Source organism: Neolamprologus multifasciatus, chromosome 23, assembly GCF_963576455.1.
Source record: "Neolamprologus multifasciatus chromosome 23, fNeoMul1.2, whole genome shotgun sequence".
NCBI lineage: Eukaryota > Metazoa > Chordata > Actinopteri > Cichliformes > Cichlidae > Neolamprologus > Neolamprologus multifasciatus.
In genome coordinates this window covers 21,349,251-21,637,608 of record NC_140460.1, presented here as the reverse complement: position 1 = coordinate 21,637,608, position 288,358 = coordinate 21,349,251, and the positions used below count along the sequence as shown (strand labels likewise).

At 40.4% G+C, this 288,358-nt stretch overlaps 6 protein-coding genes, 1 long non-coding RNA gene, 1 other non-coding gene and 3 pseudogenes across 19 annotated transcripts; 4 read left to right on the top strand and 7 right to left on the bottom strand.

Annotated features, from left to right (window-relative positions):
• Positions 1-34,551: 34,551 nt before the first annotated feature.
• On the bottom strand, positions 34,552-42,788 carry LOC146491521 (uncharacterized). Its single transcript, XM_085151641.1, has 3 exons — positions 42,435-42,788; positions 40,594-41,846; positions 34,552-40,235 (listed from the first exon to the last, which is right to left on the bottom strand). Exons 1-3 carry the CDS (start codon positions 42,786-42,788, stop codon positions 39,830-39,832), a joined length of 2,013 nt encoding a protein of 670 aa, XP_085007767.1. The 3' UTR covers positions 34,552-39,829.
• Positions 42,789-66,963: 24,175 nt separating this feature from the next.
• On the top strand, positions 66,964-67,036 carry trnar-ccu (transfer RNA arginine (anticodon CCU)). Its single transcript has one exon. It is a non-coding gene; the product is annotated as a tRNA-Arg (tRNA).
• Positions 67,037-70,207: 3,171 nt separating this feature from the next.
• On the top strand, positions 70,208-76,044 carry LOC146491519 (cyclic AMP-responsive element-binding protein 1-like). 3 transcript variants are annotated; one of them, XM_085152632.1, is made up of 8 exons: positions 70,208-70,366; positions 71,266-71,363; positions 72,338-72,484; positions 72,607-72,707; positions 72,920-73,059; positions 73,598-73,771; positions 73,882-74,035; positions 74,134-76,044. In XM_085152632.1, exons 2-8 carry the CDS (start codon positions 71,277-71,279, stop codon positions 74,276-74,278), a joined length of 948 nt encoding a protein of 315 aa, XP_085008758.1. In that variant the 5' UTR covers positions 70,208-70,366; positions 71,266-71,276; the 3' UTR covers positions 74,279-76,044. The 3 variants fall into 3 exon arrangements, with proteins under 3 accessions (XP_085008758.1, XP_085008761.1, XP_085008760.1); XM_085152635.1 differs by having other exon boundaries at positions 70,210-70,533; XM_085152634.1 differs by having other exon boundaries at positions 70,210-71,363.
• mettl21a (methyltransferase 21A, HSPA lysine) lies at positions 75,993-78,295 on the bottom strand. 2 transcript variants are annotated; one of them, XM_085152637.1, is made up of 4 exons: positions 77,879-78,295; positions 77,654-77,778; positions 77,447-77,558; positions 75,993-76,436 (listed from the first exon to the last, which is right to left on the bottom strand). In XM_085152637.1, exons 1-4 carry the CDS (start codon positions 77,889-77,891, stop codon positions 76,039-76,041), a joined length of 648 nt encoding a protein of 215 aa, XP_085008763.1. In that variant the 5' UTR covers positions 77,892-78,295; the 3' UTR covers positions 75,993-76,038. The 2 variants fall into 2 exon arrangements, with proteins under 2 accessions (XP_085008763.1, XP_085008762.1); XM_085152636.1 differs by having other exon boundaries at positions 77,654-78,293.
• Positions 78,296-78,909: 614 nt separating this feature from the next.
• LOC146491517 (cyclin-Y-like protein 1) lies at positions 78,910-85,777 on the top strand. The gene is made up of 10 exons (XM_085152631.1): positions 78,910-79,863; positions 80,070-80,144; positions 80,234-80,268; positions 80,420-80,520; positions 81,730-81,765; positions 83,260-83,311; positions 83,393-83,512; positions 83,622-83,788; positions 84,703-84,865; positions 85,058-85,777. Exons 1-10 carry the CDS (start codon positions 79,704-79,706, stop codon positions 85,172-85,174), a joined length of 1,026 nt encoding a protein of 341 aa, XP_085008757.1. The 5' UTR covers positions 78,910-79,703; the 3' UTR covers positions 85,175-85,777.
• A 30,455-nt stretch (positions 85,778-116,232) lies between these two features.
• Positions 116,233-237,014, top strand: LOC146491515 (tensin-1-like). Of its 9 annotated transcripts, none has more exons than XM_085152724.1 (35): positions 116,234-124,395; positions 147,371-147,485; positions 150,622-150,659; positions 178,332-178,370; positions 184,710-184,751; positions 191,468-191,517; positions 192,919-193,090; positions 193,268-193,318; positions 193,417-193,539; positions 194,669-194,733; positions 195,268-195,351; positions 199,697-199,809; positions 199,907-199,967; positions 200,087-200,162; positions 200,297-200,426; positions 201,064-201,129; positions 202,245-202,370; positions 218,912-220,552; positions 221,595-221,675; positions 222,024-222,187; positions 223,525-223,609; positions 226,750-226,824; positions 227,245-227,271; positions 227,525-227,606; positions 229,288-229,844; positions 229,933-230,019; positions 230,106-230,234; positions 230,327-230,422; positions 230,539-230,616; positions 230,845-230,916; positions 231,963-231,989; positions 232,369-232,537; positions 232,875-232,943; positions 233,172-233,201; positions 233,894-237,014. In XM_085152724.1, exons 1-35 carry the CDS (start codon positions 124,219-124,221, stop codon positions 234,021-234,023), a joined length of 5,127 nt encoding a protein of 1,708 aa, XP_085008850.1. In that variant the 5' UTR covers positions 116,234-124,218; the 3' UTR covers positions 234,024-237,014. The 9 variants fall into 9 exon arrangements, with proteins under 9 accessions (XP_085008854.1, XP_085008850.1, XP_085008853.1 ...); XM_085152733.1 differs by having other exon boundaries at positions 116,236-117,590; XM_085152728.1 differs by lacking the exon at positions 184,710-184,751 and having other exon boundaries at positions 116,233-124,395.
• Positions 222,360-225,927, bottom strand: LOC146491516 (macrophage mannose receptor 1-like; annotated as a pseudogene).
• A 1,510-nt stretch (positions 237,015-238,524) lies between the features above and the next one.
• LOC146491514 (macrophage mannose receptor 1-like) lies at positions 238,525-239,424 on the bottom strand (annotated as a pseudogene).
• A 3,781-nt stretch (positions 239,425-243,205) lies between these two features.
• Positions 243,206-253,966, bottom strand: LOC146491513 (uncharacterized). Its single transcript, XR_014872483.1, has 5 exons — positions 252,466-253,966; positions 251,937-252,015; positions 251,617-251,653; positions 246,313-246,403; positions 243,206-244,414 (listed from the first exon to the last, which is right to left on the bottom strand). It is a non-coding gene; the product is annotated as an uncharacterized LOC146491513 (long non-coding RNA).
• A 5,812-nt stretch (positions 253,967-259,778) lies between these two features.
• LOC146491512 (L-selectin-like) lies at positions 259,779-261,024 on the bottom strand (annotated as a pseudogene).
• Positions 261,025-268,257: 7,233 nt separating this feature from the next.
• Positions 268,258-278,397, bottom strand: LOC146491511 (uncharacterized). Its single transcript, XM_085152269.1, has 14 exons — positions 277,380-278,397; positions 277,170-277,274; positions 275,912-277,089; positions 275,478-275,700; positions 275,136-275,301; positions 274,973-275,055; positions 274,718-274,894; positions 274,186-274,278; positions 273,444-273,509; positions 271,461-271,553; positions 270,533-270,667; positions 269,457-269,510; positions 269,229-269,297; positions 268,258-268,696 (listed from the first exon to the last, which is right to left on the bottom strand). The coding sequence occupies exons 1-14, from the start codon at positions 277,428-277,430 to the stop codon at positions 268,598-268,600; spliced, it is 2,592 nt and encodes an 863-aa protein (XP_085008395.1). The 5' UTR covers positions 277,431-278,397; the 3' UTR covers positions 268,258-268,597.
• Between the last annotated feature and the right edge of the window lie 9,961 nt (positions 278,398-288,358).

Here is a 288,358-nt window from a genome sequence, read left to right as displayed (position 1 = left end):
CAAATAGAAGCTTTGTTTTCACATTACTGCCCATCAAAAGGGTTGCAACCACTGTCAAGCATTTGCACCAAACAATGCAAGAACAACTGCACAGGCATGATAACCATTTCCACTGCTTTGTTCTTTTTCAGCTGCCAATCTCTCTCTGTTGATCTATAGGAGACACATGAAGCATATAAAACATAAGCACACACATTCGTGGGGGCTCTTTGCTCCCTAGTCCAGCAGTGTTTTCTCAGTCGAGGGCTGAGGAAACAGCATGATCTAAATAGCTCATTAACTTTTGATGACTGGGTCCTTTGGCTGTAGATCTTGAAAGCAAACGGGAGCTAGACTCCTTATGGCTATTGATTTAGCAACACCCCCCTCTGCACATCCCAAGGAGGGCTACTAAGGACACCAAATAATTCATGCCAAGATCTGTGCATTTGTTAATGACAGATGGGGACAATGTGCTATTTAAAAGCGCAAACCACATTTGTTACAGCATCACTAACAGCTTTAACACATTATTGATACACTCATGCTGAGACTAAAATAACCCAACAGAGTGTTCTTAGCGATAATGTAAACAGTGGTATTTGGTTTTCAGCTAGGCCAGTGTGCCAAGCACTTTGAATCATAGATCCTCGAAATAGAAAAGTTTCCTCTTGTTGCAAGAGCAGTGAGCATTTTCATCAACTCCATGTTGATGAAACCCTGGATTGCTTTTGAATAGAGTGTCATTAGGGAAAATGCCTATTAGTCTTCCACTGATGCAACATACCTGGGGTTGTTGGGAAGACATTAGAGTTGGAGTTGTGTTATCCAGCGACGAAACCAAATGGATGCAATGTTTGACATGTAATAATAAAATAAAAACTCGCACATGTTTGGGACTGGAGCCTATCATGTGCCATAGTCAAGATGATTCCAAAACGACAGACTTATGTGGCTTAGTAAGAGCGATAAAGTTAGGTTGAAATTCCAAACAGAATAAAACATCCACAATCCTAAGCCTGTAAGGTCTTTGATCTTATCCAGGTGACTTCCAGGTTAACTCTTCGTTTTCTATACAATGAAGGCAGTTCACCTCTTATTGGGGTACATTGCTATGGTAACATATGCTGTTGACCTAACCTGCTTTGGAACAGGTTAGCTCTGCAGGTATGAAATCAACAATCAATTTTCCAAGAAGAAAAGAAAATAGTGCGACCATTCCTGGAACATCCCTAGGACCCTTCTACATGAATAGTGGGAGGGTCTAATGTTTTTCAGTAGTGTCTAATGTATTGACTTTCCCTGATTGATTTCATCGATGCAACTTTATACTGTAATTTTTATCCCTGTTCAGGCAAACAATTTTATAATGTTTTTGTGCTATAAGCTTTAATACATTATCCTTAAAAATAACTAACCCTACATGTGAATTTTGTTTTCATATTTAGTTTACTTGCTCTCCAACTCTTAATCACCAACGGGGTTGTAGATGACAGAAAATAACCACAAAACTCGATTATAATCCGCTGAATTCTCCTGAGTCTTAATGATAGTGCTGTACTCCTGAAAAGTATTGCAACTTACATTGTCGAAATTTTGCGAGAGAAAATGCCTCCCCTTTCATGCGAATGCACTCGTAGCACGATTGATAACGCATGGGTTGCCTGAGTGAGTCGATAACCAGCTTAACCTGATTTTAAGATAAATGTATTCAGATGACTGCATAGGCTGAACTTGCTTCACCAGACGGAGCCCAGAGGAAGCAAACCAGGGAGCACATGAGGGCAGATACACAGACAAAGAACTAAATGGAGACCGCATACACACACAAACGGCTAATCAGAGGAAGTGGACGCAGGACAGAAATGAGTGTGTGCTGACAATCAAGATAGCTGTAGGCAGAAGTAAAACACAAAGCAAGACACGCAATAAATAAAGCAGGAAGTAAACCTGATGCTGCTACAGAGGTAAGGCTCGAATGGAGGGATAGACGTTATTAAACACTAAAAATAGCTGGAAGTGAAATACAATACGGACCACAGACTAAACATCCTGGAGTGTAAATGAAAATTAAAACCTCAAACAGGGAACAGACGTAAGAACATGGAATCTCAATTAAATGAATCAGAAAATACCAAATAATAAACCAGGATATTAAACTTAGAGGAACTCAAAACCCTGGGAAATAACCAACACAACCCACAACTGGTGGTTTAAAGACAGCCTGGGACCAAATTCTAACAATATCAAAAATGTACAGTGATCATCTCACAGTGTGACTGCTACCTTATCCCGCATCTACTAACCGACTACTAGGAATGCAGAGTGAGATGTACTCCAGCCGTTGCCTTGACCCCACTGAAAGGGGTCATCCAACTGAAAGAAATAACAGAGGAAGTGCACCTGCATGTAGCCTACAAATCAGTATTAGCAGTACTTTTGCACAGTCCACATGTATGAGATCTGATGTTACACTCAGGTTTATTCAGGCTGTGTTGCACAGTGTGGTCTGCAAAAAAACCCTTCTTGAATCTCAATCGGAGGTTCCCCGTACTTAGCATTTTTTCCCGTTTTGCCACAAAGAGGATATATGAGATGCAGACAATGTGTACAATTGAGGTTATCATCTATTCTGACATTCAGGGAACTGGGCAGAAATCACATTGCGTCAAAACCCGCCGTGGGCCTTCACAATGCTTTGTTTTAATTAAACAGTGGGACTCCCCTGGACCAAACCAGTTCATGAGATGGGTACCACAGCTGAGGTGATCTGTGAACAGGGCCCAGAGCCGCCGCTGGTGGTGGACACTGCCTAATGAAAACCCAGGTCATGTGACTTGCTGAGCACCACAGACATGGTCTCTACAAGGAAGGCCATGCACCAGTGGCAGACAGAGAGGAAGGCAACAAGATGACTGCTCCCCCAGCCCCATTCCTTACCCCAACCCAACCAGCCCAGCCCTTAGCAACAATCTTTATCCCGCAGTGATGGATTTGGCCTGCTGACTTCCTTTAGCTTCCCTGAGGTAACATGCCAGAAGCTTTTCACCTTGGAGACAAACACCTTCACCCCTAAAATTTCCAAGGGCCAGCGAGAGCTCACCGGATACCGCTGGAACCACGACGCAGGGCAGATTGTTGACGTGTGACAGCCTCGCAACCTGATAAATGCCAGAAAGCCAAAGGATGGATGGATACAACCCTTATGTTGTTTCATTGTGTCAATGAATGGTGGCATATTTTAATATATAAAATAGGCTTACACAGCATTTCCTTTTTTTAAATAGCAAAACTAAATATTTAATGCTCTAATAACAGGTATAAAATTCAGTATGTGGGTTTTCTTATACTGAAAAAAAGTTAATATCAAGAAATACACATGAAAGTAAAAGATGAAAGGTCAGTCAAGCAAAACTCAACACAAAAAAATTGCTTAGTGAAACAAGATTTGAACAAGACCTACTCCAATAAGAGACAGCTGGACCCAGGATAAACTAGCTGAATAAACCATTTTGAGGGCAAAGATGGAAAATAACCATATGGTTGGCCTCGTAAATTGAGTTAAGCCCATTTAGTTGGCCTCTGTATTTAAACCACCTCCACCCCTCAGCCTCCTCTTTTGTTTAAACCAGGAAGGACTGGAACAGCAGACAGGTAACTCCTGAAAACAGAGAAAAATTAATGTAACCTAAAAATCGGTGACAAAAGTGTAGTGTGATCACTTATATGAAAGCAAAATATCCACATGAATTAAAGCAACTGTTTGCTATGTAACTTTGTAAAACATACACATGAAAATGAGGAGGGAGGGTAAAACCTTAAATCTGTGTCTGATTTATATGAATGTGAGATGTGAATGAATATCAATGAATTTCAGGTGTGTGGTTGTGGACACCACCATCACAAACACACAACTACAAATTTAGCTAAACTCAAAGATACAGCTATAAAGATACGCACCAAAAAGGTTTTTTTGTTTGTTTGTTTTTCCTAAACCCACAACCCTGCTCATTTTTGCTAATCCTGTTGTTGAGATCTACTGAAAAATGTAATTTTTTTCTTTCCTGTTTTTGCATTTTTATTTAGTTTTGGCAGTTTTGGATCTCGGGTCAAAACCATGTTTGTATCAGTCCAACACAAAGCCCAGTGTAGGTTTTTTTTGCATGGGGGAAGGTGGAGGTTCAGTGCTTTTGATGGAATACCAAACGGAAGTGGTGTATGTAAATTTGGATTAAGCGGATAAGGCCCCTGTCACCTTCAATATCCACTGTTGCCATTATGTGTGAGTGTGTGCGTTTCTGTTTGTGTGCAGGTGTTACAGCCAGTTGCTTTTGGCTAAAGAAATGCATATAAATGCACTTTTTACCTGCAGCAGCACTTCAATTAAAGGCCGCACTTAGGCAAGCTCATAAATGAAGTGGGCATGTGTTTTCTTCAGGGATACTGAAGTGTGTGTGTGGGCTTTATGAACATATGTCTCTCTATACACGCCTGAGGGAAAGAACAGTCTGCGGTTTTAAATCACACCTTGAACTGCTTGATGACTGCAGGCTAACAGGGTCCGCGTCCGAAGCTGATAGTGCCGCTCTATGACTCAACCTATATCTGGCGTTTGCGTTTTTCCTGCATCACGTTCCCGCACGCGCCAGGGCAGAAAGACCAAGGGACCGAGGAAAGCGCTGATAAGACGTGGAGCTTGTCGTGTAGAGGGTCAGTGCGGCAGGGAGATAGGGCAGCTACATGGCAAAAGTAAGCCGAGCGTGACCACTTTCTTACTCTTTCACTCATCCTTTCCTGTCTCCCCACCCCTCCGGTCATCCTCAGTATGGTCTTGTTATCTTGCACAGCACTGATGGCTGCTGTGAGTGTGTGTGTCTATGAATGAATGTGTGTGTATCTTTGCTTGCGTTTGTGTTCCTATTTGTGTATGAATACATGCACACCGCCCTGTCATTTTTTTGTCGCCCTTTTTGTCGCCTCTGTATTCAGTCCCCCTAAACATCATTTCAGCCTCTGCTGGGGACCGCAACGGCGAGCACAGAAGCATCTTTTCAGCCTGAACAAAAAAGTGAGGATGAGACGAGGTAAAGCCCCCGCGTCGATTTTTCACCCACTCTTAGGCTGCAGCTGTCCTTGAATATAAATGATGGTGTTTTAACCCACTCCTCTCTGCCAGGGTCCCAGAATTCTGTATGCCTATCCTAGCAAGGATCTTCCTTATTTTTCCAAGCTTACTCAAAAAAAAACAAAAACAACCCTGCTCTTCTCACATCCCCAACAGCAACTCCAGGATAGACCTTGACATCTTGTCTCATCACCGAAACTCATTTTTGACACCCAAGAAGGAGGCAAACGGAGAGAATTTGATCTCCGTGAGTCTCAGGGAGCGAGTCCTCTAATCTTTCTCCCGACCAATCCAGTGGGGCAGGGACACTTACTGTACAACTCACTCATCTCCAGCGGTTAGCTTTGATTCTCTCGCTCCTCTCTGCTGATTTCGCATAATCAAACGGTAATGAGGTTGGCTGCGGTGCGCTGGCACGGCCCCGGTGCACGGCTAGCTTGCGCTCGCATGTTAAGCGGGTTTTAGTTAAGAGGAAGGAGGAGGAGGAGGAGGAGATGGAAGTAGAAAAAGGTCTGAAGCCCCCTACTTTCCAAGCACATTTGTTAGAAATACAATTACACAGGCGCACAGGAGCATACCGGACTGTGCAATGATTTCTTCATTCTCTAGCCGATGGAGCGGCTAATTTCCTTAGCAGCTAAGTACTTATAGATTGCTCTGTAACAGAAGCTTGCGACAGTGGACAGGGGTAATGTAACGCATGACTGTTTCCGCCTCATATCTGCCATACAGTGAGGCTGGTTCTGAAGCGTGGGCCACATTACGGCGTTACACACTAAGTAGATAAACATTCAGGCTCAGGGTCTGATTTGCACTCCTGCTTCAGGGGAAACAGGTTAAAATGACAGGAACACCTTAGAAGGTAATGCCATCCAATAAAAGTGCAGGGCTATTATGCTTACTTAATTTCAAATAGCCAACACTGGACAATAACTAATTGGATATATATCACATAAGTAGAGTTTTATGGCACATGTGCTTTTCTACCTCGTCCAGCTGAACACTTAGAGCACTGAGCGACCGGAGCATGCTGACTGATGCAGCGTTAATAGTGCAAACAGACCATCATTCCAGCACCGCTTTGTCTTCATCAGAGTCAAAATCATTTGCAGTCAAATCAACCTCTGTGCTCCACTTCCATTTCCCCTTCCCCTTCGAAAGTTTGCTCTCCTTGAGAGGAGAAAAAGCACCTTCAGCTGCATATTGCTGCCAGATGCACAATGAACCTTTTCCGGTGCTTAAAACTTCTATTTGAATACAATGAATTACCAACCTTTCTCATGAGGAGTTTCCATCCAAACAAATTCTGAAACTTGTTCCACTAAACAATCCTTTTAGGAGGTTACTGCTGGAATCAGTGGAAAGATTCTCTGAAAAAAAAGAAAGAAAAAACAGTCCTTGGTCCACTAGACCTGGTAAAGAAAAACAGTATGCGACTTTTGTCTCTTTTTCCAGGTTAAAGGTCATGTTACCTAGAGAAACTATGCAGCGTACATCATTCTCTCAATACTTGGGTAACACAACAGGGTATAAAATCCACTGTTTTTTTGCAGTTGGTGTGTCTTGTTTGAGCTTAATGCAGCCCTATTCAAACGGTACATTTACAAAACATAATTAATTTATTTTAAATTAACATCCTAAAACAGTTGGGCACCGTAGCTATCAACAAGCCTTATTGTTTGAGCAGGAGTTTAAGCAGATGCAGATAAATACAAATTTAGTGACACCGGGGGACACCACAGTACCCACGTTCATGACTTACTAATGGTCCATTAAGTTCCAACAATATCATCTTTTGGATAAAAGTTTGTTTAATTCATGAATTTCTGTCCCATAGAGGAAGCACAAAAATAACAATAATTTATTCACCTCTAAATGTGCCTCGTCTTTTCAGCAGCATTTGTAATCAGTGTCCTATTTACCAGATGGGGCCACTCTTATTTTATCATTCCACTTAATATGCAGTCAGATCAGTGGGACAAGCCATACACAGGTCTGTGCAGGCTTGTGGGTTTTGTGTGAATATCTCATAACATCACAAGTGTGAGGCGTCCCACTGAGAGTGGACATGAGGTGACGGACCGCTGCGAGCTCCTGTCAGACTCTGCGGGGGGTGTCGTTTACCCATCATGCAGTGTTGTGGAAAGTGAGGCATCGCCGACCGTGTCGTTAACCCTTTACATTTGGCTGCATCTCAACAAGCAGACATCAAATTGCATTTCATTTTGACCAGCGATACAGTGGTACCAATTTATTGGCATGTTGTAATGCAATTCAGTGTGTCAGACCTTATATGTGGCCACAAGGATGAAACTGGAGACTACTTGATTGACTGTGCTTAACCTTTTTGGTGATTTTAGCTCAGAACAAGATGTGTTTGTTATCAGCTATTTATTTAAAATTCGCCAACATCTCAAAAATATGTGTAAAATGTTCTAAGAAATCTAGAAAATTATAATATGATTCTAATGGGGTGTAGCATGTTAAACACCAAAATATAACTAACGAAAAAACAAAACCTGCTCTAAAGGGTCAATTCTACATTAATAATTTAATTTAAAGATGACAAGTATCTTTTTGAAGCTATTCAGAACATTTAAGATTAGTACATTTCATCATCTATTTCTTATTATCTCCTTTTCCACTTGAGCATCTGCCTCCTCCACCACCACCCTCTCTCCTCTCTTGTGTCTACTGCTCTTCCTGGTTACCTTGAGCCTCATTTTTTCAACTGAAGTCAAGACTCTAACTCGTGAAAATATGCAAAAACAAGCTTATTTATTCCAAATCTTGCCGCAATTACTCATTTTCACGAGATTAGACTCTGGGCAGCTGAGAACGAGCCGCCTAAACAACAACAGCTGGTTATAAGCTAACATGATGCTAGCTAATGTTCGATTTGAATGTCCTAAAAATCTCACCTTTCCCTTAATAAACAGTTTGATTACATTCTCACATCCTATGATAGGTTATTCACTAAGTGTCAGAGTCCAACAATGTTAGCTCCACTTCAGAGAAAGTTTCACTAACTAAATACACCAGTGCTTACTGTATAAGGGTTCAACAACTCATCTCTGTATTGCTGTCACTGGAGAGAAGTTAGCTCCACTGACTCACTGACTCGTATCCGACTTGTTTCACATCGTTTTACAGCCTTCACCGGAGTAAATAGACGTGGATGCTTCTCACTCGCTGTTAAGAGGTAAATGGTGATCTGACAGACTACACTCACTAGATGAATGCTAGCTAGCATATCTGTGGTGATTAGTGGATCAAAATGTAAAACATAGCAAAATATTTAATTGTCACACTTTTTAAATTCCAAATTTATTGCAAAGTGTTGATATTATTAAAATATATAAAAAATATCATGTGTAAAAATGTTTTTATGCACAAACAGACATTTTAGGGTACAGAGTGTGACTATCCCCATTGTACAGAATGATATGAGTATTCTTTGAATTTCTTGTAGGTTTGTTTTGTGTAGCCAGATTGTTCGGGTATCAAAACAAAGATAGTTTTATATCTTTGGTTTGTTTACTACAGTATCTAAAATCTGAATAAATATAATTTAAGTGTGGTATTTTTTTTGAGTGGTCATATAAAAGATGGATAACCAATAGCTTTTAAGCTTTGACTTTTTTCTTTGGTTTGTTTATTTTTATGTATTTATTTTTCATTCTTTTGAGGCCAGACTCAAAGTGCTAAGTTATGAGCTAATGCTACATAGCTTATTTATCAAGGTCCAATCAAAGACTTTATGGGTGCATCACATGGACACAGATACCTGCTAATTAGCAGTAACATGCAGACATAAAACTAGAGCTCTCCTCCATGAAAACCACCCCCAGCCTGGTCTAAGAATACAGTTCAGTGACTCCGATTAACTGAGGTGAAGCCCAGCAGACGGCTGTCAGCACCCACCTGCCAGTCAAAGTAGTCAAGATGTGAATAATGCATAATTTTAAGCCTTAATACAATCTAAATGGGTAGATTACATTAAATTATAACAAGGGGAAAGGGCAGCTATAGACACCAATGTATATATTTTATTTTATTGTTAAGTATGTTAAGCGTTTAGCTTGTTTGTTTGTTTGTTTTTAAATTATGTATTTCATGTGTTTTTTTTTAATTTGTGTTGTAAATTATTTATATATTTTTCTTTTTGTTTAGTTTCAAATTATTTATCAGTGTTTAAACTTCATCATAATGTCATAATTCTGTTTTATTGTGCATTGTATGCCATCTACAGTGTTATAGTCATCAATAGACGGACATAGGCCACTGTCTGCTTATTAGATTTTTCCTTTTCACCAGAAACTAGCAATGATAGGGATCGAAACACATTAGTTAAGAAAAAATCAATAAATAATTATCTAAGATGAATTCATTTTCGCCATGTTTTGTCCCGTCTTCATCATTGTCACAAGCAACCAAATGTTTCTGAGCCTAATGGCTTTGCCACGCATAAACTCTAAATGAACGCATTTAATTGAGAATGTTAAATATCCATCTGGTTTCTGTGTGTTTTGTTCAGCTTTTTGACTGCACTGAGAAATTCATTTTTATTATAAAACATGCTGTTTGCAATAAGAATTGTGTTTGACTGACTTGAATGCTCTAAGCTGATTAAAAGCCTCCTACCCAACTACACACACACACACACACACACACACACACACTCCAGCCTACCCCACTGACCTGCTTTCTAAACACAGCAGATACACATAATGTTCTCTCTGCCTTGTTCTTTCTCTTTTCCTTCTTCGTTTTGACTCAAACACACACACACACACACACACACACACACAGATGAGTGGGTGAAGTGTGGAGAGGTCTTGTGGGTGCTCATCACACACACTTGACAGAAGCAGTGCTCTTGGCAGGGAGGAGCTACATGATATATGAAGATGGCCACTTTGAGCCTGCCACACACACACACACACATGTGCTCCTCACAGGGGCCCCTGCCCTCCAACAAGCTCTTGAGACTCTGATGGTGACATATATGGAGCGCATGCAGACTGAAGCCTTTTAAATATTCATGTCTCGTCTGTGTGCCAGCAAATAGCCGTGTGCATCGCAGACAAAATGGGCATGCTTGTGCATGTGTGTGCATCCATACATTTGCACACATACGTCAGTCCTGGCTCATGGACGGGTACAGGTAGGCTGCATATTGATAGATGATTGAATATTTACTGTGCAGTGATGGATACGCTGCAAACGTTTTGAAATTGAATCGCCGTCAGCTGGCAATCCTTTCTTAACATCTAGTCTTGATTGAAAAATTGCTGTGCCAACATCAGAGACAATACCTCGCCATCTGCTAGAAGTCCTTCTTTGGAGAGTCTAACGAGTGAAAGTTTGTGTACAAGAATTGTTATTTATTGTTCAAAACAAAACATTTTACCTTGGGAGACGAGGACGAAACTCGTGAAAAGAAGCAGATTCAAACTGACTGGAGTCCATTTGTAATCCTATTAAGCTAATTGCTGCCATTCACCATGTGACAGATGTGAGGGTTTACATGAAGACACACAGCAATGAAAAAGTACACCTCTTCAGTTTGAAGGTTTTATATATCAGGGCATAATGTAAGATCACCTCGCACTTGCATACAACCTCAGATGAACAACACATGACATATTTAATGGTGTCATTATTTATCTAACACAACTTTAAAAAATGCAGAAGCAGTGTGTGAAAGAACTAAGTACACTCTTACTGATTACTTGAGGTGGCAGATGCTGCTAATCAAATGCAAATACATGACATAACTGATCATTAGTTGGTGTGAACACATTTGTAAAAGCAGAATTTTGTCAGTCTGCTAGTTTGGAGCGTTCAGACTTCCTATTTTTCTAAGTAGTGGACAGAAGTCAGGCAGAAGTCACCTCAAGGCGCCCAAGGACCCTGCATTAATACATAGACAACCCCAACAATAAGATGACCCCCTATGAGCAAGCACTTGGCAACAGTGGGAAGGAAAAACTCCCACTTAAAAGGAAGAAACCTCCAGCAGAACCAGGCTCAGGGAAGGGTAGCCATCTGCCACAACCAGTTGGGGGTGAGAGACATGCTGTGGAAGAGCCAGAGGTTAATAACAACTAATGATTAAATGCAAGGATGGTACACACATAAACACATAGTGGGTGGAAAAGAAACAATCAGTTCATCATGGGAACCCTGAGTAGCCTCGGTCCATTGCAATGCAATGAGGGGCAGGGATAGCTCAGTAGGTAGCGTGGTCACCCCGTGATCAGAAGGTCGGGGGTTTGAATCCACTGATTCACGGCTGCCCACTGCTTCACTGCATGAATGGGTTAAATGCAGAGAGAAGCATCACATACCAGTTGTCAGTGTGGTGGTAGAGGGTGATGATTTGAGTTTATTTTACAGCTACACAACCTGGGCACCTTGTAGTCACTGAGCTGCTCATGAAGTCCTCTGTGTACCGAAGAGTCTAATATGAGGCCATCTGTCTGACAGGTCTGATAATGGCCCCAAGCAAAGCCAAAAATCCACAACTGAATGGCTGAAAGAGTAAATAACCAAAGTCTTGCAATGTCCCAGTTAAAGTGTGGACCTCAACCTGATTAAAAAGCCTGTGGGACCTTTAGAGAGCTGTGCATAAATCAGTGCTGTCATACGTCAGTGAACTGATGTGCGCTGAAAAAATAAAAACAAAACAAGGACCCTTGCAATTGCAGGTATTGTTGCAAAAATTGTTGGAGTTTGTTGCCTCGTAGTATGACTGCTTTTTGAAGAATTAATATCACTGTCTTAGAAGTGTTGACAGACTGACAGACTTTATTTCTCTGAAATTAAAGCCATAAATGAAATCTATTGCATTATTTCGGTCCTAACAATGCCCCCGGTGTTAACATTTTATATCTACCTTTTTGGTTGCTTACTTGTTGCTGTGGGCCTCCAATGTGTTATTACCCCAGTGCATCAAGTCATGTCATTCTGCCAGATGCCACTAGCAAAGTTGTGTTTCGCGCTGGTACATTGATGGATGGCATGATAATTTTGGACACTGAGAAATATAATTTAAGGTTTAAGGAGTGAGAATCCTATAATGTTATACCAATATGCCATTTACAAGTATTCATACGTTTTGAGGAAACAGTTAAGTGTAAAGTTGTGGTCAGAAGTTTACTTGCACTAATTATGGGAATGAATGTCATCATAATTTTGGGCTTTTATTAAACTGTTCTTCTTCCAGTGTGGAGTGACTACACAACATATATCTTTAATGACTTTAAAATATAAGACTTTGGTGAGGTTTGAATTTAATTTGGATTTTCTCTAACCCACACAGGGTCAAAATTATACGTACAGGTTCAAATATATACATGACTGCACCTCGACCCAGTGCTTTTGGTAACCATCAACTTCTGGCATAATTTAGGATATTTGGATATTTGACCACTATTCTTGGTAGAATTTGTATAGTTCATTTAAACTGGTTGGTTTAAGCGTAGTCCACAAATTTTCATTAGACTTCAGGTTGGGGTTTGGGATCATTGTCCTATTCAAGCAACTTTTTCCAAGTTAGCTGTTGATCTGAGGTGAAGTTGAAGAATTTGGAGGTAGTTCTGCCTTATTATTCCATCCACTATATGCAATGTACCACATATGTACCACTGGAAACAAAACAGCCTTTTACTTAGGTACAGTTATTTGAACCAATGATCTTGGAATCTGCAGTTTCTCAGAAATGGTTCAAAGAGACCTTCCCAACTTGTGTAAATATACAATTATCCTTAGATCTTCACTGAGTTCCTTGGACTTTCCCATTGTTCTGAGAACTGTCCATATCCAGTCAGTGCTGTCAAACAAATCCTTTTTATGCTACTACAAAGAGAAACTACCAGCTGTAGTCATGCTCACGAACAAGGCGTTAAAAGCCCTTGTCAGGTTTAAAGACATTGTAGAACCTTCGGCATCACAAAAGATTTGAGAGACCCTTTGACCCTGTTAATCCAAAATAAACTCAAAATAAATTCAAACTTTTTGGTTTTTAAATGCATATGCTGTCATTCCAACCTGAAAAAATACATTTCGAAGAAAGCCCAGTTTTACCATGACATTCATGCACATGTGGAAGATATGTGCATTTCTAATCACAAATCTACGTCACTTTTACTTTAACCTGCTGTAGTGCATCACAGTGTTACAACAATGCACAACTTGAGCCTGTGAAATGCAACATCTTTGACAAAACAGCAGTAGACAACCTGGGAATGAGGACCTTGCATAGCAATGAGCCATCTCTGTTCTTCAAGCATTCTAACAATCTGCCGTGCTCTAACACATCGCTGAAATAAAACAGCTGCCCGCTTTGGATTTAAATGCCTGTACATGTACTGTTCTCCAAACCACCTTTAATCCATTCGGGTCTTTTGTAAGACACCGTTTTAATGAAAGCTTTTGCCCCAAGCTCTGTTCAATGCCGTAATGTATGTTCAAGTGTCTAGGCCTATTTGCCGTTATAACACTTAAATCTAATCAGGGGATAGGCCACTTTTAGAGTGTTTGGAGAAACCACTTGAGCCCACAGGCAATCAACACCTCATCAGAGGACCCCCTCTCATGTGGAGAGAAGGGGGCACAAAGCCCAGCAGTGAAGAGCACAATTTTACCTCCTTATCTTTCCTCCCCTTTCTTCTTTTTGGGTACTCTTTGTTGTTTTTCTCAGTTCTTGTCAAACCTATTTCGGAAAAATGCAAGCTGTATATTATAGTGATCAAATGCAAAACTGTCTTGTGGCTTAACTGAGAGTTGATTTGCAGATTTTAACCACCATCATTTCCTAATTTCATTTCTCATGAGGCCAATATTCAGCCAAGATGAGTTGTCTTCCAGAAGGAGTGCTCATCAGCAAATGAAACGCTTGTAATCATCTTCAGAAAAATCTCCTTTTTGATTTGCAGCATACGAAATTGTGTTTTCTGTTCGTTTCTGCAAGTAAATGCATCCAGAAGAGGTTTAGAGGTGTGTGACACGTGAGCTGAGGTGTGCACATCCAGTCAGGGCGCTCAAGCTGTCTACGTGATATAGCAGTGGATTCAGATCTTTTTTCTGATGTACCACCGCAGACTCAAATCTATCCTTTCAATGTTTAACGTATAAAACCGAACCTTTTAGCTTGCAGTGTTTTGTAACAATATAAGCTGTTTATCCATACTATTAGCCAGATCATTATTTTTTGTTTTACTTATCTCGCTTCTTTAATTTGTCTTTAAATCTATTTTCTTTGGCAATGATTACATTTGATTCATGATCTAACTAATAGTACTGCAGTTAGCAACGATCACAAATAGTAAGCTATTACGGGGAAACGTTTCTTTAATGCAAAATAATCTTTTTATAACAAAAGAAATGATTAAACTTTACTTTTTTCCAAAGCTGACAAAAGCAAAGTTTTCTGTTCTTTAAAGAGTAACAAATAATTCACTTGAATTGAGTTGTTGTACATCGATGTTCACCTGGCATATTTTAACTTACCAGACAAGGGCAGGTGTGACAGATTTACACAAAGGTACTAGACCACCAACCTCTGTAAGGTTTATGCCACAGCTGCTCTAAATTAACATTATTGGCAATTACAAAAAATAATTTTGATGTTTCAGTAATGGTTACCTAATCAGTATGCAAGCAAATTATTGTTGTTCTTATCCATGAATAATCAAATTTACTGTTTTGCAAAAAAGGGGAGAAATTTATTTATTTTTTTTAAAAAAGCACATTGTTATTTTTATATTAAGATGACAACTCCAGGCCTGTGTGCCATCTCAAATGTGGGTCTAAAAAATTTGGGGGGTTTTTATGTGCCTAAAAAATAAAAATATAACTTTGAGTTTTAATCAATTTGTTAACAGATTTATGTAAAATCTGGCATTATTATTTGCACATTTCCAATATTGTTATAACTTCACCAGATAACAGGACATCGACCAACTTTTCACTTTCACTCATTTCCATAATTTTCCTCCTAACTGCTTTGATCACTATGAAGCCGCTGCCTCATGACCAGCTCTGAGGTCTGGAAATTTTTAGCCACTTGACCTTTGTTAGCATTTTTTTTAAAGAGCCTCCACGCTAATGAGGCTATGAGAATGAGCACGAATATTTGTCTGTGTTGCACACTGAGAACATTCAATACTGGCCAGTTTCGGTCTCTAGCTGCTTCACCATTGCGTATCTACTTTTTTTTTTTGTCATAACTTATCATTTTGAATTATTGGTGCATTTATTTTAGCAGTCATTTTCAACTTAGTAGAAATGACTAAACTAAACTTTCAGGTATGCTTCAGGTATTGGAATAATTGAGCTAATCTCTGCATTGAGATGCCTCTGCATTTGCTAAGGAGTTAGCAAATGCAGAGGCATCCCCATCACCCATGACTGGGAATTAGTAATATGTTAAGTTGCAATAATGAGTCTAAATGAGAATAAATCACAGTTGCTTGACAAACACTGGGTGTGAGCTCCACTGGGAGAAACTGTACAACTTCGACCAAGAGTGAGATTCACTTCATTTCCACAGAGGCAATAATCTACACTTTCCCTATTGTCACCGAGTAGCTGTGCGTATCTCCGCACCCAGGCCCATTGATCTGCTTCTGAGACATAACAGAGGGAATGTACGATGTCTGTTCTCTCTGAATAGTTTTCCACCTGTTTCCCCACGATTCCCGTCGAGAGAGACAGACAGAAGTGGGGGAGAGGGTGAACGAGGTAAGAGAGAGACGAAAGGAGACGTAATACACACAGACAGAGACACACTAATGATGTTGTCAGACAGCCTTCGGGCCTTTGAACGCACTCTCGGTTGTGTTTGCGAGTGCGCTTCTGCTTGCACATGTGCGGACTAACACATCATTGTATTAGACAGGCACTCCATCACTGTCAAGTGGCAAATTTGGAGGGAGAGGCAGCTTCCTGCAGTTGCAACAAATCTCAAAAAGCCCTTTTGTGTCTGTCAGTCTAGAAGTCTTTCATTTTGACAGCACAGAGAACCAACAACATCAGACTTAAACAGCGCTCTTTTCATCTTGCCGCCTGTAAATGGAGGCAAACAAACTGGTTACGTTCTCTGTCTCTGCATCACATAGTCCGATATTTTATGGAAGCTGCAAATGTCGCACGGAGATTCCTGCTATTTGGATCTAGTGCGATTGTCTGACTGGTGTTAGCATCTCAAGTGCTGTTTAGTGGCTGGTATACAGGATAATCTCATATTATAGTATTGTTGTGTGTTTTACTCACAAACTCAACAATAATTATATAAAATTAGGGTTTTCAGTCACACTGTTTCAGCAACCACCACAGCTCATAGAGAACTTTATAGCGACCTGCTCTCGCTAATGTTATTCATGGCCTCCCTGACTGACACATTAATCAAAAGCACCATCTACTGTTATCAGACATGATCAAGTGTGAGGCTCTTTGTGTCAAATGCTGAGACCACTTAATGTAGATTTTGTAGTTTAATAGGTGCACTGAGTCGGGGACAAGTAAACACAATCAGTTACAGTGGTGGCACACGGCTAACAGATCAGTATCTGCTCAATGAGAGCAAGGAAAAAATAACTGCAGCTTCTACTGCAAATATTACGACAGTCTCGTGGCACTTTGTGAAATAAACACAAAATTTAATCTACTGCTTTGTGCACAGAAATGGAAACACATTTTCTATGAATATTAAATGTGCCACTAGTATTCTTGCTTTAGCATCTTTAAACCAACTCTTGGGAGACGGCATACCACTTTTAAGGACATTTACTGTGTCACTGCATCACCTTAACACTTTTTGAACCTTTTTTCCCCCAACTGTAAAAAGAAAATCATGTACACAGTCATGGTGAAAAGAGCACACTTAAATTCTAGAGTTTTCCATATAAAAAGTAAGTAGCAGCTTCTAATCAAATACTTGACTGATTGATCATCAGGAAGTGTGAGCACCTCTATAAAAGCTGAGGTTTTTTAAGTCTGCTGTTCTGTTCTGTTCTGAAGCATTCAGGTGTGTGTTAGCACAATACCGAGGAGGAAAGACATCAGCAATGATCTCAGAGAAGAAATTGTTGTTGTTCTTCAGTCTCAGAAGGGTTATAGGGCATTTCCAAACAATCTGAACTTCATCATTCTCCACTGAGAAAGGTTATTCACAAGTAGAAAACAGTTGCCAAGATAGCTGCCAATCTTCCCAGGAGTGGATGTCCCAGCATATTCACCCCGAGGTCAGACCGTGCAGTGCTCAGAGAAACTGTAAAAGACCCAAGAGCTACATCTCAGACTCTCTGGGCCTCAGTTAGCATGTTAGATGTTTAAGATCATGATAGTACAATTAAGACCGAACAAGTATGGCTTGTTTGGAAGGATAATCGGGAGAAAGTTCTTCTCTCTAAAAAGAACATGGCAGCACAGCTTAGGTTTGCAAAGTTGTAAAGACTTCTGCAACCTTTTGACAGACGAGACTAAATGGAGATGTTTGGACAATGCACAAAACCAAACACAGCCTATCAACACAAACACCTCATACCAACTGACAGAACGGTGGTAGAGGGGTCAGGATTTGGTCTTGTTTACAGCTACAGGATCTGGGCACCTCGCAATCAACCATGAACTCCTGTATACCAAAGTATTCTAGGGTCAAATGTGATGCCACAAACTTCAGTAAATCAAACAATAACTTGAGCTGTAAGGAAAACTAGGCCACCACCATACACGAGACTGATAAAATCATACAGAAAACGATTACTTCAGCTTATTACTTAAGGTGGTTCTACAAATTATTGAATCATGGGGTGTCTTTAGTTCCTCATAATAGTAAAATAATTACTCCCACAAAGTATATAAAGATAAATATGTCAGTGAAAAAACTTAGTTATGGCTATCATGTAGATTTTGCTTCTAATTTTGGTGCAATTTTAAAGAAAGGAGGAAAAAACAAAATCAGTGTTTAATAAAATTTTAAAGCGAGCAATAATATGTACTGCAGAGGAGGTTTAGCCAACCAAAAGTGTAACCAAGAAAATATAAAGTGGTGAAATAATGTAGACAGAAAATAAAGACATCAACAGTGCTGATAATCACAAGTTCAGGGAAAAAACAACAGAAGTGGCTACAACAGAGACACATGAGAAACAGAAGGAGACATCCTTCTTCTCATCTGTCAGCTTCTCTTTCCTTTATTCCTTTCCTCGTCTCTCAGACCCGCCCTTTGGAGATGTTTGCGGATGAAGATAGAAGAACTGAGGCAACATCGGTTTATCTTCAAAGTGACAACTTGTATATTTTGGCTCTACTTTTAATTAAATTCTCGCTGTAGTACAGTATGGCAGGATAGCACAGCTTTTTTTAATGGCATATACAAATGCGGACAAGTTGTTTGTACAGTCACTCCATAGTTTGTATATTCCAGTTGTGCAACTCTCTCCGCCAGATGCCTTTTTATTAGGAACTGAGACATCCTTCAACATGGCGTTCTGAGTTACTTCCACTGGCAGGAGGACAGAAGATGTTGCAAAAAGCAGAAAAAGGAAACACATGAGACTAAAAAGGTGGTGAAGAGGGAAGGAAATCAGCTAAATAAATTCAAATCTTAACAAAATGACATTTTACTACTTTTTAGAAGTTTTGCCATTGGTAATACTTCCTTCAAATGCCCAACTTTATGACTAAAGCACAGCAATTTGAGTGCCGCTGTCACGGCTGCTGCCTCAGCTCTGATAATGAGGAGCGTCTCAGACAGAGGCCTAGAACTTTATGTAAAAAGGAGACGATGACGCCACATTGTTTAATTAGTTTTCAATAATGCAGCAGAGCTGTTAGCAAACCAAATGCGCAACAGAAGAACGACAACAAAGCGTGATACAAATCTGCTATGTTGTGTCTTGTGTGGATGGATTGTTTGATACCCCCACCCTCCCCCGCCACCACACCTCCACACACACCCCCAGTTCATCAACATGCTCGCCACCACCACCCCTCCTCATCCTCCTCATCCAACTTGAGAGACAGTCCCTCTGGTCCTTAATGATGTCTGTGTGGGAGGGGCTTTTTTCTCTTCTTTTTGCAGCATCAAAGACAAGACACTCAAAGGCGAGTATAAGAAATGACTTAATCATTGCAACAGCACACAATCTCTCTGTCTCTCACCCCCCCCTCTCTCTCCGTTTTACTGACACTCGCATTCACACACTTCTCTCCTTCTGTGTAACTTTTGCTAGAGGCAGCGGCTTGGCACCTCTTTCTTTAGAACATTCTCGCACTAATCATTGGAGCCCTGTCCTCGCCCTGCACACAAGGGGCGCGTGCGGGGCATGAATAAGGCACCAGGGCTCAGAGCTAGAAAATCAGCCATGTTCCCTTTTTCTACCTCCTCCCCCCTCCCCCCCCCCATCCTGAAAAACATCCCAAACCCAACCCCTTCGCTCTGAGCCCTCGGTGAGACTTTTTGGAAACTGCACCCTTCTTTTTGATGTTTGACAACTGAGAGAGAGAGGAGAGAGTAGAAGGGTTAGGGGATGTTGGAGCGGGTGGAGGGTGGAGGGGTGTGGGGGCTGCACCTTTTATCCGCCGAGTGCTGTCCTAAAGGGAAAGAAACGATGTGAGTATGCGAGTATGTGACTGTGCAGGCCAAGGTCGTGTGAAATAAATTACACAAAATTACACTTGGAGACTGCAAAAGATTGAAATGTAAGCTTCTGAAGCAAATTACCAACAGGTATAATCAGCAAAACGTCCTCCCCGAGTAAATCACAAGAAGAATGGAGGTGAATAGATTTTGCTTTTGATGCTAAAAACTTTCATGAATGATGAAAATTGGGACCTTTTGAAAGCAATATGTGGTAAGGATTGAACAAACTGTCTTTCTGTAGTTTTAACTGCATTTCAAGGTTCTTGCCAGTCAAATGATTGATCAGGACTGTGTGCTGACCGTATCAGAAGGATAGACACTTGTTAATGGGCACTTCATCCTTTCAAGTGGTAACTCCCATGCCTGTAAATTTTCAAGCAATTTGGAAGCCCCCCAAATTAAAATACTTGAAGTACTTTAAGCTAGCTCCAAAAACGAGTCAACTCCTTGAGACTCCCATGCTAAAATAACCAACTTTAGAGCATAAAAAACATTTTTATGAACTGGTACAAAATTGTTTGGGTCTTTTTGGCTCATCTACAGCATCTGTATAAGGAATGAATTAAAAACAGGAGAGAAAAAAACTTGAATCATATTAAGATTTAAAGTTTGTAATACTGGCTCCATGTTCACGTTGATCATTTGATGTCAACAAAAGTTGTAGCAGCTAGCTGAGGGTCCTAAACTGGACCTTCTAGCCATGTTTATGTTTGTGTTTCATCTTAAAACAATTTTAAGGACAAATGAAATAGCCAACTAAAGATATTTGTTCTAGTTCTGAGCAGTGAAATTCTAGTATTTTGTCTCTTCCTTAACACGAATTACAAAAAAGGCTATCTCTGTGTGATGTCCCAAAAAGTCTACAGCTTCCAAGTTTTGGCTAATAACTTCCTCAAAGCCATAGTTCAGTTTTTACTTCTGTTTTTTTTTTTCTTATTATGGTTTTGGTTCATTAGCTTGGTTTTTGTTTAGATGAATTTCTTTTATCTGAATTACCTCTAAACATCATTACTGTCAACAGACTAGCATGCTGTTATTTACTTCAATCAAATTCAACTTTATAAAATAGAAAGAACTCACAATAACAGTCGACTCAAGGCACTTGATATTGTAAGGTAAAGACCCTACAATAACAGAGATAAAAACTCAACAAGCAGACAACTACCTATGAGCAAGCACTTGGTGACAGTGAGAGGGAAAAACTCCCTGTTAACAGGAAGAAAGCTCTAGCAGAACCAGACTCAGGGTGGGGCAGCCATCTGCCACGAACCATTAGGGGTGATGGAAACCAGACAGGGCAAAAGAGACACTGTGGAATTGAATTTATCTATAGCTATACAGAAAGAGATTATTGAGATACAGTAGGCTACTGCAGATGCTTTTAGTGTAGTTTCAGTCTTGGTTTCAAAATTGTTACACCCCTAACAAATATGTTCACCAAGACATTGAATTTCACATGAAACCATGAGAGTGCTGATTGTAGACAGGAATGAAGCAGTGTACCATATCAATCACTAGGCAACAGACACACAGCAGGAGTTATAAAATAGTCAAAAGTATCATTATAGCATGGTAATAAAGCATGGTCATAAAATGGATTCAATTTGAGAAGGTCAGAAGTCATTTACTGTGAAATCTGGGATATGCAGTGCATTATGGGATGAACAGCTCCTTCATCATTAAAAAGTAATTATGTAAACAAACCTTTTCCTTTTTAGTTTTTCTTATTTTTGTGAGCCAAATCAAATCTGTTTACGCTCATGAGTCACCTCGTAGCTGGTTTAAGGCTTTTGAAACACCAGTGGAGAGAATAAATGGGAAATTCACTTCTAGAACCGGAGCCCTTAAAACGGCAGGTGGTCCCTATTGAAATCTTTTGTCCAAAAGCCAGCTAGTGTTGTCACAGCGGGGCTGCATCCACCTTTTATATACAATATATATGCCTCTTTTCCACTGGTATCTACTTTGACTCACCTCACCTCGGCTCTACTTGCTTTCAGTTGTTTTACATTACATTGTGAACTCAATGTGCATGAGGCCTAAAACCCAGTGACATCATTTGTATGCAATCTGATGCATGCAATCAACACAACAACTTGGCGATGGTATACTCGCAGCTCAGTCTATGCATTTTGTGAGTCTCTGGAACCACAGTGCTGGTTTTGTGCACCCAGTTTCTTCATTCCCTCATTCAAAAATGGCAAGAGTCACCCTCATGATTTATTGAGAGGCATGCAACCCCTTGATGTCATGTTTTCTGGTTGACTCATATCAATTGGAGCCACGGCAGAGGACGTACTACAATAGAACCAGATACTAGGAACAACCACCTAATGGAAAACAATAAAAACTAAGTGGAGTTGAGCCAAGTATGTGAAACATTACGGAGAGCAATAAAAAATGTTCACTGTGATAGATTAACCCCTTTAGATATGATAAATAAGAAGCTTATATGCTGTAGAATCCCCAAAGAATCTCTCAAACTGGCATACAAACAAAAAAGAATAATCAAAAGTATGAAGTAGCACTGAGTATAGTTCATTTGAAATAAATGGCACAAAACTTCACAAAGTTCCTCAGTGCAGGAGAACATCATGCTCACAGCACATTTTATGAAACAAGACTGATGTGTCATGCACAGCTGTGTGATACCCCGAGATGAGGATGTTCAGTAATGAAGCTCAAAATCCACGTTCAACTGTGTTCTGTGCACAGCGGGGGTGACGACACGCTGGCGCCGTCCCTTCACTAAACAGAAAGCAGAAGAGAATTGAAGTCACATGTGTCCTTGTCCCCAGGTGGAGGCTCTTGTCGTTGTGCAGCAATAGGCCTATGATCTCCCTCCCTCTCTTGCTCGCTAACATAAAGCCCCCTCAGGCTTCTCTCTCGCCCACCTAAGGTTTCAAGGTTGCTGCTCTGCTGTCAAATTCTGACTGTTAGCTTCTGTCTTTTCCCTTTCTTTTTTTTTTACCTCCTTTCCTCTCCTGTGAAAACAGTACTCACCTCCCCCTCGCTGACTTCGCTGTAAGCTTATCATTTCACCAAGTTCAAGCTTCTGTAATGTCAGTTCATGTATACAGTTCCTTATTCTGCTATATATTTCTTGACAGAATGTTGCACTATCCCTACATTTGTTGCTATAAAAGCAACTCATCTTGTCATCGCACTCTTGACGTCTTTATAGATCAGCACAAACTGCATTCATGTTGCACAATGCTCAGCTGTCTCGCTCGGAAACATCAGAAACACAATGTATGAGTTATTGCAAGCCATCCTTTATCCACTCCATCCATTTTCTTAACTGTTAATCAAATTCATGGTTGGGGGTGGGGGGGTTGAACCCTTCTGAAGCTATCTATTATGTTGAACCTGATGTGACATAATATAAAAATGTCAAGATCTCTGTGAACTGCAAATGCCGCATTTGGAGAAGCTTTATGGTTTAGATATGGTTTTTATAACTTAAGCTACACCTTTATTGATCCTACACTGCTCAAAAAAAATAAAGGAACAATTTAAAAACACAACAAATCTCAGTGGGAAAAATGTCAATCTGGAGTGAGCGCAGGACACACTGGTGGATGTTGGGTCCTCATGAAGTCTGTTTCTAAATGTTGGGTCAGATACATTCACACCACTGGTCTGCTGGAGGTCATTTTGTAGCTTTGGCAGTGATCACCATGTTTCGACGTGCGCAAAAGATCAGATACCGGTCCTGCTGATGGGTTAAGGACCTTCTACAGCCTATCTCCTCCATGCTCTTAAGACTGTGCTGGGAGACACAGCAAACCTTCTGGCGATGTTATGTAATGATGTGCCATCCTGAAGGACTACCAGTGCAATTCCTGTGGGGTCCGGGCATTGCCTCATGCTACCAGCAGTGACTCTGACCGTAGCCAAATGCAAAACTAGTGAGAAAACTGTCAGAAAGGATGGAAAGGGAAAAAATATCTGTGACCTCCACATGTAAAACTATTTCTGTTTTGAGGGCTGTCTCATTGTTGCCCCTCTAATGCACCAATTGTTAACTTCACGAACACCAGAGCACCTGAAACTGATTAACAGTCCCTCTGCTACTGGCTTTTTTGAGCAGTGTATTCATGAATCACTCCCTCTTGCCCACTGGAATACAATGTGCCCATGCTCTGCTTGAAGGCTGCAAATCTGCAAGCATTCCAAGTCCTGTTTTGACCACCTGCATTTGCACGCTTGCGGAGTCAAATCCACCAGCAGATTTTGGGAAAGAGGAAGATGTCACGGGGAGCCAAATGTAGCAGAGTGGGGCAGGTGGTGAGCGACATCTGTGTTAATGTGGTCGAAAATATGTTGTTAGTGAGAGCATAATAGCACCAAACATTTGAACCAAATGTTCTCCTGCAAATGCCTCAGGATGTTTCCAACAGTTAGTAGAGTTCCTTATTTTGGTCAACGAATTTCTCCTTACAAATCTGTAGAATGTGCAGGGACTCGCATCCTTGTGAATGTGCACCATAAGAACCAAAATGGGAATCATAACTTTGGAAAACTACTTAAGAGAGGATGCATTAGTGCAGTAAGGCAACACATTCACACAATGTCAGCTTATTTTCAGACCAGGACAATGAAAGAGAATGAAAAGTAGTACCAATCAAAATCAGTGCAAATTTAGTTGCTTCAGGTATTAATATTGCATAACGTTGAATATGTAAAAAATTCATAAATAAAAAGAAACTGGCCTAAAACTATTCAATAATGGAAACCTACCTTGCATTCGCAGGTTAATTTAATCCTCGGTATTGTATTTTTCTTGCTCTGCTGAAAAAAAAACACAATGTTTTGATGTTGAAAACCCTTTAAAGTCTAAAATATAATTTGTCAAAAATGTCACGATTTTGTCATTGTCTGAATGTTCAGCACCCAGTAAGAAATTATTTGCTGGGGGAAAAAAAATTCGACACATCAAAGAATGAAGCTGCATGCCTTGAAGATCAGACAAAAGATTTATTGCTGTATGAGAGTATCTGAGGGCGGATCTGTCTTTTAAGTCCCTCTTAAAGTGTCTTTGTATTGCTCCTCACTTAATAAACCCACTGGAAGCGGACAGTGTCATTGCACTGAATGAATTCAAACAGTTTTTAGGAGTTTCACAAGGTCAGCAAGTTCGGACACTTAAGAGTTAGGACACAGACATGCTCACACGCCATAAATCCAAGCATGTCGGCCTTGGCGCAGTAAAACCAGCAGTCTCTCCTTCTGTCTCTTTATCATTCCTTACAGAGTCGTCACACACCTCAACACATTTGTCCCCTCTCCATCTCTCTTTTTGCCTACTCTTTACCTTCATTCACACTGCCCAGACCTTGGAAAAGTCATAACTGAATGCAGTCAGAATACCTTTCTCGCAAGATAACCTGTTGTAGTCAAACCTTTCAAATATTTCAAACCACATCTTGAGCGCTATAAAAACTTTTTTTTAGGATGTCTGCCATACATTTAATTATACAATGAGTTTGGAGAGGCTGGAGGTCATAGAAATTCTTCAACCCAAGGAGAACAGTCACTAAAAACTAGGGCTGTGTCCCAGTTTCATATGAATTCTAAGCAGGTTTTGCAGCCCACCACCTCCTAGAAATTGTGCCCATATTGGACAATTCTGCACCTCATTATTTATATTCAGTGTCGAAGTGCAGCACCAATGCACACAGTAGACTGCCCTTTATATAGCAAGTTTAAAAGTAAGACCTTGGAGGTTGGTGTGGTGAATTGGTCCATAGCTTGTCAGAAGTTCAGCAGACATCCCATCACAGAGATGAAGTTATAGTCTGTAATCTTTCCCTGTCGTGGTCATGGTTCTGGACGCAGGCTTTTGAGTTTTGGTCTCTGACTTCTTTTAGTTTTACATAATCGGTTCAGTGATCATCTTTTGACTTTAATGTACTTTGTACCTTTATAATAACAGTTTCTATTTGCAGTAATTTAATCGTTCCTCAGTGTTTGATTTCTTTTAGTTTTATCCTCACAGTTTTATCATATTTCTTAGTTTTCTGTGCCCTCCCCTTAAGTGTTTTAGTCTTAGCTATACTCTGTTTCTGTGAGTATTGTTCTTGCCTCCTGTGTCAAGTTCTCTGTTTTCAGTATGTCAGTTAGATATTTCCTGTTTTATTTTGTTAATCAGTTATGTGTTGTGTTATTCACCTGTGTTTTCTTCTCACTCTTCCTGTACCCGGCTCTTCCCACTTCCCTGATTACCCTTAGAGTATATACAGTCCTATGTCCCCTTTGTTGTGATTTCAGCTGTGTGTATTTAGATTTCCTGATTGCGTTTAAGATTGCGTTCTTCTTTATGGACATGGCCATTTGGCCCAACAAAGAGGTTTATTTTTAGTTATCTAGAATGTTTGTGACTACATTTAGCTATTGCATCCTGCTACAAACCCTGACATTTCCCTATACTTTAACTAAGTCTTTTTGTTTATCAGGCAGATCATATCACAGTCATATGAAAACAAGTTTGGATATGTCTCTAAATAGTCCAATAACTGCAAGCTGCCGAGATCCAGTGGCTGGAGAACAAGCCCAAATCATCACCCACCTCCCACTGTGCCACACAGCTGGAGTGACAGAGATGTTGGAAATGCAACACCTCCAAAAAAGCACCACTACTCAGTCAGTTTAAAATGTTTATTACTGTGAGTTCTCAATATAGTGTAGTGAAAGGCCCCTGGTTAGATCCCAGGAGGAGACACAAATTCCTTTGGGAGTGAGTCAGAAAGAGTATCCACCTGCAGTGGCAACCCCTGATCAATAAGAGAGCCTCCAAAAGTACCTTTTATTGCAATGAACTTTAACATTTAGCATGCTAACTGATTCCTGTAGAGTCTGAGATATAGCCCTTGGGTTTTGTTGTTTTTTTGTTTTTTTTTTGTCAATTCTTTTTTTTTTGTCAATTTTTGTCAATTCTCTGCAAGGTCACTGCTTGACCTTTGGGTGAATATGCTGGGATGCCCCCTCCTAGAAAGAAGTGCATTTAATTAGCACAGACAGGCTGCTACTTAGGGCCTGCCTCTTAATTCCTATGTAAGCAGCAAGGTTGTACTTAGTTTTCACATGACTGTATTTTTAAGCTGAAATATTCAAGAAAAAGCATTAAAACATATATAACAAGGGGCTTTGCTGAACCATCCAATCTTGTATAGCCGATGTGCCTCATAGTGAATGGGTCCATTCGTACTTATTAGTGCAGCTACATGTAGCATATTATAAGTACTTGATTGCCATACCAATAACGGTAAAAACACTGAGTGTGTGTTATATGCCCGGTGCTTGTTATTACCGCCACAAAGGCAAAGAGGAATGACTAACAACCAATTTTTAGATTTGTGATTAGAGGCTTAATGAAATATAAATGATTGCTAAATGCAGTAGCATGAAAACACAGTCAAATTTAGCAAGTATGCTAATAGGTACAGTGTATACAGAAGTGCTTTTCCTAAGAAAGACACGATGAAGACGGAGTTGCAGTGTGATGTGTACTCACTATACAAAGTGAAATGATCGTTTGATGTACTGATGATGATGATGATGATGATGATGATGAGTATCTGTGTATGTGGCATGCAGTCAAATAGTTCTCAGTCTTGGTCCATAGAAATAAAAAAAATATTCCACAAGAGGATGTCCTTGTTGGAAAAACAAATCAGATATTTCTTTATTGTTTATTCACTTTTTGCCTGATTTTTCTGTTACACACAGGTATGTAGGATAGGATAGGACACATTTATAAAAACTGGGAGCATAAAGCATTATGTTCTAATTCTGTTCACCTCTCTTTGCTGTCTATAAAGATGTAAACCTGCTGGGGTTAAATATATATGTTAGCTAACCATGACCCCTTAATCTCCTCATCAGCCTGGCTCTTTTGTCAGACTTGTGAAATTTAGCCTGTGATCTGGTCTGTTACTGTTATTTCTTATGTTAAATAAAGATTTATCATTCCTTACTCTGATATATTCAGTGAAAAAGACTGTTATTTACATGATTGAAAAACTCAGTTGGTTTTTTGAATAAGGTTTTTCTCTTAATGTCATTCATTAAATTACAAATTAAAGTTAGATTAGCTATAAATTTAGCTTTCCCGTCACACTCCCCCCGGGTCCTTTTTCTTTAATGTCTTCATTATATATCTCTTTATATATGTCTGTCCCTCTCCCTCTTGCCCACAGTTAAATGTGCACAGTTGTATTTTTACAAGGACATATACAGCCAGGATGAAATACTGCCAGCAATTTCCTGTTGCCTTGTATCACAGTATTCTTTCTCAAGTACTGGCTAAAGTGCTAATACTCAAGCACCTGTCACATATGGATTTAAAGTGTCATTTGATCATCAGGTATCGAACTTGCAGTCCTTCAGCAACAAAATACCTGTGGGTTCCTCAGTGCATGTGCTGTCAGTAAAAGTGAAAAAGATGTGGCGTAAAAGGAAAGAAAAACCGAGTGTAGAGGAGCTTGAAGGAGGAGTTTATCTATGTGTAGTACATGATATTTTCTTCACTTTAAGACTCTTGAGCTGTCAACATGATGGATAATGTTTTAGGGCCAGTTCTCCTGGGAGTGATCTGTTGTCTGTACCATCAACTGCGGAGAGAAGAGACTCAAAAAGAAAGAAAGAATGAGAGAAACTGACAGAGGGCAGCAGACGGAGAGAGCAGAACCAGTCCTCATTACAGCTAAATCCTGCTGGGGGTTGACCAAACTGGGCCGATTTGAAGTTTAAAGTTTAAAGAATTTCCCTGTCTCTTTCTAGTGCTGTCTCTCTGTACTTTAATAACAAAGAGAGAGACACACACACACACACACACACACACATACACGCACATGCACACAGCGCCCTATTGTTGGCCTATGGGAACTCATTATCTTCCCAGACGAGTGGTGCCACAAGTTGCTGAGTTGGTCTCTCGCCACAGTGTCACAAAATGACACTGGGTTCAAATATATGGGTTGTGGAGACACTTGGGTGGGACGAGGCAGAAAGACAAAGCAACGGTTGACACACAGGGCCCGGTTTTAGTCTTTGGGGGAATCACATGACGCCCATAGAGATTTTGATGATTCATTTGCTGGGCCACTTTCAAAATGCTAATATTGGAAAACAACATGTCCATTTAGATTATTTACAGTGAGGTGCAAAACTCTTGAGCTACCCTTCATTTTTTTTTATTTTTGATAGGAAACCAGGCATAAGGTGCAGAAATTTACTGACACATGTGCAAACATGCATAGAAATACTGTACATAGGGCAAAAAATGGCATGGTAAATGGCCTGGATTTGTATAGCGCTTTACACATCCAGTCATCCACCCATTCACACACACATTTACACACAACCCCCCCCCCCCCCCTAAATCTCTACAATTATAACAAGCTTGAAAGTCTGTTTTTCTATCCAGGTATGATTTTACTGCAGTGTGTTTGGGATCATTGTCATGCTAAAAAATGAAGCTGTCGTTAATCAGATGTTTTTCAGATGGTATTGCGTGGTGGATCAAAATTTAATGGAACTTTTCTGTGTTCATAATTTATCAATTTTGACAAGATCTCCAACACCACTGACTGAAATGCAGCTCCAGCCCTGGCAGAGCCTCCACCTGAAAAATGAAGCTGTTAAATGAATTTTGAAATTAAGCTGATGGTATATTTCTGAGTTAAAAATTCCATCAACTTTGACAAGAACTTCCAAGCCACTGGCTAAAATGTTACCCTTCCCTTCTTGACAGTCACCCTTCCACTGAGACCATTTTGATGAGGTTTCAGTGAACAATAGGTGGGTCAGCTGAAGGCCCAACTGCATTTCTCAGGTTTTGTTGGATTTTCTTTCCTCTTTCTTAAGGACATGACTTTCAGATACGCTTCATCTGCTGTAGAAAGTATATGTTTGATCTCCACTTCTCCAGTTTCCTTAGTTCTTTAAGGACACACTGGACAGTGTGTCACGGTGGGGTACGCTAGTGTGTTTTGTTGAACGGACCCAGAACCAGACACTGAAGAGACGAGTTGCAGGTGAACAAAAGGTGAGTCTTTATTTCTGTTGCAAGCAGCAAAAACCATGAAAACTAGACAAACTATGAAAACTGAGGCTATGACAGACTATGAAAAAACTGTGAACACAATGATAAACTATGACTGACTATGAAAACTGACACAGTGACACAGTGGTGTTGAGATCTTCTAAGTTTTTTTCTGAAAGCTCCTTTGGAATCGTGTTGTTGGTTAAAAAAATAATAATAATTATTATTATTATTATAATAGTATTTTATACTGCCTGTCAAAGTGTACTGTGGCTGCCATTTTTTCATAGGTTCAGCTAAGAAATAGGAATTATGTGTCTTTGTAACAGGGTGCGAGCTACAAAATGCCTAAAGGCACAAGGACTGGACTGAAAATGAGTGACAAAAAAAACAATGTCCAAAGAAAATCTGTGAAAGACCTTCAGAAAGCCTTCAAAACTATTGCTGAAGACAATGTTTTACATAAAATTACAAGAAAGCCTGGCTCCTTGGAAGAAAAATATAAAGAAATGGGGAGTATTATAAGGTTTTTGAATATGTAAAGGTAAAAGAATATGGGAATCCATCAGCTACTCTGCTTGCTAAGGCTTACAGGGTAGGGGGCAGTTTTCTTTTATGGGACTTCTGGTATAGTGAGCATCTATTTGGGCCAATGCGTCCTATTCCAGTTGCTGACCCTTGTTAATTAATGCATAAAGTTAATAAAAAGCTGAATACTTTTCAGGTAAAAGCTGACGGTTTCAATATTTCATTCCGGCAAATACTCTTAAGATTTTTATCCCAAATATTACTTCTACAGTACATACTATGGCTAAAGACCCTGACCCTTAGTATGCTGGATCAGAACCCAACTATTTTCCATTGTGATATTGTAGGTAGCCCTTTAGTGCGGGTCAGGGTCATTTTAGGCAAAAGTACTCTGCTAGTGTCAACAACAACCGTGGTAATCAAGGTCATGCAACTGCTGTAATCAAGGACATGCTGGAAAATGAAAACTAATTTGAAGAGGTAAGAAAAACAAAGTGTCTCCCAAACACAACTCAGATTCTCATCATGTTGGTTTTCTGGTTGGAGGTCAGTGTGATTATGCTTTCCACACTCCCACCTGCCTACAAATGTGGACTTGTCTTCCCACAGGAAAGTGATGCTAAAGGGAAACCCTTCATGTTTAAACATGATGAGTTGCATACTGACTAAGCATCAGCATGCAGTGATTTAGGTGCGAATGTGCTGGGACAGAAAGTAGCCTTGCCCAAAAGTGACAGGCTGACCAAATTCAGACTACAAACAGAAACCATAAAGCTTCAGGTACAACATAAATCATGTCCCCTGCTTACAGATATCTGCATATTCATAGGAGTCTAAAAGTCCTATCTGAAATCAAGTCTGTAAATGAGGGTGCATAATTTGTTTTTGATTTGTGTTTTAATAATTTCTGTTCCACAAAAGAATAATCCAGATTTGATCCAGCACATTCGGTTTTAACTATCGTGTCGAGATAGTTAAAATTGATTTATTGACGCTCATAATGCTTTAATATTGCCTACAGCAGAAACAAAAGCATCACTCATGAATTCTGCGAAGAGATTAGCTGGATGCTCTTTTTTGGTAATTATGTTTTTCTCTCATCTATGTATTTAAGGGACAGAACACAGACAATGAGGTTTTTTAAATTGTGTTTGCGCTCCAATTTATACAAAACAGTAAGCCACTAATACTGTGCAAATTGCTTTTACATTACCTATGAGCCCTCAAAAAAGCAAAAGTAACCGTAATTTCTTTTAATTTTCACGATATTATTATTTTCTGGCGTGCACATCATCCAAAATTCACCCTTTTATCTCCATAAGAGCCTCTTCAAACCATTGCCAGTTTTTTTTTTTTTGAAAATCTATAAATGACAAGTAAACTCACTATATCAGGAACAGCAGCGAGCATTAATGCAGTGACCCTGGATGCAGGTTACCAGGTCATCCATTCGCTGTAGCTCAGATGATCTACGTGCCACAGAAGTAGGTCGATAGCATAAACTAAATCCAATAGTAATATTGCCTTGCATTGATTTTTTTTTACCCACCTTGGGAGAATACAAACATTTCAGGTAATGGATGGGTCCTCATCCTTGTGCGTGTTTGTATATGTGCACATGCATAAACACATGATGGATAAAACCACCGATGATTGGTCGTTACAGTAGGTGTTGACGAATGCCCTCGTCACCACAGTGAATAGAAATGTAATTCTTCTTGGACATATAGGAGACATAACGCGATATAAGACTATAACTTAGAGTGAGAGTGTTATTATTAGTGTGGCTCACTCGCCCGGCCACTGCTGGGAGACACAGAGGAGAGATATTTGTTAAATGCCACTACTACTGTACCGGGGTCTTAATTGGATTTCCTCTAATGCTCAGAACTTCCTTCCATTTTTTTTATGAGAATGACCTCTGAGTATGTCACACTCAGCCACTCTCTCTCCAACAGTCACAGGCACAGTTAAATAGACGTATTCAGGTCTAGATACACATGCGGTCTTACTATGGGGAAAATATACAGGGAAGTACTAGGAAACAAGTTTTATTTTTTTAAATCTCTCAAAAGTTTATTTTTGATATAATGTCTATAGAATATTTGACATGCAAATCTGAGTGTATGATCAAAGACTTTATAGGATTTGGTCATCATTCTTTGCAGAAATAGCGATGAAGGGGGTTCAGCTGGTAAACATCACAATGAGTGAATGCTTAATTAATCTGGAGCTGAGGGGATTGCAATATTTGTGTGCTTTAGGATGGTGTAGTGTATAGAAATGCAGGATTCTGATGTTGTCTCTAGTAGGGGTGACCCTTTTGCTTTCTTTGTCTTAATGGGCTTTCACAAAAAAGAGGGCCAGTAGCAATGTGGCAGCCAGAGACCAAAATGGCAGGTACTAGCAAAGTGGCAAGCAAACATATATCAAATTTGAGCCAAGTGATCAAATTGTCTGCCTAATTTTGTTGACTGAGGTATGACATTGTAGGAAATATAAAACCTTCTAATATATACCCTACATTAACAATGGAAATGTACTACACGATAATGTGCACAACCATATATCCATTATTTTGTGATGGCAGGAGGCTAAGGATGGCTTTCCATAGGTCCTTCTCCCCAACAACACTTCCCAGTTCCTCCTGTGGGAACCCTGAAGCATTACCAGGCAATATGAGCAGGTTCTGATCTACCCTGGGGTCTCTTCCCATTTAGGGGTCCCTGGGAAATCTCTAAAGGGAAGCACCCAGGAGGCATCAAAATCAGATGTGTGAACCACCTCACTTGGTGCCTTTCAAAATGGAGGAGCCATTAGTCTACTCCGGCATCCGCTAGATGTATAATGTTCACACCATATCTCTAAAGCCAGGGTTATACTTCCCACGCTGATGAATTCGCTGATTTCTGAGTAACAAATCAATAGTGAGTATGGAGGTCCATTCAGATGTCTGTGTTTGTGTTTGTGACAGTGCAGACTTGTCTGCGGAGAATGCACCAACTATACATGTGCCCCAGGCAGTGGACTTAAAGCCAACTACAAAGAAGTATAAGAGGAATGACTATTCGGACATCAGGTTACCAGCTGTCCATGTCCACAGTGGAGTATAATCAAGGCTTAAGGCAGAGCCTATACACCCTGGAGGAACTTATACAAGCAGTATAAGCCACTGCTACTTGTATTTGCAATCTTACTCTTTTGGTCATTATCCAAATCCTATTAACATGCAAGTTACATGTGTTTCGTTTGCGGTTGTCTGTTTATGGGAAATTTCAGTAGACAGTTTTTTCAAAATGCCTGCTAGCATTGACTTTGCATCCTAGCTGTGCAGACTTTCGTTGTCTTTAACCTTTAGAAAATAAGAAAAGTAACTCTGACACAATTGATTCTGTGTCTGTAGGTTTAAATGTACATTTGACCTTAACGTGACCTTTTATCTAGTATCATATACCCAACAAGCTCTTCAACTAACAATGATGGTATTTTTTTTTTCTTGTCTGCAACTTTTGCTTTCACTCAGTATTTACTTCCACTTTCACTTATTTAAAGATTGGCAGAAAAACAAGCACCTTATCCAACTAAACAATGATATGAGTCTGAAACAACCTTTGCAAGTACCTTTGTAATAACCTATAACCTGGACAGGGCTGCGTATAGGGCGGCCAGGGCAGACCTGAGTAGAGGCATCAAGAAAGCCAAGGCTGCCTATAGGAGGAGGATTGAAGATCACTTTGCTGTCGACAACGACCCCAGAAAAATGTGGCAGGGGATCAATCACATTACCAACTACAGAAGAAACAACCAGGCGATATCTAGGACTGATGCCTCGCTGGCTGAGGATCTAAACTGTTTCTTCGCCCGCTTTGAGACGACCAGGCCCTCAGCTGTTACACTAGGGGTGGGTTTTTATAATCGATTTATCGATTAAAATCGATTCTGGCTTGGATTATGTAAAATCGATTTATTAAAATCCTGAATCGATTTTTTTAATATAAATTTATTTTGCCCGAAATGCCAGAATCTCTGGTGAAATCTCACAAAATTTCAACAACCACCAAACAGCTAAAACAGTAAATGAGAGCAGGAACACGGATTCTGCACAAAGACTTAAACACACAGTGCAGCCCGCGGATCAGAATCAGTTAGATGTCGAATTTCTCACAGTCGGGGCGGAAAGCCGACAGCCCGCTGATTCTGATCTGTCGGCGGGTCTGCGCTTTGTGTTCACCTCCTTTATGCGCTGATTCTAAAGCTGTTAGTTTGATGTCTCTCCAAACAATATTGACCGAACCAGCAGCAAAAGAGGATCCAAACTACGCTTCACAAAAACATCGTCATGTATTCACTCTTACTTTTACTGTTTTGCTTCGACCACGATGCACAGCTCTCTCTCTCTCTCTCTCTCTCTGTACGGTTTTCTGCATTATTCGCTTGCTTGTTACGCACAAGTCTACCGTTGTTTACAGCGCTATCGGCCGACTTTTTTCTTTTCTGTTTTATATACTTCCGAAAAGAAAACCTAATTTCTGCCGTTCAATGCTGAACAAATTTAAAATTTTTAAAATTATGCAAAATGCAAAATGCTTAGCCATGTCTCTAATAAAACCGCTGTAACTTCAGAGGTAATGTTCATATGTTGATTAATGGTTTTCTTTCGTTTTTGATGTACTGCAGAATATTTTTATAAAATCCCAGGCCAGGAAAAATCACCTTCATGTTTTTCTGTGTTTTATCTTCAGCTACTTTGACACAAAGGCATCTGCTGTGACGCTCACACCTTTGATAAAGTCTTGCGTGTGTCAGCTTCCTTTTTATAGATACAAAAATATGTAAATGTACTAATCTGAATTATAATATTTCTGACTGTCAAAATTTCCCATATTCAAATCGAAGTGAATCGAATCGAATCGAATTAAATCGAATCGAATTAAATCGAATCGTGGATCGAATCGATTCTGGACCTTGTGAATCGGAATTGAATCGATTCTAAAAATCAGTGACGATACCCAGCCCTATGTTACACCACTTCCACCCGCCTCTAGCACCGGCACACTAACATTTGGAGAGCATCAAGTGAGGCGTGTTCTAAGGTCAGTGAATCCCAGGAAGGCGGCAGGTCCTGATGGAATACATGGAAAGGTTCTCAGAGCATGTGCTGACGAACTGACCGGAGTCTTCACTAAAATCTTCAACCTTTCCTTGTCATTAAACACCGTCCCACCCTGCCTCAAAACCTCAATCATCATCCCCATCGTTAAGAAGACTGCTGTGGACAGCCCAAATGACTACAGGCCTGTTGCACTTACGCCTGTAGTGATGAAGTGCTTTGAGAGACTGGTCTGTCAGCACATCAGGGCCGGTCTGCCTTCCACTCTGGACCCCCACCAATTTGCCTATAGGACAAATCGATCCACCGAGGACGCCATCACCATAGCGCTCCACACTGCGCTGAGTCACCTGGAGCACCGAGGAAACTATGTGAGAATGCTCTTCCTGGACTTCAGCTCAGCATTCAATCACATCATCCCGGAGATCCTGGTCGAGAAACTGTCTCACCTGGGACTCTCCACCTCCATCTGTCTCTGGATCAAGGACTTCCTGACAAATAGACCACAGTCTGTCAGACTCGGCCCCCACCTGTCCAGCACCATCACACTCAGTACCGGGTCTCCACAAGGATGTGTTCTGAGTCCCCTCTTGTTTACGCTCTACACATCCGACTGCTCCCCTACCCATCTCTCAAACACCATCATAAAGTTCGCGGATGACACCACAGTGGTTGGACCCATCTCAAGGGGGGATGAGTCGGACTACAGAGATGAGGTTAACAGATTGACTGAGTGGTGTTCAGCTAACAACCTCCAACTGAACACCACGAAAACTAAAGAACTTATTTTGGACTTCAGGAAGGGCAGAGCAGACCCGGCCCCACTCTACATTCACGGGAACTGTGTGGAGAGGGTACACTCCATGAGGTTTCTGGGCGTGCAGATCTCTGTTGATCTCTCCTGGACTGCAAATACCACGGCGGTGGTAAAAAAGGCCCAGCAGCGTCTCCATTTTTTGAGAGTGCTCAGGAGGAACAACCTGGAGGAGAGGCTGCTGGTGACATTCTATAGAGCCACCATAGAGAGCATCCTAACGTACGGCATAACAACGTGGTATGCAGGGTGCTCAGTTGCAGACAGGAAAGGACTGCAGAGGGTCATCAACACAGCCCAGAAGATCACTGGCTGCTCTCTGCCCAGCCTGGAGGCCATTGCGAACTCCCGATACCTCAGCAGAGCTGGCAATATCATTAAGGACTACTCTCACCCCAGTAATCAACTGTTTGAACTATTACCGTCAGGCCGACGGTACAGGTCACATAAAACCAGGACAAACAGATTCAGGGATAGCTTCTTTCCCAGAGCTATCACCACAGTAAATAAGCACAAAACAATTAAACCTGCTTAACTATACTTGCCATTGTCACTATACTATGCTGCTATTCATACTATCATTATATTATGCTGCTATCCTGTATATATTGTACTTATTTATTGTCTGAGTACTACAGTTGTTTTATTGTACTTTTTATATTTTACATTTATATTTATTTTGCATTTTGCACCAAGGGAGTGGCACTCCAATTTCGTTGTACTTTGTACAATGACAATAAAGGCTATTCTATTCTATTCTATTTGATATTTTCATAAAAAAAGAATGTGAAAGTCGGTATTAAGAGGCAGATAGGGTTGTGGTGGTGGTAAAAATATAACTTTAAAACTTGATTTGGGGTATGATCCAGGGATATTTTTGTGTTTTACTTTTCCTTGTCATTCTGTTAGCTCTAGGGACCAAAATTACTGAATTGGAATTGGAAAAGATTGTGATCAGGGTTAAATGCATGCTTTCAAAATGTTAACAAGATGTCAGAGAAACCTCAATTTTCTAAGCTACCAGGGTGCCAAGCTCCACTCCAATTAAAGGTGATGAAACCAGAGCACATTTTACATGCACTTATTCCCACAGCTGCTAGAGGTCAGTTAAATTTAAAACCCAGGTTATAATAACAGCTTGCACAAAAGACCTATGGGGTCTGCAGAACTGGCTCAATATTGTTCATGACAGCAGGTTCTGCTGGATGTAATAGACAGTAATGAGTGCTCTCGGCAAGCACTTAAAGGTGTGCATGGTTAATAATGTTGCTTAGGCTTATAAATCGCCATGAACAATGAACATGTTTCCACTCAACTTGCATAACTGTGTCTCTAGTCTGATGTACTGAACTCTTAAAAATATCCCTTTTTAATTAAAATAACACTGTTTTCTTCTATTTGTGCAATATCTCTAAAATTAGAAACATCCTGTCTCAGAGTGATGCTATAAAACTAGTTCATGTATTTATTACTTCTAGGCTGGACTATTGTAATTCATTCTTATTAGCATGTCAGTTGATCCAAAAAGCTGCAGCGAGAGAACTAAAGACAGCCATACTGGCTTCTCTTCATTGGCTCCCTGTTAAATCCAGAACCAGATTTTATTTTGTTGTAATTTGGCACTATAATAAATAAAATAATAACATTGAATTGATTTGATGTCATTCTACATTCACTTCCCACTAAATTAACCTGCTTTTTAACAGGTTTAAGCGACTTTGTGTCATGATCTGGAGGTATGACTGGAAAATTCCATCAGACACCTGAGTTCCTTGGTCTCCACCCCTGGGCGGAGCCATAATCTCTCCTGCAGTCCTGCACACCTGAAGCTGATTCTGGGTAATCAGTTTGAGGATTAAATCTCCACTCAGACTCTCCTTCGCCGCCAGTTCGTCAATGGCTGTACGTTGGTTTCGGTTTTCATGCTCTTGCTACTTGTTTTGTCGCTTACCTTGTTTTCCTGTGCCACAGTTTCCCTGGACCTTCTTCGCCACTGCCTTCAACCTCAGCTCCTCTCAGATTAACTCTGCCTTCTGGAAAATACAGAGGACCTCACCTGTTTTCTTAATAAAATGCTCTGTTGTGGTTCTCTGTGTTTGAGTCCAATTTTAGCTATTGTCAGGGTTCCTGGGTCGGTGACCCAGTGTTTTCGGTTTTGCCACATCAATGTTTTCACTTCCTGTTTTTTCCCCATGTCAGCTTGTCTCTCGTGTCATTAGTCAGATTATGTTCAGCTCTGTACTCACCTGTTTCCAATCATTGTCGTCATTCAACCTGTGTATTTAAGTTCCTCGGTTTCACCAGTTCTTTGTCGTGTCATTGATGTTGATGTTCGTGTGATGTTGTCCTTCCCGTGTGTTCTCTTAGTTCAGTCAGCCATTCAGTGATCCAGCCAGTTAGTGTCCGTTCACCCTCTGTTCATCCACTCCTTATAATAAACCTTCACCAGTCTTCACCTACCTGTGAGTCCTGCGTTTGGGTTCCTTCTTCCTCGCCCCCACACAACGCCTGACAGAATGACACGACCCGTGCCACGAAGACACGATTGGAACCCAGCGGACTCGGACCTCTACGAGCGGCAGGAGGCAGCGCTTTCCCGTTGGGCAGAGGAGCTCAGGGGAAAACAGCGGCTCTTCGCGGAGAGAGAGCACGTCTTCGAGGGGACTCGCCTGGCTCTGGGCGGGCCTCGGAGACGCCGCGTTCCCCCACCTTCTGCCTCACCTGCCCCGGAGCATTTGCCGCGGAGAGTGGACGTTTCATGCCACGCTTCGGCCGCTCCGCTCCTCGCTCACACACCCGCCGCCTCATTCGCCGGACCTCCACCTTCGCCACGGCACAGCGGCTACGCCTCCCACCTCGGCTCAATGGAGGCTACCGCGCCAGAGGCTCAGCTGTTTACCCCGGCCGCTGCCTCTTCCCGGAGAAAGCGGGGCGCACGCCGCCATAATATGGACCATTTTCAGCAACTCCCGGTGGTGAGTTCCAGTGACTGTTTTCCACACCCTTCATCTGATTACTCTATTAAAACGCACAGTACACTCACTTCTAGGGTTGCCAACTCCCTGAAAAATAAATAAGGGACACCTCGTGGCTAGGGCCGGGCGACCCAATTGTCTTCACCCTTCCCTGTGTGGTGAATTTTTTTTAGCTCTTTTTTTGCGTGTGAAATTTTTTTTTTAACCATTTGACTTGAAGTTGTTTTAAGTAGATGCATATTCTTTGTGATATGAACACATGGGAAACAAATGACCATTTATCCATTTATTTTTAACGCAAAATGGCAACATTAACACAATAAAATAGGTCTCTTTCCTAAACGAAAGACTGGTACATTTCACTTTTTGTGCAAAATGACAAAATTAAAATTATATAAATTAATAGAAAACAATAGAAAGAAAAACATTCTTGTAACAGTGCACATTTAGTGCAATTAGAAAAGTGCAAAAAAGTCTGTGGAACACCTGTAAACACAACATTTGTGCCTCAAAGGCCTTGACTGTAGCTGAAAGTTGAAGTAAAAAAAACCCAACTCATGAACTCAAAAGCTCAATGCTACATTATGTGGAAACAGACTACTTTTTCCATTTGTATTTTTTTTTAGCTCTTGCTGCAGTTAGGAGTTGTTTGTCTTTCAGTACTGCAGAGTAAAACTCTGAGCAAGACATATCATAATTTAGACTGACAATGAGCTCACTTTTAATTAATTCAGTAGAACATTTGTTCCGCACATCAGTCCACTTATTCTTCATAAGAGAGAAAATCCTCTCCTCAAACCCAGTGGAAGATGGGATGCTGAGTACAAAGGATACAACAGCCTGCATATTGGGGAGGTCAGTTGCCTGAAGAATTTCCATCCACTTCTCTGCTGTTCCCTTGGACTGCCACTTTTCCTTCTCCTGATGTTCTTTGGTGAGGTGCTTCAGAAGGCTGGTTGCAGTGACACACTCTTCATAAAGCTCATCCATAGAGATGTTTAACCTGCCAATAGAGATGAGAAATTGACCTAAATCCTAAGTGGTATATAGAACATTTACAGTGGTAAATAAATGGAAAAAATGTATTGTATATGTTTATAACATTGTATAGCATTTAAACAATACAATAAGTATAGTTTATTTATTATGTATTTATCCATCCTTATATTAAGTATATGAAATCTTTGAATTTGTAAAATAGTGTATAAAAGATTGCATGTGTGTGTATATACACTCCAAACAAAGTTAATGATTATGGTTTTATTTATATATGTTATCTATCAATTGTATTTGTTTATTTTTAACCATCAATATTATTAAAACATGGTTTATCATTTCACTGGCAAATGTTTTCTTCTTACCTGCCAGCCAGGTGAAGCTGTTCAATGATCTTCTCCATGTCATCAAAGGAAATCTTCCCAGATGCTAGAGAGAGGGGCTGCAGGTGGAAAAGCCAGTTTTCTTCTGAAAAGTCAAACCACTTCCGGACATAACTGATGGCAGTGTCTAGGAAGGCTGTAAACTCCTGCCTGGCACCATCAGCATCAGATGGCGAGAGACGCTGGAGCTTTTGTCTTGTTAGGTACCCGTAGAACCCATCATCTCTTCTCTGAATAAGTCTTTTTAGGAAACACTCCATGATGGAATAGAGGTCAACAGACGTGGTTACATTCTTCTCCAGTTTTTTCACCACTTCTTCAAACAGACACATGACATTATTACAGAAGAGGAGGTAGACTTCCACAATGTCTGCCTCTCCCTCAACTCCAGCAGCATCTTCTGTCAACTTCAGCAATTCCTTCAGGCGCCTTGGACATTCCTCACCAATGCTGATGAGATATGACTTCAGCGGGTCCCAGTTCTGCAGCAGGCGGGTGATTGCAGGGTTGAGTGACAGCCATCTTGTCACAACATGGCGCAGGATATCATGGAATTCAACGTCACAAAATTCACAGAACTCCTTCAGGGACTCTCTCCTTTTGGCAGAGGTGGAAAAGAAGCTGTATATCTTCAGGACAATATTTTCCACATCAACTGAGAGCTTGTCCAGGGCTTTTTTCACAGTGTTATGAACAATATGTGCATGGCAGTTGCCACGAAGGATCTCACTGTTGGTCTCTTTCAATTTTGTGAAGACTGAGTTGTGGATGCCATAATTTACATTTGCATTGTCAGCACTGAATGCAGAAACCTGATCTAAGGATAACCCCACGTTTTCAAGAGAGCTTTGTATTATTTTTACTATTCCCTCTGCAGACTCATCTGGATTTTCAACAAAATCCAATATCTTGTTGACAACTCCAGCCTCTGGTGTAAAAAACTGCAAGGCCAAGGGAAACATCTTCCGATTTCCCTTATTTGAAGCATCGGTGTGAAGAGAGAATGGGAGTGGAGTTGCACCACTTTTCAATTTTTTGATCACCTCTTCTATTGCCTTTGGAGACAGGACATCTGTGACAACTGCTTCAGCTTTCGTCCTCCCACAGGACATCTTTTTGGCAATACTGGAGTCATTCAGTGTTCGTACAGTCAGTTTGAGTGCACAGTCAGCTGAGTTATAACTTAAACCGTGCTTTACAGTGTGGTAGACATGGGTCACCTCTGCAGCAGTCACCTATAAAATAGAAATATATATATATATTACAGTATATCTGTATAGTTTGTGTAGTTTATCAACTGACTTTAAAGTATAAATTACGCATGAAACTTGTAAGAAATGGGTATGGTCATACATATGTATGTTTTCAATATAATGTGTATTCTTTATATATATTCAATTCAGTAATACTTTATTAATCCCAGAGGGAAATTAGGTGTTGTTGCAGCTCAGACTAATCAAGTCTTCAAAGAGTTGTTGAAGACCACAATCACTGTGGGAAGGAAGGATCTCTGCCTTGCCTTGAAACTGAAGTCTCTTGTTGAGGTATTATTTCAGCTTTTCTAATGCTAATCACCTGCTCCCGTTTGTAAACCCGCTTGTTCCCATGATGACGCATCATAACTCATCATCATTATTCATCTATGTATTACTTTTATGTATTAGTCATCTATTCGTTGTAATCATCTATCCTTGCAGTTGTTTATTACACAAAACAAATTATATTATCACACTTCTGGCCACATAGCGCTGATATTCATTGCACATGCCCATATTAACCTTAACCAGAGGGTTTAAAAACAAACAACAACAATGTTTACATACCATATCTGCTTCTGCCGTGGCCTGGTGGACAACAAATTGGTCAAGGGTTCCTCTTTCTTTCTCGCCCCTCATATTCATCATGTGCCCACCAGTAGAAGCATGCTGCTTAACGTCAGTCAGTCCACCATGGCAAATAGAAAAAGTGCGCCGGCACACAGTGCAGTGCGCTTTATACGTGTTATCGCGCACTTTTCCCAGCCAGGTGTTTTCATTTTCCCATTCCTCCCTGTATTTTTGCAGCCTTTTTTTTTTCTTTCTAGGAGGGGAACAAGCACTGTTGGGCAAAAGTGTACTATCGTCCCAGACTTGCGCCGCAGTGTCGGTGTTTGTCTCCCTGTTGGCCATGCTGGTCATCTGTTGTCTTCCGGTATCTTCTCCGCACGCGACCTTTCCTCGACCAATGAGATAAGCGGTAATCTGAATTGTTATACTCGTGCTAAGTGTGCTGTCAGCTCATTGGTCACAGAGCAGGAGAGGGGCTGGGAATTATGTTTTCAAACAAAGCGTTAAATCCATTAACATTTATAGACTTTTTGTGATTCTCCCTGTATTACGGGACAAAGTGCGTCCCTTATGAGCTCAATACGGGACGTGTACTTTTGTTTCTAAATACGGGACGATTCCGTATTTTAAGGGACGGTTGGCAACCCTACTCACTTCTGATTCATGGGGAGTTTCCCTCCTAGAGGACGATGTGGACTGGGAAGACTTTTTCTGCTCTGCTCCCTCTGAGCCGGGATTCATTAAGGACAATCCCCGCACTTCAAAACCTCCGAAGACTGTTCAACTAAAGACTGTAAATGGTGATGGCAGAAAGGCCAGAGCAATCTCCGATAAATCTGTTACAGTCCGTGTGTATGCAAACCCTAGGCCTGCTCGCTCTAGGACTGTTTTGAGCCTGCTCCTTTGTCCACCTGTCAGCCTGTTCCGGTTTCATCAGCTCCAGCCACTGTTAATAATACTCATGCACCCGAACCTGTTGGTATCACTCACCCAGTCATTATCTCCACTCCCGTCAGTCAGCCTATACCCATACCAGTGCCAGCTCCCAGGAGGAGGGCAGCTGCGACCCAACCTACCTCCACACCCGTTCCTGTTTCTCGGGTGGGGGTGACTGGTGTCCAGCCACCTCCCGCGCCTGTCCCAGCGCCCAGGCTGAGGGCGGCCAGGATCCGACCTGATCCCCCTAGAGGCTCGGCTGAGGCTCTCCAGCCAGCGCCCTCACGCTCCGGAGGCATGGAAGAGCTAAGCTGTCCACCTGTTAATTCGCCAGCCCGTCCATCTCCTCACTCAACTTTCCATGCCCTCGCACTATCCCTAGTTAGATTAGCTGACCTGTCCCCTGCTCAGGCACCAGCCTTACTAGCCCAAGCTGCAGCTTTATCCCCCTCACTAGCTCAGTCTTTAGCTCAGCCATTAGCCGTACCAACCTCAGCTCAGCCATTAGCCTCACCGACCTCTGTTTATCCATTAACCTCCTCAGTCCAATCAGTTCACACTCCTGCTCCAGTCCAGCCTGCTCCAGTCCAGCCTGCTCCAGTCCAGCCTGCTCCAGTCCAGCCTGCTCCAGTCCAGCCTTCACTCCAGTCCCCTGTTGTTCAATCTCCTCCTGTCCAGTCAGTCCAGTCGCCCCCTGTCCAGTCAGTCCAGTCGCCCCCTGTCCAGTCAGTCCAGTCGCCTCCTGCCTCCCGGTCGCCCGTCCTCCAGTCTGTCCAGTCTGTTGTCCAGTCTTCTGTAGTCCAGTCAGTTCAGTCACTCATCCACCACCCTGTTCAGTTCCCGGACCTGCAGCCACAGCACCCAGAGCCAGCTGTGAGCCCTCCTGCTCTCCAGCCAGGGGCGTCCTCAGCTATCAGCCTGAGGATATTGTGACACTTTGAACACGGCATGGTTGTTGGACTGAGACAAGCTGGTCAGAGCACTTCAGAAACTGCTAATCTACTAGGATTTTTTCCACACAACCCTTGTTACAGCGAATGGTCTGAAAACATATCCATTCTCTGGGTGAAAATGCCTCATTGATGGCTGATGTCAGAGAAGAAATGCCAGATTGCTTTGAGTTGATTGGAAGGCAAGAGTAACTCCAAAACAAACAAATGTACTTGTTACAGCCAAGACATACAAAAGAGCATCTCAACAGACGCAGAAGAATACCACTGCTGTTAACCTGAGTGTTGTTGCTGACCATATCCATCACTTTATGACCATCATATAACTTTACAAAGTTCAAATTATCTCCAACTGGTTTCTTGAGCATGAGTTCAGCGCATTCAAAATGACCTCTGCAGTCATCAGATCTCAGTTGAAATACAATGTGGGATGACGAGAGATGGCTATGGATTATATGTTGGATACACATGTGCGTATATTAACTACCAATACACTGAAATGATGTTGCCTTCATGCTGGATTACACATGTCTTTACTGATGAGTTTGGAAAAACAAACAAAAAAACAGAGAGAAACCAAATTGCTCTTAAGGCTTTAGTAGCAGCAACCACACCACAATGTTAAAGACAGCAGTACTGCTGTTTAATAACCCTTCCACTGGGCTGGCCTACCAGCAGCTCAGTCATTACAGGCTCATGCTGTGAGGCCAAGCATTGTTCAGTCTGACAGCACGTTATGCTAATGTCTAATAAAGTTTCTAAAGATACCAAATACATTAGGTTTAATTTACTGGAAATGTGTTTAAAATGATGCACGAGACATTTGCATTCTGTCATTTGCTCAAATGGTGCAGCCATTAAAAAAAAAACTTGGTGTAAACATCACACAGCTTCAGTAGGGATGTACAATACGGCAATAAATATGCTTTACAAACTACAAAGTTGCATATTGTGGGGGTTTTTATGTGACAAGGGGTCTGTAATGGATCTGGGTCATGTCATAGAGGAGCATGAGCAAGTTTTCTTTGCATAGTGCAATTTCGTCCTGAACTGTGGTTGCATTGAATAAGATCACACGATTCCACATTCAGCGATGCCATTGTGGCAAAGGGGGTTTTATTCAGTTCTTACATGCAAAAGGTAAAAAGAACAGACAAAAAATCTCAACAGCAACAAAAGGAAAAAAATCCAGGAATACAGTCATTATCCTCATCTGAAGTCTGCCATCTGCTGACTTTATTTGTTTATGCTGTTTTTACTTGCTCTGTCTCATCATCCTGGAAACAAACCTGTCCGCCTGTTTACAGATGGCAGAACTCAGAATAATCCTCATCTGCACCCACACACACTCTGCCTTTGTACATTGTTTTTTTTTTTCCTCTTTCCCCTCTGATACATTTTCAGCTCCTACTTTAATAACTGCTCCAGTAATGCAGGCTTCAAAACTCCCACACATGGGATGCACACATACTCTTGCCATATGTCTGCACTTACAGAAGGTTGAGCTGGTTTTCTTTACAGATCCAATTATAGATGCTGGACGCAACGAATCCTGAAGACGTGTAGGCAAAACCACAGGTGCGAAAGATCGGTTTGTTTTCTTAATTAGACTTAATTAATGCTAACGAGGCTATCAACGAGGAATCGTGTGCGTCGGCAGCGTTTAATTACCGAGCGAATAAATAAAGTGAAACGTTAACATGAAGTCGGCATATTGTTGACTGTTTATATTTGGACGAAATTGATCCGGCACGTGTGTTCATTTACATACATGATAAGAAAATTGCACAGCTCAGCTATTAGCATGTAAATGGCCTCATTCTCCGTGTAGCCCATTGAGGCAACAATCAAACCTCTCAGAGGGTGTGAAAAATAAGCTCTCTGCATGCTGTGAATGCAGGTTTCAAGATGATTTAAATATAGTTTTGTGTGGTGAATTTCAACTACGATTCAAGGAGGAGTGATTAAACGTGGCAAAGAACGATATGATCTCGGCGGGAAATAAACGGTGGCCGTTTTTACCCCAAATTATTATTCCCTCTGTCTCTTTTCTTCTCTCTCTGTAAGCGAAAGACAGAATGTCACATTTAATATTCACAACAAGCTTCTTGCCAATTCCCCAGAGTTCCCCTGTGCCAGATGACGAGCAGGCTGTCAGGGGTCACCCGGCAAACCGGTCACTGTCTAAACACCCGTCGGTCCTCTGCGGAAGTGACCTAATAACCGTGCCAGGCCCCTGCCATCTCTGTCGCCGGCGCCCTCTCGGCGGCCACAGATCACCATCTCACCCCGCTGCCATCGAGGATTACAGCCCTACCCTCCCTCCTCTTCTTCGCCCACTTTTTCTCCTGCCTCGAGGAATCCTCACTTTCTCAGATCGGCTCAACAGTTTTACGAGTTGGGTGGTTTTTATGAGCTTCATCTTCTTATCCCCCCTCCTTCTTCCTCCTCTTCTTTTTTACTCTAACAGACGTTTCCACAGACAGCTTTCTCAGCTCATTTCCATCAGATGCCCTACAGGGATTCGCCGAGCGTAAAGTTGTGTCTATCCCTACACGCCGCTCAACTTCGGCGCCCATAAAGCAAAATAAAAATGCGCTTTAGTGATTTGTCAACTTGTGTCCTCTGGGAGATATAATGTGAAGAAGGGCTATCCTTGGAAACTATTGTTTGGAGATGCTGCTCGAGCCATCTTTCAAAAGTGTTGGTGTGCACGCGCTACACTTGTACGCTGTGTTTATCCCTTTTGATATGATCTATCAAGTTGCTACCATTTATGTGTGCACCACGGCCATCGCACATCCTTCTCCTTAACTCGCTCTCGACATGCGTCCAGATGAAAGACAGCTTCTGGTGACCTCCTCTTATCTCCTCCCCCATCCCTGCTCTCCCGTCCCTCCCTCACCGGCCTCTTACCGTCAGCCAGACCGCCACGTGCTGCCGCCCCCCCTCCCTTTTCCTCTCACCGCTCCGCCGGGTGGCAACAATAGAGACAGGGAGATCCAAAATGGCAGCCGCCCATTACTGTCTGGCCCGTCCCCCCCAGGGGGCCCCAATCGCATATCGGCCCAGCCAATCTTAATGCACGTCTTCCGCAACAAATTGGCCAGTTTACTTAAGAGTCTGCTGTGGCCCATGAATATTTGATGTGGTCAGGGCTGTGGAGTGAAGGGATACAATGACAGGGTCTTATCTTATTTAGCCAGACAGAGGAGGTCGGTTCCTGGCCCGACCCAGAACACTCCACTGCTCTCCTGAGATCTGGAAGAGCCCAATCCAGGAGAAGGAGACACCATGAAAACATTTTTTTCCTCCATTTGTCCACACCTTTGAAGTGTAAAAAGCCCAGCTCTTGAAATGGCACCAATCACTGCTGTTGGATGAAAACCAAATCGAGAGCAGAATGCTTTTTTTTCTTTTTACCCCCCACCCACCCCTGTCTTTGATTGACTTTTGGGGGAATCAGACAATGGGCTTTTAACACATTTAATGGACCCAAGAGTGATATAACACACCCTGGCATGTTCACTGGACTCACTAAATAAAAATGTAAATTTTAAACGAGTATAACAAATAAAAAAAGGAACCATGTCCATGACATGCAGGGACTGCTGGAGCAGTGCAGCACTCGTCTTACATCTTCTGTGTAACACGAGTGCTGCACTGTGGAGATTTGATTGTAAAAGCAGAAGAATAAAATGCAAGCAGAAGTGTGAAATATGTTATTTCTCCCCCGTGATAAAATCCACACAATGTAACAGGGGTGGCTGGGAGAGGAAACAAAGTAAAGGATAGTTTTCCCAATTATCCCCCAACTCCCCCCCTCTCCTCTCGCTGTACCTTCTTTCTGTCCCTCTGGGCTCGGGGTAGCTGTGTGATTTAAAAAAGGCCTCTCATATTGCCTTGGCTGTGATGGCTAGTAATACTGTAGCCTCCAAATCAATGGAGCCTGTCCTAGATTTCGCTGCGGTCTCAACTCTCTCTCTATAAAGGGATCTGGAGGGCACTCTATATTTTTATTACCTGCAGAGAAAGATGGAGAGGCCGGGACCTGGATCTCATTTCAAACACTTGCACGTTCGTGTACAGTATGGTGTGGTGTGCTCATTCATAGGCTTGCATGCATCCAGACATCATAATAATGATAATAATAATTTAAAAAATCACTCATGCATGACCACATGAGCAAAAGAACATGTGTTCAAGTGTGCAAAAAAAAACAAAAAACAAAAACCATACACCAACTGTCCACCTACTGTACCAGAGCAGTCTCATTGCTTGGAAAAAGAGACCCCAGCAGAGTCTGTCTCTCTTCATTAGGAGTTGAGTGCACACCCATACAGTACACACACACACACACACTCACGCACAGTCACTGAGGGGCATGATGCAAATGCCACAGTGGGTTACGCTGACTACTCTGCTGACTGTGCACATTGGGAGGCTGCAGCAGGAAAGGTTGCATCCAGTTTCTGGAGTTAAGGGAAGGAGGCAGAAATGAGACGTGCTGTATGTTGTGCTGCAGCACAGCATCCTAAAACTTTGAAAAAACAAAACAAAACAGTAAACTGCTTTACTTCTTCAGCAGCACATAATTGAGATATATCTTATGGTGTTTGCATGCCATGTGTTGTAAGGAAATTCCCTTCTGTAGCACACTTACCGTTTGACCTGGCAGCGTGAGAGCGTCTTTGAAGCCTAAACCTACTCATAGTGTGGCTTTCAAAAGATGTTTTGTCAAAGTATTATGAAGTATACAACATTAAAAGATACATTTGTGTCTTTTGTGTTTTTCTTCAAAAACTGACGGTAAACTTGAAAAATAAAATAAAATTTTCAACTTGAAAATAAAGTTGAAAATTTTGGTTCAAATGATCATCAGTATGTAGAGAGGAGATCAGGAGAGAGGTACAACGGTGAGTGTCTACAGCCATCTGTGATGGCACCACTGGCATTTCAGCCAATATTTTGAATGGCAGCAGCTTCATTTTTCAGCATGACAATGATCCCAAACACACTGCCAATGCAGTAAAATCATACCTGGATAGAAAAACACACAGTGGAGCACTATCAGTCATGGATCGACCTCCCCAGAGCCCGGACCTCAACATTATTGAAGCAGTGTGGGATCATGTTGACAGAGAACAGAACAAAAGGCAGAAACATACAAAGAAGAGCACTGGATTAATTAATTGGAGTCCTAATGCATTATAGTGTGAGATCCACGATTCAAGACCAACAGATGACACCACAAACCCACATAGCAAAATTGGTATGGCTCGGATCTGGCCCACACAATGTGCTTACACATGGCCCACGTACCGCAGAGAATGACGGCCCTTTGGTGGCCCACACATGAGCCAGCAAAAGGCCAGTTGTAGACACACTGGTGCTCCTGTGCTGGCCCATGTGTGGATTACCTCTGGCAAACCTGATCTGGGCTACCAAAGAGCCGTCATTCTTTGTGGTATGTGGGCCATGTGTAAGTTGTGTGCAGCCACAGGCCTGTTGTAGACACAATGCTGGCCCAGAACAGTTTCAGCTCTGGCCCCAGATGTCAGCCTAATGTGTACCTTAATCAAGCCATGTAATAACAACATGTGTCAGAACATAATGGTGCAAAAGTAACATGACAAAACTGTTCAGACAGTGAATGGAATGATTCTTATATAACGCTTTTCTACTCGCCCAGATTACTCAAAGTGCTCTATACAACATGCCACCTAATCACACACTTGCTCTAAACTGAGTGCGTCTTAACTACATTCAAACACGTTCACACTCTGGACATGCAGACTGGAGGAGCCAGGGATCAAACCACTAACCTTCCAATCAGTAGGTGACCTGCTCTACCTCCTGAGCTACAGCCACCCGCTGGCAAAGATGAGTAAACCGTCACTAGGTTTTGGATAAAGTGTACACTCACAAACCTGTCAAACCTGCATTTGAAATGTTGGCTACCATAGCTGTATAGTATTGCAACATGGCATTTGGCTCTTCTAACTAAAATAGGAAAATAGGAACATAAATAGTGCCATCATTGCCAAACCTGGCCCACATCTGGTTGACATACACTCTGCCATGACACCAGTGAGTCAGAAGTGCCAGCTTGATGCCGGATCCATGTCAGACCTGTTTTCTATGGGCCTGGGCCACATAAACCAAACCGCAATTGAGCTAGATATGGCATGCCACCGCATAGACAGTGGCATCATTGCCAGGCCTGGCCCATATCTGGATGGCATACGTCTTATCATGCCAGAAGTCAGCCAGCAGTGCCGGCTTGATACCAGATCTGGGCCAGACCTGCTTGCTACGTGGGAAGCTTCCTCCATCTTATTTACACTAATCACCCATAACATGATGACCAATGACAGGTGAAATGAATAAACGCTGATTATCTCTTTATATGGCACGTGTTAGTGGGTCTGATACATTAAGGAGCAGGTGAACATTTTGTCATCAAAGTTGATGTGTTCGAAGCGGGAAAAATGGAGAAAAAAAGTGTAAGTATTTGAGTGAGTTGCAGCCCTTGTGGTCAGTATCTATGAAAAATGGTTCAACAGTGTTGAACATTGGTGAGGAATGTGTGTGGAGATGGCTCACTCATGCACGTGAGGATCAAAGGCTGGCCCATGTGGTCAGATCCAAGAGATGAGCTACTGTAGCTCAAATTACCAAAAAACTCATCTGATAGAAAGGTGTCAGAATACACAGTGCATCACAGTTTGTTACCGTTTTGGCAGATAAAGGGGACAAACACAATACTTATACCTGACCAGTATAAACAGTCTGTCTTAAGATTATACTGACATGGCAGTCTGCACATTCAAAGAGTTAATCGGTTGTTCTAAGTACATTCCGGGTCCAAATTAGACAGTGCAGTGCTCAGTGCATCTTACAAAGTTCTGATCACATTAGTACAAATTCCCTCTTTGGATCACCAGATCTTCTGCAGCTTAGTAAAGAGAAAGAGAAATAATTACAGTGACTAATTCTACTCCTTTAGTATATCCAGCACACGAGATCAATCCTTCAACGTTTACAGGCTGAACGCATAAAATCAATTTCTCGCACAGTAGCAGTGCACGCAAACCTCTGCCAGCTTGTCAGCAAACGCTGCTCACGCTGTCAACATCGACAGGTTGAAGGCAAACAATGCTCGTCTCCCCCAATCAGCCTCTGCACCCAGTCTACCCACCTGACTGCCAGCCAGCCAGCCAGCGAGCAATCCGGCCAACCTTCGTCAGCAGCTAATTAAATCTACCGCTATTCATTTGGCCCTAATGTGCTTTTAATTGGATTACAGGCTCGGTCACGGGGAGGGTTCAGGAAGGGGTGAGGAGGACATCACAGAGCGAGGGGTAAGGTGAGGGGACGGGGGAAGGGAGGCTGTTTAACATTAGCGTGAGCCAGGTAACCTTATTATTTCATCTGAGGGAGGTAGTCGGAGCACGGGATACGAGGGAAAGGCTGGAGCATTCATAACGATGCCACGAGTGTTTATTTTTTTTTGAGTCAGCAGGATGCGGGCCTTACGAGAAACTTGGCACATCTGTAACAGGCTCAGGGGAAGTAAGGAGAGGGAGGAGGGTGAGAAGAAGGAAGGCTGGAGCGGAGAAGATACTAGGCTTTGATGTTGCAATACGAAAGTTACAGTATGTAGGTATGTTTTGGCATTTGTGATTAAAATAAGAGCTGGAAAGAAAAACTCAGTGATAGCCAGAGAGGGAAGAAAAGATCAGAAGAGTAGGTGGAGTGACAAGAATACAGATGGTGGAGAGAAGAACTAAGGGTTTGGTGCAGCGATGAGAAATGTATGAGTTGTTTATTGTCAGAAGTAAAACTCCTCGGGGTCTGGGAGATGCAGAAAAAGCCAGAGTTGCAGCTTTTAACAGTCTTTTTTTTTTAAACTCTAAAGCTGGAGGAAGAAAGGAGAAACCTGCATCTTCGCCATGACTTGTTTAACTTTTTCCACAATAAAAGACCCAAAATTTGACTCGTTGGTATTCAAGTCACTACGTCCAGCAAGATTAAAAGGAAGGATTTTCAAAGAACGAGGTCAATGTTTAATTTTTACTTGAATTGATAAATAAATTACAGTCGGATCGATGGAGTTTTAATCTGCGGCCGGTCTTGACAGGCAGCCAAATCTTGCTCCCCCCTCCCGCCCACCATTCACAGCCAGTGTTGGCTGCCTGATTATGAATGAAACTGGTGTCCGGCAGGCTGACCCTACACATCTTTAGTGCCTGGCTCGCTTTGAGCCAGGCACTAAACACAGAGGGAATTTTTTTTTCTGCTTTTCAAAATCTTCAAGGTTGGCGGATTACGTGAAATGCAAACAAGGTAGAGTGTAGTGACAACAGAGAGTCATAACCATCAAATGATCTGGATTGGTGTTCCAGATCATTCAGTAAATGATCAATGAAATCCCATTGGCAGATTAATGCATAATGCAGTCAAGTGATATCATTTTTTCCTATACTGCAGCCTGATGTTGCTTTCAGCTGACAGTATGTAGGTACTTGCTCAAAAAAATGACATCCCACAGTCCTCCTCAACACCTGCCCTTTTACTTCTTGTCCCTGTGATGGTGCAAACATCAAAGTTGTGTTTGAAGTGTGTACTTCAGTATTTAGCAGAATGACATTTGTTGCAGAATGTAATTTCAAATGGATCATTTAAAACAGCTCAACCAGGATCAGCAAACACAAACTAAGTGGACACAGTTCAACAGAAGATTAGTGTCACTGAAAACAAATGCATATCTTGGGGTAATTTTTCTTTCAGAATTCTGTTTTAAATTCTGAATTCTGAGTTCAAAATCCAAATTCTCAGATTTAAAATTGAAAAAAAAAAGAAGAAAAAAATCATGTCTGTTTTTTGTAGAATTTTTGTAAATAAATATTTTTACATAAAATATTTTGATTTATGTCTTTAAAAAAGAAAGCATTCTCAGTGGGGAAAAAAAAAAAATCAGAATTACGAGATCAAAATCAGGACTGAAGTCATTAAAGCCAGAATTCTAATATTATTGACTTTAACTCTGAGAAGATTCTGAGATTTGAGATTGAAGGTATTATTCTACAATGCTACCATTAGTTTAGGAATTCTGAAAAAAAAAGAAGGCTACCACCCAGCATAGTATTGCTTTCTATTTAAATTAGCGAAACTGCTAACATTCTGATGTAAAGCAATATTGTGCAGTCTGGCTTAGTGGCCCACAATAGAAATGCAATGCAGGGGTTGGTAATTGGTCTCATTTGTTTATTGTAATTTAGCAAATGACTGAATTAATCAATGCAGTAATGATGCATTGATATTTAATAGATAACACCAGAGTCATTTATTTCTGGCTTGCAGACACTAAACAAGGTCTGAGCTCACCAGTGGATTTTCTTTCTCTAGATCTATCGTACATTCACCCCTGCAGGTTTGTCTTACCTCCTAGAGCTCCCAGCCACCCATTGTTTTAAAAAAATCCATTAATGGGCATCTTTTTCATTTTTCCTATTACAGTGCTACATTACATACTTCTTTTGACTGTCATAACAAAAACTCAAGGCAGAGTGCCAAGCAAATGTAGGTGGAGACGTGCATTGATTTCTTCGTTTCCAGTTCCAGTAGAGTGGTGTTACTTTCAATACAAAACGAAATGTTTGTGACTTTATGGATCTGAAGCTAGGTTGGTGAAAATTAAAAGGGCCATCATCCATCAAGTGATGAATTGCATTTTCTTGTGTGGTAACTGCTTTAGTGCACTTTTGAAAACAATGGGAGACTTTGACCTCCGGGCTGGAAGGCTACCCTGCCGTGGGACACGTAGTCGAGTAGTCCTTCTCTTTTTCATAGGTTTTAAAAGGGAACAATAATAAGGGTTACATTATTCATCATTTTGAGTTGCATCAGCATTTAAATATTTTAGGGTTAGTGCAAAGTTTTCCTGTGTTATCTGTCATTCTTTTTACAAGTTTCTGTGATAGTGAATTCTTCACTTATGCCTATAAAATACTAGCTTAATAAAATACCAGTACTTTATCTACCTTTTAAATACTAGTGTAAAATAAATAATTTATAAATTATATTTTTAAGCTGCATGAAAGTACTTCAGCTAATGTGTACACCGTCCTAGACTTCTTAACCATGTTTCAGGCATTTTAATGCTAGCTAACCAACTGATGAATTAGCACTAATTTAAAATTAGTATAAAATGTGAACGGAGCTAGTGGAATGAAAAAAATCAGAAGTGCCTTAACCCTGCATTCCATTAGAAGGCCATTAGATGGTGATAGCTATGGTTAAAAAAAAGACTTCCTGCTTTGGGCCAGTAGAACCCCAAACCTCTGGGTGACCAGCAAGGTGCAATGTGTCATAGGCAACCTGTCTTTAAGCATCCAACCAGCACCATGAATATTCACTGTCAACCATCAGCTACAAAAACAAGAGCCATTAAGTGGGAATATATAATTTACCTCTAACCACGCCTGTTGCTTCGCTGTTCCAAAGATGGGATTACTTCTGTTTTAAAACACCCGCCTGTATTGCGACAATAAGCAGACAAGTTCTAAATTCAAGATTTCTTAAATCTAGAACTTAAGAACTCTAGAACTGAGTGGCCAACTGTTAAGGACTTTAGGTGTCTATCACTTTGCCTTTCCCCTTCCTCTTATGCATAATAAAGTTTCCACAGTTGATGCAGTTAGTCTGTTATCCAGGATTTCAGCTACCTGGGAAAATGTATCCACAGAAGAGCGATGGAGATTTAATACCAGGTGGCAGACAGAAATGCATCTTCCTTATAGGAAGCTGATCTAATTGCCAATAGTGTCATGATGCTACAGCAATTACATTGTGAAATCAACCTTTACCTTCATCAGCAAAAACAACTTGTCTGACTTCTCTGTTAAATACGACAGCTTGGCTGCACAGTTGGGACCTCGGTGACCCCATAAGCCTGCTGACACAAACAAGGTGACACTCCGGTCGCCTCGGTTTAAGACCCGGCCTCTAAAGCACATCCAAACCAGATGATGTCAAAATCAATACGCCAATGTCATCAGGCCTTCTTCTGGACGAATGATGGTCTAAACCTGCTCTAAAGACATGCACATGCACACGCTCAAACACCCCCTCGCCGCTCCCCCACTTCTTCATCATATCATCGAGCCCATCAGGAGGCTTAACGAGGAAGGGATCGATGCATCGCGGGGGTCAGGGCGAGCCAGGCAGGGCTCGTGACACCCATGCTAATGGTAACGCAAACTAACACCGCTTCACTCGTCACTGTCTCAACTCTGCCCTTACCATCCATCATCTCCACCCTCAGCTAAGCCACTCAATGTCCCTACAGGTGACCGACACATCAAATGATAACAGGCCAAAGGTCAATCCGTCTTGATACCGCTGTGTCTCTAGTTAAGTTTGAAGCAGTACACTCCCAATATCCACATCCAGCTCTTGGTAGATTCTGTTTCTTGGATCAAGTAAACGCACCGGAAGAAGCATGCCCGCTCGGCTTGTTGGCTAGAGTGCAGGTTTATGTTTAGTCTGTCCCCTCGCCCTAACCCCTCATTACAGCCAGTTTATCATGCCAGGAAGAGAGTGGCAAAAACAAATTAGTCCACAGGAGGGGAAAATAGCTGGGGATATCGATTTCCCCTTTTCATGCCAGAGTGGAGCACAGAAAATATTGGGCTATAAAAGGGAAACAAGGATATAAAGCCATTACTGCGCGCACTTAATTGATCCCACTTCCCATAACAAATTAATTGAGCGGAAAATGGCAGATGGCTTTGATGAATGTCATAAAAAAGGCTTGTCAGCAAGCCATGTGTACGCGACCCCCTCGCTTGCTCGCCGTGCCGCATGAAGGAGCCGCTCAGAAAGGAGTCTCGCAGGAGTGTACTATGCGTTTCTTCAAGTATTTACATCCCAGTGATCCGGATGTTAATCATGCTGACTTACTGACATCACTGCTAATTGTCTGCTGCTTTTTTCCATCCTTCTTCTCTGCTGTGTGGTTCTTTTCACCCTCTGCGTTCCCTACAGCAGTCGGTGTACAGGTGTGCGCTTGTTTCTTCCCCGCCTGGGTGCGTGTGTGTGTTTCGCTTCTATGTTTGTACTGACAGGCTGCTGCCCCAGTAGGAGAACAAATGCTAATTTAATCAATTGGCTATAAATCCTACTGGCCGCTGACTCATGCATCTCCGGCCCTGGGGACCCCAACAAAAATCCTGCCAGTGCAGTTTGTTCAGCATGCACACACATTTGCAGACACACACAGCATCCAGACAAGCATCCATCTTTTCCCTCTTGCATCACTGCCACATCGGAGTTATTTCAGAGGAACCGGCAAACACAAACGCACGCACGTGTTGACACGTCCAGATAATTGCTGTTTCTTTTTTATTTTTTTCTGTTGGCTGAAACCTGCAGGTAGAACGAGATCCACACTGGCACTCATAAACACACTCGCACATATTCACAGGGGCATTCATCTCCCAGCTAACTTCCCTGCCACCCATCTTAAACAGAGAATTATTTATTGTGAGCATATATCTCCTCACTCCTATACACACACACACAGCACTGACACACCTGCAGTTTCATGACATCCAAATCTGCTAAAGCTGCTGAGACAGCGTCTTGAGTTGGGTTGGTGAGTGGAAGGTGGAGGGCGGTTGTGAGACTGGTTGGGGAGTTGGGGGGAGGGGGGGGGGCAAAGAGTGACAGAAAAACAGGAATGCAGGAAGTGTCAGAATGACAGAAAGAAAGAGGGGGGGGAATGGCAGGAAGAGCAATAGAGCGATAAAGAAAAGTCAGGGGAAAGAAGATAGAAAAAGGGGTGACAAGAGAGAGGAGCTGGCGTCTGCTGGCAGCATAGCCGGCCGGTGTGCTCAGGCTCTGTTCAGAATTCTGCGGGGCCTCCGCGGCCCCCGTGTTCCCCATCAATCTCAGCCCACTCTGGCAGCCGCCAGCAGCTGCATCTTAATCTGCTGGGGCTGGACGTGAGGACGGACAGGTCGCCTGGGCCGCAGAGTAAATAACCCTGCTCCTGACTGTCCCCTGCTATTCCCCTATGCATACATGGAAACGCCAACACAAACACGCGCACACAAACACGCACACAAACACACAACCTGGCTGCTCTTTCTCCGCACACATATTTTATGATTCCTTTCTTCTGAAAGATGGCTGAGCTGAGCTAAGTGCTTGAGATGGGATTTCAGCAGAAATTCTTTGGACATAAACTGTAATTTTGTCTCAAATGTTTTAGTGTCGATTGTGTCAGAGGGGGCAAAATGGCCCCGTGTGCATCAGATAATGCAGATGTTTCAGGTTTGCTCATTTTGACACTCTGCATTTAACTGGTCCACGGATTTGTATATTTATATGTGTATGCGCTACTAATTTATGCTACTTACAGGATTATGGACTGGTTCTTATATAGAGCTTTTCTCCTCTACTGGAGCACTCAAAGTGCTTTTCAAACAACATTCATACAAGCACTTTTTCATTGCTAATAGCTTTCTATCTAACATTAACACACTTTCATACTTCTGAAGCATCAGAGAGAAACCTGAGGTTCACTATTTTGCCCAAGGACACTTTGGCATGCAAACTGGAGCAGCTGGGGATCGAACCGCTAACCTTCCAATTAGTAGATGACCTGTTTTACCTCCTAGAGCCACTCTTACTGCTGCCTTTGTTGGACACTAGTAAAAGAGATTTTTCATCTTTAGTCTAATTTTCAAATAAAATAAACAACTAAACACAATGAAAATAAAACTAAGTGAAATTTGAATGTGTATCTCTTTACATATTATAAAGAAATTTAACCAAGTATTCTCATCTCTGTCAAACATAAGGCATAAGACAACCCCTTGTCCTGAATACATTCTTTTAAATTTACATGATATTTGTGACACTTCCTGCCCCATGGGTACCTTGCTCTCTATTTTAGGGGGGCGCTTTGTAAAGGCACCTCTCACATCTATCAGTTTTCATGTGTATTTGTCACTCACACACACACACACATACAGACACACAAACACGCACAAAGCCAGCATCATCCTTGCAAGTAACAGTGGTGACAGCTGCAAAGATCTGACACAAAAGATCTGCTATCTTGGAAACACGGAGGAGGCGAGGTGAGAGAGACTGCGGATTAGAGAGCGGCTATCTCTCTCGCCCAGGGCCGTCTGAAATCCAGGAGGCAGTCAGCACGAGTCGCTGAGCTCTGAAGCTCTAAGGCCACTCCGCCCACAACCTCTATATGGCAGTCCTCAGCCAGTCAATTGAATCTACAAGCCAGTGCAGCCTCCCACCACCCCACCCCACCCCTCCTGTTCTTCACTGCTAAGACCTCACTGGGTCAAAGGTTAGAGTATCTTCCCCACCTGCCAAGCGCGCCTGCACCGATGGCTCGAGGGCAGAGCGCATTGTGTTCCCACTGGGGATATGGCAACCTTTGAACTCTGCAGCGAGAGAAGGTGAAGGGATGAGAGCGGGGTAGGTATGGTAACGGCATGAGTGACAGCTTCCCGTCGTCTCTCCACAGACACACAAAGACCGAGTCACATCCAAGCTGTAAAAACACAAAAACCACGTATACAGCCGGTCTAGATGGCGGAGATATACAAGGGCACTGACACACTGCACACTCGTCTCCTCTGCGTGACAGATGACCTCACGCCCCGTGTCGTGGGGCTCTGCTGGGAGTAATAGAGTCCTGAATGACACGTTATGACCGAGAGAGAGAGGGGAGCAGCGCATCAAGCGCACACACTCGAAGATCTAGCCCATCATATGTGTGTGGTTGCCTTTACCACTGTCTCGCCCTCCCGCCGGCTGGCTGAAAGAAAAAAGGCAACAGGAGGCGATTGAATGTCGATTTCCACTTAGGAGAGAAAACAAGCTGAAAAAAGTCAGAGATCAGAAGCTGAAAGTATGTAAAAGCACTTCTGTTCTTTCACCGCGAGGATGTTTTTTTTTATTCTTTCTCACATCTCATATCAGATGTTTTGACATTGAACCGATGTCGAACGAGACATAAAAGACAGCAGGCTGATATCACCTGTTCTAACATGATGTTTCTTCCTTCTTTCCTTTTTTACTTCACCAGATCATACAGTATTTTGAAAATGTTGTGTTCATTGGGGTAGAACTTCCTTTACATCCATAAGATTCTTGCAGGGCTTGGACTACGTGTTTTACCTCCAAGCACGCATACCTGTATGAGCAGTCATCTCTTCCCACAGAACCCTAATTAAAGAAAATATTCAGGTCTCATTGCGCACTTCTGGTTTCTTCACAGAGTGAAATTGCTTCAGCTGGAACTCTAAGTGAAACAGAAACAACAGAGACTGGCTTCAAACTCTCAGCAATCAAAAGCCAAAAACCGAAAATAGGGAAAAGAGAAAAAACGTGGTTCTTAAAATAAATGAGAATTGGCAACCTTCACTACATATCGTGCTGTTAGGCTCATGTTTTTTCAGGTGCCAGGTGTTTCAGGTGAGATGATGAATGACCGGTTTGACTGTACACATCTGTGACTCTGTGTCCCATAAGAAACTGCAAACCTATTTATAGCACAACAACTTTGGAAAGTTATCACAGTGGCAAATATTTTATCTTTTTTTTTCAGACGTGAGCTCCAGCAAGTGTCAGCAGAATGGGATTCGGATATTGTCCGCATCAGTCCTGTTGTACTAACAGGAGACACCCTGCTTTAAATGCATTCTTACTGCGAGGGGCAGAACACGTGATTACACGTGATGTCTGTACATTGTGAATTCATCAGCCTGCCACAGGTACAACCAGACTTGTCGAGCAAGTTTATTTATATATATATATTATATTTACAACATCCGATATGAAATCATCGAAAACTATCCAAATGATTTAACCATTTAAAGCATGAAATTGAGTCTTTATTGAACCTTCCGCAAACCTTTTGTCATGGTCCTGGGTCGGTGACCCAGCGCTTTTAGTTTATTATCATTTTCTAGTTTATTATGATGATGATTATTATTGTTTGAGTTCTATGTGTTATATTCGGTCTGCCTCTGAGTCTGTGTCTTTGTTACTCCGTGTCAGTCTGCGTTACTTTGTGTTCTTCGGTGTCCTGCTCTTCGTCTGCCTCTCTCTGCCTCTCATCCCTTTGTCGTATGCTCCCAGGTCTGTTATTTTAGTTCTCCCAGTTTAGGTGTCTTCAGTTATTTTGTCATGCCCCACTGCTCGTTTGCCACTACACCACCTTGTAAGTAAACTTCACTAGCATTTTCATCCACTGCTTGCATCTTGGGTCCTCCTTCCTCCACACCACACGGCTCGCCTCCTCAGCTGTGACACCTTTTTGTAAATCAAATAAATATTAATTTGCATTTATGAGTTTTAATTTGTATCACATTTGCTATATCTGGCTCTTTTGTTTTGTTTTTTTTTGCAATTTACTACCTCAAAATCTATTCTACCGTTTATTTTGGTTTTTCAGGAAAAAAAAAATCACTTTAATGGTGTAGAAGTCTCAAAAGCTTCTAAAAACATATTTGATATGTAAATCAAATACAATAGACTGGGCGTTGAAGAGTTCAAACAAAAAACTGATAGCAGTAAAAGAGATGTAAATTGAACTTCTGGTCGAGTGAACGCTGGCGCGCTTGGCTGCCGCTGCTCACCGGTCATTATTATTATTATTACTATTTTTACATTCTCCTACCCTTCCCTCCCCTCAGGTTAAGAGTTTGGGTGTCATACTTGATAATACTCTTTCATTCCAGTCTCACATTAATTACATAACCCGGTCTGCATAGTTTTACTTACGTAATATTAACCGACTCCGTCCCTTCCTTACTCCCCATGCTGCTGCCATCCTTGTCCGTAGTCGTATTACGTCCCGTATTGATTACTGCAATTCGCTCCTATTTGGTCTCCCTAAAAGGTCCCTTCATAAACTCCAACTTCTTCAAAATTCTGCAGCTCGGGTCATAACCCGTACTCCGTTAAGAGCTCATATTACCCCAGTTCTTCAGCAGCTTCACTGGTTGCCAGGATAAATTTTAAAATCTTACTTCTCACGTTCAAATGTATCCATAAATCTGCTTCTTCATATTTGTGTGACCTGCTCCATATCACCACTGTTTCCCACCCTCTCAGATCATCATCTGCTATTCATCTTACTCACACCTTATTACTATGGGGAACAGAGCTTTCAGTCGCTCTGCTCCTCGGCTCTGGAACTTCTCCAGCCATAAGAAATATTGACTCCCTTTCCGTATCTAAGACACAGCTCAAAACACATCTGTTTAAACTGGTTTATTTGCTTTAGTGCTGATTTTATCTGTTGTCAAGCTCTGTTTTGCAATTTTAACTTATTTTATGACTGTTGTTCCTTTTATTAATTTTGTTCTTTGTAAGGTGACCTTGGGTTTCTGAAAGGCGCCCTCAAATAAAATGCATTATTATTATTATTATTATTATTATTATTATTATTATTATTATTATTATTATTATTATTATTATTATTATTATTAAAATGAATCCGTAACTTAAAGCTAGTCTGAATAAAAACAAGTATGTAGTCAGTGTTTTAGTGAGGTAAATGGCCTAATCTGGCGAGGGAGATGATTCCAGAGTTTTGGGGTGTCACTGGAAGCCAATCGAAAACTCAGAATTTCTAGAAGGTGGTGATCAACAGATGTAAGTAAGCGTCATAAGACATAGGTTTGTAAAAGATTTGTTCAGTCATGTGGAGCGAGCCTAGGAAAGCGCTTATTAGTGAGCAATGATAATGTAGAATTGATCCTGTACTTCACAGGAAGGACAGTGCAGCAATTCAGGAATTAGAAAGCTAAATATGATCAAGCCTTCATGCACCTGTCAGGTGTGTAGCAGCATTTTAAACCAACTGCAGTCGTGCTGTTAGTGTTTTGTTTAGTCCAACACATAACGAGTTAAAGTAATCCAATATAATGTCCTATCTAAATGATTTAGACATCGGCGTTTTCACACAGGCCTTCATTAGGTAATGTCTAGAAAAGTTCAAGGCTGTGATACATGTATGGAAAACAACGTGTGATTGCGCTGCACTCTGGTTGAAGCTGTGCCGGGTTTAATAGTATATTTTTAACAAGGCTAAATCAGATTCGATTGCAACAATCCAACCTTATTTCTCTTTAAACTAGGATGTCTGCTGATGCCAAATACAGGTACCTGCTCTTTTCTCCAAACGTAAAATCGATGCACCTCATTGCATGAAACGGAAATTATTTTTTATCTTTAAACTAAAGCCACGTGTCGATGTAGAAATAAATTATACTTTCAGGCTTTAATAAATGTAACAGCTACTAGAAGGAGTGATGCTTTATAATGAAACTGGGAAGAAGTGTCATTTGTTGTGGATTGGTTTCATCCTGAGCTGCTTATTAAGCTTGGTCCTAATATCAATCCAAGGTACTTATTCTGTGCATTCAATTAGGCGTCCTTCCCCCTAGCAGCTGCATTTAGGTTTATTGGCAATGTTCTGACCCTACAACAAACCTCGATATATCCCTCCATTAGAGCTCAGCAAGAAAATTCTGTCCATACAGTAAGGGGAAATCCACAAAAAGGACCATCCATTTGAAGGATACCAGGATACCCATTTGATTTAGTAATCTCAGAAACCATTATCTAATCTCTTTGGCTGACTGGCATCTATGATGGAAGCGAATTGCAGGGATGTAGCGATCAGAAACCATGTAAAGTGAATAACATTTGGTGACTTCAAGCTACTATCAGTGAAATAAAACTGAAGAAGCTACCATTCTGAGTACAGAATACCACTGATTGACATATGACCTGGTAGTAAATACACTATTTCTAAAAATTTTACTGACATTCACACACACACACACACTGGATGCATCTAGTCAGCTCATGGTTCAGGATCTTGCCCAAGAATACTTCAACATGTGGACTGGAGGAGCCCCGGATTGATCACTGACCATTTGATTAGTAGATGACCCCCTCTAACTTCACAGGAAGCATAATGCTTTCAGTGTACACCTTGCTTTAGCCTTTCGGGACAAACTGGGAGTAACCTCCTGAGAGGAGTACTAGTGGCCATTTGATGGTGGCTTCAAAAGAGAGTCAATGCCCACAGACTCCCATGTGAATATATTTAACAGCATTAAAAACTCTCCCATTCTAATTCATTTGCTGGGTAACTGAGCTTGGTAGGTAGCTATAGATGATAGTCATACAAGGCCTCATTGAGTCATTAAACTGGACAGAGCCTTTTGTATCATTTTAATGGTTAATCTGACTAATATTGTGGTTTTGGGAAAATGAAGAAAAATGAAACCAACAATGAAGTGTCTTAAACCTGCATTCTGTCTGAGGACCAATAGCTGTGATGGCAATAGCTATGGTTTCAAAGAGACTTAGAGTCCTTTGGAGATTAGTCATGGTCCTAAGTGTATGGAGCTACTAGCTTGGTATTAGCTGATAAATTAGTGCTCCGCCTTTTCATCCAAATCAAAAAATAACACAGCGGTAGCCAAAATGCTAATGTTGAAGATTCAGAATGAAAAGTCCAAAACCAATATGCAACGTACCTTCGTCCAGTTTTTATACTGGCTAAAGTTATTAGCTTAGCATTAGCTCACGAATTAACAAACCACTTTCTCATCCTTCAACAAAACCAAAACAGTGGTAGCCAAAATGCTAACACCGAAGCTTAAAAATACAGTGTCCAAAACCAATCTGCAATGTCACAATAGCTTTATACTGTCTATGAAGTTGCTAGCTTGGTGTTAATGATAAATTGGTGCTACACTTTCTCTTCCAAACAAGGTAACTTCTGGTTTAGATAAAAACAAACAAGCAAAAAGATATAGTGCTACCCAGAATGCTAACATCGATAAACCAATGAGAATCATCATGATAGTTACTTGTATATTTTATACTGTTAGTGAGAATTGCAGCCAGTAGTTCCCGTTAATTCTGGAACTACTGCAGTCTGGGCTTCCTGTTCCTGAAGCATGTCGTGATTTTGATTTCTTTAAAGCTTATGTAAAACTAAACTGTATTCAGCTGATAGACAGCTGTTTTACGTGTGCATTATTTTGCTGTCCACATGGACCCTTCAACTGCATTCAAAGCCTGCATGATTGCACATTATTAAGCAGACTTCAAACAGAAAGGGATAATTAGAAGATACCTTCCCACCCTCCCACCACCCTCATTTAGATATGTGCTTAATTAAGAAGATGGATGGATGGATAAATGAAACATATGAGCAAACATTCAGTTGGTGATAACTTTATGAATCTATTTACGGCCATGGGATTAGAAATGAAAACATCTAACCTTTAAGAATAAAAAAGCATCAACGATTAGATGGTCAGATGAAAGAGGCGGGGGGAGGAGAGAGAATGAAAAAATTCCTTGCATGGGGGGAAAAGGTGGGGGCGGCTGACACTTTGACGGATCGATTGAGATTGCCCAATACACGGTGTTGCCTACAGCCTAGATTAGCGAGAGGTCCGGGTCAGCACAATCTCTCCGTGTTAGATAACTTTCTTGCCTGGCAGCTGCAGCTTGATACCGCACCTCAGCACCACAATATTTTACTTGATATCTCTGAAAGTCACATCTTCAGATTTGCAAACCGTCGCCTATGTGTGCATGATAGAGAGAGCAAGAAAGAGCGAGAGACAGACAGGCTGTGGGGGCCCAGTATCCATGGCAACCCCAGCCAGGTGCTCAGGTTCATATGCAATTCAGGTAATTCAACCTACAATGAAAAGCATGCATATAAGGTCACTGGTATTCAAATGCGCTGCATGTCTTCCTCCCCCCGTATTCATATTCAGCTCCTCCGTGGATGGCGGCCCTCTGCACGCCCCGTATGAGCTGACCTCTCCCACAATGCCCCAGTTGAGTGGCAGGTATGATATTTCCACACAGTTTGATTGAGTACTGCATTTAACAACAGTGTTGACAGACTGTATCAGGCACGGTATTAATTCAGTCAATATTATAGCACCACGCAGAGGAAACATGCCAGGGCTCAGAGGTGTGCTTGTTACACGCACCGCCTCAGGCCGTGGTTTGGTGGGAGTGAGGATGGAAGGGTCATGATTTTTCATACAACTGCATGATTTTAAAAAACTCGCACGCAGGTATATATGCAGTGAAACAGAGAAAGAGGTGAAAACAGGCAGGAAAGAACTGGGCAAAGAGGGAGCGACGTAAGGGCTCGCTGTCGATGGGGGTTTTGGAGACTTGTGTTAAGCCAGGGGCTTTGACAGCTCGGTTTAAGCAAGGAGAGGAAAGGGCTGCGGGTTGAAGTCAGATCTCTGCTTCATATTCTGAAGATTGATCTCCCATCCTCCTCCTCCTCCTCCTACACCAGTTTGGACGTCTGTGGCATCATTTTACTCTGTTGTTTGTGGGTGTTTCAGCAGTGATTTACAGTCAGGGTCGTTGCTGCGGTGAAGCTCTACTTTCGCAACCAAATATTCTGCATTTGAAGCTCACCAGCGTTAACAGCCAGATTCAGATTTTGGTACAATCACCAGGCATGCCGCAGATGAGAAAATGTGATGGCTACGTGACAAAGAAGTGAGCTGTGCAGTGAATGATTGTGCCTGTTTTCAAATTTGATATGAAAAAATTCATGTTTATTCATACAGAGATGAAAGCAGCCAAGGTTAATTGAGTCACAGAAATGTAATCAGTGAGATTAAGAAAGGATTGATTCAAATTGTGGATTTGTGGTATTTAAGGCAAAAATACCACACATTTTCTGGTTCTAGCTTCTCATATCTCATTATGTATCTTCTTTAGCTTCATCTTTCACAAAAAGAAAAATTTATCATCTTTCAGATTTGGATGTATGTGTCTTTAAAATGTAGTTTCATGTTCTGTCTGCATTTTTCAATAATAAATGGGACATTTTATGTTAATTTCACGTTTTGCATTTTTCTTGGATTCTTCTGCATCAATCATTCATTCATGGGTGGCTGTAGCTAAGGAGGTAGAACAGGTAGTCTACCAATCAGAAGGTTGTTAGATGGCCCGTGACCTTATATTGCATTATTTTCATTGTAGGTTGAATTACCTGAATTGCATGTGAACCTGAGCACGTGGCTGGGGTTGCCATGGATACTGGGCCCCCCACAGTTAACTCATTGTCATGTTCAAGAAACCACTTTGAGATGATTTGAGCTTTGTGACATGGTGTGTTATCCTACTTGAAAGAGCCATCAGAACATGGGTACACAGTAGTCATAAAGGGATGGACATGGTCAGCAACAATACTCGGGTAGGTTGTGGAGTTTAAACAATGCTCAGTTGGTATTAAGGGGCCCAAAGTGTGCAAGAAACCCCTTTCATTGTCTTAACTCCTTTAACTTAACTTTTGACATAAATGAAGCAAAATGCTTCAAAGATTCTTTAAGAGTTCAAGCTTAATGTAACTAGAGCCAGTGATCCAGATCTTAGTTACTCTCTGGTCCTCGTGTGGTTTTATGAATCTCCATAGACAACAGAAACACCACCAAACAAATAGCAGCTCCATTGTGCTGCTATTCACAATGGATCAGCTGTACACTGAACAATATGCAGCATGTTTGGATTCTCTGTGTGCAGCCCCAGTGGCCTAATGGATAAGGCACTGGCCTCCTAAGCCAGGGATTGTGGGTTCGAGTCCCATCTGGGGTGCCTTTCAGCAGAGTGGCGCAGCGGAAGCGTGCTGGGCCCATAACCCAGAGGTCGGTGGATCGAAACCATCCTCTGCTAAGATTTTTGACAGCCAAAGTTCCTACATACACTCACTAGCCATATCATATCTAGTACCTGGTTGGACTCTCCCTTAACTCTTCTTGCCATATATTGAACAAGATGCTGGAAAAATTCCTCAGAGATTTTTGTTCCACTACATCCCAAAGGTGCCCTATTGGATTGATATCCGGTGACTGTGGAGGCCATTTGAGTGCAGAGAACTCATTAACATGTTCAAGAAACTAGTTTAAGATGATCAGACCTTGGTGACATGTTGTGTTATCCTGCTGGAAGCAGCCATCAGAAGATGATCACTGTGGTGATACACTGTGTGATGGACATGGTCAACAACAATACTCAGGTGATGATGCTCAGCTGATGCTAAGGAGCCCAAAGTGTGCCAAGAAAATATCCCCCACACTATTAAATCGCCACCCGGCAAGATGGATTCGTGCTTTCATGTTCTTCCACCAAATTCTGACCGTACCATCTGAATGTTGAGTCTCTTCAAAGCAGGGGGTGTTTTTCCTCTCCAGTCTGATTCTGGTGAACCCATGTAAATTTTAGCCTCGGTTTATTGTTCTTAGTTTACAGGTGTGACACTCTAGTCTGTTTCTTTCAACATCTGACATGTTTTGTTGTGCTCTTCTGCATACCTTGGTTGTAACGAGTGGTCACTTGAGTCACTGTTGCCTTCCTATCAGCTCAAAGCACTCTGGTTATTCTCCTAGGACCATTGACATCAACAAGGCATTATCACCCAGAGAACTGCTGATCACTGGATATTTTCTCCTATTTGATCCATTCTCTATAAATCCTAGAGATGGTTGTGTGGAAAATTTCCAGTAAATCAGCAGTTTCTGAAATGCCCCAACAAAGTCCCTTAAATCTCCTTTCTTCTTTATCTGATGCTCAGTTTGAAACTTAGCAGGTTGAGTTGCTGAAGTGCAATTGGCTAATTAGATATTTGCAGGAGCAAGCAGTCCAATTTGTCCAGGCCTAATAGACATTTAATGGCATCCACCATTGTAACGACAAGGATACAGATATGAAGGGAAATAAAGTAAAGAGTAACAGATTCCCTGCTAAATAATTAGTCAAGCAACTAATCACCATCATTAAATAATTCAGTTTTTCTCCCTGTCTGTAGCAACATTCAGTAATGTGACTAATGCATGTGTCAGAAAGAATGATGCAAACAAGCAAAGTGCGATAAAAAAAAAATCTTGGAAATATTCAAACTGTCGTGCACATGCTTGATTTCATGTTCTCTAGGTGCGCTGTGTGTGTGTGTCATCTGTTTCTGCAAATGCAAAACAATCACAGGCATTTACAGAGACTCATTTTCTCAGAAACACTACACAAAATCCTAAAGATGCACAGCTTGCAAAGCCAAGTGCACATTCATTGATAACTAATGAAGCCTACCTGCTGATGCAGGCTAATTACGGTTTGCTAAGGCTATCCTATGGTGGTGGTCATTATCAAGGGAAATCAATGTCCAATCAAGTCCTTAACGGGGACTCTGGATCAGATAAAAAAGGCTGCTTTGTGACAAATATTTATTACATTTGCTATGAGAGGTTTTAATAATGAATAGGTGACTGCTGGTTCATTACTGGTGCTTGGAAGGTTTTTGCTGGCAGCTTCTATTCGGGCTGATTTTATGGCAAAGGACAGGAGATTGGTTTGGTCAGCAGTGCATATGTTTGCACCAGTGGCATAGTCAATCACTCAATAGGTGAAGATGTGTATGTTTGACATCTGTGTGTGTGTGTGTGCTTGTGCGTATTAAAAGGCCTCCGAAATGACCTCGCACATAGAGATTATAGCCATAAATTGGTCTGAAGTCTCATTTTCCCCACAGGATTTTGACCACCTGCCACAGCTTTGAACCCGTTTCACAACAGCTCCCGTCCCTGCACGCAAAGTGACAGAGTTAATGAGTACATTTTATGGCAGGAGTCAACGACCAAGGAGAAGCAAATGTGATGCGAATGAGGGCGGTTGTAAATAAGTATAATAAGTAAAGCGGGGACGACAAAGCAGAGTTTTCTCATTAAAATCACACTGCTGTTTGGTGGTACGAAGCTGAAACCACTGTTAGCGCTAATCAAATTCACAGATAACTAATCATATTGAGCTACAATAAAAGGAAACGTGGCCAAACATAACATTATGGGAGCCACATTGATGCTGAAGGTGGAGCTGGAAAAGAAATTAAGAAGGATTTTGCTGCCACCATGTGCACCGCAAGAGAAATGCAATCAGTAAACTGTAAATGTATCAATGTTTTATAAATTAAAACTAACATTGAATCAAATGAATAGAAAATAAAACAAATTTAAAAGTAAAGAGACATTTAATTTAATAAAAAGAAGAACTAAAAATAAAAAGAAATTGATTGGTTGGGTCCATCACCTTTTCAAACTTCCACTGAACACATGCGTCATTGTGCTGCTCCCTTTAGGGTGCATTGTAAAGTCCCTTTTTTGCTCTAACTGAGCATGTCTCACTACCCATTCACATCCAAGTGCTTTCTATCTAACACACATACTCAGATGAATGCATCTGGAGCATTCAACAGCATTCATGGATAGACAGAAGATTTGTCAAGAAATCCTACCAACGGGTGGACAAAGCTGGTTTGAAAGACAGCACAGAGGCACTGATCATGGCAGCACAGGAACAAGCTCTCAGCACAACATCCATAGAGGCTGGGGTCAACCACACCAGGCAAGACCCCAGGTTCATGCTGTGCAAAGATGCCCCTGAGACAATCCAGCACATAACAGCAGTGTTCAAGATGCTAGCAGGCAGCGCAAACCAAATGACTGTCCTTGTATACAAAATGGGATTAATAATATTCACATTGCTATATATGTTGTCCTACGTATTCTATTTTATGCATTTTAATCAATTTAATCATCTCTCCAACCTTTTCCTATCAAGCCAGTCGCAAATTCATGAACGGAAAACACTGCGCATGCTCGGACAAGTTCAGGCAGTCGTTTTCCTCGTCAATCTCCGTGGCTTCCTACCCCCTCCCGTGTCCTTCGGCAGTTTCCGTACACTTCCGCCCCTCGCCGTGTCCACTCGAGTCCTTCCGGAGAAGCTGATTTTTCGTTGTCGTCGTCTCCCTCGTCCTCCTCTCCGTGTTGTTGTTCTCGGTGACGCGACGGAGGTGTAGCCTGACGCGGTCTCTTACGTGTCGGTCTGAATAAAAGTGGAGCTCCGTAGACCCGGGAGTGACGAAGCGAGTCCGTGTTGGTAAGAGGATACGCATCCGATGTTTGCTAAACAGATAGATGGCTGCCCAGAGAGGTTATTTGCGCCAAAATATCCGCACAGAGCCAACAAAGAGATCATGGCGGCGGTGTTGCAGAGGCTCACAAAATGAGTCAGTCTCTGCAAGGCTCGCAACACAGCAGACATAGGTATTATTGTGGGAGTGGGCTTGGATCTTTTTTTTAATCAAACTTGTCTAGAAATAAGTCACAGAAGCAGCTAGCCGCTTAAAGTTACACCCACGTCACGTAAAACCACTGTTTAATATTAATAAAAAAAAACAATATCAGTGAATTAACTAGTTAGTGAAAGTGATGTCTCCTAGTTGCAAAGAAAAAGCATACAATGCAGACATTTCCCTCCATAAAAACCCACAGCTAGCGACCTAATGGAAATTGCTAGTGCAGACTTGTTTGGACTACAGGTTTCTTCTTTTAGCAAAGGCTTAAACAGCGACAGGATTTGAAATTAAAGAGCCGAAATTGAGACACGATAAATGTGAAGTTTGTGTTGCACTCCCGTTAGCATGTTAGCATGCTCATTCTGCCTGAGAGCTAGCACGCTAACTCTTAACTTGGTAACACTAGCCTTAGCTTTAGCCTCCGGCGTTAACTGCAAGCGTGAGCCTGGATAAACAAGTAGCGGCTCATTTCAGTTCGCGTTAATGTTGTTGAGCCATAAGTATAACGTTCACTCCTGGGTCATTCTTAAAATAATTTCGGCCAACAAGGAAACCGTTGAAAATGAGCTATATGCTAGCATGTTAAGCTAAGCCACACCCTCCTTTAAGACCGAGCAAGTTTTTGAATGAGTCTGGTGTTCCCAGCATGCTGTTGCATTCACAAATAAGCCGTTTCTCACTTTTGTTTTCCCTCCATCAGCCAGATTTTAAATGACCATGGAAGCGGCTGCAGACACACAGCAAAGTGGTGAAACGGCTGTTTCGGAGTCTGAGGCCCAGCAGATCACCTTGGCACAGGTAGTGCTTTTTATTCTCATGCAGAGAGTGCAGAACTAGTGCAAGGAGTATGAATTTAAGTTTTAATGCTCGACCATTTTCAGTTTGAAAATGCTACGTTTCAAAGTTTTGTGCTGTGAGATTTTGGTGTATATGGCTTATATATCAAATACTACAGGTGAGATTCAGCAAAGACCCCATTAATGATATTGTAGCAGTTTTTGCAGTTATGCTGAGCATTGCAATAACAAATACTGTGATTTATCCCTTTTTTTTCAACTGGAAATTATGCCCTCAAAGTTGAAACTTTGTAAATATCTGTATCTGTAAAATAAAATTATCAGTCTGTTATCGGTCTGTAAGTGAATGTGGTCAGTCTTTCTGATAATACAGCAGTTAACTGAGATAAATCGGCACATGTGTGTTGCTGTCTACAAAGTCAGAAATTCTGAATTGCTGATTAAATGTAAGTTTGCTCGGCTAGCTTTATCTCAGGATCATGCATGAGATGAGCCTACGGTAGCTCGTAGTGTTCTCCGACTATTTTAATTTAATAAGATATTGATATTTGGTGTTCCTGTATTGATGTATTGTCACCATGCAAACCGTCACAATACTAGGCTGTATCTGCTGTACCAAATTATGTATGCTTATTCATGATTCAAGAAAGTGAAAATTTAAAGCTTTTCTCTTTAGTGGTCCTTGAGATATTCATGTTCAAACATGACCTCAGATTTCAGAGTGTGAGAAAACATACCTGAAGTGGGTCAACGGACCATTTTTAAAATATGTATATATCTTGGAAAGTATTTGATATCTTACATATCCAAACTTAGCACCATGAATTGTTTATGTCGATCTAAGAAGGTCGAGCAGAAGGCCCATGTGGATTTGAGATGGGATTGAGGTTACCCAAGAGTAAAATAATACCAGTTGCTGTGGGCTGTTTGTAACTATGCACATGTGTGGTTTTACAATGTGTTTTATATTTTCAGGCATCCATAGCAGCAGCCCAGGTGTCCTCCAGTAGTCCCACAGTCACTCTTGTCCAGTTACCCAATGGTCAAACAGTCCAAGTGCACGGTGTGATCCAAGCCGCTCAGCCTTCGGTCATTCAGTCCCCACAGGTGCAGACGGTACAGGTAAGAGGAGAGGGGAAACTTCATCTTGCAAGTAATGACTGCAGTAGGGGATATGAGCTGAACATGATGGCTTTGAAGTTTGTAAATGAATTAAAATTGAATTTGAGATGATTTCCTTACAGATTTCGACTGTCGCTGAGAGCGAGGACTCTCAGGAATCTGTCGACAGCGTGACAGATTCTCAGAAGAGGAGAGAGATTCTGTCCAGGCGGCCTTCCTACAGGTCTGTGTGACACGCTGAGAAACTGCAGATGTAAACAGCATCTCATTAATCTGTACTGCTTCCATTTTGTGTCTGTATGACGTGTTCAAAGCTTAGAAGACAATGACTGACACTCTTTCATTTTTATCAGCTATAAATAGACTATTTGCAGATATGAAACGAGGAGAAAATAAAAGGTTGCTAAGATTTTTCTGCAAATGTTCCTCTTACAGAAAGATCTTAAATGACTTATCATCAGATGCTCCAGCAGTGCCTCGAATTGAGGAAGAGAAATCAGAAGATGACTCAGCCCCTGCTATCACCACGGTCACCATGCCCACTCCCATCTATCAGACCAGCAGTGGCCAGTACAGTAAGTACTTTGAGACACAGATAGCTGGTGTTTTTTGTTAAAAATAAGTAGGTGTTAACGTAATTCAAGCATTCTACTTCTGCTGTCGTGCAGTGAGACTATTTAAATTCACTAAATCAAATGACCAGATTAAGCAGACAGGGAACCTATTATGCTTTTTCTACATGCTGTTACAGTGGTGGATGCTCATGTTAAACAAGTAATCCCAAACCTGTTTTTCAGGGATGGCCAATCAGCAAAAAGGCCACATTTGATGCTTTGATTCAGACCCTGTTTAATGTTTCCAACATTAAAGACCAGTGTTAAGATTATCCTTAACCTGTACTGACTTAATGCAGTTTGGAAAACCTGTGGATATTGTGAATGAATGATGTTAAGTCCAGTATTTTCCTTCTTTTCCTCCTACAAAAACAGTATATGTGATATGACAGTTTGTGTGGAGCCCCATATCTAGTAATGTTTACAGTATTGGATGGAGGAGAACAACACAGAAAGCAATTGGTTAAAAGTCTTAATGCACAATTTTATCCTTCTGCAGTTGCCATTACCCAGGGTGGAGCCATTCAGTTGGCCAATAATGGCACGGATGGCCTGCAGACACTCACCATGGCCAACACTGCTGCAGCCCAGCCTGGCGCCACCATCCTGCAGTATGCTCAGACCAGTGACGGGCAGCAGATCCTCGTGCCCAGTAACCAGGTGGTCGTGCAAGGTGGGAAAATGGTTTCCACAGTGTTTAGAAGTGAAGTTCCACAAAAACTACACGATTTGTAAAGCTTTGCTGAATAAAGCACTGACTGTTTGTCTATCTTTGTTCACCAGCTGCTTCTGGTGATGTCCAGGCCTATCAAATCCGCACAGCCCCCACCAGCACCATCACTCCTGGGGTGGTCATGGCAACTCCACCCACAATCAGCGGATCAGGAGCCACTGAGGAAGTCACACGCAAACGGGAGGTCCGACTGATGAAAAACAGGTATGGCGAGGTTAATTAGTAACTCGTACTGAATTGCTTCTGTAGGTGTCAAGCTGATGTGCTGTACCTTCATGTACCCGCATCCTCCTGTCTCACAGGGAGGCAGCCCGCGAGTGCCGTCGGAAGAAGAAAGAGTACGTGAAGTGTCTGGAGAACCGCGTGGCCGTGCTGGAAAACCAGAACAAAACCCTCATTGAGGAACTGAAAGCCCTCAAAGACTTGTACTGCCACAAATCAGAGTAGAATACACCTGCCGGTGGCTTGACAGGTGATCCCCAGCACTTGTGTACAGAGACTCAGCACAGAGCCATGCATCTGGATGCGCCCTCCTCTTTTCTACTCTTCTGCTTTCTTTTTAAAAACTGCTGAAAAATGTGTGAACGTGACTCACCAGGTATAAAAAAATAACAAAACAAAAGCCCCATCCCACTTTGGTAAATTGAAACCTTGTCCCATTTGGGCAATTTAAAACCCCCATCCCATTTGAGCAATTTGAAATCAACCACCAGTTTTCCCCCATTAAAAGGATGAGGCGGTGCTCACAGTGAACGTGGAGGAGACTGCAACTTAAACAGGGTCTGTGTGGCAAGGTGACAGAGCAGGGAAACTAGCTGTTCTCGCCAAGGACACCACCGAAGGGAAGCATTCCAGTCACTGGTGCCCGGACTACCCGGGCAACATCACCAGCAATGGGGGGACCGACTGCAAGCACCACCGATAATGATGACGATGGAACTTTTTTCTTTTTTTCCATTCGGAGAGTATAACTTCACGTAAAACATTTCTATCTGTAACTCTCGAATTAACATCTGTTACTTATTAATGCTTATACTTATAGGTGGCCTGTGTCTTGGACGTTTTTATCTTTTAAGATGTGTGTTTTGGTTTGTTCTGAATTAGATTATGCTTCTACAATGCCATGTTTCTTTTTTCTTTGTTTTACCCAAGTATATTTTTGCTTTTATACAACGTGAACAAAAAGCTAACCATTTAGTTGTAAAATGGTTTTTTCATGTTAACTGCAGCACAGTGAGGAGATGGTAGAAGTTGGGCAGCAGTGAAGTTGGGGGGGGGGTGGGGGGGGGGGGGGGGTTGACTTTTTGTCTTCATTTTTTTTTTAAAGCTTCAGAGACATTAAGTGGAAAATTGCGTAATGGTGTCCTCGTAATTACCAGTTTGGTGGTAAAAACAAACAAAAACAAAATAGGCCTTCGACAGTACAAGAAGTGGGAATAACGGATAAATAAGCTGCTGCCCGTTTATCAGAGATTATATACTGTAAGCAAAACCTTTTTTTCTCTCTCTCTCCATAGACTCATGGATTGTTTTTGAACAATAACCAAAACCTTAATGAGCCTTACTTGTTATGCAATGAAAGAGTTTTTAAGCAGAGTTCAGAGACAAGTGGATAAAGCACTGGAATCATGGAATTACATCGGAGGGGGGAAATTTGCCATACCGGGCCCCTCTGTGTCGAGGCCTCGGTCGCCGTCTCTTAATTCTGTTTATAGTAATATGAGCTAGCATGTGCACTTTCTTTGCATTTACAATCCTTCAGCATTTCACCGCTTTCTGGGTAAATCTACCACTCATCTGCAGTTAATCAAGTGTTGTTGCATCAATGTGTTTGATCACTTTTCTTTTTTTTGTAAATGGAGCATCAAAGCTCACCAGATACAACTCAACTGCACCCACTTTGTGAAATGACTTTAAGATCAGGTGGTGTTGGTGCGTTCTAAAAGAAAATATTTTTGTGATAATGGGATGCCATATTGTATTCTTTAGGTATTATGTATAGTCATGATATAGTATGCTTTTTATGTTGCTTCTCATTTATTTTTTTTGTATTCACTATTTCTAAATGTCAGCAACAACTTGTATAATAATACAGTGCATTACGTTAGAGCTATTCAGATATGACACTTTTGGCAGCTGTTAATAAATGTGTTTCTGGTAATCTGATTTTAAAACATTTTATTTCATATATTAAAACAAACAAATGGTCACAAGTCTCTCCTCCGTGTCAGTTTGCAAGCTTTGTATAGGTGTATGTCTCTTTGTTTGTCGTAGTGGACTTCTTCGACAGTGAAGCACTGCTTAAGCATGCCTAGGAAGTTTGTGTCTCGCTCATAGCGGAGCTTGCAGGCCAGTAACACCACAGTGGCGTCTGAGCTCAGGTGCTCCAGCGTTTCCAGCAGAGGCAAAAACGTGTCCTCCAGGTAAATGATATCTGCACCCAGAACCACATCAAACCCTCCGGCTGGGTATCGCTCGAGGCCCTCGCCCCAGGTCAACTCGGAGACCACCACTGATTGTTGGGAATCTGGTGGCAGGTTTGCTTTCACGTTGGCGGAGAGGAAGTCCAGCGCAGGCTCTCTGTCAGTGATGGTCACTCTGGCACCTAGGGAAGGGTTAGAGTTGGACTATCACAGCTTTCCTTGTTCACCCGCCGCACTCTCAAGGCTTTTTGATAGTGCTATGAGATACTGCAAATTTTGGTATTGGTCTGATACACAGTAAATACAGGGCCAGTATTGCTGTTATCAATATGGATACTTTAAACCTATGAAGGGAGATTATGTAGCGGAGAGTAGTGTGTCATGATTTATGAGATGAATCCTGAACAAATTTTAATGACCACTAAATCAATTTGATTTTAATTTTCCACGATAATGAGTTAATACAACAAAAAACACCTTCCGTTTTTGGATAAAGGTGGGCAGATTAATCCAAATATCGATGGTATTAATATCCTTAGATACTAGCACAATAGGATCGATACATACTGTGACGTCTGTGATTTATAGCCTGTTGCAGCACATTTAAACAACTGAAGCTGACCTACTGTGTTTTAACACATGCATATTTAAATTCAAGGCCTCAAAAAAAAAAAAAAAACAGTTTCAAAATACACTGCTGAAAGGTGTGTTTTGTGTTAACTCATTATTGTGGAAAGTAAAAATTGCAGTGATTTAGCGATAATTAAAATGTGATCAGAATTTGATGACAATTTATCATAAATAATAACACTGCTCTGACCTTTATATGCTGCCTTCACAGGTTAAAAGTATCAGCATTGGTGTCTTCAGCATTGGCCCTGTATTTATTTGATATCACACACAACTAGTTTTGGAGACAAGGAATCCAAATGAGCCTGTCTCTAAAGCACCTTGGGTCAACTTCTGTTGTTTTAATGTGTTATATATGTGTGTATATTTTTCATTATTTTATATTAATTTATTTAACACAGTTCTTTTGTGTACATACTGAACTTAAAGGTTTGAAACAAAGTGCTGATCATTTTGGGCTAGTATCGATCTGATACCAATAGCAGCATTGGTACTGATACTACTGATGTTTGGAGTGATCCGACCACCTCCAGTTTTTGGTGGTTAGTAATTATGCACTCACCCAGCAGAGCTGCTACAATGCCCACTAGACCAGTGCCAGCTCCCAATTCAATTGCTTTCTTCCCCTTTAGCTCCACTCTTCCCAGCTCCAAGTACATACACATGACCACCGCCTGGGCAATAACACAAATGCAATAGTAATGAATAAATCTAATGAAACATGGAAGAATTATTGAAGCTAAGCACTGCTGCCACTGTTGTAACTTACCGCATCCCACACAACCGCCGCCACACCGAGCTTTTTCCAGTCCTGAGCGAGTCGGAGGTCGCGGTTGGCAAACCTAAACTGTGCTGATGAATTGTGGAGTTTGGAAAGCACGGGCAGTGGGTTTTCTACATAGGGAACGAGAGCCATGTTTGAAATAAATAAAACCACACTCGTTTACACATGCGCAGTGCGCTCCTCCTTCTTCTTCGACGCTTTCCCTCGTACCTGGCTGGCTCATTGATTCGTTTCCGCCATCTTCTGGAGTTATTATATAGCTACTATTTAATTCGTTTGTTAAAGAATGTTCTTATGGTATATTAACCAACTTTTAGCGTTGATAGTTGGCTTGTTTTCTTTAATAAATACTGAAGCGCGAGAGACCGATTCGCTTTCAGGCAACTGAAGACGGCAACCCGTGTTGACGTCAACGAACAAATCTAGCCAATCACGTAACAGCCCAGCTAAAAGTGACCAATGGGAAAAGAGTAAGTCTTTGTGATGGGCGTGTCTGCAAGATTTTCTTAACGGGGTTGTGTTTTAGCTAGAATCGAGGGGGGCGTGATCTGAAAAAAACCCGCAGGTCTGTAAAGGTAGAAACACATAGCAGCGATGTAGCTTCCGGTGTACTGCAAATAAAGGGTTTTTGAGCTGCGTGAAGAGACTCGCTCTGTGCTGACATAAGAAATAAAAAAGAAAAAAAAAAACATTTTTGGCATCTATTGCAGCTACGGGTCCATGGCAGCTATCTATTGATAATACTGAAAATAACTAATGCACAAAAAATACTAAAACATCCCTTGGCTGAGTAAATTAGACAAAAATGGAAACCTAGTTGTTGAAAAGGTTGTTGAATTATTACATGCATGGTGTTTTTGAGCAAAGATTTGGAAATAAATCGGAAATACAAATAAATAGATAAAACAAGAGAAACGTATGAAAACTGTATTGAAATGTTGCTTAAATTATTTTAAGACTTATTATCTTTTATAGGTGTCTGTTAAGAAAGAGTGTTCAGCATAAACGTTTTTATTTATATGAACAACAAGTCAGTTTTCTTTTCACTAAGTTTTTTTATTTTATTTTTAATTCAACAGCTTACACTTTTATTTTATTTTATGTTAAGAAGATAGCTTAAATAGTTTTAATAAATATTGTATTAGTTATTTTTTTAAATCTTTTTTTTCTTTTTTTTTTAGTTTCACACGGTCTTGGCGTTTCCACCAGCGGACTTTTACTTTGAAACCCTTAAGCAGGAAATTACCTCTGAACTTACCTGCTACAGTCGCTTTGACATCTAAAGCTTGTGTCCCGCTAGTGCGACGAGATGAACGCCACCTCCGGCCACCGCTTTGACACCCGCTGGCCGCTCACTTTCCCCGTTTCATCTAAAAACCCTTCCGGCTGGTGAATTCGCCCGGTGCTGTCGCTGAAAGGGCCGCAGCGGTTACACAGACTTGAGCCGCAGTGAAAATGGATTGAGTCACGCTGCTGGAGAAGCCAGCAGTGGATTGAGGTGCGGAAGCTAGCGTTAGCCGGCTAGCCATGGAGGGAGGCAGAGGAACGCCTGACTTCGTCTCATTAGACTGTTTTCCGTAAAATGACTTGGTAGCGGTTATTCTCAGCCCAAAACCATGCAGCCCACGCACGCAGTTCATATTAAAGTGCGCCATCCGTGGGTTGCGCACACACCCTGAATATGTCAGCCGTCCTGCACATACCGCAGATACTTACTTGGCTGTCCTTGCATAGATCCCGTTCTGCTCTGAAGCGAGATCGTTCACTTTGCAGCAGAAACACAAGGGCTGTGCTGGTCCACAACACGCACATTTTCAAACAACCCGAACACTTCCAGGTTGTGATTGAACCCGATCTCGCCAAGGCAGAGCAAAACTAGTGTTTTATGTATTTTTTCCTAACAACCCCTTGTAAGGTTTGGCTTAAAGATCTTGCAGACCTTCCTGCAGCTTCAGAATTGCCAGACTAGCAGGTGGTCCCTCCTCAATTGTATGGAAAGCGGTGCTGGCTGTTGCAGGACTTTTGCAGGTCAGCGATGGGAGGTTCGGTGTCCTGCTGCATCTCTCCTGGAGAGAGCCCCAAGATCCACAGGAGAGAGGTGGAGCTGGAGGAGTGTCCCATCACCACTACTGAAGATGTGAGCGAGGACACTGGGACATACCTGCAGCACATCAGCGACAGGGAGCTTCCAGATGGTGTGTGAAGATTAGTTTGCTATTTTTGGAGATGTGATTGCATGCAGTGATGTTGCCCTGTCATGGTGCCGGTTTACTGCAAGTGATTCAGTTTAAATGTTTTACATGCTTTAAGAGCTGTTTAGCATTAAATCAGCAGCAGCGTGGCAGCTCCTAGACAAACACTGTAGTCTTATATGAAGACTTTTAACATTTTCCCTCTACAGAGCTGGCCCAAGAGGCCAACCCATCCGACCACCCCAGAGCAAGCACTCTATTCCTCAACAAGTCTCAGACAGATGGTCAGTATTTCTCTGGTGCTTTAATATTTTACCCCATTCTCTTCTGAAACTCCTACATCTCGTTGATTGTGTTTTTTATCCAATTTCAGTCCGCGAGAAAAGGAAAAGCAACTACATGAATCACGTAAGTTACGGCTCTGCGTGTTCTTCGTGGGTCTGTTTGTTGCTGAAATGATTCACAGTCATACATCTCATTTCTCTGGGGTTGAATGTGTTTCTATAACCCGTTTTCCCCTCCATTCTGTCTCTAAACATTGTAACGCTTTCGATGCCAGATGTCCCCGGGACTCCTTTCTAAAAAGTACAGCTCGTGTTCAACCATATTCCTCGATGACAGCACAGTCAGCCAGCCCAATCTCAAGAGCACTATTAAATGGTAAGTGACCGCCCTCACCTCAGTACTGCTGCAAGCGCAAGTACAAAAAAAGTTGGGACGCTGTGTAAAATGTGAATTAAAAACAGTTCAATGGTTTGCAAATTCCACAAACACAGTTTTGACTCACTTTAAAACATTTTAAACTTATCAGATGTTTATTTTGAATGTGGTGGCAGCATCATGGCCACGTTTAACGCTGTGTAGCATCCCCTCTTCTTTTAATAAAAGTGTGGAAACTAAAAAGAGAGCTTTGCTGGACATTTGGGAGAGGAATGATGTCCTGATATAAGATTCTAGCTGCTGCTTTCAGCTGGTGAAAAGTTCAGCATCTGGACTTCTTTACCAGGAAGTCATGCTCTTGTAATACATGCAGTATGTGGTTTAGCACTGTTTTACTGAAATATGCAAAAACTTCCTTGAAGAAGCTCTCTGGACGGCAGCATATCTTGCTCTAAAGTCTTCATATGCGTTTCAGCATTGATGGTGCTTTTCCAGATGTCCAAGCTACCAATTCAATAGGCACTGATGTACCCCTCGTACCATCTAAGAGGCAAGCTGGATGGTTCTGCTCCTCTTTAGTGAGATTTGACCCCAGCAGTGTTTCTGGATCATGTTCACATATGGCTTCTTCTTTGGATGATAGAGCTTAACCCCCATTTGTGGATGGCATGGTAACCCTTTAACAGTGATTTGTGTTCCTGAGCTCATACAGTAATTTCCATGACAGAGATATTCCTGTTTTTAATGCAGTGCCACCTGAAGATCACGGGCACTGATTTTTAGCCTTGTCCTTTGTGCACAGATATTTCTTCCGGTTCTGTGAATTGTTTAATATCACTATGTACTGAATATTATTAGATATTCAAAGTCTCCTCATCTGTACATGAATTTGTTCCCCAATTTGTACATAGGTTTTTTTGGAGATTACTAAACCTTGGCCCATCTTTACGTCTGAGAAACTCCGCCCTCTTTAAGATCCTCTTCTTATACACAATTATGTTACTGACATGTTGTCAGTCTACTGTTTAATTATTTGAAAAATGTTTCTGTTTGTTTGTCCTGAACTGCAGGTAACATTTAAAGTCACCAAATAGCTGCAGTTGTAAAGATCTAAATATCTATTTGTAAAGTAGAAGTAAAAATAAAAAGCTGTAAAAGGGAAAATCCAGCTCTAGTGTTTTATTCTTTGTTGATTTCTGTCTCTTGCAGTGTTGCACTGGCCATATACTACCACATAAAAAACAGGTAGGAAACGTCAGACGTATTGTCTCTTGGTAGTGCAACGTTTTCTTCATTGTTGTGACCAGTACTTAGATATTTACAAACATTAGTCATCAAGTTTGTAAGACTGCTTTTAATACTTAGATGAAGTAATTAAAAAGGAGCCTAAGTCCTATAGGAAATGCTACTTGCCTTGTCTTACTGCTAAATACATCATGCATGAATGACAGACGTATGCAGAAGGTGGATATCAAATTAAGTGCCAGATGGGTACAGCTTTTAAAGATCATCACTGATAATGAGAGCCAGAGATTTAGCTCTGATTAACAAACAAACCAGAAGGTGGCTTGCGTCAGGTCAGAATTGCAAAGAAATATATAAAAAAAGAGGTTGTGATTGCTTTTTTAAAAATTAACAGGTTTTTTTTCATCTCATGTCTGCACATAATAGGTTGAAAATTGAGTTTTCTGTTTGCATCATCTCAGTTTGAAATGCAATTTATTTGCATTTCAAATGTAGTAACTGTCAAAACACGACTTTAAGGAAAGTAGGAGCTACTTTCCTTAAAGTCATGTTCTTGGAAGTGATCCAAGGATGCAGCTTTGCCTAATTTAGGTCAAGTATGGTTTTTGAGTTTTATGGCCAGAGTCATAGCACTTGGTGGTGGCAACTCAAAGAATAGATACAATGTGGTGAAGAAGTATTTGCCCTTTTCTGATTTCTTAGTTTTTTGCATATTTGTCCTGAAATATGGAGTTTCGGGTGAGCTCAAACTCTGGCTGATTGGGACCCACACCCAGTTTCACACCTTGGCTCAGGCGATTAGAGGATCATCAGGGGGTCCTTTTGTCCCTCTGTGGGGGGATACTCGCACTAGGTTTACAGTATATCTGGGACTCTCCACCATTTGACCTTAGAACTGAAGAAGCTTCTCGGATGAGAGGTCAAACGTCTTCAAGTAACTTAAAGAAGTCCAGACGCTTTTCTTTGCAAGCTCCTTTGACTACGATGACCTGGATGACTGAGAACCTTCACAGACAACCACTTACTAGGTTTAGGGGTCAATTCCTTTTTAACATAGGACCAGGTAGGTTTGTATTAACTTTTTCCATTTACCGTAAAAACTAGATGTTAAATGCACTTACTATCTTTAACATTAAAATTTGTTTGATTATCTGAAACATTTAAGTGTGACAAATACACAACATAAAAGCTAAGACATCAGGAAGGGGGCAAATACTTTTCCACAGCAGGTGGCCAGTGTTGATGGTCAGTGCGAAAATCAAATTAGTTTTTTGGACATCAGTGAGTCAGATACTTAATAATATAGGAAACAAAATGTTTGTTAATTTGCACATCAGTGGTTGTAATATACAAAGTATTTGTAGAACTCAACAAAAGATAAATAACTGTTGTGATATCTAACACCATGAAACCCCAGTGAATAAGCAATGGTAGTTTCAAACCATGAGAAGTTACATATCACGTATATTTAACAGTGGCTTGTTGCATCTACAGAGATTCAAACCGCTCGCTGGATATATTCGACGAGAAGAAGCACCCACTGTCGGTGAGTTGAGATGGTTGATTACACCAAGCAGTGATATTTGCTATATTAGTGGACCACTGATGATGACCTTCTGCCCAACAGCGAGAAAAGGTTCCAGATGACTACTCTGTGGTGGACCCAGAACACAAACTCATCTACCGCTTCATAAGAACGCTCTTCAGCTCTGCTCAGCTCACCGCCGAGTGCGCCATCGTCACTCTGGTAAGTTCAAACATCCACTACACTGCAGAAAGTGTTGAATGATGTAAAGAAGTATTGAGAACTATCACCCTTTCTGCTTGTGTGAATGGATGGGTTCCTTCTGCCTTAGGTGTATCTGGAAAGGCTGTTAACGTATGCTGAGATGGATATTTGTCCTTGTAACTGGAAGCGCATTGTTCTTGGTGCCATCTTACTGGCCTCCAAGGTCTGGGATGATCAGGCTGTGTGGAATGTCGATTACTGCCAGATCCTCAAAGATATCACCGTGGAGGACATGTAAGTATTACAGTAGTTTTTGTATAGCACTGCCAGATCTACAAAATGACCTTCAGCAGGCCACTCGTGTCAGTGTCTCTGACCAGACCATCATAAATAGACTTAATGAGGGTGGCCTGAGGGCCTGACATCCTCTAGAGGGCCCTGTGATCTCTGCCCGGCACTGTGAAGCCCGATTAGCATTTGCCATAGAGTACCAGAATTAGCAGGTCCTTTACTGGCGCCCTGTGCTTTTCACAGATGAGAGCAGGTTCCCCCTGAGCACACGTGACAGATGTGAAAGGGTCTGGAGAAGCTGTGGAGAAAATTCTGCTGCCTGTAACATTGTTCAGCATGACTGGTTTGGTAGTGGGTCAGTGATAGTCTGTGGAGGCATATCCATGGAGGAACGCACAGAGCTCTACAGGCTAGGCAACAACACCCTGACTACCATTAGGTATCCTTGGACCCATTGTCAGACCCTACGCTGTTGCAGTGAGTACTGGGTTCCTCCTGGTGCACAACAGTGCCTCATGTGGCAAGAGTATGCAAGTAGTTCCTGGAGGTTAAAGGAATTGATACCATTGCCTGGCCCGCACGTTCACTTGACTCACTGTTTCATTTTCACTTTGAATTTAGCCCTCTGTAGGTTGATTATTTTCATTTCCATCAAAGTGACATTGTGATTTTTTTTCTGAATACCAGTGCATAAGAGTATAGATACGTGCTTTTCCCCCCATTGAGATTGATGCATTTTCAAAGTGTTCCTTTAATTTTTTTAAGCAGTGTAGTTTCTAGTTCACACAGTGCAAACACACGGAAAGTGGGGACCACCTCTAAGAGTTATAGGAAAGCCCTCAAAAGGTTCCTGCAGCCTGGAAAGGACCTTTTGTTTTTTAATAAAAGATCGTGAACCTTTCCAAACTGTTTTGCAGGAATGAAATGGAGCGTCACTTTTTGGAGCTGCTCCAGTTCAACATTAATGTCCCAGCCAGCGTCTACGCCAAGTACTACTTTGACCTGCGCTCACTGGCTGATGACAACAACCTCAGTTTCCCTCTGGAGCCACTCAGTACCAAGCGGGCTCAAAAACTAGAGGTGAGTAATTTTCCAGGGCTGATTTTATTTTGCAGTTTGGAAATGTATATATTCCAACTGCTGAACTGATAAAGTAAATGTTGGTAGAACTTGTTATGCTGTGGCTGCTCTGCTTGTTCTGTCGTAACAGTTTGATGCTTCTTCTGATTATTATTGTTTTTTTTATTGTTATTATCTTTCTCTTTTTTGTAGGCTATCTCCAGGCTATGTGAGGACAAGTATAAGGACTTGAGTAAATCGGCCATGAGAAGGTCTGTCAGTGCAGACAACCTAGTTGGCATCAAGACTGCACAGGCCGTACTCTCTTAAGTCTGTGACAGCCATCCATCATTGGAGCAGACTGCAAGATCTACAGGATATGATGCCACACATGCTGAGAGACATTTCCAAAGTAGATTGCATTAATATCAGCAGCTGATAAGTTTCATTACAAAAGCTTATGTGCTCATTTTGGAGAGGAACAAATGATTTACCGTAAAGTATCACTACAATATAATGAAATCAGTCTTTATGTGTTCATTACAAGGAACTTTGGCTAACTGCCTTTAAAGCATGGTGATATGGTGAAAAATATGTTGTATTTTAAAGGTGGATGTCCACAGCTGGAAGGAATCAGCATGAAAGCACTACCAGAAGCCACACATAACCTTTTTTTTAATTTTTTTTATTTTTTATTTTTTTTACATCATCCAGTCTTTTGGGGAGTAGGAAATGGCTATGGCCGTCTTCTTCCACCAAGCAAACTCCCTCTCCTATATTCAAATGATGACAGACTGTTTTGGAGCTACCCTGTGGTGTAGTTCTGCACATGGACAAAGAGTAGACTTTATTTTGCTTACTATGTAGGCCCCTATAGCTGTGAAATGTACAAGATTTTATTTAATTTAAATAAATTTCACTTGCTGTTTCAAATTCATGCTGTTTAAGTGGGAAAGTGTATCATGGTGGTTTTTTGTTTGTGGAAGATGTGAGCTCTCTCAAGTTGATCATTTCAGTGCACCTCTAGCACAGAGGTGGTGACGGTGCAGAGCTTGCCCACAGCTTTGAGAACCAAACATCGCATATTAGGTATAAGTTAATAGCATAAGATATAAGGTCTTGTGTATAATATGTGGCAGCATGTAAGGAAAAAACAGAGTTTATACAGTAATAACCTGAAAGTCAATATTTGGTGTGACCACTTTTATTCTTCAGCACAGTCTGAACTCTCTTAGGCAGCTTTCTTGTCATTTCTTTAAGTCGTCTTCAGGAATAGTTCTCCAGGCTTCTTGAAGGACATTCAAAGCTCTTCTTTGGATGTTTCTGCCTTTTGTTCCGTTCTCTGTCAACATGATCCCACACTGCTTCAATAATGTTGAGGTCCGGGCTCTGGGGAGGCCAATCCATGACTGATAGTGCTCCACTGTGTGTTTTTCTATCCAGGTAGGATTTTAATGCATTGGCATTTTGGTTTGGGATCATTGTTGTGCTGGAAAATGAAGCTGTTGCTAATCATGTTTTCCAGATAATATTGCATGGTGGATCAATATCTGATGGTACTTTGATAAATTATTAATTCAGAAATTTTGACAAGATCTGCAACAGCACTGGCTGACATGCAGCCCTGACAGAACCTCCACCGTGTTTCACAGATGGCTGTAGACACTCAGACAGCTGAAAGTCCAGAGGCATCTCTCAGCTCCTGTGTCAGGTCTTTGGATTTCTTTCCTGTTTCTTAAGGACACAAATTTATGTTCAACTGCTGATAATGTTTAGTCCTGATACTTCAAATTTTCCTCAATTTTTTAAGAACACACTACACACCATGCTGGGATATAAAATACAATTTTATGTCAAACCTTGTTATCTTTGGCATTTTTCATAGCTTCAACTAAAGAAATGGAACAAATTATGTTTTCACAACACTTTTGAAGAAATGAGCATAGACTTGAGACTTTTGCTCGTGTTTGTACTGCTGTGCATCGTTCACCAAGAGAAGGTGATGCATTTCTCTTGCCATAAAAATTTGGTATGAAGGAATAAATATGATTCATATATAGCAATTCAGACACCCAAGACATCTGGCTAGCACGCGGGAATCAAAAGTAAGGAGTCCTTTTGAACAAAAGCAAGAAAGAGAATCCGATGTGGACAAAAGATTGGTACTGATTAGTATCTGGCTGCTGGTTTCATGCACATACTGGTATCGTCTTTCCAGAATGCATGCATGCCATCCGTAATTTCTCTACCTGAGTAAATTGTACAGGTAAGGTCTTTTACCCTGGCAGGTGCCACTTCCCCTTAAACTGCCCCTCATATCAGACAGGCCACTTTGCTGTTGCAGGGCCTGGGTAGAGCACTGTCAACTGCTACGGTGGAATCAAGAAGCTACTTGGTGACTGCTTTTTCACCATCTGGAAATTAAATCAACAGGTTTCTCAAGTGGTTTGGCCATGCTACAATGAAACCTTTTCAGAGTGACTGCGATTTAGAAACAGACCTTCAAACAGCTCAGTGATTCTGCTTTCCAAAGATTTTCTCACAGCTGTAAAGGAAAGGCTACACAGTGAGACTGAGATTCAAGTTACCAAAATAAAACGTGATTAATATAGCATGTGGGAATTATTTACTTTTTCATCTGCTGAAATTATAAGAAATAAGTGCACTCAGTCTTGACATTTAAACTTTATTTTTGAAATTAATTGCTTAATGACTGTGATATGTTAAATATCAAATTCTTTAATTTCCATTTGTGGTCATGGTGGAAATATCTTGGATTTGAACTGATGAGGGCAGAATCATTTAGGTCAGTCACATGACTTTGCCATCACCACTAAGCTCCTGTTTTGGACACCACAGAACCGAATGTCCCCACAAATTTCTGTTGTCTCGTTTATACACTTTCTCTGAATTCCCAAGTGGGATATTTAATTAAAATATTTTAAGTTTTAGAACAACAAAACTTGAACATGTCTAAAGCTTATGTTAATTGCAGACTGTATGTTAGGCATCTAATGAAAAATCCATAAAGTCCACTGACTTTGAGAGAACAGAACAGGAAATTCAAAAATAACTATGTTGGCACCCTATGGGGTTTTTATGGCTGCTTCTCTAAATACCAGCTGTCTTTGCTTCTGAAAGTGACACAAGGATAGCAGTGAGAGAGAAGGATCTCTTCTCCGATCTGTTCACAAACAAGCCTCATCTATAGTCTTCCCATCCCTGAAGTGCACCTGTTTCATAAGTTACAAAATTCAAGGAGAAAAATGATTGTTTTTTTATTATGTAACAATAGTAATAACTCATTCCTTTTGATGCAGTTGCCAGGTAACATCAGTGTCTATATGAATCGCATGTAGTATTTCTTTTGAATGGACGTTCAGTATACACAACACGGTATAAGAAACATCTAAGTTTGAAGGCATAAAAGTCAACAAGAGAATCATTGATACCGATAAACAATTAATATCAAGTGATTATAGATATTTGAACATAAAAAAGTAGTACTTCTATTGAAAAAAAATATATGAGTCAAACCTGATACTGTGTGTCTTTTGTAAGCTGAGTTTTATGCTAAGAAAATGAAGTGAATGGTTATTGTCTCCTAGTAACCTCTCTCAATTTTTCCTTTTCTTTGGTAGTTCAACATTAAATAGAATAGCCTTTTATTGTGAATGAACATGTACAACGAACATCCAGCTGTAAGTAAACTGCATTTTAGCTCTTCAAACAGCTCTGTCTTTAATCCATCCAATATACTACCCATGGCTGTGATCAGTATGGTGGTACGTGCAGCTATTCTTCCTGAAACTTTCCTTCTTCTAAAAAAAAAAACTTTTTTCTTGTCCTTTTTGTAAGTTTGCTCTTCTCAGTTGAAGTAAATTGATTCCTCTTGGTTCTGACATCTAGGTATAAACAGCTGCTGTGGCAATCACAGCATATATTCTACTACAAAACCTATCAGTTTGTGGTTTGAGAATCAGATGGCCACCCCTCCCCGAGCCTGGTTCTGCTGGAGATTTCTTCCTATTAAAACAGAGTTTCTCCTTCCCACTGTCACCAAGCGCTTGCTCAAAGGAGGTTGTTTGATTGTTGGGGTTTGTCTTGCCTTACAACATAAAGCACCTTGAGGTGACTGTTGTTGTGATTTGGTGCTATTTAAATAAAACTGAATTGAAGTTGAACTGCATAGTATAGTTTTGTATCTTGTGTTGTATTTTCCTTTCCCAGATGACCCTGGTGTTGATGGCTGTAGAACGCTACGTATTCATTTGCATTGGCATCCGGCCTCAGGATCATCACCGACTGCAGTGTTCACATTACCATAGGACTCATTTAGATGGTCAGTGTGGCAGTGAGCTTTCACTGAGTGTTGATGCCAAGCAATTTAAAGCATGACTTCCAGCAGAAAACCACTGGACTCCTGCGCAATGCTGTCACTATAAAGGAATAAATCGCATGCCGCTTTCTGGACCTCGTACTGTCTTAATTTTTTTTTTTTAATTTTGTGAGACTCTCTCTTTTTTAATTGTTTTTGCTGCAGTTGCCATCAAAGATATTTTTTGTCATTTTTACAATGATAGTGAAGAGAACAGCATCCTCCTGTAGGATGATCAGTCCCATAGTGGCACCAGTGCTTTAAAATAATAGGTTCTTGCATCAGTATAGCTTTTCTTTCCATCTGGAACCCACAGATTAGGCAGTTAGTCTTTCACCATGAATGTGCAGTGATGGCAGAGGTGGAATGACTGCAGCAGAGCAGGCATGCTGACCAGATTCGAAAGGAAACATGTCAAGTTGACCAGAAGAAAGAACTGGAGATGGATAACATGGTGACTACACCTACACAACTAAACTGCTGACAGTCATTAGATGTGTGAATGATTTATTTCGTTGATTAATGCTGTATAAATGTACCAGTACTACTGGCAGCAAAACAGACCAAAAGCACGATGCTACCAAAGCCTTGCCTTTACTCCTCCAAATACACCTCTTGTATTTGTTGCCAACTTGTCTTATCTGAGCATAAGACCTTTCTCCAGAAAAGTCCTATCCATGTGGGCAGCTGCAAATTTCAGCTGGGCTTGATGATGTCAGTTTTGGAGCAGAAGCTTCTTTCTTGGTCGGCACCCTCTCAGCCCATGATGATGGAGAACTGGCTTCATTGTGGACAATGACATTGATGTTCCAGCAGTTCTAAAATTAAGGCTTGAGCCTACGCAGTTTCTGAGTTGTTCCTGAACATCCTAACCAGTTTCCTCTAATCTTGTGTGTTGACACATCAGAATAACTTGTAATGAGGTACAGTTGTTTAGAAATGGCTCCAAGAGACCTTCCCAACTTGTGTAAATCTGCAGTCCTCCTTTTCAGATTTTCACAGAGTCCCTTGGACTTTCTCATTGTTCTGAGTATTGATCAGTCACTGTGAAACAAATCCTTTTTATGCTGCAATGAGAAACTACCAGTTGTAGTCCATCATGATCATTAACGAGAAGTTAATAGTCCTTTCAAGTGAAAATACAGTGTAGGACCTTCAGCAACACTTGTTAAAAGATTCAGGTTTCTATATGTATATATTTGAATCTATATGCACACATTTGTCCATGATGGGTGTATGTACATTTCTTATCATAGCTATACATACATAAATTAAATGTCTTAAATTACATACAAAATATGATTATATGGATGACAGTGCCAGCTGAATTTGATTAGTCCAGCCCTCTTGTCCAGACTGAAATGCCTGCATGGAATGAACAAGTAGTACCCATTTCTGACCTCTAAGGGGCAGTGCCGCAGTGTGTAAGACAGCTGAGCTGACTGCAGGTGTGAGAGTGGTCCATGTGTTAATGCGACATCCTCCTGACTCTGAGTTTTGGTGCAGCTTGCTTGTATCGTCGCCAGACCAGAGGATAGCGACTCAACCAGGCCTCTTTCGTCCAAGGAGCAAAAATTTGCTGATGCCTTTTTTTTTTAAGCGTTTCTAATGATGCATTTTTGAAGTAGCATTAGTGACCAATAGGCAGGATGCATGGTTAGATGTTTCCATTAGTATAAGACACATCTTACTTAAAGGTAAATCTTCTACCGGATTTTATTTAGGTGATTCTATTGAAGTCTATTGTTACATCTGCACATGCTGATGAGATTTTTCTTGTATTTTGTTGACTGAATAAGCGCAGGATTCTATATGACAACATTTAACCTTTTCACAACCTGAGTACCATCCTCAGTGCATCCTGTAAAGCTCATATCAGGGTGGGTACAAGAAAACTGTCATAATCTGAGATGAACAGTGTGTGTGCATGTACGCCGATGACTGTGTGTGTGCGTGTGTGTGTGTACGTCCTGTAGGGATCATAGTGCCAGGGCAGCTTCATTAATCTCCCAGCATCGTGGGACTTGTCTGAACTCTAAAAGAGGGCTAGAGAGAACACGTCGCAGCCCCAGGGAGTCACTCCGTTTACCCTCCACACACTCAGGTCACTCTTCATATCACACACTCTTCAGCTGTACAATGTCAAAGCAGTGCTGCTGCTGATCTGCACAGAATGTTTGCGACGAGGGTATTGCTGGTGCATTTCTGTGTTTTTCTGTGCGTGGTGTGATAGTGTTGCTGTGATAGTTTCTTCAAGCAGCAAAAGGCAAAACTGTGGCACGACTAGATCATAAATGTTTATTTCCCTTGAATAATGGATATGAAACTAGGTATAATGATTACATTATGAAATATACTCCTATAAATGTTGCTATGAATATCTCAAGATTTGCACATCAGTTAACATAGAGCAAATCGGAGTTAGACCAACATATTATCAGGATGTTTACCTATTGATGAAAATCTTATGTCTTTCAATGTATTCCTGCTCAAGTACGAATTCATATGCTTTCCTTCCTTTCTTAAAGCACTGCAGATTAATGCCAAGTGTATTGACCACAAATCCTTTTCCCAACAGCACAGTGGAAGCCTTTCCCATGTGGAAGATAGATGAGGAAATAGATGGCACTGTTAATTAAGCTGGCCTGGGAGGATGTAACTCACACGGCTTCCATGCTGCTCTGATCCACCTGCCAGTCCCTGAAAAGGTGCCTCTGCAATTTGCACATGGCATGTTGGTGTTTATGATAACAGCTTCTTCGTGAATGGTAATTAAGTACACCACAGTCGCATTTTAGATAGGACCTTTATACAGACAACATAGTTTATATGTGTCTGCATGGCTCTATTCTTTTCATTTGCATTGGTGGAAAGCAGACAGGACACTGAATTCAGGCAGAGCATGCAAAGGAGCTGGGTTGCAAAGCAGCTTGTAACTGTGGGCAGGCTAAAGCAGCTGAAATAGTGTGCTTTGTCTGAGATTTGCAGGAAGCTTTCTCTGGCCTTGAATTCATCTAACAGCACCAACATTGTCTTTGTCAGTTAAGTACATCGTGTGTAATCTGCTAATTATTGTTTCATCCCTTTATTTATATTTTTTGAATTATTCCATTTCAGCAATCTTAACTTTTGTTTTGGAGATTATGTATCGGAATTTCAGGAGCAGGACCACGCCTCCAAACACGCTCCTTCCGGTTGTCATCTATATAGGTTCCCCCAGTTCTGCAAGCTGTTCATTCTTGTTTACATTCCCCACCCTCCCTGCCTCCTTGTTCTCAACTCTTTAACTTCTTCACTTCTATTTAGTACATGGGGATCTGCCAGGCCTGGGAGCCGTTGCCAGTCCCCTTCGAGGACTTCCCCAAACCGCAGCTCAATTCATGTCCAAGCATTCACCTTTACCTACTAAAACGCTGTCAAACCTAAAATGAGGACGTGGCCCCACCTAGTGAATCTGTTTAACTGCCTGTGTTGGGTTTGAGGAGAGGGGCACAGTTGTAGGGGTAGCACATTTTTTGCCAACTGTCAGCTGGGATAACCAGTTACGATGTTGGGTTTAGGTAGGTTTAGGTAGCTGTTGTTTGCTTCTCTTAGTTTCTTGTGTTTGATTTTTTTCAACAAAGATTATCAGTTGTATGGAACCAAAAGTTACACAAAAGTATTGTGGATTATAGTTTAAATAACAATTTTTAAATTGAATTTCATGTGAATTTGTTTCATGTTTGGTTTTCTGCATTATTTTGCTTGAGTTTCTGATCCAAACCCATTACATGGCAAGTTCCTTCTCATGGCAACGCTTCCATTTCAACTTTGGCGCCCCACTGTTGGTGCTGCTGAGCTGGCACAGGAATGGTATTAGACTGCTGCTGGTTTGTCTCTCCTTTAATGAGCTTGGTGAATGATTCAAATCTTGTTTTGCACCCCTGGCCTCTGGCATCCAAAAAACAAATACCAGGAAAGCCTGTCTGACGCTGTTAAACCAGACATTAGACAGATGCCAAAAGACACCTGTATCCAAAGTAGAGTCAAAAGCTTTTTGATATTTAGGAGTGGAAGAATTATGGCTCATTTCATGTTAACCCACGAAACCATGCTGCAGGCTTTTACTATAAGAAAGATGGTAAAGACAACTAAAAAAAAAAACAACAAAAAAACTCTTCCTCTCTTTAAAAATACTAAAGTTTGTACAATTCTAACAAACTTGAAAGTCATTATTTGGTATGACCACCTTTATTCTTAAACACAGCGTGACCTCTTAGACAAGGTTTCTCATAATTTCTTGAAGTAGTCATTAGGAATAGTTCTCCAGGCTTCTTGATGGACATTTAGTGCTCTTCTTTGGATGTTGGCTACATTTGTAAACACAGCACAGGTATGTGTTGTTATGCTTAAATGACTCATAGGTCAATATTATGTGGTTTAATAATCACAGAAAATGAGTGAAAAAACAAAACAAAACAAAAAAACAGCCAAAGTCCAAAGAAGGACTGGAGAGCCAATGCTCAGATCACTTAAAAAAATACAAAACCATTTATACTTTAACAAATTCACTAACAAGCATTACTCTAACAACACATTTATTTACCTTCTTCACAGCTAAAGGTTACTATTTTCAGAGTACCCAAGTTCCCAACCCATCCATCCACCCATTCTCTTCCGCTTATCCTTATCAGGGTCGCAGGAGGGTCGGGGGCTATACCAACTTTAATAGGGCGAGTGGCAAGGTACAGCTTTTGGTATCATGTTTAAAAACTTTAACTTCATGTTTTTTTTAACAGTCATCATTCAATAAGTCAAATGACTATATTTAAATGTTTTGGTCTAATAGCAGAAGAGTGAAGCATGGATATATGAGAGACATTGTAAAAAAATTGCCAATTACCAACCATTTATTTCTCTTTTTTCTTCTGCAGTAAGCTGCCCATTGCCAAGGTCATGTTCATGTTTTAGTCCTTGATGTTTTGACATTGGCATCCCATAGGCAGCGCAAGGCAAAAATACAGACATGGTAGCTTAAAAATGTTTTACAACACATAGGGATTAAATACCAATTTTCTTACATAAAACCATTTCATTTGAAGATTAATTTCTGCTGACAGTTACAACGGTCCTGACATAATTATAATTAATGTTAAATCATAGAGCATGACCTAGCCTTTAGAAACATTTTGTTCCTTGATTATAAGGTCAAATATCGGTTGTGTTCGTCTATGATCTAAGGATGGATAACTGACATCCAAGCACCTTCTGGTCCTTCTTTCCTGTTCCAGTGTCAAGAGAGGTCCAACTGAACTAAAGGTGTGAAGAGAGACTTAGAAAGAGAGAAGTGCTGGTAGGTTTTGGATTCAGTGGTCCCCTGGGGATAAGCAGGGCTTGTGTTTTAATGTTCCTCTGCGCAGTGTTATCAGCAGACGCATCAGAGTGATGATAGCATGCTGAGTAGAACAAAACTGTTTAATGGGCTAGAGGCTGAGCTGCTGTGCTTTGCTGGATCAGAGCACAGGGAGGTGCAGGTGAAATGGGAGTGTTTGTTTAACAATGATGGCAAACTGTAAGAAATCCTTTATATATCTGCAATAATCTTCTTGTTGTGTTCTTAATAAATTTGAGTTTATCTACCATTCAAAGTACTATTGAGCATGTAAAGCAAAGCTACTTTTGGAATCTCTCTTATTCTTAAAGTGTTTGCCGCAGCAGGTAGCCCAAGTATTTTAAGTTAGCAGATTTGTATGCCAGACGACATGACATTCCTGACACAACCCCTTTTTCTTTCACTTCTTAGGCAAATGTGTAAACCACTACACTATGGAGTTACCTAGTATTGAGCATGTGAAAGTATCTGCCATGAAACATTGTGTGGCAAACATAGAGGAGACCCAGATGCAAGACTTGCTGCTAGCTAGTAACTATTAGCTATTAGCTAGTAACTACCAGTAACAAAAACAAGGCAGGGCAGGAGTTAAACAGCCTGAAATCTTAGACTCCAGAAAAACAGACAGCATAAGGAGTCAGGGAATGACAGAGGACACAACAAAGAAAAGAAGCAAACTGGGGGTTTAAATACACAGGGAGAGATAAGGGCTGAAAGGATACACCTGGGGAACACAGCTGAACAGTAGTGATGTGCGGATTGATCCTGAAATATCGATTCCTCCGATACCAGTCATTTATGTTCTAGAATCGATTCTCACATTAAAATATCGATATTTTAGTAATTTCGGGTAAATTTGTAGTTTATCATTAAAAGGAACACAGTGGAAAGAAACTATAACTTTCTTATTGTCTACATTCAAAGGAGCTACTTCCTCTTCCGCCTTTCATAGTCGTGTGCGAAATACGGCTGTATAAAAGTCTTGCAGCCCCTTGGCATGCGCACTAGTGATGGGATTTCCGGCTCTTTTTAGAGATCCGGCTCTTTCGGCTCGGCTCACTAAAAAGAGTCGGCTCCGAACCGGCTCTTCAGGTTGTTTTGTTTTTTAATTAATTTATCATTAACAATAATATAAAATTATGCAGAAAAGGAATTACTAATGTAAAAAATTATATATGGCCCCTAGAGACAAAGCACGTACAAACTCTAAAGCATATACAAACTCCAAAACACATTTCTAGCGTTAACTGAACTTCCAAAACAGAACTACCCAGATCACTTAAATTACACAATTGAAAGCATGTGTGTATTGTTTGTGTATTTATAGACAAGCACTCATATTTATTCAAATAATTTAAAAAAAAAGTTCATTTACCTGTTACTACCACACCTCAACACTGCGCCTAGCATTCTGGAACACTTCCGTTGTCTTTTGTACGTGATTCTGAGTTTGTACGTGCTTCTGAATTTTTACGTGTTTTGGAGTTTGTACGTGCTTCTGAGTTTTTACGTGTTTTGGAGTTTGTACATGCTTCGGGGTTTGTAAGTACGTCTGAGTTTTTACGCGTTTTGGAGTTTTTACGTGCTTTGTCTTTAAGGGCCACCATAAATATACTTTATTTATTCACTCCACATAAAATGTAATAAATAAATCATATAATACAAAAAACAACTATTTACATTTTAAACTTTTAACTATTTAAATTTTCAGCTTTTTCCTTTTAAACAAATTTAACGTGAAACAACACAAAACACTGCAAACCACAACACAATAAAATATAAATTAAAATATTAAAACCAAAAGAAGATGCACATTCTCCGTCATATGGGCCTGCATGATTTCTGAATCCTTTATCATCTGCAACTGAAAATAGTGGATGATTACTATACCTTTCTAATGTGACATTGTTGTCCCTAGCTCTCTTTCTCTCTGGCTCTGTAACTGTGCTACTGCGAGTGTAACTAACGCCCCTCCCCCCTCTTCCCAGCGCAAAGTACAGGCCGCGCGTGCTGAGTTTAGCGGAAAAAAGGGCGAGAGAGAGGGTGAGAGAAAGAAAAAAAAAAACCTCACGGCTCCCAATAAGGAGCCGGCTCGCGTCGCTCACTTCAAAGAGTCGGCTCTAAGAGCCGTTTCGTTCGCGAACGACACATGCGCATTCACAACAATGGCTGAGCGTAATTGGAGTCATGTGCGGACTTATTTTACCTCCACAAACAGCTGAGACGTGGTTTGTGTTCCATGTGGCAAAAAAGTGAGCTGTTGTGGACATACTTGCCAACCTTGAGACCTCAGAATTAGGGAGACATTCAAAATACATTTTACAGTGTTTATTTATTGGGTAAAATACGTTAAATGTCACCGTTATTATTGGCCGGCCCGGAAACAGCGGGGGTGTCCAAATTCAGAGGCTGCTTCCACCTGAGGACCCGGCGTTGTGCCAAAAAGTGATTGTCTGCCAAAAAGTAATTTCCGGTATTTGCCAAAAACTGATTGCTCGTATTTAAACTGCTATAAGTAACTTGTTGGGCTATAATATGTGAAACATATGTTAAATGCATCCCTCATGGATGACATAAAGTCATATTGAGCCACAAACAACATTCGTGTAACAAGGTAGAAGCCGCAATCAGTTTTTGGCAGTGACTTTTATATAACCTTTATTTATGCAGTTAAAAAAAAATCTCATTAACATTAAAAATGTATTTTGTCAGAGTAAGCTGGCCAAGAGGACAGCAGAAATGGCAGCAAATATGACAATAGTTCTGTAAAAATATTTTAAACAAGGATAAAGGACCGGATTGGTTATAATGTAAGTACAATAACACAGAGCTGTAAAGATACTTGAAAAAACAGATAATTTTTATTTCTATATATAACCCCTTTGTAAACGCTGTTAGTCTATTTACCAATATACATAAAGATATTACACATAAAAAATACATGGAAACATTGGAAATCAGTTTTTGGCAGGCAATCACTTTTTGGCACAACACCAGCCTTCGCGGTCTAAAGAAAGCCGGGTAGTACGTCACGAGCTCCCTCGGTGGAGTGAAACGCTGCCGTCATTGTTGGAAACTGGAATTGGCTGGGCCGCGCTATGAATTCTGCGATATGGTTTTTCAATTTTGTTGTCTGGGTGGAAAATCGGGAGAAATTCGGGAGAATTGTTGCTCCGGGAGACTTTTTGGGAGGGGCACTGAAATTCTGGATTCTCCCGGAAAAATCAGGAGGGTTGGCATGTATGGTTGTGGCAGCATCACTGACCTCGTCAAGCACCTCAGAGTAAATCATATCACAGAATATGACGAGCGTATGTTGAGGCAAACTGAAGAGGAAGAGATGGACAGGTGCTGCTAGGGCGAGACAGACGTCCCTCACGGAGTCCTTTAGTGCTGCAGGCAGGCAAGGTGTTCAAATAGCCACAACTTAATTTTTTTTATTTCTATATGATGAACTCTGCACCATTAAGTGATAAGAACAAGTAATCTGATGTCCTGTAATCATTACGATGCTATAATTTGAGATACAATAAATAAAATAAGCTTTTGTACAAAGTATCGTATCGGATCAGTATCGTCGATACCATCCTGAATATTACTTGGTATCGGATCGGAAAGGAAATCAGTGGTATGGCATATCACTACTGAACAGAGTCTAACCAAACATCAAACATGGTGAGGGACTATCACAATAAAACAGGAAACAAAGACTAAGACACACGAACTTGGGAACTAATAAAATTAAATTCATTTATAACTAGAGACATAATATAATACAATAGGGAACTAACACAGGGAAAATAAAATTACAAAAACTCAAAGCACTGGGTTAAAGACCCAGGACCATGACAGCAGCGATATGTGCATGGGGTCTATTTAAAATCTCAAAGAAACTTGTTGTGCACAGTTATTTTAATACCGGCTTGGAACTGAGACATTTATAATATAAAGTAAAGAGTTAAAAAGGGGTTTGTAGAACTGTAACATTTACAATTTGACCATTCAGTTTTAATCTTGTTTCCGTAATAAATACACATAACACTATCCTAAAAATAAAATGTTTTCTTTCTAAACATATATCATATCATGCAGATGTTTATCATATACCATTATTGTTACTACAACAATGGCTGCTATGTCCCTAGCGATTGACTTCTACTATCTATTGCTAGAGGCATAGCCTTAGCCACTGACGGTAGAGGTCTGTTAGTGGCTTGGGGAAACCCCTAGTGCTGTCCACCAAACATTATCAAAGCTCAAAGGGATCTTTTGTTGACCTTTGTGATCAAGTGACTGTAAATTAGCCTGATTCTTCAGCTAAGAGACGGTAATAAAGCTAATGGAGCAAAAAAGAGTAGTGAGAATAGGGGGAGGAGACCAGGGATGCATATTTTTCTAGTCCAGCCTGCTCTCTGTGACATAAAGGCTGCACGTATATGATATCTCGCCATCCATGTCAGCCTTTACCGGCGCTCTTCCATTTCTCTGTCATCCTCCTTCTCTTCAACTCTCTCTTCTTTCATGTCTGCATAATCCTCTTTTGTATGAATCGTTCATACACTCTGCTTTTTAATCAGGATAATTAGGCTTAGGCTTCTCCCTTGCCATTCCTTTCCTACAGAAGACAGTGGAATGTGTGTACTAAATTATTCTCTTATTACTGAAGGATAATCATCTAAAAATATTTAATAGCAGTGAAGGTTGAAGACGAGGCAGTAAGGAAGGGGTTTATGGTCCATGATGTCTTAGATTGTCCAGAACAAAATCCATTTTACTGACAACAGTGCACTCGACAGCAGGAAATGAGACGAGGTTACGAGGCTGCGTCACAGGGTTCTGCTCAGATTTGCATGAATTCTGCCTTTTCTCGTCCTATTTTCTCTCCTGCTCCTAACAAGATATTGATCAAGTGTAGCACAGGTCAGAATTTTCAGAAGCAAAAGCTTAAAAGAAAATATGTAAGGCAATGGAATAAAAAACTCTCTTTAAGAGCTTAATGGCATGTCTTTTTACTTTTAATAAGCTTAAAGAGCAAATAGATAGTTTTAAGTCTATTTTTTTCAAATTCAGCTTATTTTAGAGCAACATTTACTGGTTCATGGCTGTTGTAGTGAAAAAAATCATTCAATGAAATGTGTCCTCTTGCTTTTTTCCTTCTCTTGTCCTCAATCAAAGCCTAACATAATCCCGTTCCATTTTCTCGATTCACTTGTTTATTGAAAATAAAAATAAATCTAAACACTCCGTGAAAGGACTTTTTTTTTTTCAGTGCATTATTGCTGAACACTTATGCTGCTCAGCAGCCGCAGTAACAGTTAACAGGATTAGGCATGGCTTACATAAACATCTCCCATAGCAACAGTGCACCAGCGCCAGGCGAAGGCAGGGGGGAGAGCCGTCACCGGAAAATATCATCGCCATTCTGGTCAGCTGAGCATCAGCTGGCTTTTTAAGCCAGGCGTTTGCAGCAATGTGTTTCCTGTGTCTGCAAAATGTTTAAATAATCCTTTAAAATCATCAGATTCGGACACTAAAAGGTGACTGATTTATTATGGTTATACTTTAAAAAAAAAAATACATATACATCTTACATCTCTGATTTGCTAGAAAACTCAATGGCACTCAATGGATGCTCCTTCTATGTTCATGTAGCCCCTGTGTAGTCTCTGTGTGCTTGTGGCCTGCCAGTGTTGTGACAGTTGGCAGCGATGCCTGAAGTTGTGTCCCATTGAATATAGTGGGCCTTTGGAATGGTTCATTTCCCATAATTCCCTCGGGAGAGACACATTTCTCACTGTCTCTCATGGCTTTGACTCTGAAGGATAGTGGAGGTCTCGCTTTTGCTTGCTGTTGTCCATGAAAAGTCTGTAGTAATGCTATATTAATTCAGTCAATGAGAGAGGTCAGATGTGTTGGAGCTGTTAAGGGGCTCAAGTGGAATTTTGTATGGACTTTGCTATCCTGCCTGCATAATTTTGTACCAAAAGTATGCAATTTATACAGCAATTTGATTGACTGTTCAGATAGTGTGTAGTGGCTTGCAATAGACATATTTAGAGTTTCCAGTGCCTAAATATACAGGTGGATGTAACCACATTTGGCATTCACATGCCCACAGTTTTGGGGTTATAGGAAGTTTAATTAGCTGTCTGAAAAAAGGCCCAAAGCCCACTGAATAATAAACACTTTGTCACCCAAGAATGATGCAGTTCAGGTCACCTTGTTTTGTACTAAGATGTGACACCACATCAAATGTTTAAAATGGCAAAACATAGTGATAGAGAAACTATCTTTGAACAAAAACACAACAAAAATCCACACCACTGGTGGGTTAAACTCTCTCTTATATTCATGTCTCCTTCTTGTGGCTGTGTGATTAATGATGTGACAGTGTTCTAGCACCGCACAGTCTATCAGGGAGGAGCTCAGGTGTTGGGACCCAAGAGATTACCATTTTGTGTTTAAAGCAGAACCTATGTTTCATCAGGGGTAGCATATTCACCCGTCCACCTGCACAGACCTCGTTTGTAAAAGTATGTGGTAAAACCGATCTGTGGGCCACTCTCGATTGTGCCGTTGTTGTTTCGTCAACCAGCTGCGGATAATTACGAAGTTCTGACACACAAGGGCACTGTCTGTGCTGATTATTTTGTAGTTTTTGATCTGCAGTGTTTGTTTTGTGCTTGTCCTGCTCCCAGTGAACTCTGATGTCACGCCCTTTCCTATTCTGGCCCATTGTCAACCAATCGGCATTCAGCAGACTCCAGATTTTGGAGACAGACAGACACATTTGGATAATAATGAATGCAGTCTGAACCTCAACATTTTCCATTTTTTCTTCTGGTGTGTCAGTGATTCTGCTTCCCTGCTGTTTCAACCCCTCCACCACCCTTACATCCACGTGCAGGCTTTCATCACACTTTATTTGTGGCTAGCAATTAACCTGGAGCTTGATGCCAAACTCCAGCTGCTCCTGTAAAAAAGCCAGGCATTTCCAAGCGTAGATGGTGGAGACTAAAAGCAAAGGTAGAAGAGAGCAGGTTTTGGACTTAGGTAGACACAAACATGACTCCAAAAGAAAGGGTTATGCTGCTCTGTGAATGCCAGATATAGAAAAAAGTGTCCAAAAATAACACTAACTCATTACTTCATGACTTTGACATTTTCAGTGATTTTCCACCAGCATTTTGCCTAACTATCTCATAAAATGTATAATGGTTACCCAGAAAGAAAACAAGGTAACAACGTGGAAAAAGGTCTTTCTCATTTTTATGACACCTTTGGCATTTTTTCTCCTTCAGTTTGACTATTTCAGCAGCCTTTTTTCCTCATAACTCTTTCACTCACCTTCACTTTCTGCTTGTTAATATGACCTCTTCGCTCCTCTCTAAGCTTTTTTTCTCTCTGTTTCTGTCTGCTTTGTCCCGTCCTACCCTGTTTGTCCCTTTGCTTTCTTTCCTCTGACTCTCAGCTGAGATAAGGAGATTTAGAAAGGCTCCAGTGTCTGACGGGTGGGAAATGTTTTGCCTTTGCTTATTTTGTTTTTAATCCATTTGTACCTTTTTGATTAGGAAACAGTCTAATTTCAGTGCCACTGTATAAATTTAAGTCTTGGCCATGTTCAGTATGTCTTCTTTCCCTCATTTACTTTGAACTTTCTTTTTTATCCCTTCTCAAGGCCACAATGTACTTGCTGTTGAAAGAAATTCCAGTTCTGCATCTGTTGTAACAGGAAGGATAGCAAGAAGCAAGAGAGATTTGTTACTTGAAACTCTCTTTTGTGTTGTGGACAAGCTTGTTTTGTAATTAAAACCTGCAATAAACCCTCATCCTACTGCCTGGGGTAAACTTTAGAGGTATATTTTTTTGTCATATCTCATAGTCACTCACTTTTTTTGTAATGTAATGTGTTTTTTAATGTAACATCATTGTTTTCTATTTCTGCTTTCATTAGCACCCTGAACCCAGCCAGAAAGATCCAATTCTTCCTTTGAAGTTTTAAAAAATTGAACTATTTCTTCGGTTGATGTTTGCCATGCCATGGGTCATAAATTAGGGTATCACACAGTATCTGTCAGTATTTATAGAGAAGAAAAACTCTTGCTGTTGATTCATTCTTCGCCTGCACTGGGGACTTCCCAGACTGAAAGCTATCAGAATGGTGGAGACGGTGATAGATCTACCTGAGATGATGCCAGATCTACCTGAGACAGCTGGAGCACACATGAAAAGGAGAGCTGTTATTACCACATTGCAAGAAAGTTTCAAATTTCTTTGAATTTAAAAAGAAAAAAAAAAAAAGAAAGTTGTGGGAGTTAGATGTTTGCATTGCCAGCAATAAGCTAAACATGTTCTAATGGGTGTTGGTGTCTGCTGGGGCTACCCTTAGTCATCATTTATGGGCAGAAATTCTAGCAACAATTTTTAAGGGTAAAGGGTGGAGGGTGTTGGATTCAGTGGTTTTGGTCTGATGTCTGTTTTTTGCAGATAATGTGGTTTTGTTGGCTTCAGTAAGCCATGACCTTCAGGCTGCAGTGGGTCAGTTTATAGCTAAGTGTGAAACGGCTGGGATGAGAATGAGCACCTCCCAGTCTGAGGCTGCGGTTCTTAGCCAGAAAAGAGTGAAATGCCCACTTCAGGTTGGGAATGACTTATTTCCCCTCGTCTGGAAGTTTAAGCATCTTGGTGTTTGTTCACGAATGAGGAGAGAGTAGACTGGGACACTGACAGATGGATTGGTGCGGTACTGGCAATGATACAGATGCTAAACTGGTTTGGTGTGGTGAAGAGAGAGCTAAGTGTTTGAGTGAATCTGTCGATTTACTGGCTGACCTATAGTCTCCCCTATATCTGCAAGGTCTAGGCAGCAGCTGAAAGAATAAGACCACAGATACAAGGGGTAGAGATGAGCTTCCTCTGAAGGGCATTTGTGCTCTGCCTTGGTCACTTGGGAGGATCTCAGAATAGAGCCACTACTCCTCTTCATCAAAATGAGTCATTTGAGGTGGTTTGGACATCTAAGCAGGTGTTTCAGGCAGGAGGCCTGTGACAGATGGAAGACATACTGGAGAGATTACGTCTCTGGGCTTGCTGGTCGTGTGTTGATTTCAGTTATTTTGAATTGGGCCTAAAATGACCCCAATAGGTTCCATCCTTACATCCTTCCATACTCATGGACAAATGTATCATCCACTGAATGGTTTTTGAAATGGCTTAAAATTTAAAACAACAAATTACATTAGAGATTTAGGATATGAAGGAACTATTGGCATAAATATGATGGACCACAATGGCAAATGTGTGGTATTTTTAAGCATGAAAAACAACACACACAGAAACAGCTGGTAGTTTGGGATAAAGTTGCTATTGCGCCAATTTTGGTGAACCCATTTGAGTTGTAGCATCAGCCGCCTGTTCTTAGCTGGCATGAGTGGCAGCTGGTGTAGTCCTTCGGCTTCGAGGTTTAGCGTGCTGTATATTCAGAGATGCTCTTCTGGTTGCAACAAGTGGCTATGGGAGTTACTGTTGTCTTCCTATCAGCACAAAGACGTCTGTCCATTCTCTTTTGACCTCTGACATTTACTAGGCCTTTTTTTCCCAGAGTACTGTCGCTCATGGGATATTTTCTCTTTTTCAAACCCATCCACTATAAACTCTCGAGATGGTTGTGTGGGAAAATCCCAAAAGATCAGCGGTTTGTTAAATATTCAAATCAGCCCATTTGACACCAACAACCATGCCGTGTTCAAAGTGACTCCCTTTTGTTCCCCATCCTGTTGAGTAAACATAAATTTAGTGTAAGGAATATACATTTGCAAGAACCACTAATGAGAGCTGCCATTTAAGGCCTCATTATTAATTTTTTTCCAGTGTGTTCTGGCCTCATGTAATCTAAAATGCATGTCCTATGATTATCCAGAACACAGTGGTTCTCTACTCGGTGTTCTCTCACTCTGGTTTCATGGCTATTTTCTCTAATCTTTATCATCCGCACAGTAAATTGTCCCTATCCTGATGTCACATTGCTGAGTCTTTTTTTTTCATGGATGAACTGGATTGCGCTGAACTGTCACTTTGCCTTACAGTGTCTCTGCGGTCCCTTCAAATTCAAGGCTGTGATTGGTGATAAATGCTTATAATTAGACTGAGTAAAGGCCCATAGTCTTCCTATCGATTTCTTTCCTCATTTAGGGAATTAAGGGGTCTGCAAATTCCTAAGCACAGCAGACAGGACGAGGGGATTAAATGCAGATCCCATCTTTCAGGGAGAAAAACCAGCCTTCCTGCCTACAGTTATTTGCAGAAATTCTAATGTTGGATGTTAGATTTTACAATAAAGGAAAACCCAGACCCTTTTTTTCTTTTTTGTTCTGGTTCAGTGTGTTCTTTGTCCCGTCTGACTCTGAATAAATCAATCACAGCTGAGATGTGACTCTCTGACATTGTTGTTTCTGTCCTATTTATTATTACTGCCACATCTGAAGGGGGAGAATATCAGCTGAACACTGTGTTCACCTTGAGATGTCTCCCCTGGCACTGGCGTGTTTGTCGACCACGAGGGGGTCTTTAACCTACATTGGTAGCTACATTAGCGGGGCTAAAAGCACACCACAGACCCTACTGGAGGACAGCCAAGTCAGCAGCGGGATATGAGCTATGAGTTGGATGTTTGGACATAAGGGGGGTGGTGGTGGATAGCCTCCCTCAGGCTTGTTCCAAGATTGCTCCAAATGAAAATAGCCACAATACAGGTTCCTGCTGTTGTGTTCCAGGCACTCATAAGATGATGAGCTAAAGTAGGTCTTAGAGTAAGTTCGGTGTTCTAAAGGGGATATTGTTTTAGCCATATTGTCAGATTTTTACAGTTAAACAACCACAAGCAGTTTTGATTTTCCCCATTTTAATGTGGTAATTTCATTCTTAGAGGGCATGATTGGGGAGTGGAAGTGATGAGAAAATAATATGTAAACAGCTCTAGCTGTGATAAAACTCAAATCAAACGTCCTGTTAGTGTAATACTACATTGTAAGGTCCACTCTAAATATTCAAACCTAGGCCCTTTTTTCTTCCCTAGGATGGTAAGTGGAGATGTGAAGTAGGTAGTCTCTAGACTTTAAAGAGGTACAAACCACAAATACTCAAGAGTACCTCAACAGTATCTTACAGAGCACTGCTGCAAAGGTTCAAGAAGTGACTTTACTTTCCATGTTCCCCACTTCCTTTCTTTACTTTTTGACAGTTTCCAAAAAAGCCTAATAAGAATCAACCTGTTCTTCTGCCCTTAAGCCTCGTCAGGGTAAAAGCTGCACATTGCGGATGATTTAAAGGTATGGAGTGGGGAGCTGGGGTCGATTCTAATTTGGACTCGGACTGCAGCTGATTGCACGATAAAGGTGCTGTTGAGTTGCATTAAGCTACTGTCGTCTGGCTGATACCTGATTGCAGCTTATCAGGGACGTTTGCATCACTGATTACCTCTTGCCTTCAATGGCCAAACCCAAATCTGCTGTCCTTGTCCCGACTGTAAGACAGTAAAACTAAAATAAAGCCCAGTGATGGTAGAGCAGATGACTTGAGAATGTGACGCAGCAATGAAAATGAAAATACAATAGAAGAAAAACAGAACACAGCGTTAGCAGATAGGGAACGCCATATTTAGGGTAAAAGTTAGCAGAGCAGTTTTCCCATTTAACTTTCATCAAAAGTCAATGCTGCACATTTATCTATTATGTAATAGGGAACAAATGATATCGGTAATACTGAGCATGGTAAATGGCCTGTATTTGTATAGCGCTTTTACTAGTCCCTAAGAACCCCAAAGCGCGTTACACAATCAGTCATCCACCCATTCACGCACACATTCACACACTGGTGATGGCAAGCCACGTTGTAACCACAGCCACCCTGGGGCGCACTGACAGAGGCGAGGCTGCCGGACACTGGCGCCACCGGGCCCTCTGACCACCACCAGTAGGCAACAGGTGAAGTGTCTTGCCCAAGGACACAACGACCGAGACTGTCCAAGCTGGGGCTTGAACCGGCAACCTTCCGATTACAAGGCGACCACCCAACTCTTGAGCCACGATCGCCCCTATAAGCATACACTTATCCTTATATCTTCAGCATATTTGTCACACTTCCATGTTTCAGATCTTCAGTATTATATATGAGTATTATTATTAGACAAAGATAACTTGAGTAAATAAAAAATACCCAATACAAAAATTCATGGTAGGTTGGCCACTCTTGGGAAGTTTACCACTTTTTTCTCCATGTGTGGATAATGGCTCTCACTTTGGTTTACTGGAGTCCCAAAGACTCAGAAATGTCTTTGTAACCCTTTCCAGACTGATAAATGTCAATGACTTTGTTTCTCACCTGTTTCTTTACATTGTGATATGATTTTTGAGATAATTTAGCCTACTTCATTTAACATACAGGTAGGGATGGGTATTGATAAGATTTTCACGGTTCCGATTCCATTTTCGATTCTGTTTAATGATTCGATTCTTCATCAATTCTCTTATCAATTCTTTTTATGAAAGGAGAACACTAAGGTCGATTAGCTTAGAACTTTGTTTTATATCCTCTCTTTGAACAAGATAGAAAATTAGGAGTAACATGGCCTTACAAACCCAACAGTGAGATCTTAAGAGATCCAGCCTACGGCTCTTCAATGGGGTGTCAAATTGTAAGTGTAAAATAATAAAATAAATATTCTTCTGTAGCAATAATAAAGTATAACATAAATTATTATGTAGCAATTACACAAGAATATCCAGTAATGTCCCTGCCTACAATTAAACACATTCACTTACCGAAAATCAGGGCCATCTGCTGTGGCAAATGGGTGCAAGCCTTTGACCACAAACTTAGTCACTGCTCGGTGACATTCGTCTATCCTGGCCTGAAAGGAGACGCTACCGGTAGACTGCAGTGAAAACTGCCAGCATCTGAGCCAGACTCTGTCTGTCTCTCTCATCATGGTCACCTAAACGCACAGTAATGGCAGGTTTTGTAATAAGGCAGATCGCGCTAACATAATATGCACTGTTAGTTGATTATTTACCTGCCGCATTAACGGGAGAGGACGTGCAAACGTTACCGCTGCTGCTGGGTTGAGATTCATGAATCCGGAGCGGAATTAAAAACACGACATTCATTTAAGGTCATTGCGTGTTTTGTGAGCGAATGCTTTTGCATATTCGTAGTGTTTCCTCCCTTAAATGAAATATCTACTTTGCAAGTATTGCAAGTTGCCCTGTTGTCATCTGTTCTCATAAAGTATGACCAAACTTTAGCGTTTAAGCCGCCATGTTTCCTGCCAGGTAAATGACGCTCCGCAACGTGGTGACGTCATTCGGAGCAACTGGAATCGATAAAGGAATCATTTGCAAAAATGGCAAACAATTCCAAGGAATTGAAACAGTGGGAACCGGTTCTCAACAAGAACCGGTTTTCGATACCCATCCCTACATACAAGGCTCTACTTAAGTGATTTCTTGATTCAACAGGTCTGGCACTAATCAGGCCTGGGTGTGGCCAGCAAATGGAAATATCAATCATCTGTTGACCATAATGGCCCTGATCAATGGTTATCAAATGTACTGTTGATAAGGTTGGTAAAAAGCCTGCAGTTAGCTGAGATTGAAGAAGTCACTTGGATGTGTGATGAAACGTTTCTCCCACTGAAAACGCTACTTTCAGATGAACAGAATCAACTTTTTGGGATTTCCTTACCTGGATAATTGAGCATGCATCAAGATATATTGGTCCTGACTTAATTGAGTTCATTGAACCTGTCTGAACATTTGGGCTCCTTCTGTTATCCTGTCCCAGATATAACTTATTTCAAGAACTGCTAAAACTTCCTGGAGCTGCCTTTTAATGTTTGCACCACTAATCAGTTTTGTAAATAAAACTAAATGCAAGTAAAAATTTATTATCTTGTTGAAGATGTGCTTTGGGAGTGCAGATATACCTCTCTGTCAATAGTTTCATCATCACCTCTCCCATTGTTCCTCCTCCCTTTGGTCATAGGAAAGGTTGGAAGTGCATGTGTGCACCGGGAGAGGAGGGTAGACGCTTCTAGATAACTGAGTTTCCCTTGGCAGCAGGCCCCGGAAGTGTCACCGCTCATAGACCTCCACTCTAACCGAATCCAAGGGCTTCCCTGTCCCTGCACATAATTTGCTCCTGCTAAAGATGAACCTGTCACCTGGAGGTTTTTCCAAGCAGAGACTCCAAACCCTGAGAATGCAATACTACAGGATATTTATCCTCGCTTTCTCCTATCATTATGATAAGATGCAATTATTCCTCAGACAGCTGATTAGAGAACAAAAATGTCACAGATTTAGTATGATCCAGCGTGGCAGAGAATTACTGATCAAACCACCTTCATTTAATAGACTGAATCATTGATCACAGGCCATAAGGGTCACCCCTGCTTCCACAGGGCTTTCTCTTGGATTAGATGTGATGAAGAGGAACATTTCTGAAACAAGGAGGCGTCGCCATCATTATGTATTACTCTGCATGATGTATGGCACAGTGCACCCCAGGGTCGAGACTGGTATGCCTACAGTGGAAGGACATTAGAGACTGTTACTCCATATATTGAGATTTAATTACTTTTTTAACACCACAAATGTACCAAACCAGTAAGGAGAAAAGGGGAAATGGGAGAGAAATAAAACACATGAGAGAAACTGGAGTAGAGGCAAACGTGAAAAGAGGTAATTTAAGGACGAGTGGTAGAGAAAAGGAAGGCAGATGAGTCTACGTGTTAGTGAATGATGAGGTGTGTGATGGGAACTAATCTGCTGTCTGCTCAGTACAGTGCCCACTCTGTGCACTGAATGTGAATGGGATGCTGGTGCAGAAAACTAAACCCTGCACCTCCCACTCTCTCCTGTTCCTCTTGCAGCTCATATAGCAGGCTGTCCAGTCATTCTTCACAACTGTGCCCGATCTCCCTCCACTGTGGCCTTTATGACATCGAGCTAGCCAGCAAATTCTGTCCGCGAGCTGGTTTTGCTAATTATATTGATTGTGTACTTTCATTAGAAACAGACGTTTTTCACAAATGCTGAATCATGTTTTCAATCCTTGTAATGGGAAATTGTCTTTGATCAGTCCAAATGATTTCAAAATCATGTCAAATAATCAGGTACATGCATAAAGTAAATGAAAATATCTTCTAATCAGCTTCTCCATGATTCTCGTGTTTGACATTGTGAAAAAATATCCTCTTGCAGAGAAAGTTTATACAAGTCTCATGTATACTGAAGCTTGCTACCTTAGTTTTGCACTATATTTGGCTTGGCTTTGTCCACAGGTAGCCTAATACGCTGAGTAGAGTTAAACGGTCAACTAGCATCTAGGTCATGCACTTTTTCCACATAAGCCCTGTTATAAAGCCATTTATTTAACCCATTTTATTGGGTTAGGTGAGATACAATATGTCACCTTTGCAAGGGGCTTGAATTTTGTGACATTTGAATGGTAGCAGGCTAGCTGCCCCCATCTGCCCCTTCACAGCAGTTAGCACCAAGTGCTAACTGCTGCTGATGGTATGAATCCTGGGAAAGTACTTTCAAAAGATGCCGAAATAATCCTTTAAAAACTCTTGGGAGGGCATGAGTTAATTAACTTTCTAATCTTCAATTAGGCTTATAGCCAAACAAACGTTTGTGTTTTGTAAAATCATCAAAAACAGATTTAAACATGTCTAACTTTAGCAGAGAAGAGTGTCACATGAGTCAGACTAAGCAGAATTCTCTCAACATTTTTCAAACTGGGGTCAAATTTTTGAAGCCACTTTGAAATATCATGTGGTTTAATAACCAGTCTGTGTTACAGAAAGCTTTTCCTCATCCTCTTCTTTTGGCTTCTACCTTTAAGGGTTCAGCAGATTATCTACCTCTATCTACCTCCATCGCACCCATCTCTAGCATCCTCTTCTGTCACACCAACTCTCTGCATGTCCTCCTTCATTACATCCACGAATCTTCTCTGTGGTCTTTCTCTTTTCCACCTCCATGGAAGTCCCAACATCCTTTGAACCTTGTATCCACTATCCCTCCTCTGCACATGTCCAAACCATGTCAACCCAAGCTGTCCCTGGATGTACTCACACACTAATCCTGGTCATTCCCAATGAAAATCTGAGCATCCTCTGCTCTGCCACCTCCAGCTCTCAGCTTTTTGTCAGAAGTGTAACCTCTAATTATATTCACTCAGATTTTATTTGCATGTTGTAATGAAAATTTGACCCAACCTTGCTCCGAGCAAATACAAAAAGAAGCAGAAGATATGGGTTATCAGGCAAATCTTTAAAACCGAAGATAAATGTGTTATAACATCACATCTACAGTCATTAAAGGTTGTTGTCATTGTATAATGAACACACAGCAGTGTTTAAATGCCGATGTAGAAACGGTAAGAAAAAAATCTATTAAAAAAAAAACATCAATTTTCATACATACAATGCATCATTCAGGTACTTACATGATTTTATATACATTGCTACCAGAAGTTGTGTGAATGTCAAATAAAGTGGTGTTCTGGCTTTTTAAAAATTCTCCAGCAAGTCCAAATTATTGTCCACAGAATAAGCATGACAAAGCAGGCTAGATCCTGTTGTATTTACTGTTTACCCCTCACCTACTCAGCCCTTTAAAACACCAATGTGACGACAACCGAAATTCTCACTGGGACCCTAAACAATAGCTGATGTTACACCGGCTTGGCCCATGTTTCATACTGACATCTTAGTGCTGACAGACTCATGCCTTGCTGTCTGCCACACCACTTACCTCATGAAAGGCATCAAGTGATGCTAGGAACTGAGGACCTAATTCTTGCAGCAAGCTGAGAAAGCCCACCCTCTGTGGCAGTTTAGGACTGTCGCAGAGACTAAGACCTGCTGCTAAATGTCCACTAGACTCTAAATGGGTGGATCCAGTTCTTCTTATGTTTGACTTTGGACAGACTGGATGCTATAGTCTGTACAAGTATGGATGAGGATCCATATCTTGATAAAACCTTTCCATAAACTTTGCCTAGGACAGTGTGAATGCCAATATCTATATGGTGTACACAAGTATTTTATACAAATCCCACAGTCATATATATTTTTGTATTTGGTAGTTCAGTTGAGCACCAAAATGAGGCTCACCATGGGCACATTCATTGACCTTTAGTGTGCGCATGCTAGGTTTGTTTAGTTTGTGCATGTTCTCATTTGTTAAATCATGTATTTTAATGATCAGCACAATTTTTATTTATTCCCAGTGCAGCTGAGCAACCGCTGATTATCGATCATTGAAATAAGCGGCTAGAAAAATACTAAAAGTCTAGAAAAGTGGAGCAGACTAAGTGACAACAATGTGGGGATAAGAAGATGAAGTTTGTGTGAGCTTCAGCATGTCATGAGACACTTTATGAAGCAACATATTGGATATTAAATCTTCTAGATCTATAATTCATCATTAATGTTACGATGTATATTCATGTTATCTTAATATATTCTTCATTTTACATATTTATACTGTTTAATCAGTATTGTTCTGGTAAATCTTCCACTATATTAATCTTGACTTAAGTTTTTGCTAGGGTTTGCTAGTTTCATAAAAAGAAAGGATGTTAGTTTGATCCTCAGTCAAAGTATTCTTGGGACAAATACTGACCCTGAGTTTCCCTGTTACATTCATCTGAACATAAGCGTGTCTGAATAGTAGACCAGACACTTAAATATAGAAAACACTACTTGTGTGAATGTGTGTGTGATTGGGCAAATGAGTTTATGAGTGAAAAACACTTTGAGTGCTCAGTTATAGAAGAAAAGTAAGCAGCAGTCCATTAACGATATAAATCCTGTCCTATAGATGTGCATTAAGTGTTACTGTGAAAATTATAATTTGAAACAGTGCGTAGACTTATTTGGAGGGTAAAACTGCTCACATTTTTAAAAAGTAAGACTAAAGTATATTTTTAATAAAACTAAAAGAGAAGAATATATCTAATTGCCTGTAAGTTACATAACGCGTATAGTTAATGAAAAGTCTTAGTTACTGATCCTGCTCCACAATACAGCAGGAAGTCACAGGGAGAGATGTTTTTTGGCAGCTGGCACTTTTTCACAGGGTTTCCAGTCAAACGGATAGACATTGTGACAGGCCAGTCAATAGAAGTCAGCAGTGATTATGCAAGTTGCTTATGCCTAATGAGAAAGGTCAGCATTGCCAAGAGAGTGGGACACATGCCCAGTCCCACACTGAGATGTACGGCACACAGTGTTGTAGAATATCGCGATGCACAGATGCATAGTCCTCCTCCTCCTCCTCCATATTCCTCATGAATCTGTCCTGCAGGAAACTGAAATGTTCTGTTTTCAAAACACCCAAATAATTCCAGCCCATACATATTTAAAATTTTATTCCAAACCTGTACAAAACCCTAATATTTGGTTTCATAGCTAAGTGATTTCATATCTCTGTAAAAATCTTATAGATGTGTTGCTGCCCTTGCAAAATAAAACAGTTCAGCTTAGAAGTGGAAGGTCCACAGGACATCATCAATAATCTTGATGTAAAGGAGAACTACACTAGTTGCTTTGCAATTCTTGGTCCATTTGCTTTTGGCTGAAAGATTTTTCTTGTACCTGCAAACTGGTGGCCAGTCATATGTGCAATGTTACATCCATGCATCAGTCCATATCCATATATATGTCAGAGTGTGGAGTCAGACAGTCAGACATTCAGGGATTCTTCCTTTAGAGATGCCATTTCTACCAGTGTCATGCCTTTACAGCAAAAGAAAGTGCTAGTACCTTTTGGAGGATCCATCTATCCTTCTATTCATTTTCTCATGCTTATCCAAATCAGAGTAGGGTAATCAGGATAGGCTGGAGCCTATGCCAGTTCTCATAGCGTTATGGGTCACCAATCTGTTGGAGGGCTAACACATACAGACAGATAACCATTCACACTCATATTCACACCTACAGCAAATTTAGAATCACCAATTAACCTAAAATACATGTCTTTGGACTGTGGGAGGACGGTGGGGTAGTGGCAAAAAGCCTATGCATAAAGGGGGAGAAATCCATCCTGGATTCACCTGTTTGAACAATAGGTAACAGAATTTTCTGACAATTATTTTGTCTTGCTCTGAGGTGTCACTTTTAATACCAGGAAAATCAACATAAACCTTAAATGGGTGATTCAAAACATGGAAAACAGAAACCAGTAGGGGAAAGCATGGTTACGATGCCAATTTTTCTATATACAGTGGGCTGTAAGAATATTACATCCCCACAGGATTGCAATTTTTAATCCTATTTTTCCATCTTCAACAGTAGCCACTAACAGCTCACTCACACTATAGTAAGAGTAGGATGGCAACTTTCTTTGAATATTTGCTGCTGTAGACCGTTTGGAAGTAATTGTGTCCACCCAGCGTTTGAGGGTGCAGCAACCACAACCTGTCTCAAAACAATCAAAGTCAGACAGATTGGCATTTAATTGCCTTCTAATTTATAAACTCAGACATATTGCAAACACTCTGCAATCAGTTTGAGTCTAAGTCTGCACTGACATAGCTGCAGTGTTCTGGAAGGTTGCCTACTGGTTGAATTCTGGTTATATTCCTATATAAAAGGCAAGGTTGCTGAGCATCTATGTTGTTTTCCAATTAAATTACCATCCTGCATCAACTATGTCGGTGTTGGAGCACAAATCTGTGGGTTTCTGGCTGGAATCTGAATGTAAATAGTCAGTTGTGTTTCTGTTTATGTCGACATATGCAGTTTGCAGACCCAAATGCAAACGTCACTGGTAGAATTCTTAAACCAATAAATTTATTTTTATCGAGGTGAAGCAAATAATCCAAAATAAAGCAATTACTAAATATACTCCAAATCCACTGCACACACACACACACACACACACACACAGTGAATGGGTAACAGATAACACAGGATGACTCAACAAGGAACTAAGGCAAACTGAGGATTTAAATACACACATAAGGTCATCAGGGGAGAGGGGAAACACAGGGGTAACAAGACACAGCAGAAACTAATATGTCTAAAGGGAAGTGTGTAACAGAGACACAGACTTAACAAGGCGAAAGAACACTCAGGAGACCAGATGAAAGTAAAATACAAGGAATCAGATATATAGTATTCAAAAATCAGGTCACAAATGTAACAAGAACAAATTAACAACAGAGTCAGGCAGTTAAACAGAAACAAGAAGCCATAAGAAAGAGTTGTGAGTGGCCTAGGAGGTAGAGTGGTTCATCTACGAACTGGAAGGTTGGTAGGATGATTCCTTGGGTTTCTCTAGTTTCTGGTGGTAGTAGGAAGTCCTTTGGGTGCTTAGTGAGAGAAGAAAAGAATATACCCCTTACACCCACGACATGCTGACTAAATTACAGAATGAAAGAAAACCTCAACTGCAGACTAAGAAGTCTTAACAGAAAATTCAAAACAACCCAACCAGACCCACAGACCAGGACAGTTTAATATAAACTTCTTGAATTTGTGATTATACGAATCTGTGCTTTTTGCCACTTTATCGTGGTTGAATGCTACATTATAGCATGTATTAGCAGACTTGACTCCATTCAATTTTAAACTGATAGCAGACAGACATTGTCTTATTGCCATTTTATCGCCATCTTGATGCACCAAAGTTGCGTTGAAGACAGCAACTGACTGCTAGTGGGGGCAGACCTGGTCTGCATCTTCGAAGCATCCATTTCAAAGACAACGAGATAGTGAGTTCATTGCACGGGGTCACAGTGATTTTGGCCCTGCTGCAGTGTGCAAACACTGTTTTCCATGGTGTTACTGTAACATCTGGGAAATATTGCCTTGCTCAAAAGCATCACTTCTTTTGACAGGATATTAATACATTTTATTAACTGTCATGTAGCTTTCTTTATTCAGTAATGCTGAGCATAAAGGCTTACTCTTTTAGATGCACTTCATAGCAAGACCAGATTCAAGATCGATTTCAGTCAGTCAACTTTTATACTTATCTTTTATCGCCTGCACATTTGGATATCGCCAAGCAACTATTATTGTTATCCCCCCAAACATCTAAACATCTATACCCCACCCCACCACCCCTCAGTTTCAGCTAGCTGACAGAACAGCATCCTCTCTACACTTTATCTCCCTCGCTCATTGCTTTGATGTGTTGTGATTGCGTTGGTGTGGCAGTGGTGTGCTGGGTGGGAGGGGTCGGGGATTGGATGGGTTGTGGGGTTTGGGGGGGTGGCAGCATTCTGCAGTGAGAATGTGCTCCCACTGAAGCGTAGAGAGACTGCAGCAGAGTGAACGAGCCTGTGCACCACCTGCAGTCGTGTGTGTATGTGTGTGTGTACATATGAGAAAAGGGGGAGAGAAAAGGGAAATAATCACCCAAGACACAATGATTCAACACCCTTCTCCTCTCCTGTTCTCTCATCCTCCATCCTTTCTTCCTCCTCTCCTCCCTCCTTAGCTCCCTTCGACCCAGTTCTGCACACACACATGCATACACACACAAAACAATCATCACCCTGTGCCTGCTTTGTATCAGCCTAGCACCATGACGGCTGCCGCGTGTCCCTTCATGTGTGTGTGTTTGTATATGCTGCGCACTCTCTGCTTTCCCTTTTTTTATGTCATTCTCTTCCTTCCCCCGATGCCTCCCGTCCATCCATTTTGACTCCTGTGTTCACTCTCACGGTCCTTCCTGTCACTCCTCCACCTCTCGTAGCTATCACTAGTTGATGCGCACTTTCGTTCATACACGCGCACATTACCGCCTTCTCGGTCTCCTCGCTGACTCTGGCGTCACCCCTGGAATATAAACACTGAATGAACACACTCAACAGAAAGCCTCTGTCTTATCGTTTTTTTCCCTTTCTCTTCCCAGTCGTTTCTCCCTTTCTTCCTCCCCTCCTCACCTCCACCTCCTCCTCTTCCTCTTCACTCTTTTGCTCCCCTCCTCCCGCTCTGACTGAGTAAGTGCTGCAGCATCGATGTATGTGTGAGAGAGCAGCACAGACCGAGAGAGGTGGACAAGTGTGTGTAAGCGGAGTGTGAGTGCGAACCACCGGGGGATCCTGAGCCTGGAGGGGAGCCTTGTAATGAGAGAGGGGGACTCTTCTGCCCGTGGATGTATGCACCACCAGGACAGTGTTATTTGCAGGCGAGCGTATGTGTGCGCGTGTGAGAGACAAGTGAGTGTGGGCATGCCAGCAGCAGCGGCAGTGCGCGTGTATGTGTAACAGTGTCGTCGATCAGCGTCGGGCTCTTCGCGTTTTGCAGCCGGCGGTGCTCATCACACTTTGAGGACTGACTCATCTAGACCCGGCTTTGGAAAGCAGGAGAACGGAGGAGGAGTGAGAGTGGAGGTAGTCGTGGGAAAGACGGATGGATGGGAAGACAGGGACTCAGTTTTATGCTTTTGAATGCTGTGGATTCCTCTAGACCATCTGAGGGTCTAGTCATTTGTGGGACGCCAGTAGCCCCAGTTATCTACCCCGCCACCGCTGCCGCCACCACCACTTCCCTTTCAAATTGGAATTGCAGACACACAGCCAGACAGGTTTCCCGAAAACTGCCAAAGACCACCACAGAAGAAAAACTAAATCTCCCCCACCCCTAAACTACATCTGACTTGAAGGAACATTTTCACTTCGCACCTGCTCAACGGACTAGGACGAGAAGGTTTCGTGACTCTTTGTGATCTTTTTCCTCCTTGATATCATTGTTCTTTTTTTTTGTGGGAGGTGGGCATAGTTGGGGGTTACAAGATCCTATTCCAGACCTCTGAGGGGTGGGGGGTGGGGGGCTAGAGCGATAAGAGGCTGGCAGACAAGACGGGACAGACGCAGGCATGGCTCGCCTCAACTGGTGCCTGGCTGCCGTCATCAGCTGGGGCAAGTTCCTCTTCGCCTGCTTCTTTCCTCTGCGGGGGGCCAAACGAAACAAGGTAAGGCTTCACACAGTGAGCGAGAGAGAGAGAGCGAGAAGGATGCTGGGAATGGGAGACTGAGGAGGAATTCAGTGGACTTAGAGGACAAATTCTGCACATGTAGTCTTTTGTGGCTTGCTTCGACCTTTCTTCTGCAAAGATTGGCAACAAGAGTGTGTCTGAAATCCTCACGCTGCATGAAATATTCACAAGAACAGGCCTTCCTAAGAATCGCCGCGCTCAGCTGTAGCATGCACACAGCTGGCTTTGGTTAAACCATCAAATGACGTAGCTGTGAAAATGAGCTTTTGATGACCGATCGTGGACCGCGGGCCTTGGAAGACCGGTTGGTGTGCCTCTCTCTAAGTGCTGTTTCAAGGTCAGTGTTACATCTCCAAGAGATCTCCAGGCAGGTGCTCCAGATAATAATGGTGGCGACAGAGATGGAATCACGGGCATCAGGTTGTGAATTTGCCTCTAGAACCAAGCACTTGGACCTCAGGGTTGATACGGGTCACCTTGCTTTTACAGCAGCAGAATGGTAATGCACCATTATTCAGTGGGGGTGAAAAAGCTCCTGATACACCCCCACCCCCAATTCATCTAATGCTATTGCATGCCATCCTGGAAAGGAGGTTGTACGCTTTCATCCATACGACATATTCCGATGGTCATGTGGAAGTTGGTGAATGAGATTGACCAAATGCACACTCAATTTTATAAGCTGTAACTTCCTTTAGGACATAATCAATCATGTGTAACAACTCTCACATGTTTAAATAGCACTGTTTCCTCATGTCCACAGCCGCACACATGCGAAGACACCACACAAAATGCTTGGGGTGATCTTTTTATTTAAGGTCATTTTCTTTCCCTGATACTTTTTTAAACTGCATAGCAGTTGTCCTAAGGCTAGAAACAAATCAGCGTAACACACCGCATCCTCAGCAGTAAAATTATATGTCTCCTAGCCAGAATGCTCCCATAAGGAGAAGACACCTTTTGGAATTTTCACATGCCCTCGCATCCTTCGTTTCAGTCATCGTCTTTGGCCGAACGTGCACTGTGAAAGCGTTTGATCACAGACACACATCTCAGTCAGAGGGTTTTGCAGCTCGAGCGCTGCAGTGCTGCGCTCCTGTGAGAACATTTAGAGCAGCAGTGGCGTTCCACAGTCTGGTGACGGTGGGGTTTTTTGGTCCTGGTGACACCGTAGATTGCTGCAGCCTCCCATCTCTTCAAGCCCCAACACGTTCCCACCAGCGCCAATACCAGCAACAACCCCCCACCCCCACACCTCACTGCCGCAGCTCCTTATCTCTACACCCGCGCTTACTCCCCCCACCAACCCCACCACCACCACCGTCGCACTCTCTTGTATGTGTGTGTAAATGTGTGTGAAGCTTGCTAGCGCTTCTACAATGAATCCCCCAATTCATGAGGTTTATTCAGACGCAGCTCAGTCCTGGCAGCACCGGCTGTGTCTTCATTGTAGAGTAAAAAACTGAATGTCTCTCAATCTCAGATCCACTCCATAAATACAATCTATACATCGGTGAATGAAGATTTTTTTTTTTTTGAATGACCCTAGCTTTTATTGGATGCAGTTCTTGTATCCGTACTGCAACAGGGGATAAATGCTTGTCATCAGGGATATGACTATGCATGCACTTTACATAATTAAACTATGTCATTCAAATCGTTTCAAGTAATTGAGCAATTAAGCAGAACTGTCTTCTGGACTCTGTAGCAGCGTCCTCTGTATAGACTTATTTCTAGAAACTTCTATCATTAATTGAAAAAGATGGGGAAGGTAGTTTTCACTTATTTTAAGAAAGCAGGCTCCACAGCAACCAAATACAGAAACAATTTAAGATATTGGGCTTTTTTGCATCCCTCATTGGTGAGCAGGTGTGACACAAAGATGTAAGGAAGCTTTAAAGTCTCTGGGGTGGATTTGAATCATTCCTGCTGCAGCAGATATTTTGGGTACTACCTCTTCCTGCCCACCAACTAAGGACCATTATCTTAAAAAATATGATTACATAATCAATGCATAAAAAATTACATAAATATTGTAGAACAGATATGAATTTAAGTCAGATATGACATGAAAGAAGGAGTTGGGTTGCAGAGTGGCTGGCAGAATCACAGCAACTGTGAGCAGGTGAAGCAGTGTGCCCTATGCCCCACTGGCAATAAGACAGCCAGTTGGGCATGCAGGAGGCTATAACCTAGGCTCACCTTGACATCTTGACAGGGCGTAACTTTGTTCAACATGTTTTACCCGGGAACACCTCCACCTTATCTGAACCTGCAGGCCATCTTGGACTTTTCTGAGCTGTGTTTGCATGTTCTCCTTCTTCCAGCTTGTGTTTCACACAGGTAATTTAGTCCAAGTGTGCTAAATTGGCTGTAGATGTGGATTCGGATTAGTCTTTCTTTTTTTGGTGACCTGTTCATCCAGTGTGAACTGGGCTAGGATCCAACCCCCTGCATCCCTGGTTGGATAAGCGAGTGGAAATCATATCACCAGTCTCTTAGTTATGTGTCCATTAGAGCTACAGTTTAACACCTTTAGCAACTTTTTGCACATAGAGCTTCTGTGATAGAGGTTTGTATTATCCCAGTGTTGTCTCATCTTCTGCAGTCAGCATTCACATTCAGTGAGTTGTTACTTCTGCTGCTGCCGCTCTGCCACTCCAGCTGCAGCACTAGAGCTGGTCATGTGACTGACTGGGAGGTGAAAGTGGAGAGGTATGGCTATGTGCGCCTTCCCCCCGAGGGCTGATGTGAGGTTTTCAGTTTCCATGGTAACCCGGCTCACACGGTCGCCGTGGATTGGGGCTGGGTTACTACAGGAGATGCAGCTGGGGATACTGCGGGTTTGTGCGTTTGTGACTGTGAACGTACAATGGAAGAAAGAGTCGGGAGAGTGAGGGAAGCTGTGCTGGTCATATGTGTTACTATGTTTTATGTTACGCTTCCTCTCATTCACACATATTGCCCTTTCTTTCTTTTTTCATTTAAATTGACTAAACCATGTCTCACTTTCCCAATACCCCGTTCTCTTTTCCTCTCTTCCTCCTTTTATTTTCTTTCTTTATGTCCTTCTCCAGTCTCCCATCTCCTTCCTCCTATTTCATCTAGCTATCTTTCTTTTTGCTGCCTCTTCCTTTCCTTCTGTATTCTAAGATTCATCCTTGCGTTTCCCATCCTTGCGTTTCCTTCCTGTTGATTCTTCTGTCATCTCCTTTTGTCCTCGTCTTCTCCGTCTTTTATTCTGGCCCCTGTTTACGCCTGTGTCCATTTGTATTTATCTCCACCACCTTCTCCCCCTCCTGTCCTGTATATTTTGTTTACTTCCCTTCGAATATGTTTAACTCAAGTCAGCCTGAGCTGTAAATTCACATCAGTCAGTCAGCTCTCTGGGCTCTGCCTCAGTAGGATATGCACAAAAAACTAATTTATTGCTTGTTGCATTCATCACATGCTCCTAACTTCCACAGCAAACAAACAAAAAAAATGTTGGCCAGCCTTGGTGAACAGCACACAGGTACCGCACCCAGGGAATTGCAGGCTTTTGCCCTGAATGGCTCTCTGTATTCTGGGGCATTCAACGTGATGGATGCTTTGTTATTCTAGCATTAAAGCTTTAATGTGATGGATTCTCCAGCGACAGAAGAAGAGACTCCAGAGGAGTGTGGAATTCATATCTTTGACTTTTCTCTCTCTCTCTCTTCTCTCCTTTCCCTTTTGAATTTTTTTGTCATTTGTTTGTTCACATTAGTGGAGCTAGTGATCAACTGTCACCATCATCAGTGAAAATACACATAAATCGGAGTTCCTACAACCTTTAAAAAGGTACAGTGGTACACTAATGCCTTTAGTGTAGTTTTTTTAAGGGGAATTTTACTGTCCCATGGCCTAAATCTGCTTTTCCATGGGTGCAATTCAGTGGGAAACAATGTGTGTGTGTGCATGCTTGTGTGCTGCCTGCCCGTCTGCCTGTTTCAAAGAGCTCCAGCATGTTGCAGTGGGAATAAGGGAATAAGAACCTGACCTAACTGTGCAAAAATGTTGTACTGAGAAAATCCAGCGCTCCCAGCAGCGGAGCCAAAATCAATGTGCTTCGCAGGTAGTAAAGTATCACTTAAATGGCTACTCTGGCTCCATCAGAGGAGAAAGGAACAACATGAGATGCATGTGTGAGCCCCAAAATTTAAGAAATGCTTTCTGGTGCTCTTATGAGTGTGTCTCAAGGTTGGTTGAAGGCCACTAGAGGCTGCTAGCAACCCAGTTTAGACCAGTCAGCTGGAGGGAAGTGGAAGTTGTCTTGTATCAAACGCAGACACTGAAATCAATTTTCAAAAAAGGAGTTCAGGACAGCCATAGAACACCCTGCAGTATTTCCCCCATGTGTCCTGTTTGCTGACATTATGTTAATAAAATACTTGCAAAGGCAGACCCACACATAAACCCACACACACAAGGATTATGTGTCAGGTTAGCCTATGGATTGAGGTAACTGTTACAGTGTAAGTGATGGAGAGCAGCACGGATCAATAGAGGGTGTTTTCTCAAAATGAATTGGCTCTTAGCCCTTTATGGATCTGACTGTGGAGTGATGTAATGCACCTCCACTGCTGATTTAATGTGGATCCAGTGCTGCGGTTTGCATACACATACATGTAGTAACCCCCTTGTCATGTGCTGTGCAATGTTTACATACATGCAGATAGAAATGTGTGGCATAAGTGGGGGCGGTTGGAATGGGAAGATGGAAGGCCTGCACAATTTGTTAGATATGTAGTATTTAAACAACCAAAGTACTTCCACCAAAATTTACTATTCAAATTTTGTGTTTATGGGGGGCAGCCAATCCGAGTAAAGTTGTACTCAAAGGCAGGGTAAATGAAGCAACAAACATTAGTTTCAGATAGAAATTCATTGAGGGACCAGGGCCTAGCATGTTCGAAAAGTTTTCATAGGATGTACACTTCCACTGTAAGAAAATGGAGCTAATTCCCTATAACAAGCAAATTGTCAGAACAACAATGACGATATCCTGCAATGTGATTTTGTATGAGCAAGTATGTGCTCGAAACTCTGCATGGATACTTGGGGCTAAATGCCAAGGTCACAGTCATGTAAAGCACACCACCACTGGACCCTAGAGCAGTGGAGACTTGTTCTCTGGAGTGACGAATCACACTTCTCTATCTACAGGAGTCTGGGTTTGGCAGTTGCCAGGACAACGGTAGTTGTCAGACAAACTCTTAATGCTTTAGCATGCCGAGATATGTTGGACAATTTCATGCTTCTAACTTTGTGGAAACAGTCTGGGGATTGTCCCTTCCTTGACTGGCCTGAACAAAGTCCTGACCTCAACACGACAGAACACCTTTGGGATGAATTAGAGCGGAGACTGTGGGCCAAGCCTTCTTGTCCAACATCAGTGTTTGACCACCCAAAAGCACTTCTGGAAGAATTTGCCAGAAATTCCCATAAACACTCCTAAACCTGTGGAAAGCCTTCCCCAAAGAGTTGAACCTGTTATAGCTGCAAAGGGTGATCTGAGTTCATGGGATGTCACTCAAGTTTATATGTGTGTGAAGGCAAACTAGTGAATACTTTTGGTATGCTACACCAGGTCAACTAGACTGGCAATTTTAGGACCTTATTACAAGGATATATTAAATTATATATATTTAGGAAAAATCACTGCATTGAGAAGTCTCTTTTAAATATGGTACTATTAAACACTTTTATTGGAATACATGTTAAAAATAGACAAGAACAGACAAGACAAGAAGGGTCTTAAGGGGAAGCGAATTTCTGGTGTCATACTAGTTTGGGCATCGCTCCCTTAGCTGCATTAATTATGACCATTTGTGGGGGTTTTTTTTTTCAATGTTTCTTCCATAACTGAACCCAGCTTTGTGGGGAAAATTGCTAGCCTAGCACTTTCGGAACGAGGCTTAATACTAATTTTGCCACATGTTAACTATTGGGAGCATATGTGCACCTCGGCTCCTGAAGGACGTACGCATGAGGTTGCATGTGCAGCGACAGAAGCGGGTACCTGCTTCTTTTTTTTTTTTTCCCATGTAAGCTGTTTGCCTGGCCTCCCTCAGCTGTGTCATGACAGCCGGCGAGTCCTGCAGTTATTTTGGAGTAGAGAGCGAGAGGATCTGGAAACAGGAAAGGGGGTTGCCGATGAAAAATTGAAGTGACATTAGTGCAGACATGAGCGAGCATGCTTGCAGAAGAAGAGAGGTGGAGGGGGAAGAGAGGTGAGGAATGCCATGTAAGGAAGCTGAGGGAGGGTGGAGAGTGGTCAATGAATAGAGTGTATATGTGTGTGGAGAGGAGGGAAAGGAGGGGTTAACAAGGATCATTTGAGGAGAAGGGAGTTTTGGAAGGGAGAGGGAAAAAAAATGAAGACTCACCTCCCCCTTTGCTCCACGGAATAACGTTACCACACTTCAAGAAGGCAGGAGTGAGTGAGAAGGAGCAGGGATAGAAGCAAGAGAGGGAGGGAGCTCACATGAGAGAGACAGACTTAAGGCCATCAGAGTGAGAAAAACGAGAGCAGGGTTTGCTTCCCCGCCCTCGGTGCACCTCGCACTTCTGGCATGGATTTATGCGGCCTGTGTGGAACTGCGGGGAATTTCTGGGAATACTGTGGATTTCAGCTGTGAGGCTGGGGAGCCCCCTCGAGTGGCATCTTTTTTGCAGGATGCCCTCCGTGTCTCTGCCGATGCCCTCTGCTCTGGCAGGGAGGGCCAGGACCTGGGTTTGCCTCTCCTGCATGTTTTGGGTAAGAGATTGGAGAAGGGCATGCGTGCAGGTCTCAGGCGTCAATCTTTCTGTAAGCAACAAAAGAGATGTGATATTTGGCAGAGGTGTTTCCAAAAATTGAAGTTTTACTTATCTTTTTTTTTTTAAACACGCTCTGTGACCTTTCTAGACGTTGTCATGTGGGTGGTTGTGTTTACACGTGGTGGGTGAAGGTGTGGACAGTTCAGCTCAGCTGCTTCCTCTGTTTTACGTGTTTAACGTAGCTGGAAGTTGGAAGGTGACTGCTCCAAAATTTAAAGGTCTAATGGCCCTTTAATCCACCCTGAATGTTAGATCCCTCCTCTAGCGTCTTTTATATTTTTTGGTTACTAAAGGTCAAGCTCATTCCATCGGATAGCTGCACGGCAGTCAAACCCACAGCAGTCCGCTTTATGCTGTGATGCATTCAGGGATAATCTAGTTGACTGCTCAGTGGCGACTTACATCGCCATGTTCTTGTGCAGAGTCCACGCGGCCTCGGCATTAGAGCTATTTCTGGGTTCTCCTGTATAATTTAATCTGCTGCTGCTCACTTCTTCTCCTATCACGGACTGACTGAGTGTGTCAGGAACCAGGGGCAGAAACCAAAATACCAACAAAACAGAAAATAAATTAAGCAAAAGTTGGGCAGGCCAATCCCTGATGTGGGGAAACATTCGAAACAAGAATTTCTCTCTTGCATAGTTGCATAAAATCAGATTAGATTCAAACAGTTCTTCCTAAACATGTGAAATGTGGCGTTTTTGAAATGACAGCTTTTCCATGTTGATATATTGACACATCAGATGCTTTAGCTTTTTACAAACCTAGCTGCAGCACCACCTTTATTGGAGAAGGAGATGAATTTCTTGCTTTTTGGGGGGTGTTTGTGTAATGTATACACACTGCTCAATGATTGCACCCAAGTGTTAAATGAGGCATCTGCCCTACTTTTCTGTTGCTTGCAGCAGAGCAGAGAGCCATTTAGATGCAAGGGGAAAGAGGCAGAGCGGAGGAAAAGCTCCCACGCACTCAAAGTGAGGCATTGAGTTGTCCAGATGCAAAGCTTCCAATTCCAATATTATCACATCCACAAAAGGAAACGAGGGCTGAAAAGGGAAGGAGAAGGAAACGGAGATGAATGTCGTGAGGCGTGACGTTAGCAAAGGGAAGAAAGAGGAGTAACGAGCAGAGGCTGAGTGACGTGCAAGAAGCAGGTTCTAAGAAAGCTCCTCAAATACACGCTATTAATAATTTATCAGCCCCACGCACACAGGGAGAATATTAGATTTGACATCCTGACAGAAACAGCCACAAATGCGGGCTAGTTCCTATAGGACTGGCCAAACACTTCTGTGAGCTCATTACTGCTCTACAATATGCTAAGGAACCCTGCTAAGAATAACAACAACTGTTATTTGACACAGCAGCCGGCGGTATATTTTTCAACAAATTTGCAGAAGAATTTCCTGCCCGTGTTTATCGGAGTGCAACCAGGGTACCCCAAGGTTTATGGTCAAGCTTCTTTGCACTGTTGCACGTTGGACTGTAGACCGCCACTCTCTGCTTCATCCTTATTGGTTGTCTTTGCTAACACTTACAGTGTCTTTACTAAGCAACATCTTGGTATTGCTTTTTTATAGTGTAGTCACTTTGGAGCCAAAGACCAGTGGTTCCAAACCTTTTCATACAATACACCCAATCAGAAAGACTAAAAAACCCTTTCTTAATAACATCTTACTTACTTTTACCTGGAGCTGAACAACTTTCAACTGATTATGTATGAATTATACTCACTTATCAACTATAAGCTTACCTTTTCATCCACTCACCCACTACTTGTAACTACTGTAACATTTAACAGCTATTAATGTCATTACACCTAGTGGCCCTTTTGAGCCATTATGTTTGTTCTTGCTAAACTGGAAGTAGCTACGATGCTGTCATCCATTGCTTTGTGAAGTCCTGTTTTGAAGATGACCATTTTGACTGTAGTCATCTTGGTGTGTTGATGAAGGATGTAATGAGAGGGATGAAGCTGACAGTATAACTGCCTCCTTGGTGAAAGACAAAATTACCAAAAAATGACATGATGAATAATTCAGTAGCACTCTAAATTAGTGACTGAGCTCATAAATACATGTAAGGAAAGTAATTAGAGAGATCGAGTTTATTAAGGACTTCTTTGTCATAGACTTCCATAGAGCTTTTTCATGTGAAGTCAACTGCACATTGCTCAAGAGTTACCCTCCATACCCAATGTGATACAACCACCAGTTGTGAAGGAAAGACAACTATTCCCAGACTGGTTGGTGAGAGTTCCTGAAGGTTCCTACCTGTTGCCAAGTGAAATCAGGCTCAAATAGGGTGCTGCACCCAAAGCCTCCTCCTATGTCGCAAATAAGAATTAAACAATGTTCATCTTTGAAGTAAAATCTGTTCCTCACTGGTATAGCTGACATGTTTTGAAAGCCACAACTTTTACTTTGAAGACTAATGAGGGTCCCTGTTTCTGGTTTGTGTCACATTTTTCAAAGTTTCACTAATATTCGAAAAGTCTCTGTCAAGTATGTGCAGACAAGCCAGTATCTATAATGCAAACTATGGACAACCACAGCAATCTGCTAGCCAACAAAGAAATCACGTAGAGATATTTGCCAACCAGTCAGGGAATACACATTTTTCCAAAGCAATGAGTGGTTGTCAGGGAGTAACAAAGTGGTCTGTAGGCCTGTGGGCCTTATTCACTTTACCCTGCATCGTTGCCACCATGATTGTCACGCTAGTGGTGGACGGGTAGAAGGTGGCTAGCGGACGTGCAATTAGCTGTAACTATTAACTCCCCAAAGTTTTGGGGACTGATTGTGTCTCTGTTTGTACCTGATCATATTTTTTGCACAGTGATGCAAACGGTAGCCACCTCCACGTGTTTTTCCGCTGCACATTCAAAGTGTAAGTTTTGGGTGGGCCGTACAAAAATACTGAGGGTTGTAAAAAAAAAAAATGCTTTAAAATATTTACAATACAAGCACAGTATCAGAAAGAAGATATTATTTATATATTGTGTTTTTTCTTTTTCATATTTTCATTTCTTTCTTTCTTTTTTTTGTTGACTGCTACTAAAAATTGTGATTGCAAATTTTACAGAGTACATTGTAACACATCACATAGCAAACCTGCCATGATTTAAGCACTGCTCAATTTCATTCTGTGTTGTAGTCCAGTACATGGCAGCTGATACACTATAAGGAAAGATGTATGGTAGATCCATCATGCCTCCAGTTGTCTAACAGAGTCCTTTATTGACTGAACAGAATCCCCAGTGAGCTCTGAAAATCAATCCGGCTTTGATTGGACCGTTACTGCCTGCCACGCCTCTGTGTGTGTCACCTCTGTATTGTGTGTGTGTGTATGTGTGTGGCCTGGTTGTAATAACAGTGTGTCTACTATCCCTGCTTAGTAATTAACATGTGTTGAGTGAGGAGATTCTTGAGAGATTAATCTCTTTCAGCGTCTGTATGTGTGGTATCTAATTCCCCACAGCATAATGTTTAGCCCTTTTATATATAAAAGTCCAGAAAAAAGCAGGTCAAGCTTGAATAAGGTTTTTAGTCAGACAACAATCTAATAGTTTAAGATTTTTCAAAACGACCAACAATGCATTGTGTCTATTGTATAATAAAGACTGTTTCATTGATTATATGAGAATGAAAACTATTACCGTAAACATTAAATACTTTAATAAACCATCCAAAAACCATCCTTCTAACAATCCGCTTAATTAAGCATAGGTTTGTATGCAGCCATCTGGGCTGGGGCAGCATAAGCCAGAGTTCTCCAACTGTTGATACCAAACCTGGATGGGTGGGTTGCATCAAGAAAGGCATCCAGGGAAAAAAATCTTTCCCTAATGAAACATTCCGATCATCAAGAGAGTCCTGGATTAAGTAAAACCATCTGGCTAACAGGAAGCCAGTGAAAACTGTGCTACCTTGGCTGAAGACATTTGACCTTTGAAAGTGCTGAGGGAGAAATATGGGGAATGTCAACGGGAGCTTCAGTTTGTCTTTGTGGATCTAGAGAAAACATATTATAGGGTGGCAAAAGAGGAACTGTGGTACTGCATGAGGAAGTTGGGACTGTCAGAGAAGTATGTGAGGGTGGTGAAGGACATGTATGAGGACAGTGAGAAAGTGGTGAGCTCTGTGGTAGGAGTGACAGATAGATTAATGGGGTTACATCAGGGATCGGCTCTGAGCCCTTATTGTTTGCAGTGATGTTGGACGGGTTGACCGATGAGGTCAGGCAGGAGTCTCGTTGGACTATGATGTTTGCAGACAACATTGTGATCTGTAGTGAGAGTAGGAAACAGGTGGAAGAGAGCCTGGAAAGGTGGAGCTTTGCTCTGCAGAGAAGAAGAATGAAAGACAGTACAATGTGTGGAAATGAGAGGGAGACAGGTCTAACAAGGAGCAGAGGTAGTTAAGGTAGATGAGTTTAATATTGATGATCAACCATTCAATTAAACAGACAGAGAGTTGAAGAAGAGAGTGAAGCAGAGACAGGGTGGACTTGCCCTCCTTGAGGACATGCAGAGGGTTGGTGTGACAAAGGAAGCTCCAAGGGTTAGGATGAGATGGAAGCAGATAATCTACTCCATAAGAGAGCAGCTAAAAGATGAAGAATAAAGTCCTATTTAAACGGCTTTTCTGTGACTTCATCATCTGCTGTATTATTTGAAGTCACTTCCAAACTCCATTGCTTAAGATCAATGAAAACGTTCCACATGGTTGTGATATTTGCTGTTTTGATGTCGATACCCACCTCCAAATGACATGAAACTGCACTCAGACCTAGTTTTGGTTTAACAGTCTCCAAAGGGACCCCATGTCCTGTTCAGCTGCCACACGGACTGACTGTCCTCAGCCAGAAATCCCTCCAACCAACTCTCATCGGAGTTTTCTCCATGCTCTCGTTTTCGAACCAGTGCATTTGCACTTGTGTGCGTCTGTGTATGTATATATGCATCGAGGCGTGCGATACTGTATCTTCAAGACTCAGACTGTCCTCAGAGAGTGTAGCTGTCACTCTGGCTAAACAATTCTGTGTATCTGTGACCAGGTGATTTATATCCAATGTGACTGGTTGCTTTCCTCCAGGCCCTTGGGCTATCACCAGCTAGCCCTTGACCCAGCTTCAGCACACTTCCCCTGGGTACTGTGCACTACTGTGCCCCCGTTTCTCATCCCTGAGTCTGAATGTCTGCCTGTAAAGTTTAATGGATTCTGGCTGGGATGTTGCAGATCAGTATGTGGATCATTCAAACATCAAAAAGTGTTTAAGGTTATAGGTGGCCATTTGGGAATAAAGATGTAGAAATAGATGAATTAATAAAAATACCATATGACAAAAAAGACAGCAAATCAAGCGTGTCTTCCATTTAGCATTTTTATGATGAGTCAGTAGTGAAAACCAGCAAATCCAATGAATTTAATATTTCATAATTAAATAAAAAGAATATCCTAATTATATTTTTTAAAAATAATTGGTTAAAGTGGTCTATATAACATTAGCTAATCATTGCTGCATCGATTGTGAACATCTGGATGGATACCAGTGTTTTCCTACAAAACTATACTAAAACTTTCTTGCTTTGTGAGGGAAACAAAGAAATCTTTAATCTAAATCTGATCTAAAAAATAAGTGACCCACCTTAAACCAGAGTCATGATAAACAATATATATGCGTGTTTTTTCCTGAGTGGTTTCATCACGTTTACTGTCTAAGGAAAGCAAGCTGTGCAGAACTGATGTAACACAGCTACCATATCCACATGTATAAATGCTGTTTCACTCGCTGGGCCCACGTCCTCATTTGAGGTTTGACAGTGTTTTAGTAGATAAAGGTGAATGGCTTGGAGATGAATTGAGCTGCAGTTTGGGGAAGGCCTCGAAGGGGACTGGCGGCGGCTCCCAAGCCTAGCAGATCCCCATGTACTAAATAGAAGTGAAGAAGTTAAAAAATTGAAAAGGGGAGGGAGGGTGGGCCACATAAACGAGAACAAACAGATTGTAGAACTGGGGGATAATATATAGATGAGAACCGGAAGGAGTGTGTTTGGAAGCGTGGTCCTGCTTCTGAAATTCAGGTACTTTATCTCCAATTCACTTGCTAATATTCAACATCCAAAAGCAATATGTGATTAACATATATTGATTCTGTAGATGTTAAAAATAAATCAATAAAAAGTAATAATAAAGATGCAGATTCCCCATCACCCCACATTCCAACATTCAAGTGTATCAAGTAATATCCCCAACAACCATTACACCACCAACAACAATCTGAACTGCTGATCCAAGGAATTTATCCATGCTTTCATGCTGCTAACACCAAATTCTGACACTACCAGCTGATGGTTGCAGAAATAATTGAGATTAATTAGACCAGGTGATGATTTCTCAATGTTCTGTTGTCCAATTTGGTAAGCCAATAACTCAGATTCCTGTTCTTGGCTGACAGGAGTGGCACCCAGTGTGGTCTTCTGCTGCCTATCTGCTTCAAGGACTATTGTGTTGTGCATTCAGAGATGCTCTTCTGCATACCTATATGAGTGAATGTTTGGATAACTGTTACCTTCCTATCAGCTCGAAGCAGTCTGTGCATTCTCTGTTTTTTGTTGCAGTTGCTACTGTAGACATTGGTGTTTATGGGCAGTTGAACAGGTATACCTGATGAAGTTGCTGATGGGTATACACGACAAACAAAATCAGCAAACACTCACATTTGCTGAGATGAAAATAATATATGTATTTTTTTTATATAACTGCAACAGTCAATAGCTTAAACTGCTAAAGCTACTGCTAGTTGACTAATAAATTAATCAGACATTAGTAGCATCTATAAAACTTGAAGTACTAGAAGTAGCAGAAAGCTGCAAATTGAAGGTATATGAAAGAGAGCATCTTCAACAACATGCACAAAGTTGTAATGCGCATTTCCACATTTACATTTCAAAGCTGCATCCTTGTTGTGTTCTTGTCCTGTACTCGCTGTGATTACGTGTTTGTTTGCTTTTTAATCCCCAGAGATGGACTCAAAGAGAGGAGAGCTCATTAGCAAACATGGATTCTAAGTTCATTAGCAGCTGACTAATGATTATAAGCAGCTGAGACTTCATGATCACAGCCCAATGATCTTTGTGTCTCTCAGTCTGCACTTTGTATTGATTGTATCGCGAGCTCGTGGAAACAGTATGCGCCCACAGGTTCACGCACAGATATACATGTTTCTAGGCTGCACACACATAAGCAGTGACGAGAACTGAGACACATACCCACACACACACACACAAGTGTTCCTCAACTTGCTGATGCTTGATGTTGGGATCTACTACAATCTGGCAACTGGCCCACAGTGTCAGTGAGTCCGCTGGGGTTGTCGGCTTCAGCAGTATAAATAAAATATCTTGAACTCCTGTCTTTTGTGTGTTCTTTTACATTGATTCATATGCCCACAGTGTATAGAGGTAGACAGGAAAGGATATATTTGGTCTGGTTTTGTTCTTAAAGTGTTGTTTGAGTAAACTATGTTTGTAGATTGTAACAGTCTCTGATTATGGGCACTTCTGTCCTGGCAATCACTAATGTAGCCATAATCACAGTGAAGAAGGCCCCTTGGGGGTTGTAACCAGAATAATGACTATCCTGATAAGGCATTTCACGCTCCCTTCTGTTATTTACTATAAAAGAAAATGTCCATAAATGTTGGGGCACGGCACAACATCACATCAAACTGACAAGGATCATTTTAAGAAACCTTAGTTTTGTGCTGCCTAAAGCTGGTGAAAGAAGCAGAGCAAAGCTTCTTGAGGACTGATGATAGCCAAAGTGCTAATTTCAGCTGTTTGATATGCCATCTGTGTGTCTGAGATCGCAGTTTCAGAGAGAGTTCGAGAGTGGAGGCTGGCAGCAGGAGCAGAGTTTACAGTGAGGTGATGCAGAGTTTAAATGTGAACAAAGTCTGACGCTGACAGAAATATTCAAAAGGATTCAGTAGGTTGGACAATAGGAAATTGGAAAAATCTTGCCTGGTTTGAGGAGGTTCGATTTCTGATTGATATCAGACATCAGATAGCAGGGTCTGAATTCAGAACAAACAACATGAAATCATGTTTCCATCCTGGCTTGTGTCAGCGGCTCAGCCTGGTGGTGTAATGGTGTGAGAGATATTTCCTTGGCACATTTTGGGCTCCTTAGTTCCAACTGAGCATTGTTTATGACCTTTATGGCCAGGATAATACAGTGTACTATCTTCTGATGGGTGCTTCCAACAGAATAACACACCATGTCTCAAAACTCAAATCATCTCAAACTGGTTACTTGAACTTGAAGATGTGTTCACTGTTCTCAAATGCCCTCCGCAATCACCAGATCTCAGTCCAACAGAACACCTTTGGGACGTGGAGGAACAGGAGATTCACATCATGGATGTACAACTGCGAAATCTACAGCAACTGTATGATGCTGTCATGTGAATATGGAGCAAAATCTCTAAGGAGTGTTTCCATCCCCTTGTCAAATCTAAGCTATGAAGAATTACACTAATAATTACACAAAAGGTCCTGTTTAGCTGAGTCTTAGGAAATAGGAATTTGACTCATACTATGGCCTAAAACTCACAATATCTCAGCTGGTACTCTGATGATGGTGACGACTGTTTCTTCTATCTCTTAGGAGAGTGTCACTTTTATGGAACTGCTATGATAAATTGCTGCAGGGTTCTTTAAACAAAAAACAGTGAACAACTAGTCTTTGAGATAAAATGTAGAGTCAGCGGTTTGTTCACACAGTCTCAAAAACAGCAATGTAGAAAAATGTCTGAAATGAAGACCACAAAAGTGCAAGTGGTTTGCGTCTGTATGATTGGAAAAAACTGATTAGTTAACATTACATAAAGATCTTAGGTTGGGTTAAAATACACAGTTTTATGTTAGAAAGCCGCAAGTACTACCCATTCTACACACAACAACACCTGACTGTATTTTACATGCAAAAACTCAAGTAGTGCGTAGTGTACTTAAGTACTTAAGTCACATGTTACATGCAGCAGAGTACAAGTATATTTAAAGTATCAAAGCATCAGATAAACAAACGTAAGACTCTGAATTCTGTGAAAATGATCCCAAAGAGTGCATAGAAGTGTTTTGTGCTCTTCACACAGATTCTGGTAAAGACATCAGCTTCAGTAAAGAGTTATTGAACAATCCATTGCACCACCATAGCTTTCATGTGTTTAGAAAAACTTTTTTTCTACAATAAGTAATTGCTCAAAGCATGTAAATGCTGTCACAGACTCTTATATACAAAGATTACAAATGTCATCCTGGTTCTGTAGTTTCTTTTTATGTTTCTCCCTCTTGTTTGCTCCCGCTCTATGTCTCACAAAGGCGCCCATTGTTCCTGACCGAATTTCAATTTGGTTGAAATTGAAAGCAGGTGTGGCTCTGCTTTTTCATCTTGTGGGGGGTGCTGGGCTTTTCTATTTCTGTGGGCCTGTTCCTCATGCTCGTTTCATTGAATCATTGACTGGTTGGTAACCCCCCCCCACAGTTGTTTTTTTTTTTTTACATAATGACTCATTTGCTCCATCTGTCCGACTCATCTATCAGCCAGGTAGTCACTCATTCGGAAAATCATGTCTCATTTCTGTCTCACATGGCATTGCTGATAAGCATTCTGCACATTTTGTTAAATATGATGCAAAAAAACTCTAACCTTCGGGTAAAAATGTCTCCAGCTACTAACTTTAATTTCTAAATGATTGTATTTATTTCACTATTGTCTCTTGGAGATGTTTATTGCACATAGGGGGACACTCGCTGAAAAATTAATTAGCTCCAGGATTTGTGTCAAATTACATCATTATCCAGGATAATACTGCACATCTTTGTTCCTTCCTCCAACCATTCTTTCAATTCATGCAGAAAGACTTTCCTCTGACTGTGCTATAAGTGGAACCATATGTGGAGGTCTGCATGAATATGGGAATGAAGCTGGATGTGGGGACATTTATGTTCCTATATATGTGTGTGTAAGAGAGAAATTCCAGATTTGAACATCCGGGATTTATGGGAAAAGGGTGCCTTCTGAGCTGCCAGATGTAGCAGCTCAAAAGGCACCTTGCATAAACAGGATGTGTGGACTACAAACACGTACCCTTACACTGAGGCTTTCTTCTCTTGACAAATATTGGTATAAATATGTGTAGGCTCTCTGTAAAGGGCTTCTTGAGTTTGGTGCCATACTTTATTCAGACAGAACTGGTGACCATAGATGGGCTATAGATGGCTATATGTTTCATTTTCTTATATCATAATAAATAATAATAAAAAAAATAGCCAGAAAAACAGGTTCAATATATCTTGATGTAAGAAAGATATAGTAAGATTTAAGCTAAGTACCCTACAAAAATATTACCTTTGCCCCAGTTGTGTTTCAGCACACGTTAGTAATTTTTTAGTAAATGTAATATGAGAGCTTCCATTTTATTAGGTTTTAAAATGTAGCCTCTTGATAATGAAAATGCAGCATATTCACAGCATTGTTTTTCTTACACTTTTACATTAATATTATATAACGAAGGAAAATTATTTCTATGCTTCTTAACGGATTTTGTAGCTACAAGCTAGCTAAATGTATCAAGGCTAAAATATAGGGTTTTTTTTAAAGATAAACAGCCTTAACATTTTAACTTAATATAGTATTCAAATTAACTAACCTTTAATTACATTTTGGTTATTTAAAAAACTGTAGTGTCAGTATGGCCCATACAAAATATGGACAAAGCCACTGTGACATTACCAATTTGATGCATGGTCTACCTTTTTGAAGCTTTGAGTTTGGCATTTTGGCCAAACTTCATTTTTAGTAGCAAGAAGTGAGAAAAGGCTGGAATGTTAAGTCATGAGCTAATGCTAAAGTAGCCTGTTGATCCAGGGATCCAAACTGTTCAGAAGGCTCTAAATGGTGCCAACACGTCAAATTGCTAAGCAGCCACAGATTTATGTAGCTAATGGCTGTTAACTTGTTAGCAAAGGATTTATATTTTTTGCAAACGATACAAAGCAATATTAGCAGTCAGTTGGTTTGTCTTTCTGCCAATTACTTTCTTTTAGCTTTGTATTTGGCTTAGTTCATAGAAGTTTTTCTTTTTTTTCTGGGCAGATGCAGTCAAGCAAAAAAAAAAAAAAAGTTTTCACATAACTCAAAACAGTGCTGTAAAAAACTATGTACACCTATACTGCCTCCATAGGAATTAAGAGAATCAGAAGTAGTCATCTGCTGCTAATCAAATGTGCTTGTTTCCTGATCATCAGCAAGTGAGATAAATATCCTGATAAAATCAGAATTTCTTGCAGCTCGCAGGTCTGGAGCAATGACACAATGCAAAGGAAAGACATCAGCAATTATCTTATTATAGAGAGTCATACGGCTATTTTCAAATAATCTGCAGTCCACCATTCTGCAATGAGAAAGTGAAAAACATTCAGTAAATCTTCTAATCTGCACATCTTCCCAGAACACATTCAAGGTGCAATCAACATGTTATATCTCTAATTCTCAAAATTAGAAAAACAACAAAAATATGGCTTATTTGGAAGGATTTCCTCTATTTCTCTCTAAAAGGTATTTTTTAGAATGACTTAGGTTTGCAAAGCTGCATCTAAACAAACCACAAAACCTCTAGAACAATGTCCTTTGGACAGACAAGACCAAACAAAGCATATGAACACAAACACCGCATACCGACCATCAGCACGGTGGTGGAGGGGTGATGATTTGGTCTACAGTCACTGCGTCAACTATGACCTCCTTTATATACCAACTTAAGCCTGGGCACACTGGTTCATGCGACAAGATGATCACTTCAGCAAATCGGCCACAGAATGGCTGAAAATGAAAACAGTCAAGGTGCTGCAATGTTCTAGTCAAAGTCCAGAACTCAACCTGACTGAAATGCTGGACATTAAGTGAGCTCTGCATAAATGAATTCAAACCTCAATAAACTGAAGTAACGGTGCATAGAAGAGTGGGCTAAATTTCCTCCACAATGATCTGAGAGACTGATAATGTCATACAGAAAACAATAACTTCAGGTTATTGCTGCTAAAGGTGGTTCCTCACAATACTTTAATATACTCTTCAAGTCCTGCCACGTGTGGGTATCCATGTGAATCACTGCGAATATAAAAGCAAGATGATTTCTCGAAACACTCGAAGCAATCATCCAAGATACAAACGATACAAATGTGTCTATCACCAACAGTCCAGCATGTGCATATATATGGATTGATATAAATGACTTTTATGCGTATTTTCCAGGACTAGTTCGTGTTCATGTATAATTTCTGATCAGAAGGACAGAACGATGCCTTTGAGAAAGTCGTCCCCCCTCTCCTCCTCCCACATCTTTGCTCTAAGTGGGGTTGCGGTCGAGGTAGCGTAGTGATGCTTTTCATTAGCTAAGTGCAACTGGGGGAGAAGAGCACACAGCCTTGATTTACTGGGCCTCCTGTCTATATGCCAGGACACACATACTCAGAGAAACGCCTCCTCTCCTCTTTCAGCCTGTCCACTCTGTCCCATTATTCCCTCTATTTTTTCTCCAGATCCATCCATTTCCCTTACCTTGAGCCTCTCTTTTTCTGTCTCGGTTTCTCTGTCTCTCCACATAACATCCTTTTCCATTTTCTCTCTCAAGCCTGTCGTGGGAGTCTCCTTCTAGCACGACACAGAGGACAGCTTTCTTTCTCTTTTACATTGCTGTCCTCAGCTGTGTGTGCTAAAAATGTCAAAATGCATTTTTTTAGGGTCATCACAATACCACTGAAAGTAACATCAGCTTTCCATAATGCTGAAAAGAAGTCATTTTGCTTGGGTTCATGTTGTATTCATGAAAAAGCATGATTCAAGATTTTCAAATTGAATCAACTTGAGGTCGGATCACCTCGTGTTTTGTAAAAGGATGTAGACAATGTAAATGCTCTGGTAAACCTTAATATTTTTATATGCTGGTGCTTTCAGGTTTCAGCAGAGATTACCAACATCCTGAACGTTAATTTCTTGGCAAAACTTTAGCTTCACAGGAAGCAAGTTGTTTCATACCATATGATACAGTCTGTCATGGAAGATTAAGAAACTGATGGCATTCATTACTGAAGCAGCTTTTTGATTACATGCCTAAGTGTGAGCTTGAGATATATTTTTCATTCCTAGAAAAGAAAAAAGAAAAAAAAAGAAACTCAGAGAGTCGTTTCATTTGTAAACGCATGATCTCTTTGCTCATTACTAGCCATTTCAGCTGCTGAGGCCCTTCCCCTCTTTCTTCTTCGTTTTTTTTTAAAAGTTGAATCCCAGATGCTACATGGCAGAAATCCAAGTGCCATTTGCACTTTTGTTGTCTCGATATTCACAGTGGGCCCGTGCGCCAGGCTGTGCATTCATGTTTATACGTGTGTGTGTGTGTGTGTGTGTGTGTAAACTTGTGGTTGTATGCTTTTTCTCCCCCAGCCCATCTATCATTGTTTGACAGGACATGTTTACCCCAGTTGCTGTGGCAGCCAGGTAACCATGGCACCTGACTGTGACACAGCTGGTTGCGTCTGATTGGTTTAGCCACCGGCTTTCTGCCAGGTCATCTTTAACATCAAGACTGTGGAGCTTTAAAGGCTATTTATAAACTCAGCGAGGCCCACGCTGCAAAAAATGCCAGTCTTAAGCAGGTGTTTGCTCTCATGTTTAATCTGAATGTCTTTCAGATCCATCCATCCATCCATCCATTCGCTTCCTGGAGCCCAGCTGTCATAGGGCGAGAGGCGGGGTGCACCCTGGACAGGTCACCAGTCTGTCTCAGGGCTAACACATAGAGACAGACAACCATTCACACTCACATTCACACCATGGGCAATTTAGGCTACGTCCACACTAGCCCGGATAGATTTGAAAACGGCGTTTTTGTCTGAAAACGCTCCGCGTCCACACTAGCGTTTTCAGTCGTTTTCATAGAGTTGCGCGTCCACATTGAAACGGCCGAAAACGCTTACGTTCCAGTCCTGCGCATGTGCAAAAGCGAATGAGGATTAAATAATTTGAAGAAAAGCTATCTGGAGCATGTACAAACTGATATTAATCTTTTTTAGGGCTGTCAAAATTGAGAACAATCAAAACAACTGCTGTATAATGCACTCCGCTATCTTTGTTTAATTGGTCACATGACTGCATCACATGACTAAAATGCGTCATCGTTTTAGAAAGTCTTTTTTTTCGAGTGTCCACACTGCGACGGGGCAGCTCCATTTTGAAATGTATGCGTTTTCAAGAGTGTTTTTAAAACGCTGCGTTTTTTCCTTGAGGAAAACGCCGTCTCAGAGGCCAAAACTGAGAGAAAACGATTAGTGTGGACGTAGCCTTAGATTGACCAGTTAACCTATCCTCACTAACTGCATGTGTTTGGACTGCGGGAGGAAGCCGGAGTACGCAGGGAGAACCCCAACAAACACGGGGAGAACATGCAAACTCCACACAGCTAGCACTGTTAGCATCTGGCCCACTGTGATGTTTTTGTTTTGAACAAGGGTGTAGATTTGGTTGTGGGATTGGTGGGGACGGATGATTCAACCATTGACCCTGTCCCGTTTCTTATTTTTTCCTTTTTGTTTTTGCTTCTTGATAAAAAAAAAGGAGAAATATACTTGCCTACATATGCTATTCTACATGCTTTTAAACCGTTTAAAATTACAATTCATAGTTTTATATGTGAATTATATAATGTTAAATTACTATTAAACAAATGACTGACTAAGTATTTTAGGCTTTAGTTTACTTCAGCCATATTCCATATAAATCAGGTATCATACAAAAGTAAAAATAGCTTCAAATACATTCATGACAATAAAAGAATATGACTTTAAGGACTTAACAACATTACTTCAGTTATAGTACACCAACATCTCTGACACATTAGCACTAAGGGAACACTGAATGATCTGGTCGGTTTTGTCCATAAAACTACTCATCTAAGATTACCACAAAGTAAAAGATCTCTCAGCAACATTATGCAACATTTTAGGCACTACTGCCCTCTATCAGATCAGTGAGCTGGGATGTTTTATTCTAAACAAACTACTGTTACAGCAACAGACATGGACTACATGCCCACACAACAAACACATGCCTGCTCCTCTCGTTAGCTGAAATGAACTGCTGGTATATTTGTTTCACATCTATACTGTCCAGTCTCTCCTGGTGGACATGGAATCACATTATTCATGGTTACATACAATTTTAGACTGATGTGGACCAAGCCTAGCACCTACTTGTCAACCTTGAGACCTCAGAATTAGGCAGACATTCAAAGGGGCTGGGGGGGGGGGGGGGGGGGGGATACATGTACATATATATACAAAAAACTTGAATCTTACAGTGTTTATTTATCGGATAAAATACGTTAAATGTCACCGTTATTATTGTCCAGCCGGAAACAGGCCGGGGGTGTCCAAATTCAGGGGCTGCGTCCACCTGAGGACCCGGCCTTTGTGGTCTAAGTGGGCCGGGTCCTCCAAAAGCCGGGTAGACCGGAAATGAGCGACTGTGAAATTGGATGGTCTAGCCTTCAGAATTACGTCACCTGCCGTCTGCTCCTGGCTGTCTAAAACATAACCGGACGCTGGCGTAGATGGTCGAATAAACTGCTGTTTTCACACAGCAGTTTATTCAGCTGTGTGAGAACCCGGAGGAATCCTCCCGAGGGATTAATAAAGTTTTATTTAATCTAATTTAATCTAATAACTTTAATCTCAGCCAAACCGATTTACTCACCAACAAATAAAACACAACTAAAGCACTGAAAAAGGCCAAACAATAACATGTTTAAGTTATTTGACGTTTACACAGCTACATTCTCGCCTGGAAATGTGTTAAAAGTTTATTTTGCGACCCAGAAAGAGAAATAAGAGTAATATTAAAACTAAGTAGCTGCAGTAATAGTAGCCATTGTTGGAAACTGGAATTGGCTGGGCCAGTATGGGATATGGTTTTCAGTTTTGTTGTCCGGGTGGAAAATCGGGAGAAATTGGGGAGAATGGTCGCTCCGGGAGATTTTCGGGAGGGGCACTGAATTTCGGGATTCCCCGGAAAAATCGTGAGTGTTGGCATGTATGGCCTAGCATAACCTGTAACGTTATTGTGACGGACATATTATATGAGTGAACTTGACTTTAAGTGACTTACAGGTTTCTTTGAAAAACAACTTCTCATATCCAGGTTCTTCCTTTGCGCTGCCATCCTCCTCTCCTCCTCGCAGCGCAGGTTTGCCGCTGCTGAAACTAAACAGAGCTCCCTGAAAGGCTCAGCCAATCACATTGGCCATATTTGTCACATGACGTAGGACTCCAGTAGAAAACGTAATTTAACTCTTTCTGCTCCGCTCGCTGAATGAGACGCTGACAGATCGTTTTTTTCTTACTATCGGGTTTGTTTTTCTTTACTCGAAGAGATCAAATTATTGGTGGGGACAACTCAATAATCGCTGGATATTGGTGGGGACATGTCCCTTCCGTCCATGCCAAATCTACGCCCATGGTTTTGAAGATGATAAAATTAAGAATATATAGTAACCCTAGGGGTGAATTTCATACACACTGAAATCTGCTAAACCTGCTATAAACAGATTTTGTCATTTGAATTGGTATTTTCTATAGGTAGTGGATGTAATATTTGGTCCTAGAAACTTTCTGGTTTTCGTTTTCAGCATGCATAGCCCATAGTCGGACATACCATAGTCAATGGGTTGTTGCTAAGTAACATACAAAAAAAACCTATATACCTACTCATCTCTCAAAGCTTCACCCCTTATGTTATAAAGTGTAAGTTCAGTCTTAATAAAGTTAAAATGAGTAGGTTTTTATATTAAAAATTACATTACAGTTAATAAAATAGCCTTTAAGTTATAGAGACAGAAACTGGTTTTGTAGCATGCTGTAGCATAAACATATTTATTTCTGCTGTAGAGCTAGACATGTTAACACAGCAGTCTATGGCGAGTGACTTGCTTTTGAAGCCTTTTTGGTAGCAATTCAAGAAACTTTTTAGTGCTTCTGTAAATCAAGACAATTATTTACAGTGGCTAGCAATTGTAGTAACAGTAGCTAGTTAACAGTTTTACAGTAACATTTCATATTACACTTAAAGTCAGTGCAAAAAGTGTTGAGGAGATACTCGTTATACCACTACCAAGTAGAGATGGCACGATACCACTTTTTTATGTCCGATACCGATACCGATATCATAAATTTGGATATCTGCCGATACCGATATGAATCCGATATAGTGTGTTTTTTAATCAATAAAACGTTTTTTTAATATCTTGCTGCATTTTGTATAAGTTTATACTCAAGTTTAAATAAATAACAACACTAAAGCTATTCTGTTATACCTGTATGTAAAAAATACACTGCGCCCAAAATATTTCATAGTTCAGCAATACTGATCAATCTAATAAACGTAAACCTGCTCCATCCTCCCTATTCTGGTATTTTAAAGAGTACTTAGCAGAAATATCAAGCAACCTAACTAATAGGGTTGCAAACTCCCAGCAAAAAAAAAAAAAAAAAATAGGGAACCACCCCCCACCCTCCAGCTCATGATGCTTAATCGATGTAATCAAATTTAATTTGATGCAGGGGGGAAAATGCACAGAAAGAAATTATTTTTCAAGAATAATTAAATAGATTCAACATCTTTCTTCAACAGAATTGCAGACTGCACATATGGTATCTTCCCAAAGGAAAAAGTACTATAGCTTACTAGGGTATATTAGACTTAACAGTTACTATATACAGTAATGGACTTCTATATATTTTACATCAGATTAAAACTTTGGGTGTAAGAGTCAGATAATTATTTATTAAAAGCTAGATATTTTAAATGAGAACAAGAAAGAAAAGTATGTCTTTGTGCCCCCTTTTCCCTGTTCATGCCCTATCGGCCCCCCTGGCTAAACTTTGCTAGATCCGCCCCTGCACAGTTACCAGCCGTCAGCTACATAGAAAAAGATCCTGGTCTAGAAAGTAATATTAAATAAATTCTAACAACAGCTTATCACGCTTAATAGTGCTGCTGTTGTTCAGCCGCTGGTTTCCTCTTTCTGGTGAGAAGTGGGCCAAAAACTAAGAAGAGAGACGGACTCTCGACAGAAAAGCCGATCAGCTGATCATTAAGCAGTTTCACATTGAAGTAGCAGCAGGAGAGAGAGAGAGAGAGAGAGAGGCAGTCGCTCCATATATCTGTTGTTAAGCTTAGGTGGGAATGCTTTACAAACATTCAGAGATGAACTTACACACTTGCTTTACTTCTCTCTGGGAAAACTTCCTCGGAGATGAAATGCTGGTTTGCTAGCGGCTCTATCAAGTGAGCATACTGCTGCTACGAGCAACGGTTATGAGCCGAGTTACGCCTTGTAGCAAGCTTTGTGAGGTGCTTTTTTGATATTTAACGGATCGGATTACATTTTTTTTATTTCTCGCTGATATCCGATCCAGTAATTTGGGTCAGTATCGGACCGATACCAATACGTAATATCGGATCGGTCCATCTCTACTACCAAGCAATACTTTATTTTTTTTTTTCCTATATCATGTTTTCACCTGGCACAGTACTTTTGAATCTGTCCGTTCAACCAATTCTCCATTAATCATTATATATGGATAAAATGTTTAGTCTGCCTCTGTATCAATCTGAGCTGCTGCTGTTGAGCAGAACAAACAAATGGAAGAAACAAGGTTGTTCGAGAGATAGATCTTGCAGTGGTTCATAATTAATTTTTATACATGAAATAATCACCATCCATGTAGCATATTATTTGTTTGAAGTTACCTGTTGTAATATACTGTGTGTGCTGCTGGCCAGCCAAGGTCAGCCAGGATTCCTCTTTGGAACTTATAGCGAGAGTGTCACAGTGTGACAAAAGCCATTAAGATTTAGGGAGATATGGGAGCAAAAACGCTGAGAAACACACTTTTGAAAAAAGCTTTGAGCCAAATTGACTGCAGCACACGGAGGAGGGAAAAAAAGGCCAGGGAGCTTTGGAAAGCAACAGGAAAATGAGCTCAAAGATGATGAAGCAAAGGATTACATGACTTAGTGCAGCTTTCATCAGTGAGCCTCATCATACCTACAGTCCTTTGAAGATGTAGTAGGTCTAGTTGTAGTTGAAGTGATTAAAATTAGCAATGGGAAAAAGCAGTGAGCTATAATAATGTGCAAAAGTCTTGAGCCACTACTTGTTTTTATATTTTTCTGCCAAGAAGCCAAACTTTCTTTCTTTTCCATCAGTAGTTCCTCGGGCTTACTGAAGTTTGTTTAAAGTCTTTCTTTGAACACTGGCTTTTTTTCTTTTGCTGATTTTAAGTCCAGTCTTTGTACTACCAAACTGACCACCTTCAGATCCCCCCTGCCACCTGCTCCTGGATTAAAGATTTCTTCACTAACCAGCCTCAATCTGTCCGACTTGCTGATTGAGGTTGGTGCTTGGACAACAACATGAAGCTGAACTTCATTAAAACCAAAGAGCTCATAATGGCTCAGAAGGCACATACAGGTCACTCCCCTGCCATTGTAAAAGGATAACGGGTAGAATCTGCCTCCACCTTCAGGTTTCTGGGCACCCACGTCTCCGCTGATCACACCTGGACCAACAACACCAACGCCCTGGTAAAGAGGGCCCAGCAGTTACTGCACTTCCTCCATATCCCGAGGAAGAATAACCTGGAGAAGAAGCTGCTGCTGGCCTTCTCACACACCTCAGTGGAGAGTGTGCTCTCCTACTGCCTGAGTTTTTGGTACTCAGGGGCCACTACTAAGAACAGGAAGGCTAAGCAGAGGGTAATTAACACCACCCAAAAAGTCATTGGCTGTCCTCTGCCACCCCTGGAGGCCATCACCAGATCCCCCCGTCTCAGGACAACCAGGGCCATCATAGGTGACCCCTTGCACCCTGCCCACCACCCGTTTGACCTGCAACCCTCACGTCAATCAGGTCCGACACCTCTAGACTCACAAACAGGTTCCTACCCTGGGACATTCAGACTGTTAGCAAACAACATCCCCCCACACCCCCGAGTCATGGCGTGAGTAACCCTTCATCACTCAGGCCACTCAAAACGAACTCTGTACTCAGACTCAAGTCTTTTCTTTGCACTACTTCCAAGCACTTTGCAACTATTTTGTTCTCTAGGTTGTGGCTTTTTCTTATTTTTGTATATATATCTCTTGATTGTATACATTTCCTGTTTGCTATTTAATCCTGCTGTCTTACTATTTATTTGTCATTGTACATGTTCAATGACAATAAAGGGCTATTCTATTCTATTCTACTTCACTCTCTGGAGTGTGTCCTTAAAAATTTAAGGAAATGGAGGACAAAAAAGTGGCAGGTCTAAATCCAGCAAAGGCTTGACACAGAGTTTGAGATATTCATCTGGCTCTTCAGGTAATCCATCTACTGTTCACTGAAGCCTCATCAGAAATAGTCTCAGCTGATAGGTGGCCATCAAGAATTCTTCTTAAGGAAGGGGAAAAGAGAGATAATGTAAAATCATACCTGGATAGAAAAACACACAGTGGAGCACTATCAGTCATGGATCGGCCTCCCCAGATCCTGGACCTCAACATTATTGAAGCAGTGTGGGATCATGTTGACAGAGAACAGAACAAAAGGCAGAAACATCCAAAGAAGAGCTTTGAATGTCCTTCAAGAAACCTGGAGAACTATTCCTGAAGACGACTTAAATATTGACTTTTAAGCTCAGTCAAAGCTCATTAGACATTTTCTTGTATATTTGCACATTTTTCGTAAATTGATCCCCATTTTCCTTGCAAAATGTTACAAAATGAAGGTTTTCTCTAGTCTGTTCCACAGCACGGCATTTCAAACAGTACTTGTGGTAGAAGGTTATGTTGTAGGTAGCAGTAGGAGCTATTGTGGTATTGTATAGTGGTCCTAAGTAAGACTTCACTTGTTCTTTGGTTTAGAGATGGACCACAATCTGTGAGTGGTAATGAGTAAATTTCAGGAGCACTGTGGACCCGTGCACATGCATTTCCTGTGCATTTTAAATAAGCTGCCCTGAGCTACTCTTTCTACCAGAACCTCCCCTCCTCCAAACAGCTCCTCGTCATTGGTGCTCTGCAAACTAAATTAATTACTGTGTGCTACTACAGAATTACAGACTTACCTTTAGACATCAACACAAACTGGTGCAAGTAGAAACAATTAGCGCGTTTATCTACTTAAAGAAAGACACAGAAAGCAGAAAAACTTAAAACTGATCACTCCTCTGTAGGAGAAGTGATCAGTGATCTATTTACAGTGAGCAACTTGTACAACATGATGTGGCAGCAATGTTGCCTATGTTGAATAAGATAATCAGTTAACTGTTCAACTGTTAATCTGTTAAAAAAAAAAACTATGTTTGCAAGTATAAACCAGGTCACCTTAAGAAAGCTTGATCTCTCTTTTTGACAGAAATGAATATTCCAAAGCCCTCGCAATGATTTATATTCGTGGGAATGTTTGAGGAATGTCTTAATTCATTGACTCATTCATGCATCCTTTCAAGGTGATATCTGGAAGGAGGTGTATATAAAATACTGTTTTCAATAAAGTAAACTCAGATTTACAGCCCAGCCGAGCCCAACCCAAACCAGGCCAGCTGCACAAATACACAAAGGAAATGGCATCATTATTATGACTCACAGAGGAGGCTGTTAGGAAAAGTGGGCTCTGGACAACAGGGAAAGAGGGAGATCTAGCAGCGTGTTTGCTTTAAGTGCAATTCTGAGTGATGATGTCACATGATGAAATGACAAAAGAAGAGATCTGGGATTTGCCTGTTGTCTTTTTGGCCCTACAAACTGGGGTAACTGCATCAAAGCAACCCACAGACCTTTGTATGATAAAATAAAACCAGATCAAACCACATAAGCAAGTCAGAAAGAAAATAAAGGCCTAAAACATTCAGAAACCTAAACCAACTCGTCTATTCTGAGCACATTTTGAAGCGTTCATTGGCTGGTTTCCTTCAAAGGGAAAACTTGTGCATTGAGTGTATTTTCCAAGCTGCAGGACAGACTAATCAGATCAATTCTGAGTAATGTGCAGCTGTTTGGAGAGAAACCCACATTTTAACACAGCGTTCGAGATGTCATTGCATGTCAGGAATAAATTACACAAGTCATGGAATTAATTTTGCAAGGGTCTTTTGGGATCCTCCAAGTTGTTATCCTGGTCATGAGCAACATGCTCACAGCAGCTGCAACCCCATCTTCTTCTTCATCATCATCATCAGCATGCGTAAAACAATATTTTTGATTTTTCTTCTTCACTGCTTTGCACAGTTTCTCGAGCTGTTGTGTCCTCAGGCTGCTCTGAAATGAAGCCCCGGACACACACTTGCAAACAATATCGCACACACAAACACACGAACACACACAGGCAAGCATCATTCCTAGAGTTTTTTAGGTTGCTGGCTGCTGTAAGGCCTTTTTTCCACTCCATCGTTAATTAGTCATTTAATTAGAGAACTTCAAAGTGAAAACATCCTATGCTGTTGGGTGGGCTGTGTCTCTGTGTGTGCGCGTGTGTGTCAGTGTGAGTGCACTTATTTGCGCGCAACAGTCTTTTGGGCCTTATAAGGTAGAAAAATGACTTGTTTGAGTTGCATCACTGTTTCGGACATTAACCCTTCAGTATAACAAAGACACAAGGAAACAGCTCAGCTGAAACCAAAAATCATCAAAAGTTGAGGTCAAACTCTCACGTGCAGCCAGATGTATCGAATGTGTTTTGATTGGCTTTAGATCTGCTTCCATCGATTTGTAGCGATGCACTCCTGATCTCATTTCCTCTTCTTCCCACAGCCTGACGAGCTGGAGGGCGTCCACACGCACACCTTTAAGCTGAAGCCATTCAAGAAGGCCAAGAGTTGTGATATATGCAAGCAGGCCATCACCAAGGAGGGCCTCATCTGCAAAGGTGGGTGTCTAGCATGTTGGCTTTAAAGTTGACCTGAGCAGACGTAAGACAGTAGACTGAGTAAATTATGACCAGGCAGGGGTCGGGTTCCCAGAATGGCTGAAAGTGAGATTCATTTATAAATATAAAAATATAACAACTGCTGCTCCTGCAACCTGGAAGTGGCATAAAATAAATGTATATCAGAGTTTTGACCCAATTTTACTTTAAGAAACATTATTATAAACATTGTCAGTCTGTGAAAAAAAGTGTGGGCAAATAGTTTAACAAACCCCTAGACATCTTTATTACAGTAGTTAGCGCCATCGCCTGACTAAAAGAAGGTCCTGGGCATGGTCTTGTGCTGCTGAGTTCAATGTGTTGTGCATTCAGAGATACTCTCCTGCATACCTTGGTTGTAACAGTGTTATTTGAGTTACTGTTGCCTCCCTGTCACCTCGAAGCATTTTGTCCATTTTCCTCAGACCTCTAGCATCAAGAAAGCATTTTCTCTCTAAGAACTGCCGCACAGTTCAGTTCAGTGCAGTTCAGCTAAAGCTTGATTCTAGCATAATTTAAGCCATTTAGGTTTACATTAAAGAACGGTTTAAAACAAAGTTTTATTTGTATTTGAATGTGTTTTCTCCCCAAGTCTATTTTTAATATACACATCCTTTTTGTTTACACTGTACGCTCTATTTATGTATGCATTGGTCTACTGTTTTAGCTTTGCTTTCTCTCCCTCTTGCCTTTGAGCCCCTGCCTCCCCCTCTTCCTCAATGATCCAGTCACATGTTTTTGAGTCTAATTTTAGAAGTACTAAAGGTTTTATTGTCACTCCAAGAAAAGTCCAGGGGAAATTAACATTAGAAGACTCCCAAGCAGCCTCACATTTCCTCTGTTTCTTTTTCTCTGATCTCCCTCTATCTGTCTTTGCACTCTTTCCCTTGCTCTCCCCATTTTTGAACTACAGTACAAACAGAGTGTCTTTAGCAGAGGCCAGATGACAAACGGGGAGAAAAGCCCAGCAGTAGGGGAATGGGCTTGTATAGGGCTTTGGCTGAGGATTTGGTGTTAAAATTAGCATGGCTTCTGCTGCTGCTGCTGCTGCTGCTGCATTAGCCTAGATAAGAGGGGGAAAGGGATGAGTGGTAGGGGAGGGGGGCAGAGCTAGGATGAAGAGTGAGAAATTTGGGTAGCAACGACGCTGGGTGATAGATATGGGTACAGAAAAGAAAAGAAGGCATACACTTTTATTTATTGTACTTTCTGTCCTGTTAAACTAGAGCTATAGTGTACTATATGTTCACAAGCACCTGGACAAGATAATTATCTAAAAATCCTTGTTGTCCTTTACAGTTACCAGGAAGGGTTGCTATGCAGCACATTGACGGTTATTGTAGCCAAAGGATTAGATGTGACAATAAGACTATGTGCTGTGCAGTCGTCCAGATACAAAAGAAAAAAACTCTCAGGGTGGCCCTTTGAATGTCAAAGAATGAGACATTAGCAAACAAAAGACATACAAAAAGGTTAATCTTTGCTGAAGTGAAGCCATTTCTCTGTTTTAGAGACTTTGACAGAGCTGTTCATGCCTTCATTTCATCTCGCCTCGACTACTGTAATAATCTTTACTCTGGTGTTAGTCTGTCATCAGTTAGCCGTCTACAGCTGGTCCAAAATGCTGCAGCACGGTTACTAACTGGCACACGCAAGTGAGAACACATATCTCCCATACTGGCGTCATTGCACTGGCTGCCAGTTAGTTTTAGAATTAATTTTAAGATTTTTTTTAAGGCATTGAATGGTTTAGCACCCTCATACCTTTCTGATCTTTTAAATTGGTACACTCCTGCAAGATCACTGAGGTCTGCGGATCAATTGCTCCTGGCTGTCCTGAGGTCCAGATTAAAGCACAGAGGAGATCGGGGCTTTGCTGTAACTGCTCCTAAACTGTGGAACAAACTGCCCCTTCACATCAGGACCTGCCCAACATTGGACACTTTTGAAACCCGTCTGAAAACCCAGTTTTATTCCTTGGCTTTTAAATCAGAATGAGTTTGTATTACTTTTATCTATCTTATATTGTACTCAAATCTTCTAATTTTATGATTCTTTTTCTTTTCTTTTATCATGTCTCCCTATGTTTTTATGTCTTTTGGTTATCTTAATTGTACAGCACCTTGGTCAACATTTGTCGTTTTAAATGTGCTATATAAATAAATGTGACTTTGACTTTGACTAAAAATGGGGGAGAAAAGTCACATTAAGCAAAGTCATAAAGCAAGCCCAGCAATCCTGTGTATTTTACCCCACATAGGACTTTGTTTTGTAAAATAAGCATCGTGTTGTAATCAGTGACACTTCAAACTAATGACTGGAATCCTACGCGTATCTTCAAAGTGTTTAAATCCATAAAGAAGAAGGTTTATTTCCTCACATACCTATATACAACCTGTTTTAAAATAGAGAATTCGCCCCCTCCTGGTAGTTAAAAAGAATGCAGCTTCAAGGTTTCTGTGCAAAGGCTTAACCTTTCTGACCTGAAACTTCTGACCATCTTTCATAAAGAGTGTTTGCTTCAAACATGCAAAAAGACAAATTTGCATTAATAAATGAATAAAATTTGATTACAGACTGTTACTATTATGTGCTGAGGAGACTTGTACCACCTTGATTCAAGTGTGACCCAATAACAGTCTAGAACATACATTAAAAGTCCAATTTATCACTGTTTAATCAACATTCTGTGTTCATTTCAATCGCTTTGGCTTGCATTTGCTATTGATTTTTGCATCGATGTTTCACCTTTTGCCTGAAACATTAAGGTAGTGAAACGCAAACTGATGGATGGATGTTTGCTTTGTGTGACCACTTGAGGGCAGCACCACAGCATGTTGGCATCAGTGATGGTGCTGACCTTATTTCAGTTTCAGTGCATTCAGCAGTACAGTGCTGTAATTCTAAACTCTCCACACCATCTAAGCACTTTAATTGTTTTCCAATACTGAGCACACATCTACAGTTGCTGCTTTCAGCTTCATTTTGTGATCTATGTGAAAGGAAACATCCATTAATCTCTTTACGGTTGTTAATGGTTTTTGCTCCTGTGGGTGTAAATCAACAACTGCACTTAATGCTGCCTCTTTTATTTCAGCGTGTCGGTTGTCCTGCCACAAGAAATGTGAAGTGAAGGTAAGACACGATCTTCAACGTCTTCTTTTGTTACTGATGAGACTGATGTCTTCATTGTGCATTCTAGTCTTTGTCACACCATATTACTGTATAGAAGTACACATATTTTTACTTATTGTACAAGCACACACAATGCACCACACATACAGCAGATAAACTGTGACTGTGGTCATTGCATCGGGAATAGCAGGAATTTAAAAGTTGCTTTTCTACACAGTTTTTCCCCCCTCTTGAAGCACTATTGCAAATGTTAAGCAAAGCCCATTTATGGGTTTTTTTCAGGCTGTTTAAATCAATTTTTGCACTGCATGGAAAAATGCACCGTCTGGCAAAAAAGCTTTAACCTGCCTGCCTCAGACTGCAGTGTGACGTCATCCAGAGCAGCGCACTGGCTAATAAACTTCATGCAAGTGCACATCCCCACTTAGATTTCTTTGTAGTTCACACACACATTCACACACTGAATGTGTGTGTGAATGGGTGGATGACTGAATGTAGTGTAAAGCGCTATACAAATACAGGCCATTTACCATTTACCATTTGTAATGGTGTGGGTTATAGTGCTTATACGGTCGTCTACGGAGGACCAAAACTGCTGAAATCATCAGCACAGGTTGAAAATTAATAATTGAATCCATGAAATACAAAATTACGCAAAAGGCAAAAATAAATAAGGGAGTAGATAAATACAAAGACAAGAAGAAATATCAATTTTCCATATTTTGTAAATTAATACTAACATTTTTGTTTAGATTATTTTGGTGCATCTGATGGTTCAGTTATTTAAGTATTTCAGATTTTGGCTGTTTGATCCAACACAGAGAATAAAAAGACTCATGATTCTGATTACTTTTGAGTAGCATGTGACGTCCTTACACAAATATCTTTATCAGTTTAAATATAATTTAAAACAATTTTATATACTTAAAAAAATCTTTTGAAAACATCGTCGTTGTACTTGGCAGCCCTCTGTTTTTTTGTGTGGTTTCGTTTCGTTTTCCCACAATTATTTTTCACTGTAAATGATCGCCCACTCAGATCAACCCCTAATTTCACTTCAATTACACCTCATCATTCAGAAACTGCTGATACTTACCAGCTATGCATGAAGCATAATTATTAGTATAGTGGCTTTATCTTGTACCATAATCAGCCATAACTATGCATTGCTAACAAAATAACTTTGACCATTTGGGGCATGGAGATCGGACCTCTCGGGGTATCCTGCACGAGGACTTTGGCATCATGGTCTTCAGCTCCTTTGGATTAGAAGTGGGGCCCTACTGGGATTGGATTTTGATAGTGCTATTGAATTGGGATCATAATGTCGGTATATTTGTTGTGTTCCTCGAGCTATCACTGAGTATATTTTGAAGTGTCGTGAGGTGTATTGTCTTGCTTGGTGGTACATATCGTCGTGACATCCACATGAATGCCAAAACCCAAGGTTTCCCAGCAGAACATTGTCTTATAACAAGATGATCAATTTTATTCACTTCACTTGTCAGTGGTTTTTAATATTGTGGTGGATCAGTGACTTCAAATACATGTGCAAAAAAAAAAGAAAGAAAGAAGAACTACTTGGGGGAAAATACGCCATGTAAGGCTTCATTTCTGCCTCTTGACTGACTGTGGGATCACAGTTCCACTCACCACATTTGATCCCAATCAGCGGTAACAAAAAATAAAGAAAAAAGGGGAGAGCAAATGAAAAGGAAGGAGCGGAGGAATGAGTGAATGAGAAGCAAGGGAAAGGGTGGAGGGGAAGAGTGTAAAAAGGCTGTATACTTAGTGGTTTTAGTTGTGACTGGTGGGGAGAAATGTTGAAATGTCTCTCCTCTCCTTTATTTTCCTCTCCAGTTCATAACTCCTCTCCCCAAAAAACCTCCCCTCAAGCCATTCGTCTACCCAAATATTACTATAGGAACAAAAGTTATGTGTTCCCAAAACATCCACGGAGAAATCTGCCAAATACCTCTAAAACCGGGCAAAGTCATTTGTGGTGGCAATTTGGGGAATAATCAGGATAGCGTCATGAGTCATTCGTTCTGGTGGTGACAGACAGCGGACAGGAAATGTTTTGAGAAGAGAGTAGGTTTGCGTGTCAGAAGGGAAAGGACCGTAGATGGAGGGAAATTGTAAATCTGGATGAAAATTAGAGTTGCGTTAATGTGCAAATGCCAATATTGATTTACTTGGGAGCAAACAATTGTGTTGGCTTTATCCAGGGAAATGACCCTTGAACAAAAACAAACAGGACACAAATATGCCAGCTCATTTTTTCAGGTTGTAAAAGTGCGGTTACGATTTCTGCAAATACGAATGTGAATTTAGGCAACGCTTTGGGCCGCCTCTTCGCTGACCTTGAGCAGTAAATTTGTCATGAAGCACAATGAGGTTTGTTGCCAGCAGTTTGCAGTTCACCAGACATGAAGATAACTGCAGCGCTGCGCTCATTTCATTTTGTGTGTTTATTATTTTAATTCGCCACAGCTTCCCCTTTATATGCCAAACACTGCCCAGGGCATTGAATGACAATTGCTTGAATGTTTTAAGGTTTTTTTTATATGGGTTTATGAAGCATTTCTGTGTTTTTATAGTATTTTAATGGCACCTATACTGATTTTTATGAGGGCGTGATGATGGTAATTGTTTTAACATATGCTATGAGATAATATTTGGATAATCTATCTTGGTGCCTGCTACATAGGACAAGAAGGACAAAAGTGTGCTGATTATATAATGAATTACACGTTTACAGTCCTTGTAGCTGACCATTTATAGACAAATGTTTTTTGTTTGTTAAGGTGCTTAACACTGACCTGTGAGTCACTGAAGCATAAAAAGGCTCCTAACCTAAGATATGAACCAGTGGTATGTCAAAAACCTGATATATGGTATGCAAGATATCCTTAAAAATTTTTGAGGACAAGCAGAGGGCCAAAGAAGATGTGTCAGGTTTAAAAATACTATTTACAACAGATTAACAGTATTCAGAAAACCATGTGCTTAAGAAACAAGGAAAAATCCAGCAAAGACCTGATACAGGACCTGAGAGATTCATGTGGACCTTCAGCTGATCATCTACTGTTCAATAAAGCCTCACCAGAAATGGTCTCAGTGGAAGGGTGGCCATCAGGAAGCAATTCGTAGAGGAGGGAAACTGGGAGAAAAGACTGAGCTATGACAGCTACACAAGAACTGTATTGAAAATGAGGACAAAAGATCTGATGGAGTGATTAATCCAAGTTTTTTTTTTAAATCTGTTCAAATCATTGTGTGTTTGGAGGAGATCAAGAGAGAAATACAGTGAGTGTCTACAGCCATCTGTAAAACATGGTGGACTCTCTGATACGGTTTGGGCAGCATTTCAGTCAGTGGTGTTGGAGATCTTGTCAAAATTGATGAATTATGAACTCGGAAAAGTACCATTAGATTTTTGATCCACCACGCAATACCATCTGGAAAACATCAGATTAGAAACAGCTTTCTTTTTCAGCACGACAATGATCCCAAACACACTGCCAATGCAGTAAAATCATACCTGGATAGAAAAACACACAGTGGAAAACCATCAGTCATGGATCAGCCTCCCCAGAGCCCGGACCTCAACATTATTGAAGCAGTGTGGGATCATGTTGACAGAGAAGAGAACAAAAGGCAGAAACATCCAAAGAAGAGCTTTGAATGTCCTTCAAGAAGCCTGGAGAACTATTCCTGAAGACTACTTAAAGACATGATGAGAAAGCTGCCTAAGAGAGTTCAGACTGTGCTGAAGAATAAAGATGGTCACACCAAATATTGACTTTCAAGCTAATTAAAATTTTACAAACTCTGTTTTTGCCTTATATACTTTTTTATCACAAAATATAAGGAAATACATAGTACTGAAAATGTTTTGTCATTGGGCTCTTCCATAATGTCCATAAACCATTTTGCAAACACCGCTGTAATCTTGTTGTCAGTGAAACAATTAGCCTAATTCTGCGAAATGTTGAAAGTCAGTAACCACATGCAGTTCAGTCATTAACTTTTAAAGCTTATGAAAATGTCAGTATAAACATGCAAAAGACAGACATCCACTAACATGCCTTGATGAAGGCAGCTAATAGTTTCTGGCTCCTTTTCATGTTCTGTTTTTCTTTCCGTTCTTTCTGTTTGACCACAGTCATCTTGCTGCGGATGTCTGTTATTAGAGCTCTGAGGATGCTCCACAGCACACAGAAGACAAACTCCACAGGCTTCTATCTGCCAGTATTGCACCTATGTTGATGAGGAGACTTGTTTGCACAGTGGCTGGCGTTTTGCCTAAAGTCTGTCAGGAAACCTAGGCTGAGTGTTGGAAACAGAGGCTCTCTGTTAGACAGAAGACTCCTGTGTTGATTCCTCATACCTCTCTCTCTCTTTCAACCTGAGCTTCAGATAAACAATGTTTAACAATTTTAAATAGATATTAATTTGGAATAGTGTTTGTGACCACCTGATAAATGAGAGTATTAATAATAATAATAATAATAATAATAATAATAATAATAATAATAATATAGCACTTTGAAAAACAGTTACAAAGTTCTGCACTGTTTATCTTTATTGTCACTGAAAACAAATTAGTGCATCCAAACACTTGATACACTTGAAAACAACAAACTTACTTTCCATGGCTCTATCACTTGTTGTTTGTTTATTTATTTTTGGTTACCTGGCACTTTTTGCCGTTCTTGTGTGCTTTGCCACTTTCTATTCTTGGGACTGTACATATCCCAGTATTGTCACCACTTATTCAGAAGTTTTTTTTAAAAAGCCGTTGCGAGGTCATAATTTGTGAAGTTGGAAAAATGTGTTAAGCAAAATGTAAAAGAGTAATAATAAGAATAAATATAAACACAGTGGAACCCCGACCTACGAATACCCCATTTAACGAAAAATTCAAGATACAAAGGCACTTAACGGCAATATTTCTGCCCGTGTTACGGCAAAATGCCCGTGTAATGAAATCCGCTGGCTCTGATTGGCTGATCCCAGAATGCCTACAATGCCCACAATGCCTTCTGAATCATGTGACAACCCCCTTGGCTTTCGTACTTGCGCTTCGCTGTTCCACTTGAACGACGTATTGTTGTTGCAGTTAGCAATTAGCCTGTAGCCTATCGTTCACTCAAAAGGCGCGATGGGTGCTTAGACTTACGAAAATCTTCGACTTACGAAAGACCCTCGGCAACGAATTAATTTCGTAAGTCGGGGTTCCACTGTAAATACATCCCATTAGTTTTAGACAAATAGGTGGTTGACACTTGATTAGCCATTGCCTTTCTTTGGAGTGGGGCATAATATCAGTACAGCAATATATCCTATATCACTTCCTTACATTAGTGATAAAGTTGCACCAAATTTCATTTTTTAAGACATACATGCAATACTTTACTAGTAATGTAAATTATTTTGTATAGAAGTAACACCTGACGTGCTTAATCACTTTTAGGAGTATTTTTTTGTCATTAGCTGTACACATATAAGGTTATATCCCATGATCACGGGATCATAATACCACCATACTATCAATGTATTATGAAAATATCATACTTTAAGTAACTCTGTGATTCCTGCCCCTACTTGCCGAAATAGACACAAAATTTCCAACACCTTTATTTTTTTAAATCTTTATCAAACTAGAAGTCAAAGTATGTCATTAATGTTAAAATATTGTCTATCTCATGCTAATATCAGTATTTTAATCTATTTGTTTATTCTGGGTTTTAAGATTCACCGCGCAAAAGAAATTGAGATTCATCAGACCGGGCCAAACCTCTGTTGTGTGTCTTTGGTGAACTGTAGCCTCAGTTTCCTGTTCTTAGTTGGAAGGAGCAGCACATGATGTGATGTTCTGCTGCATATGCTTCTAGAGTCAATGTGTTGTGCATTCAGAGATGCTCTTCTGTATTCCTCAATTATGACGAGTGGCCATTTAAAAGTACTGTTGCCTCACTGTCAGTTCAAAGGAGTCTGGCTCTGATCTGTGGCATCAACAAGGCAATTTTGCACAGAGAACTCACCTGATATTTTCTCTTTTTCAGATTGTTCTCTGTAAAACGTAGAGATGGTTGTGTGGGAAAATCAGTAGATCGGGACAGTCCACAAATACTCAGTCCAGACCATCTGGCACTAACAACCATGTTACGTTCAAAGTCACCTTTCCTCCTTCTGATTCACAAGGTTCACCGGGTGGTCCTGACTGTGTCTACATGCCTACACATATGTTGCAGCCATGTGACGGGCTAATTAGATATTTGAATTACCAACCAGTTGAACAGGTGTACCTAATAAATTGTCTACTGTGTGGACTTAAACTATATTTATGGAAGTAGTATGTACCCATGTTTCAAGGACGTGCCAGCCTGCTACTACTGCATTTCCAATGTTTTTAGAGTACTTTTTCAGTTGGCTTAATTCTTTTAGGATGTAAATCACTGCCTCTCAGTTCAGTCTGGCATCACTGCAACAGAATTATGCAAACAGATCCACCCAGTAGCATATCATCTCTCCGCTTGAGTACATGCGTGTTTGTCTTGTTTTGATGACTGGACAGCACAGCATCTGTAAGCTCTCTGTTCTTGCTCACCCTCCATGGAAACAAGCCCTCATTATTCCTCATGATTTATCCCTGCCATGTCTTGGAGGAGCTTCCTGGAATGCTCTTGCAGTGGTTTGTGCTGTTTGATGGGCTGGCGGGTTGGAAGACACAGGGCGAGGTTTGGCAGGGAAAGGTAGTGGCAGAGAGGAATGATGGGAAGGGGTTGGACGAGGAAAGTACAAGAAGTTTGAATACAATGTTGGAGAATGCTTTATAAAATTTTGTTTACCCGTTTGTGTCTTTTTTCTGTACTAAATTCATGTGGTCCTGTCTGACATATTTACTGCTGCAATTCTACCTAAGCTGCAAGACAAATTTGGTTGAAAAACCTTGAAGTACTAGGAAATCTCTGGTTTGTCAAGCAATAAAACATTCAAAATATGCACAGAAAGATAATCTCTATAAACAGATATCTGCATGTGAACATGCACATTCTGTAGGCTAGGAACAAACTTTTTGGTATCGGAACCTTTATGGTCTGCTTATAATCTGAGTTGATTGGCCAATCTTTGACATCAGTCAGTGTGAAGTAAAAAGGAGTATTGTGTTTGCTGAAATGCCAAAAGGTAGCTGACTAGCTTTTGATTAGCATCGTCTATTAGCGTTATTTAATTTAGCTGCCTTTCTAAATAGTGACCAGAAAATGGGATTTGAATTCTTGGCCCAGATAGCTGCAAAGTCCACCAAAAACTGCTGAAAAATAATAGTCAGAGTCATTTGACTAGCTGATGGATTTCTAAATTGGCAGAAAGGGAATTCCATTGTGTTGGGGTTGCTAAGCATCAAACTGCATGCACAGTATAGCTATAGAGTCAACTCCAAACTGTGGCTGTCATGTTTCTGACTTCCCCAAATGTCATAAAAGTCTTGAAATAGTGCCATTAGTCCCTGTGGTTTTAAGGTAAACTCTATTTCAAAAAGACTTTTCAATTGGAGCTGCACAGTAGTGTGATGGCTAGCACCGTTCTGTTCCACCAGCCAACTGGGGCCGATCTGGTGTGGAGTAGGAAGACATGGTGATTCTAACTTGACTGTAGGTTTGAATGTAGACTGTGAACGGACAGTGTTTCTTTTTGACTCACCTTCTATCACTCACTATTTTGTATTAAGCAAACTATTGTATTTAATTGTTTGCAACTATCAAACTCCCTGAGCCTGGTTCTGCTGGAAGTTTCTTCTTGTTAAACGGGAGATTGTCCTTCCCACTGTTGCCAAGTGCCTGTTCATAGGGTTTTTTCTGACTTTATTATTATTGTTGGGTCTTTACCTTACAATATAAAGCACATTGAGGTGATTCTTGTGAATTGTTGCTATATGAATAAAACGGAATTGAAATGCCTTAAATTGACAGAATATGGGCAAGACTACAGATGTCATATATGTAAATGAGACAAAAAAAAAGAAGAAAAAAAAGCCCATCTAAAGTTAAGTTGTTTTGGGGGATATTCTTTGTTAGCAAACATTAACTCAAGAATATTATCTCAATATTATAGAGATACTATTCTGAGGACAGTTTTCTGCTGCTAATGCAGTTGCTCTACATGTATCTTGATACATGCTCAATCATCCAGGTAAAGATCCAAAAAGATGATTCTGTTTATCTGGATGTAGCGTTTTATCCCACTGAAAATGCTACGCTACTTTTTGGGATACTCTGCAGGTAGAGACAATCTCTAACCGCCACCATCCAGCCTGTCCATGCCAGGCAATACCAAGTTTTTGTTGTTCACTTATCGCTGCTATCAGCTGAAGCTGAACAATGTGCTCTAGCAATCAGGCTTTTCCACTTCCTGTAGTTGTAGATGTTCACAGATTCTGGAGCCGCAGCAAGGGTAAAACAGAATGTCGAGGAAGTGAGTCATGATTGCACTCAAAGAATAAAATAATGAGGCCATTTTAAAACCAAACAAGCATATTCTGGTTCATGTATTCATCTTTTGTCACTAGTTTCTCAGCCACATATGCCCTATTTATAACTTTTCATTTATTCTGTCTCAAATAAGGTGAGAAGAAGACACTTGGCTTTTGGTTAACGGGCCCAAGCTTTGAAAGTGCAGCGTTGTCTTAAAGCTGCTCAGGTTTGGCAGAAGATCTGGCAATCCAGTCGCTATTTTTAGGAACTCTAATCTCTCCTTTGTCATGTGAAAGAAAATCTTGGGGATATTACTGCTGTGAGGAGACTTTGACAGTCCCATTTCATCTCTTCTGGCAAGAAATCCATGTCAGTCAGCCTGAGCTTACATAACATAGGCAGCATTTCAGAGCAAAACTTTAAACTGATACCAGAAAGCTCTTGGGATCTTTATCCACAACAGAAAGATACTTTTACTTAGACAAAAAAACAATGTCCTTTAAGCACAGTTTGCAAGAGTCTATGGATGTGCATTCCTACCTCAGTTAAGCCTAACAAAATCTAAGCTGGGTCTCCTCCAGTGAAGAGTTTTGAGGTCAAGGGTTTTTGAGGTCTGAGCTTATAATCCTGGCATCCAAACATTTTAATCCACATCCTAACATGTGTGGATGTGTGAAAACTGGGAGAGTCCTGTAATTAGACCTCTGGCAAATGACATGGTCTATAAAATGCAACACAGAAGCTCTTTAATGTCATAAGATGTATGGTTAGAACCCCGTTTTATCACCTCCTGTAAAACTTGGCGCTATTTATGTAACTTAGAAAGTGTGTGTTTGTCTGCAGTTCAGAAATTCAGATCGACTCATGGAAACACTCTTGCTTCTCTGTAAACTTTGGCTGCATTTGCATAGAACCACTAAAACCATTTCAGTTTAACTACATTTGCATTAGCTAATACCTACCGTGTAACCTTTGTAGCTACACTGACTAACAGCTAGATAGTAGCCAGACATAAAAGAGCCACAGGGTTAGCATTCTTGCTAATTTAAATATTTATTTTATCCACAAACATGGAAACATTTCCTCCAAATTAAGCCGCATTATGCTTGCACATGCAACCTGTGACACAACACAGAACCATAAAATGTAATACTTGCTCTTGAAGGGTCAATAACTCGCTGTGGTCTTCTTCTAAATAAATGCTAAGAAATATGCACCAATGGAAAAACAGGAGAAGAGGTAGTGGGGGAATAGGAAACAAATACAAACAGGTTTTCTACAGGAAGTTTCACCTTTTCCTATTATTTCAGCTTACTTCCTTTGCTTCTGTATTAATTGTTTGCAAAAATAATTATAGAGAGGGAACTTCACATTCAATTTGTATATGGCCCAGCTGTGCTCCAGACACAAGACTACAATAACTGCGAAGCATACAACCAAACAAAATGACACCAAGTTTGTTTCATGTTTGTTAAAACTTTAAAATGCTTCGAAATTATGTCTCTGAAAGTCACAAATGATCAGCTACATGCTAAATGGTGTGGCCTTACTCCTGAGAAGTATTTCTGAAAGCCACTGCTTACAAACGCTAGTTTTCCTGGGCTTATAAGAAGCATGTTTTTGCAATTCTTCTTATTATGTGGAGAATTTTATGTCTTTGTTTCATAGAAATACATAACTAATGAAAGAACACCTTAAAAAGACCAAATCTGTTAGTTTACTAGCACTGCCGAACAGCAGCTAATAATGATAATGGATTGGATTTATATAGCACTTTTCAAGGCACCCAAAGCGCTTTACAATGCCACTATTCATTCACTCTCACATTCACACACGTTCTCACATTCACACACGGCTACAACCGAAGCAAGCTACGGTTGTAGCCACAGCTGCCCTGGGACAGACTGACAGAAGCGAGGCTGCCATATTGCGCCATCGGCCCCTCTGGCCAACACCAGTAGGCGGTAGGGTAAAGCGACCTTCCGGTTACAGATACGCTTCCCAACCCCCTGAGCCACGGTCGCCCCGTGCTAACAGCTAACAGAAGTTATCAGTAAGTAAAGCTTAGGCGAGGTAAGCATTGCTTAGCTGCCATGAATCAGAAGTGAGCTTCTCTGACTCACTGACCAGGGTCAGACTGCTTTCACAAAGTTTTACAGCCTCTTGCAGAGCAAATAAAAGGTGGACACTTCTCATCCAGCATTGACAGCTGAGGTAAACAGCAGACTGACAACTTTCCACAAAAAGGCGAATCCAAATCTGATTCAAGCAGTAGTAGAAACATGCTGGTCGGTGTTATGGGATATAGTCTAAATTTTATATTTTTGATCTCTCTTGGAGTAAAGCATGTTTGTCTTATAGCATCCACTGCATAGGATTAAGTGCCTGAACTGGGAGGGGTGAGGAGACAGAACTCAATTGTAATCTACTGAACTCAAACAGTGACCATGGATAAGCAGAAGAAAATGGATGGATAGATGGATGCTGAAAGCTATGAATTCTGTCTCTTTTAACAGACTCCAAACAAGCTTTATTTTGATCTTAACTACATAGCTATATGTAGACGTTCCATTATTTCATCTTGCAAAACTGCGATGCCACTGTGTAGACAAAAGCTTTCCAAAGAAAGACATTTCAAGAGTATTCAAAAGCAACTTTGTCGTTCTTCACACTAAAACAACCTGTCTCCAAGATCGCATGTTTCCTTGATGCAAACCCTCATGTACAAGGTGAAAAAGAATATATCAGCTATTGCACTAACGCTGGTAATAAGTGACCTCAAATTCACTTTTTCAAATTTAGCACAGAACAGCCTTTCATGGCTCCTTTTAGTGGTGTTGTTGTACAGGCTTTTTCCTTCTAAGGTTCTCCTCTTTTATCTGCTTTATCTCCCAAAAGGGAGAAAGTGGAGCAAGACCAAAAACACAGTAAGACGTGCACAGAAGCAGGGATGAGAAGCGTACAAGAATGTTGGTATGGAAAAGAGAGCATCAAGCCAAGCATGAAAGTGAGAGAGAGACAGAAAGGTAGCAGAGGTGAGGCAGAGAGAAAGTGATGAGACACACACATGCACAAAGTTGCCAGAGCCAAGCCTCCTCATTCCTCAGCAGCCCTCACAGAAGCTACTCTGTTTCCCTGGTGCAAACGCGTCACATCAAAGAGCCATCACAGCACGTCTCCATAGCAACACCCTTCAGCAGTATAGATGCAGCGCAGTAGTTGGGAGATAGCGTTGGCAGACAAATGGTACGGACGGTCTAATAACCGGGCGCTAGCAGATGACTGATGGCCCTATTTACCATTCCTTGTCTGGAGGTCAAGAGCTAAGTTCATCCCATGAGCTTGAAACCCCGAAGGAGTCAGCCAAATATTTTTCTACAAGTATTTTAGAACAGAAGGATCTTGAGATGGCCTGTTTGTTGACCTTATGTTTCTTTGCTCTGGAGTCAGTGTGCATGTCTGCGCATTTTTATAGGCAAAAGTACAACTGTAGCTTTTCTTCAAGTCAGAGTGAAAAATGTTCTGTTTGCATACTATTTGTGCATTTTAAGGCAGCATGATGGTGCAGTGGTTAGCACTGTTGCCTTTGAAACAACCGGCTGGCCAGGCGCCTTGCACTGGAGTTTGCATGTTCTCCTGGGGCTTCCGTGGGTTTCCTCAGGTACTCTCAGCTTCCACCCACAGTCCGTGCATGGGTTAGATTAATTTGCAATTCTAAAATGACTGTAGATGTGAAAGTGAGCGTGATCTGTCTTTCTGTGTTAGCACTGTCATGTACCCATAACCTGTCCAGGTTGTTTTCTGCCTTTTGCCCTACAACAAATTCTGAATTGGACAAGTCAAAGAACAGTATATATTCAAATTAAACATGTAAGCTCGGTCTGTTTTACAGAGCAAAGGGTTACTACTTCAGTACTGCACACATTGACCTAAAAATAGTCAGTTGTCATGTTTCTTAGAAAATCTGGACCCAAAATGCATGTCTTTCAGCCTGTCTTCCTTCTCTCACCCCAACCAGTCGCAGCAGATGGCCGCCCCTCCCTGAGCCTGGTTCTGCTGGGAAGGGGCGGCCATCTGCTGTTAAAAGGGAGTTTTTCTTCCTGTTAAAAGGAAGTTTTTCCTCCCCACTGTCGCCAAAGTGCTTACTTATAGAGGGTCAAATGATTGTTGGGTTTTCCTCTGTATCTATTATTGTACGATCTACTGTACAATATAAAGCGCCTTGAGGCGACTGCTGTTGTGATTTGGCACTATATAAATAAAATTGAATTGAATTGAATTGAAAATGTAGACTTGAAGGCAAACTTAATAAACAATTGACTAACTTTTATTTAGGCATGGGAAAAATCCCAAACAGCAGAAACAAAAACTCTAGTGATGAATAAAGCATTCAGGTAGACACACAGTGCAATCAGTGCAACAGAACAAGGTACTGCAAAAAACTGAGGGTTCAATGCACACAATGTAATTAGAGAGGACACAGCTCCTCCCTAATTACACAAGACACAGCTGGTGAAAACATGACACAGGTGAACAAAGTCAAGGTTCTCTTAGTGAGAGACTATCTCTCCACACTGTTACATATTCCATATGTACGGAGTACAACCCCCGTTGGTCATGGCGTGTGGATATTTCTTTTAAGACACTCCGGCACGCCCGGCTCGGCCCCACAGCTCACGTATAAAACAGCTGTGCAGACGTGACACCGGTGATAGTTTGATCGGGACACGTCTCCGAGCAGCCTGATGGTGGAGAGGTAGTCTCTCACTAAGAGAACCAAGGTTACACCGTAACCGTACGTTCTCTGGCATATCGAGACTATCTCTCCACACCGTTACATATTCCATATGTACGGGGTATCTCTGTAAGACACCCCGCGAGGAGACAGTGCAACCGAACCGCCGAGAGTGAAGGTGCCGGGAGTCAGTGATAACGCACCAATAGAGACACCACCCTGGTCAGGGCTTTGCAATGCGAAGGCCGAGCCAGGGGGTGGAGGCAGCAGTCTGCAGATGCCAGACTGGCTTGAGCCGGTCATGCAGGATGCAGGACCTCGGGAACCGCGAGGCAGACCGCCAGGGCACGCGGCACACCAAGCTGCCAAGTAGCATCCCGCTGGTCGCATAGGCCTACGACATGCGGGCAATACCAGACAGAGAGTCGGCACTACAGGCTGGAGAACTCTCACTCGCCACAGCGAGGTCCGACTGGACTGACCCATCCATCCTCAAAGCCGAAGCCGCCCCGAGCTGTAGACAGACAGGGGGGGGGGGCTGGCAGCCTAGCCTGTGTAAGTGGAGGGCTGAGCAAGGCGATGACCTGAAGGTCCGCAGACAGAGGAGCCTCAAGGGTGAACTCGCAACGAGACACTCGAGGTCAGACACAAAGTCCCAGCTACTGGGTGTCCCCGTGCTGGCTGTGTAAGTCCGTGGCACACAGGCAAGCACCAACAGGGAGCCAGCAGTGCAAGCTGGGGACCTCTCACTCAGACACAACAAGGTCCGACAAGCACAACCCATGGCACGCGATTGGAGCGACGGAATGCCAGAAGCATGGGCGGTCGGCTAGGACGAGCCTGTGAGTACGCTCCCCAAGGATCTCCAGCTGGAGCCTTCGGCTTCTGCCTAGGGCCCGAACCTGGAATCCCAGGAGCAGAGAGAGGAGAACACTGGTGTTTTGCCGCAAGCTGGCGAATGCGGCAAAACGCCAAGGGAGCACAGGATGCAGCCGCAGCAGCCTATATGCCAGACAGAGACTGGCTAAAGGAGGCTGGAGAACACACATTCGCTGGCTGACGTATCAGACACAGCAAGGCCCGACTGGCGTGTAAGCTGGCAAATGCGGGCAACACGCCAGGGGAACACACCCGCCAGCTGCAGTTCAGCTGCTGGAGAGGAGGCCCAAGCCAGGGCCGTGACCCGCAGGTGGCCATAGCGGCTGCTGAGCGCCGTCCATAGACAGGGGAGCCGCAAGAGTGAACTCGAGGACGAGACACTCGAGTACAGCCGGCGCCGCAGGCTGGACCACAACACACTTGCTGGCTGGCATAGACACAGCGAGGCCCAGCTATTGTGTAACTGGTGAACCGCCTGCGGGGAGCCTGGCGCTGCAGGCTGAAGAACACTCACTCACTGGCTGAGCATCAGACATAGCGAGGTCCGGCTGGCATGTAAACCAGCGAAGCGCAGGCAATACGCCAGGGGAACACAGCCTGCAGCTGGGCCCAAGTGAGGAGTAACCCAAGGTTCGTCACCAGGGCATAGCAGCCACTCTGTGCCATCCGTAGACAGGGGGCCAGCAAGAGTGGGCCTGATGAGACACTGGCGGACAGTCGGGGGGTGTCAGCTCACTTTGCGGGCACCTGCTGGCCATGTGACACAGCGGCAACGCACTAGACAGAGAGCCAGCGCTGCGTGCTGGAGAACACTCACTCGCTGGCTGATGTATCAGACACAGCGAGGTCTATGGTCTCAAATTGTGGTCATAAATATTTTGTACTTACCAATTCCCTACTGTTTATTACCCACAGTGTTAAACAGGCCAACAGCGAAAGCTTGGAACGCTGAAGCCGTATCCCCTCTGTGTTAACACATATAGCAGCCGAGCTGCACATTGCCCAGGCGACAGCGTATGCTTGAACGCTGAAGCCATGTCCCTGCCGTGTTTCCTCACTGTAGCCGAGCTACTCGCTAGCCGGCTAGCCTTTTTTTCGAGGCGATAAGCCGGGGAAGGGAGACCAACCAAGGGGATTCAAAGGGCCAGCTAGGGGGAACCAAGCTAAGGGATACCAGGGCATACCAGGGGAATACCGGGGAACACCAGGGCATACTGGGGGAATACCGGGGCTACCAGGGGAATACCGGGGAATACCAGGGGAGAGGCAGCGCCCACGGAAGATGCCGAAGCACGCTCCTGACGGACGCACATACATACAGCACTCTCAAGGCACTCACACACACACACAACACAAGTGGAGATCAAACAATCACGGGTGTCACGTCTGCACAGCTGTTTTATACGTGAGCTGTGGGGCGTAGCCGGGCGTGCCGGAGTGTCTTAAAGAAATATCCACACGCCACAACCAAGGGGGGTCGTACCCCGTACATATGGAATATGTAACGGTGTGGAGAGATAGTCTTGATATGCTAGAGAACTAACTAATGAGACAAGAGGAAGCAAAATCAAACAAGGCAAACAACACAGCAGACTAGCAAAAATAAAACAGGAAGTAACGAACACTGAGACAGTGACATTGACATACAAACTTGACACAGAAGGGAATGCTAAGAAATAACAAAACCCTATACAAACTAACGCCTAAGCAAATTACTAACTGAAACCGATTTACTGAAACCAAAACCCAGGATTAAGAAAAATTTATTTAATAATAAATAAACCCAATTTAAAAAAAAAAAAGGAACCCCAAACCCCAATTGCTGGTTAAAAAAGCCAGGATTATGACATCGGTGAGATACCAAACAATGATAAAGTAATAGTTCATATAAAGGTATGGCCATAACGAAAGCAACACAAGTAATGTTTTAATAGTATTGACATACTGGTTTTTATAGTAATATCAATTAATACTGATGAATGACTGATGAGAGTTTTCTGCAGTTCAAAAAACCCCAGGAAAGTTACTCTTTCTCTTCTTCCCACTCTGCCTCTCAGTTTCTGTCAAGCATGTGTCAGCAACTACAGAGAGTCTATGAGGAACAGGAGAGAGGAGGAAAAAGAGAGCGAGAGAGAGAGAGAGAGATAGGCTGTAGGAGTGGGTGAGCAGAGGGAGGGATACAGAGGGATTCAGTTACTGTCTGCCCCCAGACGTCTTTTGCTCTCTCGTTTTGGGTACCGGAATCATAAGGAGCCCCAAGCCACTCTCTTGGCCTTATATAGCGTGTTTCAACATTTCTTGGCAGTTGAAAAGAGGAATCAAAGCCAGCAGTATAAAGAGTGTATCCTGGTCCAGTCCAAGCTGCACAGACATCCACATGTGAGCACTCATATACACAGAATCGAGTTCAGTAGCAGTTCTGGCACGCGTCTGGAGGAGGAAAGTGTCTGTATTTGGTACTCCCTCTGTTGCCCTCTCTCTCTCTCCTAGAGAGGGAGGGGGGTCTGAGGGCAGGGAGAATGCAGAGGTAGAAACAAGGCAGAGGGGGAGAGAAGAGAGAGCGTGAGAAAAAGTGGCACCAGTGTGCAGGTAAGAGCAGACTTTAAGATGCACAGACTGATTCATTTGCAATGTACTTGGTCTGAAATTCGAATAAATGGTGTGTTTAGCAAGTTTGTTGGGCTATAAAATTATTTCTTTTGTGGCTTAAAAGGTCTTGAGATGAGAATTGTTTCTCTAAACTCGTAAAGAAGCTGCTGCAGTTGCCGGGTTATGTATCTACTAGCAAGAGGGATGTTTTTGGATGTCATTTCAGTTAAAGCTGATTTTCTCTGTATGTTTTGGATGTAGGCTACTCTCCCACATGCTCATGGGAAAGTTGGTCCCATGAGAAGTGGGAAAGGCAGAGTTCATGTAAGTTGCAATTTTCTTAGGGGAGGGGGCTCAGGAACCTTTTTATGACTGGACAAGCGGAGATTTGTAGCAGCAAAGTCAGGGAGCAACGCAGGAGGGCGAACACGTGTTTTCTCTCTCAGCATGACCTGCATCTGCTGTGGTAATGCAAGAACAAAACAGAGCAGTTCTTAGGTAGAACCTTTGCAGAAAAGTAACGACATCTTCCATTTTTTCCTTCAGTTTTCTTCTCTTTGTTTATCTTTCGTTGAGTGAGGATGCAGAGTGATGGTAGTCATTCAGCTCTGACCTTGAGCTAACACAAGAATGGCAGTTAAACACAGGTGGTCAGGATGTTGCCAAAGCTTAAAGAGACTAACAAAAGGGATAAATGGTTAAAGTTAAACACTTTTTAGACTATAAATCATTTTAATGAGAACTTATTGAAATCTATTTCAATACATTACATCACATTGCATGTATCATGTTCTTGCCCTGTGATTGCACCAATAAGTTGACCCTTCCATACCATATATCCACCTAAAATATTTTGGTAGATATTAACTGAAGAATTATCTGCCTTCTCTTGAAGATAGTAAAACTTTAAAGGCACTTGCTTTGTGGAGCTCAAAGCAACTAATTAAATACAAAATAAGCATGGATCTACTCATGACAGCTGCTAGCAAGCTACACTCTATCTATAAGAATTGTGACATAACTAGGTAATTATATTTGGAAAAGACGTTGCTTCTGAGTGTTTTTTTAAACACTTTCACCCTTCCGTTGGCTTTGGTTCAAAATGAGCCCTTTGGCCTGTTTGCCAAATGGGTCATACCAACCCCTAGGACATCAAAAGGCATGTACCATTTCTATAACTGATGTAACCAAAGCTGGGTCACCGGTACTAAAGCAGTGGAGTGAATAGATGGATATATAGCACTGCTGTCCAGAAGACAAATGTGTCAATTTGATCTAGAGTCAATTGCCCCTTTAAATTGATCGTAAGTCTCAAAGGAAAATGTTTTTCTGCTTTCGTTCTCTTGCCCTAATCCTCCTAACTTTTATTTAGCATACGGTATAAGTCTGTTTTCCCTTTAGGTTTATCATGTTTTGACTTATCAGAGAAGTGAAACTTTCATGGATATCACTGAACTTTATTTCCCAACTACAAATTCCTCTTAGATTTCTGTGCAGGTACAGCCTTTATTTTCCTATGTCATGCATCAGAGTTGTTTTCTAGATCGAAGATGTTATCCACTGGGCTTCTACACAGAAAGTAACTGTGCCTGGTAGAACCACTGTGATGCATCAGCTCTCAAGTATGTGCTGGGAAGTATTATAAAAGCAGTAGTGACCAGAGAGGATGGCATTTAACATGTAATCCCACAAGAGGACGTGGCTGAAATAGCAACGACTCGGCATGCTCGCTTACTTCTGTCAATAAGTGAGGGGCTAGAGAGGAAAACCCAAAAGCAAGTTTAGATTAAAAGGAAAGTTCACTACCAGAAAACACAAACAATCTACTTTGAGATTTACTCTGTAAGGAGTAAATCTGTGCAGACAGATGCATAAACTGAGGCCTAATTTATAGCAAAGGAGTGTTCACCAATTCTTCTAGTAAGCCTATATTTCATTGCATTTTTCTGCATGTATATCATTGATTTTGGCTTGGCGTTGTTTCTTTATTCTTGCTTCACTGTGCCATTAGTGGTTAAACGGCATCCTGCGGCCACACTTAATTAAACAGGAAGTGATAGGCAAACGGTGTAAGGAACAGGCACATTTGCACACTCCAATACTGGCGCAATCCACTAATGATGAAAACATAATTGTTTTCGACCCCCAAAGAAGCTAAGTGTTTGAAATGTTATTGCATGTTATTAAATCTGTGCCAAATGTGAAACCTCTTCCATTACTTAAGCCGCGATCAAATGACCTAACCTTTGTGGCGTGCGATCATACCCCCTGTGCGTAAAACTCCAAGACGGACTTTGAGAGTTGGAGGTTTTCAACCTGTGTCCAAAGTGAACCACAGTTGCACATCTGATATTCATCACTGCTATGTTTAATGGGATATTTTGTCGTCTGCAGCTTGCAGTGATTGGGTTGTAACCGTACAAAGGGGTGATGTAGCCAAGCCACTCACTGTGGGTTGACCATGATCAAATAGCTGCTTCCTCTGTGATCCATGGTCTTTGGCCTCTTGCTCGTCCACTCAGGCCTCAAACATAACATCAGCATCTTGGTTTCGAGGTGAAATAATGCAGTACCTTCTCTGGTGAAGGCAATCCAGTGAGATGGATCTCGTAAATAACCTCCTGGGTGTTGTGGTAAACTTTGTCTGAACCATTTAGGGTTGACGCTAACACTTATGCTTGTTGGACAAGTTTTACGCTTACTTATGGTGTGTTAGCCATGTGGTAGTGATTTTGTTCTTGTCTTGTTTTGTTGTTGTACAAAAAAATAACTTGTTCTTTTGTTATTCACGAGATTTAAACAGTGGATTTGTCATGAAAAAAAATGGAAAGCTGTCGCTTGGTGGATTTCGTGTTTTCATCCTGTCACGGTCTGATTGTTTGTTCAACCATCACAGGATGGTTTTCATGGAAGCTCATGTTTGTGCGATGCTATCAGGCATTGATGGAGTGCAAAACAGCTGGTGAATAGCGTGTTTTACTTTGCAAAAACAATTATTTAGACGTTCTATGTACACACCACCCTTTTCCATCCTGTTTGGATTCTCTCTGAAGCTGTTCACCCCAGACTGAAGGTTTTCAAAATGTCCTTTTCCAAATTTAGATATCCACTGAACAGCTCAGTCAAAATACCATGTTTACAAAGTGGATTTTCCATTTTAAAGGATATTGAATCATGACTTTGATGCAATGGCTCTTATAAGTGATGGAGAGCATTTTAGTGACAAATTATCCCCATGCAGTATTCTCCTTTGGCAGCAGCGAGTCCTTTATTTTGCCATTATTTTACTACAGTTTGATTTAAGTTTCCTTTCAGATATTATTTAACCACAGACGACGTTCAGTGCTGCCAGCAAGCCGCTGCCAGCAACACAGTGCCACCCAGTTGAACATGGAGCATTACACACTTGACATTATGTCAAAATGTCAAACTGGGAAAGCAGGAACATGCACTCCAGCATCACAGGACTCGGCGGATTTATTAGGCCTCCAAGTAAAACAGAAACCCAGCCGATGTATAAATCCCTCCAAAAGGCCTGTTTGAGCTCCAGTCCTTATTTGGCCCCTGTTTGGAAAGTGAAGAATTTAGTTTCTCAGGCAAACTGCCATCAATGCGGCAGTGACTCTTGTGTGGGCAGAACGAGTGCTTGAGGAATTTTGAATGTGGTCAGACCCATGGCAGGCTGATTTATTGGAGCCAATGAGATGATTTATTCACAGTGGCAAAAGCATGCTTTCTGCCATCACTTAGGATGAAGTAGATGAACCAAGATCACAGTCATTATCCCTCAATCGAAGAGGCAAAAGGGCAAAAAAAAAGACAAAACACAGCAGCTCCAAGTTAAGACAGTCAAAAAGTAAGAGTAATGAAAAATGAAAAAGGTGAAACAAACGATGCAAAAGGTGCTGAGTAAATTACTGGCCAGTGTTATACTGCAATCATGTTAGACACCTGTGCAGCTTCTCATTAGTTGTTACTGTGTTGAGTATTTGTCCAGGGTATCTACAAGTGATAAGAAACCTTACCTTAGACTATTTAGACCTGGAGTCTATTTGGAGGATGCATTTGCAGTGGAAAAGATCCTAGTTGATGAAATGGTAGGAAAATAAAAAGGCTGAAGAGTCAAGTTTAAGAGTGAAAATAAGAAAAACTACATACTGAACACAGTGCAATAGATTAGGTTAAACAATGTCTGTAAAATTACTCTGTGTGTAATTAAGAATGATTTAAAATCTTTTAAATCACTATCTTTTATAAGCAAAACATATTTTAAATGCTGCACTGTGTATGTCATTGTGCACAGATTGGTTTGTGGTGGCTAATGTTAGCAGTGCTAGCAGCTAGCATTCTTTCCTTGCGTTCCACCATGTAGTTATTTTAAGTTGCAAAGACAGAAATATCTGCTTGTATATTTTAGGTTGAGACCAAGTACAACCATGACAGTGAGCTTAAGTACAACCATGATTTTTCTGTAGTACTGAAGAACTGCACTGGTTTCTGCAGCTGTCATTTGTCTTCCTTTTTACTTTGTTGCATTACAATGGAGAAAAAGAAGAGATGCACCAACTGATAGGGCTGCAGGCTCAACTACAAATACTTGACAAATTAACCTTTTAGATCCAAAAGTTAACTATCAGTACATTAAGAGAACACGAATAAGTAATTTAACTCACTGCTATTTTCTGGTGCTGAGTAGCAAGAGCAGCAACATTTAGTCATGTGCCTGATTACTTTTACACATCCCTAATGTGCAGTATTTATCCTACAGCAGTCTGCAAAGGCACATCCACATGGTCACAACAAAATGGATGGCACTTGGATATCTAAAGTTCCTGATGTTTGATGAGTTATGATGGATGTGGAAAATATAAAAGTGGTGTAATAAGAACTACTTAGCTGCAGCTGTCTGTGGGCACGTCTGTGAGCAAGTATGGTCCTGCCCTTATTCTTCCTCTCTTCCTCTTCCTCTTATCAGAGGATGCTTGTTCCAGCCTGTTTGAAGTTTGTCAAACCGAATGAAAAACAGCTCATCACTTTCCTGCTCGGAGTGCTACGTGTTTACTCATTATACAATGATTCAGCTCGGTGGATTGGGTTTGAGAGTCTTTCTTTGATATTCCAGGTTCTCCATTCCCATATAAATCCTCCTTGAGCAACACTTTTCTGAAATCATTACAGCATTTGCCACTCTATTGGTATGAGGCAAAAGGAGATCTAGAAAGAGAATGGCAGCACCATGAAGGTGTCAAGTCTCATCTGAGATGTTTGATTTTTGTAATTCAACAGCCCCCCTTAACCTCTGTTCACCCATCAGTAAGACCTCTTAGCTGGAGTGGGATTGCAGAGGGTCCCCCAGTGACTCAGTTGACTCCTTGTTCTAGCTCAGTAGCTTCCCAGACATCCCTCGTGACTTGACGTGATTATAAGCTCCCTGTAAACCCACTTTGACCCTATCTTGCTGTTGGAGAGTTCTTTGTGGTCTGGTGCTTTGTAACTACCCAGTCGAATTGAAGAAACTTGTGCAAAGGCCAAAGAATGCTCTTTGCTTGGTCATGAGTACAACAATGGACAATGAGTTACGGTCTTTTTAAGATCATGTAAATTTTGGGTGGGGTGAAAATATGATAACAACTACAGCATAGCATGAATCCCTTGAAATCGTCCAGTTGCAAGGAATTTTTTAGTGTAAGTGATCCGCTGCAGAAGATGCATCGATAAAGAGAAATGATCAGATAAGCGGGCTTCATTTCTCAGGCATTACAAAAACAGCTAAATGTGCTGGATAATTTCACAGATTTTGAGATGGAGCTGCACAAACAATCACTGATGGATGAACCTCGGGTGTTAGTCTGGCTGGATGCTGAAGCGTGTGGTGGGGCCTCTCTGAGATTCCTGTGCTTTACCCGTCTGAGCTGGTAAAAACCACGTGAGACCTTCCAGCTGCAGCTGCCATATATGGACGAGGTAGCTATTCTTTCACTTTCTCACATGGTGATCTGCTGAGGATTTTCAGTCTCACTGAGCCGCAGTATTTGAAGGAATTTGAGATGAGCAGCTATGAAGGTTTTGCTTGTAATTTCTTCTCTGCCAGCAGTGTAGCACCTCTTGTACACATGTGATTCCGACAGTTTGGTGTCTGGATGTAAGTGTTTGACTCAAAGTCCAAATCCTTCTAAGCTTTAGATCAGTGCTGGAAGGAGTCATCACCAGGACAGAACCTGTGAGCTGCACATAAAGGCAGACATTCTTGGGCTCAGTAACGTGTAGCATCACCAGCACCAATTAATCAATAACAACATCGTCTTCAGATATTAGATGTCCAGTACAAAGCATAAATATGTCAACTGCTGGGGAGTTCTGTTAGCTTCTAATAGAATTGGGATAGGTGTTGATTCCTCATTTTGTTGAAGTCCACTAGAGTTACATGCAAGCTGCTTTTTCACTTTGAATCTACACTGTGTATAACAGAGATAATAAAATTGCTGCTATGATGCTGAAAAAACTGTGTAGGCGTAAGAATCACTAAAGGCCTATATACAGGCTGATGACTACACCAATGTCAGTAAAATGCTTACTGACATTTTAGAAAAGATACAAATTTATGCCTTTAAAATAGCTTTAGTTTTAATTTACACAATAGACATGCAAAATCAATGTAAACATAGTTAACCATAATATGGTAGTGCTAAACTTGGACTCGGTAGTACCAGATAGCTGTCATCTTGGTGGTTTGAGGCAAATACACAATTTTAAGCCTTCAATCAGGACCACGACAGCCAAAATAACATCTGCAGCCTTACCTATTTATAGTGCTGTGAAAAAATATTTTCCCCATTTCTGATTTTTATAAATTTTTTGCATATTTGTCACATTTGCATGTCTTAGATTACTAAAAAAAACTCAATATTGGACAAAGATAACCTGAGTGAATACAGAATGTTGCTTTTAAATATTGAATTCCGTTGTTAAGGAAAAAACACTATCCAAACCTTCCTAGCCCTGTGTGAAAAAGTAATTGCCTCGTAAACCTAATAAGCAAGCTCTGTATTTTATGATATGACTAGGACCTCTTGGCCCTTTTCAACTCTCCACACTGAAAGCCTGGGGCAGGTGGCGAAGCAGCAAAACAGTTCAGAGCAGGCGTCATTGACAACATGAAAGCGATTAAGCCAGACACAACATGAACGAAGGAAGGCGGTCTTCAAAGCAGGGTGCAGTTTTGCAGCAGTTGTCAGCAGTTCACAAATGATTTGTGAGATTTGACAAGAAGAGGCTAATGTGGGCTATCATTTAGATCAGCTGATCAGCCCAGATTGTGGGCTGAGTTTAACCGTGTGGCTTTCCTGATATGAAAAGTCTTGCCGTATGTAAGACAACCTGGCAGTTAGTATAATAAAAGGCTGGTAACAGTGTCTCTACAATGTGGTATGGTCAGCTTCGTCTATAGATGACCTGCTTCATGCTTTTTTTGGTAGCACTGACTGGTGGATTGATGCCTTCACATTGCACATTAGCATGCTTTGGGTGGGATCTTTTCTGCTGCGATGTTATCCCGCTACTGTATTCTGATATGCTTGATGATAGCATTACAAAGTCAATGAGTCCTTTGTTTTCCCAGAGCAAACTAATTATGGCCATTTCCTTCCTGCCCCCGTCTGCTGTATGCTGATAGCGCGCTCTCATCTAAGCCCTCGTAAACATCCGTCAGCTCACAGCGCGCTGGGATAGTGGCTGCTGCATGCACTCAATTAACCATGCATGTATCTGTACACACTAAAGTAAATACAATCAGATGGACGTCATACAGCTCGCTGGAGAGGTGCCTGTTTATGCATCGTAATCAGTGATTTGTGGTGCAGAGGGTAACACAGACTATTAGGGGACATACTTGCCTGCCATGAATACTATGGACAAAATGTTTTGAAACCCAGTTTAGCTCGGGATGCCCTGACTGCTATTTAAAGATGCTCCATGTGACACTGCAACATCAGGAAAGCAATATGGCTCTAATTTTGAGGGGATAGTATAATTAGGCTACAAGTGATACTGTTGCTTGGGAGGTCTGGCAACAGGTACTGTCCCTTGGCTCTGCATTTTTTAGTACTGGTGTAGACACATTTGTTGTAAAACCTGCTGTTGTTTACTGAAAGGAAAACATGATGTTGAGCATAAAGTGGGGAAGGATGCTGAGACAAAAAGGAGCTGAAACCTCCAGCTGCCCGTGAAGAGAAGTATTTGGATGGTACAAGAATTTTCCGCTATGAGGGCAAAAAAAGGGAGCGGACCATGGAAACAAAATCTCCAGCAGTACCAGCTCAGGTCAGGTCTCATGCAGTAGTTCTAGTGCTTTGATTATGTTAGTAATGCCTTACCAATCAGCCAATCAGAACCTTTTTTTAAGAGGGGCAATTAGAAGACAGGGGCAGGACCTATAATGGCTTGTTTCAGACGGAAGCTATACTAAATTTACATATTAATATCAGGATTATTAAGCAGAAATGGCTAAATAAAAAGTGTTTATTTGTCATATATGCAAAAAGTCTTGAGCCACCTCTAATTTCTTTAATATTAGGAAAAATGGCACATATGTGTGGTCAGTATTTGGTTTGACCACCTTTATTCTTTAGCACAGTCTGAACTCTCTTAGGATGCTTTCTTGTCACGTCTTTAAGTCATCTTCAGGAATAGTTCTCCAGGCTTCTTGAAGGGCATTCAAAGCTCTTCTTTCTTCTCCACCACACGAATCAACACACCAACATGCTCGTAATCCAACGCAGGAAAGAGAGCAGCAGGTCTGGGGAGAAGGTTCACACAGAGAGAGAAAAATCTCAAAAGGCAAACTCACTCACTCACGAAGTATCACGAAAGCTAGGAACTAACACTAATGTGTGTCATGCAATCATCCAGCAATGACAGGATCTGAGCCTCAGCCTTAAATAGCCATGGAGTAATCAGCTGTGCAATTAGAGCCAGGTGCATGGGCCAAAGGCAGGACCCGACAGTGAGCTCCGCCCAGGCAGAGTGACAAGGGGGAGAGAAAACCACCATAACAAATGTAGCCTCGTGGGGACAGTCGGGCAGACACAGGGACCATGACACAATAATGTTGAGGTTCTGGGGAGACTGATCCATGACTGATAGTGCTCCACTGTGGTATGCTTTTACTGTATTGGCAGTGTTTGGGATCATTTTCATCTTAAAAAATGAAGCTGTTGCCAATCAGATGTTTTCCAGATGGTTTTGCATGGTGGAGCAAAATCTGATGGCACTTTTCTGTATTCATAATTCATTAATTTTTACAAGATCTCCAACACTAAATGTGGCTTCATCTCTACATCAGACCTGTTGTCACTGATTTTCAGTCCAGGTTCTTGTGTTATTTTCCTTCCTGAAGTTTTTCTCCCCTTTTCTCTCCCCTTCATTAAGTACGGCTTCTTGACAGCCACCCTCCCACTGAGACCATTTCTGATGAGGCTTCAGTAAGCTGAAGGTCCAGATGCATCTTTCAGGTCCCATGTTAGGTCTTTGCTGTAGTTTTCCTGTTTCTTAAAGACACAACTTTCAGATACTGTTCATTTGCTGTAGATACCTGTTTGGGCCTGATGCTTCTTTTTTGGTTTTCTTCCTCAAATTTGTTAAGGCTATCCCGCACACCAAATGCCAAGTTTCTGACATAACACCGGTTCATCCCTTGATTTAGGAGCCTTTTTTATATTTCAGTGATTAAAATATCAGTGTTAAGTGTCTTAACAAACAAAAACATTCATCTGAAAATGGTCAGATACAAAGATGGGACTGAAAATTAGTCAAAAAGCAGCCAATGTTTGATAAAGCTTCAGAAAGAACTATTGCCTAAAAGCACTTCAAAAAAATGTTTTTAAGCCTTCTTCTTTTGTCCTAGATGTTTCTAGTTTCTGGAAAAGTTTTTTCAGAAACTGCTTTTTCACTTTTTCTTTTTTTTAAAGAGATACTGCAAACTATTTTTTTCATCTTATAGCTCCTTGAGAATCACCTTGTTTTTGAAAAGAAAATGCTATTTTATTTTATTCCTGTCAGAATATGGGATCTTTGGCATCTTTCATAGATTCAACAAAGGAAATGTGAACAAATTATGTGTTTTGGGAAAGGGTGCTCATAGCAAAGTGCCTAAATGGTTCTTTGCTAACTTTTCTGTTATGCGACTGTTAAGACTGCTTTAGAAAATTAGAAAATTACAAGAATGTCAGGCTCACTGGAATCAAAAGAAGGAAACAAGGTGTCACTCAAGAGTTTTGCACATGACTGTAGTATACCGAATATTATACACTGTCTTTTGTTTTTGAAAGGCAAAACTGTTTGTCAGTCAGATACTTGTGTACAATTCTGTTTCATGTAGTGCATGTAAGCTCACTTAGGCTAGTGATGGTGGTAGTGTGTAACCTGGATTTCTGCCATGATGTCTGAGTTGTTATTTAACACAAGCGAAACCACTTTGTACTGTGTTTTTGCCCGAATTCTCGTATACAGACTGACCAAGAAAAGCGGCATGCAAAATAAATGATAGTCATACTGTAATGTAATGTGTTTATCCATGTGGGAACTGAGTGTAATGCAGTGTTCATTAGTTTTGTGATGTTCTCTGGAAGCATTCTCTCAGTGTGAGTTGACTGTGAAATGTGATTTTTGCTTGGAATAGATATTTCCCACACAGAGGAACAGTCAAGTGTGCTTTCTTTTTTATAGGCAGTGGTTATTTCTGTTCTGTTGGGAAACACTCAGGCATTCAAGAGGAAATATTCAGAGATGTCTCTCCCCCGCTGTCTCTACAAAAATAAATGCAATTCTTACAGTAGTGTTTTTTAAAACACAATTTAAAGCACTTCAGAGAACTAAGGACACTAGCTGAGTCATTTTTTCTGCTTCTCCCCTCCTTTACTTACCTATTTTTTACGTGCTCTCCTTAAAAGTCAGATATGACTTCAGCTGGTTTCTCTCTTTCTCCATTTACAGGTCACCACATCATGTCAAACAAATACCAGCTATGAGCCGGTGAGTATGACATGTGCATGCATGTGTTTCAGCAATCTGTGTGTGTGTGTGTCAAACAAGACCATTAAGGAAACATTTAAAACTCCTATTGACCTCTAAAATCATTTTCATAAATTTGATGGCCCTTCCTAGAATTGTGTCAGAGCCACACACAGCTCTGTGAGGCTGTTGCTGGATGTCAAAGGGCAGAGGCTATAACTATAAAAGCTTCCTCTCATCTCATAAATGCTGTTTGTACAAGGCAAACCAACTCAAACTGTGTCCTGTAGAGGTGATAATAGCAGTTGGTCACAATCACCATGTGACTGTCAGATCAAACCTAGCCAAAGGTAGAAAAATAAATATGCAAGCACAAAGAACTATTCAGGCAATATGTCTGCCAGGAGCACTGGGACATTTCTTGGTGTCCTGATTGTTTTGTTCTGCCATGAACATGAAGATGACCTGGTATTCCACTGTAGCAAGCAGTGATAAGTTGTCAGAGTTCAGGCATGAAACTCACACACTGTCCACAGGCAATGACAAGACACGACAGGCAATGCAGTGTCTACTGTAGGGGTTTCTTTGCAGCCAGATTGACCAGAAAAATTCATGGTTTGAAAAAAAAGTTAGAGTAGAACGTGAGAAATAACAATAACAAGCTAAAGCTTGTAATACTATATTTTAAAATATATAATACTATATTTTGTATTCAAAATTAGTTTGATTAAAGATCTTGAACATACTGGTGGATTAAAAATTACAGAAACATAAAAAGTTAATTTGGTAATATACAGTGTTGTTAATTTAGGGCAGATGTACCATAAACCTTAGATTTAATGGTCATCTGACAAATTTGTTAAGCAATGTATGTGCTGTGATTGGTGTTTTCTGGACAGTTTTTGCAGGATGTTTAGCTGTCTCAATGACTTTTCTAAAAGATAAATATTATAACAAGTTTGTTACCTCATAACACAAAACATATACTTGTAACACTGACAATAAAACATTTAAGTCCAAGACGTGCTTGATGAATGTGCTTGATGCATTGTTTTCAAGATAATTGCAAAGTTGCCCAAAATGTTTATCTCATGTTAGTGGTTTCTTCTTCACTGCCTCTCATGACAAGGTGTCAGTTTACTGATAACTTATCGCTACCTGTGAATGAGTGGGAGTCTGCCAAATCATTGGCACATATGTCCACCCGCATGTTTAGACATGAACAAGAAGGAAATGAAACCGGGGCTCCGCATTGTGTGGTTGTGTCACAGGGTCCTTTTAAAGAAGTTTTCTAGGCTGTCACTCCTGTTCTCTCACTATGAACTTTAAAGAAGTCCAGACGCTTTTCTTTCCAAGCTCCTTAGACTGTGATGACCTGAATGACTAAGAACCTCCATCCATCCATCCAACCATCCATTTTCTTCCGCTTATCTGGGGCTAGGTCGCGGGGGCAGCAGCCCAAGCAGAGAAGCCCAGACTTCTACCTCTCCCAGTCACCTCGTCCAGCTTGTCCGGGTGAACACCAAGACGTTACCAGGCCAGCCGAGAGATATAATCTCTCCAGCGTGTCCTCCTCCTGGTGGGACATGCCCAGAAAACCTCTCCCAGCAGGTGCCCAGGAGGCATCCTTGTCAGATGCCCGAACCACCTTAACTGGCTCCTTTCAATGTGGAGGAGCAGCGGCACTACTCTGAGTGGCTGAACTTCTCACCCTATCTCTAAGAGAGAGGCTAGCCACCCCTCGGAGGAAGCCCATTTATGCCGCTTGTATCCACGATCTCGTTCCTTCGGTCACTACTCAGAGCTCGTGACCATAGGTGAGGGTAGGGGGGTAGATCAACCGGTAAACTGAGAGCTTCGCTTTTACACTCAGCTCTCTCTTCACCACAACAGACCGGTACAGCATCCACATCACTGCGGCCGCTGCACCTATCCATTTGTTGATCTCCCACTCCCTTCTCCCATCACTCGTGAAGAACCCGAGATACTTAAACTCCTCCAGTGGGGCAGGAACACGTCCCTGACGGGGACGTGTGCATCCCCGCCGAGTGGGCACTCCACCCTTTTCCGGCTGAGGACCATGGCCTCAGATTTGGAGGTGCTGATTCTCATTCTCACTGCTTCACACTCGGCTGCAAACCATTCCAAGGCGAGCTGGAGGCCATCACCCGATGAAGCCAACAGAACCACATCATCTGCAGAGAGAAGAGATGAGATCCTGAGACCACCCAAGTGAAAGCCTTCCGCCACTTGGCTACACCTAGAAATTCGGTCCATGAAAATTATGAACAGAAACGCTGACAAATGGCAGCCCTGGCAAAGCCCATCACCCACCACGAACGAGTCCGACTTATTGCCGGCTATGCAGACAAAGTATCCTTGAGAGGATGAAGAGCTGATCCAGTGTTCCACGACCAGGACGAAAACCGCATTGTTCCTCCTGTATCCGAGGTTCGACTAGTGGACGAACTCTCCTCTCCAGCAACCTGGCATTGACTTTCCCAGGGAGGCTGATGAGCGTGATTCCCCTATAGTTGGAACACACCCTCTGGTCCCCTTTCTTAAAGATGGGAACGACCACCCCGGTCTGCCAATCCAGGGGTACTGCCCATGATCTCCACGCAACATTGTAGAGGCATGTAAACCAGGACAGCCCTACAACATCCAGAGCCTTCAGTAACTCTGGGCGGACCTCATCCACCCCAGGGGCTCTGCCACCAAGGAGTTGTTTAACTGCCTCAGTAACCTCACCCTCAGAGGTTGGCGGGTCATCCCCTTTGTCCCCAAACTCTGCTTCCTCCACGGAAGATATGCCAGGGGGATTAAGGAGGTCCTCGAAGTATTCCTTCCACTGCCCAGCAATTTTCTCAGTCAAAGTCATCAGCACTCCACCCGCACTATGCACCGTGCAGGTAGAGCACTGCTTTCCTCTCCTGAGTTGCCTTTGCCTGACGGTTTGCCAGAATCTCTTCGAGGCAGTCCGAAAGTTTTTTCCATGGCCTCTACGAACTCCTCCCACACCCGAGTTTTTGCTCGCGCGCCGCGTTCCGATTGGCCTGTCGGTACCTATCAGCTGCCTCCGAAGTCCCACAGGCTAACCAAGCCCGGTAGGACTCCTTCTTCAGCTTGGTGGCTCCCCTCACCTCTGGTGTCCACCATTTGGTTCGGGGATTACCACCAGGCACCAACTACCTTGCGGCCGCAGCTCTGTGCAGCAGCTTCAGTAATGGAGATGCTGAACATGGTCCATTTGGACTCAATGTCCCCAGTCTCCCTCGAAATGCTGTTGAAGCTCTGCCGGAGGTGTGAGTTGAAGATCTCGCGGACCTAGGCCTTCGCTAGGCATTCCCAGCACACCCTCACTGTACGTTTAGGTGCTCCAGGTCTGTCCAGCGTCCTCCCCCGCCACCTGATCCAACTCACCACCAGTTGGTATTCAGTTGACTGCTCAGCCCCTCTCTTTACCCGAGTGTTCAAAGCATATGGCCTCAGGTCTGGTGATATGATTACAAAATCAATCATCGACCTGTGGCCTAGAGTGTCCTAGTGCCATGTTCACTTATAGACACTCTTATGTTCGAACATGGTGTTTGTTATGGCCAAACTGTGGTTTGCACAGAAGTCCAATAAGAAAACACCGTTCAGATTCAGCTCCGCCCCTCCAGGTCTCGCTGTCATTGTCCATGTGAGCATGTCCAGTAGGACAACAGAGTCCCCAGGAGGAGCACCCTCCAGTACCCCACCCAGGGACTCCAAGAAGGCTGGGTACTCTGAACTGCCACTCGGCGCATTAGCGCAGACAATGTTCAGGACCCATTCCTTGACCCGGAGGCGAAGGAAGCAAACCATCTCATCCACTGGGAGAAACCCCAACATACAGGCAGCAAGCCGAGGGGATACCAAGATACCCACCCCAGCCTGCCGCCTCTCACCAGGGGCAACTCCAGACTGAGACAGAGTCCAGCCCCTCTCTAGTATGCTGGTTCCAGAGCCCAAACCATATGTTGAGGTGAGCCCGACTATATCTAGCCGGTACCTCTCAACCTCACGCACTAACTCAGGCTCCTTCCCCACCAGAGAGGTGACATTCCATGTCCCGATTGCTAGTCTTGGTAGCCAGGGATCAGTCCACCTGGATGACTGAGAACCATCACAGACTTATATTCTCTCACTATCCCCTTATCCAGCTTTACGTCAATCATCTTGCTTAATACAAGAAGAAAGTATAAGGATTGCAGTAAAGGGGGTGGCTTTTACACACAGACTTTGTCAAAAGCATCCACACATCCTGTGGTGCTTTCAGTAATTTGGTATGAGCTATGCGGATGCTGCCACACTGAGCAGAAGAGGAACGATAGAGAGCCTCAGTGAAAATCATTATTCCCTTTTCCGTTAAGGCTTTCTGTTTTAGAGGATAAAATGGGATTTATGCACTGCGACAACGAGACTTGAGCCATTTTCATTTTAATGAGCTTGAAATTGGAGTTTTCATTCATTTCCACAAAGAATGCTTGCTCAGCAAATGTTAGGTCATGATTAGAAAACCAGGAGAAATACCAATTTGATCATTTCCCTGATTTGTAGTGAGTATTTAATGAACTAAAATATTAAAGGGATCAGTTGGTCCTGTTTTATATTTTTATGATTAAACCACCAATAGTTTGACCAAATTAGGAAGATTCCAGGCTACAATAACTACTTTTCACTTATTTACTTTGGGCTTTGGTCTTTTAAAATCATTGCTGCAGCTTGTTAAACGGTCCTTCGGATTTGTTTACAAAGCTCACAGCAACCTAAGACCCTGTACTTAACTCAGTTAAGAGATTTTCCTTAAAACATGGATCAAGCTCTGTATCTCTGTGCCTCTAATTACATACTTTCTTTTTCTTTCCTTCTTTCTCCATCTCTACCTTGTTCAGGGACAGACATGCACAATTTAAGAAACTGATTTGAAATTTTAACTCTTTATATACCTTTAAATGTAAACACTGTAAAAACTCACAAAAGGTCATGAAATTAGTCAGCAGAGACTTCATGCAATAGGATTTAATTGAAAAGTATGACAAGGAAAACTGGATCCAAACATATATCTGTATTTAGTTTGTCTCAGTTGTTAGTTTGGTCAACCCTAAACACCCAAATACCCTAAAATAAGGAAATTTGAACTGGCATCAAAATCTGAAGTAACCTCAAAACAACATTTTTTTAAAAAACGTGACTGATAGTAGATTTTTCGGAGCTAATACTGATGCTAATACTATGTTATTGCTATACTGAACAGAGAAAATTAAGTATTCATTGTTTATGGACTTCCCAACAGTGTTCTAACTTAATATTTAGTTGTCAACTTACCGTGAAGATGCCGATTATCTCCACTCCACCAACTGTTAAGTTGTGATGCTACTCTGCTTCGTGTGCTACAGACTCTCCTGAGAGTTCTGTAATCAAAGGACTTACTGCGCTTTGCATAATAAACTATAAGATGATGCTTTTGCTCAATCACCAAAAACATATTTGTTATGCTTTATGCTCCATACAACAGAAAATATTTGGGCAATATTTATGCTAATATGACTATATCTTTGATAGGAAAATGTTGGCTGATTATATAGAGAAATGGAAATGTTATGGTTTTTGTATTTTCACAAAAAATTAAAAACAAAAGAAGGAATAGTTACTCTTTGTGCTTTCAACAGCTGCTGCAGTTTACTTTACATTTGTTGCCTATCTTTTTGCTTTCTTGAAGGGTAAAACATACCTTAAAGCCAAATAATCCTATAGCATCTGCTAGTTGGGGTCATTGTTCAAAAAAGTAATATATTAATGTAAAATGTAAACATTGTTTGTTACGTCTTGGTTCTTAAAAGTATAAGAGAACGTTAATTAGCAATTTGTTACGCTACACTTTATGTTACGCTTATGGTACTCTGTAACAGGATCTGTCTTAATGATGACACACAAAAACAACAATAAAAAGCTGTGAATAAACATGAACAGATAGAAATAAAGGCTACAAGCCCGCCTGCCTTTGTTACCTGTTGAAGATCAGGCTCTGACTGCTGGGCTGGAGTCTGCATACACTCAGCTGAATTGAATTTAATACAGTAATGCATTACATTACTGTATTACTGGCAAATGTAATGTTGCATTACATTGGAACATGTTACGACTGAAACCTACACACACGGAGTGAGTCTGGTAGGTGACTGTCACCCAGGCAATAAGTGAGAGCGGGACATCCAGCAAGGAAACCTGGTTCTCACATCTCCTTCTCATCTTTTTTTCTCACCATGTTGTTTCTTCCTTCATGTGAAAGAAACAATGATTAACCCGCTGACTCTGTCTCACTTTTCTCTCCAGCCTCCCACTCCTCAGCTGCCATTAAAGCATGTAGATACACCGGTAAGTAACACTTCTTCTGCGTAAGTGTAATGCCAAGAAGACATGCTTTAAAAGATGTTCATTCATAAAAGCTGCTATTGTTATTGCAACAAGACGCTGGAATAACAATCCTCAAGTACATTACTGTATGAAGCAAAACATACACAGACACCTGGATAGATACAGCTATGTACTTTTGTTTCTCAAGGTTCATGCAAGACCCCTCAGTTCCTGCAATTACAGAAATAGCGCAGTTCCATGTATGTTGCACCATATGCATGGAACTGAGGTCTGTAGAGAAATGGTTTCCCCAATTCAGTGTTGAAGTACTTGAATCACTTTCACAATCCTATATAACACAAACATAAGCCAAACCTTACTGTCAATTATCACAAGCCAGCCTCAGCTATTGTGGCTGAAAGGGAGCAGTCTAACCAGGTTTCATATAATTATGGAAAACCTTCACAGAATAGCGGAGGAGCCGAGTAATGCCAATGGCTAAGGTTGTAATTTGAGGCGTCCACATACAGTTTCTCAAAAAATCCAATTATTAAGAAGCAATAAATGTAATAACGATGACTCAGCAGTCACTGAAATATGCTGTGCTTTGAATTGTATGTTTTGAAATAGAGAAACATGTGCAGCAACCTACTGTAGAAACAAATGCTAACTACAGACAATATACAGTGCAAACTGCACACATGAGCTCTGATATTTGCATTAAGGCATGTAAAATTACTTATTACTAAATTAAACCAACTAAGGAGAGTCTCCATCAAGTTGTATATTTATTAGCTTTGAATCAATAATTTAATCAGGGAATAATTCTGTTAAGCATTGATCTCAAACGTAGTTCACTTTAAATCTTACAAACTGCAAAAGGTGGTAGCACCATCCACCACATAACAGCTATCCATATAGAACTCAGTTTACAGACCCTTAAAGACTGGTACATATTTTTCCAATGGATAATTTCAGACTGCATATGTTCAGATGTTCAGGTTAGCTGAGGTGTCTGTTCTGTGCCACTGTAAATGAATATGTGCTACATACCTGAAATTTAAAAAAAAATAGTAAGCTGTAGAGACATATGTTTCTGCCAGTCCACTGCAAATTTTCTCTTATTTGTGCCAGAAATCAATGCCAAGTCCTGGCTAGAGACTAGGCATGCTTGTCCTGTCTGACATTGCTAATAGTGGAGAGTGTAGGCATAGGTGGTGGGGACCCAAGAAAGGAAGAGCTAAAAAAACAAAAAACAAAGAAAGAACAGAGAAGAACACTACCAATGTAAAACAAAAACTGTTATTTAATGCAAACCAATCCAAAGGTCGCAATTAATTCTTTTTGACTAAAAGGGTTCCTTTGTCTTCGTCTCCTTTTTCATAAGACCAGAAGAATTTTGTATTTCAAAAGATAAAAGCAGAATTCTTACATCCTTGTTTTTCCTCCTCTCTTTTTTTGTGTGTCTTAATGAGTCGATGTCTACATCCAATGTCCCCTGAATGTTTAGATCAGAAGCAGAAATAAGGAGATGACTCAGAGTGGGATTATTAACACAGATTGGCATGTACACACCAGTTTATATAGAGATTTATCCACAGTTTGTGCCTTGGGAGATAGAATGGAAGATGATTTTGTCTAATGTGCTATATGCAAAGAACAAAAAAAACCAAACTAAAACAGACTAAAGCACAAAAACGCCCCCAAAAAATGAGAAACAATGACCAGACGCATTTTATCTTGCTAGCTAGCTTATACAATGCACTTAGTGTCCTCCTATCGCTGTCCAGGAAGTATGATTGAAACACATCCAGAGGTACACAGCTTTAGTTTATCAAGAGCATTCTTTAGTTAGCTTTTTGCATTTGTTGTTAGCTACCAATCTAAGCAAACATAAGGCTAAAGTAAACAGCACATTGTGCTAGCTAGCAACAAATTAAAGTGTGTATTTAGCCACAAGTACTTAACTGCATGCAGAAATTTAGTGTTTAGCACATCCTGAGGTTGAAGTTGGTTATGTCTCAGTGTTTTGAGCAGATTTTATGGATGTGCTTTTTTATTGTGAAATTAGGCTAGTGTTGGAAACCATTCCAACAGCTATGAATTGCAGCTAACTACAGCTTGTCAAACACAATAAAACAAGCTGCAAACATGTGAAAACCTCCCCCTCCTCTTATTGTTCAGTGTTTATTAATCAGCGATACTTTTTAATATTTTTAACATCATTCTATCAAAATCTTTTTTTTTTTAAATATTTTAGCACTGCATTTAGAAGTGTAAGTTATATTCATCCTGTTCAGTTAAATGCAAGCCATGTATTGCGGCTTCAGAAATGTCATCTTCTTGTGCAAACAAGCAAGCAACTGAGATTGTGAGGAAATACAGGCATACTGATGAGAAACATCAGCACTAAAAATACAAAGACAGAGGCTACTAATTGTCTTGACTATGGTCTTGTTAATCTTTTTAAATTGTAACTATAAAAAGTTGTCACAAACAGTTTGACAGTGGCATACTGGTATTTGGGACTAAACATATACTGTCCCTTCCAGACATTTCCAATAAAAATTGTGTTGTATCATCAGCTGAATTTGTAATCCTAATGTATCAATCATGCCTTTTGTTTAACCAGTAAGATCTCTGTTGTGGTTGTCATGTATCTTTATAGCATTCCCTGTGTTATCCCATTGTATCAAGTTGCCTTTTATATATTTCACAGATATAGTGTTATGCTTATTGGTTAATATGTTAAGGAGTTGTCATGGTATCCTCTTCTCTCTGTACTTAAATTCTGGAGTCATCATTTATGAGGTTTTCCGTGTATGTGTGCATCTGCGGTGTGTGGACCAACGTGCAGATGGAATATTTATTTGGTTAGTCCATGCAGGATACATGCATTGTGGTTTTGACTCAAAATGCACCATTGTGATTATAACAGAGTCAGTGTGGGGCCTACTGAGGGTCATCCAACGGTATAATGGGGATTTTTGAAATCAGTATTTAGCATGGAAGAGTGGATGCACTGATGTAAGCCCTACCTAGAGAAAAATCAAACATAATTCTAACAGACAGAAAATGTTGTAAGGGGCGATCGTGGCCCAAGAGTTGGGAGTTTGCCTTGTAATCGGAAGGTTGCTGGTTCGAGCCCCGGCTTGGACAGTCTCGGTCGTTGTGTCCTTGGGCAAGACACTTCACCCGTTGCCTCCTGGTGGTGGTCAGAGAGCCTGGTGGTGCCAGTGTCCGGCAGCCTCGCCTCTGTCAGTGCGCCCCAGGGTGGCTGTGGCTACAATGTAGCTTGCCATCATCAGTGTGTGAATGTGTGTGTCAATTGTTGTATGACTGGATGTGTAAAGCGCTTTGGAGTCCTTAGGGACTAGAAAAGCACTATACAAATACAGGCCATTTACCATTTTATTTTTATTCCACACTTTATGTAACCTGTTATTCCATGCTGCTGACCATATTCTTAAGGGTAGTTAGGAACAAACGTTTACAGGACCCAGACACCACACAAGCACACGGGATGGTGAAAGATATGAGCCAAGAGAAGCTGGAGGGGAGAGAGGGGCAGTCAGATATAATGAGAGATAATAAGACCAAGGGAGGAGTAGTTCCAGAGAACAGAAAGTGGGTGGGAGGGAGGAAGAAAGATAGAGAAAGTAGGGAGAAGACAGCTGAGAAGGAACGAAGAAAAGGAAGATGCATCATGATATATTACATAATCGCTGATCAGGCTCGGCACAAATGGAAGGGACTCTAACATCTTGACCATGAGGATGTTGGAGAGAATGAATGATTAAGCTTTGACCACCTGGATAATGAGTTGAAATCCCAAAAAAGAATGAGATGTACAACACCAAATTTTGCTTGGATTCTTTCAATTTTATCAAAAAGCCTGGTATTTGCAGCTTTATCATTGCTTAGAAACAGAGAGCAGTGGGTCCTCGCCATGCCTTTGGTCAGCACCATTCGAATGCATTTTGCCAACCTGCTTTCTGGCTGGAGGTGTAGTACTGGATTCCAATTTGGCAAGGTAGGCCACTCCCATGGAATAAAGGTATTTTTTTTTTATTTATGATTAAAAGTTGTAAAATAGCTAAACTTAAATTTCTTAGTGCCTTTTAACCTATATGTACTGCATTCAGTCTTCTCCCACTATTTCTCTATGAGATACGTATATTGTAAATATAAAAATCTTTCTAAAATATTTTTAAACTGAGAGGAAAATAATTTATTTGTGATAATAAGATAAGTAGTAGTCTGTGGTAAAATGACAAGACAAGCTCAACCATTAAAATTATTTAAAAACTGGAGACGAACTAAAAAAGGAATTTGTCGGAAATGTTAACGTTTAACAAATTAATGGCTAAGCATTAGAAAATTGAAAACAAAATACATTAATTACAAAATACATTAACTATTTATGTATTTTTAAATATATAAAAAATGTACAGTGTATAAATATCTAATATATAAAGAATCTAAATATACACAGACACAGGTGTGAATAAACAATTGGCCTATCATGGGTAGGAAACCAGAAGGCCAGAAGTAAAACAAACAAACAAAAAACTGGGTTACAGAGTATATAAAATAAAATAAAACAAAGTAACCAAAAGTCAGTGTCTTACAAAAAAACTTCACGTCATCACAAACATGATGAATGAATTGGTATAGCAAGACAAAAGTACATATACGCATTTAAAAGTTCTTAACTTACAGTAAAAACAAACTTGTTAGCATATCTGCAATTAAACTGAAGATCCTGACTGAAGAGACTGAAACAAAAGCAATTAAAAGATTAGAACATTAAATGAAAATTAGTACATGTGAAAATTAGACTATTACTAGATTAAACTGCATGTTAATAATACAGATTAATACTCCATTCCAGATGCCTCGAAACTAGGATGTCAGAACTTGGGAGTGACATCTCTTCTGAGTTCTTGCAAGTTCCAAGAAAAGTGATTATATGTGATTTTTTGCACTTGAAAGAACACATTTATAGATCTCATTACTGTTGCGCTTATTTAGTGAGCCAGAAATGCAGAACAGATTAAAAGTTTAGTTCTACTACAGTTTACAGTCAGCGCCACCATCTTGGATTGCTAACTCAAGGTATGCTAGTCTACTTCGACTGTCCAAATGGGAAATCTGAGTGAAGGGGGTCTTCCGCAAAAAATGTGCAATTAGGGACTCAATTGCAATTTGGAACTTATGATTTCTTACTTAGTCAGGAACACACCATAACAGCTGAAAGAATAAGACAGATAAACATTTAGAATTGCCCAGATGCCGAGCTGCTAAATGGAATAGTGTCTAAAAATCATGGATGAATGTTTCAAATTGGAAGTTATGGAATAGTAAAACAGATTAATAAAGCTGAACTCAACACATTTAAACATAAAAGGTGTTTAAGAAAAGCCCTTTTTTCAGTCTATTGGCGCTTAGGAAACACTTGGATAGAAAAACGTTGGGAACCACTCTTCTCCTTTATATTCATAGTAGAAGCAAGATTGAGTCAAAACACATTGCATTGGTCATGCAGTGGCCATGGCTTGTGTTTTTAATAGTGAACGTCAATAGAGAGCTTGGATACAGATGTAAGTGTGAGGTAGATGCAAAAACCGGTGTCAACGGGCAAACAGTGAACGTTAAATCTCAGAGACGTTTACCCCACTTTACATGCAGATTGACTTTCATTTATGTATCTATGTTGCTGCAGGCTAACAGATTGTCCCTGTGATGTGACATATAACATCGAAACACTTGTGAAGCCTTGTGTGAACAGGCTGTTTCATTTTGCAAACACCATCGTCCGTGGTGCGTTTAGCATCTGGTTCCTGTCAGATCACTTAGAATTATGTGACCATTTTGGCTCATTGGGGTGGGGGTTGCATTAGCTTTTTCTAGGAGAAGCCACTCGCAAGCAGTAAGAAGAGCCATGGGAGCTCCGTGTTTAACCTTGAGACACTTCTTGCCAACATCACTTATTTAACCTCTTCAGCGGTGAAGCCGAGCACTCACTCTTTATGACGATGTGGTGGGAAAAGTAAAGTATGTCACAGATGATGTCCGTGGAGATTAATTCAGCAGTCGTTTTGTCTTTTTAGATGGCTTCATCTTCCTGACTCACACAGAGTTATCCCCTCAGCCGACAGGCAGTAAGAGGAAGAGCCAACTCTAGCATCTATTATGCAGCAATTCCTCGACAGTAAAGCATATTTAGTAACATTTTCCATCTGCAGCCCTGTCACAGTGAAACAACCTGTTCTCACTCTTCCCTTTGTAAATATCTGGGTAAAGGACACGATAATTAATTGTGTGCTCGAGTCTTGACAAGACCCCAGTTCAGGATGATTTTCTGTTAAAACACTCCTCATTTCTCATACTTGTTTTTTTTTTTTTTTTTTTTTTACACCTCTTATACTTTTTCGCTATTTTTTGTCTTCTTTCTGTTGCTCGGTTCCTTTTGTCAAGCGTCTTGGTTGAATGCCTTCTTTTGTCAGCTGCTTCTTTTACTTTTCATCATTCTGTTTCAGCTGATTCTTCTCTCTCCATCTTTTCATAGCAGTTTCAGTTTCGTGTCTGTGATCTGACTTTTCCCTAATAGCTTATGTCAGACTGTAATTCAATAAAATCATCATGACTACCAGATGGAGTTTGCTTATGAATCATTTTTCTCCCTCTGTCTCCCACCATCTGCCTGTGTGTGTCTGTGTGTATGTGCTCACCAGGGATCTGCGAGGTCCTGCAAGAGCGTGGAGATAAGGCGAAAGCAGTCCCGGTAAGAAAGCACCATCACACAGCCATGTTGTATTGTTGTTCACACTGCTTTCATTAGGAGAAATAAGGGCTCCATAAGTGGAACAAATTTAATCTATTTTTTCTACAATCTAAAAAGCATGACTTCTAAGATTACCAAATTATTGTTTAGTCTTTAATAAGCTCTTTAAGTCATTACAGTCCTTGATTATTATTAATGAAGATTAGAAACTGATTGTTTGTGCTGGGTGTGTAGGAATGTAAATTTTCACTCCATATTCTCCGCTGTTTGTCATTCTTGAAGCATGGCTGTTTCTCATGCAGGGCTTTACCGTATGTCTGCTGACCAAAAACAAAACAGAACAAAAAAAACCCAAAAAACTGCGCTGTTTGGCCGGTGAAATAGGTTGCGTAATATTGGAAGAGGTCATGTCAACAGTCACAGAAGGACTGTAAATCTTATCCTTTCCAAGAAATATAAGAGTGAGCTGCAGGAGTTTACATGTGATGAAGTGGATGTTTGTGATAAACTCTGTTGGCTAATCCCAGAGAGAAATCAGAGAGTTCAAGAAATGTTCTCACAGCAGCCGCAATCCTGCACTAGAATAGAACTGGAAAACTTATGATTAGTGCTGATAAGGTTAAAAGGTCAAAGCATCCTTTACAAGATGTGTCCTTCTAAATTGAGTTGCCTCTTAAAAATTTCTGGCAACTATACAGTAACTATGTTGAAAAGTACCAGTATATTTTATTAATTTATATTTGTATTTATCATAATGAGCAAGTCAGAAACTGCATGAAAATGAGAGGCTGGGGTGGAGATGGTTGCAAAGCGGTTTGCACAGGCAGCTATAACTGTAGATAGACTAAAATAATTACGTACAGTGTGCTATGTAAAGCTTGGCTGATATTAGCTGTTTGCCGATGTACTGGTTTTGGCATTTACTGTGTCTACTGTGTACAAGCAGATTTCCTATTGGCAACAGAGTGACTTAAACTTCACTCTCGCCATAGTATGGACAACTACACATATTAAATATTAGAGAACACGGATATGTTTTGTATGTTTCAAATGGAAGAAAATTGTCTGATGTTTGTGATTTCTCAATTATAAAATATTGGTATCATTCTTAAAAACCCTTTACTGGTTGGGGGTCTAAGCCTGTATGACACTATATGACATGTGACAAACTCAGTAGGGTTTGCAAATGAATATTGCAGACTGAGCTTAACTCTGTGGACTCTGTGATTGAACTCTGATCAGTGCAGATCTATATACAATAGAGTTGACCATTCCCTTTGAAATCACAGCTTATGTTGCTTCGAAAAGAACTTGTTGCCAATCAAACATGTGAAATGGTGCTGTGATGTAAAATCTGCCACTGGCAAGCTTCAAGACCTTCTGCACCTTCTACCTCTGCAGGAGTCAGAGTGTGGTTCAGGCCATGGAGGAGAGCTATGAGGTCGACCTGGTCTACATCACAGAGAGAATCATCTCTGTCTCTTTTCCCGCTGGGGCCGAGGAGCAAAGCTACAACACCAACCTCAAAGAGGTGGCGACAATGCTGCGGTCAAAACATGGCGAGCACTATCTGGTAAGAAATACCCTCAGCTGAAACTGGAGCACAGGACTGTATTGACACTTTTGTTTGCTGTTCGTCAGGTTTTTTGGAAGATGGTTACAGTATATCCTTGAAAACAAAAAACAAAGATTTTCTAAAATGCATCACATGTCCATCAGTTGCTTTGATATACTCTCTTCCTGATTTCAGGTGCTCAACCTGAGCGAAGGACAGAGCGACTTAACAAAGTTAAACCATAAGGTACAAACACGACATATACTGTATATTCATGGTTAGGAAGAACAAATTTCGAAAGCAAAAGCTCATTTGACATAATCATCATTGATAATCATTCACAGGTTCTTGAGTTTGGCTGGCCGGACCACCATGCACCAGCACTGGATAAGATCTGCAGCATGTGCAAGGCCATTGACACGTGGCTCAATGGAGACACACGCAATGTGGTGGTACTGCACAATAAGGTAAGGCAGAAAAACAAAGTGTAAAAACATCTGTTATAATGCAGCGGTCATGTGCTGGAACATTTATTGGCTGGGCATAGAGATTGTTTCCCTCTAAATATGGAAATGTGATTATTTTTTTCATTGCTGATCTCATAAAATCAACATAATTTGTAGTTATTCAGTTTCATAGCTCGACATAAAACATATCACTGTGAAGTCACACATTGAGCTATGGACTACTGTTTTAAGCTCATCTAGCTGAAGGACCAATAACCTTATGCCGTGGTGAAACGTCCCCACTGAACATGTGAATTTAATCAAAATAATTCACCGCGATCACATAATTGGGTTTCACCCAAAACTGTTATCAAGGCAGTGGCTTATGAGCCGGATGAGCTACTGTATCACCGGTGTTCTTATTATGTATTCTGGTTGTCACTGTTTTTAAGGTAATCAGAAGTGAGCATAATTGGTCTAGAGCGCTAACACTTGGCTAGCTTTGGATAACTCTGGCTTGCTTGGTTAGCAAGCTTAGACTTTAGAGATACACAAGGATATCTTATGTATTAAAACTTCTCCAAAAGGTAAAATTCCACAAAAACAATTCGGAGTTTCAGTTTACTTTTTCAGCTTTGATAGGCCAGTCATTCAAAGTATTAAAATTTAAAGTGGTCACCACCAGTAAAGATGTTACAAAAGGCAAAATTTGCATTAATTTAGCATTAAATTCTGCTAGTCATTTTAACTATGGCTGGTAACATGGGCATGTACGGGAATTGGCTGCTTGTGAAACGAGCCGAAAGTTATGCAATGAATCCTCTGTTGTTTCAGAGTATTTGCACATGGTATCCAGATAAAGCAGGACAAGCAACAAAGTTTATGCTCGAATTGAGCCGACTGCTTTAACCAAGCAGAATGATTAAACATTATTATTTATATATAGCTCCAACTTTTGGGTTTCAATTACACGTGAAAATGCTTGAAGACCAATTTATTACCATCGAAGGGGGATTTGTTTCTGCTCTGTTTCTTGATCATTAATTCAATGATCCTTTTGGAATCTTCCCTAATTCCCATCAGTTTTCCTGTTACGCATCTTGAGTCTGTAAATCATTTAAACAAGCCCTGTTTTCTGTTTCTTTCACAGGGGAACCGAGGTCGAACGGGTGTTGTGGTGGCTGCTTACATGCATTACAGCAACATATCTGCAAGGTATCAAACATGTCATGATCAGACACAGCCTAAAACGTGTTAAAATGTAGTGTTACATATTAGATTGCGTTGGTGTTTGAGTTTAAACAGAGGTGAACATTTTAGGCTGTCAGCACTGAAAAAGTTTGATCTACGTGCTTTGATCCTTTAAATCTCCTCGTCGAAGGGTTGTGTAAGGACAGGAGCAACAATCCATCACGGGTAGACCTTGAAGTTTGGGACTTCAGCAGCCTTGAAAATTAAACAACGATGTGATTATAACAGCTAAACACTCGACTCTGGCCAGCTCATTTTTCTGGCTCTGTGAGAAGAAACGCTCTGAAAATGTCATCGTTCTTTAATGCTACCAGATGTTAATAGGTGGGAGGGTTCCTGGGGGAATGAAAGCTGCTTCATCAATGATGAAAGCTGGGGGGTATTTCTAAATCTCAGCAGGTTTTCCAAAATAAAGGCTGTTCTCCTTGTTGTTTTGTAATCTTCAAAATGTTCTGTGGTGAAGGATAACATCACTTACCCAGTTCTTGTGTCTCTAAGTGCTGACCAGGCACTGGACAGGTTTGCAATGAGGCGCTTCTATGAAGACAAAGCACTTCCTGTGGGTCAGCCATCACAGAGGAGGTAAGTTATTACCTCACTTCCTATTGACATCTGCTATGAGGTGAACTAGTCTGAACACTGTAGCACTTTGCCCACTACTTTCCAAATTTGATTTGTTAAGCAACTGTAACAACAATTTCATAAACCATATTAAGGAGTAGCTCTTTAAGGACTCTAGCAGCCCATTTAATACTGATGCTAAGGCTCTGAAGGGTTAGTAGAGGATTTAACACTTCTTAGTAATTTTACACAGTTCTACTGTACTTGAGCACTCATAACACTTTATACAACATGTCTCATTAACCACAGCATTTAGGTCAAATGCTTTCTAACATTCACACACATTCACACTCCAATGAACGATCAGAGAGCAACTTAGGATTAGGACCCTTTCCTAAGGATGCTTTGAAGTGGCCAAGGGTTGAAACACTAACTTTCCGATTAGTAGAGTAATAAATCCATGTTTGACGGTTTTGTCAAAATTAACAGAATTATGACCATCAGATTCAAATTCAATAAGAATGCCAATAAGAAACTAGTTACCTGTATCTAAAAATAGTGCAATTGCAAAACTCAACTCCAGCAGACAAGGCTATAGCTACAGCCCTGAAACTGAGATTTGATTTTTGGATTTTGTTTTTGAAAAAAAGGGAAGAAAATGTCTCAGCTCCATGCTTTTAATAGTGAGTGTGTTAACTTAATCTCTCCCATTTAGACTTAGAAAAATTCTACAGAGCAAATTCTTTCTATTTTTTTCCGTTTATCACCAATTTTGTTTTAATTAGGGTAATTAAGAGGAAACAGCACCAAGAGAGGCCATCTATCTTGTCTTGTCTGTCTGAGGAATTCCACTGGTGTCTCTGGGGAGGCTGCAAGGCTTGCTGACAGTACATTCTTGTCTTTCAAGCATATCAGAGCATATTTTCCGTGACTTCATCTACACTTTTTTGCAATACAGTGGTATAACTCCAAACCAGAGCCAGTCAAACCAATCAAGAACGGTTAAAAAACATTTGAGCAATTTATTTTTTTGTTGTACTTTTCACTCAAGGGACACTGTCTTCTTGTTCTCTAAGTCATAAATCTGCTCCTTTTACATTATTAGCTGCCTTTGCATATTAGGCAGGGAGGTTGCTAAAAGGCTTGACCCCTCTCAGTTTCCCTTCTTCACATGAGAAGATTGGTGTCTTGATCTGGGCTTATAAGAAAGGATGAGCAGGAAAAAGGTTATGGGGGATATGCGAAGGAACACAGGAAACACCAGGGGACTTAACACCACTTCATTTAAGCTTGTGAATTAGTCAGCCAGTCATTCTTTAACAGGTCTATAGGCTTGCCCTCTGCCCCGCTGCTATTTCCTGCTTTGGATATAATTATCTCTGCCCCCAGAGACTGGCAGCATTATGGTCTGGAATGTGTGACATTAACATCAAGAGTAGGAGATGTTCTCAGGCCGCCGCTTCCACGAAAGCCAGTAAAAGGCAGGATTAAAGGTGTTACGTGTAGTATTTTAGTGTCATTAAATGATTAGTGTGAAAATAGTAGTATGTAGCAGAAAGCACAGTGAACATTTGTGTAGAGGATTGGAAGTGTTCTGATTTAATTTATGGGACAAAACATCATTAACCTGTTTTATGTGCTTTTCTAGTTGCTCACAAAGAACTTGAACAGAAATCACAGGAATAAGGATCACAGTACAGTGAAGTGATGGCATTAGCAGAACCCCACATACCCCAGCTTTATTCTACTCCTGTAACTTTAAAATTGGAAATCTGTCTGGCTAAAAATATAGACTCACTGGTCACTTTGTTAGGTATAACTCACTAGTACCTTCAGTTTTTCTTCATGGCATAGAGTTAACAAGGTGCTGAAAACACTTCTCAAAAGATTTTCGCCCAAATTGATATGACAGCATCAAACAGTTGCTGCAGATTTATTGGCTGAACATCCATGATGTGAATCTCACATCCCAGAGGTGGTCTGTTGGATTGAGATCTGGTGACTGTAGAGTTCATTTGAGAAGAGTGAACTCACTGCTAGGTTCATGAGTTTTGTGACATGCTGGGTTATCCTGCTGGAAGCAGAAATCAGAAGATGGTACACTGTGGTCATAAAGGGATGTACACGGTCAGCAACAATACTGACCATGTCAATACTGACTGTGGTGAACAATGCTCCCGTGGTACTAAAGACCACAAAGTGTGCTGAGAAAATATCCTCCACACCATTACACCACCAGAAGCCTGAACAATTGATACCAACCAGGATGGATCCACGCTTTCATGTTGTTTACATGACCCTACCAACCAAATTTAGATAAGCATGTCTGGCACCAACAACCGTGTTCAAAGTCACTTAAATGATCTTTCTTCCTCATTCTGATGCTCAGAAGTTCAGCAAGTCATCGTATCTAAGGCTACATTCACACTGCAGGCGAAAGCGCATCAAATCCGATTTTTTTGACCCTATGCGACCCATATCCGATCATGGTATGACAGTGTGAACAGCACAAATCCGATATTTTCAAATCCGATCTGGGTCACTTTCGTATGTGGTACTGAATCCGATACATATCCGATGTTTTAGAAAGTGACTGCTGTTTGAACGGTCATGTCGCATTAAATCCGTCTTTTACGTCACTGACACAAGACAATTATCAGCACCCGAGAAGACATCGCGAACGCTTCCTGGCCATCCAGCGTAGATGTCAGTGAAACTGTTGGGAAGACAACGTGAACATTTTATTTGTACTGTATAATCTGCAGATTCTGACAGAAATCTGCAACTATCCTTTGAAGCACCGCTCCTCTCTAAAACAGCAATAAGGATAATTATTAGGTTATCTGCATTATTATTATAAATAACAAAATAACTTAAAGCAAAAATTGGGAAACGTAAAGTCCAAAGTCTTTATATTAAGGGCCATCAGTCAAACAATACTCTTTGCTCTGGGTCTAAACAGAGCGCGTTGTGTGTGACATCTTCTTTTGCGCATGCGGGCCGCTTTGAGCGTTCACACTAGAGCGGGTTTGCTGTCGCATTTTAGTTGTAGTGTGAACGAGCAGACAAAAAAATTGGATTTGATCAAAAAATCGGAATTGAGCATTAAGACCTGCAGTGTGAACGTAGCCTATATCACTAAATGCAGTTTTTTGCTGCCATCTAATTACCTGGTTAGAAATTTACATCAACAAATGATGGAGTAGTTATACCTAATATATCACTGAGTGTATATCTGACAGTAGTAGATATTTTTTAGGTTTAATTTTAATATGCACATTGAGATTACATGTAATTAAATGTGCTATATAAATACAATTGCTAGCAGTATGAGTTTAAAAAAAGAAAATCAACTCAACAGAAAATGACAAAAAGACGTTGTAATGGCACTGCCTCATCCAGGACCTTTATCACAGGATGTTTTCTTGTTATAAGACAGAATGTATGTGTCATATCGCACACACACATATATGGTATACTTACAAGCCTTTGTTAATCTCAGTACTGCTAACATGGCGTCCCAGCTCGGTCTAATTGAATTTCACAGAGGCAAAACCATCTGGCCACTGACAGCAGAGCAAGGAAGGCGTGTGCATGTGGCAACCCTGCGGTCAAGGTTACGTTTGGTACCATCATCATTATCATCATTAACAACCAGACCACAGTAACTCAGCAGACCCCCAACTGGCCTCCGTACACATCAACTCAGTGTGACATTTCCCAAAGTGGATAAAGGCTGTTTGACGAGAAAAATTTTGTTCTGGCTGTTTTGTTGGAGCTCACAGGTGGTAAAGGTGAACCGCACCGAATGAGCAGGATGAGGATTTGGCGTGTAACTTAGCCAGGAGGTGCTTAGTGGGAGGATAAAGAGATGTCTCAACAAGGATTCGGCTGTTTGCCATGAGATTTTGTGAAGATATTCATGATCACCAGAGAGCATTTCCCCGTAATACCCCAATCTTCTAACATTCATTCTATTGTTCACATCAGGTCCAAAGAATCACTTTATCAAAGGTTTGTTCAGTTACAAGTGACTAGTACCGATAACAGAAGACTTCTAGTTCCAAAATAATCCATCCAATCTTATTACTTCTTTGGCTGCACAACCTTAACACCCGAAGCTATCACCCTTAGTCTGCTGTTTTTAGTTTTTTATTCCCTCTCTTACTTACACTCTAAAGCATTTTCATGCCTTGTAATAATAACATGTCATTATGGGTTTTTATAAAGCATTGTTTAAAATAAAGGCCTATGAAGATTCAAGTGAAGGGAGAGAGGAAAACCTGAAGTTTTGTTATCTGTCCTCATCTTTAAGCTTGATCTGTAAAGACTTTGGGACTGAGTGCTTACTTTTCATTGTGTCCAGGTATGTGCGATACTTCAACGGCCTTCTGTCAGGACACATAAAAATCAACAACAAGCCTCTGTTCCTGCATCACGTCATCATGCACGGCATACCTAACTTTGAGTCCAAAGGAGGTGAGCATCTACCAGTAAATTAAAAAAAAAAAAAAAAACTAGAAAAAACTGTTTTTCTTGAACACATTTCAGATTTCTTATTTATATCACTTCACAGGTTGCCGTCCTTTCCTGAAAATCTACCAGGCAATGCAACCAGTCTACACGTCAGGAATATAGTATGGGATTTTTTATTCTAGTTTAGCGTGGTTTGTGTTTGAATTCAGGCATAAAATGAACCTGTGAGGTGAAAAATAATTTTATTTTAAAGGTTAGTGTTTTGTCTTTTTAACTGTAGCAATGTGCAAGGGGACAGCAACACCAGTATCTGTATCACCATTGAACCTGGACTGCTTCTTAAGGGAGACATCCTGGTAAGATAACAAAAAATGTTTCTTTACTTAAGCAACAGTTTCCTTCCATTTACCTTTTTTCTTTACATTTTCCTAATATTATATAGAGTCTCGTGATGTTTCTCCATTTTTTCTCTATTATCTGTTAAACTTAGCTCAAGTGTTACCACAAGAGATACAGAAGCCCAACCAGAGATGTTGTGTTCAGGGTGCAGTTCCATACTTGTGCCATCCATGATCTTGGGGTGGTTTTTGGGAAGAGTGAGCTGGACGAGACCTTCAAAGGTAATTTTAATTTGGGTGGATTTACACAACACACTGTTTGACACTTAAAAACATACAGTTGTATAGAGTTTTTGTGAATCAAGATTATGTATCTCAAAAAGGGTTATTTTTTAAAAATGCACAAGATTAGCACTGATATGGCAAAAGCTTTATGACTTATGTGTTTATACACAAAAGACTGGTGGTGTTCACTGTCCTAGTGTTGACCTAGACTAATCAAAATGTTACCTCAAGACTGTATAATGGCTTCAGTGTCTGACGCTCTTCTATCTGCTGCTTGGATCTCTGGTTTGCAGCATGGAAAAATTCATGGGTCCTGATGCAGGAGGACAGTGTTCCCCACAGTTTCACAGTAAACAGGGTCCTCTGGTGGTGAAGCAGAAAGCATTCACTTACAGTAATACTGTGATTATGGTGATAAGTAACAAGAGATTTCTTATTAAAGGAAGATCAAATTCACACTAAATTTGCACAATTGATTTGAATTTGGATAAGTAATTTAGATTCATACAGAAAAACTGTAAAATAGTAAACCCTATGTATAATAAATTGTAACCGTGCCTTTGTTTGATGTGAAAACCACACATGCTTTCATGGCTTTAAAAAACAAAGATTTTCTCGCTGTGTGTGTCTGCAGATGAGAGGTTTCCAGAGTATGGGAAGGTGGAGTTCGTGTTCTCATACGGACCGGAGAAAATCAAAGGTAATCCATTTTTGGAAAGGAGAAATTGATTGTTAACATCACATGTTTTTTTCAACATTTAGAACTGAGATCTGATGTATTAGCCATTGCAAGTTTTTTATTTTTATTTTCAAAATTCAAAAAAATAATTTTCTTAAAATGTATTATTTTAATTGAAGCTCTCGGAGAATACCAGGGGTTCATAAGTGTGCATGTATACAGGCCCTGAATTTATTAGACCACCTGTTATAAAAATAAAACAGGAAAATGGATATATGTAAACTAACTAAGTATATATAGTTATTTATTAGGTAAATAAGATACTGAATGCACATTATCGCCCCCAAATCTGAGCCGGCACAAAAACAGTGATATCAGCTCTTAATCAAAAAACAATAGTGTGCTTTACTTTTTTTCTTTTGTTTTGTTAAACAGCAAATTTGAAAGTTCATGGAAAAGAACAATATTTATGTGCACAAATGTTTGGATTAACCATTACGGATATGTAAGAAATGATTTTTGTAATTACCAATATTGTTAATTAAGGGCAGCTGTGGCATAGACCTTACATTGGGTGGTGGTTTAAATGTGTCAGTGTGTTAAAATATGATACTTCTTTCTTTTTTAATTTAAAAAAAATTTGTTTATAAAGGAACTATTTACATTAATAAACTTGATGCGAAAGCATAATGTACGTTAATGTAAATGCATCAGAGTCAACCAAAGAGTCCGTTGAGAGTAAAAGTCATGAGAAATGTGTTAGCATAAAAAATAAAATAGCAAAAAGAAAACATAGTGATAACAGAAGATTTATCCCAAACAAATCAATGTTGTGTTTGAAAAAACACTATTTAAGAATAAAACAACATTTGTTATTTAAGTGTAATGAATTTTATACACAAATACCTTAATATAAAAATGCTGATTAATCAAAAGTGTTTTTTCCCAATAACAGAGTGTAAGTCAATATAGCCACAAACCACTGATAGAGGAACTCCATTTCAAATGTACAGACTAATAGAGGATAACTTATTATTAAATGTTTTAGGCCATTCCAACCTCAAATATTGTCGCTGTATATAAACGTTCTAATATGACAGTGCGCTGTATGATGATGTTACTTGTGTGAACCACAGGTCTGAGTCACTTGGAGAATGGGCCGAGTGTTTCAGTGGACTACAACACCCAGGACCCTCTGATCCGCTGGGACTCATATGAGAGTTTCAGCCATCGCTGTGAGGAAGCTGCAGATGCTGACCACGGTATGCAAATGACATACAGTGACTATTTTGGAGAGGCGAAATTCTAAATAGGGAAAAATGTCAACCAGGTAACCTGACTTTTTTGAATGAACCACCTGGATTGGAGATTACTGCTTTTTGTACACACAGGAATATACAAATATGAAGAAGACTGAAACAGAAAACAGAAACAAAATCATATATATAGTTTGTAATAATAATAATAATACATATAAGTACCAACCTATCTTTCACAGATAAATCAAGTTCCTCACCCTTATCAGATCAAGATCTAGAGCCTTGACCAAAGGGAAGGATTTCCTGTAAAGCCCTACACCCTCCTCCTCCTCCTGCTACTCTCCCAGCTTGTCAGTTAGGACTTTAAATAGCTGCTGAAGAAATAGGGGGTGTCAGTCACCCTGTTACTGGCTGCTCCCTCCCTGAGGGGGGTGTAACTTAAAACACCACCGGGCCTAACTCCCGCAAGTGCCCCTATTCATTTCTCTCCACTCTGAGCTATTGCTTCTGTGCCAGGAGTCCAGAACTTAAAATGCGGGCACTCCATAAAATGCTAAACACCCATTATAGAAGCTGTGTTTGTTTTTTTTTATCTAAAGTATTTTTTACTTCAGAGCCCTGATTTTTGAAATATGGCACAAAGAAAGGATGTTGCTTGTCTGATTGTCAGCCATGTAATGCAAAAGTACGCATGTCCTTGTAGCTTATGTTGTAGCTTTCTCCCGGATATGCTACAAACCTACTTTACATAGCGTTTGGCTTTTGTTAATGTTTATATATCCAGTGTGCAAATGAACAACTGGAGAAGTGGAATCACTAACACATCATCATCATCATCACTGCTTCTGCAGTTCGTAAAATGTATTTTTGGCTACTTACAATAGCTGCCAGTCTGGCACGGTCCCTTGGATCCTCTCAGTAATGATGAGATTCATGATTACTGCTGTTAATCAAAGAAATCTGCACAAACAGGAGGATGTAGTCACCCTTGGTTGAGTCAGGACTTGGCAGTCTTTGTAGTGCTGCGTCCACTTTTATATATGGGATTTTTTTTCTTCCAGCTTTGCAAAGACCCATTTCATTTTTATGAACATCCCCAGAGAACCGTTGCAGTAATTGCTGTGCTGCAGGAAGGTCAGTGGGAATCGCCAGGATTGCAAGTTTGATCCTAATTGAATGGGCAGCGGTGTTCGCAGCACTCAGCAGAAAAAAATAACAAAAAACTCCCAGCCAGTGTATTCATCTCTCTAATTGCAGGCTTCGCTCTTACACTTGGATGCGGGTGTGTGGATGCTGAGTCGAGACTTGCGCAGGAATATGGTGTCTGTATTCACAAGGTTTGGATCGACAGGGGATGCTCTGTACCTTAGTTGTTTTGGAAGACACAAAACTGAAAATGCAAGATTCAAAGAATTGGTTAACACAAGACTGGTGAACAATCTTCTTTTTGGCGTTTGATAAAATATAACCACCTCTGTGAAAAAAGGTTAATCACGTGTACGATGTACATTTGAGTTGGCAAGCCCACACAAACTCCAAACTCTTATAAGCTCTATGACAGAATGGCCTATTTTTAACTGCTCCAGCTCAGTGGACAATGATCACTCGTCGGGTCTCATTTAAATAATTGAACAAACGCTTCATCCTCAGGTGTTGATGTCTGAATACTTTTGAGGTTTGGCGAGCTCTTCCTGACGCCATTTTTAACAGAGTCCACTGACCTTGGAAATCCAGTTGAGAGAACTCGGTGAAAGATGGGCATCTTAAAAAGGTCTGAAGGATTTGGTAGCTTAGAGATGTGTGTGGTTCATACTGACGCACAGGCACATGGACAAAAAAAGGAGAGGAGTCTGGTATGTGCCCGGCTGTTTGTATTATACAGTGTTTTTTGCTCTATATGGGCATGCAAGCTGGTCTGTGTGCTTGTAAATATTTGCATGTTAGTGCAGCTCTGTTGCAGTTTTTCATGAGGTATGCAGGAGTGCATGTTTATGTAGTGCACCTTGTGTTTGTCAGCTTCCCTTTGCTCCACTAGAAGCCCTGTGGTCTGGAGGCAGCTGTTGGCCCAGAGGTCAAATCAGTAAAAAGGCAACCATGTGGCCCAATGGGTGGCCATAGAGATTTGTACCTCAGCTTGGCTGCTAACCCCTTAAGAAGACAACATTTTCCAAGGATAAACTAATAATCATAGCTCCGAACCTCTAACTGGTCTGGTCTTGTCATCACTAATGGCCTGGCTAAAAAGCCAAGGAACACGCTATTGTAGCAGAATTGAGGGATTTCATGACAGGTGGGGGGTAGAAGACCTGAGCCATCACTCATTTCTTGCATTTGGTTCGCAGGGAGTCCGATTTTTCTTGTAATTTTTTAACATTGTCTTGAGCAACAGCTGTCCAACTTTCTGAAGGTTTTTCAATGTTTTTCCTTGGACATTGGCAGTTTTTTCACTCATTTTCAGCCCAATCCTTGTACGTGAACATTTTCCAGATTGGTTTTTTAAGTATATAATTATTAAGAAACTTAACACTGACCTATGAGTTTTTAATAATTAACAAAAAAATATTGTTTAAATTGTATTGTATTTTAAATTGTGAAAACTTGGTGTATCTTGGCATTTTGCGCAGTGGCTGGCCAAAAAAATACCTACAGCAAATGAACAGTATCTGAAAGTCATGTCCTTAAGAAATCAGAAAAGCTGATCCTTCTACTGTTCACTAAAGCCTCATTAGAAGTGGTCTCAGTGGAAGGGCGGCTGTCAGGAAGCTATTCTTAGTGAAGGGAAACAGGGAGAAAAGACTGAGGTATGAAAATTACACAAAAACTTGTCTGATGGAGTGTTGAATCCAAATCATCATCAGTATGTATGTTGGAGGTCAGGAAAGAGGTACAACACTGTCTACAGTGTCATGGTTTGGGATACATTTCATCACTTTTAAGAAAATCTCTAACACCACTGACTGAATTACAAACACATAACAATACCACCAGAGTTCGATCCAACATGCAATACCAACTGGAAAACATTTTATTTAAAAATGAACGCTGTAAATCATGGATTGGCCTCTCCACCTTAACATTACTGAAGCAGTTTGAGATCATCTTGACAGATAAACATACTATATTTTCATGTATGTTTAAACATTTTAATAAATCACTGTGCCTATACCGCATTTTCCTACCAAAATACAAAAGAATGAAGGATGACTCCAGACTTTCGCAGTAAAGGGCACAATATGTTTGATTTAGGCATAATTAGTCTCCATCAGTATCAAAGCACTGATACAAATATCAAATATATTTGGACCCCTTTCGTTATATTTTATGAAGTCTAATGAATTAACACCATCATTTGGTGCTGGATACATTTGTGTTTTGTAATTCAGTCCTTAAGAGTTTGCAGTAACATTTAGAAGTGCTTCCTCACCTTCATCAGGTTTTCCATAAGTTTCTAAAGAATCATAAGAGCATTACATAAAATGATTGTTAGATAACTCATCTATAAAGAATGGAAACAGCTTCTAAAAACAACCTTGCCACTGGAGAGTGTGTCTGTGTGTGTTTCTGTGTCTGTGTGGTGTACAGTAGGGCAGCATGCCCACTGACAGCGCAGGCCGCCTTCCTCGTTCGCCGGCCTCCTCCCATATTTGGCTGGGGCTGAGCCCTGAAACATGTCTGGAATAGCTGGATAGAGACCGACAGAGAGACAGAGACAGAGAGGCTGAGAGAAGCAAAGACGTTTTACATTTGAGGCGTAATACAAGTGAGGATTTGATTTGAGACTGTGAGGTCTGAGTGCATTGGGAAAAGAAAAAAAAATAGTGACAGAATTAGGAATGACATAAAGTCAAGGACAGAAGAAGAGCAGCTGGAAAGCACTGACTGGTGAGTGGTTCTGTGTAGCCTTTCAATTACCACTAGCAACTTTCTTAACTTTAAATCTCTGTCAATCTCAAGTAATTGGGCAGTTGCCCTAGTCAGATGTTTTCAAGTTGTATATATTTTTTTAATTATATTGTTGCTATGTTTTTCTCTGGATAAACTCCTTTTTATGGTATTTCATTTTATATATACATCACTTTGCTTTTAGACTAGCATCTCCTTGCACTGTTGCCCAGAAAAAATTACAAGAGTACACATTTCTGTCTATTCGGTCTATAGTTGAGTCTGTTTGTCTGTTTATTAGGTTTCCATGTCGACAGTGTTGCTTCCTGTGTGTTTGGCACCTATGTGGTATAAAATGACTCATGGAGCGAGCAATTTGTGTGTGGAACATTTTATGAGCGGGCTGCAATTTGGGTACACCAAAACTATTAGGGACCTCGGTTGGCTGGTAACGTCGTGTGAGCTGCAGAAAGCTTGGACTGTGACATAGTTCATGTAGGAATGAATTTCCTTTTAAAATGATGTTTGAACAATCGTAACTTTTGTAGTGAGTTGAAAATTTTGCCGCATGAGATGATACAAAATTATACAAGATTATATTCCAAGATCTGTTTAAAAACTGTTACGCGAGATTAAACTGTCTGTTTAAGGAGTCTGACTTACCTTCAGTTGCTCAGCAGATACTCATTGACAGATGATCCCTAATTAGACTCGACTTAATCATTCTCTCTCTGCTTGAGCGGGCAGCGGTGTGTCTGAAGCACACAGGCCGACACCAAACAGCTGTTCTGACTTGGACAAACACAGTGTGTGGTACTGCAGGCTGATAGTAACCTCCCTGCCTGTTATCCTAACGGAAACCCAGCTGCATTCTGTGTCGCTCCAGTGACAGACAGACACTGGTTGTGGTGTTTTTTTTCCTCAGTCATTGCCATTATTTATTATTAAAAAGCTATATAATTGAATTGAGAACATTTACTGACAGATCTACTGTACACATTAAACGTTTGCAGAGATAAAACCCTGAGACATGGAGCGCAGTGGGGTATTTTAAAAGCAGCCTGCACGTGTGTGCCTCACATGACCACATAATGCTTCTAGTTAGACTTCTTGCTGACAGCACAGTGAGCGGTGGCAGCAGGTTCAAATCCCAGCAATGGAAACCCTGCTGAGCGTGTCCCCATCTCTTAATGCCTCCTTTCTCCTACTGTCTGCCTCGATGTCTCCGTGTAGCTTTATATAAATTCTCGCTGTCTGCCACACTGCTTTTTCCCATTTTTCAAACAGCTTTGGTCAACGCAGGCTCATTTATGACTGTTAGTATCCAGTATGTAACATACATTTTACTCATGTTAAGTTGTCAAATATTAAGAAATGTGTCATAAAAAAAAAGAAAAAAACCCGCACATTTGTATATCGATGCTATAGGAATGCAGCAGAGGTAAATATGGTCGTGGAAAGCTCTGACAGAGTCAGGGGATGACAGACCGGCACCTGTGCAGACAGCATGCAGATGATGATGTCTTGATGATGTCACGTGTGCCAGTTAGCAGACCACGCCACGTCCAGAGACAGGCACGCCAGATATGCTGGTGTGATTCTAATTCTGATGTTCTGCTCATCACATACTGACGCTTTATTGGGACCTGTTGCTGTCACATTTGAACGCCCTGACATGCAGCATTTTGCTTCAGAAAGGCATGTGACAGGATGATGAAGCCTAGGAAAACATTACATTTCAGGACAAATATAGCCTTTGACAATCTTTTGCCCCTGACCCTGAACTGGATGGATGGATGTTTGGTTGGATATTACACATTACTCATTACTTTTCTTAAGAGTTACTTAATTGCATGCCAGAGAAAGTAATCGGCTGCACTACTCCAGTGTTAATTTTGCTGACCAAATTTTCTCCTGCCAACCTTTTATTTTCTGACAAAAACAAGACAATAGCTAAGTAAAAACTCATGCTCGAGCACAAAAACGGTGATGAAAGGAATAAAAAGGAGATGAAAATGTTCTGGAGTGATGAGATCCAATCATAACTTGTAGAAAGCTGGGAAGAGTTTGGAAATGACCCAATCAGAAGCAGTCTCCTTGTAAGATTGGATGCACACATTTGATCTGCCACCAGGAATTGGTACAGCTTCAAAATTTTCTCTCAAAATTAGCACTCGTTACATTTCTTAAATTACCCAGAAAGCAATATTTACCTGTTAATTGTTATGTAATTACTAATGTACTGATGTAATGTACTAAAATGTACTGTTACTTAATGACACTTGTTATTTTGTAACTGCTCACTACCTTGTTGTGCTTAAGCAGTTTCTGCTTCCTGTTTTTGCTTTTCTTCTCGCCACTTTCATTTCCTCTTCTACCTTTCCAAACATTGTTGTGCATTTCAAGTTTAAATTCTACATTTTCATGATTTCTAGTGTTATTGCTTTTTGTGCGGCCTTGTGCATGTTTACTGGAACTTGCCTTTCAGCAGTGTTCCTCTTCTGCGTGCGACCTCTAGATTGGGAATAAAGATTTGGATATTTTAACTTTTACTTGTTACTGGTATTCAGAGCTCCTGTCTTTTTCTCCTGCAGCAACTAGAACATGTGATCAATTATACTGTAGAAAACAGCACATTGAAATCCACACTTTAAATCCCTGCTAATGACATTTTTGTACAGATGGACCCACGTTGCAACACAAATTTGCAATAATGGTACTTCATGGCCTCCTATTGTTGTTATCGCCCTTATTTTACATCGAGCTTCACCCCAAAATGGTAAAAATGGTTCTTTGAGGTTTAGCTTAACAAGAAATCCCATATCTTCCAATCTCCAGCTTGATCTGACAGTTCTTCTCTTGCATGAATAAAAATGAGTTGACATGAATCAGATGCTGCTGGCAGACGGTCAGACATAGCTTTTTATGACAGTTACTCAGATGACAGAGAGACAGATGGATGACATCACCCTGAAAGTAATCTCGGAGACAGACACTGATACAGACGCATCACCTCAATTCAAACTGTGACAGCCGGACAGTGACAGATAGACCGAGAGACAGACATGGCAAATATAAAACCACGGCAGCGACAGTTTTCCTTGTGCCAGTCACTGATACGCCAACCATGACACCTTTTCACCGATGGACTGTCACACCATCCTGTCTCACTTTCTCTCTGATTTTCTGCTGTGAAGTCCAGGACGTGGCTGAAATTTTTGTTTTTAGAAAAGTAAAATAGCTCAGCTTGTTTTTAATAGATTTGTATTTTTTTCAGGAATTTTCAATAAAAAAACACACATATATGTTTTAAAATTAATGATTCCATAACTGAAATTGATGCACAATAAAGAGTTTATTTGCAATATCACCCTCATGCTCACACACACACACATATACACACATGAACACAGCTCTTTAGGGCAAGTCAGTCATTTGTCAGTCAAACCCAGTCACCCTCTGGTGGCATGCAGACTTGCCGTCGTCACAGTGGTATGAAAGCTGTGAAGGTGAATGTCACATCCTCCTGTGAGACATTGGATGAGTTGCTGACATCACCGCATGTATGTATATAGATGTTTGTGCATGTGCAGGCCTGCCTCTGTATGTTCAAAGCTTTGTTGCCAGTCATGATCTTATTGGATCATTTAATATAGTCAAGTAAAAAATGTGCATAACGATTCAGGAGCTTGTAGAACCACCTTTAGCAAAATTATTGCACTTTGAAGTGATTGTTTTATGTGCATGACTTTCACATTATTTTGGAGGAATTTTGGCTCACTCTTATTTACATTGGCTTCAGTTCAATGATATTTGCAGGCAATCGTTTATGCACAGGTTTCATAAGATCCTGCCACATTATTTTAATCACACTGAGGTCTGTGCTTTGACTGGACAATTGTGATAACTTCATTCTGCCATTCTGTGGTAGATGTGTTGCTGCGCTTGGGATCATTGTCCTGTTACATGACCCAGCCAAGCTTTCGCCATTGGGACAAATGGCCTCACATTTGACTCTAGAACACTTTGCTATACAGTGGAGTTTATGGTCTAATGCAAGTTACCCAGGTCCTGTGACTGTAAAACAATCATCACCCCTCCACCACCATTCTTGAGAGTTGATGATGAGGTCTTTTGTGCACGTGCTGGTTCTGTCTGCACTTTTGTCTAATCTGTCCAAAGGACATTGTTCTAGAAGTCATTGGGTTTGTAAAGATTCACCTGTGATAACCTAAAACAAACTGTCATTTTTAAAATAAGGTGTTTTTCCTGGAAACCATACTAAACACACTTGTTCAGTCTTTTTTCAAATTGTACCCTCATGAACTTTCACATTCAGCGTGCTAACTGAAACCTGTAGAGTCTGAGGTGTAGCTCTTGAGTTTCTTTGCAGTTTTTCTGAGCATTGTCTGACCTTGATGGAACATCCACTCCTGGAACGACTGCGGCATTGTGTTTACACACCTGAATGCTCCCATCCAGCAAACTGCCAAAACTCCTCACTTCACACTGATGATCAATTAATCAAGTCCATTTTGTTTAAAAAAAAGAAGCTCTTAAGTCCTGTGGAATCAGCAGCGATGTAATTACACCACTGTGTGCATAGAGTAATGTAAAAACTTCACTGTATGTCTTTGAACTTATTCTACAACATAGCTAAAATAAAGTCAATTATATTTAATACATTAAATTACCAATAAAATGTACACCTTAGAATTCTAAAACTATTATATTACACAGAAAATAGAAACATTTGAAATGTGAGTTACAGTGCTTCCTGTTGCAAAACACAGTGAAAATGTTTTCACAGTTGACAAAGCTAACTGTTAGGCAGACACACTCCCAATTTCAAAAAGACCTTCATTGAAGAGGTAACATTATCCGTGTCCACGAATGCTATAATTTCACGCCTCTTTTCTAAGTGGGTGAGAGACACCCCATATGGGTCCATTTAATCTTGCACATAAACTTTAAATGTGCTTCTATATTTAAATCTGTCTATTTTGAAAAAATGGCTCCTATATTTTAGAAGGTCACGGTCTGCCCTTTAGGCGTGTTCAGCTTATCTTAAGGTTGCAACCCTTGAACACCACGGCACAGCTGGGAATCTGTGTAATTTTGTATAGTCAGTAATTTACATAGAAAACTGTATCATCTGTATAAAAATTACATTCAATATGAACAAATTGACCAATATTCTATCACTATGCCAACAAATCAAGTTTGAACTCTACTTAAATGAATCAGAGAGAACCAGTGTTGGGACTAACGCGTTATTAAGTAACGCGTTACAGTAACTACGTTATTATTGTGGTAACGAGCACAGTAACTAGTTATTATGCCAAAATCAGGAACGCGTTAGTCGTTACTGGGATTTAGATAGGGTCGTTACTCGTTACTTCGTGTGGTGGCTATCGCGGAGCTTCCACAGATTCAATAACATTAGCAAGTGTTGGAGGCAGCAGGTGGAAGAGAAGGAAAAGAGACCCAAGGCGGCCGCCGGTCCAAGTGTGAACTGAACTTCAGGTAAGAAGTTATGACCTGCAGTCTATCTGGGTCAGATATAAACCAAGTTTAGGTGGAGATTATTTTCGTTATTCTGACTTTTTCCGTACTGCGTACTAGCTAGCATGACGGAGTTTCTATACAGCTGGGTGGGTGCTATGAAGTTAATGATGTTGAACTTTATTTTGTTCATAAGTTATTAGAGTTGCCAACCGTCCCGTCTGGTATTCAGAGAAAATATTACGCGTTTCTTATTGAGGTGAAAAGGAACAGTTTGTCCCGTAATTCGGCTACATTGAAAAAGGCACAAAGCTGGATTTATTCTGTGTCTTTGCTGCACAGCTGCCTCTTCTTCTCTCTTTCTCCCCCCTCCCTCTCCCGTTTCTACTTCAATCATGAAAACTGATCAATGATCAGCTGATCGGCTCTCTTGTTTGTTTATCGCCCACTTTGCGCCAGAAAGAGGAAACCAGCCGATGTTGCGTTAAACAACAGCAGCACGTTTAAGCTTGATCAGCTGTTGTTAGAATTTATTTAATATTAATTTCTAGTATCAGCTGATGTTTGCTGGAGCCACAGCTGCAAAAAAGCTGCTGGTCATGATGTCGGTTTGTTTATCTGGTGAGAGGGAAACATGAAGATGAAACCAGGAGATGTCCTTACTAAATCATCAGAGCTGAACAGGTGATGGAGATACAGGTTTACCTTTTAGGTGACATAAATGAGTTGAAGGGAAGTTATGAACTGTTTCTGAGAGACAGATAACCCCAGGATCCTTTTTAGGTAGCTGACAGCTGGTAACTGTGCAGGAGCAGAGCTAGCAAAGTTTTGCCAGGGGCGCCAGATGGGGCATTAACAGGGAGAAGTGGGCACAAAGAAATACTTTTCTTTCTTATTCTCATTTAAAATGTCTAGCTTTTAAAAAATAATTATCTGAATCTTACAACAAACGATTGATGCATATATACCATCAAAACAGTGAACATTACTGTCACAACAGCGTTTGTTTTCATTCAAAGGCTTTATGATTTTTCCTATAATGGCCGGTCTCTAGTCAAAATGCCCGGGCCGATATTTTGTCCCCGTCCAGCCCTGTATGCAGCTCATCTGCAGTCTGGTGTTACCTACATCTTCCTATTCAGAAGGCAGAATTTCTGAGTTCTGAGTACAATCAAAGCATCACGACTGCAGTTTTTTGTGTTGGATGTAAAAGGCGCACATGACGCTGTGACGTAGGCTAGAATCATGGCAGCAGTCATTGACGGTCCAGGCGTGGGATTTCTCTCGTGGAAATATGTAATATCTTTTCCTTGCTATTGGTAGGTGGCACAGTGCACTTGTGGCAAGTAAGCAAGCTAAAAGACTGGCAAAGTTATGGAAGCAACACATTAACAAGAGAATTCTGAGTAAAACCAAAGTTACTTTCCCTAGTAACTAGTTACTTTGAAAGTAACGAGTAACTTGAAGTAACTGAGTTACTTTGGATAGAAGTAACTAGTAATGTAACTAAGTTACTATTTTAAAGTAACTTACCCAACACTGGAGAGAACATGCTGGATAACTAAATTATTTTTGTTTTGTAAGAAAAAAAACAATACATGTTGGAACAGAAGTATTGTACATATGACACATGTTGACAGTATACAGTATCAAATGATATGCTAACTATGTTTTAATTGAGATATAGGTATGTAGGCAAATGGGACACTTCAATCAACCTGTCTGCTAATCCTGAATGTACTAACAATGTGTGTAATCTCCATCCCAGCTGGATGGATACGGCAATAACAGTTTGTGTAGCACGTTGTCTATTTATAATAAGCTATTGGACAGGTGTTTAAATGGCTTTTTAATTGTTTCCAAGGCTGTGATGTAGCAATGAGACACTCAAGTGAACACTTAAGAGAATACAGCTCAGAGCCAGGTGCTACGTGTGGATGTATGCGTGTGCACGTGCAACACAGCATGAGTAATGCCTCTGGCACTTTCGTGAAAAAGGACAGCACCTGTTACTTGAGGGAATACAAAGCATGCACAGGCACAGGTTTGAGTGTGTGAGTAAGAGAGACTGAAAGACTCTGACCAAGTCAAAAAAGGTTTTTTTTTCTTGCTTCAATATGTTCAAATATTTCTTTAAGCTGATTTGGCTTCATCTACATATTAAAAATAGTAGTAGTGATGGCATGGCATTGTCCTTTTGCAGCAGAAGGAATGGCATGTTATACTTGTTAACTGGTGTAAGAAGCAAGTGGTAAGCTATTTGTGTTAGCCAAGGCTTGGTGACTCAACCAATCTAATTTGAGGCCCACTGCAGCTATTTATCGACACTATAAGAAAGCAATTTGTTCTATGCAGCTGGAGAGCTGCTTGTTTGTGTCATTCATAATAATGGTCACTGGATTAAATATCACACTGGAGCTCTGCTCCCTAACATTGACGGTACTGCGATAGGGACCAGGCTGGGACATGCAGTGTTGGGAAGGTTACTTTTAAAATGTATTCCATTACAGAATACAGAATACATGCCCCAAAATGTATTCTGTAACGTATTCCGTTACGTTACTCAATGAGAGTAACGTATTCTGAATACTTTGGATTACTTAATATATTATCATGCTGTTTACAACTACATGAATGTACTATTGCTGTGATTTATTACTGTTACTGAAGGTCCGCTGCTCCGAACCGTAGTAAAGGGACCTCTGGCTAATACGGTGGGTTCCGTGTCGGGCTCGTAGCCGAAAACTAGCTTTACTTTGTTGTCTGGGTCAACTTTGCTAGCAAGCGACAGAGAGAGGCGTTGAAAGGCTGCTCCAACGGAACTTATTGTTTTTGGAGGAAAACACGAACACGGTGTACAGTCGAGTCTTAATAGCTTACTTACAACTGGGCTCGTCAGGCACTCTTCTTGGCTGCAGTGGTTATTATTATATTTACATGCTTCCAGCTCCCGTTTTTGCTCGATGACAGCTCGTACTTTTCCTTTTTCTCCCTCCCTCGCTCACAGACACATAACGGGTATGGCAGTCCATCCTCCCTGCAGCACGGACTACACTGCCTATGATGCTACATTCTTTAGAGCTATACCGGTAGCATTCTGCCTATTAGCTTAGCACAACAACAACAAAAAGGCCTCTCTCACCCAGGAAACACACACAGAGAGAGAGAGCGTCACCCTGTAACCATGGCAACCGTAACGCTGCCGCCTGGGACAACAGAACGTAGCTGTCAAACAAAACCCAAACAGTCCTGATCCGCGACAATATGAAACAGGGAAGTACCGCCGTGTAATCCATTTATTTCAACAAAGTAACTGTATTCTAAATACCACATTTTTAAACGGTAACTGTAACGGAATACAGTTACTCATATTTTGTATTTTAAATACGTAACGGCGGTACATGTATTCCGTTACTCCCCAACACTGGGGACAAGATATATCTTTTGACTGTTGACATAGTTGGACATTAAATGTATTACTATGTCCGTATTTCATAAGCAAAGTCAAATCTAGGACATGTCATCTTTAGTCCTTTGGCCAGTGCTGAGACTTAAGTAGCTTCTGATAAGTTTGGCTATCCATATTTCTAAATCTTGCAAACATAAAAAAATCCATATATTCTTGTATTAATGCCCTTCTCTCAGGCAGTAATGACATCGTTATACTATAACGGTCTTATAATATTACATAATTGCTGGACTTTTCTGATGATAGAAGCTCTGACATCCCGAAATTGATAGCTGACTGCCTAAAACATGTGACAGGTTTTCAGCCAATGCATGAAATCCTATTATTCTGTCAGACGTTGCTTGCATCTTGGAGAAATGCGTGAGGTGTGCTCTGGATCCTGTGCCTTCCCGTACTGGCCAGGAGATGGCAGGTCAGATTGTCTGAAAACTTTCATTCTTGCAAGACAGTAGTGAAAACAATACATTTTCTATGTGACACATTCCCAAAAACATCTCAGGTTTAGCAGAAATTGCGTATTCTGAAACAGAAACAATGATCATTGCCTGGCTGAAGGGAACTCTGGCAGGCTGGTTATTCGCAGCATGCTCATCCCTTGATATTCCAGATGAAGGTCAAGCTCTTTTAACACTAGTCTACCCCTCTTCCTTTACGCTACATCTGGAGCAGATGTGCATACCACTTAATGTTTGTCTCCCAATGTATGCACATACCAGCATGAGTCTGGGACGAGTGTAAAAATGTAGTGAAAGTCTCGAATTGTTTGGTTCTGTTCTTTTCTATGTGACATCTAAACAAGTTAAAAACAAAAAATACCAAAAATAAAAATACCCCAAACCATCTTTAAAAAGATGAAATTCACTACAGAAACAATCACCCTGTGAGTCAGAGACTGGTTTCACTTTTGTAATTTTATCCCACTGGCTCATTTAACATTTGTTAGTTGGCGAGACCAAATTAGGTATTTGTGGGTCTGTTAGATTTTTGATCCACTGGAAGCTGATACTACACTGTTACCCAGATGCTGCTGCTCTGTGCGTTTTTAGTTTGTCCTATCTGAGCCATAACATGGCAAATGGCAGTGTTTGTTCCGATGATTTGCAATCACTATGGGGTTAAATTGCAGCTGGAAAAGTGCCATCCTGGCTTAGTCAAGTCTAAAAGAGCATGTTTTATCAACCAGAACAAAGGCATTTCCTATTCTGTTAAAGGTCAGAAGGAGGAAAAGACCGAGAGCTCAGCTGGTGGCAAATATGCACAACCGATCTCTGAAAAATCTTATGGTTCTAATATAATTAATAGAGTTTATGGGACTCTTTTAAACAATAAAACCTCCCACTTATTAAGGATTTAAAGTTTAGGATGTGGGGGAGTGAGTGAGATGCACAGTAAAGGGATCCCCCTAATGGCATTACCAGGCAGACAGATGGTGCAGGAGTTGTAGGTTTTTTTTTTTCAGGCACATGGGTGGAGGTAGAGGTGGTGACAGCGGTGGAGTTCCTCCCCCGCTGCCGGGAACGCTCAGTGATCATCCCAGAGTGCCAACTCACCCCTTGCGGGTGTTTCAGTGGTACAGCCCCACCTCGCTCCAGAAGAGCACATGTCGGGTGACATGAATCAGAGAGGACAGGAGGAGTGAGAGAAGAAGCTCAGAGGCAGAAGGTTTAGTCACTGAGAGACTTCGGAAGGACTTCCGAATTGTAAATTGAAACGGAATCACTGTTATTTTATAAATATTTAATCTTTCCTGATTTTTTTACTTAATCATCACAGAAAAAGAATTGGAAGTTTGATCTACAGGTAAGGATGTTTACATGAGTTTGATTTAAAATATAAATATGGGTTTTAGAACTTGAAGAAACTTAATATAAGAAACATCAATATTTAAAGTGTATATATTGCTGGCAAGAACAAAAAGAATCATTATTTTGGCTTAAATCTTTATGCGTAAGGCTTTGGAGTAATTCCGCAAGTCCAAACGAAATGTAACTGTAAACCTGGAATTATGCTCTCATAATGTGCCAACACTAAAAGCAACCACAGGAACAAACTGTGATTATGGCTTCCTCCCCTGTCCTCTCATTCTTGTTGCTACTGTGGCCGTGAGCTGTTGTTGACATGGGTTTGGAAATAGCTGAGGTCTGAGTGATTCACCATCTGTTCCCAGGGGTCGCTCAATTTGGAACACCCTACATATGAGCCATCCTTCTGTATATGTTGTGTATCACTTTGCATATGCACACTAGATACTGAAAGCCACTGCTGTCGCATGACTTTCCTTCTTGTAAATATGTTGGTAGTACCACAGAATGACTTGTTGCTGGTGTAAAACTATATTTTTAAATAGTTTATCTCAACTTTTTAAAATACAGTTTAAAATACAATTAGACTGTGTATTTATTATATGGATAAAATATTGGAGCATATGGCATAAGACCTATCCTTTGGTGTTCATGTAAGGGGTGAACGGGAATAAAAAAAAACTCCAAGTGATATCTCTGTAGTAGCCAGGGGGTGCTTGAAAAGATTAGTTTGGTTAATGTGAAAGTAAACTTGTGTTTGCAAAAAGTATGGCTAAACAGTCGAAATTGTCAGCCGAATATAACAATAGCTAGCTAAAAATCTCAATTTAATAATTCAACCGTCTTAGCGGAGTGTTACGCTCAGTAAGTATCGATGTATCTATGGATGCAACTTCCCTGTTGGCAACACATTTTTTGAAGACTACAAGCACAACAACCAGCTGATCTGAGCAGAGTCAGGCCGAGCATAGACAAGTAATACACAATAAAACAGAAAAAATATCACCTGATTTTTAAATCACAAAATATAGGTATTGGTAAAGCTCTAGCTATCAGTTAATTTAAGTTTGTTTATTATGAAGAAATTATGATGCATTTTAGCTAACAGTGTAAAGTTTGAGCTGAATAGTTGAAACTGTTTTAACACCCAACCAGACCAACCATAGCCAGACCAAAGGAATTTAGTTTACTTGTTTGGTTCAGATGAAATATTACCTTGTCTGATTTGCTATAAATGATAAACACCACAAAATAAATGATAATAATATGTCCACCCATACATGGTTTGCACATTCTTGTAAAGCGTTAGGTGGCTACTTTTATTCATAGCATTGCACAATATATACGCAATTACTCTGGTTTTGTTTTGCAAGCATGATTCAGCAGCAAGAAATCAACCTAAAGACGACAGCTCCTCTCATAGTCCAACTCTGGGGTTTCAAACTGGCAGGACTCCTTTTCCCTTTGGCTGACACAGACCAGTTGTTTCAGTGTGTTGTGCAGAACCCACCCATGTTAACGTCAGACCATGTGGGCCTGCACTGACGCAACGTGACAGGGGCTTTAAGATCTGAAAATTGGCTATTAATAGAGCTGCAAGGGTTGTGTTGCTGGTGGCTGGGCAGCATGCTGCAGCTGAGAATCAAACGAGTTGAGTGGAGAGGGGGGTCACTATGTTTGTGGTGTCAGGGATCCTGTCCCACACAAAAAAATGACTTGATGATTGGGGCCCATTAACATAAACAGTTTTTTCCTAAACACAAAATTATTTAAATGAAAGTATTTTTTTAACTGTGTTAATTCCATTTCATGAACTTTAGAGTTGAGAGCAGTTTCATAATTTTAGTATATTGTTTACTATATTGTGTACTCTTTCTCTCTTTCAGATGTTGTTCATACCCAGGGCCCACTTGATGGAAGTCTTTATGCCCAAATCCGGAAAAAAGACTCCCTGGAGGGAGTTGTCACTGTCAATGGCCTCCCAGTCCGTGAAAACCCCTTGACTAACGAGAACCCATTGCAGCACACCAACCATCCCCTGCAAACTACTGACCACACCCTTCCTGTGGCAGGCCACACTTCCCTCCCTGCTGTCGACCATACCCTGTCTGTGAGCAGTGACTCAGGCAATTCTACCGCATCGATCAAGACTGATCGCACAGATGAGCAAAGCCAGTCTGTGCAGAGTGCTGTGAGCCACAACAATCCAACAGCAACTCACCCACCACTCAGTCCGCAAGAAAAAAGAGAGCTCGACCAACTTCTGAGTGGCCTTGAGGCACCAACTAAGCGGCAAGCCTACCTGCCTACATCTACCTGTCCAGGAGGAGGAGTACGACACTTAGTTCCTGCACAGGTGCATGTCAACGGGAGCCACACCAGGTTAGTGGGCGCTCCTTCAACAGAGGAGCGTGAGACAGATATTCTCGACGACGAGCTGCCTAATAGTCAAGAGGGCAACAGTGTGGACAGTTTGGGCACCATCTCATCCCTTGAGGGCCAAGCAACACCAGCTGACTTGTACTACCAATCACAGACTCCTGTCAGTGGCCAGAACGACGAGCCGTACCTTGATAGAAGCGAGATGCCGGTGCATGGAGTACGAACTCCTACAGCGATGCAAGAGAGATCCGTGGACTCACCATCGCCACAGGGGGGTTACAACAATTATCAAAATGGAGGAGGGATGTATCGTTCACAGTCCTTTGGGAACCCACCTGCCAGCAGCCCTGAGACCACCCCAAAACTTATGCCCAGGGCCCCTGAGAGGAGCACCAGTAGCCGGGATGCTGTACAACGAGGTCTCAGTGCCTGGCATCAGCATAGCTTACCAGACGATCCATTTGGTCCTCCTCTTCAGTCAACCCATAGCTTGCCCCACTTTCCCACCTCAGCTTCACAGCGTGACATTGAGCAGTCAATCGAGGCACTAAATATGCTGATGCTTGACCTAGACCCAATCAACTCTCACATGTCTAAGTCCCACAGTGCGCCCCCTGGTGAGAACAGCCTCAATTCATCCCAGGTGCCATTCTCCCAGACCCTGGCCAGGCCATCATACCAAGCAGACTCTGCTATCCATGGCTACAACAGCTCTGGATCAATTGGCGATGGCATTCATCAGCCCCATCGCTCATCTGGGAGAGTCAGCCAGAGCCCAGTTATGGAGTCTCCAGTGCATTCTCCCCAGAGGCCCAATGCTGGCTACCAACACCAAAATATCACCCCAACACACACTCCTGAGCCCTACCTCCATACTCGCCATGCACCCCTTCATTACACCACTGATTCTAATTTCAATCAGCAGACCCCACTGAAGCCCATGAACTCCCACCCAAGCAGTGGCACTTCACACTCCCCAGAACTGCAGGGCTCGTCTCCGTATCCAGGCTATAGTGCCTCATCTTCACCCCTTCCTACTGTAACTCCACAGCCCAAGGACACATCTTCTTCATCGTTGCCCAGAGAACAAGATGCAGAGGAGGAGACGCTAAACTTGGAAGGCCTGGTAGCACACCGTATTGCAGGTAAGGCTTCAAGATATTGTCTGGAGTTATTGTATGAATAAGGAAGGGACAGAGTGAGTGGTACTGGACTTGTAACTGTTGCAGGATATTATGCTGTTCTTTGTTTTTTTGTGCATAAATTAATTCATTTACAGTTGATTATCTATTATGTCTATTATGGATTAGCTTCAAAGTTTCCAAGTTTTTTAAGGTTTAAAAAAGAATATGTGAAATAGTTTTTTGCTATTCTTGTTATAGCAGGAAAAAATTGCACAAACACACATATGTCAGCATTTGTGGGTTGTTGGACTGATGGTGGCATGTTGTAGCCCCTAAAGGGGACTCAAAGAGCAGGTTAATACCGTCAGTAGCGATGCTCTGTTTTGGAGGTTCAGGGAACATTATGGATGATTTGCCTGAAATTAATGAGCAAATAAATAAGCATAAATATGTAAAGCAGATTTGTAGCATATGATATAGCCTAAAACACTTTTGATATTCTGAAAATGATATTCAACAAAACTTATATATCCAAAATGGCTAACACAATTTACGCATTATCTTCAAGTCTCTGTAATCTTAAGAACCAAGTACAATGCAAGCGGTGCAGTTTCTATAACCGATCCATTACAGGGTGTTGTATTAGAGGAATAAGCCTTACTCATAAAGTTAGCTTCTCTGACTCAGAGAGCTGTGCAGAGCTGCTGAGAGTGGAAATGAGGTGAGAGTAATAATAGCCAGGCATTCAGAGATCCCAGCTTCCATGCATTGTCGGCATGCACGATTTTCTTTGAAATGATTTGGAAGCTCTAAAGTGCCTCCCAGTGGAACAAAAATGTAAGTTCCTTTTTAGCTAGGGGCTTGCGTGTCATCTCATTTGGAGAATACTTTTATTTATCCATTTCTGCTCTGATTTTTCTTTTCCTTTTCCATTCAACCCATCTCTTCACTGTATGGAAACCCTACCCACCACTGCTTCTTCCTCTGCACTCACTCTCCTCCTCCTCCTCTACCTTCACCTGCTGCCTCCCTTCCACCACTTGACATCCCTCCCCGGAAATAGAGTACAACGCTCGTATTCGGGGCATCAGTGAAAGCATGACACCACAACAATCTGACCGCCATCGCTCCTATTCCTTCTCTGGTTTGTCCACTTTACCCCACCTTTAAATTCTGTCTTTGTTTCATTTTATTTGTCTTGCATTTCTAGAAACTTTCTCTACTTCCTCATCATTTTCCCAATTATTTGTCCTTTCCCACTGCTTTCGTATTACTTGCAGCCATGTTTTTAAACATTGAGAATCTTTCTCACTGGCTCTGCCTCTCTTAAAGAGGGAATGATGCTGCCCTTTTATATTGATAGGATGCTTTCTCTTTAGCTGATACAATTTTGAACAAATATCCCGGGACTACACAAGCAACATAAAAGGATGTTAAAAAAAGGCATAATGATTTGATGATTCCTCATACTCAAATATTTTGGGGGATACAGGAGTTCGTTCCAGAGGGATGACCCCAGAAGTGACACAGGAGACAGGCAGGCGTCGGACCACGAGTGAGGGACAGTACCAGAGCGGCCATGATAGTACGTCAGCAGTGCATTCACCAGACTTTGCCAACAATCTTGCTCTCAACCCAGGAGGAAGACCCAGAGAGGTACAGCACTTGATTTTATGGTTAAACCATGAGCACATGATTTTGTCACTAATTTTGTCCCCACTGAAAATCATGATGAATCCTAGAGGCTGACTGTTGTAGGATTTTCAAGACCAATACCAGCATCAGCTGATTTAAAAATCTGATACTCTAATATGTAAATATGTATTCATTTAGACAAGGAAAATGAACCCTTTACTTGATATTTGTTATGTGTAGTTATTCTTTTACCCTCTGCCTGACTCTGCACTGGTCAGCAGGCTGTGCACTGCCCAAAGGGAAGTTGCAGAGTGCCCTCTGGTGGACAACCTATCCAATGTCAGCACATGTTACATAGTTGACAGATGTCTCTGCCCTCTCTCCTATTTGCTTTTTAAATTCTATTGTGCCATTAGAAATGTTGGTTCTGATAGATCAGCAAGTAGCTATTATTAGCCGATAAGTTCATATTTGCACTGAAGTAGTTTCATTTTATGCACGAAAGGGCTATAGCGACATATAGCGACAAGTTTTTAATTGGGGTGGTGCAGGAGGAAGCAAACAGTCATACTTCATGCCCACCTTTGGGCCTATCCTGGTATTATGGAAGAGAGTCCTAAACAATTTCCCCTTCAGCATGAGGTGAGCTACAGTAAAACATCGAGCTCTCGACTGTTTATTGTTCATAAAAGTTCTGACTTCAGACCTACCCCAACCAAGCAACAAACTAGCAGTGACTGCTGATTTGGATTTTAACTTTCTGTTCTGTTTCTCTTATCTGCTGAAAAATGTGCTTGAACTTCAAACTCTGCTTGCTCTGAGTGAGACAGAGAAACTTGCGCATGCTTTTATATCAAGCAGAGCTGACTGATGTGATGTTCTGCCATCTCATCAACCCAAAACTTTTGTAAAGTACCCACAGCTGACCGCGAACGCTGCAGAAGAGGAATAACACAGTACACTGATGTTCCTGCACTTTCCATATTTGAATTTCTTTTACTTGTTTTTAAATATCTTCGTGGTCTTGCTCTGTTTTATGTGTCCCATATGCTCACGGTGTAGGAACTTGTACAACCCCTCAGGCACTCCGGTGCATGTCTGCTAGTCAATCTAAAGTTCGGGGCAAAAACCATTAAAGAGAGGCAGGTTTTAGCTTTCATGTCTTTTTGATTGATCCATTATAGTTAGATTTTTCTCTTTGTTTTAGTTCTTTTTAGCTTATTTATTACTCTGTCATGATATTGTGTCTTGACTCTAATCAAGTCAAGCTGCATTGATTTTTCTGTAGACTAATTATACTTTTCTTTTATAGTTCCTGACATACCTCCATATCTGTGTGCCTTGATCATCTCTTTCAGGGTGCAATGCACAGCTACCGAGAGACGTTTCAGGACAATGAAACAGACAGGTTTGCCAACAGTTCCACCTTTGGAGGTGGTGGAGGTGAGAATTTATTCCATATTCCATATTCTCCATATCCTAGTCATAGCTACAACACACATAGGCTCACTCTGCCTAAGACATTAGATAGAAATTGTTGGTCTGAATCTAAATTACATTTGTTTGTTAATTAAAAAATGCACAAGGAAAACACTGAATTGTGAACAGAGGCTGAAGTTTAAATTAAGTAATTTTGTTTTCATTATATATAATATGAAACAAATACACAGCAAAGAACAAACTCCAAATAAAATAGAAGAAGAAAAAAGATAAACAACCAAACTACAGTAAATAAAGGCTTTAAAGGATTTTGCAATGGAAACAGCTCATTAGCAAATAAAACTGAGTCTCTTCTCACAGTCATGAGCCCTCCAACTACTCAGACGCCCTCCTGTCTTCTGTAAGGCTGCACACTTCATCTTAGCCTGCGGACACAATGGTTTTCCCCCTTCATCCCAGGCTTCATAGTCCATCTCCTGCCCATCCACCCAGATCCAGTCCTTAGATAAGAAGCGCAAACCAATCCAGACATGTTTAGTGGTGTGATATTTATTCAGCTCTTTCTGAATGAGCAGCATCTCAGTTTCTGATGCCACACTGGCCAGGTCATCATGGTGCTCCCTGCACTACTCCAGAGCTTCCTCCCAACTCTTTTCCTCTTCCACCTCTACTGCACTGTAGCAGAAGACAGGGTTGATCTTGTCTGCATGTGCATCACACCATTTTTTGTTATCAAAAAGTCCATAGTCTTCATTGGGTCGGTTTTCAGGTTGACCCTGTTTCCAGCAAAGCTCAGTCACCTCTCCACCTCCTGACCACAGCCACTTGTTTTTGTCTGAGAGATTCCTCAGCAGTCCAAACCAGATGTAGTCATTGAGATTGTGAGAGACCTCCTGAAGCTTGAGGTTATCCCGTTCATTACTGACCGGGGCCAAGTCTGTGTATCTCTGCTGACAGTAACTTAAAGCTTTATCCCAAGGCATTTTCTCCTCAATGTAAACATACTTGCTAGAAGTTCCAGAAAAACTCAGGAGGAGCAGGGTCCAGACGAAGACCTGATCCATCATTGTTTTGTTTCAAAGAGTGTTGCGAGCTGTGAATACCCAAAGTGTTATGCACTGTCAAAGCTATGAGATGTTTGACAGAAATGATTTGCATAGGCGGGCTCTGTCATTCGCTCAACCCACCAGTATTGTCGAGGGAGACGAGAGAACAAAGTTTCAAGGAAAGAAACTATAAAAGTCTTTCTTAAACACTCATTATTATGTCTCTTCTGTGCACTCCTCGTCCAACATTGGTCTTCTAGGAATGTAATTTTGGACTCCATATTTTTAATTAAATTCAACAGCTATTTGATTTCTTTAAATTTCTCTTATCAATGCACTTCAAATATATCAAAGAAAGACACAGACATGAAGCCTGAGGCTATTGGGAAAGAGCAACTAATAAGGGTTGCGTGACTTCACAGCCGACAAACAAATCAAAAGAAGGATTTTCCATGTTGTTAGTGATTTCTTTCAAATGCAAATGTAGAGGTCAAGAGAAGAAACTCAGTGAGGGCTGAAAGAAACAATCTTTATTACGTCTGCTTTTTATCTTTCCATCCTTTTGCTTTTTGTCATTTTATTCTTTGGCCATGTTGGTGCAATTAAATATAAAGTAATGTGGACTTAGGTGTATTTTATAATCTTTGAGGTTAGGGATAACATAGGATATATTTGAGCTATTAACATTAAATTATAATCCTTTCAACAACACTGAAAAAGAGATGCCGTTTTATCCGTCCTTTTCACTGCCTCCATCAAACCAGGTGTGTTTTTATAGTCAAAACAATCAAACTTACAAGTCATCTCACAAACCACCGCCCCCAAAATATATGTATTCAATTCAGTTATAGCACTGACCTCCGTGTTCAGACAGTCTGTGTGATACTGATATTTGGGAACCCCAGAGTCCTCTCTCCTGTCATTAGTCCTGAACTCACAAGCGTTCTAATAAGGAGGTGTTCCTTTACACAAACATTCATATTTGCCCACCTTTACCCTTTACCATGCCACTTCCTTTGAATGAATCAATTAAGTATGTTACAGGGTGCTTGCTGGCCTCTTATTTGGGAAACATTATAAAATATGTGTGGTGATTTCTGTGTCTCACACCTACTCACCTTGCATTATCACAGCTCCATCTTTACATTACCTCGTCATTGTTTGAGTAGCAGAATGCTCTGGTGTGGTGATGCTCATGCTAAATGTGTGCAAATTTATTTCCATAACACATTCACATTTCTTTTCATATTTACATCGAGGTTAGCATAAATACAAATTCCAAAGAAGCAAATAATTTGACATATACACGTGATAAAGATTTCCAAAGTTTACACATGAATAGAAATATAAATACAAATATGGAAAAATAGTTTTTAATTAAGTAGCACATTTCATTACATGCAAATTTAAAGTGTATGACACAGAAGATAAAAATACAAAAACCTGTGTGGGTTTGCAGTGGCTTAAGGCAGTGACAGCAAAGTCTGTTTTTGAACATATGCACAGATTTAACTTCTGTCAGTCAGCAGACACCACAGTAACTGAAATCACCCTCAGCACACTTCTAATTCAACGACAGCCTTCACCTTCAGCCAGGGGTGTCAAACTCAAATACACAGTGGGCCAAAATTCAAAACTGGAACAAGGTCGCGGGCTAACATTAATATTTATTGAAAAAAAAAAATCTTCCTCCAGATTTAAGAATGAATCTCTTCTTATGGACTCAAACAAGTTTTGCAGAAAAACTGAATATGGAACAAGCAAAGCTTAATACTAAACAATATATATATTAGCTGTATAATACCAGTAGGCCAGCTCTGATAGTAATTTGGTATGGCTTTGCGGGCCAAATGTAATAGCGCGGGCCAGAGTTTAACACCTATGAGCCTTCAAGTGTTACATATTCGTACATGTAAATCCACCATCTGATGAATTTCCATGTTGCATCACACTTTTGCAAAAGGGAAAACCTCTGTGCTTTCATTCCTTATATTAGTCAGGGTACATTATTACATATTCTCATATGTCATCACTAATGAGAAAGTTTTGCAAATACAATATTTTTAAGAATCTTTTGAATCTCTTGCTTTCTCGTAGCTCGCTCTCCTCCAGATTTGAGCAAGACTCCTGTGTCACCGCTGGGATTGAAGCCTCATCAGCAGGGTGGAGCAGGTCAGTTTACCGGCATCAAATATCCTCGTCTTCATTTAGAACTGACAGTATATATACTACAGTAGATGTGTACAAAATGATATTCAGTTCATGCTACAACATTCAGGTTTTCAGTATTTGCATACAAAGAATTTGAATCTGCCAAATCATAATTAGATTTGACTAAAAGCACTTTAGCCATCGAGTGATAATTATACAGAAGCGTACAGTGCACAGAATCCCTGCACTATGTCATACTGTAGCTGAGTAGAAGGTTGCTTTAATACTTTGCTGCCCTCTAGTGTGTAGAATTGTTCCTGCAAATGCTTCGACGCTAACAGTTCTTGCTCTGAGCTCAAGTGCATCTCTCTTCTCTCCTCCTCTTCCACACACCCTCTCTTCTTCTGTTGGTGTCTGCTTCTTTTTTCTTCTTGTGGTCAGACTTTCATTCTAATACTGGAGAACAAGGTAAGCTTACTTTTTGTGGCACCACCAAACCCATATTTGATATTTCTGTGCTCGACTATACATGAATTTGTCTTTGTTTTATGATGATTGATATTTGATTAATTTCCTGTTTCTGTCAGTTTCGCCTTTTCCAAGCTTCTGATGCCTGTTAACTGATTTGTCTTGTTTCGTTCAGGGCATCCAACTGTTGCGTGATGCACCAAAAACCGATCTGACCATACACATGTATGTGTGTGTCTGTTTTAACACGCAGATAATCGAGGTTTTGGCGACTCCAGGGTACAACCCTTGAATGCTCCTCTCTCCTCCAGCAGTCCCATCCACAGCACTGATGGGTGAGTCTTCTGTCACTTATTTTTCTTGGATAAAAATTTTAGCCTGTACATGTTTTTTATACATGTTAAGCAAATGTTACTTTTCTTTTTTTTTCATACTCATATCCAGGATGTCATTTACGGAGTATGATGCTGACAGGTTAACCCAACTCCAACTTAGCTGGATCAAAATTTTCTGAAGAACCCTTGTGATTGAGGTTAAAATAAAGTGATTTCGCAACTGGAGCGTGAAAAACCCAAATTTTAAATTAAAATAAAAGGTTCCAGTTCTAATACATTGACACACATTGGGACATACTGCTGTGAAAGTACTTCATTTCATGCATATAGATAGCTTGAAGACCCAAATTAGATATTCAGGTTAACTGAGCAAGCACTTGGCGACAGTGGGGAGGAAGAACTCCCTTTTAAAAGGAAGAGAGCTTTGACAGAACCAGGCTCAGGGAGGGGCCAGACAAGTTATAGAGTGTGTAAGGACACAGAGGAAAGAAATGAGAGCATAGAGACATGAGGACAAAACAGAAAAGATAGAAAAGAGAAGAAAAAAATTAATAACATGCTGTAGATGCATATAAACAAGAGAGGTGAGTGAAAAAGAAGTGCTTAGTGCATCATGGGGAGTCCTAGCATCTACTTCTAAATACTCTAGGAACCACAAGTAAACCAGCAGTCTGAGTGCTCTGTTAGCATAATAACATAACAAAAAGTAAAAGTTTAAGACATGACAGAGCCTGAATATTCAAGACTTAGCTGGTAAGGATTTACACTGAGAAATTCCGCATCACTTCCTGTGTACAATGTCTTTCACTGGAGAACAATCACCAGTCACATTTCATGTGGCCTGTATATGATGTATCGCAGCATTATCCCAGCAGTGATAGAAATAAAACCAGTACCTCAAACTGAATTTCTGTTATTACTGCACCCACCTGCAGTACCATCACAGCTCACTAGGGGGCTCCAGCTCACACTTTGGGAATCACTGGACTAAAGCAATGGTGTCATCATTCAGTATGATGCTGTAGAGAAGTGAAAGTGATGCTGAGTATAGATTAGCAGCCAAAGATCCAAGAAAGCAAGCATATAAGTGATTACAGATCTTTCTCGTTGAACTTACGGATTAGCATCATCATTACACTGGCGAGCAGTTGAACAAAAGTCCAATAGCCTTATTAATTTAGTATCAAAGACTGTGCACAGATGAAGTCACTCTGTTTTCTTTCTATATTTAATCCACATAGACAGCTAAATAGAGTCAAAATTGCAGATTCAATTCAAAATGGCAATCAGTATATAATAACTAATAACTATCCACACAGATACAGACAAAAATGAATGCATATTCAATGCCATTATTTAACAAAAACCCAAACCCCACCCCCGAAACTAATACAATATGTCCATGTTTAGGATCATTTCAGAGGGCGACGAACCAACCAAAAGACCTAATAATGCTTTTAAAATAATAATAATAATAACATTATACAGTGAGGTAATTTTCATTGAGGTTACTTAGATATGAGCTGCCGATATCATCCACAAGATGTATTTTACGAACTGGAATAAGTGCTGAAATGTCAACATCAAGTCAGCTTGAGCATCCTTATCACATTTAATGTTCGGTGTAAGGATCAGGTAAAAAAATACAATAACATACCTTTTCTTACTTTTATGATTGTAGAAGAAGAACTAGTTCTTCAGATGGCATCCCGCACAGCCCCGCCTCTATTCACCCCCACAGACCTGCTTCCCCAGATGGATCTCAGGTCAACATTATGGGCGTCCACACAGTCCCCGGCAGCCCTAACACCCTCCACCGCACAGTGGCCACCAACACTCCTCCGAGCCCTGCACTTCAGAGACGCCTGGGTCAAGCCAGCCCCTTGCTGGGCAGGCACCCACCTCCATCTGGTGTTCCTTCAAGTCCTCTGATTGGCCGAAACCCTAAAACAGCAGCTGCCGGTGTGCCACCTAGCCCTCTGATGGGGCGCCGCACGGCAACGAGTGGACACAGTACGCCTGATGAGCTGGGCGCTGCCTCTCGCCAGGGGGGCATCCATCAGCCTGCCACGCCTGCTTTCCCAGTCTCCCCACAGCTACCAGAAAAGCGACACATGTCCAGTGGAGATGCAGACAGAATGGAGAACAAGAACCTGATGCCAACACCGATCAGTGTTAGCAGCACGCCTAACCTGTCTGGGACACACACTCTCCCAGACGTCTCCAAGTCTATATACGGTAAAAGGGGACTTTTTTTTTTAATTCCTTTCATGCACCTCATGGGCTAAATATCACTGATTTTCTTCACCTAATTTCATTCAAACAGACGGTTATCCTGACATCAAGATGAATGTCAAGTTTGTCCAGGACACCTCCAAGTACTGGTACAAACCAGACATCTCCAGAGAGCAAGGTGAGAGTCAGGAACTTCAACCAACATCAGCTGCTCATCCTCTCGTCATTGCTTTTCTTTTCATTCTCCTCATCTTCTTCTTTTAGCCATCAGTTTGCTGAAGGACAGGGAGCCTGGGGCTTTCGTCATAAGGGACAGCCACTCTTTCAGAGGGGCCTATGGTCTGGCCATGAAGGTGGCCTGCCCACCGCCAACTGTCCAGCAGAACAAAAAAGGTAAAGGCTTCCCACACTCTGCTCTTGGCTTGCTTGTGAAACATCTGCCTTCTCCAACAGCTGGATCAGCTGAGTATGTCTTTCTTTTATAGTTGGTGACATGACTAACGAGCTAGTGCGGCACTTCCTGATTGAGACGAACCCCAAAGGTGTCCGCCTGAAGGGCTGTCCCAATGAACCCTATTTTGGTAAGTTTCTGCTGGTGTTTTTTTTTCTGTTTGCAACATCAAAATCACAGGTTTAAATTTAATTTAATATCAGATTGATCCAGTCTGACAGAGAGACCATTGCTTTCTGTTTGTAGGCTGTCTTTCTGCTTTGGTGTACCAACACTCAATGACCCCACTGGCTTTGCCATGCAAACTGATGATCCCCACCAAAGGTAACTCTTGTTTTTTTAACTCTACTTTCTTAATTTCTTTAACATTTTATGGAGCGGGAATCCACTCAGACTTTTAGTACAAACCAAATTATTGATAGGTACTTCCATGTTTTTGATAAAAATGTCAATTTGTAAAATTTGTAAATTGTAACACTTTACAATTTATTTGCTGCAAGTAATTGTATTCAGATGCAAAAATATAACATCTACTCTATTCGGTCTCTCCAGACCCAAATGAAGAGGCACTAGAACTCACCACACCAACTGATCCAGTTGTTGAACTTCTTAAGCAGGGAGCGGGTAAGTGTCACCCAAGTCTACCAGAAGAAAAAAGGGATAAATTATGATTCTACAAAAACGAACTCTTTGTGAAAAGTAGAGATGCACCAATTGCAATTTTCTTGGCCTGTTCCAATTTCCAATTTTTTAGTTCTTTTTTTTAAGTGTGATGTGCCAATACCAATTTTTTTGAATTCTGGTTTCTTTCTTAAAACTAAAAATGACAACAAAATCACATTTTCTTCAATGCAATATTCTAAATTATATAGCAATAATATAAATTTTTAAACTTCCAAAATTTTCCCCCAAAACTACAGTAAGTTACCGGGTATTGTCTCACAGAAGTAACGGAAAATAACCTACTGGAAAGAGATGCAGATAATTAAAATGACTTCCTGTATATCTACTTTTACCTGACATATTTCAGCTTACCAAATAAAACCAGTTGCAAGAGATTCATACAGCAAAACAGTTACATTTTCTGATATGTTTATAAATTCAACAGCCAACATGAAATCAACACCTTTTCCTTTTCACTTCTGTCATAAATTTTTTTTGGTAACTGCTTTTATTCCACAGGCATACTGAGGTTCATACTAAGGCTACTAGCATATGGCTTGCAGCGGACTCTGGATAGCTTTAGCTTTAGCCACTTTGCTTTTGTGTGCTTCCCTAAAATATCCATATTCAACTGGATGATGGTGATTTTATGTGGGATTAGATTTGTTGCTACAAATGTTTTAGTGCCGGTTAATGTGGTTTACTTTAAAACTTGTCACTTTACTCACAATGAGGAGTTTAACATCCAGCATTCGGATGTCAGCGTGTGCTGTTCTTTTGCAGATATGTTGCGCATGCATGACAAAGACCAGTTTATAATCAGATATATGTGAAACTGTTTGGCCAGTCACCAGTTGTGGCACAAACTAATGGAATCAGGCCTGTTCTGGACCCTGAATGGACAGTTTGTGCATTTCAAGAAAAAGAAAAAAACTTTTTTGGTGTTTTTTTTTTTTTAGAAACATCATTTCACTTGCTTACACAACCTTGTCATCCTTACTTTACAGTCCAGAAGGTTCCTGAGGAAGGCCATGGTAAATACTGGTTTGCACTACTCTGCTTCATCATGAAATTTTACTGAATATGAGTGTGCTCTTTCCCAGAGGGTTTCAGTCACTGTTAACAAATTTTACAACTAAATAAAACTCAGAAAAAACTTAAAATTCATGCATGTTATATTGCATGTCAACGGACTGTAGAAGCATTTGATACAATATTATACTTCCACATTATATAAAAATATGCATTGCATGATAACTTGTGTCATAACATTATTCACTGTATGCATTTTTAATTATCCTCACTACAGCTTTCATCACTTTAAGACAAACTGCATGCACACTGGATTTTTTTTTTTGTTTTTTTGTAGGATCTTTTCTTATGTAGCAGTGTTTTCCCATTGTTTACCTCTAGCGTGCAATGTTCTCTACATCAACTCTGTGGACATGGAATCGCTCACTGGGCCTCAGGCAATTGCCAAGGCAATTAGTCAGACGCTGTCAACCAACCCTCTGCCCGCTGCCACCACCGTCCACTTTAAAGTGTCCACACAGGGCATCACACTCACCGACAGTCAGAGAAAGTGAGTAAGCACGTTCAGGAGTAACTCTAATATTAACAATGGTCTTAACAATGATCTGTTATATCTGTTATATGTGCAGCTGAGATACAGTACATAATGAGTGAAAGAGAATAAAGAATAAAAATATTAGTATGATAGTCCCTAACAAAAAGAAATGTTTACTGCAAAAGTAATTTTGCACCCTCTAGTGGTAGCCAGTAAACCAGTAATCACATGACAGCATTTTTCTGCAAACACCAAGAGATACCCTGTGCAATGTTTCACATCCAAGCACGGTCTTTTAATGTAATGTTGTTTTATATTCATTCATTCATTCATTCATTCATTTTTACTGCAGGCTTTTCTTTAGAAGACATTATCCAATAAACACGGTAACCTACTGTGACATTGATCCCCAGGACAGAAAGTAAGACTTTCCTTTAATGTACTAAACCTCATATATATATATATATATATATATATATATATATATATATATATATGTGTGTGTGTGTGTGTATGTATATATGTATGTATATATATATATATATAATACACATAATATACAATTATATTAAGTAATTGTGTACTTAATTACTTAATTCAAAATCATATTTTTTATTGTATTTTGTATTTGAATTTTTTTTTTCTTTAGATGGGGCAAAGAAGGAGGCGGCTCAGTGAGGTAAGTTTGCATGCTTTAAAGATAAATGTGTATAAAGAGTTATTTGTGTACTGAACGTTATAAACAACTGAATTCATTTCACTAACCACTTAAAAAAATATTGTTTGGTTTCCTTTTCCAGATGTCCAATAGCTACAGTATTTAACCTTATCTGACAAAAAGGTTGAGACACATCAAACTTTAAATTTAACAGAAAATTTTAAGACAAACTCAACATATCCAAGGGTGAAACTGAGAAATTTGATTGTTTACTGAAAAATAGATGACATCATTGGTTTAATGCAATCAAAATGTCTCAGAAAAGCATCAGCTCTTCTTTTAACACACCTAGAAGCATTTAGCAACTGAGGATATCAACTGCCAAAGTTTTAAAAGCAAAATGTTTTTTGATGCTTGCTCCAGCATGAATGTGAAGTTGTTCAAGGTCACCTTAATTATATTTGGACCTGTTGATAGACGCTGTCACTGAAACACACTGGAATATTTTTGTTATGAAAAGCATTCATGTTTGTTTGTTTTTAACTTTGGCACAGTACTTTTGGATTTGGCATTGTCTTGCTTGCTTATCAACAAACCAGTTGTAACAAGTAGACTGTCAAACTGCTTGCTGACTAACTAATGACTTGTGAGTTAGTCAGTTAGTAAGTTATTTGCCTTTCTTTAAGTATAATATATGTTTTTCTTGCTTTCAGGCTTTTTGGATTTGTGGCAAGGAAACAAGGAAGCACAACAGACAATGTCAGCCACCTGTTTGCTGAGCTGGACCCAGATCAGCCCGCCTCCGCCATCGTCGGCTTTGTCTCTAAAATGATGAAGCGATGAAACCCTTAACGTTCAAATGGCAGTGGCTGTTTTGCAATCTTCCCTCATTGTTGGTGTCCTCTTTGCCAGGGGCTGGATGGAGTCCTTTCTTTCTGTTTTATGTTGGGTTTTTGTTTTCCTTCTCTGTTTTTTCCTCTCTGCCTTGCTGGTTTGTTTTGATCTAATTGAAGTAGTCTCTGTTTGAAGGCTTTGGTGTGGATCGAAACTGGAGCTAGAGGATGTGTGATGCGGAGCTATGCATGTGACAAACATGGAAGCCATTGGAGGGAGAAGATTTATCGACAGGATAACCTGTGCTTGGAGAACTTAGCTAAAGACTAAAAGAAAAATGCAAAGTCTAGTCAGGGAACATATAAGGAAGTGGATGTTTCAGGGTTTTCTGTTGTTCTTGTCGATTGATTTACCAAAGGTAGCTGCAATACAAGTGCGAGAATGATGTAGCTGTTAAGCCATTATTATTTCCTCCTTTTAAAAGATGAAACATTGAAAAAAAAGAAATCTGTTTTCTTGAACTCATCTTCAGGAGTAAAAAAAAAAAAATGTTGGCCTTGATGGCTTTTAGCAAAACTGTCTGAAGACATTATGCATGTTAGCTTGATCTTTAAGCTTGACTCTTCTACCTTCCACAAAAGTCATTGTGAAATCCTTAGAGTGGCCATTTCCAGGTCTGTTATGTGTCGGAAAGGGCTCTGCAGTGAAACGACTGATCTAAACTGCACATAACAGACCAGACTTGACAAAAAAAAAAAAAAAGAAAAGGGGAGGGAAAAAAAGGACAATAAAACAATGCCACGCTAAGGTCACCGAACTTTGTGTCAGTGCAGCCACTTTTGCATCACCTCAGCATCCAGTCCGAGCCTGATTTCTCTCTCTAAAAACACTAAAAACCTTGCTTCTTGGATTATCCACCTGATATCGGCAAGCTCGTAATTGCATGCCAGACAGAGAGATTGTTTTATCTAGAAGGTGGAGCCGCTGATTCGGGCCAAGACTCTTTCCTCCCAGAGTCACACAGACTTCGTCATCACCAACTGCTTGCAGTAGTGGACCTGTTGATAGACGCTGCCACTGAAACACACTGGAAATCACCAGGGACTGGCCCAATGACCTGGACCTATGCACTGTTCTTTATGCATGTTGTTGTCCCAAAATGCACCCCCCCCCCCCCCCCATAGTGACATCCAACATCACTGAAATCATTCTATGCCATGTGCTTAAAACTAAAAACCTTTAGACGAGTACACTGACGTCGTATGACTTGTCAAAGACTGCATGAAATAGAAACTTTTTTTGTACTCTTCTCAGAGTCCTAAAAACAAACAAAAAAAGGAAGTAGAACAACCCACTGTTGAAGTAGTCACATGATGGTGAGATGCTATGTTTTTACCTTTGTTTTCATTTAGTTTTCAGTCCATTTGGGCCAGGGTTACCTTTCGCTGTATCAAGGACAGTTTTATGTTCCACGGTGTTGTCAAAATTTACATCTGGATACCATTTAGTGTTAAAAACAAAGAAAAAAAACACGAGAAGTTTCCACACTGTGCGCAATGCCTGCTTGTTGAACACACGCTCAATCATTCACAATAAGCTAAGGAAAAAAAATTGATATTGATATAAATGTACATAGATACTACTTTGAAAGGTGACATAGCGAAAAAAAGTATTTATTTTTGTTGCTTTGGTCCCTCATGATTACTCATATATACATATATTGTACAGTCTAGATAAAGAAGATTACCTAATGGGGTGAGAAAAAAAAAGATATATACTTATTTTGGCTAATGATTTCAAAGTCTGGCGATTTTGAAATGCGTTTGAATATATGGTGTACATTACTTTGTACATGTATATGTTTGTTTTCACCTTGTCATGTATTACTCTTTTTTTCTGCCTCTGTTTTTTTTCTTCTTCTTCCCAAACGAGGTGGGGCGCGAAGGAGACAGGTCTGAAATGTGTAGACAGAAACATCTGAGTGTGTTTCCTTACATTTGGAAGGCAAACATATCGAAGCTGTTACATTTAAATGTGTGAGAAAAAAAGGAGGAGGCCAACCTCGAATGCAATATGAAAACAGCTTTTATGCATCCGTGACAGTTACAGTTATAATTTTGCCAAAGATTCATACGTCTATGCTAACTCGCTGCATGCTGCTTCTCAGTTTCCATTTTTTTTGTGTTTCATTCATTTTTCAGTCTAGCTCAGCTTGAGCAGCCAGGTTATTATGGGATGTTCGATATTAAATAATTGCAAGACAGCAAGACATTGAGATGTCTTGCAATGACAAAAGTATTTTGGGGGCGGGCAGGCGTTTGTTGTCTCCAAAATATATTTGCTTAAGATTGAAAAGTCCCACTGTGTCCATCTCAAAGAACAATGAAGTTCTGTTCAATTACCAAAACATTAAATTTCAAATAGACGTCAGTGCTGGAGGTAGATAAAGTCAGACATGTCTCATCGTGATGCTAAAGCTCTGCACTTGCAGAGTTGTCAGACCTCCAAAGGTGTCCCCCCCACCCCCACCCTTTGAGAGTCATTGATTTATTTATTCTTATTTATTCTTTCATTTCCTTACAAATTTCCATGTTTCATTGTCACAGCTTTGCAGTTTTTACAGCGTTAATGATTTTAGGAATGTACGGTGGCGCTTTATTGAAAGCAAAGAGGTACAGTGCACTTAAATCAATGTCATTTGAAAAGAAAAACTGAAGAATTAAATGTTGAAATACAATTAAAAAAAATCTAAACTATATTGTACCTGTTGGCTTTGAGTCAAGAGTTACCTTGTTGTTTCATTGAAATAAAAAAAAAGATTCTGTGACCCCTTGTACAGATGAGACTTGTATGTTGTATGAATGTTCTACTATGGATGTGCAAAAGGGTCTCAGATTTTGTTTACGCTTATCATTTACATTATGCTGTCATGGCTTACCTGTTCCTAAGGAAAAAAAATGAAATAAAAACATTAAAGCAATACAGATACATTACGTTAAAGGCATGTGGGTGTTGTTTTTTTTTACTGCGCTTTTTAATACATGGGTTCAGACACAAACTTCTTAGTCTGACCCTCAACCAGAACCAATTTGATTAGAGAGACCCCGGCATGGAAAAATTACCTGGAGGGATCATCTGGGCTGATTTGACATTCATGAAGGCCAAGCTTGGAGCCTCATTTGATGTTGCTTAGTGGGAATGTATCTTAGCCTTAACAAACCGTACGGGTCTGTTCTCCTGTGGACCCACCACTCACCATAGCGGTCTGGTACTTTCTGAATTTGGCGGTAGTCAAAGGCAATTCAATCTGTACCTGTTTAAACTGGATTTAGGGACACAGGACTGTCAGGTGAGGGGGTTCACAGGAGTGACTTTATTTTTAGCCCCCCAGCTGCACATAGAGTTTGTCCATAGTGGGCGAGATAATGTTTTTCCTGCACCTTTAGGTCCCTTACGAACTGAGTGCCATCACAGATTATGCACCTTTTTGGGTCAAGAGAGGCTGGTGGTGTGGTGGATCAGGTGATGAAGGAAGATGCCAGACAGGTCTAGAATGCCCAAACATTTAATCAGTGGTTCCCTGAATCCTCAGAGACCCTGATCTAATCTCTGTTACTGGTTATACGTATATATTGTTGGTGCTATCGTGGTGGCAACCCTCAAACTAAATTGTAGACACCAGAAGTGACACAGCTGTCAGGCTGAAGGATGAGTCCAATCAAACTTGGTTGTCTTGTGGGAGTCAGGTGTGGATGAGATATGTCCCTTAAAGGCCCTGGATGTTGTGAAGTGTCTTGGTTGACAAGCTTCTGTGGAAGTCAGGGACAGTGACTTTGGATTAGCAAACTGGGGAGATGAGCCGTCTATTTTTTGTTTAAAATATGAACACATGAATGAGGGTTTACCAACAACAGCTTTGGAATCGGTGTCACCACAGACTCCTTCCTTCAGCATGTGTAGAAAACTGCATTGTGAACAAAACTTGGAGTATAATCCAATTAAAATGTTTTAATCTACTTTTTAAACATGTTTACTATTAATTTAACAAAGTTGAAGCTGCACCACTCTAACAAGATAGAAATGAAAGAAATACATGTACATATATGTAAATATACATTCACACAAACAAATACACAAACAAAAAGCTTAAGATGTCTCTGGAGAAATAAGTTGAATTTAAGGTAAAGCTGTTAACATTTTATTGTTATTGTTTGAGAATTGACACAGAATGGTAAAACACAACCAAACTATGGTGGCCACAATAAATAAGTGGTTATTGAAATTAATTATAGAAAGTTTAGTGCTACTGAACTACTGGTGTGACTGGTGTGGTCTGAATATTTATTATTTTTGTCTTTTAATATTTAAATGTGTTCAAGAAAGTACAGAAAAGGTGAAATTATGAACAAAATCTGGAAAATATTTCATATTATTTTTATGTTTTTTTTTATTTTTGTTTTTCATGCTTTTCTCAATGAAACAAAAATCATAATAGATAGTGTTTGTAAAATAATGAAATGCTGACTTTGTCACACAATAGAAATGAGACAATTACACATCAATTAGGTAAAATACAAAGACAGAGATGAGAAAAATAACCAAAATGTATTAAACACAGCAAATTGTGATTTAAATGTATTTTATGAAGTAAAGTAGCTCAGTAGCAAATAAAATGTAGTTTCTCCTCACAATTATGAGCCTCCCAAACACCCTTAGTCCCTCTTATCACCTGTAAGGCACCACACTTAATCTTAGTACTCGGGCACAGTGGCTTTCCCCCTTGACTCCAGGCCTCGTAATCCATCATCTGTCTGTCTACCCACAGCCAGTCCTCAGATAAGAAGCGCAAGCCAATCCAGACGACTTCTTTTGTGTTATGTTTGCTCAGCTCTTTCTGGATGAGCAGCATCTCGGTCTCAGATGCCACACTGGCCAGGTCCTCGTGGTGCTCCCTGCAGTACTCCAGAGCTTCCTCCCAAGTCTTTTCCTGCTTCACCACTATTGCTCTGTAGCAGAAAAAGGGTCTTGTTTTACCTGGATACGCATCATGCCACCTGCCGTTTTTGTTTATAAAACCACTGTTTTCATTATTTCAGTTGTGAGGTTGACCTGTATTCCAGAAAATCCAGGTCAACGCTCCACCTCCTGACCACAGCCATTTGTCTTTGTCTGAGAGGTTCCTTTCCAGTCCAAACCAGACACCGTCATTGACACTGGGAAAGAGCTCCATCAGTTTGTCATTATCCCGTTTATTACTAACCGGGGCCAAGTCTGTGTAGTTCTGCCGACAGTAACTCAAACTTTCATCCCGAGTCTTTTCCTCGTTCACACAAACATACTTGCAAAAACTCTTAGATAAGCTCAGCAGGAGCAGGATCCAGAAGAAGACCTGAACCACTGATGTGTCGTTTCAAGGAGTCTTTTTTTTTTAACTAAATTTTTATTATAATTTACAACATTGCAACTTGTACTTGTCAAAGTAGGACAGTTACAGGAACCGCAATGCAGAAATGTAGATTAAAATAAGAACTGCAATTAGAAAGCACAAAACAAAACTGGGAAGCAAAACAAAACCCAAGCAAGCAAACAACCAAACAGACAACAACAAAAACAAAAAGAAAAGAAAAGAAAAACAAAAACTTATTTGTGTAATATTAAATAACATGTGACAAATCTAGCCATAAATGAACAAAACGAAACAGACCTATGCTAAATTATTGAAACAGTAAAGCATGTATGGGTCGCCAACGCTCAGTAAACAATTCTCTCTGAATCCGCAGAGCATATGTTATTTCCTCCATCTGGTAAATTTCTCTTACTTTATCAATCCACATATTATATGAAGGTGGGTCAAGATTCAGCCATTTAATAGTAATACACTTTAGTGCTGCTGTAAGCAAGATTCTTAAGAGGTACTTTTTATTGTTTCCCGCAAAACCATTTGGTAATACTCCTAAAATGGCTAACTGTTGGTATTTTGTTAATGGTTGCTGGAAAACTGTATTGAGAACTTTAAATATGTCATTCCTTCAAAAACGTCTTAGCTGCAGAAATCTAAAAAAGTCAGAAGAAGGAAGCCAAAACTGACCTCTCAACTGTTCAAATGAGCCCATTCCTCACAACATGACAAAGTTTATGAAGACCATTATTTGACCATGCTCTGAAGCCAGAGTCTTCCACAATAGGAGAAAAACCCTGCAGGGAGGAAAAACTTGATAAAATTGAAATTTCTTTTGGAAGACCAAATGATTGTTTGATTCTACGCCAAATCTTTAGTGTGACCCTTGTCCATTCCCCCATATGCACATTTTTAATTGAAATGTTAGAAAAAAGCAGGGATTCCAATGACCTTTCGCACATTGTCTTATCAATGTTTAGCCACTGAGTTTCAGAGAAATCCCGCACCCATACAGTCAGGGGTCTCATCTGAGCTGCCCAGAAATAATATTTCCGATTTGGAACAGCCAATCCCCCCCTGCAGTTTTGACAGTTTTAATGTTTGGAACTTGATCCTTGGGCATTTGCCTTGCCATATAAATTTGGAAAAAAGTTTATCTAAATTATCAAATGTAGAGTTGGGAATGTTAATAGGCAGCATTTGGAAAAGGTATAGAAGTCTTGGCAATACATTCATACGTATACTCTCGATCCGACCTCAGAAAGACAGAGGCAGGACTGTCCATCTCTCTAAATCTTTTTTTCTTTTTGCAACTATAACTTCATAATTTACTTTAAACAAGTCTAATAATGAGTGAGAAATTTAAATTCCTAAATACTTGATACCTTCGTTTGGCCATTTAAAGCCACATCGCTCCTTGAATGTTTGTGAAATGTTTCCTCCTATATCCATTGCCAATGTTTTGTCAATATTAACTTTGTAACCAGAGAGGTAACCGTATGTACTAATAATTTCTTTTAAATGAGGTACACTGACTGGAGGATTTGAAATGTATAAAAGTACATCGTCTGCATAGATGGACAATTTATGCTGTTCTCCATTAATTGAAAGGCCCTGAATTTCATTTCAAGGAGTCTTGAAAAGAAAACGAAATCCAACGAGATCTGAAAATCCTTGCTTAAGGTCAGAGTTTTCTTTCAGGAAATATTTGAATAGGCCAAGTATTTGCATATTTTGCATATTTCGATTTGTCAGCAGGTATTTGTGGGGGGTTCAGTATGGGCAGAAATATGATCCACTTGACACTGACACTTATATTTCAATATGAAATGATCCGTTTCAATAAATTAATTTAAATGTTGAATTTGATGTTTCACTTTTCATTCAGTCAAACTGAACAATTACAATTACTGAATGCAGTTTCTCTTAGACTAGTATTAAAAACTAAAATCTTGCTACAAATTCTACATTCACATGGCAAACCAGGCTACACACTATCTTAAGCTACGTTCACACTTGTGGACTTGTTTTCCAGTCCAGTCCAATCCAATATAGTGCTGTATAAGGCTGTAGCAGCTCAGAGAGATAAGATGGGGCTAGGCCATGGAGAGCTTTAAAAGCAAATAAAATAATTTTAAAATGAATCCTAAAAAGCTAAGCTAGTGAAGTGAAGCTAAAATAGGGGAAATGTGCTCAAACTTTCAAATGCAAGTTAAAAGACGAGCTGCAGCATTTTGCACCCTCTGGAGATGAGTAATATATGATGCGCTGACCCCGATATAGAGTGCATCACAGTAATCCAGCCAAGTGCTAACAAAAGCGTGGATCACTGTCACAAAGTGCTGCCATGAATGAATTGGCCAGCTGCCTGAGATGAAAGAAGCTAGATTTTATCATTGCCTTAATCTGATTTTCAAACTTCAGATCACAGTCCACTTTTTTCCTTTTCTGTCTGGTTGTTCACACTACAAATAAAATGTGACAGCAAATGTGCTCGGTTCACGGCCCTCAAAGTGGCCCGCATGCGCAAAAGAAGACGTCACACACAACGGAAGTAAAAATGGCGGCTACAGAGCTAGTAGGTGTTGTTGCAGCAGTCTATCAATTTCTGCACAGTCATAACCGACAGAATTTTGAGCTTATGTATAAGAAATTAGTTATTGCTGGGCTGTTATTGCAGTGCTGTTACCTACTGTAAGTACATTGTCAAATTATTAACTTTCTTTCACAGCAATTGTGTCTAATCACAAAAACAAGGGACTAGAAACTCTATTCAATGTGACAAAAGACCAAAGTTATTGGAACAAGCTAAACAAAACATTTCATTTGCATAAAGAAAAAGTGAAGTTGTCCTGGCTCCTACATTAGATAAACAAATCAGTTTGCAGGAACAAAGCAAAGTCATTTTTCATGTTGTCGCAATGAAAGGTCAAGAGAATGGACTGAAAAAAATAAATATATTATGTAAGCTGTATAGAAATCATTGTATTGTTTTTCCCATTTTTGATTTCCTTTAAACATTCTTTTTTTAAATTTAGCATCCTGGGTCATTTGACCCAGTGTTTTGTGTTTTTGTGTTAAGTTTTATTCTGTGAATTATGACTTTCTGTTTTATATAAAATATTATATTATTTTATATTTATATAAAATTTTATATAAATTATATTTATATAAAATATTTCATATTTTATAGCTCCTGGTTGTTAGGTTTATGTTTTGTTTCTGTCCTACACTGTAAACCCGAATTAGTTGACTGAACTTGTATTTATTGTTAACCTAAAAATTTAAAATTATATTTTATATTTTATTAATTGAGCTTTACTCAAAGACTGTATACTTTAATTTCAATATTTTTGTGTTTCTTGTAGTTTATTATTTTGATGCAACACAATGCAATTATATTACAACCTAAACTCAAATTACATGATTATTAATTAAAAGATATTTATGTTTCAATGTTTGAGTGTAGACTACTAAAAAAAAAAAGTATGGAAATTCAGTTACTTTACATTTTGTTTATTTAACATTTTTTCATGAAAATTTAAAAACATCACAGATGTTTTTTATAAAACCACTAACATGGACATGGGCACCATAAAGTGAGCATTACAAATTCAGTGTAGAACATTTATCTTTTTATAAAATCACAAAAGACGACATCAGTCCTAATTGCAACTTTCTCAAAATACAAAAAAATGCAAAACAAAAAGTCAAATACTAATCATTTTTTTAAAAATAGAAATGAAAAACAATTTTTTGAAATGGGTACAAAGACGATCAGCTTCCAAATAACCAGATAAGGCAGTCAAGCAGTGTTGCCAACTCCTTAGTAAGGAAAATCGCTATTGGCTGTCCTAAAAGTTGCTAGAAGTCGCCAAATGACGTCATCACCTAATTTGCATAATTTGTCATGCTAATGTAATTGTAACCTACGTTGTTGGAGAGAGAAATAACATCGTAGAAGAGACATAAAGTGAGTAAAAAACGTCCTAAATGCAGTTAGAATTTATTTAGAACTACAAATTAAATTTCTTTCAGCAATTATTGTTTTTTAATGTCACAATTCCAACCCTGCTCCTTTATCCGGGCGTGGACCGGCAAAAGTGACCCAAAATTGGCACTCTGGTGGAGTTAATTTGTGTGTGAGAGTGTGTGTTTATAAGTAGTTTTAAACCTTGTGATCCACAAAACAGCATAACAGTAAAGGAAGAACTGACTGCATTACAGTCAGTGCTGGAGCAGAGGCTTCGCTCATGCTTCGTTCATTTGCAGTTTGGACGCACAGGTGTGAACGTCTCCTGCCCTGATAGCAGCTGGGGGAGCACTATCCTCCACCCGTGAGCGCTTTGGCACGGGTGAGGCGCCCACGGCAGCACCGCTGCTTGTTGAGAGTAAGAGCGATATGCGTTTTCACGTCAAAAAGTCGTCATAAATAAGTCTCCAATAATACCAGAAAAAGTCGCCAGATTTGTCGCTAGTCGCTTTTTAGAAAAAAAGTCGCTAAGGGGGTCTGAAAACTCGCTAAATATAGCGACAAAGTCGCTAAGTTGGCAACACTGCAGTCAAGTATAGGAAAATTAGGTAAACTGATGGAGTTAAATCCACCCAAAGCCTGCAGTAAACTTAAAGTGCTTTAAATAAAGTGCTTCAAACAAAGTGCTCAGTAACAGAGTGCATGTCCTAACAAACATTGCCTTATATTCCTTAAGAGCATGTAGGCAGGGGTTTCAGGGGTTTGCCGTCATCAAGCCCCATGAAGATATTTTGGACAAAGGCAAATGTGTGAACCAGCTTCCTGGGGTCGTCTAAATGCAGAGCATAGATCAAGCCAAACAATAAAGCAAATGCATCTGCAAATCTGGGAATATCACGCATCACCTAGTCGCCTTTCACCACAACAGCCATGCTTGAGGAAGTAAAATGGACTGGACTGGCCGTCGGTAACCACAGTGAGAAGGGCAACTGGAGTGTCATTTAGGGTCGACTCATCCAATGCGTCCGCCTGGAATAGACACAGTATCAATGGTAAATGGCCTGTATTTGTATAGCGCTTTACACATTCAGTCATCCACCCATTCACACACACATTCACACACTGGTGATGACAAGCTACATCGTAGCCACAGCCGCCCTGACAGAGGCGAGGGTGCCGGACACTGCGGCCAGCGGGCACTCTGACCACCACCAGTATGCAACGGGTGAAGTTTCTTGCCCAAGGACACAAAGACCGAAACTGTCAGAGCCAGGGCTCGAACTGGCAACCTTCCGATTACAAGACAAACTGCCAACTCTTGAGCCACGATCGCCCCAATTAAATAAGTAAGGTTGGTTTGAGAGAATGTGACAAGCATGACCTGTAATCTAGCAAAACATTCAGCAGTGGGTTACTTTGTAACGAGTTAGGGTACTCTACTTTTTTTAAAAATGTACATTAACTAAAACTAAAGTATTAGCTTCTTGCACTACATAATTTGTATGTTTGTTATTTTTCTAAAAAAAAGTAATTTTTTATTTCATGACTTTATCTCAAAAAGAAACTAAATCTTGACTTCAGCCTGGTTTTTGGGCCACCTGCAGCATAGCCGAAGTGCTGTGATACGCCTGTGCCCTGCTCCTGACCCTGTGTGTGTGTTTGTGTGTGTGTGTGAGGGTTTTCTAAAGAGAGGGTATTTTGCTTGTACAATTTGGTAGCTGCTAGGGCAGGGGTCGGCAACCTGCGGCTCCGGAGCCGCATGCGGCTCTTTAGTCCTTATAGTGCGGCTCCGTGTGGTTTGGGAAAAGTATTTAGCTGAAGTGTATTTTATTTGTTTAGTTCTTTTTTAACTTGTAGTTCTAAATTGGAAGATTATTGTGATATTGAAATATAAAAATAAAATTATATTCTATTATTTTTTCATCGCTCAAAATAAGCATCACACTCGCGGAAGCCGGTGTACCCGCCGAAACGCCGTGCATTTATCGAGACTATTCTCCACTGTGAACTATGTTAAAAACAAACACCGCTCACGCCTCACAGATGACAGCCCACAGTCCCGCGCAAAGATGAAGGTGACCTCGCACAGCCCCGATCCCCAGACGCCGCGCGCAGAGGCCCAGGAGCAGAAGTCCCATTGTAAACATATCACGGCAGACCTGATGATGTCCGCATGAACACGCTTTTCAGCATGTCTTTATTGACCACCTTTCACACACAGTTGCTGACGCATACAGCCGGCTGCACCCTTGCAGCCCACAGCCCGACACACACCAACACAACAGCACAGACAGCACAGACGTAAAGGCGGCAAGGCGTGATTGCGGGTGCCGCTCAGGTGCGTCCGCCTCCCCTGCAGCGGCGCCGCAGACCACGCCCCGCCACACACATTAACCAAGTAAAATACATATTTAGGCAGAATTTATCTATTTTTCCTTTTCTTTTTTTTAGCAGCATAGTGCTTGTTTTTCCAATTATTTTTTAAAAGTCAGATCAAGGCTCCAAAATCCCAAAGGCGATATAAGGGTGGCGGCTCACAACAGTTTTTGTTTGCTACATGGATCATTTTAGTTCAGCTGGGTGTCTTTCCTTTTGTTATATTTCTTTAAGAGTTCAAAATGTGTTAATTAGATAAATAAAATGTAATTTTCTCTGTAGCACGTCATGGATTTAAGCAACACACCTTAGTTGTTCACACAAAGCATAAAGGTAAAAAACAATATATACAGTGTTATCTTCATTTTAGATGTCAAAACGTATTTGCGGCTTCCAGTGTTTTCGTTTGCGTGGAAACCGGGTCCAAATGGGTCTTTGGGTGTTAAAGGTTGCTGACCCCTGTGCTAGGGTATTAAATTGTATTTTAAAAAATCCATGGCATTTTATCTCACTGGCAGAATTTAAGTGATGCAAAAATACATTTACATTACATGTCTTAAATAATTCTGGGTCCTCCTCCCGCAGGTATACAGGAAGGGCACGAAGTACTGCAGTGCGTTTCACATTGATATCAGGCGCCTCCTAAAAAGGGAAAAGAAAAGTTCATTTAACGCAAAGTTTTCAGGTGTTATTCTTTGGGGAGAATACATGTTTATGAAACTGCATGACATCGGACTCTACTAAATTTTGGAGACATTTCTTTTAAGATACAACCTGTAATGTTCGAACTTTTATTTTGAAATCACCGGATGTAGATAGGTATGCCGGCTGTGTGTTCATGTGCTAGCTTAGCAGCTTACAGTTGCGTGGATGCGCTGTTCTATATTTACGGAATAAAAGAATCTGTATGACGACTCCGAGGCGATTTCTTCATAAGCAGTGAAGACACAACATGGTGTCAGAGTGAGTAACTTCTCAGCGGACCCACTCGAAAAAAAAAAAATAGATAGATAAAAAAAGGAAGGAAGAAAATGGAGGCCTACGGTGTACCAGCCCCGAGAATGGACTGGGACTCGTCCAACCTACCCAACGCCTGGCGCCGCTTCAAACAGCATGTGGAGCTAATGTTTTCTGGACCACTCAAAGACAAGTCAGAGGAACAAAAGTGCAGCTTCCTACTTTTGTGGATCGGAGACAAAGGACGAGATATAAGTAATACGTGGAACCTAACAGAAGACGAAGCTAAGGTGCTACAAACGTATTACAACGGCTTCACAACGTACCTCACACCGAAAGCTAACCCTATATTCGCCAGATATAAATTCCACGAAAAAACACAAGACAGCGGTGAGTCCTTTGAGCACTTCGTCACAGAGCTGAAACTCCTTGTTAAAGACTGTGATTATGAAAAAAGTGAAGAAATGGTCAGAGACAGAATAGTTTTTGGAACCAACTCTCCTCACGTCAGAGAGAAGCTACTCAGCCAAGGACGGACTCTTACGCTAGAGAAAGCTATAGACATAGCCCGCTCCTATGAGCTAGGACAGTCACAGCTAAAAGCTATGACTAACGACAACCATGAAGTGCATGCCGTACGTCGCAAAGGCGCAAAACCACAAAACTTACCGCGAACCAGCAAAGCAAGTGAAAATTTCAGACACCAAAACAAAGCCTGCATGGCATGTGGGAGGAATCACGACAAACGAACTGATTGCCCAGCCAAAGGAAAGCAGTGTCTGAAATACAATAAATTCAACCACTTTGCAAAAGTATGCAGATCTAAGAGCAACGTGGAAAGAAAAACAGGACACAGAGAGGTGCACACTGTACTAGAGGCTAACGATTCAGAGCCAGAGCTGTTCATAGACACCATAGCTGCAGAGGATGATGGAGACAGTCCGTTTGCAGACATACTACTGGGACCAAATAAGATAAAACTCACCTTCAAGTTGGACACTGGAGCACAAGCGAACATCATACCAGCCAACACTTTCCAAATGCTACAAACTCCACTCAGGGAGGACAAGGACAAACTGTTTGGCTATGGGGGCCACCCGCTCAAAGTCAACGGACACTGTGAGTTGATTAGCAGATACAAAGACCGAAAATCAGAACAGACGTTTCATGTTGTTGACTGCACCGGCCCACCAATATTAGGCTTCAGAGCATTTCCAAGCCCTCGGACTCATTAAGGTTGTGTACGCAGTAACGGAGAGCATGGAAGCAGGGCAGCCCACCAAAGCACCAGACATCATGAGCGAATATTCTGATGTTTTCAAAGGCATTGGGGAATTCCAAGGTGAGTGCAGTTTCACCGTGGCCCCGACTGTCGCACCAGTCGTGTGCCCACCAAGAAGAGTGCCTTTTGCCCTCAGAGATCGGGTCAAATCAGAGCTGGACAATATGGAAAGAGACAAGATTATCCAAAAAGTCACAGAGCCCACCAAATGGGTCAGTGCTCTGGTAATCTGTGAGAACCCGAAAAGACCCAAACTCCGGCTGTGCCTGGACCCAAGACCTCTAAATAAAGCCATAATGAGACCACACTATCCACTCCCCACTCTTGAGGATGTGACACACAAGCTTACAGGTGCAAACTTTTTCAGCATCCTCGACGCACGTTCCGGCTATTGGGCCATCAAGCTAAGTGAAGAGTCATCCTTTTTGACTACATTCAACACAATCTTCGGCAGATACCGTTTCCTCAGACTCCCCTTTGGCATTGTGTCTGCTCAAGATGAGTTCCAGAGGAGGATTGACGAGACATATGAAGGCCTGGAAGGAGTGGCAGGCATCGTTGATGACATCATTGTGTTCGGAAAAACAAAAGAGGAACACGACAAGAACCTCAAAGCCATGCTCAACCGCACAAGAGAGAGAGGTTTAAAACTCAATCCAGAAAAGTGCCGCATCTGTGTTACAGAGTTGAGTTTTTTCGGACATAAGCTCACAACCAACGGACTGAAACCAGACCCACTCAAGGTAAAAGCTATCAAAAACATGAAACCTCCAGAAAATGCTGCAGAGCTGGAAACAATCCTCGGCATGGTGAATTATCTCGCCAGATTTGCCCCAAACCTGGCAGAAATGAGCGCACCACTCAGACTGCTGCTGCGCCAAGACATGCCGTTCAAATGGGAAGAAGAACACACGCGTGCTTTCCAGCAAGTCAAAGACACCCTTACTGCCGAACCAGGGCCAGTGCTTGCATATTTCAACCCTCAAAAGGAAGTAACTCTACAAGTAGACGCATCTAAAAATGGACTGGGTGCAACAGTCATGCAAGAAGGAAGGCCGGTCACATACGCTTCAAAACTGCTTAACAAAACAGAGCAAAACTACGCCCAAATAGAGAAAGAACTCTACGCCGTCCTCTATGGCTGTAAAAGATTTCATGACTACATCTACGGACGTCATATTACAGTTGAGTCGGATCACAAGCCACTGGAAAGTATACTACGCAAACCGCTAGCCTTGGCGCCGCCTCGACTACAACGTATGCTGCTTGCTCTTCAGAAGTACAGCATAACACTTGTCCACAGGCCTGGAAAAGAGATCCCAGTAGCAGACACGCTATCAAGAAAGTCAATAGACGACAGTGACAGCTCACTAAATGAGGAAATGGAAACACGGGTACACACAATCATCCGGACAGCACCAGTGAGCACAGAGAAACTGGAATGCATCAAAACTGCCACGGCCCAAGACGAACAGCTCTCTACCCTCAAACACATCATCCGGTCAGGCTGGCCAGAGACATGCAAAAAATGCCCAGAACTTGTCAGTGAGTACTGGAACCATCGTGATGAAATCACTGAGGCAGATGGACTTCTCCTGAAAGGTGAAAGAATAATAATTCCGCACTCACTGAGAAAAGACATGCTGCAACGAATACACACGGGACATTTTGGAGTCGAAAAGAGCAAACACAGGGCACGAGACATAATGTTCTGGCCAGGCATGAGCAAACAGATTGAACAGACAGTTATGAAATGTGACATCTGCCAAATGCATCGCAGCTCGAACCAAAAAGAGCCCATGCTGTCTCAAGAAATCCCAGAGAACCCATGGCAAACTGTGGGGACCGATTTGTTCTCATGGAACTCTGAAAACTACATTGTCATTTGTGACTACTTAAGCAGATTCTTTGAACTCGAGCGCCTGCCAAACATCACCACAGCAGCTGTGATTCACAAGATGAAAGCCACATTCTCCAGACATGGCATTCCGAAGAAAGTCATAAGCGACAACGGACCATGTTACAGCTCACAAGAGTTCAGACGTTTTGCTGAGTACTGGGGATTCCAGCATATTACATCAAGCCCACGTTACCCCCAGAGCAACGGCTTAGCTGAAAAGACTGTCCAAACTGCAAAACGTATTCTGACAAAAGCAAAACAGGACAAGATGGATCCCTACTTGAGCTTGCTGGAATACAGGAACACACCTGTTGATGGCCTTAAATCCCCAGCCCAAATCCTCATGAGCCGTAGATTGCGCTCCATTTTGCCCTCAACAACTACACAGCTCCGCCCTCAGGTCACCCCACAAAGCCTTGTGCAAGAAAGACGGGAGGAATGTCAACTCCGTCAGAAAAGACATTATGACACATCTGCCTGACCCCTGCCGACACCGCGGGCTGGCGCACTAATACGCTACCAACAAGAAGATGGGACATGGCAGCCAGCCACTATTGTTAAACCAGCAGAGACCCCACGCAGCTATCACATCAAAACAGGTGATGGTCAACTCCTGAGACGCAATCGCCGACACCTTGTCAGCGTCCAGGACACCTCGCCACGCACTCCCACACAAACTGGTGTTTGTGATGACACGCAAACCACTCAAGACATTGTTCCAGAGACCAGGTCTCCCCACCACACTCCAACTACAATGACTGAACCCTGCCCTCGCACTCGGCCGTGCCATCAAGCCAAGGCAGGTCCTTGATTTGTAACCCCCCCCCCCAAAAAAAAGGGAAAAGAAAAAAGAGACACTTATGCAGCAGAAACTAAAAGAGTGTTGAAATGTTTGGAAACTTAAGAAGTGTTGAAATGTTTGAAAAAATAAATAAAAAATGTTTAGAATACACATACAGCAGCATAGCATATTGAAACTTAGAAGTATATTGTTTATATCTTATTATAGTCTCACTACCCGAGAAGCGTTTTTGTTCGTTAAAGGGAGATGTAATGTTTGAACTTTTATTTTGAAATCACCGGATGTAGATAGGTACGCCGGCTGTGTGTTCATGTGCTAGCTTAGCAGTGTACAGTTGCGTGGATGCGCTGTTCTATATTTACGGAATAAAATAATCTGTATGACGACTCCGAGGCGATTTCTTCATAAGCAGTGAAGACACAACACAACCTTTCTGTCTCTTGTGACAAAGAGTCTGTTTCTTAATCATTTGACAAAAACCCTACACAGTATTTTAAAATAGTGTTCTCCAGATCTATATAGAACATGGGGTTCAAAGCAAGGAAAAATTGTGTGTTTATCAGTGAAACCTTTAATTTGTGTTCATTTTATCATTATCAATATGTGAAATATGCACCTTAAGGGACTTAATGAATGGTTTCTTCTAAAAATTAGAAATGATTGAGTCATTTCACATCATATGAAAATATTAATTCTTAATACAAATTTGGCCCTACAAAAATGGAAACTCAGTAACAAAGATAATGGAGATTCTCTAAACACGAGCGAATATCACAGTAAAATTGTTGACTGGGATTTACACATTGGATGTATCCTCAGTGATTTGGTACAATTATACAACATTATTTTATAAGAACTGAACAACTGATGAAACAACTTACTTATGTGACCACATATGAAGTGTTATAACTTACCACAAAAGGTGAACTGTGTCACTGACCCTTGGTAGATCTGCACATGATAAAAAAAATGCATAATAAATACTAACACAGCTATTAATAATTAAACTGGCGGGGTACATTTAAGATGTTAATGTCACAAAATAAAATAGACTGGTAGAAAGAAGTACAAGGTAATGGTAATGGGGGATGCCATGAAAATATATCTTTTCAACATGATTCAGTGTGACAAAGCAGGGGCATGATTTTAAAAAAAAAAACAAAACAGGTCTTTTAACCTAAAAATGTTTTAATGGCCATGAAGAAAGGACTCTTCAATAGATCTTTCAACTCACCTGTGTTTACTGTCTCCACCTGAAATTAATTGCAGTCTGAATTTTTTTTTCTTCTGTCTTTTTGTCTTCGGTCTTCAGCCTTGGAAGAAAAAATAAAAATATTGAAAATCTTATCAGCAGACTAAATATACAACACCTTGCTATATTTCAATTGTTTTAGATAGAAGTTCTTACTGCTAGCTAAGTCACTTTTGAACAACGCTAATGAGAAGAAAAAAAAACCTGCCGAACAATGAGGCTGCTGTTGTAAAACTTTCTTGCGTTGGCAAGGGGTCGTTAAAATATCACTGAGACCCTTTCTTTATGTGTAATTCTTATTAAAACTGTGTTTTAATCGGTTTAAACTGTAAAACTAACGACATCATCGGTTTGAAAAAGAGCGCGAACAACAGCGAACAACTATTCACTACCTGGGTCTGTGCTTTTTAACACAACAGCGCATTCGAAAACAAGTTATTGGCTGCAACATATTAATATACTTGCTTTTTTACGGAAAAAATAAACATAATGACGGTTCCATTTTACTTACAAGTTTCTCCAAATGTGCTCTCCAGTCGCAGTTTCTGTCAACGTCGTGACATCATGACGTAGTTGACGTACACATGCGGAGCTCGGAAAAAAAACATTTACTCAAAAATCATAATTAAGAAAGCAGTATTTACTCTTAACTTCTAAGCCATGTACAATTATAACTGTTTGAATTGTTAACAGAACAGAAAAGTTTTAAGTTGTTTCAACTTTGTGAGGAATTTCAATTGTTATATCCACAAACTTTATAAGTCAGGTATACTGTTGTAGTGATGGGATTTCCGGCTCTTTTTAGAGATCCGGCTCTTTCGGCTCGGCTCACTAAAAAGAGCCGGCTCTTTCGGCTCCCAACCGGCTCTTCAGGTTGTTTTGTTGCTTTAATTATTTAATCATTAACAATAATATAAAATTATGCAGAAAAGGAATTATTAATGTAAAAAAGTGGTTTTATTTATATATGTTTATATATGGCCCCTAGAGACAAAGCACGTACAAACTCTAAAGCATATACAAACTCCAAAACACATTTCTAGTGTTAACTGAACTTCCAAAACAGAGCTACCCAGATCACTTAAATTACACAATTGAAAGCATGTGCGTATTGTTTGTGTATTTATAGACAAGCACTCATATTTATTCAAATAATTTAAAAAAAAATTCATTTACCTGTTATTACCACACACCAAATCCGGTTCTTGATACTTCCTGGCTTGTGTAGCAACTAGGTAACAAACGCTCAACACTGCGCCCTAGCATCCTGGAGCACTTCTGTTGTCTTTTGTACGTGATTCTGAGTTTGTACGTGCTTCTGAGTTTTTACGTGTTTTGGAGTTTGTACCTGCTTCTGAGTTTTTACGTGTTTTGGAGTTTGTACGTGTTTTGGAGTTTTTACGTGTTTTGGAGTTTGTACATGTTTTGGAGTTTGTACTCCTTTGTCTCTAAGGGCCACCATAAATATACTTTATTTATTCACTCCACATAAAATGTAATAAATAAATCATACAATACAAAGAACAACTATTTACATTTTAAACTTTTAACTATTTAAATTTTCTGCTTTTTCCTTTTAAACAAATTTAACGTGAAACAACACAAAACACTGCAAACCACAACACAATTAAATATAAATTAAAATATTAAAACAAAAAGAAGATGCACATTCTCTGTCATATGGGCCTGTATGATTTCTGAATCCTTTATCATCTGCAACTAAAAATAGTGGATGATTACTATACCTTTCTAATGTGACGTTGTTGTCCCTCGCTCTCTTTCTCTCTGGCTCTGTTCCTGTGCTACTGCGAGTGTAACTAACGCCCCTCCCCCCTCTGCCCAGCGCAAAGTACAGGCCGCGCGTGCGGAGTTTAGCGGAAAAAAGGGCGAGAGAGAGGGTGAGAGAAAGAAAAAAAAAAAACCTCACGGCTCCCAATAAGGAGCCGGCTCGCGTCGTTCACTTCAAAGAGCCGGCTCTAAGAGCCATTTCGTTCGCGAACGACCCATCACTATACTGTTGGGGTTTACAGTGTAGTATTTCCCAGCTCTGTGTTATTATCTGAGTTCTAGTTCATAGGTTTTGTTATTTGGCTTCCCTGTGTTCTGTGTTGTGTACTATTTACTAGTGGTGGGCAAATCAATCCAAATATGGATAGTATCAATACCAAGTCAGCATCGGATCGATAATAACCTGGTGAGATCGATTCTTTACTTTGAGTTCTGCTCGTTTACAATGCTGTGCTTTAGGCAAAGACGAAACAGCCAGGTCGCTGGACTCACCGCTCCTGTGTCAGGGAAGAGCAGGCACACTTTGCTCCTCCTCCCTCCCTCCCTGTTTTGGTGTTGCAGCCAAGGCTCCGGGTTCGCTGTCCACACTGCGACGCGAAAACAGCGTTTTCAAATGTATCCGCTTGGAGAGTTTTCAAAATGCTGCGTTTTCCTTGAACAAAAATGCAGTCTCAGTGTGGACGGAAGACCAGAACGGAGAGAAAAAGATGCGTTGAAAACTAATTAGTGTGGACATGGCCTGAAAAACAGTGGTGACGCAAATTTGAAGGCTAGACCATCCCATTTCACAGCCTCGCACTTCCTTCTAGGTCTTCGGAGAACCCGGCCCACGTAGATTGCGAAGGCTGGGTCCTCCGAAGGATGCAGCCCCTGAACTGAGACACAGCTATAGTGTGTTTTTTCCTTTGCTCGTCACTGGTCCGTCTGTGTTACCTCAGCATGTCACCCTGTGTGGTATTCTGTGTATCCCTGCATATCATTCTGCATGTCATGATTTTAGGTTTGTTTTGTTAGCTTTCCCAGTTCAGGTTATTTCTTAGTTTCTGTCTTTGCCATCTCCGCTTCTCTTTGTATTCAGACGTTTGGAATAAAGCTCACTCGATGTAACGCCAGTGCACTTGGGTCCTCCTCTCATATACTCCATTCGTCTGCCACTGCAGCCGTGACAAGCATGTTGCAAATTTGCCTTTTAATACGGTCTGTAGCACGGCAGGCCACAGGAGTGTCCCAGAAATGCTAAGACTTTGTTTCTTTATTTTTCACTATACGCAGTAACTTTGCAGTTTTCAGCTACTACAAACTACTAAATAAATTGTGCTAGAGTGCAAGAATTGGGGTAATGTGCAACAGCCAGCCTCTTCTGACACTGTCCCCTCAGCCTTCCACTCCACCTCTTACTGCAACTAAACAACAACCACACCCTGCCACAACATGGCCGTTGTTGTTTTTTGCATTCTTGCTTTGCTTATTATACTGTCATTATATTTTGTGTGGTACTGATTTCAGCAAAGATCATAGAACTCTCTCTATATATATATTGTGATTTTTTTTTAATCGTACATTTTTTTCTTACCATATAAACATAATTATCTCAAAGTTGTACATAGAAAAAAATAATACTATGAACATTCTGCTTGCTTAATTATTAAATGTTATACCATCTTATCAACTAATAAAAGCTTTTTTTTAAATTACTTGCTGCTAGTAGCTGAAAGTCTTTAGCTGATTGAACTTTGGTGAATGTTTTCTACAGGTGGGTCATTGTATATAAAAGACTCCTAAAAATTAATTTCTTTTTTATTATGAAATTAACGTAGCTAACCTTAATGTAGAGGTTAGGAGAAGAAACTGGAAGAGGACTGAAGAAAAATAGCTCTATATATTGTTTGAGAGAGATTAATTATTAATATACTTTGTAATTTCCAACTGTTTTTTATTCTCTTTCAACCATATTAGACATTAATCTTTTAACACATTGAACTGGCCTTTGTTCATTTTTGCATTGTTGCATGAGCTATGCTAACATTAATGCGTAGTTTTATGTGGAACTCATATCCTTTAAATCTTTAAATTTCTCTTTCTGTTTGTATTCTATACCTCACACACATTAAAAACACATGCAGGTAGATGTAAAGTGGAAGGTTATTGGGAGTGAAACCACCCAACAATTTTTTTAGTTTGCAAACGAAGTCATCATTTATTCTGTCACACCATTAACATGATGGAAAACAACACATGAATGGCAAATTGAAAGACCATTAAAGAGTAATAAAACTTCTAACCGTTCCCATAATTTAATTCAAAAACACAGTGGACAATTAGTATACCTGTACTGTAAACACAATTATAAATTGTAAGAGTAATATTTTTAAGGTATTTTCTCTTATCTGCCTTCAAATTGCCTTTTCTTACTTTTCCTTTTTAACTTTAACTTTTATCAAAAACATTTTCTTTTGTGTTTAAGTATGTCTATGACAAAATGTAAAGAAATGTAAAATGTACTGTACTTTTCATACACAAGGCGCACCGGATTATAAGGCGCAATACGCGAAACAAAACAGTCAGATAAGTAAAACTTTACTCAACTCTTTCTTCTTGCTTCGTCCACTTCCGTACCATTGATTAATTAATATTGAATTCCTTCACAGCTGATCTATTCCCATGTTGTTGCAGTATATTAATAGCTAACCTCGTATTGTGGATGGATTATCTCAGTTGTTCTCCTGACTGATGTTCAGCCCGTTTACAGTATCCTGCCATGCGATTGCATTTGTCCCTGACCATTGGGAACCCTCGTGTTAACTTTTATTGAGTGGAAAGAAGTTAGCATTCAACCTTTAGCTTACTGTGTGTATGTTATGCTAACATAGCTTTGTTGCTAGCAATCACGTAGCACATCATTATATACCAGCTAGTGACTTAATTGTCACACCTGGTAAAGCAGCAACGCTGATCATTTTATTGAAGATGAAAGAATTTAGACAGTTTTTAACTCTCAGTGATGCCGCAGTGTTCATTTGACTTTGGGACCGGAAGTGGAGTTTGAACCCAGATTTCTCTGCGAGGCTCCTGACAGTGGCTGTAATGCTCCAACAATCTATCAAGCGGTGTGGCTTCGTAGCTTACCAAAGTCGTACTAACACTTTTTTGACAGTTTTGAGTTTTGAGCGCCGTGTACCACATAAAATCAGTTCGAGATCAGTAAGCACAACCAGAATTCATACATAAGGCGCACCGGATTATAAGGCACACTGTCGATTTCTGAGAAACTTAAAGGATTTTAAGTGCGCCTTATAGTGTGGAAAATACAGTATATTAGTGTTTTATCATATTATTTAAAAAATTAAATGAAATTAAATGAATTAATGAAATATTAGCTACATAAAGTAACAGAGAGGGTCAGAGTCCACATAATCTGAGTTTTTGAAGTATATATATTATATATATATATATATATGTAGAGAGAGAGAGAGAGAGAGATAAGAGAAAATACCTATATGTATAGTTTTAGGATTCCTGTCTAAAGAGCTCGTTCGCTCCCACCTGATGTGGCACTACGATGATTTTGACTTTCGCCAGTGTCACCTTGAAACAGTTTCACCCCAGTCCTTGGATTCCTCAGGCCTCCAGAGACGACACCAGGACTCAGTAGTTACTTCACAAAACTTTTATTCATCCACAATCACTGATGCACCTTCTAGAAGGGAGATGTACAAAACCCGCCAATTCCTCTGCAAGATCTCTGTTACCCGCTGTTTTATAGAAGCGACCCCCACCGTAAACCCTATATGAAAACTAAAACACTGTGTTTGTGTATGTGTGTGCAAGCACGTGACTGCCTGCGTGTGCGCATACCTGTGTGTGTGTGCATGTGTATATGTGTCTCTGTTTGCGGGACTTCCTGCCGGTCATAAAAGTCCATCTCCCATCCAGACCACAGTTATCCAGTTACAACCCCCCACCCAGGTATCCCCTGGGAAATTTCCACTCATCTCTCTTTGTTTTACTTTCACAGCTCAAGGTGGGGGAGGGTCTCCTACAAGTCTAGTCCTAACTTTATGACACGTTTAGGCCGTTATTACATCCAGGGCAGCTTCAGTGTCTTTACAATACTTCTACATCCTATCTAACACATTTCTAAATCCTAAAATAAGCTACAAATATCTTCACCAGTAAGTGACAGTAACGGCTAGGACAGATGGTACAGTACTCTCTTACAAAAGTAGCACAGACCAGTCATGGCACTGAAAGCCCACAGTATCACAGACCTGCTATTTTGCTGTTATTAAGTGAGAGTAGTATACAAGCACTATACACAGTTTTTTTTTTTTTTTAAGTTGACACTTCTTTAAAGTAGAAAGGTGTTTAATGTGACAAAGTAAGGGGACAGGGTGCGTGGAGGTTATGGTTGTGCTAGCTAAATCATGTTAGTCCTATGTTAGTGACTTTTTAACTGTATTGTCACATCAGGAATAAAATAAAGTAAATGTAAATGAAAATGAAAACATGCATTCCTGACCTAAAAAAAAAGTTATTTTTAAATCTGACAATTTTTGTATTTTAACACTTCCGTGCTTCACTAAAGGCAAATATTGTCATTTTTAGTTCTGTATTCATTTTTTGTTATTTTTATTAACCTTATAATGCCCTTTGTATGATATTTGATACATGAGTTTATGAGACCTCTATCTCATCAACATGATCAACATAATTTAAAAATGTTATGGACAAAACTCTTTTTTTGTCTAAAATTAACATTGTTGTTAACAAAATGTTGCCAAAAATGCCCAATGTATGAAACACAATACAAAAAATATATAATAAATACAAAAAAAATATATCATGCACAACATGATATAGCAAAAAAAAACACTTGTAGATTTTGTCATAAGGGTAATAAACATCTCAGTTCCAATCTGAATTTTCTGACTATTTTTTGATGGGTTGGGTCTTACAGGGCTAATGCCTGGTTCTGATAGTTGTTAAATGCATCCCATGAAATTTTGTTGTGTGATACAAATCTCTCTCCATGTGTCTTTGTGTCTCCTCTAAATTACTATAGAATGTAATGAATGGCTCATAGTAAAGGGGAAAGGGGGACAAGACATTTTGGAAATGAATGAAATTTGAGACACAGATAACCCGATTTTTTTGAATTATGATGTCATTTATTAATGGAAAAAGTTATTCAAACCTACCTAGCTCTATATGAAGAAGTAGTGTCTTTCTAAACTTAACAAAAGATTGCAATTTTTTGCTGCTAAGTAAGGAACAATCAAGATGTTTTTAATAACTGAATCACTGTAGAGGAATTTTGGTTCACTCTTCATTGTAGAAACTGTTTTAATTCAGCCCCATTGGAAAGTTTTTCAGTATGAACTCCTTTTTTAAGAGCATGCCAAAGCATCTTAAGATGATATAAGTACAAACTTTGAGTAGCTACTCCAAAACCTTTATTTTATTTATTTATTAATTTTTTAGCCATTTAGTGGTGGAATGACTGTTTATTTTTTGGATCATAACATACATATCTGTAAGACCTTTGAGCATAATTTCACCCCATTACATCCCTCACCACATTCTTCCCTCTAACTTGTAAACACATGTAGCTTCACTCTACATCTTGCCTGCAAACAGTAAGGCATTCTCAAATCTTATGGAAAAACATCTGGAAATGATCTCAAAATATTTTTGTTTACTTTGAATTAACATCGATATTATTTCTCTCTATATTGTTTACTTAGTGGAATAAATAGTAGTTCTAAAAGAAAGAAAAAAAAAAGACTTTTTACCATTCTGACAAAACAGAAATGAAACTACACATCTACAACGACACATCAAGAAAGAAAGCACAAATAAATTCGAAAAATAATCAACCTACACTAACCACAGTAACAATAATAATAATAATAATAATAATAATAATAATGGATTGGATTTATATAGCGCTTTTCAAGGCACCCAAAGCACTTTACAATGCCACTATTCATTCACTCTCACATTCACACATACACAGTAGATAGAGGGTAATGAATTTTATAATGTAAACTCAGGAGCAAATAAAATTTAGTCTCTCCTCACAGTTGTGTGCCTTCCAAGTACCCTTGCGTCCAACTGTCACCTGTAAGGCACCACACCTCATCTTGGCATGTGGACATGATGGTTTTCCCTCTTCACCCCAGGCCTCATAGTCCATCTCCTGCCCGTCCATCAACAACCAGTCACCAGCCAGGAAACGCAATCCAATCCAGACGTGTTCAGTGGTGTTTTGTTTGCTCAGCTCTTTCTGGATCAGCAGCATCTCAGTCTCAGACCCCACACTGGCCAGGTCATCGTGGTGCTCCCTGCAGTACTCCAGAGCTTCCTCCCACGTCTTTTCCTGCTTCACCACTGCTGCACTGTAGCAGAAGAAGGTCATTCTATACCATAGGCCTCCATCATACCACTTGCCTTTCCACAGATAGCCATAGTCTTCTCTATTATAATAGTCATTAGGTTCACCTTGTGCCCAGAAATACATGGTTGGTGCTCCACCTCCTGACCACAGCCATTCTGTTCTGTTTGAAGAATTTCTTACCAGTCCGATCCAGATAAAGTCACTGACATTGCTGGCGAGTTGCTGAAGTTCATTATTATCCCTCTCATTACTGACAGGAGCCAGGTCTGTGTAATGCTGCTGACAGTAAATCTGAGCTCGACGCCAATCCATTTTCTGATTAATGTGAACATACTTGGAAAAAGTGCCAGATAAACTGAGCAGGAGCAGGATGAAGGTAAAGATCTGATCCATTGTTAAGTTTCTCGAAAGAGTCCCTCAGAGCATTGAGGATCCAAAAGGTTTTGAAAAATATATGCTTGAGCTGTGAGTTTTGCCTTTCAAAAAGAATTTGCATATCAAGACTGCCCTTTTATTCTTGGAAAATGTTTCAACAACCCAGGAAAACACACCTATTGGTCACTTGTATTTGTTCAATTAGCTGATGAATCATCAAACAAATTTATGCTATTTAATTAATTAAGTGTGTTAAAAGCCGAATGAAATTTTAATTTCATGCATGGAGCTTGGAAATTTAGGAACTTTCAAAATATTTTTTTAAACTTCTAAAAGCCAATAACAGTTTTGACACTATTATATGACAGAAGGCTGCAACCACAAATATGCATAACATGGACTTGAGTTTTGTTTTAAAGGAGTTTAAGGAACTCATCACTGTGAACAAAAACTACGCTCAGAATGTGATTAATATCTCATCTATAAAAGCAGTTGAAAACAAAATTTTAGTCCAGTGTTACGACCCGTCTAGGGCCAGGCAGTAACACGAGTGAGGCACTCGCATCCCCCCCAAGACCCAAGCAGCCACAAGAGACAAATCCTTTAGTGTCACTGATTTATTTACAAGGTGGAAAAAAAAAGGAACCAAAACGGGAGTGTCAACGCTTCAGGGTGAGCCAAGGCCAAAACAATAAACAAAACAGATCTAAACAAATCCCGCACCCCTGACCTCACCAAAACAAAGTCAAAAATAAAAACAGAGTCTAACCTCCTTAACTAACACAAAACAGGAGAAAAACGGGCGATCAAAAGAAAACGGCAGCTCACCCCTACCCACTCCACTTTCACAACTCTCAAAAGCACTGCAGCCAGCGGCTGCCACGGGAAGACTGCTGGGCCGTGAGGAGAACCGCGAAGACCTCTCCCGCTGTAGCGCTCCAGCCTCCTTTTATTGGGCGGGTCCTCCAGCTGGAACCAGTCATGTCGTTGCAGCGTATCCATGCACCAATCGAAGCAGGGCCCTGGCACAGCTAAATTAACATAAGACATAACACCTGCACAAAACACACACGTAAACATACCAGTTCGTAACACCCCCTTCCATAAGAATTAAACAACCCTCCCATTGTTTAATTCCCAAACTATGAAATTGCTCTCGACAGGGCGTCAGCGATGACGTTTTCCGTTCCTTTCTTATGTTTGATATGCAGGTTAAAATCTTGCAAAAGAAGGGACCAACGCATAAGTCTCTGATTTGAGTTTTGCATCTGGGAGAGAAACACCAATGGATTGTGGTCAGTGAATACTTGAACAGGGATAGAGCTGGATCCGATATACACCTCGAAATGCTGCAGGGCTAACAACAAGGCAAGGGCTTCCTTTTCAATAGTGCTGTAGTTAATCTGATGTTTGTTGAACTTTTTTGAAAAATAACAAATAGGGCGATCCACGCCGCGATGGTCTTCCTGCATAAGGACAGCTCCTGCACCAGACGCACTAGCGTCAACCTCGAGCTTGAAAGACCGCGGTAAAGTGAGCCGTCATTTGTGAGCCGCGGTCAAGCCAGCCGCCTCTTATCCGCCGCATAAATTTCCTTGCGCTTTTACACCAGTCTTTACGGTAGCGCCTTTTCGCTTTATATCCCGTTTGAAAGCCTAGACCACATTACGATGGAACAGCCCAATACAGTCAATACAATTATGTCAAATTTCAAAAATTCATTAAAAATCATCCTTAGTAGTTGAGGTCAAACTTTCAACACATCCCTCCTCTGGGATACCTACTGTACCTGTGTGCCAAGTTTCAGCCAGATTTACTGTAAAATTCCTCAGAAATTAAAGGACATTTATATTCAATGCAATACAGTCAATACACTACAATTATTTAAAATTTCAGAAATTCATTAAAAATCATCCTTAGTAGTTGAGGTCCAACTTTCAACACATCCCTCCTCTGGGACACCTACTGTACCTGTGTGCCAAGTTTCGTCCAGATTTACTGTAAAATTCCTCAGAAATTAAAGGAAACTTGTATTCAGTTCAATACAGCCAGTACACTACAATTATGTCAACTTTCAAAAATTCATTAAAAATCATCCTGAGTAGTTGAGGTCCAACTTTCAACACATTCTTCCTCTGGGATACCTACTGTACCTGTGTGCCAAGTTTCATCCAGATTTACTGTAAAATTCCTCAGAAATTAAAGGAAACTTGTATTGAATCTAATACAGTCAATACAATAGAATTATGTCAACTTTCAAAAATTCTTTAAAAATCATCCTGAGTAGTTGAGGTCCAACTTTCAACAGATTCTTCCTCTGGGATACCTACTGTACCTGTGTGCCAAGTTTCATCCAGATTTACTGTAAAATTCCTCAGAAATTAAAGGAAACTTATATTCAATGCAATACAGTCAATACACTACAATTATGTCAACTTTCAAAAATTCATTAAAAATCATCCTTAGTAGTTGAGGTCCAACTTTCAACACATTCCTTCTCTGGGATACCTACTGTACCTGTGTGCCAAGTTTCGTCCAGATTTACTGTAAAATTCCTCAGAAATTAAAGGAAACTTGTATTCAGTTCAATACAGCCAGTACACTACAATTATGTCATTTTCAAAAAAATCATTAAAATCATCCTGAGTAGTTGAGGTCCAACTTTCAACACATTCCTCCTCTGGGATACCTACTGTACCTGTGTGCCAAGTTTCATCCAGATTTACTGTAAAATTCCTCAGAAATTAAAGGAAACTTGTATTCAGTTCAATACAGCCAGTACACTACAATTATGTCAACTTTCAAAAATTCATTAAAAATCATCCTGAGTAGTTGAGGTCCAACTTTCAACACATTCTTCCTCTGGGATACCTACTGTACCTGTGTGCCAAGTTTCATCCAGATTTACTGTAAAATTCCTCAGAAATTAAAGGAAACTTGTATTGAATCTAATACAGTCAATACAATAGAATTATGTCAACTTTCAAAAATTCTTTAAAAATCATCCTGAGTAGTTGAGGTCCAACTTTCAACAGATTCTTCCTCTGGGATACCTACTGTACCTGTGTGCCAAGTTTCATCCAGATTTACTGTAAAATTCCTCAGAAATTAAAGGAAACTTATATTCAATGCAATACAGTCAATACACTACAATTATGTCAACTTTCAAAAATTCATTAAAAATCATCCTTAGTAGTTGAGGTCCAACTTTCAACACATTCCTCCTCTGGGACACCTACTGTACCTGTGTGCCAAGTTTCGTCCAGATTTACTGTAAAATTCCTCAGAAATTAAAGGAAACTTGTATTCAGTTCAATACAGCCAGTACACTACAATTATGTCATTTTCAAAAAAATCATTAAAATCATCCTGAGTAGTTGAGGTCCAACTTTCAACAGATTCTTCCTCTGGGACACCTACTGTACCTGTGTGCCAAGTTTCATCCAGATTTACTGTAAAATTCCTCAGAAATTAAAGGAAACTTGTATTCAGTTCAATACAGCCAGTACACTACAATTATGTCAACTTTCAAAAATTCATTAAAAATCATCCTGAGTAGTTGAGGTCCAACTTTCAACACATTCTTCCTCTGGGATACCTACTGTACCTGTGTGCCAAGTTTCAGCCAGATTTACTGTAAGATTCCTCAGAAATTAAAGGAAACTTGTATTCAATGCAATACAGTCAATACACTACAATTATGTCAACTTTCAAAAATTCATTAAAAATCATCCTGAGTAGTTGAGGTCCAACTTTCAACAGATTCTTCCTCTGGGATACCTACTGTACCTGTGTGCCAAGTTTCAGCCAGATTTACTGTAAGATTCCTCAGAAATTAAAGGAAACTTGTATTGAATCTAATACAGTCAATACACTACAATTATGTCAACTTTCAAAAATTCATTAAAAATCATCCTTAGTAGTTGAGGTCCAACTTTCAACACATCCCTCCTCTGGGACACCTACTGTACCTGTGTGCCAAGTTTCGTCCAGATTTACTGTAAGATTCCTCAGAAATTAAAGGAAACTTGTATTGAATCTAATACAGTCAATACAATAGAATTATGTCAACATTCAAAAATTCGTTAAAAATCATCCTGAGTAGTTGAGGTCCAACTTTCAACAGATTCTTCCTCTGGGAAACCTACTGTACCTGTGTGCCAAGTTTCAGCCACATTTACTGTAAAATTCCTCAGAAATTAAAGGAAACTTGTATTCAGTTCAATACAGCCAGTACACTACAATTATGTCAACTTTCAAAAATACTTTAAAAATCATCCTTAGTAGTTGAGGTCCAACTTTCAACACATTCTTCCTCTGGGATACCTACTGTACCTGTGTGCCAAGTTTCATCCAGATTTACTGTAAAATTCTTCAGAAATTAAAGGAAACTTGTATTGAATCTAATACAGTCAATACAATAGAATTATGTCAACTTTCAAAAATTCTTTAAAAATCATCCTGAGTAGTTGAGGTCCAACTTTCAACAGATTCTTCCTCTGGGATACCTACTGTACCTGTGTGCCAAGTTTCGTCCAGATTTACTGTAAAATTCCTCAGAAATGAAAGGAAACTTATATTCAATGCAATACAGTCAATACACTACAATTATGTCAACTTTCAAAAATTCATTAAAAATCATCCTTAGTAGTTGAGGTCCAACTTTCAACACATTCCTTCTCTGGGATACCTACTGTACCTGTGTGCCAAGTTTCGTCCAGATTTACTGTAAAATTCCTCAGAAATTAAAGGAAACTTGTATTCAGTTCAATACAGCCAGTACACTACAATTATGTCAACTTTCAAAAATTCATTAAAAATCATCCTGAGTAGTTGAGGTCCAACTTTCAACACATTCTTCCTCTGGGATACCTACTGTACCTGTGTGCCAAGTTTCAGCCAGATTTACTGTAAGATTCCTCAGAAATTAAAGGAAACTTGTATTCAATGCAATACAGTCAATACACTACAATTATGTCAACATTCAAAAATTCATTAAAAATCATCCTGAGTAGTTGAGGTCCAACTTTCAACAGATTCTTCCTCTGGGATACCTACTGTACCTGTGTGCCAAGTTTCAGCCAGATTTACTGTAAGATTCCTCAGAAATTAAAGGAAACTTGTATTGAATCTAATACAGTCAATACACTACAATTATGTCAACTTTCAAAAATTCATTAAAAATCATCCTTAGTAGTTGAGGTCCAACTTTCAACACATCCCTCCTCTGGGACACCTACTGTACCTGTGTGCCAAGTTTCGTCCAGATTTACTGTAAAATTCCTCAGAAATTAAAGGAAACTTATATTCAATGCAATACAGTCAATACACTACAATTGTGTAAATTTCAAAAATTCATTAAAAATCATCCTTAGTAGTTGAGGTCCAACTTTCAACACATCCCTCCTCTGGGACACCTACTGTACCTGTGTGCCAAGTTTCAGCCAGATTTACTGTAAAATTCCTCAGAAATTAAAGGAAACTTGTATTGAATCTAATACAGTCAATACAATAGAATTATGTCAACTTTCAAAAATTCATTAATAATTTTAAAAGCAGACTAAAAAGCAGGACACAGAGGACAACAAAACTGTGATGAACTAAAAGAGAGCCCTTTATTGTGGCTGATGGAAGAAACTTGAACATACAACAAGGCAAAAGCAATAGATTACAATAACTGTAATTAATCCTGAAATGGGCGAGACTAAACTACGACTGCTATTAATATTACTGTGACTATGACAACACTACTACAGACCTGAACATGATGGCGACCAGCAGTATGAGATAAAATATGAAGGGGTACACCCAAGACTTGAACATGAGAAAGGAAAACAGACTCTTAAAGCAGGAAACATGACGAACGTATACCTCACATTAACAAACAAGGGAGATGGGAACGTAATGGTAGGTGACACGAAAGGATCTATGTAAACAAAGGAGTAAAGACTGAGCAACTATGAGCTGTCAAGGATAATTAGAAGAACGAAACAAACAAATTAAAACTACTAACTAATAACAGCAAAAACAAGAATTACATACATTGATCAATAGTAATCTGAAGCAACAAATACCAAAATGAATGCAAAAAGGGTCACAAACCCAAACCGCAAGAATCACATTATTTTCTAAATTTAGTGTAATTTTTTTACAAAAGGTATTAAAATGAAAAAGAATGCAATACAAAATCTAAACGAACAAGCTCTATTTACATTTCTGAAATACATAACCTGTATATGTACACATACAAAATGTATAAAAACAATTTACATCTGTTCCTTAGTTTCTATCAATACAAATAAGAATTTACATGACATTATTCAATCTTATATACATTTTACAAAATAAATACAAGTATTTATTTTTCACAGAGAGCGCACTCCCATTCTGCAGCCTCTGCCTTCTGAAACAGCTCAGTATTCATCTGCAGGCACTGTGTGTGAAACCACCTTGAACAGCTGTCACACTGGATCTGTGAATTTTCAACAAACCAAAAATTAAAAAAAAATCTTTAATCACTTGATTTAACATTAATATCTTTATTAATCTGCCATTAGTATGTATTGCATATTTTTTTCCTTATCAAATATTCAAAATAACTAACACACCAAGCCAAAAATAATTACATGCAAGTTAAGGCAGAATTTCCCCTCTTCCTCAAAACAAAAACCAAATAACAAAAGCAACTATACACAATAGATTTTGTTAAATAATATCCCCAACTACAAATCTGTCTTACCCATTTGGTGATTGAAGGCCCTGGAAAAGGTGGTTTTGGAGTTGAACACATGGCGCAATTGTTTTCTGCCTCGAACACTATTACAAATATAGTAAAATTAGTGATTGACAATGAATATTTAAATACAAGTGATTTATTTGTGCTATAACACTTCACAAACCTGAGGCTCCCAGTATTTGTAAAGCAATTGCTTCACGCTGCTGTACCATTGCTTTAATTTTTGTTTCAAATGTCATTTCTGGTATTTTGGGAAAGGACTCCATGAACGCCTTTGCCATCTATGGAAATAGCAAAATATTCAAAAATAATTTAGTCATATTCCTTTTCTATAGCAGACTCAATTTTATAATGCACCATCAGCACAAAAAATATTTGAAACTCATGTCTTTGTTACTTTACCAAGATGACAATGACACCGCAGCTATTTGTGTCCTTCTGTACTGGGTGCTTCAAAACTCCTCCTTTTAACTTGATATCCACCCAGTCAGTCTTGTTGATTGCAGTACGTCTCATTTTGAAGAACTCCCTGTGCAAGGGTTATACTGTCATGTGAGGGCCGTGTGCAGGCAGGAAAAGTACCCAAAATGCAGACTCACGGAAACAAAAGGTGAACTTAAGTACAGCTTTAATGCTGGACGGCAAACAGAAAACTGTTCTGAACTAGAATACAAAATGAACCCACTCGGCACGCTGGCAGGCAGGCAGGCAGGTCATTACCTTATTTTGAATGTTCAATGTCAGCACAAATAATTTGAAAAATACTCTACTATAAAACATTTTGGAATAACATGTGGCTTAATTTAATGCCACATTCTTTATTTATGGGAAACAAAGACGGTCGAGAGATATCACCTAGACAAAAACTACAATAGCACTGGATTTGAGTACTGTATTAAATCGTCTATAGTAATCACAATTCACTATTGCTATAATTTACACAGTCCCAAAGCCAATAGGGCTGCACCACCAAAAAACACACAGAATAAAAAAAGTCAACTGAAAAAACAGGGAAAGTCATATATAATTAAAGAAAAAACAAAAAACAACCAACACATTACAAACATAAGCTGCTGGATCTAAACTGCTAACGCAAGTTCTTAAGGCCAATGACTGACCCATCTACCATTGGGACACATGCAGTTTACTTAATACTGTGATTTAACACAATATTAAGTAAAATAATAAACTAACAACCAACTTGTACTTTTTCATGCTAAAATGTAATTACTGAGGCACATTACCATCCCAGCCCACCGATAAGGCCTGGCCTACAAATTTGGAAAACACTGCAGCACTATAAAAGCAAATGATAATTTATTCACTTTAATTTTTGAAAAATAGAATTTACCTGAATTTTTGTGCTGCCACTTTGGATTCTTCAAGCTCTCTTGTGTTGCGTGCTGGATCAACAAGGTAAAGACAGCTGTCTGCTTTACTTAGGTACTGTAACCGAAAAGATAATATAATTAATTCTCTAGCCAGTAATTACAGATAAAAATATGTCTTTTATCATGCTTGAGAGGTTTGACTATAACTTGTTTGATCAGTTATCACAGCTGATTATTAAAATGATCCCAGGAAAAGCAGTTATAAAAGATATTATTACATCAATCCCTATTATAATAAGTCAAGCTGATTTACAGATTCCATTTGCTATTATCTTATTTGTCCACACACAATTTACTACAGTCAAATGCCTTAAATTTCAGTTTTTAATGGAAACTGATAGGAAACAATTAGTATTACAGTATACTGGTATTTGATGTGCAGGACTTCATAGTGGGACATCAAAGACACCACAAATCTGGGTTTGATGAATCCAGTTGTCTCAGAAAGTAAAAAATGCTTCCAGGAATGAAATTTTATTGCACTTACAGGGCATCATTTGAAAAAATCAACAACTAATTTTTCCATAATATTGTATTTTTTTTTCAAAATATGAATTTTCTGAAGGGAAATTTGTGTTAGTACTAACCAGGAACTTCCAGTGAACATTTCCAACGTTTACAAACGAAACAATTGCGTGGTAGTTATCAAAGTTGACCTGTTAACAAAGCATTAATACAATGTAAAATACAAATATATTTATATTGCAATATGTATATGTATATGTATTTATTACCTTTGACAAACAGTGCCTCCTCATCATTTCTCTTTTTCCAAACAGGATGACACCGGCAGTGTAGTGGTTCAGTATGTATACCTTACTGCCCAAATCCAACTTGCAGGCAATATCATGCAGAGCACACTCTATAATCTTGTAAAAAAAAACATTGAATAATGAAGAGAGGTCAACTTAAACTGCTAATTATGTTACATTTTTGAAAATGTGTAATCCATGATTAATTAATAATGTAGTGCTATCAATGTAAGAACTCTCTATTTGAACTCTCTTTACTCTCTAAAGCACTCAAACACACTGTTTTCATTTTCATTGATTGGCTGGCTGATTTTCTATGTGATTTTCTCTATGAGAATATAGCTAGTTGATGTCAAACGTTACAAAAGGAAAGAATATATTGAGCTAACAGGATAATAACAGTACCTCAAATAACCAATATATCTAACCAAAGTACACAGAAGACAAATTATGAAAATACAACAAAGCAGATCTCGAGGCAGAAGGTTTATATCAACCGAAGACCACACTGTGGGTGACTCCTGTCAGCCAAGAACAGGAAATTGAAGCGACATTTTGTGCTCATAAATGTTTCACATTTTAATAAAAACAGATTTAAAAAACAATATACTCCAATAACTTCCAGAGTTACCATATCACAGAACATTCTTAAATCCTTGAGTTGTGTTTTCATGGAAAATTTGGATAACAAAATGTGACTCAAGACTGAAAGTTTGTCTTTGACAATCTCACTTTTTTTTTCTTTGATATATATTTTTGAATTTTTTACGGCTATTTTTTTTTTTAAAGTAAAGCAATGCAGGTCATTATGCATGAAAGTTAGCGATCATGAGTTGTGACTGACAACAGTATAAAACCTTTTAAGATTCAAGTGCATCAGCACAGTAACAAATCCATTTAAGACCAAAGCATGTATAAACAATAGCTGTGTCTATAAAAACATTGCAACTGTCTAACGTGGATGATAAAATGTGTTTTTGATATGGGAACAGCATTAAGATCAGTGATGTTTTTGCTCTATGAATAGCAATAAAGCAAAACAAACACCAGGAAATTAAATTTTGGGTTTGAAAGGATTACTGTAACACAGTAATTAAAATACAGCTTCATTTATTTTGTAGTCTGTCTTTTCCACGTACCTCGCCTGTTAACCATTGATGAGGTTCCAGTGATTTCAGCTCGCTGTGGTGAACTATAAAGTTGTTTCCTTTTATTTGTGATGGAATCACAGCAACAACAACTTCGGTTTCCTGTCTTTTCCACAGTGCAGTGACCTATGGGCCAAATAAACAGTGTATTTGTATTTGTGGCACAAGAGTAAGAAATTCTTTTGACATTGTCAAAAAAGTACACAAATAACTCCAGATTTCCCGCATCTTACAAAACGTATATTTGCATACTGACTCATGGGCATTTATTAGTGGTCTTTGATGAGTCCTTCTTGATCAATGGTCATACCAATTTGCATAATTATGATGAAGCAATTCACGATTGATAATTTTATAATTTTGGGGAAAACTGCAGTCAGCTTAGACTGAAGAAGTCACCTGGTTGAGTGACGAAATGTTTCTCCCACTGAAAACGCTACGTCCAGATGAACAGAATCAAGTTTTTCAGATTGACATAAAAAGGATGATTGACAATTCATCAAGACATATAAATGACTATGTGTTATACCATTATAGAGACCTAATACATTGATAGGACAAGTTAAGTATTTATGGAAAAGTTGTTTGATGTGCACAAGATTGTTACTTTCAAATTTAATTTGTGAATACTAATAACTCAATTTGACATCAGTGTAACCTACCACAATCAATAATTAATTAGTTTGGAAAAGCTATTAAAAGAATGAATACTTTAAAGGGAACAGAAACAGTTTTCAGCATAACAGAATACATAAGCCTTAGTTTTGCACAAAAAGTTCAAACATAAAAATTCACATGTTCTTCTCATGTTTCCGAACTGTGTCTGAATGACATAGCAGCAACTCTATTGATCATGATGTTATGACTGTTTGTTGAGATTTCATTGAAGTTAAAGACAGTAGAATACACATTGATTTACCTGTAATTTATCCAATGTGTTGCCCTTTTCCTCCTCCTGGACTTTTCTGGAGGTGTTTCGCACATCGTATCCGTAGCCTATATCTTCTGTGCTCTAAAATAAATTAAAACACTTTACCATTTAAATATTGTTTAATATGTGTTGTGTGCTAGTATATTATAATTCACTGTTTTAAAGTGTAATCTTTGCCTTGCATTCCATATTTTCCTATTGATATCAATCAAAACTAAATTACCATAATTCAAACATTAATATGACAAAAACAATGATCACCTGACTTATGGAAGTTGGAGTTGGATCCTCATTCTGATTTCCTTGTCCTTCACTGTTTGGAAATGGGTCACTCAACAGTTCTTTGCACGCCCTCTCCAGTTCCTTCGCATTTTTTCCCTCCTTGTCCACAAGATTTATTGTAAATGGTGCTGATTTTTTAGTCTTATTTTTTACATGGTCATAGATTGTTTGAACAATCACATCAGCACATGCCCTGGCAGGAAAGTTGTATATTCCTGAACTTACTGCTGGAATTGCAATAGAACACAGTTTGTGCTCCTCTGCCTTTTGCAAAACACTGATTATGGCCTGTCGCAACATAGGTTTTGCCTGTGTGACATCTTTGGCTGATGGTTTGCTTTGCAGACATGGTCCCACTACGTGAATAATTTTTTGGCAAGACAGGTTCCCAGCACTTGTTACAATAGCTTCTCCAGTCCGCAGAGGTCCGTTTTCTGCTATGTAATTGTTGCTCTCTTTCTGTATTTTTGGCCCACCACATTCTGAGATCGCCAATGCCAGCCCACCACAATGTTGTAACATGGTATTTGCTGCATTGACAACAGCGTCCACTTGAAACTTGCAGAGATCAGCAATCCACACTGAAATGTCTACATCTTGCGTGAGATGTGCTGACATTATCCTTTTTTGTGTTGCTGCTTGTTCTTTTTCATCCTGGTGACAAAATTTATAAAATGAAAAATAAAGTACTTTAAATAACAAATTAAATATATAATTCATAACATTATAAAAAATTTAAGAAAGATAAATACAGTGATTGTAATATACATATTATTCAAGGTCCAGCATAGCTCAACAACAATGTATTTCAAAATTATATTAGGCAAAACTACTACAGATGCCAGCCATCTCTTCTTTGTATTAGCTGCTGTATTAGAAAGTATGAACTAGTGCTATTAGATCCAAATTTTCATTGTTCTCACATAATAACATTAAAATTTAAAAACACACACACGCTCACATATTTATCTTTCTCTCTCTCTCCCTCTCTCTCTATGTATATCTATCTATCTATCGATTGATAGATAGATATTAAAATGTCTGGGTTTTTTTTAAACAGTATTGAGCAATCACTCCAACAGTTTAAATGCCTTTCATGACTGGACTTTTTCACTCATTTTTACTAGAATACTACCGACTGACATTATTCTGAGAAAATGAAGTGACTTCTTGACGACCCAATTAACTCGAACTTTTTAGTTGCTCTAAAAACAAAGGAACCTACGAACATAAGTCATGATATGAACCAGTATTATGGCTGGCCTTCAAGATTATCGGATCAAAAATAGGAACGAATGCCAAGAAGTTATAATCAATGAAGCGAAATATGGCTCACTGTATGCAAAATGAAAAACATCAGTGGCCACAGTTTTTAATGGGTGATGAATCGTAAAATTAAATTTTTTCATTCATATCATCATCTGTAGGTTACAAGCATACTATACAAAGATACAATATTAATATCTACAGCCAATGATTAAAAACAAAATATATTGTCACTGTTCAGGGATGTAATTTGGCCATTGGTGGTGTTGTTCTCAAGGCTTCTTCGAGGAGCATCCAGGAGAACTACTTTCAAAGTAGTTAAAGTAAAAGAAAGCTTGCTTTTCTAAACTAAAATCATTAATCATAATAATAATACTTTGTTTAATACAATTAACAATATATATATATATATATATATCAAACCTGTTTAGTGACAGCTTCAGTCTTCTCTGTGGGCACATCTGAGTGTGGTGGTTCTTCTTGATGATCCTTATAAAAATAATAAAATTACAACTTTACATGGAAGAACACAGAATACTTACAGAACACACATGAAAATGTATGTCTTTAGCAGAACTTAAATTATTCTCGATCTATAATACATACATAGGTTTAGACAATATACAGTCTTTGTCTGTGTTTATATGTTACTGCATTTACAGAACAAAATGTTAAGTGATATAAATGGTCTTCTACAACAGCAATAACTAACAATAATGCTAATTATTTCAATAACATCAATTATTTTATGGGTAGCGGTTGCCATGTGTGGAGTGTACAATATCATGATTTTCATTACCAAAGTTTTCCTAAAAGCTGTGAAAGACTAATGATGTTTTTAATTCTAAAATGTATAATGGCACATAACATGGTTATTTGATGTATACAAAACATTTTTAACACATAGATGAGTTATAATTACTGTACATTTATGTATAGTTAACATCGTTATTTACTTTCATAAACATGCATAAATTGAATTAAATCACAGGAGCATAAAGAGAATTACAGTAAGATTACAGTATTTTTTACATGCCTAATTGAACAATTGTAAAAAAAAAAAAAAGCAAAGTATACATTTAAATTTGATTACAACACACAACCTTTCAAATAGAAAATGTTTTAGTGACATGCATAGATGAAATAAAAAATGATGATACCTTACCTGTTTGACTCGTTTTCCCATCAGAGGAGTTACATAGAAGCCTTTTCGTTTTCTACTTTTTTTCTTCCACTTCTCGGTCTCCACTCGGTAAGACTGAAAAGTATAATTTTGAAATAATTAACAATACATTTTAGATCTGATCTTCATGTACAAAAGATTACAAGCATGCAAACCGTCAAGGACATGTACTGTAATCCCAAATTTATTGGACCGCAAAATGCTTAATGCTTCCTGTCTTTTGTTTAATTACAGTTGTTAGTCAAATAATCTCCTATATTTATCACATCAGAAATGTCATTCTAACCACATGTAATGCAGTTGTGAAAATGTTTTTTAATAACACAAAGTCACAACGACAGTACCAAAGACATTTTAGACTACAGCATGCACAAAAAACAGACAATTTCTAATGTGAATGGGAATATACATTACAGATTTGATAAATTCAACAACAGCAGTGCAAATGACTTTCATTGTGTAAAAACTGCACCAAATCTGTACCAAAATTTTAATTATCCTCTTTAAACCTCACCTTCTTCCTTTTTTTGCCTACATCGCCATATTCACGGAGAAGAGCATCATGTTTCCTTTGATATATCTGCACAAAGTCATCTAGTCTAGTGAGATGCCTTCGTTCAAAGCGAATCCTTTTCAAGTCCCATTGACTTTTTTCCATGATCCCTTGCGTTCGATTGTCTTCAGTGTAGTTCTGAAAATGGTAATTACATTTTTTACACTTTGGCCAAATTCAGCATAACGTTTCTTTTACTGTATTAACTTATTCTACCTGCTTCTTCAACTGCGACACATGATTGTACCGTTTACTGAGAAAGCCATACGCTGAGCTTTTCCCATGCCGTCCAAGATCTCCTAAAGAAACACAGAATTTTTAATCAATAAAGCACATAAATAAAAACATATAAGTGTTGATTGACCAAAACAAGACATACCAAGCAGCATTCCTGACCACAAGGTAGCATGTGGTAGAAAGTACTTTGAAATACTTGAAATGAATGCTGGTGCATAGTACACATTCGGTGCTCCAGTCACATCAAGGTGGGCACTGGCAATTACTTCGGCAAAGTGATGTTTAAGTGATGAGTGAACTATTGCCATCTGAAATAAAAATTTAAATATCATATAATTACAATGTTTTTGGATTCTTAAAGAAAGTCTTAATCTGTTTTAAAAACCCAGAAATGTACTACAAAACGATGTTATTGGTGTCACACTATATCATGAACACAATTAATATCTTAACCATTGAAATCCAAGCTGAATTTTTAAATTACCTTATAATCCTCTGGAATGATGTCTGTTTCTTCAGCATCCCCATTCCCTGTCTGATCGATCAGCATTTTGAGGTTCTGCAGGTGTTTTTTCACTTCTGGTCCACTGCATGGACTTTTGAAAACAACTGTTGCACTTATAATGATGCCATCCATGTCTTTCAAGTTTGATGAACAGGCCAGTAATCCAAAAACGTGCATGCCAAATTTGTAGTGTTTCTGTAGTCTATAGTGAAAAAAAAGCATATAAACAATAAGCATGCATACTAAACACAAACAAAGTCTAATCATTAGCAGAAACAACACTAACAAAATATAATTATAATAGAGATGAATTAGCAATAACTACAATAACTACAAGGGCAAGAACACTAACACCAAAGAAATACTTAAAACAGAAAAATAAATATCGTACTCACAGACTCTAGCACAAATACCTCTTTTTGCAAAGATCCTTTGCGTTCTTCATGATGTGACTCAAACACCGGTGGAGAATGGGTATGTTGAAGTTATCCGTGTCTAACTGTCCTGTGATAACCTGGAAGTATCGCTCCAAAAGGTCTTCCAAACTTGCTCTGCAGAATGTTACAGCAATGGACTGGAGAAGCACCAGTGAGCCATCACATATGATCATTACTGGCCTTTTGTTTGCCCTGCTTCCATACATTCGTGTAAGCTCTGTTTGAAATGCTTGTAGAAAATATGTAACGGAAGCAGTGGTATGGTCACATGTTACAAAAGTTGCTGTTGGTAGAGGTGATGATCCCTTGAAGGGATTTCTAACTATAAGTTCATACACATAGTACGGAGTAGCAGAAGCATTATCTTTAGAGATAATGCTTCCTGTTGCATCAAAATATACTATGTCGTCTTTGCACCGCTGGTAAAACACTGAAAGTGTTTTTTTGGACCAAAGCATTATCCCTTTTGGATGCAGGAGCACTCTCTGAAGGACTTCGTTTGGAAGTCCTTGCTGTCTGTCTATTAGCATTTGCAGACTGGCCATCTCATTTAAATGAGGTCTCTGTTTTTTTCTGTGGGACAAGGCAATATTTTTCAGGACATCTGGAGATGGAGCCTCATCCCGACACCCTGCTTGGAAAGCTTTTTCTGGTATTTTATTTAGAGAATCCAGATAAAGACTTCTTGGCATTTTGGTTTCAAGTTTTTCTGCTATTGCATCTCTGGACTGTCCACGCACAGGTCTTGTTTTTATTTCCTTTGTGTTGTGGCACACCTCACCTCCTTGGAAAAGCACATCAGCCTTCAGGGTTTTTTCATCTTTAACCTGCACTTTCACAGTCACTGGACAATCCTTAAAACGGCAGTATGCCGTACATGAGAATACAGCCGTCTTAGACTGTGACTGACTGGTCTTGATGGTATGCCTCTTAAATCCAAAACTGCAAAATGGGTGTACTGACTTAATGCCAGTGGCTACAACATTAGTCCACTGCATACCTTTGAAAAGCCTCCCTTTCTGTGTTTTTTTTAGGTCTTGCCAGTCTTTCTGGTCAATGAAAAAAAAACATGGCTGCTGTGGCAAAGAGCATTTGTAGAATTCCTCTTCAGCATTACTACTGTCACTTCTGTTTGATGAATTTCTACTCCAGTCCTATAAAGCATAAAAAAGAATTTTATTAAAAATAGGTGATGCAATTTCATGACAGAAATGTTATGTGGAAAATACTTTACCTTTTCGAGGGATGTAGATGATTGTGATGGAGACACACCAGTTTGTTTCAATTCAGGAGAAATGTTTTGGACAATGCCATTGTCATCACTGTCCTCCACAACATCCTTTGAATATCATTTTATTTGTCAAACAAAGAAATGATTTTTAAATATAGACATTGTTTTCATTGAGTAAAAGTAGTTAAAAGTAATGTAATAAATAATTCCAACCTGTTTGAGCAAATAGAGAGATTCATTTCCTTCCATTGCAGATGGATACATCTCCAGTGTTTCGTCGGCAGTGTTTCCATCATCCTGAGTGTGAAATAATTATTAACTCATGAGTATAGCAAGGTAAAACAAGAACTACATGTTTTAGTTTAAAAGGTTTAGCATAGAGCTTACTCTATATTACAAATATAATAGATGTTTATATAACCTATGCAAAAACGCATGGAAACTGGATAATAGAAATGCGAAATCAACTACTCTGTATTGCATGGTGTCACAGCAAGTTCTTTAGTAGAGTTTAAAGCAATGTTTGTTGAACACCACGATGTTGTGAAGCCTTGTATATATTTATATGGCTTTTATATGAAAATATTGTCTTCTGCAGTGTGGACATAATACAAGTAATTTACTTACTTTATGTTAATGAGAGTGTGGGGAGTGAGTCGGAGGGCAGGGTGGGCTGCTTTTAACCGTGTAAAGCACTTTGTGCTACATCTTTGTATGAAAAGTGCTTTATAAATAAAGATTGATTGATTGATACACACACACACATAGATGATAAATGGACTGATTTATATATATTGCTTTTCTACTTCCCGGAGTACTCAAAGCGCTCTGTACAACATACCACATTCACAACACCTCATACATGCACTTCTAAAATCAAGGGAAAACTAATAAACATTTACTCCGATGAGCGCATCAGAGGGCAACTTGGGGTTAGTATCTTGCCAAAAGATATTTGGCATGCAGACTGAGCCTGGAATCGACGAGTATATCTGCTATACAACCTGACCCACAGCCACCCAGTAAATGGTAAATGGCCTGTATTTGTATAGCGCTTTACTTAGTCCCTAAGGACCTCAAAGCGCTTTACACTACATTCAGTCATTCACACATTCACACACTGGCAATGGCAAGCTACGTTGTAGCCACAGCTGCCCTGGGGCGCACTGACAGAGGCGAGGCTGCCGGACACTGGCGCCACCGGGCCCTCTGACCACCACCAGTAGGCAGACATTGGGGTTAGTATCTTGCCCAAGGATTCATAACAGAATTCATAACAATATATGTAACATCAAAGAAATCATGTAATTTTGTTTTGAAATACGTACCAAAGAAGATGTGTTCTCTCCGGAGGTCCCACTATCACCTTCAACATCGATATTTTTTGGTTTGTGTATGACTTCCATGGTTATCTGTTTAATACACATGTAGTAATTACATTTTCATCTATCTGTAATGTAAAACAGTATCCTTCCACCTAGTTATACTTAGGTGTGCCTGTGCAAGACACAATTTTTATTATTCATCCACTGTTCTTCAGGTCTAAACAAACTTCTGTTGCTCACTCAATTTTTGCTCTGTAATTCATTCAGAGCTTAAAAAATGTTTGCCACTCTCCTTGATAAATACTAAGTCCAGAGTAGTATTCAGACTCTAATCATAGATATCATAGAGTGCTTACCTTTTGGTAGTGCAGAGCAACATGATTAAGTTTTTTACGATTTGTACAATTATTTGGCACTCCCAAGTCTTTGCACACGTTACTCCAGAATGCGTCTCCTCGGTGAACACTGTGTTTCTTTCTGTTTTGTGGTTCGGAGAAAGTCTCAATGCATTTTATTATATGTTCATGTTTCAGACGAATTTTCCGTGTCTGTAAATGCAAGTAAAACAATTAAATAAAATAGAGAGATCTAGAACTATAAAATAATGTTTTAATTTTTTTACGCTATATAACTTCAAAATATTGTTTAAGGATAAAACTTGCCTTTCCAAAGGAGGAAAATGTGGAGGTTCTGTAACACAAATAAGAAATTAAAAAAACAAAGGCTTCAATGTATTTGCCAAACAAGAACATTTTCAGTTTTTGTCATGCACTTATTATATTTACATATTTCCTGTATTACTGGAAATGATATATGGAGTGAGCGAAATGGTCTCGGATGGAAACAGACTAATCATATTATTGTTAACGCACCTATATATTCAAAGATATGGACAAAGCAACAGTCTTATAATTTGTGTTTCAGGTTCAAGGAAATAAGCCTACATAGGAAAAGTTATTAAATTATATATTAAAATCAAATTTATTTCTAACAAATTTGTTTAAAAGTGGTTGTTTGTTTATAGGGGCTACCGAGAGCATCACGTGGTTATACCACATCTATTACGTAATGTGTCCCTACTTCAATACATAGTACTCAAAACACGTTAAAACCAAATTTAACTGTAAAAAAAAGTAATAGGAAGCAAATAACATATGAAGCAAAAAGCCATAAGGAAAACTTCATAAAAATTTTTGTCAATAAGGCAAACGTAACGATTTGCGGCTTAAGCTAATTTCATGCTTACCTTATCTGTCGTTTTGCGTCACTCATGATTGTCTGTTGCAGAACCACAGGAACTCGTAACTTTTCCAATTTTACAAACGTAGTTTGTTTAACACTGTCAAGTGAAATTGTAATTCCGTAGTTCCTACAGTTGTCGAAACATGTGCACGCATCACACCGCCACCGCAAGTACTTGACTCATTGGGCTATAGGCTACTATCACCTTCACCCTTAATCGGTGTCCCGGATGAATAGGTCACCGGATATCATCGGACGCATTTCAGAAAAGTAAACTAATGTGTGATTTAGAAATGTTCATACTTGCCTGTTCAATTTTGATAATTTGGATAATTCCGATTAGTTACACATAAATAGTGTTTACAGATGACCTTTGACTTTAAATGTTCAATTAAGCAACGCAAAAATGTATTACAGGCACATAAAAAACGAACCCATTGATGCATCAATTGTATTTAAACCAAAAAATACCCATGAAAGAGGTTTAAAATGGACATTTCAGTTGAAAAACGGTTGAAAACTGTAAAATTACTCTGTGTCACACTGAAAAAATATTTTTGACGTATAAAAATAATTAAATATATTTCATTTAAAGATATTTTAAATGAATTTTACAAAATAATTTAAAAAAGTCTTTTTTTGTAAAATTCCATCATGGTATAATAACCTTCATACTTCACTGATGGGTGAATACTCTTGAGCAACTGTTTTGTGATTTTGTTAATTGGTGTTATGGAAAAATTGTCCAGGTTTGTTGAAGTAGTTTTGGAAGATGATAACACATTGGTTGAGTATAAGTGTGTGTAGGACTTTTGAAAAACATTGACAACTGGTCCCCACTATCATTGTGAAAATAAATTAACAAAATGTCTCCAAGAAAGCTAAATATTGAAAAAGATGAGTAAAACTAAAAGAATTTGATACTCAGCACTGCTGTGCATTTTAGTATTACAGTGTAAAATAAACCAACAGTAAAAACAGAAAACAATGACAAAAAAGAGATAAGATAAGATAACCTTTATTAGTCCCACACGTGGGAAAATTGTTTTGTCACAGCAGGAAGTGGACAGTGGAAAAGTTATATAGCAAAATTGGAATACAATAAGAATAAAATACTGTACACAAATATACAAAATAGAATAAAATAAAATAATAAATATAATAAAATAAATATAATAAAATATACAATAGGATAAAAATAGAATGCAAATGCTTTATACAGATAAGAAAAGACAAAGTCACATTTTTAACTACTTCAGAATTTTAATGATTCTGATAATTGCCACTGTGATAATCAATTCTTAAGTAATTAAGTAAAGTTTATAATTTTTGTCATAATGTACCAAATAGATTAAAACATCCATCTATTCACTTGCTCTTGTCCTCTTCAGGGTCGCGGGAGGTCGCTGTCATAGGGCGAGAGGCGAGGTACACCCTGGACAGGTCACAAGTCTGTCGCAGGGCAAACACACAGGGACAGAAAACCATTAGCACTCACACCTATAATTTAGATTAATCAATTAAACCCATGTCTTTGGATGGTGGGAGGAAGCCAGAGTACCCAGAGAGAACCCATGCAAACACGTGGAGAATATGCAAACTCCAGACAGAAAGACACCAGCCTGATGGTGGAATTGAACTCAGAACTTTCTTGCTATGGGGCAACAGTGCTAAAACACCATGCCACTGTGCAACTCAGATTAAAGGATCTGAGATTAAAATGAGTATTTAAAGACTATCAAAATTGCCTTTTTGAAAGCTATTCTGCACCTCAATGTAATTTTATTTATGCCAAAAATATACATATTCTAAAGAAGAATCAGAATCGGAGAAGCTTTATTAATGTGACAGGGAAATTAATTTGACAGGGAAATTGAATACAAGTTTCCTGTAATTTCTAAGGAATATTACAGTAAATGTGGCTGAAACTTGGCACACAGGTACAGTAGGTTTCCCAGAGGAAGAATGTGTTGAAAGTTGGACCTCAACTACTCAGGATGATTTTTAATGAATTTTTGAAATTTACACAATTGTAGTGTATTGACTGTATTGCATTGAATATAAGTTTCCTTTAATTTCTGAGGAATTTTACAGTAAATCTGGACGAAACTTGGCACACAGGTACAGTAGGTATCCCAGAGGAAGAATGTGTTGAAAGTTGGACCTCAACTACTCAGGATGATTTTTAACGAATTTTTGAATGTTGACATAATTCGATTGTATTGACTGTATTGAACTGAATACAAGTTTCCTTTAATTTCTGAGGAATTTTACAGTAAATCTGGACGAAACTTGGCACACAGGTACAGTAGGTGTCCCAGAGAAGGAATGTGTTGAAAGTTGGACCTCAACTACTAAGGATGATTTTTAATGAATTTTTGAAAGTTGACATAATTGTAGTGTACTGGCTGTATTGAACTGAATACAAGTTTCCTTTAATTTCTGAGGAATTTTACAGTAAATCTGGATGAAACTTGGCACACAGGTACAGTAGGTGTCCCAGAGGAAGAATCTGTTGAAAGTTGGACCTCAACTACTCAGGATGATTTTTAACGAATTTTTGAATGTTGACATAATTCTATTGTATTGACTGTATTAGATTCAATACAAGTTTCCTTTAATTTCTGAGGAATTTTACAGTAAATCTGGACGAAACTTGGCACACAGGTACAGTAGGTGTCCCAGAGAAGGAATGTGTTGAAAGTTGGACCTCAACTACTAAGGATGATTTTTAATGAATTTTTGAAAGTTGACATAATTGTAGTGTACTGGCTGTATTGAACTGAATACAAGTTTCCTTTAATTTCTGAGGAATTTTACAGTAAATCTGGATGAAACTTGGCACACAGGTACAGTAGGTGTCCCAGAGGAAGAATCTGTTGAAAGTTGGACCTCAACTACTCAGGATGATTTTTAACGAATTTTTGAATGTTGACATAATTCTATTGTATTGACTGTATTAGATTCAATACAAGTTTCCTTTAATTTCTGAGGAATTTTACAGTAAATCTGGACGAAACTTGGCACACAGGTACAGTAGGTGTCCCAGAGAAGGAATGTGTTGAAAGTTGGACCTCAACTACTCAGGATGATTTTTAAAGAATTTTTGAAAGTTGACATAATTGTAGTGTACTGGCTGTATTGAACTGAATACAAGTTTCCTTTAATTTCTGAGGAATTTTACAGTAAATCTGGACGAAACGTGGCACACAGGTACAGTAGGTATCCCAGAGGAAGAATCTGTTGAAAGTTGGACCTCAACTACTCAGGATGATTTTTAACGAATTTTTGAATGTTGACATAATTCTATTGTATTGACTGTATTAGATTCAATACAAGTTTCCTTTAATTTCTGAGGAATCTTACAGTAAATCTGGACGAAACTTGGCACACAGGTACAGTAGGTGTCCCAGAGAAGGAATGTGTTGAAAGTTGGACCTCAACTACTAAGGATGATTTTTAATGAATTTTTGAAAGTTGACATAATTGTAGTGTACTGGCTGTATTGAACTGAATACAAGTTTCCTTTAATTTCTGAGGAATCTTACAGTAAATCTGGCTGAAACTTGGCACACAGGTACAGTAGGTATCCCAGAGGAAGAATCTGTTGAAAGTTGGACCTCAACTACTCAGGATGATTTTTAACGAATTTTTGAATGTTGACATAATTCTATTGTATTGACTGTATTAGATTCAATACAAGTTTCCTTTAATTTCTGAGGAATCTTACAGTAAATCTGGACGAAACTTGGCACACAGGTACAGTAGGTGTCCCAGAGAAGGAATGTGTTGAAAGTTGGACCTCAACTACTAAGGATGATTTTTAATGAATTTTTGAAAGTTGACATAATTGTAGTGTACTGGCTGTATTGAACTGAATACAAGTTTCCTTTAATTTCTGAGGAATCTTACAGTAAATCTGGATGAAACTTGGCACACAGGTACAGTAGGTATCCCAGAGGAAGAATCTGTTGAAAGTTGGACCTCAACTACTCAGGATGATTTTTAACGAATTTTTGAAAGTTGACATAATTGTAGTGTACTGGCTGTATTGAACTGAATACAAGTTTCCTTTAATTTCTGAGGAATTTTACAGTAAATCTGGATGAAACTTGGCACACAGGTACAGTAGGTATCCCAGAGGAAGAATCTGTTGAAAGTTGGACCTCAACTACTCAGGATGATTTTTAACGAATTTTTGAAAGTTGACATAATTGTAGTGTACTGGCTGTATTGAACTGAATACAAGTTTCCTTTAATTTCTGAGGAATTTTACAGTAAATCTGGACGAAACTTGGCACACAGGTACAGTAGGTATCCCAGAGGAAGAATGTGTTGAAAGTTGGACCTCAACTACTCAGGATGATTTTTAACGAATTTTTGAAAGTTGACATAATTGTAGTGTACTGGCTGTATTGAACTGAATACAAGTTTCCTTTAATTTCTGAGGAATTTTACAGTAAATCTGGAGAAAACTTGGCACACAGGTACAGTAGGTATCTCAGAGGAAGAATCTGTTGAAAGTTGGACCTCAACTACTCAGGATGATTTTTAAAGAATTTTTGAAAGTTGACATAATTCTATTGTATTGACTGTATTAGATTCAATACAAGTTTCCTTTAATTTCTGAGGAATTTTACAGTAAATCTGGATGAAACTTGGCACACAGGTACAGTAGGTATCCCAGAAGAGGAATGTGTTGAAAGTTGGACCTCAACTACTAAGGATGATTTTTAACGAATTTTTGAATATGCAACCAGACTGTCACGATAGCTGTATTGGGCTGTTCCATTGAAATGTGTTTTGCGCGCGTGCACGTGTGACTGTTCGCGCGCGTGCACGTGTGAGCGGGTCTAGGCTTTCAATCGGGATATAAAGCGAAAAGGCGCTACCGTAAAGACTGGTGTAAAAGCGCAAGGAAATTTATGCGGCGGATAAGAGGCGGCTGGCTTGACCGCGGCTCACAAATGACGGCTCACTTTACCGCGGTCTTGAAAGGGGACATGAAGTTAGGTGCCGTAAGAACAGGGGAACTGCACAGTAATGCTTTCGCAGACTCGAAAGCAGTCTGACACACAGGCGTCCACACAAAAGGCTTCACCGGACTGATCAAATCGGTGAGAGGAACAACAACAGTGGCAAAGTTCTTACAAAAACCTCTGTAATAACCACACATTCCCAGAAATCGGCGCAGCGCCCTTCTCGTTTGTGGGACTGGAAACTCAACGATCGCCTGTATTTTCGCAGTCACCGGCAGTACTTGTCCCTGACCCACCTGTTTTCCTAGATATGTGATGGTGGCTCTGCCAAATTCACATTTGGCTAGGTTTAGCGTAAGCGAGGCTTTCTGAAAACGGCTGAAAACGAGAGAGAGGGTTTGTAAGTGGTCAGACCAGGTGGATGAGTAAATGACAACATCATCCAAGTAGGCATCGCAGTTATTCACGCCTGCCAGTACTTTGGCCATAAGACGCTGGAAAGTAGCGGGTGCATTACGCAACCCAAACGGCATAACCGTGTACTGGAGAAAATGATCTGGCGTGACAAAAGCAGATATCTCAGATGCTCTGGGAGTTAAAGGTACTTGCCAGTAACCTTTTAACAGATCAAGTTTGGTTACAAAAGATGCCGATCCCACTCTATCAATACAATCCTCCATCCTAGGAAGAGGAAATGAATCAGGTTTGGTAACAGCGTTAACTTTCCTGTAATCATTACAAAACCGAGGAGTGTTGTCAGGTTTTGGTACCAGCACACACGGCGAACTCCATGCGCTGGCGCTCGGAATGGCTAAACCGTGTTCTAAGAGATAGTCAACTTCCTTCTGCATTATCGCTCTTTTCACAGGGTTCACTCGATAGGCATGCTGCTTAATCGGTTTATGTCCTGCCACGTCAATGTCGTGGCACAGGACAGCAGTTTGACGAGGATGATCAGAAAAAAGTGATAAATTATTCTCTATCAGATCAGTGATGTCAGCTCGAGTGGGTTCAGATAGGTGGGCTAAATATGTGTCTAAATCATTTAAGATCTCCGAATTTTTCAACCGGCCGCTACCCAGCGCTTCACTTTTCTGGAGCAGTCCGTCATCAGAGGGTTCATAAGGAGAAACAACACTAGCGGCGCACACTGGAGATGGCGCACCCGAAGGGCTCCTCGAGTGATACGATTTTAACATATTAATATGACAAACCCTAGACTTTCTCCGACGGTCTGGGGTCTGGATCACATAATTGTTGTCACTGAGTTTCTGTTCCACCACATATGGGCCAGCGAACCGGGCTAACAAACTGGACCCTACCACAGGCAGCAACACCAACACTTTCTCGCCCGGCTGGAAACTTCTGCAAACAGCCTTTTTATCATAGCGAGCTTTCATTTTGGCCTGCGTATGTGACAGATTTTCCTCGAGCTAACTGACATGCAAGGTGGAGTTTTTCCCGAAGTCCGCTAACATAATCCAAGACATTATGCTGAGTTTCAGAAGTTTCTGATAACCACTTCTCCTTCAGAAGGCGGAGGGGACCGCGGACCACATGTCCAAACACCAGATCCATCGGACTGAATCCCAAGGATTCCTGAGTGGTCTCCCTGACGGCAAATAACAATAACGGCAGACCCTCGTCCCATTCTCTACCCGACTCTGCGCAGAACTTGCGCAGCATAGCCTTGAGGGTTTGATGGAATCTCTCCAGAGCACCTTGACTTTCCGGGTGGTATGGACTGGATTTTACATGTTTTATGTGCAACTCCTCCACAACCTGTGCAAACACTTTTGAAGTAAAATTCGTTCCTTGGTCTGTTTGAATAACCTTTGGAAGCCCGAAAGTAGAGAAAAACTTAATTAGTGCTTTTATTACCGGTTTTGCTTTCAGCGTGCGTAGTGGGATTGCCTCCGGGAACCTTGTTGCTGAACACATTATTGTAAGTATGTATTGGTGTCCGGATTTAGTTTTTGGCAGGGGACCCACACAATCCAGTATTACTTTTTCAAACGGCTCACCTATTACTGGAATAGGATGTAACGGAGCAGGTGGGATTGGTCTGTTAGGTTTCCCCGCCATCTGACATGTAGTACAGGTACGGCAATATGCCACCACATCAGCTTTCAGCCTTGGCCAAAAGAAGTTGCGCAACACCCGATGATAAGTTTTGTTCACCCCGAGATGTCCAGCCATGCTGGCATCATGCGCTAAGCTAAGCACCTGCCCTCGATGTGGCTTCGGCACCACCACCTGCGTAGCACCAGGCAAACCACTATGGTCAGGGGACCACCTTCTCATAAGAACTCCGTCTTGCACAAAAAAAGAAGTGGGGGATTTACTTTCTGCACTCGCGGCTGCGGATATAAAACAAGGAGCCAGTGATGAGTCCTTCCGCTGAGCGGTTATCAGTGCATCCCTATTCAACTTTTCATCCAACTCTGGCATCAGTTTTGTCACATCATTGCCGCTTCTTATTCTGCCACTCTCACAGCTGGGGAACTTTCTTTCATCTAGCGTCGCCATAAAGGTGTCAGCGACATTCACAACGTCGTCAAATTTGCGCGATTGCGCACGAGTAATAGCACAAACAGGAAACATACTGGATATAGGGGTGGCAGCATCAGTAACAGAAGCAACAGGCGTTTCCACCACTTCAGGCGGGGGAAAAACTGTCCCACCAGCCAAGTCATTTCCCAGAATAAATGAAACCCCTTTGATAGGCAACTGGGAACTCACGGCAACTTTAACATGCCCCGTTATTACAGGCGAATGCAAATGCACCTGGTGTAGCGGCGCCCGAAGAACGCTCATCTTAATTCCCCAAACTAACACATCTGAATCACAAGCAGTTTTATCTGACAATGGCAGTACTCTGTCCAACATAAATGACTGATGCGCACCTGTGTCCCGAAGAATAGTAACAGGCACTTTATCCCTCTCTTCTCCCGTCACAGAAACAAAGCCTTTGGTGATAAATGGTTTAAAACGTGGCTCTATTTCAGCATCCGCATGGTGCAAATCACGGGTGGAATGCATTTTAGGCGAAGGGACAACTTTAATAAGACCTACGCCGGCTGGAGTTTTAGAGCCTTTGCGCTGCTCCTTCCTCCGGAGCGCAGGACAGGCAGCGATCAGATGTCCGGGTTCGCGACAATAAAAACAGTCGCGATTACCACCATCCTCCTGTCTATCCTTCAGTCCTACCTTTGGTGATCTTATCTTCCTCTCCTGTCCCACCCTGATATTTTGTGCGACAGCGGCTGAAAATATAGTTTTGTGAGTGAGAGTAAACTCATCAGCCATCACTGCCGCTTTAGCAAGTGACGTCACCTTTTGCTCATTCAGGTAAATGACTACTTGGTCCGGCAAACATTTTTTGAATTCTTCTAACAAAAGAAGCTCTTTCAGCCCCTCAAGATCCTTTACTTTACTGGCCTGCAACCATCGTACAAACAAGCGACTTTTTTCACGGGCAAACTCCACAAATGTCTGATTGGCAGTTTTTTCACACTTCCTAAATTTCTGACGGTAGGCTTCTGGGACAAGCTCATATGCCTGCAACACAGTCTTCTTCATAATGTCATAATCCAGGCTATCTTCAATTGATAAACTGGTACACACTTCCTGGGCTTTGCCGACC

Excerpts from the sequence above, each read along its gene's own strand:
- LOC146491521 (XM_085151641.1), bottom strand. The coding sequence starts at position 42,788 with ATGACCAGCATGGCCAACAGGGAGACAAACACCGACACTGCGGCGCAA. Across the intron at positions 41,847-42,434 it reads CCACGGCAGAAGCAGATATG|GTGACTGCTGCAGAGGTGAC; the intron begins GTATGTAAACAT and ends TCTATTTTATAG. Across the intron at positions 40,236-40,593 it reads CAGCTTCACCTGGCTGGCAG|GTTAAACATCTCTATGGATG; the intron begins GTAAGAAGAAAA and ends CTCTATTGGCAG.
- LOC146491519 (XM_085152632.1), top strand. The coding sequence starts at position 71,277 with ATGACCATGGAAGCGGCTGCAGACACACAGCAAAGTGGTGAAACGGCT. Across the intron at positions 71,364-72,337 it reads AGCAGATCACCTTGGCACAG|GCATCCATAGCAGCAGCCCA; the intron begins GTAGTGCTTTTT and ends TTATATTTTCAG. Across the intron at positions 72,708-72,919 it reads TCCAGGCGGCCTTCCTACAG|AAAGATCTTAAATGACTTAT; the intron begins GTCTGTGTGACA and ends TTCCTCTTACAG.
- mettl21a (XM_085152636.1), bottom strand. The coding sequence starts at position 77,800 with ATGGCTCTCGTTCCCTATGTAGAAAACCCACTGCCCGTGCTTTCCAAA. Across the intron at positions 77,559-77,653 it reads CGGCGGTTGTGTGGGATGCG|GCGGTGGTCATGTGTATGTA; the intron begins GTAAGTTACAAC and ends GTTATTGCCCAG. Across the intron at positions 76,437-77,446 it reads CATTGTAGCAGCTCTGCTGG|GTGCCAGAGTGACCATCACT; the intron begins GTGAGTGCATAA and ends ACCCTTCCCTAG.
- LOC146491517 (XM_085152631.1), top strand. The coding sequence starts at position 79,704 with ATGGGAGGTTCGGTGTCCTGCTGCATCTCTCCTGGAGAGAGCCCCAAG. Across the intron at positions 83,312-83,392 it reads AGAAGAAGCACCCACTGTCG|CGAGAAAAGGTTCCAGATGA; the intron begins GTGAGTTGAGAT and ends TCTGCCCAACAG. Across the intron at positions 84,866-85,057 it reads AGCGGGCTCAAAAACTAGAG|GCTATCTCCAGGCTATGTGA; the intron begins GTGAGTAATTTT and ends TCTTTTTTGTAG.
- LOC146491515 (XM_085152724.1), top strand. The coding sequence starts at position 124,219 with ATGCGGCCTGTGTGGAACTGCGGGGAATTTCTGGGAATACTGTGGATT. Across the intron at positions 147,486-150,621 it reads GGAGGGCCTCATCTGCAAAG|CGTGTCGGTTGTCCTGCCAC; the intron begins GTGGGTGTCTAG and ends CTTTTATTTCAG. Across the intron at positions 200,163-200,296 it reads TTCTTAAGGGAGACATCCTG|CTCAAGTGTTACCACAAGAG; the intron begins GTAAGATAACAA and ends TGTTAAACTTAG.
- LOC146491511 (XM_085152269.1), bottom strand. The coding sequence starts at position 277,430 with ATGTATCCATCTGCAATGGAAGGAAATGAATCTCTCTATTTGCTCAAA. Across the intron at positions 270,668-271,460 it reads ACACATTGGATAAATTACAG|GTCACTGCACTGTGGAAAAG; the intron begins GTAAATCAATGT and ends TTTGGCCCATAG. Across the intron at positions 268,697-269,228 it reads ATGTTCACTGGAAGTTCCTG|TACCTAAGTAAAGCAGACAG; the intron begins GTTAGTACTAAC and ends TTTCGGTTACAG.